This window comes from Pimephales promelas, chromosome 10 (assembly GCF_988280905.1).
Source record: "Pimephales promelas chromosome 10, fPimPro1.hap1.1, whole genome shotgun sequence".
NCBI classification, from domain to species: domain Eukaryota; kingdom Metazoa; phylum Chordata; class Actinopteri; order Cypriniformes; family Leuciscidae; genus Pimephales; species Pimephales promelas.
This window is the reverse complement of record NC_142778.1, coordinates 18,085,490-18,373,847: the sequence shown is the minus strand read 5'-3', so window position 1 is coordinate 18,373,847 and position 288,358 is coordinate 18,085,490. Positions and strand designations below refer to the sequence as shown.

At 37.0% G+C, this 288,358-nt stretch overlaps 9 protein-coding genes across 20 annotated transcripts in view; 5 read left to right on the top strand and 4 right to left on the bottom strand.

Moving 5' to 3' along the window:
* The window catches only part of gdpd4a (glycerophosphodiester phosphodiesterase domain containing 4a), a 29,695-nt gene extending 109 nt beyond the window's left edge, over positions 1-29,586 (top strand). Inside the window, exons 1-16 of one of the 4 annotated variants that reach the window (XM_039663681.2) lie at positions 1-94; positions 8,742-8,986; positions 10,685-10,788; positions 11,622-11,715; positions 11,795-11,854; positions 12,744-12,842; positions 12,954-13,047; positions 18,390-18,535; positions 18,805-18,887; positions 21,442-21,592; positions 24,289-24,513; positions 24,687-24,844; positions 25,280-25,427; positions 25,513-25,595; positions 27,321-27,400; positions 28,403-29,586. The exon at positions 1-94 is cut by the window's left edge and continues 109 nt beyond it. In XM_039663681.2, the coding sequence (XP_039519615.2) occupies positions 8,804-8,986; positions 10,685-10,788; positions 11,622-11,715; positions 11,795-11,854; positions 12,744-12,842; positions 12,954-13,047; positions 18,390-18,535; positions 18,805-18,887; positions 21,442-21,592; positions 24,289-24,513; positions 24,687-24,844; positions 25,280-25,427; positions 25,513-25,595; positions 27,321-27,400; positions 28,403-28,515 (1,821 nt within the window). In that variant the 5' untranslated portion in view covers positions 1-94; positions 8,742-8,803 and the 3' untranslated portion in view covers positions 28,516-29,586. Of the gene's footprint in view, positions 95-3,234; positions 3,387-4,059; positions 4,079-8,741; positions 8,987-10,684; positions 10,789-11,621; positions 11,716-11,794; positions 11,855-12,743; positions 12,843-12,953; positions 13,048-18,389; positions 18,536-18,804; positions 18,888-21,441; positions 21,593-24,288; positions 24,514-24,686; positions 24,845-25,279; positions 25,428-25,512; positions 25,596-27,320; positions 27,401-28,402 lie in introns of those variants that run through there. The other 3 variants (XM_039663682.2, XM_039663680.2, XM_089135445.1) reach the window with 3 other exon arrangements.
* A 124-nt stretch (positions 29,587-29,710) lies between these two features.
* On the bottom strand, positions 29,711-98,304 carry myo7aa (myosin VIIAa). 2 transcript variants are annotated; one of them, XM_089135442.1, is made up of 48 exons: positions 98,050-98,304; positions 94,440-94,507; positions 83,818-83,931; positions 83,468-83,620; positions 81,162-81,346; positions 79,908-80,029; positions 79,659-79,801; positions 78,598-78,711; positions 78,326-78,479; positions 78,160-78,236; positions 77,689-77,808; positions 77,463-77,605; positions 75,008-75,218; positions 74,790-74,925; positions 74,496-74,602; positions 72,068-72,205; positions 70,300-70,458; positions 69,781-69,873; positions 69,130-69,224; positions 68,576-68,660; positions 68,272-68,490; positions 67,871-68,188; positions 65,508-65,711; positions 64,522-64,698; positions 64,326-64,415; positions 63,025-63,152; positions 62,474-62,600; positions 61,537-61,656; positions 61,204-61,377; positions 60,886-61,113; positions 60,530-60,697; positions 59,517-59,634; positions 59,296-59,422; positions 59,049-59,218; positions 58,367-58,557; positions 58,095-58,219; positions 56,284-56,441; positions 55,033-55,186; positions 54,326-54,481; positions 52,402-52,507; positions 50,294-50,407; positions 50,032-50,119; positions 49,358-49,464; positions 49,068-49,253; positions 48,816-48,932; positions 48,607-48,690; positions 47,219-47,338; positions 29,711-31,150 (listed from the first exon to the last, which is right to left on the bottom strand). In XM_089135442.1, exons 2-48 carry the CDS (start codon positions 94,455-94,457, stop codon positions 31,058-31,060), a joined length of 6,534 nt encoding a protein of 2,177 aa, XP_088991568.1. In that variant the 5' UTR covers positions 94,458-94,507; positions 98,050-98,304; the 3' UTR covers positions 29,711-31,057. The 2 variants fall into 2 exon arrangements, with proteins under 2 accessions (XP_088991568.1, XP_088991569.1); XM_089135443.1 differs by lacking the exons at positions 94,440-94,507; positions 98,050-98,304 and adding an exon at positions 84,619-84,909.
* A 29,160-nt stretch (positions 98,305-127,464) lies between these two features.
* capn5a (calpain 5a) lies at positions 127,465-166,676 on the bottom strand. Of its 3 annotated transcripts, XM_089135440.1 has the most exons (14): positions 166,435-166,676; positions 164,111-164,243; positions 163,851-164,023; positions 157,393-157,524; positions 143,441-143,643; positions 143,076-143,268; positions 141,956-142,149; positions 140,453-140,530; positions 137,195-137,390; positions 136,996-137,118; positions 135,969-136,165; positions 135,766-135,887; positions 134,529-134,665; positions 127,465-128,943 (listed from the first exon to the last, which is right to left on the bottom strand). In XM_089135440.1, the coding sequence occupies exons 3-14, from the start codon at positions 164,013-164,015 to the stop codon at positions 128,761-128,763; spliced, it is 1,923 nt and encodes a 640-aa protein (XP_088991566.1). In that variant the 5' UTR covers positions 164,016-164,023; positions 164,111-164,243; positions 166,435-166,676; the 3' UTR covers positions 127,465-128,760. The 3 variants fall into 3 exon arrangements, with proteins under 3 accessions (XP_088991566.1, XP_088991567.1, XP_039519646.2); XM_089135441.1 differs by lacking the exon at positions 164,111-164,243 and having other exon boundaries at positions 163,851-164,110; XM_039663712.2 differs by lacking the exon at positions 164,111-164,243 and having other exon boundaries at positions 166,435-166,675.
* ompa (olfactory marker protein a) lies at positions 144,173-145,109 on the top strand. The gene has a single exon (XM_039663714.2). It carries the CDS (start codon positions 144,209-144,211, stop codon positions 144,830-144,832), a length of 624 nt encoding a protein of 207 aa, XP_039519648.2. The 5' UTR covers positions 144,173-144,208; the 3' UTR covers positions 144,833-145,109.
* Positions 166,677-167,757: 1,081 nt separating the features above from the next.
* On the top strand, positions 167,758-170,127 carry LOC120473712 (uncharacterized). The gene is made up of 3 exons (XM_039663686.2): positions 167,758-167,857; positions 168,108-168,326; positions 169,147-170,127. Exons 2-3 carry the CDS (start codon positions 168,110-168,112, stop codon positions 170,058-170,060), a joined length of 1,131 nt encoding a protein of 376 aa, XP_039519620.2. The 5' UTR covers positions 167,758-167,857; positions 168,108-168,109; the 3' UTR covers positions 170,061-170,127.
* Positions 170,128-171,470: 1,343 nt separating this feature from the next.
* Positions 171,471-177,395, bottom strand: dcun1d5 (DCN1, defective in cullin neddylation 1, domain containing 5 (S. cerevisiae)). 2 transcript variants are annotated; one of them, XM_039663707.2, is made up of 10 exons: positions 177,270-177,395; positions 176,259-176,301; positions 176,059-176,161; positions 175,892-175,983; positions 175,299-175,369; positions 175,084-175,175; positions 174,876-174,984; positions 173,979-174,083; positions 173,696-173,798; positions 171,471-171,929 (listed from the first exon to the last, which is right to left on the bottom strand). In XM_039663707.2, the coding sequence occupies exons 3-10, from the start codon at positions 176,127-176,129 to the stop codon at positions 171,871-171,873; spliced, it is 702 nt and encodes a 233-aa protein (XP_039519641.1). In that variant the 5' UTR covers positions 176,130-176,161; positions 176,259-176,301; positions 177,270-177,395; the 3' UTR covers positions 171,471-171,870. The 2 variants fall into 2 exon arrangements, with proteins under 2 accessions (XP_039519641.1, XP_039519639.1); XM_039663705.2 differs by having other exon boundaries at positions 176,267-176,301.
* A 27-nt stretch (positions 177,396-177,422) lies between these two features.
* eif2a (eukaryotic translation initiation factor 2A) lies at positions 177,423-185,118 on the bottom strand. Its single transcript, XM_039663704.2, has 14 exons — positions 184,995-185,118; positions 184,252-184,321; positions 184,093-184,164; positions 183,373-183,491; positions 183,152-183,251; positions 182,985-183,067; positions 182,288-182,361; positions 182,059-182,203; positions 181,840-181,956; positions 179,371-179,945; positions 178,514-178,627; positions 178,325-178,438; positions 177,953-178,018; positions 177,423-177,739 (listed from the first exon to the last, which is right to left on the bottom strand). The coding sequence occupies exons 1-14, from the start codon at positions 185,020-185,022 to the stop codon at positions 177,674-177,676; spliced, it is 1,743 nt and encodes a 580-aa protein (XP_039519638.1). The 5' UTR covers positions 185,023-185,118; the 3' UTR covers positions 177,423-177,673.
* Positions 185,119-186,052: 934 nt separating this feature from the next.
* serp1 (stress-associated endoplasmic reticulum protein 1) lies at positions 186,053-187,736 on the top strand. The gene is made up of 3 exons (XM_039663708.2): positions 186,053-186,279; positions 186,517-186,592; positions 187,201-187,736. Exons 1-3 carry the CDS (start codon positions 186,196-186,198, stop codon positions 187,239-187,241), a joined length of 201 nt encoding a protein of 66 aa, XP_039519642.1. The 5' UTR covers positions 186,053-186,195; the 3' UTR covers positions 187,242-187,736.
* Positions 187,737-188,775: 1,039 nt separating this feature from the next.
* On the top strand, positions 188,776-252,852 carry lrch3 (leucine-rich repeats and calponin homology (CH) domain containing 3). 5 transcript variants are annotated; one of them, XM_089135439.1, is made up of 22 exons: positions 188,778-189,103; positions 217,964-218,108; positions 219,764-219,890; positions 219,988-220,093; positions 220,184-220,320; positions 227,475-227,584; positions 229,913-230,006; positions 230,140-230,260; positions 230,380-230,525; positions 230,613-230,689; positions 232,234-232,276; positions 232,355-232,492; positions 234,855-234,902; positions 235,025-235,078; positions 235,503-235,583; positions 236,192-236,263; positions 236,681-236,714; positions 236,817-236,930; positions 238,620-238,720; positions 240,420-240,557; positions 240,656-240,733; positions 249,868-252,852. In XM_089135439.1, the coding sequence occupies exons 1-22, from the start codon at positions 188,848-188,850 to the stop codon at positions 250,024-250,026; spliced, it is 2,379 nt and encodes a 792-aa protein (XP_088991565.1). In that variant the 5' UTR covers positions 188,778-188,847; the 3' UTR covers positions 250,027-252,852. The 5 variants fall into 5 exon arrangements, with proteins under 5 accessions (XP_039519623.2, XP_039519626.2, XP_088991565.1 ...); XM_039663689.2 differs by lacking the exons at positions 235,025-235,078; positions 249,868-252,852 and adding an exon at positions 241,036-247,653 and having other exon boundaries at positions 188,776-189,103; XM_039663690.2 differs by lacking the exon at positions 235,025-235,078.
* Positions 252,853-288,358: the final 35,506 nt, after the last annotated feature.

Here is a 288,358-nt window from a genome sequence, read left to right as displayed (position 1 = left end):
CACCCTTCAGAGGCACAGCGTGTTGTGTTGTGGTGCTGATGCTGAACACATGCACAGATGCGCTCACTGCTGCAGAGACGCACGCCAACATCAGGTGAGCCTTTCATCACATTCTACTCTCAAACTGCTGGATTCAACTGTGTGGGAATGTTGCATGTGCAATGTTTGCTAGAGCTTTACAGTAATAGCTCCACCTTAAATATAGGTGTTTTTAGTTTGCAGTCATTTAGGATTGCTCATCAGGGGTTGTTATGGAATATTTGAATATGCAATGATGGACACATTTTATTGTTTGTTTAATGTGTTTACGTAGTTGTTATTGCCATTGTAATTAATATGAACACTGTAAAAAAAAAGCCTGTGTGACCACATTATTTTTATGAATTATGCAATAATTTTAAGTTTAGAAATTGTCGTTTATCATTGTTGATTATGCAAGTGTATACATGAATGCTTTAATAGATGAAAGATGAATGCTCATGCATCCAAGCTTGGTTTTGATGAGAGAACAATATGAGTCGGGTGAAGGGCATCTTTCTTTTATCCAACTTTCCTCTGTGAGTTGAGCTCCATCCGTCATGTCAGCAGCTGATGAGCGTAGGAGGGTTTTCATAAAGGAGGAATACGCCGGTTCGCTCTGCTTATTACTTCTCAAGGTTTCTCCACTCTTAGGGGAGAAGGAATTGAGCCTTTGAGCTCACAGTGACGTGCGCAGCTGTTCATCTCTCACCACACTCACATGAAGGATCACTGTGTGCTGTTTGATTGGGTTATACATCATGTTTTCTAGAAACATTTTCTCAGAGCAACACAAATGAATTCGTTTCTTTGTTTATTTTTATGTTTATTCTATCTATCTATCTATCCATATAACTGATAGATCTCTCTCTATCTAGTTTGATTTATGTATATGTGTAAGAAGACGCTCACAACTGTAAAAGCGTGTCTCTGATTCATTTAGTGAGGTGTTTTCCCTCCTGTTCAGTCCACATTGACCAGCAGGGCAACACCTGAAAGATGTAATGTGTGCAGACTTGTCATTTCACAGATGGTCTGTGTCACGTGTGTCTTGTACAGCATTATTAGCGGGGGCCGCCCCAGCGGAGCCACACAGGGTTAAGTGTTGGGCTCAAGGGCACTGTAGTGATACGGCAGGACTGTGATCTATGCATCTCTCCTGTTTCCAGGCAGCGCTGTGTGGAACCGCAGAGGTTTATAGCTCCATGCCTTCAGCACTATGTTACCATGCAATTAAGTGAGCTCCTACTCTACAATCTAGACCAACTGCCATCTCTGTAGCTGTCATATGTGGACTATTGTATTCTGCCACACACATTGAGCTTCGTATCTGTTCGCTATGGTGGCAAAACAAGCGGTTTCAGTGTAAAAAATAATATATATTGTTGTTTTGAAATCTGAAATATGGTATGGCCTGACTTTATATTATCGCATTGCACTGCATCAAGCTATATTTCACCATTTATTCCCCACCGTCCCCTCAATACATCACAGAAGTATGGGCATGAAGCACTATGGATACTTTATTAAATCGGAAACTCAGCTATATTGAGATCACTACCCAACTAAAGCACACACTGATCACCATAATGGTAACTTAAAAATAGTGATTTTCTCCTTCATTGATTCTGCTTGTTAACATCAGGTGTCTTCAATAATGCTCAATCATCACTCAATTAATCACTTAGTTATCTTATTAACTTTTATCATTGGAGTTTTTGCTGTGGAGAACATTCTGAGAACCAAAATAAAACTAACCGCTGAAAACATTAGTAGAACTTTGTGGTAATGTTCCCAGAACGTTTTTAGAATGAAACATTTCTAGCTGCATCTGTGAGATATATCCTATCTGGGAACAGGCAGATGACGAACCTCCCGGTGAGCACAGTGCAGTCTTACATGCAGATTTGAGAGCAAATATGAGAGAAATTGAACTTCCTGCGTCACAGCTGAGTTTCGTCATAAACGCATTACAAATTCGAGCCACTGGATCTGAGACAGAGTACAGCTGAGGGTTTTTTCAGTGCCAAGGATTCACACAGGGTTTAAATCATATCACTGGAACAATATTTATTCATCCTCTCACTACTGAGCCTGTTATTCCAGAAAATACGATTAGCTTTCTTCACGATTGACCCACTGGAAATTGGATTGCTAATGCCCTGCTTTAAAAGCAGCCTACCAGCATGCCCCATATACAACTGAGCCAGAATGTTACTCAATGGCTGCAGTGTAAGTTTACAAGCAGTATTAGTTTGAAGACTATTGTATTTTTATACCCTAAAAGTGTCATAGATTGAGTTTCCTATCTCAGGGAGATCAGGCTACCACACACACACACACACACACACACACACACACACACACACACACACACACACACACACACACACACACACACACACACACACACACACACACACACAGAGAGAGAGAGAGAGAGAGAGAGCTTAACTAAATAAGCTAAAAGCTGCAATGACTGTAATCTTCACTGTAATGAAATATTAAGTGAGAACAGCAGTTTAAAGGCATATGATCAGTATCATGAGATGCCATTTATACAGTCACCATCTGTTGCTCTGAAATGCTTCAGTCATTCTGCACAATAAATGAGTCTAATACAGTATGACACGGTGAATGGGGCACTGAATACATGTTTATTTATATTTAATGTAAAGACCGGGCTGTCACGAAGCTATCACAAGTTCTCAATTATGAGATTTTCAGTCAAAAGTCCAGTTGCATAAATGCTTGGTTTATAGCTGTGGTTTAGTTTGTTGTTGTTTTGTTTCAAACATGTAAAGTAGGGTTATTTTTGGTAAACTAAAATTACAATATGATCTTGCATACAGTAAGTAAGAGTCACGATATAATTAAGGTGTGTTTAACAAAATAAAAGGTCAGGGCAAGCTGTAATTTGTATTTTGAATCCATTGTGACTGCTTCGAAAAAATAAACGTAGCCTAACTAATACTCACAACTAAATATTCTTCACATAAAACTTCACAGATATCAAAATCATATCGGAATACATATGAATATAAATGTGAAATATAAACCATGTTAGATAAACCAACAACAACAACAACAACAACAAAAACATGCAAAGCGAGAGAGAGAGAGAGAGAGAGAGAGAGAGAGAGAGAGAGAGAGAGAGAGAGAGAGAGAGAGAGAGAGAGAGAGAGTCTATGGGCGGAGTTTATTGTGAGTGTGTTGTTGTGTGCGAGTAACAGGTGTTCAGCAGCTGCTGTTCACACACACACACAGAGACGCTTCATAGGTCCTCTGATCGATTTGGAGCAGCTGATATCATCTTTCGATACTACGGCCGATGATCACTAATAAGCGGAATAACCACTGAAAGATTGGTGAGTGAAACTACGTGTCTTTCGCTAATGATCAGCGGCGTCATCGATGAGCCTGTAACTGTCGAACTCTTAATGTCGCGTGTCAGTCACCATCAGGTGTTTATTGTCAAAGAAAATGAATGACAGTGTCACTGAATAGAGCAGTTACAGTGTTCAGACGCTTCTGGAAATGCAGAGAAAACAAATGTGTGTGTCTGTGTGATCAGTTTTTGGACATGCCATAGGCCTGGTAAAAGTTCTGTGGCTTTTCAACTATAACTTAACCTGCTGTAGGCTAGGCTATAATTATTCAGTAACTTACCATGTGTGTATACCAGTTTTACTATTTGATACCACCCTACTGTAGTTTTTCTATTTTTAAAGAATAGAACACTCAACTGTTTTAGCAGAAAAAATGGGATAAATCAATCCATGTTTGTGTAGTTTTAATGGGCTTTATGCCCAGCTGCACTACTTCCTGAACTTCAGCCAGCTCCTTGTTTCCTGTCTGCCATTATTGGTCAAATTGATTAATTCAGGTGTACCTGACCTCAGTAGTCATGGCAACAATAATCAGACACACCTGAATTAATCAATTTGGCCAATAATGGCAGACAGGAAACAAGGAGCTGGCTGAAGTTCAGGAAGTAGTGCAGCTGGGCATAAAGCCGATTCAGAATGGTTTGGCGCCAGAGGTTTGACGTAGCCTACTGGTAAGAGGATTGTCAGTATCTGGCCGAACAGGTCATTTCCTTCTTTAGATATAGTTTAGTGCTGGTGTGTGAGAGAGATCAGGTCAAAGTGTTAAAAGGATTTCTTTCTTTCTTTCTTTCTTTCTTTCTTTCTTTCTTTCTTTCTTTCTTTCTTTCTTTCTTTCTTTCTTTTTATTTGCTAAGTCAAGCATGACTATTGCTCTTTCTTTCTTTCTTTCTTTCTTTCTTTCTTTCTTTCTTTCTTTTTATTTGCTAAGTCAAGCATGACTATTGCTCATTCTTTCTTTCTTTCTTTCTTTCTTTCTTTCTTTCTTTCTTTCTTTCTTTCTTTCTTTCTTTCTTTCTTTCTTTCTTTCTTTCTTTTTATTTGCTAAGTCAAGCATGACTATTGCTCATATTCTTTCTTTCTTTCTTTCTTTCTTTCTTTCTTTCTTTCTTTCTTTCTTTCTTTCTTTCTTTCTTTCTTTCTTTCTTTCTTTCTTTCTTTCTTTCTTTTTATTTGCTAAGTCAAGCATGACTATTGCTCATATTGAGGGTTAATGATTTGAATAGGCCTAACCCCCAGTATCATGTAACTGTAACTGAATCCGCATCACCACTGGCAAGAATAACATCTCAAATCTTGCAACTTGCTGGGCCAGTAAGTAACCACTTAGCAACAACTCAAAAAAATAAAAAATAAAAAAAAAATAAAAAACAGCAACTAACTAATAATTCCACAAAATCATCTAGAACAATAGAAAACACCCTGGCAAGTTTACCCCATAGGCCTAGACCTAAAAAATGATATGATCAAAAAGTTATGACAACATATGTTTTACATTGCTCATCAAATAAGTACTTTTTTTAAGTTATACGATATTTATAAAGTTATGATAAGTTATACAACTAATTTTTAAGTCAGTTTGATGTACTTCAAGTTGAAATTACTTAAACATTCAAGTTGATTGTACTTAGCATAAGCATAGCTAGCATAGCACTAGCAACACCAGAGTCATGGGTATGATTCCCAAAGAATGCATGAGCTGATAAAATATATACCTTGAATGCAATGTGGACTGCTTTGGATGAAATAACCAAAACTACATTAGATAAATCATATTAGAATACTAAAATCTGGCAATGCTTTTCTCTAGTAGCCTAGTCTTGCCAATAAAGCCTTTTATTAAATTGAATTTGGAGGTGCATGGAGTGATTCAGGGCAAGAATGAACAATAGTCCTGCTGCCACTAACAGCGCTCATTATTTGTGTGCATTGTTTATTTATGTCTCAACAAAGCATTGTGCCTCGGCAAGCATGAAGCGCAGCCTCTCTCTGGTGCGTTGCGTTTTACACCCTGTCGAGACGGCGCGTGAGAATGCTTTTACTCTGATTAATTAGACGCATAACTCAATCTCCCTCAGTCATTCCATATTAAAGACTTGTTAACTCATGCACAGAAAACCAGTTAATGTTAATGAGTTAATGAGTTTACCGGTGGAGATGGGACTGAGATCTGTTTCAGTCATTTGACTGTTGGTCTGAGGACTTTTGTCAGCAATACATTTTATATGGCGGTTTTACTGTGTAATTTCAGCTAAAGTTACTTTGCATGCTAGATAGGCAAGGAAAATGTTTTACTGCTAAGGTTTAGTGTGCCATGATTGCATAGCTTATATCTTGGTCAAAGGGCATGACAAAGATGTTGTAATATTTACTTTACATTTCATTGTCAAATTAACACTTTCAAAAGGAGTTTTTTTACTTCGTGTCAGGGAGCAGCTCACCTCATAGTGAGCTGTTCAAATCTCACTATGAGGAAATTGGCTTTATGTGGGTTGGATTATATTCAGAAATGAGCACCGTGAACATAGCGCTGTGTATTCTGGGTCGCAGTTAAGATGGCATGATCTTCCAATAGCTAATGAGAAGACAGGAGCTGCTGATCTAAACATTGTTTAACCTCATGACTATCTGTAAGTCTTCATGAAAAGCGCAATAAGGCTGCGCCCATGAAGTTCAGATAACAAACTTGTTATCAGTGTCTCCTCTGTGTCAAGGGTTTTAGTTTATAATGTATATTAAATTAAAATTATATTAAAAATATATATTTTATGAAGTTATACAATACAAAGTATTCAAAAGTTTGGAAACATTACCATTTTTAATGTTTTTGAAAGAAGTGTCTTTGTTCACCAAGCCTGCAGAAAAAAACAAACAAACAAAAAAAAAAAAACGGTTATATTGTTAAATATTATTGCAATGTAAAATAATAGTTTTCTATTTTAATATACTTTACAAAATAATTTATTTCTTTGAGGCAAAGCTGAATTTTCATCATCATCACTCCATCCTTTAGAACTCATTCTAATATATAAAATATACTATCAATATATAATATTGTGTTATATTGATATATAATATTTTGTATTATTAAAGTGTTAATAATACATATAATAATAAAGTGACAGTAAAGACATATAATGTTTCTAATGTTTTCTGAACTTCCTATTCATAATAGAAAAATGTATCATGCTGTGGTTTGATTGGTTTCCACAAAAATATGAAGCAGATAATTGATTATAAAATGAAATATTTCTTGGGCAGAAAATCAGCATATTTGAATGATTTCTGAAATCATGTGACACTGAAGACTGGAGTAATGTTTTGGTAATATTTCACAATATTACTGTATTAATATTGTATTTTTTCTTGATTTATTTTTATATTACGTTAAATAAAATTAGAAAATAGAAAAAAACGGACAAACTATAAAATATTCTTAGATTATTTTTTAAAACCTGAGTCATTTATTTATTCTTGCAGCCTGTAATAGAGCTTTTAAAGGACTGCCGTTCACAGGCTAGCCTACTGTTTGATTTAATGGCTACATCAGTGAGTTAATCAGTGTGTATATATATTCACAATTTGTCATTCAAACAACAGTGTTTTTATGATGTTGCTTTATATACTTGATATATTAGATTTTTGTCAGCATGTGACAGCAAAACTTAATTTTGTCTGTTATCTCATCTGCATTTTGGAGACATATTTTACCATACAGGAAATTATGCCTTGTGAACATAAAAGTGAATGACTATGAATCTTTTATCACTGACATTGTGTAATAAGATATGACTCAAAGTCTTTCACAATTTCACTTAATATAATTACTCTATATATAGGCTATTACATAAGAAATCACAAAAGTTTGTTCTGTTAAAACGAATCTTAAGATCTCATGCAGTATTGCTTATCAACTAAAATTTTCACGTTTCATGTATATACATTTTTTAATAGATATTTTTACTGCAAAACAAGACAAAAAAGTATCAAGAAATGACTTTTTTTTGCTGTAAAACTGGGAGTAAATGTCTGTTTTCCATTTGATAGATCAGAGCTGCCAGGTTTTGAACAGGTATAAAGATTCATTAAGGATGTTGAGTGAAGCAATAAAGAAGCTATTGTAATGCTTCCCTCTGCGGATACACATCCTGATGGGACACTTTCACTCAAGGACAGTCATCACCATGACAACAGTCAGTCAGGGCGGGGCTTAAGTGCAGGTATTCTCATTAAAACCGACCTCAACATCAAACTACTACAACACGAGCCAAAGACCATGTCGCTTCCCTGAAGTTTAAACACTGAAGTCACGCTGTATGGCACTGACATCCCAGCAGGACAAAGCTTCTGTGATCTCCTTATTCATGAAGTGAACTAATGACAACTTCACTGTGTGTTTTTGCAATCAAGAGTGTTAAATGAAAACTATGTTTGTTCGAAATGTTGTTCTGACTCAAGAAATAAAACCGATTTAGTAATGCAGCCTTCCATAATGTCTTTGATTTTGCCTCTTTTTTTTTTGTGCTAGGTTTATCAGTTCAGTATCATTTACTTGAGCAGTGAGCGTTCTGGATCACATCTCTTCTGTTTTTACTATAATCCGCCGACTTAACATCTACTAACCGGTTTAGCTGCTTTGTGAGGGGAAGCTGGTCTTCTCCTGATGTGTCTGTTTGGAGATCAGAGGCGGGTCAGACATTATTCCCCACTAAATTCCCTTTTCAGATCCTTTTCAGATATGCATTTCTTCTGCTCACCAAGGCTGCATGCATAAATACAGTGAGGAAAGTAATATTGCGACATTTAAAATAGCTCTTTTCTATTTGAATATAATTTCAAATGTAATGTTTTCCTGTGATGCAAAACTGAATTTTCAGTCTTCAGTGTCACATGATCCTTTAGAAATCATTCTAATATTATGTTATTTCTTTAAAAAAATAAAGTGTGCATTGATGAATCATCTATAATAGAATGCAGTATTCTATAAAAAATAAGAATAGGTGATGTAACGGTGATTTCATGTGTGTGTGATCTGTGTGCTTATGGGGAGAAGATGTGAGTGTTCTGGCAGGGCAGGAGCCCATGGGAGGCCCCTAGAGATTGTAGTTTATTTGTGTCACGAGTGCTGTTTGTTAAAGGTTTTTGAAGGGTTCTTTGTAAACAGGCCTCGTTCTGTCAGGAAACACAGTAGAGGTGACATGTGACTGGAGGAATTGTCAATGTAATTATCAAGACTGATCGTTTTTCTCTTGCTGTAGCTTCATGTGACTCCATAGGATTCAATATAATTGGAGAACAGCGAGACAAATCTTCACGATCTCTCTCTTTGTCTTGCAGATATTTTTCTTGGTCTCCATCCGTCTGCTCCGGGCCGCTCCATGCAGGGGAGCGGCTGATTTATGGGCCGCTATCCGGTGAGCCTGTCCAGACTGAAGCTGGGGAAGCTAAAGGTGGTGCGGCGGCAGCTGCTGCAGCGCTATGAGCACCAGCCGTTTGTCTCGTGTCTGGCCGGCCTCTACGGCTGCCAGTGGAGACGCTACCAGCGTGCCAAAGCCCAGCCGGGGGAATGCTGCTGTAGTCGGGTGAGAAAAGATGCTTGAAGACCCTCATCCTGCTTTTAAATTCCTCCTTATGATGGTTTACATGCAGGTTTTTTCCCGAAATATGCCCCCGGTTTCACCGAGAAGGCTTAAGCCTAGTCCCAGATTAAAATGCATGTTTGAGCTGTTTTAACTGAAAGCAGTTAAAAATGGTAAATGTCCGTGCCATTGTTTAGTCTCAAGATGCACAGTCAGCAGTAATGTTTTTTTCTAAGGGACTTTAGTAAAAGCCACTTAAATGTCCTAATTGAACTGAGGCCTAATCCTGGTTTAAGCTTAAACCTTGTCTGTTAAACTGGGCCATTGTGTCCTTTCCACCCAGACGGCATGATTAGACAACATAATTCTGCTTTATAAAATTCATTATTTTTGAATGTTCAGATTATAAAATCATTTTAGCAATCTAGTGAGTTCACTAAAAGGCAGACACAGGCAGCAGAAACACAATATTTTCAAATATTGTATTTTTTAATTATGTATGTATTTTATTCTTATTAGATTATCACACTGTTAGCCCATAACATTGATTGAGAGATGCTTAAAGAGCACTATTTCAGTTATTTCCCATTAGGGCTATTATCATTAAATAAAACTATTACAAACATTTTTGGTTGTTGAAATGAAGCTGCAATAAAGAATAAATATTAGATGAAAAACTAAAATTACTAAAATTACTAAAATAAATAACTAAAGATGTAAGAAAAATAAATTAAACATAATGGTAATAATGAATATATAATGCACTAAAATAACTGATTCATATATTGCTTTTGAAAGCGCTTAGTATGTTTAAAAATATATATTTTGAATTAAATATAAAGAATTGATTTTCGTCTTATTTACATATGAATGTAATATATTCCTTTTATTGAAAGTAAAATGTCATGCATTCACTGTAGTTTTCTCATTTGTCCCAGTTTCATGCATCCATGTGTCCAAAATCACCACATAGTCCACGTTTTACATTTCTGAATTTTGGTAGTTGTTTTTATCTAAAGCAACTTGCATTGTATGCTAAGCTTACATTTAATCGGTTCAAGCATTCCCTAGGAATCAAACCCATGACCTTGAATCTCTATTTCTATGATACCTTAACAGCGCTGAAATTTTCTTCAATAAATGCAAATGTAATGTTAATTTGATGTTGATATATTACCATTTAATGCACAGACATTAAGATGAATAAACCCAGTGCATTCTGTATTGAGTACACCACGTTTATCAAGTGTTTCCATTCTCTAACATGTTGTTCTCTCTCAAGGGGCTTGCTTCGTGAAGATCTGTGAATAATTTCCTCTTAACCAGAATGTCTGCTGAATCCACTCGTGCTGCTCAATAGAAAGCACTTATCAGTGCACTTTTCCTGTATGTGCTGATTAGTTTTCTTGAACACAGCGAGCGAGTGCAGCTCTTGTTCAGCTGGAGCTGTCTTCAGGGCCGATAAGTTGCAGTATGACTCAGAAAGCATCATTCATTGAGTCATTTAAAACCAGCCTGATGACTCATTGTACTATTGCTGCACACTGAGCCGGGCCGTCCTGTACCGCTCGAATGCAACTATTTGAATTTCAAAGTGTGTGTTAGCCTCATGTGGTGCTTTAATTTGAGCCTCCTCTTGAGTTTTCACACTGTTGAGTAACTGTGGTGCGGTGTGGGTGTTCTCACGGCTCTGTTTTGCAGTTGGAGTGTGGTAGTTTCGCCATCCTCATCGTAACGTTTTTCCTGACCCTGATATTCCTGTACTTCTGGAGTGAGGCGCAGAATGACTACAATGACTTTGACTGGTGAGTGTATCGGGATGGACAGACAGATGGACTGACACACAATTAGATGGGTCGTTCAAAGAAAACCAAGCCATTTCTGTGTCCATATGCCATTTCTTGTTTGATTTGATTTACGTTATAGAAAGCATAGAAACCTCTTTGTTTTTTTTAAGAAACACACTACATGTTTTATTTAAAAAATATATTTTCATCAAAATATTAGGAATTTGCATGCCTCTACTAATTTCCATTATATTTAAATGTTGCAGTTGAAGTGTGTTGCAGTTATGTATATATTTAAATATACAAATAAATATATATTTACATTTTATATATAAATATATATATAAAATATTATTATATAAATATAATAATTATTATATATACATATTATATTGTGTGTGTGTGTGTATGTATGTATGTGTGTGTATGTATGTGTGTGTGTGTATATATATATATATATATATATGTGTGTGTATATATAAATTTTTTTTCTCACTAACATTCAGATATGAAAATTTAATAAAATGGCCACAATAAAAATTACTTGCTAGGTCAATTGATTACCTAAAAGTCTATAGACATCGCCATCGATTCATATTGTACTCATTCTGTTAACAACACTTGCAATGAGACCTGTTTTCCTGTTTGTTCATGAAGCTTATTGCTAATAGTTCTTAATCCTTCCATTATGATTATACTTATTCAGGTTTCAAATGATATGGTAAAAAAAAGCAATCCTGATATTTTCAGATACAATTGGCACCAATCCATGAGAATGATGCAGAAAATATTCTCAAACAAAACAAAACTTAAAATCTATTATTTAAAAAATCGGATCTTTATTTCTGCAGGTTTAACTTTGGGAATCTGGGATTCTGGTTCCCGTGGTCAGTGGTGTTGTTGGTGGTCGCTGCCGTACTCTTCACCTACATCGCCCTCCTGTTGGTGAGAACACTGAACAACAACAAAGCGTTTCAGCCTCTGCTTGTCCTCATAATTAATGTCGTGGTCTTAATGTTTGCAGGTCTTAGCGGTGTGCCTTCTCTCTGAAGGACAGAGGCTTTACCTCCACTGGAGCCACAAGGTGATCAAAGAAAACAGTTCTATCACTCTTACTGTGAATGACACCCCATCTTGCACATTTGTATTCATTCCATATCTGCATTACCAGAGAAACAGCTTCATATGATTCAGATTGCATTGAACCTACAGTAAAAATAATTTGACAGCCAAAATGCCATTCAGAAACGTTTTGCTGTGCTACAGACCTTATGTAGCTCCGCCCCTTTTCAGCACTGCGCTCTTGTCTTTTGTTTTTCCCATCTGTATTTTCACAGCGATCTTGCCTATTAATGAATGAACGGCTCATTTTAAAATCTTCCCGGTCTACTGATATTTGTTAAGACATTTGTTTAAACATTACAATCCTCATGATAACTTATATTAACTTTACGTTAAGTAAATCCACTTCAAAAGCGAATTAATCCTCGACTGCGAAGAGCGACCGCAAAAATGGAAGTTCAAAGACAATATTCTAAAGATGGCGGCGCCCTTGTTTCTCTGGTGCGTAAGGTCTATAATGATTAAGGAAAAAACACCGTATCTTATTTTAGGATTATTTATTTGCTATTTTAATATTTATCGATATTTTGTATCGACTATTTTTTTTATTTAGTTTTAGTCATTTTAGTAATTGTGCTTTTGTAATTTAAATTATTATTTTGCCTTGATTTTTATTTATTTGTTTTATTTTCAGGCATTCTTTAGTTCTTCAGCTTAAACTTTTATTTCAGTTAGTTGCTGTTAAGACAACATTTCTAATTTTCATTTAAGCTTAATCTAATATTTATATTTTATTTTATTTCAGCTTTCGGTTAATACTGGTGATATTTTTTTACTATTTGTTTTTTAATTAGCAAAAAAAAAAGATGACAAAATATATATACGTTTGTATATTTTGTGACTTTTCACAGATTGGTATCCTGGTGACTCTAGCTTTCTCTATCAGTGCCACAGCTGTGCTCTCTGACTTATGGAGCAAAGAATGGACGACGCTGCTCCTTTCATTTCAGGTGGGTCTCTTCACCCGACACAGTAATTGGGACAAACAGTCGAATTAGCTTTCCAATTTACAAGTGCAGTTCATGCAGTGTGCATTTATGTATTTCCATTTTTGTGTGCAGATCACAGCACCCTTTCTGCACCTTGGCGGAGTTTCCCTAATGACACTTCTGTCCTGGCCAATAGCCTTACACTTCTTTCGCATGAACAAGAGAGGTACATGATCCTTTTTGGTGCTTGTTGGCAACAAATGAAAATACATTGTGATTCTGGTCATATCCTATTTCAACCAACACATTCTAGTTGTTTTTGCCAAAAACTAAGATTCTGGGCTGAAAAAATAGCCGCTACACCTGCTAGTCTCAAATCAGATACCACTAACATCAGTGGATTTGAAAGAATGGCTCAGTGGGTAGTATTTTGCATGTTCTCTGTGTGTCTGCGTGGGTTTCCTTCGGGTGCTCCGGTTTTCACCACAATCCAAAAACCATGTAGTATAGGTGCTAAATATGTGTGTGTATGAGTACCAATCCATGTAATTGAGGGGATTGGGGAAGACTTTGAAAGACCTAGCAACCCACCCTGGAAAAATCATTGCCAAGAAACTTCATGGACAGTATCTCGCTTATGGCAAGAGATGGCCTTAGAATCACCAATAGTTGGATACGATTTAAATGGTAATAAGTAGATATTGTAATCGCCATGTAGTTACAAAAAAGCAGCTTGTTCTGGCTAAATTGATGCAACAAAACTGGATTGCTCCCATTATAATCGCCCAGTGTTGCACGGCATTGCTCATTCAAGCATATTTGACAGACATCTCTTTCCTGTTTGTTGTTGTGCTGCACATCAACTCAAGCCACTTTCATTTCCCCATCCATATACTGTATTTTAAGGTGCTGGAAGTGATTTCAGACATTTTGCTATCTAGTACAGAGACACATGACATGCAGGGAAAATATTAAAGGGATAGTTCACCCAAAAAGGAAAATTCTGTCATCATGCACTCACCATCGTGATCTGAACCCATTACACTTTCGTTTATGAATCCATATGAATCAAGCGGTTTAGTCCAAATTTTGTAAAGAGACTCGGTTGCTTTACATTTTGAACAGATTGGATTTAGGTACGACATGAGGGCGAGTAATCATTGGCATTGAATCATTGAGTTTTCATTTTATTGGTAAACTAACTCTCTAAAGAAAACTCTTTAAAGAAATCATTCCCACTACTTACTAATACATCAGCATTTTTTACAATTATTTCCCTCGTTTTAACGTGAGACACGGCAGGCAAAAACATATTTTTTTTTTTTCACTAGTCAATTTTGAGATTTTGGGATATTTGTCTTCAAAAACATGTCTTCTTTCAGACTTGTGGTGAAAAAAAGTCCGAAATACATTTAGGTCTTTATTTTACTACACTTTGTCTGTTTGCGTCTGTAGATTTCTTATAAATTCTTCAAAAGTTGTCGTTATAAATCATCCTGCTGCTCAGCGATCGCGATCTGGACCCCGTCATCATTACACACACAGTTAGAAAGCTCTCTTTCTCCTGTACAAGGCTGTCAGATCCAAATACGGTCATTTCCTTTTTATCAGCAACCAATCATGAAAGTAAAAGGGGGGATTTAACTCTAAATGCGTGATCTCATTGGCTGATGCTAAATCTTTAAGGGCAGTTTTCTCAAAATGACTTTTCTCTCATACTCCAAGTCCGAAATCTCCACTTCAGGAGCACCTATATACACCAAACTTTCCAGTCTTGTACCAGTTATATTATGAAGACATATACAGAGGGATTTGTAAATATATTATTCCTAGCCTGATTTATATAACATTTTATTCCAAAAAACATGGCGAAAATCATTTTTTAAGGCAATTGGCAGTATATTCTGATTTACAGGATAACAAAAGTAGATATCCATAAATCCCTCTGTAATTTTTTTCCTCATCTAATATATGAACACAATGAAAATAGAATTTTGAGCCTGGCTTTATCCAATACTCAGATTTCATATTTTAAAATACATGCAAATTAGTGCATATTTAATTAGATAATGCCTCATTTGCATATTTAAACATTAAATTACTGAAAACTTGTAATATATTTTTTTTCTCATCTTAATGTAGGTAATCAACTGGGAAAGTTTCATGGTGATATCTGCTAGTTAAAAAAAAATTCCCTATTCACCTCTAGTGTCTTGCCTTAAGTATATTGTGAAAGCAATATAATAATTAGTTCCTTCGGTTTACTAAATTGTGCGCTCAATGTAATAATGTGTTCCCTTTTTTGAGTTAAATCAAAACGAGTGAACTAATTGGTACAATGTGTCCAAGACTTATTAAATCAAGGGAACAAATTAGTATATCATGCTGAAAATTTTGATAAATGAGGGAACAAAATGATTATATCATGACATGTGCAAGGTTCACTTTAAAACAAGGGAAGGAACAATTTGTAAATATTGGTCACGATTTACTAAAATGAGAAGACATCAGAAAGGAGATTATTTGCTCAGTTTACTGACATTTTGTTTAACCCTGAAACACAATGCAATGTGTCATTCAAAATACAGGTATAAAACCTAAAATTATTTTGGAAAATTCATCCATATTAAAACATCCTGTTTTTACAGACTTAAAGCATATTTTATTTTAGTTAGTTACCAAGGCAACCTTTATAATGTTCATTTTACTATTTAACTGTTAAAATGTTTAATTTTAGAAAACAACAAGGGGTAGATGGGACATTTCATCTATGAAATCCCAGTAAAATAAATTGTAAACCAAAACCATGATGTCCATGTTGGTAATGGGCAGGTTTTACCATAGTACTATAGTCAGTTGCATCATTACTGCTCTCAAGTCAATGGAAATGGTGTAATTTTGTTGGTGTCAGTGACTCAAATCCATTTATTATCTGTTGTTAACATGGTTGCTGCATCTGTCCTTTCTTTTCATTGTGCTGTTAGACACATAAAAACCAAGAGCTTGCCCTCGAAAAGCAATGCTCCTCCCTGCCCTCCTTTTCTTCTTTCCCTTTGGCTTTTCTCCTGCTCTCTTTCCTCACTCTCTGCATCTGGCTGATGTTCGGCTGAGTCATGTCTGCGTCTCTCTCTCTCTGCGCTTTACTGAAAGCACGACGAATGAGTCAGAAAGACAAATGCAGGACAGAGGCTGAACTCACACCAGCTGTGTGACGCTCGCCTCCACCCAGAGACGTCTCTTTGTCCCATCATCCCTCTCTCACAAAGACAACATCTCTCTCTTCTTGAGATGAGCCGTGCCAGTGTAGAGGTGACATAAACTCTCATTACAGGAGACCCAACGGGTGCTGCAGTTACTAAGTGGACCCTGTCAGTGCATTATTACCTTTCTGTAATTCACTAAATGAATCGAACGTTTATTCAGGCTGATAAATGATTGTTGAGTATTGTATTGGCCGGTTTGATGTTTTTGTTTTTATGTATTTGGCAATGAAGAGGGTGGTTTTGTGGATTTGGCTATGATAGGGAAGTTGATAGGGAGGGATGTCGATGGCATTTTGCCTAGATCAGAAACTTTTGCAAATGACTTTGATTAACTTTTTTGATCCACTTCAAATGTTGACTACTATATATAAAGAGCTCTTTTCCAAAACGCTATAAATCCATTTCAATAGTTTTCAGGAAAACTACATATTTTACCTAGAACCACACATTTTGTGAATATTCAAATTATCCTGTTTAAATGTTTTATTGGTTCAGTCTGAACATTTTGAACAATAATTATTAAATCAAACAACAATATTGTTAATGATAATTTAAAAGTTAATTTTATTTTTTTCCAAAACGCTATAAATCCATCCATTTTTTGTATCATTATTAGTAAAGTCATTTTTAGTAAAGAGTCAAACCTCAAACAAATAGTACCAATTTCAACATATGCATGAAAAAAACGAATTATTAATACCAATTTCAACATATGCATGAAAAAAACGAATTATTAAAAATGATCAATATATGATAACGATATTCAAAAAAGGGATGGGCACCCCTCCAGCACATGCACACACACACACACACACACACACAGGCTACATAACATGTGAGCAAAGCGGAGCAGCATGACGCTTAAATATAAGTTAAAAAAACAAAAAAACAAAATAAACATTTCACATTTGTTTTTAATAATATTACATTAGTTATTTTTATTATTTCATCTATGTTGAGTAGGCTATGAAAAGGGAACCGCATGAGATGAGTAAGATAGGATCAAAATTCAAAAGCTGCCCAATATCGGAAAATATTTGGAGTGCGTCAGACATGATTTTGACCACTTATTAAGTTTTGTTTTGTAGAAAGCTTGTAAATTTCGTTTCATATAAATTGTATCTTCATTTTAATAAATGTTTCATCGACAAATTGACTGGATTAATACATTAGAAGTAAATATCAGACAATATAATCAGGACACAGAGGCGCGCAGGTGAACCGGAGCGCGTCTCATATATGAACCGAAACATCGCGATGCTTGCCTCACACAGGCCTGAGAACTAAGCTACAGAAAGCTTTAAATATCTACTTTTAAACAAAACAATTAAAAACTAAAATAAATTGGCAACTCTCTGCGTATGTAGGCTAATTCGAAGTATGCGTTTCTCTATGCGCGTTCACTGCGAAGATGGCGAGTAAGCATCATCAACTTTATCTTTGTTGCTGACACTGACAGAAAACACTAGTTTATTAATAAACAAATTAAATGTTTCATGCATAATCATTACTTTTGCCGGTTCTTTGTGGCAAGCTTTATGCATACGTTGAGATGCGGAATATGCAATTAAAAACGCTCATATGGTTTCTCTCCCATTTATTTAAATCAATATATGTGTTTACTGATAATACAAATGGCTTAAATGATCTACTACTAGTCGACTAGAAAACTAGGACTCATTTTGAGGAATGAATGAACATAATAAACCTCTGTTCAGAGTGCCGCCGTGCTGGATTGTGTAGAGCGCTCATTGAATTTGAGGATTTATCGTGTTTAGGCTAAAAACAGGGCTGGCGCTTATCGCGGCTTGGAAAGAAACTGTATCTTGCAGTACATTTTAAACAAGGAAATATAGCGATTCGGCATGAAACGTTGATGGAGCAGTGAAAGGGTTCTGTCCACAGCAGAATGACACGACAAACTCATTTTTTTTAAAAATGGCGTTTAACGCGTTTTGGAAAAGAGCTCTTCATATATATATATATATATGGATCATTATTGCTGTGATTATTTTTCTAGCATGTTATATGTTTGGCAACAGTTCTTCTAACCCTAATTGATGGATTGTGTGTAGCTTTTCATTTCTTAAACATCCATGTAGGAAGGCACATCTGGCCTTATCTCCCTTGAGACCATCCCTAAACAGTTCTATGGGTTGCCATAGTCTCCCACCTAAAGATGAAGTATATAATGATCCTTGATTCAGCCCCTAATAACTATAATTCGGTTCTTCATATTATATATTTGTCTTTCATTCATTAAGTTTTTGCATATATTCATTGAGGGGAATCTTGTGTGTTTCAGTGAGGCAGGTTGCTATCCTCAGTCTGTACTTGGCGGTTCTCTTCACCCTGTATCTGGTGCCGTTGGGCATGTACTCCCCCTGCATCAAAGTGGAGGGCACGCTGGGGCCAGCACCCACTCTCATTGGGCATAGAGGAGCACCCATGGTGTGGTATTTTTACCTCATGATATTTTAAGATCCCTGTTGTGTAATACTGAAAGAGCACATGTGGATTTTGTGTGGGTTTAAGTTAGCATGCCTTTAAAATCAGTGTCTGTTTGACTTATCTTTCAAAAGTAAACTTGACTTAGATTTTAATTCTTGAATGATAATAAAAAAGTATTCTTATGTTCGACCATTAATGGATTTGATTACAATGGTTAAGACTCAAAATGGTTGTCGAAAGGTTTGACGTTGTTGATCCTTTTCAAACAGCTTGCTCCAGAAAATACCCAGATGTCCTTTGAGAAGGCTGTAGAAGTAGGAGGAGAGGGGCTGGAGACAGACGTCACAATCAGGTGAGCATCTTTAACACACCTACTTACTGTATTTGTATAAAAGCCTTTTAAGTTTTAAGAAGTTATGCTTCTTTTATGGCTTCTAACATTCCTAGGCATTCAAGTGATTATAGATCATGGTGCCTGCATTGCCACGGTCTTGGGTTTAATTCCAAGGGAATGCATGATCTAATATAATGTGTACTGTTCCTTGAATGCAATACATATCGCTTTTTTGTAAAAAAGCATCTGCCAAATGCATAAATGTAAACTTTTTGCCACTTCTGTTATGTACACTGCAAAGATGGGAAAATGGTTGGCTTTAAGTAGGGCTGTAATCAACCAAAGAAAATTGATTAGTTAGATTAAACTACTTGGTAGCCTTGTCCACCTAAATTAATTATAAATAAAGATGAAAACTAGTAGTCTATTGAAGTATATTAAATCATTTTTGGCCTAATTATTTTGTACTGAAATGACACACTGGAGTATGTCGGCTCTGACAGCGTTGCATCACGTGCCACTGCACAATATTATAGCTATAGCCTATGATTTCTGAAAATAGTACTGTGAACTAGAGATATCAGCACAAGAACTGTTGAGGAATATGCAACCTAATTTAGACAATTGTTATAATAACTGACAGACACTATCATTTCAGCCGCTCTGTGCATGTCCTCGCACTGAACATAGGAGATCAGCTTCGCGGCTGAGACACCAATACACCATTTTAACACAAAAAGGCACAACCACTATAATAAAAAAATAATATTTATTAAAAAAACTAGATCAACACAAGAGCAGAAACTAAATAAAGTACATAACTGAAAAATAGGCTTAAAACAAATACAAACAATGGGCACTGAGCTTCTACTGTATTTGTGCGCATTAGTCCCTGTTATACATCTTACATGTACTTACGATAGTAAAACCAGTAAAATGATGTATAATTATAAGCAACTAACCCTAAACATAATCCAAATCATATAGTAGGTATATGTTGTCAATTAATATTTTTTCGTAATTTTATAATTACCCTGTAAAAAGGGCACCTTTTAAAATAAAGTTTAACTAAAAATACGTAATATATATATATATGCTGTGTCTGTCAGTTTTTGGCCAGGACGCTCTTGTAAAAGAGATTTTTAATCTCAATGTGCTTCTTTCCTGGTAAAATAAAGGTCAAATAAAAAAAATAAATATATATATATATATATATATATATATATATATAAGTAAATAATACTTAATATATAAGTATATAATAAAATAATAAATAGCATTTATTATTCTTGGTTAAATGTTTTCAACATTTACTAATACATTAGTCTTAACAGATGCAACTTTCTATTTTAATAGAGTATTTAAAGCTCTAAAACTAACTTGGATGAATAAATCATGTAACAAATATATTTCTCATTGTTAGTTAATGCATTAATGTTGCTTTTGAAAATTGTTACATTGTTATCTTTGCCAAAAAAATTAAGAATCCGTTGTGAGTCAAGTCTCTTTGCTTTATTTGCTTTGCTGTCTATGAAAAGTTTTTCAGATCAGTCAGTTATGAGGTTTCATTTAAGGTTATGGTGCTACCTATACAGACCGCAAAGCTAATGTTGATAAAATACCCAGCAACCTCCTTTCAAATTAATTCTATGACATTTCTGTAATCTACTGCTACAAATACATCAGCAAACCATCAATGGGCCGTTCATTCACAAGGTCATTTCCTCTAAAGGTCTGCTCTAGCCAAGAGGCGTATAAATGGAGATCTGATGCTAACCGCTCCTGGATGAGTCAGTGCTCTCAGGTTAATGTGATTAGCTGAACACTAATCCTGTTAGCGCGCTCCCGAGGAAGCATGGATGAAGATGAGGAAGCATGTTGTCTATTTACAGCTTATATTACGCAAGTTTGATGACTTGACAATATAACATCACAACTACATGAAAAAGCTTTTACTGTCTTAAAAAAACTGATTTGTGTGCATTAGTGGAACTGAAGGTGTTTGAGCAAACACAAAACATGTGATCGTTGTCATGCGGTGAATGGGGCTAATCCTGGAACAGCCGTGTCGTCATAAGAGCTCGTGCGGCCGCTCTTGAGTCCTCCGGCTGCTCTCGAATCACTCTCACGCTACTTTGATGGCATACGTCACAGTCACGTGGTGTCGCCGCTGTCTCATGTCGGACACAATTTCTAACCGGCATGCACTGCTTCAAGTCGAACAAGCCTAAAAACTAAGGACTTACCAAAAAACAAGACACACATAAAAGCAATGAACAATGATCCAATGACAAAACAAAACAGAGAACAACATGAGTAGAACAACCAATGAAACATCACACATGAAGCATGTGACATGATAATATGAGGAGCAAGGGAAACATATGACGCACAATTTTAAATAATACTAAAATAACACAATACTTTGCATTATCTTTGTGTTGGCTTTTTCATTTTTCATAATTTAGATGGGAAAAAAATGTATCTAAAACAAACTGAAGTGGATTCCACAGAATGCAAAAACTGCTGCCAACCTTTTTGAGCATGCTAAAAACAATATTCCTCTTTGCAGTTATGATGGCGTCCCATTCCTGATGCACGACAGCACCCTGAGGAGGACAACCAACGTGCATGAAGTGTTTCCCAACCGGACGGATGACCCGGCGGCCATGTTCACCTGGGCAGAGCTGGAGATGCTCAGCGCTGGATCCTGGTTTCTTCGGGTAATGATCCAGCACCTTGGGTTCCTGCTCTTAAATCAGCAGTCATATGAATATATTGATGGCTAGGCTATGTGTACGTGTAACCGCTTCGTAAGAGCCAATTTACCTTTGGTGATTGGACCCAAAATATCAATATCCAGGGCACCAAGACACTGTCTATTAAACACTTCAACACACTTTAAATGATGAGCTTGTATGAGCAGGTCTAGCATTAGTACATAGAGATGTTTGTTCTTTTGTTTTTTTATCAATATTATGTGGCCTACTTGGAGGATATAAGTTTTAGTGCATCATATTTGAGGGCAAAAAAACCTATTCAAAATAAGACTTTGTCAAGCCAACAGGAAATTTGTCTTTAATTTGATTCTTAGCTAGCTCTTCTATTAGGGTGTGTGATTGAGATCTGCTTGGCTATTGGTTTCATTTTATTTTCTTGGATGATGAAAGTGCAGCGGACGGTTGGAGAATCTGTGCGCCACTAAAAAATAATTAAGGTACTCGACAAAGGTCAAAATAAACGAGGAGAAGAGTTGAGGGAATTAAAACCACAATCCCATCTAATTTTACGAATCATGGTGTTCCGAAGATGAACGAAGGTCACACAGGGTTGGTACAGCATGGGGGTGAGCAATTAATGACTTAAGTTACCCTCTGGTGCTCTTCGGTCATTTTTGACCGAAAAATTTTTTGTTTTGAAATTTTAAAAATCACAGCTTCATCAGAATGTTACGAAACTTGGTGACTTTTATGGCATTGGGTATGTGAACACAAAAAAAAATTGAGGTCATGATCCGAGCATACTAAGTGGTCGTAAAAAAAATAGTCACACTTGAATCCCACCCATTCCAGAAAACTGGAATCCCACCCATTTGAGCTTCACTGGTTGTGCTGTATGCTTTTGACTTAGCAAAATTATTGATCTGTTAAAGTGTTAGTTCACCCAAAAATGAAAATTAAGTCATTAATTACTCACCCCCATGCTGTACCAACCCCGTAAGACCTTCGTTCGTCTTCGGAACACAAATGAAGATATTTTTGATTAAATTTGAGAGCTGTATCACTACCACATTGGCTGCCAAAGGGACTGCCTCTTGACGGCCCAAAAAGTCAATGAAGAAAATGTTTAAATATCCCAAGTGACTACCGTGGCTCAACTATATGTTTATCAAGCGACGCGAATACTTTTTGTGCGAAAAAACAAACAAAAATAACGAGTTTATTCCACTATTTCTTTTCTTCCTTGTAGGCCAGAAACGAGACTTCCTTAGATTTCCACGACGCATTCGCGAGATTTGCGATCTGAAGTAGTGTAAGCTGGTGTAAGCAGATCGCAATTCTCGCGCATGCGTCGTGGAAATCTAAGGAAGTCTCGTTTCTGGCCTACAAGGAAGAAAAGAAATAGTCGAATAAACTCGTTATTTTTGTTTGTTTTTTCGTACAAAAAGTATTCGCGTCGCTTGATAAACTTATAGTTGAGCCACGGTAGTCACTTGGGATATTTAAACATTTTCTTCATTGACTTTTTGGGCCGTCAAGAGCCAGTCCCTTAGGCAGCCAATGTGGTAGTGATACAGCTCTCAAATTTAATCAAAAATATCTTCATTTGTGTTCCGAAGACGAACGAAGGTCTTACGGGGTTGGTACAGCATGGGGGTGAGTAATTAATGACTTAATTTTCATTTTTGGGTGAACTAACCCTTTAAGTACACAGCACGTCCAGCAGATGTGTTTTCTTATGTCATCAGGTTAAAGCATATCTGCTAAAAAATGGTACATGAAATTGCTTACATTCATATTTGATACTGAGATAAATTATCTGGCGTAGATAATAAATAAGATTCGCCCCTTCAAGTGGCATCCAGTTATCTCCTTGGAATATATAATGGCTATTTTGCATTTTAATAAAAAATCATATAAATTAATAAAATAATTGTTATATATGTGAATATATAAATAGTATACTATATTTAATAAAACATGTTTTAACATTGGGCAGCATGATCAAGTAACTAGTCAACTAAAATAAAAATTCATAAAAAATTCATAGTGGATATATGCAATGCATTGTGGATGCAGTATTAATTTCATGCAAACAAAATTAGTTTAAAATGCAGAAAATGTGTCTATATTGCAGAACGAGTAAAAGCACTATTTTCTTTTGTTGTTAATGTTTTGGTATCCGTTATACTTGTGTTGTTGTTTTTATTTTTTTTATTTTTGAGTTTTTCTTCAAAGCTGGATATTATATTATATTCATATTTTCAGAGAAATCACATGGGTTATTTTAGGATGTTGTGGTCAAAAACAGATTAAAAACAACTCATGGTTTATAAAACCATAAAAATCATAATGCAGTGCACATCCATATGCTTTGGATCTTGGCCCCTTAATTAAAAATCCCTCTTAAATTCCTGTGTGGAATCAATTGGGATTAAAGGATTCTAGCTGGAATTAGGCTTTGCCAGGAGGAGCCTTGCGTCACCACTGTTACAACCCTAAAATACAATGCTCAACCTCAGCCAGTTTAAAGTTCAATAGAGGGAGTTATCCTTGGCTTTGATCAAGCTAAATGCTTGTGGATTGTATTATAAATGTGTATAAAGCAACATCTGAGATGTTGGATCTCATAATTGATCTATAAAACTGCATGCCTGAACTCAAGTTAACCAGTCTTCTCTGTCTCTACCTCCTCTCAGAAGGATCCTTTCAGTACAGCCGCCTCTCTCGATATAAATGAGAGGGTTCAGGTCCAGAACCAGACTGTACCAACACTGAAAGAGTTCCTGAATCTGGCCGCTCGGCACGAGAGACTGGTGATCTTCGACCTCAGACGTCCACCCCGAGGCCACCCGTACAGGGACACGTGGATCACTCGCACCCTGGAGGTCATACACAACGAGTCCTTCATTAACTCCAGTCAGGTAGTTCATGAACCCTAGTTGGATGCTGACATGTTCTAATAACCTTAAACAATGGCATTATAATGTCATGTGACCACCTCATGGCATTATGTGTTTCCATTTTTAAACGGTTCAATAAAAAAAAAGAGCTGATGATGTATTATGGTGTGTTTTTTTGGCCTATTAACTGGTAGGTGTTGTGGCTGCCGGCTGATCAGAGGAGTGTGGTACAGGAGCTGGATCCAGAGTTGCAGCAAACTTCTGGAGATCATGCGTCGATAGAGGAGCTGCAGGAGGAACATATAGTCCGACTCAACCTCCATTACAGCTCCATGTCACAGGATCAGATCAGGTATGTCGGGTTGTGTCGCATAGATAGTTTTTTAATAATTCAATGGCTTAGAGTCAATTACCGTATTCTACTTGTACTATGGCTACCGCATCTCACATTGTTCAGATGAGGCATTTCAAGACATTTGTCAGGCTCTTGTGTGTAGGACTAATTTCCTATACATGTAGTCCTACTACCGGTGCTTCCCAATGCTTGAGCCACTGATAGCAGACAAATGCAGTTGTTAATGCCATTATAGAGAGATATTGCATTAATAAAATGCAATTTTGTAGCAAAAACATGGAAATGATTTGTCGTTTTTATCCCATTGTTTACTATATTTATTTGCTCGGTCAGTGTAGTTGTGGGTTTTGGTTTTGTAGGCTGTAAAGACCTTTTAAATAACTGAAATTATTTGGTGAGGTGAGACATGTGAATGAACCTTTCTGATTTCAGAAAGTACGCCTCTGTGAACATCAGCACTAACCTGTACGTGATCAGTCAGCCGTGGTTGTATTCACTGGCATGGTGCGCCGGCGTTCATTCGGTCACTACCAACGCCCTGCACATCCTTAAGAAACTGCAGCGCCCCCTGTTCCTCATGGTGAGTTGAGCCTAGCTTTGAGAGCACAAATATTCTATCATTGAAAGGACTGTGACCATTCTTTTCCTCACAAATCCTTGCGCAGACTCCAGACGAATACAGTTTGATGTGGATTCTGACAGATATCGTCTCTGCTTTCTTCATCACTGCCGTTTTCATATTCCACTGGTGAGTTCTGCTTCCACTAACCTGCTGTTTAGTTTCAAACATACATGCATGACACGTTCAAGTATTTGGAGACTGGTACTGTAACTGTCAATGTCTAAGTATTGGGACAGTTGGCACACCTTTTTATTGCCTTTTTCTCAATCACATATTTTAGCAATCGTTTTAAATTAGGCATCATTCGAAAGCTTAAACACTCAAAGTACTGCTTCCAAGGTAACACAAGAGATGATGGATAGATGATGCTCAATTTTTGTGATATCAACTTCAAATTTGGAACACAACTTGGTTAGACATGCGGCTTTGATTTTTCTAGCAACCTTAGAGTGCTAATTATTTATATATATTTTGGATAAAATATAACATTTTTACTTCTGTGCATTTGCTTTACAGTAACATTAAGTGTCTAGAACTTTTTACACTTTATTTTTTTTTCACTTCTGCAATAATCTTTAGTCTTCTTTAAAAAGAGACCAAAGTCTGTATTCCAATGCATTCATGAATTACAACCATTAAAGTTCAGATCTGTTTTCAAATAAGGGCTGTCAACAGGTTAAAATATTTCAGATCAAATTTGCATAATATCTGATTAAAGGAGTAGTTGACTTTTGAAAAAACGTATGCTGATAATTTACTCACCCCCATGTCATCCAAGATGTCCATGTCTTTCTTTCTTCAGTCGAAAAGAAATGAAGGTTTTTGATGAAAAAATTCCAGCATTTTTCTCCATATAATGGACTTCAGTGGGAACCAAACAGTTCAAGGTCCAAAAGACACTTTCTGTGCAAACTGTTCAAAGGGCTTTAAACGATTCCAGACGATGAATAAAGGTCTTATCAAGCGAAACGATCGCTCATTTAAAAAATAAATAACAAAGTTTAAGTTTTATAAGATCAAATGCTCGGCTTGCTCTGTTCTGTGATGCACGTTCGTGACTCTCCTGTTCGAATCCGTTCATCAAAATGAACAAATCTTTTTCAATTCGTATTCAATTCGTTCGTTGACTGAACCAAATGACTCGGAAAAAGATTTGTTCATTTTGGTGAACGAGTTCAAACAAGAGAGTCACAAACGTGCGTCACAGAACAGAGCAAGGTGAGCATTTGTGCTTATAAAACTTAAACTTTGTTATTTATTAATTAAATGATCGATCGTTTCGCTTGATAAGACCCTTATTCATCGTCTGGAATCGTTTAAAGCACTTTGAACAGTTTACAATTTGTACTGAAAGTGTCTATTGGACCTTGAACCGTTTGGTTCCCATTGAAGTGCATTAAATGGAGAAAAATCCTGGATTGTTTTCATCAAAAACCTTCATTTCTTTTCGACTGAAGAAAGACAGACATGGACATCTTGGATGACATGGGGGTGAGTAAATTATTAGCAAAAGTTTTTTTCAAAAGTGCAAGATTGGAATTGCATCAATTGCAGTATGTACCAAAACACAGATTATGGGTAACATTATAGCCTTAAAAAGGCATTTTTAACAATTTAACCATTCTCTGGAAAAAGTACCATTTTACACAAACACCTTTGGTTTTCTATTTTCAGGGCACTGTTTATTTGTTAGATTACAAAGAGATTTCTTTCCATCATTTTATTAAATGCATGTTATTCCACGTCTTTTGCAATGTTCTTCCTCAAAATTGAAGGCTTAAAAAAGAAACCATGGCAACATTCTTTTTATTGGGATGTGATGAACTCCGCATGTGATGTTTCCTCCTCCAGGTGGCGTGAGCGAGGTTTACCCTTCTGGTCCGGTAGTAGACAGGTCAATGAGAATGGACCATACAGCAAGTTCAGGACTGGTAAGTTGTTCATTTTTGGCTCGAAGTCTCTCATTGGCCGTGGTTTTGGCTCATCGTCCTGCATGTGCTGTACAGATTGGTGGCTATTTTCAGAATGGCAGATGATCATACAACTGTTGCCAAATCTGCAATATACAACAGAGCACACTGTGTGTGTGTGTGTGTGTGTGTGATGCTGTATTTTTGGTCAACCTAAGCCAAACACGATTTTAACTCATCCTCCTTGCCAGTTATTTTATCTAATGACACAAATTTGAATTCAAAATAAGCAACTTTATTTCTGATGAATTATTTCTTTCATTGTTGCATATTGTACCCTTGCTACATTCTGCTTTCCATTCTGAACACAGCCAGAATGTTCTTGTGTGTGTGTGTTATGGTTAATATGCAATATGTGTTATGTAAATAGTACATGGTACATGTTACATATATTACAGTATATATATATATATATATATATATATATATATATATATATATATATATATATTGTGTGTGTATATATAACACGCACACACATAGCTTATGTATAGCTTATGTGTATACATATTTATAATAATATACAAATATTTCACATGGAAATAGTTGATATATAGACTAGATATATAAGCTATATAAAAATAGTTTTTGCTTGAAAGTCTGGGATTAAAATTAAATCATAAATTTGAAATCCAAAAATGTTCATATAGCATTTTAACTACTATTAATATGTCTTATTTCAATTAACAGTTTTTTTAACGATATTAATCCTGGCTTCATGTAAATATTTTACCTCAAAGTGGTTCAGATGACAAAAAAGATTTGGAAATCCCTGATTTAAATAGTAAACATTACATATAGTGTATACCAAAGGCATGGTATACACTTTGTAATGACTACTAATTTTCTAAGCAAATGTGAAGTAGAAAAAAAATCGCATTAGTCAGATTTTCCTGCAACCGTCCCAGAAACCCTAGTTGTGTGTCCTGTGGCGCTGTCTGAACGTGACTCTCTGTGCTGTAGAACGCTCTGAGGTCCAAGGCATCCGCTGGAACCCCCTGTTCTTTGACGGGCCGTCACTCTCCCTGGACCCTATGCATGTTCCCCCTGTGCATGGCTTCCCCGTACCCATCTGACCCTCCGTCACTCTCATTACTGAGCCGTCTCTCTCCCTCCCCTGTACGGCAGAGCTGAGCGACGTCTGGTCCATCTCCAGCATCAGTGTCCGTGGAGAGGCTCAGAGCTCGCCCCTCGCTCCCAATCTGCCCACCATTTCTGAGGAACCGCCCATCTGAAAAGACAACAGAGAGATCTGTGGAAGGCATGAAGCCTGCATCGCTGTCAGCATCATCGCTATATCAGCAGCATCATCATGCAAAATATACACAGTTTTCATATATTCTGGGGTTTATACTTTGGCAGTACCTTGAAATTCATGTACCATGGAGTTTACATGGTACTCGGGTACTCTGAGAGGTCATTCATAGAAAACATATGTTAGTGATATTTTGTTAAAAATATCAACTGTATTTGACCAATTATTTTCTGAATTGGTGGCATTAGATGAATCGATCATCCAGCTTCTTTTGCTTCTGTGAAGTTCGTTTTTATCAAAGACAGAATTTGGCTATTTTTCAATGCAAGCCTGATTACTGCAGAATGACGCATGGTAAAATAGAGAGTTTTGGAAATGATGTCAGATCCATTGCATGGTGTGATAAATTTGACAAAACATTTACAATCGGGAAGACGACGGTAAAAAGCCAAACGGACAATCTCGATTTGAAAGATTTCGATGTTGGGATTTTTGACACTGGAATTGCTGAAGTGAATTCGAACGCAACTTCTTGAGTTGTATAGAAGTGCTCTGGCTACTGATGAACTTGGAAATGTCTTTATTTTGGAAGTGGTCGTGCGTGAGCTCATCGTACCGCAGACATGCAGCATGTACTTCAAACAGTGAGTGCTGGATCGCATACATGTTTTCTTGCTCTTTTCATGGGATGCTGCCTGTATAAAATGCAATGCCTAGCGTGATTTCTATTTACTTAATCTTTCGATGTAACTCGAGACTGTAAATATGATTGTAAACTGACCTTAAATAATATTCTGATCTGATATTGTCAGATTTTTTTTTTTGTTGTCTCTTTTTGTTACTCTATCATCAGCACTTACAGCCTAAATAAAAATATTTTTAGCAGACTCAAGATATGCCTCAATATGTATCTTTACAAAAGGTTTGATCTATACAGTATGTGAGAATATCAGCATCACGTCACAGAAATATTGAACCCATGTTTAGTTTGTTATAAACGCTGCACTGTTTACAGGAATGGTTCATATAAAATTTATTTATAACTAAACTCTGGTGTGAGTTTACATATGGCAAAATAACAGTACTCAGAACTTGATCTGCTAATTACCACACAAAAATAAAACATGAGAAACAGACGTGTTCTGTACAGGTTAGTTTCTGATGTCACAGTGAGTCAGTCAAATAATTGTGCTGAAGGACATATTGGTGCAAATAAAGGCCATAAATTAACTAAAGAAAAAGTCTAACAGATCAAACCTACTCTTGCAACATACACAAGCATAAACAGTTTCAAAAATGACAAAGTACAGCGTCATTCTAACATATCTATTTATCAGCTACTGGGCGAATCTCTTGGAAACATGTCTAGGTCACATTTCAACCCAATCTTGTTTTCAAAAGCATGAAGATTTTTTTTTTTAACTTTTATGGTATACACTATGTAATGACTACTAATTTTCTGTATCTCAATTAAGCCCAGTGCTTCTGGACATACACTATAATGCACTTTTTAATGTTTTTATATTATACATTAAAGGCAGTGCAACCAACTAGCTTTCTAAAAACATTTCATTTTCCTGTATGCAAAATTTAATTTCTTTATTTTGCTTGAAATGGGAGAAATACGATCTGAAACAGTTCTCGGCTTGTTTCTAGGAATGCAATAAGGCCATTTTAACATTCCCTAAAGTACACGTACACTACAAGTCAAAGCTGCATGAATGTTGAACATGTAACAATTTTCCAAGCCTGTAAAAACAATTATTCCACAAAAAAATAGTAATAAGGCATGCAGTTTAACAATATTTTAAAAACTTACATTGAAATCACAGAATTCTCGAATTCTATCAAAACCCCCAGAAACTCAGGCAAGTATTTTTCTTGTGCATTAGCAGTGTTGTTTACCACCTAAACAATCCAAATAGTGTTCGTTCACTGACGTGATTGTGAGGAAAAATTCCAAAATGTTGATGAATGCTTTGCGATGCATGTTAGCAAGCCATTCCAGTTCATGTTTGACTTGGCTGGATTTCACAAAACGTATTAAATGGTACCTAAATTGTGCATTAAGTCATACTGTAGAATACATATTCTGGAGCAAACCGTCCAACAAAAGACGCATAATTCAGGTTCTTCACGCCATTTCCAAGGAGGCAAAGTCCCTTCAGCTTTGCTCAGAGGTAGTCATCCTCACTGGAGGCAGATGAAGAGTCTTCATCGGGGTACACGGAGCCCTGGGAGCTGGCAGAGGGGGTGCGGCTCATCTGCCACAGCTGGGACGCGAAGGCCCGCCCCCAGCTACAGGGCCGACCTATTGGGCGCAGCAGACGCACCAGCTGCACCGCCTCACGCCAATCAAACGTTCACTTGCTGTGGCCGCGGGAGTTGCGCTGCTTGCTCATGGTGGTCAACATCTGGCTAATGTATGACGTCAACAGGTCATCCATTTTGTAGCCCTGTTATGAAGAAAACAAATTTCCTTAGAGCTACACTGTGTAACTCTTTTAGTTTATTCTTAGCTAAAAACACTTAGTTCTTTCAAAAATATATGTGCTCATTTATGTATTTACTTCGTTCAAGTAATAAAGTATTCTCGTGAGTGTATAATATGTCATTGAAAATAGATACGGGTAAGGGGTCGCCATGTTGCCCCTACATCTTGAAAGTACATTAGCCAAAGAGGGACATACCCGTTAATTCAAGCTTCGCCTTTTGCGTTTACGTTTGAGTTAACACTCATGGACGAGGTCGAACTGGAAGCCATGTTAATCTTGGACTACAATGGCTACCGTAGGAGTTGAAACGAAATCGGAATTGAGAGGAACAGAAACTAATATTCACTGGATGGTCACATACCTTTTCACCACTAGATGGGGGTAAAAATCACACAGTGTAGCTTTAATTAAATCATTTACTAAATGAACCTCATTAAAAAAGGATAATAGCAGCATTTAGAGTAAACCCCCGTTCACACTACAAGCGGCTTTGTCGCTGCAGGTCGCCAGTGGCTGCGCTGGAGGGCGTTCCCACAACTGGTTGCCTAGTAATGTTTGTGAGTGACATTCACGGATGTTTCTCTGTTGTAGACAACAGTAGTTATAGAGGGCACCATGTGTCAAAATGATTTATTGCTTTTTTGATTGACAGGTGGGCGGGGCTGACCTTTGACCTTCCGGATGCCATCTTTGAAGTAGTCATAAACCTTTGACCTTTGACATACCGTGTCTGGGATATCGATTAACCTTTGACCTAACGATCAATCAAATGGACAGGTGGTGTTGACCCGTTGACCTTTTGCGTTCCATCTCTGGAATATCGATTAACCTATGACCTTTCTAATCCAAAAAACATGTGTGTGTGTGTGTGAACATCTGTGGTTTTGACCGGATGACCTTTTTTAATCCAAAAAACATGTGTGTGAACATGTATGGTTTTGTCCTCTCAGTGACCCCAGGAAGCGATCGATCAAAATGGACAGGTTGACCCCGGTTGACTGGTTTTATCATTGATGTAGCCCCCCTCCCATACCAGAAAAGTCGTCTATAAAATGGGTGGTCTCTGTTCTACAGAATTCACAGAGGGAAACATGAGTTACATGACTATGGACGCTTTATCCTTACCTAAAACCCCCGAGATCGATCTGAGTAGCATGATGGAATAATTTTCTAATATAGCCCGTATCACAATATGATCTGTAAAATAAAAGCGGCTTACTTGAGTGCTGATGACCCCCCTCTGATTCTCTCACCGTCCTTCGGCCTCTGTGACAGTCGGGGTGTGAGATGGCTGAAACATTCATTCACCCAGAGAAAAAATCTTACACGAGCTAAAAAATGAAACCGTGTTTTATAGATTATAAGGAAAAAACATTTAGATTTAAATGTGAAAAAGCATCTTCCTTTATTTCCATCAAGATGTGAAAAACCTCTCATCAACAGCAGCATCTGTGAGCGTGTGTTTTTCTGTCTGTGTGTTTGTCTGTGTGTGTCTGTAACAGCATTACATTTCCGCATCCTGTGCTGAAACAGTTAGAATAAAGTTCAAACTTTTCCTCACTATCTAAAGTTAAAACCATGGTTCATTTAAAAAGAATATCAATAAAATGCTTTATCATTCATTGTAAAATAATACATGTTTTATAGATTATAAGTTGACTAAGAGTCTATCAAAAATAAAACCATCTTACTTTTTCCAGCTGGTCGACAAAGTACTTCCTAAGATGCCCATACAATACATGGATGGTTTACAAAAGATGAGTTTAAAGTTGTGAAGATCTCCCTGTGATTCTCTCTCCCCCATGCATGGTGGAGTGGTGTGTGTGTGTGTGTGTGTGTGTGTGTGTCTCTGTGTAATAAATGGCAATAAATTACTTTAGACCTCTCTGAATCCTCTAAGTCAGAGGGACCCTCTCATACTTATTTTCTCTGTGTGTGTGTGTGTGTGTGTGTTACATTATACCCCTTCAAGTGAGGACGATATATTTCACTCTAAACATTAAGCTCTATATAAATGAAAATAGTTATAAATTTACATCTAGTAATTTACAAAATTATTATTATTTAACACTAACTAGAGTTGAAAAACCTTGATCTTCAAAAGTATATAAATGAAATGGTAATAAATGTGCAATTATTAATTTACAAATATAACATTTCACACTAACTGAGTTGAAATTGAACAACATTGTTCATTTAAAAGTATATCAATTAAATGCTTTTATCTCTCATTTCAAAAATAAGACTAAGATCTTAAGACTAAGATCTCCCACAAATGATCCTCTCTCCCCCTCGCTTTACAGGCATGCATTGTGTGTGTGTCGGTTCAGCGGAGACATTCCATATGTTTGATTAGTGTTAATCTTACTTCATAGTATAATCATTAAAAGTTTAAATGATATCTTTTAAAAATACCAGATGTTTTAAAATAAATTAAATTAATTCATAAAACAAATATGCTACATCAGCGGTCTATGGAAAAACTTGACTATATTTTTATTTATCAGGGTGCATGTAAAAAATTCGATCTCTCACAAGTCATCTCACACATTGTGTGAAATGTTCAATAATTCCTTAAGTAGTATCTCTGCGAAAATCACCACATAGGTCTATCTTTAGTGCGAGAGCACCAATGAAGACATTTTAGAAACTGTGATGCCAAAGGCCGGCCACCCATTAGCTTCAGGATAGTGACAGAGCAGATGAGTCTCTGTGCATCGCCGAGTCAAAGTTTTGTTTGTACTAGAATTATTTCGAATCATAATCGTAAAAGTTTCAAGCTTTTAAAATGAAAAGATTGTTCAAATTAAATCTTTATAGTTTTAATACATTCATATCTTCTATTTCTTTTAAAGATTACTCTAATGATTTTTTTTAATGCCGACCTAAAAGTATTTTTATTTATATAGCCATAACAATTTTTGTACCGTAACTGCGTATTCTATACCATACACCTAAAACACTACCGTCAGAGAAAACTGGATTTTTACATTTTCAATAAATAATTGAATATAATTTATAATAAAGCTGTTTTGCACTCACAAAGCATAAAATCTCTATTTTTAAATCAAATGATTATAAATTAAATGATATATAACTCTATAATGAATAATAACACATATGTTACTAAAATGTATTTGTACAAATTAAACATAGTTTTATCTAAAGAATATATACATGTATAATTACAAAAAACTCATTCTATGCAAACTAGATCTAGGCAATGATAAAGACTATGCAAAAAGCAAATAGTTTAAGCTGTCATAAACAAAGACCTCTCATATCCGTTAGTGATAGGGTGAGATGAAGGTTCAGACCCTCACAGAGACGGAGGAGTTACAGGCCAGATGAGCCACTGGGACACAATTATGTCATGTTATTCTAATTTTTTATTCTAAATTCACTTAAAACCATAATCTTAAAAGTTTCAATTATCTTTTAAAATTAAAAGATGTTTAAATTTTTTATTGAAGTCATCATCTGTTTATCTTACAAGACTTCTGTATGATATAAATAGGTTTCCATAAATTTAACCAAAGCTATTATTTATACTAAAATGTAAGAAAAATTAATTATTTCTACTTATTTCTACTAAATATTTCAAACATTATTTTTGTCCATGCCACATGAAACAAGTTGTCAAAGTTTGTTTTTGTTGTTTTAAAAGAAATCACACGACTCTACGTTGCACTTATTTAGATTAAGCTGTATCATTTAGAAAATCACCACACATTTTCAGAGACGCAGTGTTGTCCATGATGTTCCATAAGTAAAGTTGGTCTTGACCGAATATTTAATTTACTCATCTTAATTCAAAGCATGATCTTACTTTTTCTACGGTCGCTATGACCATTTGTACGTATAAGATATATCATTTTTACTTTTCTTGTATCTCCCAAACTATCCTTATTCATTGTGGAAAAAGACACAAGTGAAACCCTTCACTGAGAATATACTATCGGTTATCTACACAAAATATATGTAGAATTTTCAAATGTCAGCTTTTTGGTGTTGACGACATGAACAGACTTTGTGGAGAGCCGATGATTCTATAGCAGAAACATGCCCTTTGACCTCCTCCATTTTCGAGGCTTTTTGTTAAAGACCCTACAGCTTCGTCCTTAAAAAGGCACGCCGTGTAGGAATTTCACCCATCTAGCGGTGAAATTTTATTTGCCATTCAAACGCATAGTACTCTCTAGCGCCGCGGTTTTTTTAAATGCGTGTTGTGATTACGGCGAGCGTTATGTGCCAAGAAGCTAGGACATGTCGTCCAATAGCACTTTTTCGAGTTTAACTATACACATTCTACCGTTACGCCGTCTATATAATGAATTACACAACCACGCAATGAAAAAGCTTGTAATTTAGACCATTGACTTAACTGTCGATAAGAAAGCAGGACTTCTACGTTCTGTTCAAAGTCTTTCTCCTTCATTTCCTCTATCCACCTGGGAAAAGCTGTCCCGACATTCACCCTTGTTTTTAAATTTGCCGGTCACCCTTCCTTTTAGATTCAATTTTTAAGCATTATCATGGCGATGAGGATTGCATTATGAAGTATCGTGCAGCAGTGCAGCCTTTCAAGCGCCTCTCACTGACCTCCTTGCGTCCGTTTCAGTCAGCCGGCTCTCAATGAAAACGCGTTGCGGTGGACTAGTGCTTTTTGTCCCTCTCCGTTATTATAGTTTTTCAAGATGGGGGAACGACACGGCAGCCTCTGTGACTCACCCGTCAGAGCTAATTTTACACCAATGAGATCATATTTATAGACATTGATTTTAGCTAATGAAATACGTTTTAAAAAATATTTAATTTCCCTTAAAAAGATAAAGTTTAATGACACTAGCTTGCAACATTCCCCAAAAAATCAAATACTCTTTACGATTTGTATTACACTTTTAAAGGATAATCTTACTTTAAAGTTTTAACAAAAATGTAAAAGCACATATTTGCTGTTTTCTGACACAAGACCTTTTGTGAATAGTATTAAGATGGAGGAAATTATTGTAGTGTCTTGTTCTGTTTGTATGGTGTTATCGCCTATATGTTTGAGAAACTGCCTAAACTTTGTTCTCTCGAACTTAATTTACCGACAGGTACAAATAAAACAACCAACCAACCAACCAACCAAGACCATTAACCGGTTCTTTTTTCTTTTATAAATTGACTTTCTACAAATATCAGCATGATAAAAATGGACTTAGTACACGATGATACAAGATAGTGTTGTGTTTAAAACCATGATAACATTTTCTTTGTTTTGACAAACCTACAGAAATGCCTTTTGATTACTAAGTGTCAGGCATAGTGCAAACAGACAATGTTTGAGAGCCCTAATATTGGCGTAATCTCTGCGAGGTCTCAACCACAATCGCAAAACTTTGTGGTGGGTGATACGGTCATAGCTTTACTAAAATAAAATTGTATCAAAATGTAATATATTATGGTTTGTTATCGACTAATACCTTTTATTTTTAACTAACGCTTCAATATCCAGCATAATTTTTGTTCAAAATTGTTTTGTGACCCAAAATAATCAGATAAGGAAATGTTCACAAGCTACAGTTAGATATTCTCCTCCATAGTGTGTGTGTGTAAATAGTAGCGCTTAAATGTTTGGCTGTATTTTTTCACATCGTAGCGATGCAAAGTACCATACTCTAGCCTATGGTCTCACTTTAAAAACATAATCTTTATACAGTAATTGAACGGGCCCAAATCACCAAGAAACCAGGGTTGAAAAGCACCGTTTATAATAAATATACAAAAATTCACAAATGATGACTATTCAGATAGCTAGCAGATGTCTTTGTATGTTGGACAGTGTGTCTGTTTTAGGCGAAAACATTTCTTTGAGAACCGTCAACATTCATTCAACATTAATTTAAGTGTTTGACTAAACTTTCCCTCTATCTACGATGCACAGACTATTGTAAACTACTGTTAATATAAGCAAGTATTACTTACTTAAGTTACTTATAAGTAAGTTTTAACGTGAAAAGTAAGCCCATGCTGTTTTACACTTAAACTATTACATCTGACTATTGCACTGAGAGAGGCCCATTCATTAAGTTTGGTAATTCTAGAGATCAGCCCGCTTCCATTTAAAACAAATACGCTTGTGATCATTTTTTATGTTTGTAATTGATTATGCCGTTTACATCTTGCTCCTTTGTACAGTTTGCAAAAACATGAGATATTTCGTTTAGAACATCTTTCAGCTAAGTCTACGAAACATTGACATGAAAGCTGATTATTGCGGCTTTTCTGTTACCTACAAAAATATTAAACTCGTCTAGCTATTGTCCGTTGCACTGCACAGTCATAGATGCGCAGTTATTTTGTGTATGTAGCTAAACAACGGTTCAGCCGGTTAAACAACGTGAAAGGCGGGAGGATTCATTTTTTATTCCGTCTACACCGATACTTGGATACTTGGCCAAAAGAGTTTTTGGTCTCATCACCAAAATGTCTTAACGTATCATAAATATCACTTGCTAGATAAATTATATCTAACTATCAACAGTTATACGTGAAACACGCTCAGTCGCATTAGAGTCAGATTCTTGTTTATATTGAACATTGAACCGCTAGTGTTCTACAATTGTTTACCACCGTTTCATTTCATCTGGTTGTTACACTATCACCCCATGGATATCCGTCTCCTACCGTGAGCTATAATGTTAGTGAACTCTAGGTCTTCTCTTTTCATATACAACACTATTCACATGAATTGGCTTGATTTAATAAAATGATGGTTTAAACCATCCTAGTTTTTAAATAGCGCTTAAATGTTATCCCTAAAATACCGCACAAGGATCTCTGAAATATGTGTAGATCATCTATGTAGATCTATGTTTTTTAAAAATTCAGCAAAACAAACAATGAAGACATCTTTCTGTCGGTTACCCTCAAAATCCAGGCATACAACAAAATAAAGTACATTTACAAAATTACAAAAGTTTTACGCGATATTGATGTCACGTTTTTAATTTCAACTAATTTTAATTTTAACGGAACTTCTCAATAGGGGGTAAAAGTTAACTGAAAGCAAGATAAAATTCGTCCTAGCTTCTTTCTAATATATAAAATATTTATATATTTTGGTGCAATTCATAGAATTCTCTCTGGCGGCATATGCATAACGTCTCCATGACTTCTGATTCCATGAGGCTTTAATCCTATATAGTCGTTTACGACATCATGACGACGACAGCCCTATACAACCCCCTCCAGCGGGAGTGAGGGCGGACCACACTGATAAACTCTACAGAGAGCTCAGCCTCAGTCATACACAACCCCAGTTTTCCTAACTGAAGGGGTCCTAGCTCTAATAGTCGCGGACTGGTGTGCCGCTGCTACATCTCATCGATCAAAAGTCGAAGGAGCATTGTCTGTTGTAATACAGACTCTCAAAGTCCGCTTCAACCTTCCTGTTTTTTCTGACGTGAACCACGCTTTTTTCACGCTTCTGACCCAAAAAGTTTGTCAACGTACAAGGGCGATTGTGCTGTAAGGACTTTCATCATCAAATAGGGGACCGAAAAATCCAACAACTTCAGAAATGGCGACGCAAAAGCTGACTGAGAGTGACTCCCCAACGAGTTCTGTCGGAGTTCTGCGTCATCCGGCGTGTGAGTGCGGCACGGGAAAAGACTGTCGTTTAAGAGCTATACAAGACTCTATGTTTAAAGATCATTTTAGAGGCCCGATGGTTAGCTTGATGCACAGGATGATCGAAGCTGCCTGTGATGACAACAACGATTGCACGAGGGATACCAAACGTGTGAAAAATCTCAAAAAAGAAATGGATGACATAAGAGGGTTGGTTCAAACTTGGACAGATGTTACGCCCATGTTTGTAAACGGCAAAGAACCGGTCGGCGTAATCCTCAGAAAAGTTCTGGATGTGATGCATGAATCTTGTGAGGAATTTGAATTTGTCGAACTACTCTGTATGTGTACGTTTGTAACATATCTCTGTGTGTCACTGTTGTCAAAAAATGTCAAAACAGATGTGAATGACATAGTTCAAAGTATGGTGAACTATGCCCTAGAGAAAAACCTGATTGCGTGCCGCAACTTTTTATTGTCGCTCGATCACCTGTAAATGTCGTTATTGTTTTAATTCACTATGTTGAAATAAAAAAATATTTTGTGGTCATGTCGGAACTCATAAGCTCATAACTTGGTTTCTATAGGATTCATAGTAAACATGCATAGTATAAATCAGATACTAAATCAAATGGATATAATAAAACAGACACTAAGCACATTGAATAAAATGATATTTATTCAACAAACTAAATCTAAGTAAATTGAATAAAATGATATTTATACAACAAACAAAACAAAAAAACAAAAAAACAAAAAACAGAAAAATGGGTAGTAATAATGATGTCAGTGGTAATCTAACCAGAAAAGAAAGTCACGGCAGGTCATCATGTCACGATCTAGGATGTAATTAACATACATTACAACAATTTTGTCAACGTTTTCAATAGCTTCTGCAATTTTGATTACATCATCATCATCATCAGAGTCATATTCTTTAGATTTCTTTACCAGTTCTGTACAGACATCGGCCACATAAGTAAAAGTACACAACATATCGGTGACCCCTAGCAGGCGTTGTGGTTCACAGATCATATCTAGAACCTCTTTTATCAAATCACCGGGTGGATTGTCACCGTTAACACATTTGTCCGTCAAATCACTCCATGAATTAGACAGTCCTCTAATAAGAGCCATATTTTTCTTGAGATTTGCCTGACGCACAGTGTCATAACACGGAGTATCGGGGTGGGATGCGTCCATAATCATCTTATTCATTAGATCGGTCATCTGGATTCTGTAATGGTCTTTAAACATGAATTCCATACAGCACTTTAGGCTACAGGCTGCACCCATGTTGGAACTGGCTTGGTCACTCGCCATTGACGATCGGAAGACCTTGCCAAAGGTCGACGATGTCGCAGATGATTTCCTTGCGGGGTTGTCCACACGATGCGGATGATTTTAGGTGTGTCGTACGATTCCAAGTCTTTGCGGTGATTGGAGAGGTTGGAGTCAGGTTGCGAGTTTCAAGGTTTTTCGCTGGGTGGTGGTGGTGATGAAGGTTTAGTGCATCCGCAGTCGCACTCGATGAACGGACCCAAGTCAAAGCGACGGTTGATAGTTTTAGCTGGACCCTGTTGTTTTCGAGGTCTGTTAGGTCTGTTAGCCGGAGCACAATCGTTTTCAAAGCATGGTGCCAAGGCTACGCGACGTCTGGTAGTTTTGACCGGAGCCCAGTCTTTGTGATGGTCCGATGGACCGTGGGTATCATCAACAAAGCTGCTCACATGATCGGGTTCTGTACCGTTGACGTCAGCCATGGTTTATAAATGGCGCTTGAGAGGGGTCTGGTTGCCGGAATTTATCTGTAGAAGAGGGGGAGGAGTCAGTCTTTCATTTCTTCCACGGCTTGTAAAGACGTTTGCGAGGGTCTGACAGCAGAGATTTAGGATGACTGTAGTGAACGGGGGCAGATGGTCTGGTAAAGGAGCTACTGCGCGCGCATCTCTCGGGGTGGAACAGCTGCACTTTGACTTTGTTGTATCCGTCATGCATGTCACACCATTTGAACATTTTGGTGATGAGGCCAAAAACTCTTTTGGCCAAGTATCCAAGTATCGGTGTAGACGGAATAAAAAATGAATCCTCCCGCCTTTCACGTTGTTTAACCGGCTGAACCGTTGTTTAGCTACATACACAAAATAACTGCGCATCTATGACTGTGCAGTGCAACGGACAATAGCTAGACGAGTTTAATATTTTTGTAGGTAACAGAAAAGCCGCAATAATCAGCTTTCATGTCAATGTTTCGTAGACTTAGCTGAAAGATGTTCTAAACGAAATATCTCATGTTTTTGCAAACTGTACAAAGGAGCAAGATGTAAACGGCATAATCAATTACAAACATAAAAAATGATCACAAGCGTATTTGTTTTAAATGGAAGCGGGCTGATCTCTAGAATTACCAAACTTAATGAATGGGCCTCTCTCAGTGCAATAGTCAGATGTAATAGTTTAAGTGTAAAACAGCATGGGCTTACTTTTCACGTTAAAACTTACTTATAAGTAACTTAAGTAAGTAATACTTGCTTATATTAACAGTAGTTTACAATAGTCTGTGCATCGTAGATAGAGGGAAAGTTTAGTCAAACACTTAAATTAATGTTGAATGAATGTTGACGGTTCTCAAAGAAATGTTTTCGCCTAAAACAGACACACTGTCCAACATACAAAGACATCTGCTAGCTATCTGAATAGTCATCATTTGTGAATTTTTGTATATTTATTATAAACGGTGCTTTTCAACCCTGGTTTCTTGGTGATTTGGGCCCGTTCAATTACTGTATAAAGATTATGTTTTTAAAGTGAGACCATAGGCTAGAGTATGGTACTTTGCATCGCTACGATGTGAAAAAATACAGCCAAACATTTAAGCGCTACTATTTACACACACACACTATGGAGGAGAATATCTAACTGTAGCTTGTGAACATTTCCTTATCTGATTATTTTGGGTCACAAAACAATTTTGAACAAAAATTATGCTGGATATTGAAGCGTTAGTTAAAAATAAAAGGTATTAGTCGATAACAAACCATAATATATTACATTTTGATACAATTTTATTTTAGTAAAGCTATGACCGTATCACCCACCACAAAGTTTTGCGATTGTGGTTGAGACCTCGCAGAGATTACGCCAATATTAGGGCTCTCAAACATTGTCTGTTTGCACTATGCCTGACACTTAGTAATCAAAAGGCATTTCTGTAGGTTTGTCAAAACAAAGAAAATGTTATCATGGTTTTAAACACAACACTATCTTGTATCATCGTGTACTAAGTCCATTTTTATCATGCTGATATTTGTAGAAAGTCAATTTATAAAAGAAAAAAGAACCGGTTAATGGTCTTGGTTGGTTGGTTGGTTGGTTGTTTTATTTGTACCTGTCGGTAAATTAAGTTCGAGAGAACAAAGTTTAGGCAGTTTCTCAAACATATAGGCGATAACACCATACAAACAGAACAAGACACTACAATAATTTCCTCCATCTTAATACTATTCACAAAAGGTCTTGTGTCAGAAAACAGCAAATATGTGCTTTTACATTTTTGTTAAAACTTTAAAGTAAGATTATCCTTTAAAAGTGTAATACAAATCGTAAAGAGTATTTGATTTTTTGGGGAATGTTGCAAGCTAGTGTCATTAAACTTTATCTTTTTAAGGGAAATTAAATATTTTTTAAAACGTATTTCATTAGCTAAAATCAATGTCTATAAATATGATCTCATTGGTGTAAAATTAGCTCTGACGGGTGAGTCACAGAGGCTGCCGTGTCGTTCCCCCATCTTGAAAAACTATAATAACGGAGAGGGACAAAAAGCACTAGTCCACCGCAACGCGTTTTCATTGAGAGCCGGCTGACTGAAACGGACGCAAGGAGGTCAGTGAGAGGCGCTTGAAAGGCTGCACTGCTGCACGATACTTCATAATGCAATCCTCATCGCCATGATAATGCTTAAAAATTGAATCTAAAAGGAAGGGTGACCGGCAAATTTAAAAACAAGGGTGAATGTCGGGACAGCTTTTCCCAGGTGGATAGAGGAAATGAAGGAGAAAGACTTTGAACAGAACGTAGAAGTCCTGCTTTCTTATCGACAGTTAAGTCAATGGTCTAAATTACAAGCTTTTTCATTGCGTGGTTGTGTAATTCATTATATAGACGGCGTAACGGTAGAATGTGTATAGTTAAACTCGAAAAAGTGCTATTGGACGACATGTCCTAGCTTCTTGGCACATAACGCTCGCCGTAATCACAACACGCATTTAAAAAAACCGCGGCGCTAGAGAGTACTATGCGTTTGAATGGCAAATAAAATTTCACCGCTAGATGGGTGAAATTCCTACACGGCGTGCCTTTTTAAGGACGAAGCTGTAGGGTCTTTAACAAAAAGCCTCGAAAATGGAGGAGGTCAAAGGGCATGTTTCTGCTATAGAATCATCGGCTCTCCACAAAGTCTGTTCATGTCGTCAACACCAAAAAGCTGACATTTGAAAATTCTACATATATTTTGTGTAGATAACCGATAGTATATTCTCAGTGAAGGGTTTCACTTGTGTCTTTTTCCACAATGAATAAGGATAGTTTGGGAGATACAAGAAAAGTAAAAATGATATATCTTATACGTACAAATGGTCATAGCGACCGTAGAAAAAGTAAGATCATGCTTTGAATTAAGATGAGTAAATTAAATATTCGGTCAAGACCAACTTTACTTATGGAACATCATGGACAACACTGCGTCTCTGAAAATGTGTGGTGATTTTCTAAATGATACAGCTTAATCTAAATAAGTGCAACGTAGAGTCGTGTGATTTCTTTTAAAACAACAAAAACAAACTTTGACAACTTGTTTCATGTGGCATGGACAAAAATAATGTTTGAAATATTTAGTAGAAATAAGTAGAAATAATTAATTTTTCTTACATTTTAGTATAAATAATAGCTTTGGTTAAATTTATGGAAACCTATTTATATCATACAGAAGTCTTGTAAGATAAACAGATGATGACTTCAATAAAAAATTTAAACATCTTTTAATTTTAAAAGATAATTGAAACTTTTAAGATTATGGTTTTAAGTGAATTTAGAATAAAAAATTAGAATAACATGACATAATTGTGTCCCAGTGGCTCATCTGGCCTGTAACTCCTCCGTCTCTGTGAGGGTCTGAACCTTCATCTCACCCTATCACTAACGGATATGAGAGGTCTTTGTTTATGACAGCTTAAACTATTTGCTTTTTGCATAGTCTTTATCATTGCCTAGATCTAGTTTGCATAGAATGAGTTTTTTGTAATTATACATGTATATATTCTTTAGATAAAACTATGTTTAATTTGTACAAATACATTTTAGTAACATATGTGTTATTATTCATTATAGAGTTATATATCATTTAATTTATAATCATTTGATTTAAAAATAGAGATTTTATGCTTTGTGAGTGCAAAACAGCTTTATTATAAATTATATTCAATTATTTATTGAAAATGTAAAAATCCAGTTTTCTCTGACGGTAGTGTTTTAGGTGTATGGTATAGAATACGCAGTTACGGTACAAAAATTGTTATGGCTATATAAATAAAAATACTTTTAGGTCGGCATTAAAAAAAATCATTAGAGTAATCTTTAAAAGAAATAGAAGATATGAATGTATTAAAACTATAAAGATTTAATTTGAACAATCTTTTCATTTTAAAAGCTTGAAACTTTTACGATTATGATTCGAAATAATTCTAGTACAAACAAAACTTTGACTCGGCGATGCACAGAGACTCATCTGCTCTGTCACTATCCTGAAGCTAATGGGTGGCCGGCCTTTGGCATCACAGTTTCTAAAATGTCTTCATTGGTGCTCTCGCACTAAAGATAGACCTATGTGGTGATTTTCGCAGAGATACTACTTAAGGAATTATTGAACATTTCACACAATGTGTGAGATGACTTGTGAGAGATCGAATTTTTTACATGCACCCTGATAAATAAAAATATAGTCAAGTTTTTCCATAGACCGCTGATGTAGCATATTTGTTTTATGAATTAATTTAATTTATTTTAAAACATCTGGTATTTTTAAAAGATATCATTTAAACTTTTAATGATTATACTATGAAGTAAGATTAACACTAATCAAACATATGGAATGTCTCCGCTGAACCGACACACACACAATGCATGCCTGTAAAGCGAGGGGGAGAGAGGATCATTTGTGGGAGATCTTAGTCTTAAGATCTTAGTCTTATTTTTGAAATGAGAGATAAAAGCATTTAATTGATATACTTTTAAATGAACAATGTTGTTCAATTTCAACTCAGTTAGTGTGAAATGTTATATTTGTAAATTAATAATTGCACATTTATTACCATTTCATTTATATACTTTTGAAGATCAAGGTTTTTCAACTCTAGTTAGTGTTAAATAATAATAATTTTGTAAATTACTAGATGTAAATTTATAACTATTTTCATTTATATAGAGCTTAATGTTTAGAGTGAAATATATCGTCCTCACTTGAAGGGGTATAATGTAACACACACACACACACACACACACACAGAGAAAATAAGTATGAGAGGGTCCCTCTGACTTAGAGGATTCAGAGAGGTCTAAAGTAATTTATTGCCATTTATTACACAGAGACACACACACACACACACACACACACACACCACTCCACCATGCATGGGGGAGAGAGAATCACAGGGAGATCTTCACAACTTTAAACTCATCTTTTGTAAACCATCCATGTATTGTATGGGCATCTTAGGAAGTACTTTGTCGACCAGCTGGAAAAAGTAAGATGGTTTTATTTTTGATAGACTCTTAGTCAACTTATAATCTATAAAACATGTATTATTTTACAATGAATGATAAAGCATTTTATTGATATTCTTTTTAAATGAACCATGGTTTTAACTTTAGATAGTGAGGAAAAGTTTGAACTTTATTCTAACTGTTTCAGCACAGGATGCGGAAATGTAATGCTGTTACAGACACACACAGACAAACACACAGACAGAAAAACACACGCTCACAGATGCTGCTGTTGATGAGAGGTTTTTCACATCTTGATGGAAATAAAGGAAGATGCTTTTTCACATTTAAATCTAAATGTTTTTTCCTTATAATCTATAAAACACGGTTTCATTTTTTAGCTCGTGTAAGATTTTTTCTCTGGGTGAATGAATGTTTCAGCCATCTCACACCCCGACTGTCACAGAGGCCGAAGGACGGTGAGAGAATCAGAGGGGGGTCATCAGCACTCAAGTAAGCCGCTTTTATTTTACAGATCATATTGTGATACGGGCTATATTAGAAAATTATTCCATCATGCTACTCAGATCGATCTCGGGGGTTTTAGGTAAGGATAAAGCGTCCATAGTCATGTAACTCATGTTTCCCTCTGTGAATTCTGTAGAACAGAGACCACCCATTTTATAGACGACTTTTCTGGTATGGGAGGGGGGCTACATCAATGATAAAACCAGTCAACCGGGGTCAACCTGTCCATTTTGATCGATCGCTTCCTGGGGTCACTGAGAGGACAAAACCATACATGTTCACACACATGTTTTTTGGATTAAAAAAGGTCATCCGGTCAAAACCACAGATGTTCACACACACACACACATGTTTTTTGGATTAGAAAGGTCATAGGTTAATCGATATTCCAGAGATGGAACGCAAAAGGTCAACGGGTCAACACCACCTGTCCATTTGATTGATCGTTAGGTCAAAGGTTAATCGATATCCCAGACACGGTATGTCAAAGGTCAAAGGTTTATGACTACTTCAAAGATGGCATCCGGAAGGTCAAAGGTCAGCCCCGCCCACCTGTCAATCAAAAAAGCAATAAATCATTTTGACACATGGTGCCCTCTATAACTACTGACAACAAATAAATTTCCTTCCAAAATGTTTGTTTGTAGCGGAAAGTAAAAGTCTAAATAAATATAAATGGAATCAGTACATAAAACGCATAATATTAAAGATGAACGAGAAACAGTGAGTGCTCTTTGCCATCGTGGCTATTTAACTGCAGCAAACGGCCAAATTCCCGTCTATCTGGGTTCCCGAAACCATTCAGACAGGGAGTCGGTACGGTGAATACCACTGTATGTACACAGAGATATATCATGAATTACAGGACAGCTTCTGACTGCTAAAATTAGCTTCTCGAGAGTGACGCGCTCCACTGACTTCACTCCTATTGGTCGGCACTCCCGAAAGTCGTTCTTCATTTGCATAAAGTTAAACAGATCTCAACTTTTTCTTGTCACCCATCTGGTCACCAATGGTCGCTGTCACGCGCGTTGCCAGAAATCGGCCGCTCACCCATTGAAATAAATAATATCGTATCGCTTTGTCGCTTGTAGTGTGAATGGGGTTAAGTAGAGTTTCTCTCACCAGTGACGTCTCACACAGAAGTTTGCTGCCCTGAACCAGGTTCCCGATAGTGATGTGGAAGTACGTGTTCCCGCTGCTCCAATTGGAAATCTTCGTGAAGGGATATGTGGTTAAAATATCCTGCGGATCAAGAAAACAGGAAACGCAAACATCACTGCACAGTGCATACTGGGATCAGCACGGAGAGCAAGAACATTGGACACACACCATTAAAATAACTGTTGCTTGAAATCAAATCAAATATAAAAAACTAATAAAAATGACAAATCCACATACATTAAATAAAACTGAAATATAAAATAAAAGCATACAATAGTAAGTATATAATACTAAATATGAATAATATTGATGTTTAATAATTGTATATAACTAATTCTATAATAGTACATAAATAATACTAAACTACACTTGCAATGCATTCTAGTTTACTCCTAAACTTATTTTATTTCAGCTAGTTGCCAAAGCAACATTTCTCATTTTCATTTAGTTTAACTTTATAATACAAACTAAAATATATATATATATATATATTAAAAACTATATATACACATTAAAAAAAGACACTGACTAATAAAAAAGACAAAAAAAAAACGCAACATAATTACATTTATATATATCATATATGTCTGTGTATATACTATATATATATATATATATATATGTAGTAGTCAACATTTGAAGTGGATCAAAAAAGTTCATCAAAATCAAAGACCGGGTTTTCACAATACATTTTGTTTCAAAGCAGCTTTACAGAAAGTGCATTTCAGAAATGCACATGGAAAAATACATTTAGTTTATCATGTATTAATTTAGGACATAAAATATCGCCGGTGTTGTAAACAAACTTTTATGTTAGATGCGAATAATCAATTTGACAGCACTAATATATCAGTATACTACATCCCTATTATTCTAGTTTCGAGATACTATTGTATATATATATATATATATATTTATAAGACATTAATGTTTATAGGATTTATAATGTTTGTAAATCACAACATTTTGTTAATATATTAACATTATTAATCCTTAAACAGTATTAATCCTTTTTAATTTAACAGCGTTCACAACTGAACAAGAAAGAAAAATATAAGAACAAAACAAACAAATTATAGTGCCATTCAATATAAATGATATTTATTATAAATACCAAGCCTAAGTGAATTTAAAGGCGAAACTGAAACTATCGGCATGTGGAAATACGCTATACAAATTAACATGGACTCACTTCCTCTCTCATTAGACCCCAAACCAAATGTGTGCGCATGTTTTGTGTGCTTGACGTTAATTGCATTATATAAGTTGCGTTGGAATACAAGTCACAGCAAGACTATAAAAAAAAAAAAGTTACTTAGTTAAAACAGCACAACAGAAAGAGAGCGCACCTTGTTCTTGGGGTCGATTAGGCTGACTCCATATTTGTTGATGGCTATCAACAGGATCTCGGGGAAGTGTGGCTCGGTGGTTTGCTATGGGAGAAAATTTCAAATATCAAGAGACTGATTGGTCCATCCAAAGAAAAAACACTGAGCTTCAAAAAGGTTATAGTAAGAAAATGCCAGCTTTCCAAACCACGTTAACAGAGCACAGTTACCTTCACTTCAAAAAAGGCTGAACCAAACGTGGGCCATTTGAAAATGAGCTTCAGAAACATCAGCTTGGCTTCTTCCCTTGATTTCCCAGCATGTCTGTTGAAGAACGCCACAATCGACTGCAACAAGAGGAGGAACAGATGAGGGTGAGCCAGTCGGATCATAAAAATGATGCATAATTTAGTCAACACAACTACAAGGATGTTTATATAAAGGACGCAGACAGCCAAGAACATTGAAAGTGCGACACAAACCCTTTTCCAGTCGTCAGGCGAGAGCTGGCGGATCAGGTCCTGAGGAATCAGCTCCTTCAGCATCTTGGGAATACTGGGAAAGTGGGATTTGTCATCCTCAAATTTGACCCGGTAGATCAGAGCGCCGAGCTGGAAAACTTCTTCTCTGGAGCATTTGTGGTATCCACGGAGATACTTAGGAAGTTCCTTCACATGGGAAGTGTTAGAAAGATTAGCTGATGTATATAATTCAGGGTTTTATCCCAGTGTCTGTCTTCATGATGTAGTATTTGGATGTTTATGAAGCTCACCTGATAATAATGGAAGATGGAGTCTGCGAAGGAGTCTTTGCCTGGAACTGTGTTCGTCCACAGCTTCTTCATGAAAAACACCTGGTAGGTCAATGAAGGCACTATACCTGAACACCGGAGGAAGACCCAATATGTTACTGAGCATGCTTTCATTCTGCTACCCTTTTCCTAAAAATACAAAACTACACTTGGCAGTGGATATGGTGATTGTAAAACCGTTGCACTTCAAAAGTTCGGGGTCACTTTTATTCAGCACGGATGTGTTAATTTAATCAAAAGTGACAGTTAAGACACTTGCAATGTTGCAAATAAATGCGATTCTTTTTAAACTTTCTATTAATCAAACAATATCATGTTTCCCACAAAAATATGAAGCAGCACAACTGATTTCAAAACTGATAATAATAAGAAATACTTCTTGAGCAGCAAATCATCATATTAGAATGATTTCTGAAGGATCATGTGACTGAAGACTGAATATTTAAACATATTCAAATAGAGAACAGTATTTACTGTATTTTTAATTTCAAATAAATGCAGCCTTAGCTTTTCTATTTCAAAAACATAAAAAAAATCTTACTAACCCCGAAAATTCAAATAAATCCGAATGTAATGTTTTGTGAGTACACATGAACGAGTAAACCATAATTGTGCAGTAGAAATCCCGGCTGTACCTTCTTTCGCGGGTCTTGCTTTCTTGATCCAGTCTGTCAAATGGCGGACAAAGTCAAAGAAGAAATCACCCTCAGGTACACTTATCACCTATAATGCATAAAACCAGATCAAATAATATTAAATACATCTTGATAGGAATTGAATACTAAATTTTCCCATGGTTAGAGTTGGGTTAGCATGAAAGACAGGAACATGTGCTACATGAGCAAAATCCCACTGAAATCCCACAGAGGCTGTTCTTCCTCACAGTTTGACATTTACCTTATCGGAGATCTTGACAAACAGACTGAAGCCTTCAGGTGATTTGAGCAGCAGTCTGGTGGAGATGTTCAGACAGAAGTCTTTGGCCTTCGTGCTGGACTCCACCTCAAACGCCTGAAAACAGACAACGGGAACCTTCACAGTCTGTCTTTACCAATACAAAGACCGTATCCAACACTTCCAGATGCATTTAAAGGAATATTCTGGGAGGGTTTAACCCTATAACACCTAATGTATCATAGTTGATTCACAAAATTCTAAATCATCAACATGAACACAATGATGCTGAAAAGCCTGCTCTACACAATCTACGTCTACCTTCTGTCGTTTGATTGATAGTTTATACTTTTATTAGCAAGTAAAAAGGTATTTTATAGTGTAACTCTAAAAATGTCCACCTTAAGGTAGGTAAATGTAAAAAATAACATTTATATTGCTAGTAATATATTTCCTGATGAAAACTTGCTGGACAGAAGCACCTTATGTTTACTTGATTATCCATACACAGAAAAATCATGTTATATGCGAGGATCAAATATGATCCATTAGGCTTTTAATCAATGTTTATTTGTTTATCCCTCAGTCATCAATATATTGCACTGCATTGTTTCTCTGTTGATCATAAAACTAAGCATTTATATATCAACTAAGACATACAGTATTATTGGGAGAAATAAAGCGACAATTTTATACACACTCACCTAAAGGATTATTAGGAACACCATACTAATACTGTGTTTGACCCCCTTTGGCCATCAGAATTGCCTTAATTTTACATGGCATTGATTCAACAAGGTGCTGAAAACATTCTTTAGAAATGTTGGCTCATATTGATCTTGCATTTGATGGAGATTTGTGGGATGCACATCCAGGGCATGAAGCCCCTGTTCCACCACATCCCAAAGATGCTCTATTGGGTTGAGATCTGTTGACTGTGAGGGCCATTTTAGTACAGTGAACTCATTGTCAATGTCATGTTCAAGAAACCAATTTGAAATGATTCGAGCTTTGCGACATGGTGCATTATCCTGCTGGAAGTAGCCATCAGAGGATGGGCACATGGTGGCCATAAAGGGATGGACATGGTCAGAAACAATGCTCAGGTAGGATGTGGCATTTAAAAGATGCCCAATTGGCACTAAGGGGCCTAAAGTGTGCCAAGAAAACATTCCCACACCATTCCACCACCACCACCAGCCTGCACAGTGGTAACAAGGCATGATGGATCCATGTTCTCATTCTGTTTACGCCAAATTCTGACTCTACCCTCTGAATGTCTCAACAGAAATCGAGACTCATCAGACCAGGCAACATTTTTCCAGTCTTCAACTGTCCAATTTTGGTGAGCTCTTGCAAATTGTAGCCTCTTTTTCCTATTTGTAGTGGAGATGAGTGGTACCCGGTGGGGTCTTCTGCTGTTGTGGCCCATCAGCCTCAAGGTTGTGCGTGTTGTGGCTTCACAAATGCTTTGCTGCAATACCTCGGTTGTAACGAGTGGTTATTTCAGTCAAAGTTGATCTTCTATCAGCTTGAATCAGTCGGCCCATTCTCCTCTGACCTCTAGCATCAACAAGGCATTTTCACTTTTCTTTCCCATTCAGACATTCAATTTGGAGTTCAGGAGATTGTATTGACCAGGACTACACCCCTAAATGCATTGAAGCAACTGCCATGTGATTGATTGATTCGATAATTGCATTAATGAGAAATTGAACAGGTGCTCCTAATAATCCTTTAGGTGTGTGTAAGTAGTCGCTATACTGTTATAAAAATCTAGTTGATTCACATTGAGAGTGATAAGAATTTCATCTTACTTTTTGGTCATAGGAATTTCAGTATTGCATATTTCTGAGTTTATTCTCAGTTTGGGCCTATGAATAAAATTGAGCTGCCTTTTTCCACCATATTCTCACAAAATGATTTTATTCTCACCATTTACAGAGAAAAACCCTACTATTACGATTTTCACTTCATGTCAGGCTTTACAGGGTTAAAAGCAGAAATGTGAAGCTTTCATAAAACACTCTCAGTATATCGTCGTCACCTCGTCATTGGGAGAAGATCCCAATGTGTTTGATGAGTCATAAGCATATGAAAGCATATCTCACCTCATCTGTATCATCAGGAAAGTACACTTTATGAAAGATCTGTGTGGTCTTGTGCTGAATAGCCTCCACCTCGACCAGGTGAGGGGGATATTTTCGGGATCCGTTCCTGCACACAAACAAACATACGGTGCCCATGATGAGACATTCACACTATAACACTCCTCACACAGACATCTCATATTCATCATCAGAACTAGAAAACATCACAAATAAAGCTCAGAATGGAGCTGACAGACACAAAGAAACACAGTGAGAAAGAAGAGATAAAGACACAATATCAAGACAAAAGTGCTTAATTTCACACTGCAAATATACACATAATAATTATAGAACATAATTGGAGGGGAAGGAGCCTTCGGGAATAATGTGTCAGCTTCAGGAAGAGCCATTTTAGGAGTATTGGCGTTCAGGTTGTTACATCGTAATTATGACAGCAGGTGTGTTCAAGTCACTTGTTCAACCACTTTTATGGTTAGTGAAAGAGTGATTACCTACAAGTGGCTATTTACATCTCCAATTACAACTAATAAGATTACTGTACAAATAACTATCTCTACAAAGTATTGGATTACTTATTACTTTGTAAATCCCATATCAATCTCGACCAGTTGAACAATACAAAGATAGACAAGAAACGGCTCTTTTAATTCTTTCAAATATATAATATAAAATTGCATGAATTATTCTTGAATTTACCACCGCTTTAAAGGGAGAAGGTAACATTAAAAACATACATTTTAACATAAGACATTAAATTTTGATGCTAAATCCTCTATTGTTTTATATAGAATTGATCTAGTCTTTACAGTATTTAATGCATTTACATCATAAGTAACTAATTAGATTACAGAAAAATTAAGAGTAATCCCTTTGTTGTACTTTTTCAAGAGAATAATTAAATTACAGTAATGAATAACTTGGTAATGTATTACACCCAACACTACTACAATATCTTAATTACAAACAAAAATAAACTGCAGGTGAAGAACACAAAAATGCACACCAGGCCTTTTTTTACTCTCCTTTTCTTTACACTTACGCATTTCCTTTTTTTGCAAATGATTTTAACCAATACGACTTTTTATTCAAGGTATACATTTTATCAGTTGATGGATTCCCTGGGAATCGAACACATGACCCTGGTGTTGCTCTATACTGTTTGAGCTCCAGAAATGAATTTTTTTTAATGATTTTAATTATTTATGAAGCCACTGCAAAATTGAATCGTTATGCATTTTATCTTAATTGTACAATACTACTGTATTTTGTATAGGCAACTTAGTTTAGGTAGATATATTCTAAATTGGGCAAAACTAATCTTTCAACAAATTTACCATCAACCACAGAATTTTCATCCATTGCTTCTGCCATGTTGTTTCACTCACACATCCTACTTTGGGGCTCAAAGAGTTTCCATAATTAACACATAATCATGGCTTTGTCGAATTTGGTGTTCATGAGCATTCAAGCTGTAAACGCGATCTTTCTGACATGACTTGAATGCACCAAATGTCTGAGAGTTTATGTTGTCTTTGCTTCTCCAAAAGCAGGGAAATATCACCAGCTCATCAGGATAAATAAGTTATATGAAGACGACAGCTGTAGCCGTTCTAAACGGTCAAAGTATTGAAAATAAAGAAATAAAAATATAATAAATAAGCTGTCTTAGAAGTGCCCTTCTAAGCTAGTTCAACAAACCAGGCACACTACATTTAGTGTTCTCTCTGACAGACAAAATGCTTCTGACATGGACGAAATTGTGCGTTAAGAAGTCTATTTGCAAAGGCTCTTCTTCGAGGTATACTGTATATGCTTCTACAGATACGACTATCTTTGCGATATAAATAGGCTCTAGAAAATATGCATGCCTGTTTGTGCATGTACAGTACATGCAGTTGTACGTGAGGTGAGGGAGTGCTGTCACCGTAAAGCTTTCTGCAGTCTCTGCATGCAGTCGGGAGCCAACGGGTGATGTTTCTTCGACTGTAGAAACCTCTGGACGTGTGGTAAGAGGACATTACTGGGAGGAAAGAGACCGGCACACAGCCAAAGCAACTCCCAGCCCTTTTCCTCACTGTACCTACACAAACAGACAAAACATTGCAGTTAAACTATCAACAGCTGATATGAATGACAGCGAGTAGAACACACAATACTGTGCTAAAGTTTGAGGTCATTACCAAATTAAAACCTTCATTGTGCAAGGATTCATTAAGTTGATCAAAAGTGACATAAATCTTTTGTAACATTCTAAAAGTGTTAACTATTTCAAATTATTTTAATCTAAGAATACTAAAAAGTATTACAGTTTTAAAAAATATATATATCTGAAGCAGCACAGCATGAACTGTTTTCAACATTGATAATAATAATAAGAAATGTTTCTTGCATGATCAGCATATTAGAATGATTTCTGAAGGATCATATGATGAAGATTCAGCTTTACATCACAATAATAAATGACATTTTAAAATGTATTCAAATAGAAAACAGTTATTTTAAATTGCAATAATATTTCACAATATTACAGCATTTTTTAACAAATAAATGCAGCCTGACATCTTTTAAAAACGGTAGAGCTCATTGGAAGAAATCACAGCGTCTGGCTATATTTATAAAGGATGGACATACTTGACGTGGTTGTCAGTCATTTGTTTGAGTATCTGGCAGAAGATCTCGTCTTTCAGAGGCTCCGCCTTCAGAGCGCTCTCGAAGATCTGATCCGTGAGCTCGTTCACAGAACGAGTCCGCTTGGATGGATAATCGCCCATGTATTTCATTATAGGTGCAGGAGAGCAGGTCAAGGAAGATTAACGTTCAGAAAGAAGATAATAACCATGAACTTCTAGTGTTAAAGTCTCCCTGTAGTCAATAATGTTATCCTTTAAAACTCATTTTTAACCACCAAAATGACATATTTAAAAAAATAAATAAATCTTCATGTCTTAAAATAGCTTGAATGTAATTTAATACACGCTTTCCTCATTTAGTCATGTCAAGTATATTTATATAGCGCTTTTCACAATATAGATTGCATCAAAGCAGCATCACAGTATCAATCAAGACATAATAACAATGTTCGTTTCTTAGTGGAAAAATATCCACGTTTGGTAGAGCTGATCAAGGGTATTACTGACTGGCTAATTCATTTGAATTTCCCAAACTGAGCAAGCCAAAGGCAACAGTGGCAAGGAACCGAAAAACTCCATCAAGTGACCTAAAAGTGTCCTAAAACTCCATCAGGTGACCCAATGGTGAAAAAAAAAAAAACCTTGCGAGCACCCAAAACACCTTTAGTGTACGTAGTTCTATGAATATGCAAATTAGCCCCACCTCCACTCACTCACACCAGCTCAGACGATCACACATTTACTGTACGTGATTGGTTACAGGGTGGTTTGTGACGTCAGAAAAACCAACGATTTCAAAGTGGGTTTTTGAGACAATCTTTGGTTCACTGCAGTTTTAAGCAGAAAATACTCAGCAATGTTATTGACTTACTAATTTGAACATGGTTGGTTTGTCTTAAAGCATATTAAAAACCACCACATAGACATATAAACAACATTAAAAGCTCGATTTTAAATAAAACCAAATTAAATCTCATTACTCTCTAGGAAAAGAACATTTTTAATATTTAATGTCTATTTCAGGGCAAAATTAAAATAAACAAAAATAAATCATATTTTCCATAAAGAAAATAAAACTTATTTTAGGTCATATTTCAGGAAAAAAAAAATTGAAAAACTATTTCAAGCCTATTGAAATAGGCTTTGGTTTTTGTATTCAAAACACACACACACACACGTTGTCAGCCCAAAATATGAAAAGAAAGATATGAATTATATTTTCACGCGTCTGTGTCTGTTTTCTGAAGGATATCAATGAAAGCCATGCAGGCCTCCTGGGAAAGCTCCTCATGGCCCACACACTTCTTCAGAAGAGCCTGCTTGATGGGTTCTCGAGTGCAGCTCCACAGTTTGTCCTTCCCGCGGTTCTTGGTGATCATCACTCGACTGAGAGTGTGTTTGGGAGGAGGCCTGGATGAGTGGAGAGTTTCCAGGGTCAACGAGGGTCATGTATACGCATTTGCAGTTAATTGTGTATATTCTTTGATTTCTTTGTTCAATTAAATTGTATTTTCTTTAGAAAAACCTGCAATGATGAATAGTGCACAATAAGACCAGGAACATGTATTAAGAAAGTAAATAGGGACATGTGGCAAGGGGGCGTGGTTTAGCGAAGTCTGTGACGGGGGAGAGAGAGTTTGAGGACGGGGACTTGTAAGTGGGTCGATTTCAGGTGATAACACCTGTCTCTTGTTTCAGTAATTGGCTGGGACAGGATATAAGCAGTGACAGGAGAGAGCTGCACACGCAGAGAGGAACTGCATGACAAAACCGACGACACGTTTTATGTTTATTTTGGGTGTGTTAAAAGCCCCGCCTTTTACTTTGTGCTCAGACCGAAGTCAATAAAGAGTCTACCGAGTTGCAGTCAGCGATTCCTTGTCTTCTTCCTGCCCACAACAACCAACATTATCACAGGACAATTTTGCATTGCCTTTAAAATCAAATCAAAAGTAAAGACTTTAAGTAAGACTCTTGATTGCAGCATAACTATGTATTTTATGATTTAACCCTTGTGCATCAATTTAAAAAAGTTACACATAGGTAAAAAGAGGACAAAAATGTCCATGTCAAAAAACTGTCATAAAAACGTGACGCTTTGGACCACAGACTTAAGTTTGGTATCATTTTAAAGAAGACCCTTTGCAGATTATTGCTGAAGTAAAAAAAATAATAATAAGTAAATCCAAAAAAAAGTTATATAGGTATAAGTTTATGAAAATTATTTATAAAAAATATTTTATATAAAATATATATTTTTTTAAATCAGGTTGAACTCAAAACTGCAATAAAATCAAAGCCATAAATCTAAATAGGTTGTGTTCCAAATTTGAGGATGATATCTCAAAAAATGAGCTTTCGGCAACAGTTTGTTTGGGCGTAGTAACATATTTTCCCCATTGGGTGCCAGCAAAACCCCACTGGAGCTCACAGTGATTGGATTGGAATTTGCAGTTTTTCTCTCTCAGTATTACAAACACACACATGCCCACACACACACATATTTTTTTATAACACACATACTAACCACACTCTGACATCCATACCAACACACCCACACAAATATTGTTGCATAATTTATCCAGTTGGCTCTGTAGTATGCCGAAGCAGACAACCAGGAATAAAGCGACATTTGTTTTATTGGCCAAACTTAAAAAAAAATGGCAACATCTGATAAAAAATAGTAAAAAATAAAATTTTGAAGCCTTGTCATCAGAATGAAAGCCTCTTAACAAAGATTGCATAATTTTATAGTTAACTGAACCGGGGATTAAAAATGGCAGTTTTAATAGGTTTCAATGGGGACATTTTTGTCCAAAAGGCGCTGAGAGGGAGTATTTTTTTGTACCTAATGCAAAAAATATTTTTTTAAGAAAATGACGGTGAAATAGTAAAATTCCAATAAAAATACACACCTGTGCCAAGTTTTTTGCAGTTAGCTTTAACACAGGCAAAGTGATCAAAAAAACAAAACTGAAAAGGACAAAAATGTCCATAAGGATGCACAAGGGTTAAAACAGACAATGACGAGACGATGTAGGGACAGAAGTGGTGTCTGTTCACCTGAAGTAGTCATATGAGAATTCCTCCAGAGTATACGGCTTTATCCTCTCCTCCGACTCCGTTATAGGGACATGGGAAATCCGGATTGACTCCTGACGTTGGTCTGGTGTCATGGTAACCAAAGCCTGAGCCGTAAAGTCACAGAGAGTGCACAAGAGAACACAAGACAGGGACAGAGAAAGGGAGAAGGTTTAAGTAGAGACATGAATCATACAAGACTGAAATTACAAATAAGCACCGACCTCTAAACATAATAATAAAAAAATCAGTACCACGATTTCAGGTGCAGGTCTAACGACAGTGGGCAGCACATAAACACAGTCGGCAGGGAAATCTCCTTTCTGTTTGGTTCTGTCGTTGATCCCGTGGGCCCAGCCCGACGTCATGACCTGCTCGCCCGTGTCCTGGTCCAGCAGAATGAGGTCGCCTTTTAGGAAGCTCAGGAACGTCGAATCATCGCCAGCTGTTTGGGAGAAATGAAAAATGACTGTAAGTGATGCTAAAGAAATGTAAAAAAAATAATAATAATAAAAAACAAAATAAAAATACAATTTTATGTATTGTGATCAGAAAGATTTATTTATTAGTTTATAATATATTTCAAAATATTAGCATTATTTAATATAGAGAACTGATGTTAACAAAAGAAACCTTATTGTAAAGTGTTACCATTTTCTATGGTTTCGGACCTAAAATATGATCTGGGCCCTAAATAGGCTTGCTTTATATCTTTATATTATCATAGAAAATTAAAAAATAATTTCATATTATTCTCTTTTGATTTTGGTCTTAAGTATAATATAGGCCTTAAAATATGATTTATTTTTAATGCAAAATTTCTTTTTTGATTTTTGGCTGAAATTTAGTCTGGACATGAATTTTAAAGATTTATTCGTTTAAATGAAAGAAAAAAAAGTGTAAAATCCATTGATATGATGTTTTTGCTTCTTTAACCTGGACTGGGGTTGTCCTGTAAGGCCACAACAAACTTGGATCTCCTCCTGAGACCCTCTAGGAAGGTGACCACCAGGTCCCGGATGTCCTCTGCGTTATTAGAGGTGAACGTGTACTCCTCTGCTTTGATGGTGGCTAACGTGAAGCTCTGGGCTTGAAGCTTCCCCCCTCTGGCAAACACAGAGGCTTTTACCTTCAAAGCTCAAATCATATCAAACCTCCAAACAAGACTCAGTGAAACCCGTACCTGCTGCTGGACACAGCGGTGATCTCTGGGAAAGAAAGCTCCAGAAGAACCTGCTCTTGCTCGTCCACAAAGTAAACGCCTGTCCAGTTTACAGCCACTATCACGTCATTCTTGGGTAGGCTAGGACCTTCAAACAGATTCAATACATCAAACCCATCTGTAAACATGCAGAACAAAACACAAGAACCTTATTAATGTGGCATAAATTACACAAGAAATACCTGAGAATTTAAAGGCCTCGTAGAATCTTGAGAATAACAAAGGCCACTTATAACGAGCGAAATCCACGACTTCCTCCTTCACTTTCTGAGGGTCCACCCTCTTCTGAGTGTAGATTCCCTACACACACACACACACACAACACAATGTGTTACTAACTTTTTATTCATCTTTAAAATTGTTAGTTCATGTTAAATAATATTAACAGACATAAATGTAGATTTTAATAATGTATTAGTAAATGTTGAACTGTATTTTTCATAGTTAGTTCTCGTAAATTAATAAAGTTAACTAATGTTAACAAATGGAACCTTATTGTAAGGTGTGTCCCCTAAAAACTTTGATTGTAGTGTGACAATTCAAATACATCACTATGACGGAGTTCAGAATGGCATACTATCTACTACTTTTGAAGGAAAGAAGTATGCAGTGTGTATAGTGTGCATGGTGTTTATTTTCTATTTGCATTAAATACTTACTACAGTACATCAGCAAAAATGTTCGAAATTCAACCGAAAAACACTGTGAGATACTGTATCCCACAATGCAATGTGCTGAAATGACTTTCCGTCTCCATTGTGACGAACGGTAATATCAGCAGTTGTTTTATAACACAGGAAAGGATAACACTGAAAGGATTTTTCTTGACTCATTTGACCGAACTACCAAAAGTTAAGACAAAAAATTGATAGTCTAACAAAAACATGCCAAGGACACATTTTAATTCAAAAATTAAAAAAAAAATGTGTTTACGTTTGTTTCTTCTTCCAAACACAAAAGAAGACATTTTAAAGACTATGGGTAACCAAAAATATGGGGGATATGAATATATAAATATACAAATTTTTGGTTACCGACATTCTTCAAAATATCTTCCTTTGTGTTCAGCAGAAGAAATAAATTCATACAGGTTTGAAACAACTTGAGGGTGAGTAAATGATGACATAATATACATTTTTGGTTGAACAATCCCTTTAAGTCCATTCATTTGACTGTTGAGATTAACTTTTGCCACCTTTTTGTGTGCAGCCATTATGAACTGAGCCCATCTCTCCACGGTTTTGGCCGAGCTGATCTCTCTGTCCGGGATGTAGGATGGAATAAGACTTAACAGGCGTTCCACAAGAATCTCAGAGCCGTAGTCCACGTAGTACTGTTGCGACGCCAGCTCCGCTAGATCCTCCTACTCCCGGAAGATACAAGATAAAGAAACAGAAAGAGTGCGAGAAAAATAAAGATCATCAAAAGAGGAAAAGGAGAAACAGAGTGGAAAAAAGGAAAAAAGAAAGAAAATATTCCCTCCTTAGAAATATAGTTTAAATGAGAACTCAATTTATTTATTGGCTTGTTTTCTGTGTCTGAGGTTCATACCCGATCACAGCGGTATTCGCCAAACTTGACGCCACGCACGATCTGCTGGTAGACAAGGTTTGTAGCGACGGCGTCCTCCGCTGGGTCGTGCCAGGGTGTGAATATCTCCTTCCTGAAGAACAACCTCCAGGGGGCGTTGCGCTCCTGAGCGCCCTGCTCTTTAGCGTACTGCTCACACTGGGAAACAGCGTCCATCACGTGATCATTACCGCTGCCCAGAGAGGAAACCTGGCACAAAAAGAGTCCAAAAAAGCTTTCTTAAATGAACAACAAAACACAATAACTGAACCAAACGATCTTGGTTGTGAGTGCGTGTACCTTATCAAACAGAGCAATGTACAGCGAGAAGCCGAATCGATCCTGAAGGCTGATCTTGTCGGACAGTGCGTTGCAGAGCTCCATGGCTGTGGTCGCAGAGTCCGTCAAAAGAGTTTTTGTGGTTCCGTCCATAAAAGTCACAGGTAGCATTATCGGCTTCTTTGATTTTGTGGCCTTGGATAAAATTGTGAAAAGAAGACATCATATGGACAGCTTTTGTTGTGCTTGGAGTTTGACAGAGTCACTTGTCAACTATTGTTGCATGGATAAAAGCAGCAGAACTACATTGGTTATTAATAGAGCAGATATCATCAGTAAAACCAGTTATGATACCTGAAGCTCTAGCCAGGATGGTGGTTGTGTTCTTGTTCCGTTCACAAACGTTCTCCTCAGTCTCTCCTCGCAATAGGGAGCGTAACCCGGAGGACCCTCACTGATGAAGTTCCTCAGGTACTACAGGAAGACATACTGAACTTTCAATAATCATAATTGGTCAGAATTAACCACTGAAAACTCACTGGGGGTGATTTACTAATTCGTTCCCTTGGTTGAAGTAAACACAATATAATAATGTTGTTATACTATTTTTTTTATAATTTATAATTTTTTTTTTTTGCCTTTACATATTTTTTATTATAAAAATAATATTGATTACACTATTAAAATTTTAGTGATTACAAAATACTAACAGGGCTTTGATTTTTATTGTTGTAAGAATTTGAGCAAGAACATACCAAAGAGAAGTCTTCAGACCAAAAGTGTAAGTAATTATAATGTTAGTGTAAGGTTAAAGGTGCAAAACAGTAGATGACAGATATATATTTCAAATTATTTTTAATGTAGCTTAATGAAACTTTAGAGAGTGTCAGAAGCTGCTTTCACATTCAAATATCTTGGTTTCGGCAAACATATTGGCAAGGAACACATTGGCAAAGTCAAAGCACATGTACTTCTATAATACACTTTGACAACAGTGAATTTTTTTAACCTTGAAAACTCACAATGCAATTTTTTCTCACTATTTCAAGGGGGAACAAAAAAAAACATCTTCAATATCAATTGTTGAGTCTTTGTTGGTCAAATAAATGTCCCCATATATTAGTAAGTACCTAAATATTTACCAGAAATGATTAAAGTATTTGTCTGTGGTTGAAATATTACAGATGCCCTGATCACAGATAAAGCTACATGTAAGAAGAGGAAACAAGAAGAGAAGATAATGTGAAGAGTGACAAAAGAAAAGAGTTTATAAATACGCAGCATTTCTCACCTTCACAAACTTCTCGGATGGAGCGAAGCAGCCGACACACAGAGACATGAGGATCCAGCCGCGGGCATGACTGCTTTTAGAGGGATTCTGGGTCAGTTGCTTACAGATCTGACAGTAGATCTCATCTCTGGAAGAAACAGCAGGAAGAGGGTTGTTTGGGTTGTTGTTACACACACACACACACACACACACTTGGTTTACATGTTTTATGAGGACTTTCCATAGACAATGAATTTTATGCTGTACAAACTGGATATTCTATCCCCTTACACTAACCCTATCCCTAAACCTACCCATCACACAAAAATTTCTTCCTCATGGGGACTATAAATGTCCTTTCAAGGTTAAAGAATACCTAGGTAGGGAATACCTGAACCACACACACACATACACACACACACACACACACACACACACTAATATATAGTGTGTGTACATATATATATATATATATATATATATATATATATATATATATATATATAGTACATATACATTTCTTTCAAGGGTGATTCAGTCTATATTATATTTTTTCATATCCATTGTCTGACCTCAAGCCTGGGCGAAGGATGCCGTTGCCGATGATAAAGTGTAGCTTCTCCAGATTGGATGTGGGTCGGTCCTCCAGCATGCTGTTTCCATGGACTGTGTATTCACCGTCATTCAGACGCTTCGTCACCTAGAGAGAGAAAAAATACTTTAAATCAGGATCAGGTTTGAAATGAACAAAATACATCCGATATTTTGCAAATACATATTTATTTTTGAAATGCAATCCACCAAAATAGCCACAACAAATATGGACATTTATTTGAATGAATGAATGAATGAACGATTTATATAGCAACTGTACAATAAATTAAAGGGATACTCCACCCAAAAATGAAAATTCTGTCATCATTTACTCACCCTCAAGTTGTTGCAAACCTGTATGAGTTTCTTTCTTCTGCTGAACACAAAGGAAGACATTTTGAAGAACGATTGGAACCAAACAGTTGTTTGGCACCATTGACTTCCAAAGTAGAAAAAAAATACAATGGAAGTCAATGGTGTCAAAGTTCCAATTTTTGAAGTATTTCATTTAATACTTCAAAATATCTTCCTTTGTGTTCAACAGAAGAAAGAAACTCATACAGGTTTGCAACAACTTGAGGGTGAGTAAAAGATGACAGAATTTTCATTTTTGGGCGAACAATCCCTTTAAATGAACATGTTAAAAGTCAGTTTAAAAGAAGTTTAATAGCTATAGATGTCAACGTTACTAAATTGATCAGTCTTCTTCAAAGTCAAGATGTTTTGTATCTGAGGAAGCTGATTGGTTATTCTGTTTAAACTTTAATTTGATAGAAATTATAAATAATGAGCAAAACATTCATCAAGGGGAACATTAGACCAGACGTGATAATTGTCACCTTAAACACTGAAAACGTATTAGAGAAGTAGGAGACTTATATAAACGGTTCAGGGGAATGGAACCGTTCCACCTTCATTTTCAATGCATCAAGATACATAATAACAGGTGTCTACCTTTGTATAAAAATGTCATGTGTCCATTTAAAGACAGGTCTAATTTTTTTTATCCAATGACCCACTTTCATCCAGTTATTGTTATAATTTGTGCAATTAATAGCCGATTAGTTCTTTCACATCTGTTTGGTGGAAGGAAAATTCATGACACCTAATAACCTCCTTTGCTAACAGGTGAATGAATATCTGTATAGCAGTGGCTCATTCCTGTGAAATCCGTGTCTTAAAAGGGTCACTGAGTTCAAAAACCAAAAGAACGCTTGTGGAAAGAAAGGAATAAGGAAGTGAACCTTGATAAAATCATCATGGTAACAGCATCACTCACCTCCTCTGTAATCTTCGACTTCTTCTTCAGGGTGAGCGACACCAGCTTGTGACGCACACTGCTCTTTTTGTGACTGTCAGTGTGAGTGTTCTGTATGAGATGGACGCATAAAGTGACTTATAAATCATGAAAATGTGCATTAATGTTCCCAGTGTATCAGTAATCTTCTCCTTCACTCTTTCTTTATCTCCAGTACCTCTCCTTCTCCCTGCAGAGCCTGCAGCTCTCTCTTGTAGGTTTTCTTGCCAAGTGTCTCGTAGATCTTGGTCATGACAGGAATCTTCTCGCTGCCGTCGCTGATGGCCGTGTGGTATTTGGGTTCTGGAAGGTCACCCATGAACCGGAGTATCGTGATCCACACGGCCAGAGCAGCCTGCAGGACGAGGAGTACACAAACATTTAGATACGAACAATTAAATCTCATTCATATCATCTCATATCAATTCATACAAGTCAGCAGTCAAGTCTTTCACAAGTTAGTAAAAAAAAAAAAATCAATATTTAGACAATATTTATTAAAAAACGTTTAAATGTATATACATTCTAATGCGATGTACAGATATGTGTGTGTGTGTGTGTGTGTATATATATATATAAACATTTATATTTATTATATATATATATATAAATATATATATAAACATGTTTGTATACATATTTAAAAAATATATTTATATACAGTATATAATTATATATAATTGGTATGCAATTTAATATATATTACACCACATGTAAATAATTTAAATATTTTATATTTTTAAATATTCTGTATTTTGCCATTTTATATTTATTTATCCATTAAAGGTTTCATTAGTTAACATTTGAAAACATGAACTAATATATAATATTAGTATATTATATATATATATATATATATATATTTTGTGTAGTCATTTTTGTAGTCATACTAAATGAATATATATATATATATATATATATACATTTATATTTGTTTTAAGAAAGCTAGAAAGTTATAGTATTTATATACATGTATAGTATATTTATAGAAATATTGAATAAATAGACAGACAGACAGATATATTAATCTTATGTGAAGGATACATGCAATGTTTCTTTTAAAAATGCAGGTATCTTAGAAGACAGCACCATTACAGCGCCAACATTAGACAATTTTCTAACATCTAAAGTGCGTTTGAGGGTCATAAGTCAAAGGTCACATACCAGTTGATCTCCTTCGTCCTCGTGAAACAGTAATGGCTGTTTAAGCGGGCGGCGCACGTAAGTGTGAGTGGTCGTGCCTTGGAAATATGTGGCAGAGTACTTGGCAAATTTGTACTCTGACAAGTCTTCTACATCATCCTCTGGGAGAGGAAGAGCTTCATCCAGGTCTTCTTCCTCAAGCTCCCTGTGCGTTTGCTCCAGGTCCTGAGGAAAACACAATTACACCGGAGCTTAGTTAATCAACTCATTAATGAGGTGAGAGATCAGTTAATCAGCTGGTTAATTAGTTCAGCTTGAGTGTCTGTAAACAAAAGGTGTGATGGGCTGCGGCTGGATTTAACCAATCGGAGAGATTTGCTGCAAGCATTCGGTGAGGAGATTAGTGATGCTTGCATAGTGTTTGCCTAATTTATTGCTTTTATTGCAATATTTGTCAAATAAACAGATGTTTCAGGTGTTTTCATGTAAACACTTTTCATTTAATACTTTATGTACTCCTTAGTACAGCACCTGCATATACAAGAATAAAGGGTAGCCATTTATTCATTTTTAATAACATTATTTAATAAAAAATATAGCTGATTATTGTTTGTTCATGTTAGCTCACAGTGCATTGACTAATGTTAACACGATTTTAATAAAGTATTAGTAAATGTTAAAATTAACATGAACAAAGATTAATAAATTCTGTATAATTGCAGTTCATTATTGGTACATGCTAACTAATGTTCACTAATGAACCTTAAAGGCGCTTTTCCACTGCATAGTACGGTACGGTACGGTTCGGTACGTCTCACTTGTGGTGCTTTTCCACTGCATGGTACGGTACAGTACGGTTCGCTTCAGGTCGCTTTAAATGGTACCTGGTCTGTTGAGGTTCCAAGCGTACCGTACCGGTACTAAAATGTGACGTGAAACACTGCAGATCACTGATTGGTCAGACAGAATCGTCATTCCCTGCGTCACTACTAGCGTCATTGGATTTGCGACACGAGACACGAGACACTTTTTTAGCAGTATTTTTGTTTTGCTGCCATCAGCCTCATTTTAAACACATTTTTCCGTCTAGCAGTTAAAAACAACCACATACCGAGAATCAGGAACACCATCCCCTCGATAGTCTCCATTGTTCCTGTGTTGTGGGTTTGAAAATGTGGCGCTTTTAAGATGATGTCATGGCAGTAGAGGCGCGCGCAAATAACGATCAGTCTCACACACTTTGAAGGGGTACTACTGCAGTGGAAACGCAAAGCGATCCGAACTGTTCCGCGCCGAGTCAAAGCGTACTGAGCCGAACCGTACCGTACTATGCAGTGGAAAAGCGCCTTATTGTAAAGTGTTACCAAATAAAGTTGAACATAAGCCTATATGCTATTTAAATACCAATAAAGTGGAGTCTATACTTCTTATCGCATTTATTTTGATAAACATGGCATAAAATAACATTAACTCTACAATAAGTTTTTATTTAACATCAGTAAACATATCAACTAACATGAACTAACCATCAGTAATACATTTGTTACTGTTTTTCAATCTTTGTTTACGATTTAATAAAAATGCAGTTGTTCACGTCAGCTCACAATGAATTAACTAATGTTAATAAATACAACTTTAATAATGTATTAGAAAGTTTTTAAATGCTGTTAAAATGCAGTTCATTATTAGTTCATGTTAACTAATCTAGTTAACTAATGAAATGTTATTGTAAAGTGTGACCACATTAATAATACAAAATTATAAAAATATGGATTTATGAGCACCAGTGGAAATTATGCGAGTTTTAAGGAAAATTACCGAAAATAATGACATTTTTTCTTCTTGTTTTAAGCAAAAACTCGCTTAATTTTGATACATTATTTTATTTCAATCTTATCTTATAGACCATTTCACAAGATGTAAACAACACTGGTCCAGAAGCACTTCCTGTTTCAGTTTTTTAACACTACATAAAAGCTGGGATAAAATACAACCAACAAAACATTTAAAACTGAATCAAAAAGTTAAACAAACATCTTTAAGATGTTTTCTTTACATGTGAAATAAAGAAAACAGTTACAAACTGAAACAGGAAGTGCTTCTGGACCAGTGTTGTTTACATCTTGTGAAATGGTCTATTGGCTTCTCAAAGAAATGTACCTAGATTTAATTTTTTTAGATATTTGTACTGAAAAACAAGACAAAAATACTATTTAAGAAATTACTCCTCTGCAGTGTGCGAAGAATGTGCCAGCCAACTGCTCTCGAATTGCTCTCGAGGTACTGTGATGGCGAACAAAATGACTAACTGGCATGCACTGCTTCAAGTCCTGAAGTAAACACACCTAGTTTAGACTGTAAAAGCGACAGATCCACATCCTCACCTCAAACCCAGCAGGCGCTTGACCCTCCTGACCAGGGAATGAGTTTGTGGTTCCCAAAAAGCCAAACATCTTGTCCACCATATCAGAGTCATTGACCGGCTCATGTCGTGCTTTCTCCATCTGGTCCAACATTTCCTTCTTCCTCCGCGCCTCCTCTCGAATCTTCTTCTCGCGCTCGGCATCCTCTCGCGCCAGCAGTGCCAATCTTTCCTGATGCTTCTTTTCGGCTTCTTCTTTGGCCTTCCTGGCACTCATCTGGTTCCTAAACTTCTGCTCCTCAGCCAATCGCATCTTCTCCGCCTCCAAACGCCGCCGGTACTTAGATGGATGGAAAAACAGAGTGTTGCGTTTTATATATCGTAAAAGCGTGCATCGCTAGCTACAAATAAATCCGTACTCACCTCTCCTTTGAGTCTATTGTAGAGTCGGCGGGCGATCATTCCCCTCGTATACGCCTGGATGGTGATGACGGCCCAAAGACGGTGACGAAACGCCCGACGCACCAGGTATCCTCTGCAGCGGCCCTCAAAAAGGATAATTCTCTGTCGTGTAACATGGTACGTCTGGTAGAGTTTGCGAGACCGATACAACGCCTGCAGGCGGGAGAAACCACCGCGCATCTACGAGACAGGAAATGAGTGTTATGATACTGGAGGGGAACAACTGCACATAGTTGTACAGTATATGAGAATGTTTGAGACCAACCGCTGAGTAGTTCTTCCGGCAGTTATAACCCCTCCATGTTTTCTGGATCAACATGGCAGACTTCTTCAACTTTAAGAAGTTGGATCTATGGGAAAGATGAGTTTGAAGCATATTTCAGCACAAAAACTAAAGTCTAAATCGCAAACCACCAGCAAAAAGGGTCAAAATCATTGACTGGAAGTCTTTGCTACATTTAAACTGTTCCTGTGGGTTGCATTTTTAAAGGTTTGACATTCTGCATAAATGTATTTATTTTTTGACTGAAATATTGTAAACCAATGTATATTCTACCAATGATGAAACTGCTAGATGACCAGTGCATAAATGTAAGTATTTTTATTTAAAGATATATATTTTTCACATTTTATAGCAGGAATTCATCGAATGATGACCAGACGATGTTTCTGTGGTGTGTTTGTGCTGTTACCTGATTTGCATCAAGTGTATCAAACAACACAGACCACAAATGCAAATAAACAGTGAGTGTAATTCATTTTTAGCATTTTCCCCCAGAGTTCTTGCAACACAAACTAAACATCAGCAGTCATACGTACCTGTCCTTGAATCCTCTGACAACTTTCTGAATGAGGATGACCTTATCAGTTATTGCCTTGTCTCTCTCGATTTCCAGCAGCATGTCATGATGGTCCTGACAAAAGTAGACACAATAACTAACTATGAACTTAAACTCACTCCTGTGATGTTCCATTGGTCTCCAGATCAATTAATAAGGCTCATATTGATCTGTCTCTATGCTGATCCTGCTAGTGTCGTTACTTCCAGTCAACGTGTATTGACACTGCCCTCTCTTCCTTCCTGCTGAGTGGGATTTCCTGTTTTAGAGAACTGGAAGGTGTGATAAAACCAAATCCTTGGAAAACCCCTCCTGGCAGTTTATAATGGACAAGCTAGTTCCTGATCTTTGACCTCTGGCTGAGGGCAGCGTTTCCGGCAGCGGAAAAACATACACGAATATTGAGGTCAATACCGTCTAAGTTTGACACGACTGCATAAAATCCCCTGATGTTTTTTTTTTTTTTAACAGCAACAACGATGAGCTTATTTTTCCATGACATAAGTAAAGAATCATTATTATTTAAATATTGCCTTCTGTTATTGATTGTGAAGAGCATTTCACAAATGGTGTCTTATTGCTATACGTAGTTGGTGCTTCTATAATAAGATATTAGTTTTGCTTTAAGTACCTTCAGGAATATCTTTGTTTTTCCCATCTGCCAATCATCATCACGGCCTAATATGGCTTCAGCGATACGCTGACAGGTTCCTCTAAGGTCCTCCTAAAGGAAACAATTACCAAATATGGTCAAGAAATCATTATAATATGAGGGTAGATGAAGAACTGTTTTGGTGAATACCAAGATAAATTTATATATTTCAATTTTAGAATTTAGACACAGTAGTTTGTGTGTGTGTGTGTGTGTATATATAGGCATTACACTGCAGTATTGAAAAAAAACACGGCACATTCATTATTAATACATTTAATTAAATTGTAGGACTTAAACTTTAAAGAAAGATTATGTTAGGGGGGTCATTACATTTGGGTTTTTACAAGATTAAAAAATGAATGACCTTTTTGTTTGAGAACAGAAATTTCTTTTAAATAAAATGATATTAAGGTCAAATACATGATGTGTTACACAAAGACTAGTTGAAGCACACTGCAGTTCCCTATTCTAGAGACAGTGAATTCATTAATTCACCTGTTTGTAAGCAGGTTTCACTCCGGGCATCAAAACACGGTATCTGTCCACAAACTCGACGAAAGTGTAGCGGATGGGGTATCCGGCCCGGCGAATCCGGATGGTTTCCATCATCCCAGAATACCGGAGCTGCCTCACGCACAGCTCAAGATCAAAGAGCTGGAGAAAGATTATCTCATAAAACTCTCTCACTCAAAATCATAATTGATAACATTAAAGGATTAGTTCACTTTTGAAAAAACTTTTGCTGATAATTTACTCACCCCCATGTCATCCAAGATGTCCATGTCTTTCTTTCCTCAGTCGAAAAGAAATGTAGGTTTTTGATGAAAACATTCCAGGATTTTTCTCCATATAATGGACTTCAATGGGAACCGGATGGTTCAGGTCCAAAAGACAGTTAATAACTGTTTCAGATGCAGCTTCAAATGTCTTTAAACGATATCAGACGATGAATAAGGGTCTTATCATGCGAAACGATCGGTTATTTCAAAACTTATTTAAAAAATGTAACTTTTCTAAGGACAAATGCTAGCCTTGCTCTATTCTGTGAGGCGCGTTTGCAACGTCACGTATTACGTAATTACGTTCAAAAGGTCACGGGCGATGTAGCCGAAAGTACAGAGTCCGTGTTTACAAGTTGAACGCATAGGTTGAACGTTAAAACTAACTCAAACGCCGTTTACAAAAAAGGAATTAAAAGGGAAAACAACGATGTCGGGCGATTTTGATTCTGTACTTCCGGCTACTTCGCCCGTGACCTTTTGAACGTAATTACGTATTATGTGACGTTACAAACGCGCCTCACAGAATGGAGAAAGGCTAGCATTTGTCCTTAGAAAAGTTACATTTTTGGAATAAGCTTTGAAATAACCGATCGTTTCGCATGATAAGACCCTTATTCATCGTCTGATATCGTTTAAAGACATTTGAAGCTGCATCTGAAACTGTTATTAACTGTCTTTTGGACCTTGAACCATCCGGTTCCCATTGAAGTCCATTATATGGAGAAAAATCCTGGAATGTTTTCATCAAAAACCTAAATTTCTTTTCGACTGAGGAAAGAAAGACATGGACATCTTGGATGACATGGGGGTGAGTAAATTATCAGCAAAAGTTTTTTCAAAAGTGAACTAATCCTTTAACAAACATTAAAGCACTATACATCAATAAATGTAAATAGTTTGGAAATACAAGACACTTAATATACCATGAATTCTGCAATGTTAAAACTTATTATAATGTATTACCAAACACAGTAAGACAAATAGCAAATCAATCAGCAATAAATAAATATACAGAAGATTTTATCCTTCTAGAACATTCAATAAAAGAGTCCCTTTAGAAATTGAAAAACATTTCAATATATTATTGATGACATCAGTATTTTTTATTCTTCTGGGTTTACACATTACAGAAAGGTTTCATTTGTTAACATTCCTAAATTACATTAGCTAACATGAACTAACAATGAACGATACTTATTCTCAATCAATGTTCATTTCTACATTCCCTAATACATTTTTAAAATCAAAAGTTGTATCAGTTAACATACGTTAAAGAACTCAGATGAACAAACAATGAACAATTGAATTGTTTTTATTTACTAACAATAAAAAACGTTAGCAAATGCTGTAAAATATATTGATCATAGTTCATGTTAGCTATTGCATTAACTAAAGGTAACAAATGAAACCGTACTGCAAAGTGTAAATAGTTATGATTTAGCATTCTACAGTAGCTCTAGAGTAATTCTGGTTTAACTCACCATGGGTTTCTTGAACTCATTGGGTTTGATGCAGCGGACGAAGAACGGCTGACACACACTCAACGTGCGCATCAACAGCTCCAGAGAGCGCTTGAATTGACTGCTCAGTGTCGGGGAACGTTTTCTGGTCTCCGCCCCCTGTGATCAGGAAACACACACACACACTTTAAAAAGAAGGCCAGGAAGAGTGATGAGCAGCAGAGGTCAAGACTGTTTTTAGGGTGAACCTGTCAAGAAACGACTGGGTTCATTTTGATTTTAAATATTTGCTTTTTTTTTTCTCCATTCAGAGCCGTTTCATCCTTAAACGGGAAACAGGAAATGGTCTCACCTCACTGTGTTGGAAAGATATACTGTATTTTCTAGACAGATGCAGGTCATATTATTTCTCTTCTTAAAGGGATACTCCACTTTTTTTGGAAATAGGCTCATTTTACAACTCCCCCAGAGTTAAACAGTTTTACCGTTTTTGAATCCATTCAGCCAATTTTCTGATATTTAGAAGAATAACGGTAACCAGACAGTTTCTGGTCTCATTGATTTCCATAGTATATTAATTTTTTCCTACTATGGTAGTCAATGAGACCAGAAACTGTCTGGTTACTGATATTCTACTAAATATCAGAAAATTGGCTGAATGGATTCGAAGATGGTAAAACTCAACTGTTTAACTCTGGGGGAGTTGTAAAATGAGCCTTTTTTGTAAAATTTCCAAAAAAAAAGTGTAATATACCTTTAAGAGAAGAAATAAAGATGGAAAGGGTTAAAGCTCAAACTGGGTTGTGTGTCTTAAAAAAGTGAATGACATTTTAGGCTCATATAGCTAGACACTTCTAGTGGTGTTTCTTTGTGCCAATCTGCTCCCATACTAGGTTGTTGTTAAGTGTTTGCTAGGAAGTTGCTGTGTGGTTATCAAAGTGTTCTGATGATTGTTATGCAGTTGCTAAGAAAAGACTGATGCTACATCCAAATATGCCTACTTCCATTCTATATAATAGTTGAAAAACAGTATGTGAGCCAAGTAGTATGTCCAAATTCATAGTATTCATAAAACAGTAAGCCAAAAGTACCCGGATGACCTACTACTTCCAGCAAAACTCTAAAGTGTGCATCCAGTGGACACTTTACTATCCCAGGAGGGGATTTATGAATGGAAGTGAAGCGAGGTCACATGACAATGACAAAAATGTATTCATACTACACACATTCATACTATAAAGAACTTATTTTTTAACGGTCGCGAAGTAAGTTGTATAAATGTAGTACCTACTACAGAGTATGCGATTTTGGATGCAGCATGAGGCAGTTGCTAAAAAGAGTGCAGAGTTCTTCAAGTCTGCGTCAAGTCAAAAGTAACAGGGAATACATTTATAATGTTACAAAAGATTTTTTCTTTATCCAAAAAAATTGTATCACAGTTTCCAGAAAAATATGAAGCAGCACAACTGTTTTCATCATTGATAATAATAAGAAATCTTTCTTGAGCCGCAAAATCAGCATATTAGAATGATTTCTGAATTTTAAATCGATTTTTACTTCATTGAATTGTAATCAACTTAATGGACAAGCGCTAGTAATTCTCATTCACATGTCATATTAGCAAAAACACTGGAAGCAGGTGTAGTGCCTCTACTGTTAACGGCATAAACTATGTATTAGTTAGTGTAAACTACTAGTCGTATACCATGATTTTACCTTATGGAGTGAACCTGCTTTGCCAAGACTGTCAGCAAACACATAACCACACAAAAACTGGCAACACATTTCACAAACACAAAAAGAAAGAGGGAAGCATATATGGGAACTAGTCCATCCGACCTTAATATTAAAACATATATTAAATAATAGATATTTGACTTGTGTCTAAACATTTGCACCCCTAACCCTCAGCACTGAGTACTGCTGGAGCAGCTCTAAATATGTGCGGTACTATTATATGATAGAGCAATATGACCAGTGAAAGTAACAGAAGTTTATATAAAGCATTTTAGCAGGCTTAATTAAGCATGAAAATAACTTCTAAACCAACTAAGCCGACAAATATGATACATTATACAACAAATATGATATATGATGCAATTATTTTCTTTTGGTTTCTCCAACAATACATTTAAAAATTACAAATGCAGTGAAAACACAGGTATCAAAAATGACAGTATCGGTATCAGACTCGTTCTTGAAAACATTGTATCGGTGCATCCCTAATATATTTTTAATATTCAAAGATGCTCAAAGAGTACTATGGTAACAGCATGTTTTTTGAAGTACCATAGATGATATATAATTATAGTAATCATCATACAATATCAAATTATTATGGTACTACCATCTGATACCATCACTGTATCGTGGTATCATCCCTTCTGAGGGAGTGCTGAAATAATCTAGTAAGACTACGGTAAAAACCAAAATGAGATGTCGACGTTACCATGGCAACATCGGCCTGAAAGATCTGCTTGATGAATTTGTTTTTGGAGGAGTGCACAAGCTGAATGATGTCACCATGCAGGGTGTCTCGATTCTTCTCCAGAAAACCTGCACAGACACACAAACACAGTTTACTATCACGCACATAACTATTATTAACTACATTAGTGAGTGCATGGATGCTCTGGGTGGTTTGTTTTTTGATGGCTCAAGTACATACACAGTGTACTGAAGATTGCATTGTTTTATTTTCCACAAGGTGAAACACAATTATGCAAGTGAGTAGAATACCTACCTTTGGTCTCATAGTAGACCACACCAGCAAAGTGCTGGATGCCAAACTGTGTTTCATAAGTGTTTTTAGGTGGAATGTAGTTGGTGTTGAGTTTGTGTTGAGAGTTGAGTTTGTTCAGCATGGTGGTGTCTGTACCCTGATATGTGAAAAAGAGACGTTCAGCATGAGCACAGGATACAGTATGTGGACGTACAGTACAAGTCAGCAATCTCTCTCACCTTGGGGAACTTGCTCTCCTCGTCGATGAGAGAAATGATATTCATGGGCTTTATGGCGATCATGTCCAAGGCGTCCTGGTTGTCAGTGAACTCAATGTGCTGCCAGTTAATGTTCTCAAGGTTATATTCTTCCTGCTCCAGCTTGAAAACATGACGGACGAAGAATTGCTGCAGGTTTTCATTGGCAAAGTTGATACACAACTGCTCAAAGCTGGAGGAGAGATACAGCTGCATGAGGGCCTTCAAATACATGCATTACGAAGACACTGTAGGAGATGTCTAAACATTTTAGCTGGGTGTGATATTTATTAAACATTATTATATATCTATATAAATTATTAAATATAATTATTCTTCATTTAATAATTAAATTGTAATGTATATATTAATTTGTATTAAATCCATTGCTTAATGTATTGTTTTTTTTTCAATATTGTTAAATATATTGAGTATTATTAAAGCAAATTAAAATATTTTATAATAATTAATATATAATACATTTCAAATATATTAACTGATTTATTATACATTATTACATATATTAATGAATACATTAATATATACAATAATGATTGATATATTCATTATAATTAAATGTATTAATTGATTATTTAAATGTTTATTAAATATAAAAAATATTAGTTATTATTCATTTTATTCATACAACTCAATAAAATGTAGTAAATAATTTTTGTATTTGTATTTATTTATTTCTTCGGTCAGTCATTTAGAAATCATGTCATAAATCATGTAACACAAAAGAGAGAAAGAAAAAAAATATATAAAATAAAAATAAAAAATAACACATAAATACTGACCGAAGGGGTTTAGGCTGAAGTCAAGACTTATTTTGCCTAACCCCTTTTACAACAACAACAACAACAACTTATCCTGACTATTACAATAACATGTAGACACTAAAAAATTAATCCTCAACAATCAAAATTATGTCATACTTCCACTATCGCTTACTTTTCTTATATTCTTCATTCAAGTGTTCTATATTTTTCCATTATGTTCAACTTATATCTTTTCTTGAATCCCTTAATAGTTTTAGAGCTCTTAAGTTGAATAAGAAGACTGTTCCATAAATCCACTCCTTTAACTGATAAACATCTTCTCTTGGTATTACTCTTAGCCATGGGTTTTTGTAACAATTCAGTTCCTCTGAGGCTATATCTCGATTCTCTGATTCGAAACATCTCTTGTAAACAGTGAGGAAGCTTGAAATTGTAAGCCTTGTACATCACAACTGCTGTGTAAACATCAACAAGATCGTGAAATTTTAATATATTTAATCTGATAAAAAGTGGATTTGTTGGAGCAAGATATTCAGCATAGCTAATCACTCTAATAGCTTTTTTCTGTAATAAAAAAAATCGGTTGTATGATAGTTTTATAGGTATTCCCCCATATTTCCACACAATAACTAAGGTATGGAAAAACGAGAGAATTATACAATATATATAAGGCTTTTTGATTCACCGAGGTTTTTATTTTACACAGTATGGCAATAACTTTTGAAATTTTATTCTTTAATATATTAATATGCACCTTCCAATTTAACCTATCATCAATATTAATTCCCAAAAACTTTATTACATACACCCTTTCAATTTCTACCTCCCCTATTTTGAGTCGACATAGTTTGTTTGCTACCTTGTTTCCAATTACAATATATTTAGTTTTTTTCAGATTTAAGGAGAGTTTATTTGCTTCGAACCATTTTCTAAGACTCTCAAGTTCAGTTTCTACTGAATTTAAAAGAAGCTGAAGGTCTTTTCCCGAAGCATACAAACTAGTATCATCAGCAAATAATATACATTGCAATTTATCAAGGACTTCACAAATATCGTTAATGTACAGAATAATATAAATAAATTAAAACGATGTGTTTCACAGACAATGCTTAAGGTTAGTCCCAGACTAAAATGCATGTTTGAGCTGTTTTAGTTGAAAGCAACTTGCACTGAAATATCTCAAAATATGCAGTGCCATTGTTTTGTCTCAAAATGCACACCAGTAATGTTTTTTCTAAGGCACGTTTATAAAAGACACTTAAATGACCTATTTGAACTAAGGCTCTGTCTGTGAAACCGGGTCTATTTAACAATATTTCATATATGAATTCTCTTTAAATATGCATTTCAAAGCTAGTCAAGGCAACATTCTCTGAAAAGGAAAGAGATGAAGCTTCAGAACTATAAAAATTTCAATGACAATTTACAAGGCAATTTTTTTTTCCTGTTTTAAATAATATGCACTGATGAATGACATTTTGATTTCAATTTGTCTAAAAAGTAGTCATGATGAACCATCATGATTATTAGGATTAGTGTACAAGTAAGTGAATAAGTAATCAATTTAAAAAAAAAAAATATGTGGAGCAGGGACACTATATTGAGGTGTTCGCAGGATTTGTGCTGTATGTAAGTGTGTGTGTGATACATTCTACCTGTTAACTGTGAAGTTCTCAAAGCCGAATATGTCGAGCAGCCCGATGGATCTCCGCACCACTTTGAGCTCAAGGGATGGAGGCTTATAAATGGCTGCATTGATTTTCTCAACAATCCACACAAACAAGCGTCCATATATACCCTATGAGACACACAGCCGGTTAGATGCTGTTACCAAACAGGATTATGTATGTACAGGTAGTTGAAAGTGTGAGATGGTTTTACCTTAACAAAGGCATCTCGCACATCCAGCGCCTGCTCAATACTGAGAGGAGTGGACACCGTCTCTCCACGGGTTATTATGGTTCGACTGGTCAAGCAATTCATCAGGTCCTTCATGTCCACCTATGAAAACATACAATAATACAGTCATTTCAGCTGTCAAACAGTCATTTTCTAACTTAAGCATACCATTTCTTTGTGAAAAACGTTGAATTCCTGAGAAGATACATTTTCTCTGTACTTTTTGCACCCTGTAGAAATCTTAAATCCCTCACAGTCATTTTATCTTTCCATGTTAGTCACTAGAGGGCACACAAACACCTGATCTTGCACATTCTTGTACTAGCATGCTAAAACATATTAACCAGAACAGTCAAATGTCAGATACCACAAAGACTGATTTTTTTATTTATCAAAATGCATCTAAATGACCATAACAGCAGCCATGTTATGACTTATGATTTAGCGTCATACCTCTAATAAAAAAGCAGCAGTGGTGAGATTTGAGCAACGCACCACCTCACAGGCATCCAAATTATCATACGTGCGAGCTGAGGGGGAAGTTTGTATAAGGTGTTAAATACAAAATTTCAGGCTAATAAAATGAGTTTATTAGACACATTTGTCCAAGCAAACTCACCCTCGTAGTTCAGGTTGCCCATGTGCAGAATAGCGGCTAGCAGCTTAGAAATCTCCCAGTTCTCCTTTTCAGTGAACATGAGGACCTTCATGGCCGAACGGATGTTTGAGTATTCCTTCTGATCATCACGACCATCACAAACAGTGCAGCTTCCCTTATGAGTTATGACAGGTCAAGGTTATATCATCTGTATATCTGAAGTACATTGTCAACATGTACTCTGCACAGCAAGAACGTTAAAGCATTAAAGAACAGTGAAGATCATCACTCACAATGGTAAGGTAGGTGTAGTCTGCGGCTTTACCCAAGCCTAGTTTCTTCTTCTGGTCTGGAGTCATTCCCTTTAACATACAGTAGAAAATGTGGTAGTTTCTCTCATCACGGGCCTGCAAGAGTGGGAGAAAAGATGCTAATTATAGAACTTAAAAAAGTTTCACAAATATTGCCATTTGAAAGGATTTTATATTAATCGTAAAAATAGAATGATTAAAATTATAATAATGTTTGAGAAAACCTAACAGGTAAGTATGACCTATGACCCTAGAAAGTCGCAATTAATGTAATATATATATATATATATATATATATATATGAAGAGTTCAAATGCAAAAGCCTCTAAATGCCATTTGAAATTTTCTTCTTTAATGATGATTTTTGTCAAACTTGTATATTTAAGTTCAGTAATTTCACTTAAATAACAATTAATAGGTAATTATCATTGCCATTTAAGTGAAATCACTGAACTTAAATATACAAGCTTGATAAAAATGATCATTCTAGAAGAAAATTTCAAATGGCACTTAGAGGCTTTTGCATCTGAACTCTTCATATATATATATATATATATATATATATATATATATATATATATATTTCATTCATTGGTCCTATTTGGGCTTTGTTTTTCTTGAAACGTGTACTCCAACATAACCCTTCTGAAACCAAAACGCAATGTTTTGAAATGTCATACACTACTGTTCAAAAGTCGTATTTATCAATGACATTCAGTTGGCATTTATAATGTTACAAAAGATCTCCATCTCAAATAAAAACTGCTCTTTTGAACTTTAAATTCATCAGATAATGCTGATAAAAAAAATATATCATGTTTTCCACAAACATATGAAGCTGCATTACTGTTTTCAACATTGATAATAATAAGAAATGTTTCTTGAGCAGCAAATTAGCATTAGAATGATTTCTGCTGCTGAAAATTCAGCTTTGCCATCATAGGAATAAAATCCACTTTAAAAATTTGACTGTATTTTTAATCAAATAAACTTTTGAACAATAATATATTAGCAAAAGAATTCAGATTCAAACTTGTTCATACTTGTCGACACACTCTGGATTTCTCCAGAAGGTACTGTTCAATCTTTGCTCCTTCTATAGCTCCTCTTTTGTTGAAGTGAATGTCGATGTACTTCCCAAAGCGGCTGGAGTTGTCATTACGGATGGTTTTAGCATTCCCAAAGGCTGTTGGTTAAAGTCATTAAACAAACCAGAATGTAATTTGCTTATTTCTGACAGAAATGTGGTTTCTAAGAGCTGAAAACCCACAAGATGGTCCCGGTTCTCTTACCTTCCAAGATGGGATTCGCCTCCAGCACCTGCTGCTCAATCCAGGAGTGCTGCCCACTGATAGCAGCCAAAAACTGTAGAATCAACTTGGTACTTTCTGTTTTTCCTGCTCCAGACTCACCACTGATGGGAAAATATACACAGATAAACATACTGTCTTAAAAGTAAAGGTTCCAAACAGGGTTTTTGTAGCGATGCCATTTAAACATTTATAGTTCCCCAAAGGATCTTTCAATCAACACTTAACAGTTCTCAACAGAACAATGTTTTAGATTTGACTTGCGTAGTATTGGGAAAAAAATATTATGGAAGTCAATGGGGTCCATTAACCATTGACATTCTGGGTTAACCGTCAATGGGATTTGTTTACCGGCATTCTTCAAAATATCTTCTTTTGTGTTCAGCAGAAGAAAGAAATTCTTACAGGTTTGAAACATTTCGAGGCTGAGTAAATGATGACAGAATTTTCATTATTGGGTGAACATTCCCCTTTATAGTTGGGTTGTGTCTAGACACTAGATGATAAACCTTGTTCTGGGAAACTGATACGCACTTTCTGCTACCAAGGTTAGGAGTCGAAGTAGATATTTGAGATAAGTCCCAAATTTGGGACAAGAGTATATGGAAGCTTGTTTCCATCACAGAATTAAAAAAAAGAAGGTAATTGTGACTTTTTATCAAACAATTTCTGACTTTTATCTCACAATTCTGACTTTGTATCTCAGAATTACGTGATATAAAGTCAGAAATTGTGTTATAAAGTCAGAATTGCGTGATATAAAGTCTCAATTGTGTGTTATAAAGTCAGTTTATATCTCACAATTCTGACTCTATATCTAGCAATTCTGAGAAATAAAGTCAGAATGGCGATAAGCAAACTCGTAATTGTGAGATAAAAAGTCGCAATTATCTTTTAAAATGTTTTATTATGTGGCGGAAACAAGCTTCAATAGTAGCGCTGTCAACGGCATCAAAAAATATTGTCCTGTACTTTAGACTGGTAGAAGTGAGATCAAAGTTGGCGTTAGGTTTAAAATGACCTGGGTAATGTGTGGGTGAGGATCAGGATTGGCCTTGAGGTCAGGGATGAGGTAAGGCTTAGGGTAATAGGGTTAGGGTCAAGAAAAGAGTTTGGGTTAACCTGAAGATATCCAGTTCCTAAATAATAGATAGACAGACATAAGTCTTCCCCATCAAGCTTTAATGGAAGCACTTACACCAAGCGTTGCTAACAGAGTCTTTCAGGTTTGCGCACCTTATGATACAACACTGGTCTTTGTTGTTGCGTTGCATGTTGAAGTAACAGTTATCAGCGATGGCAAAGATGTGTGGAGGCATCTCTCCGATCTTCTTATTGGTGTAGAGTCGAATCTGGTCTGCCGTATAGATGGGCAGCAGCTGATATGGGTTTACAGCCACTAAGATGGACCCGGTATACGTCTACGAAGGATACAGAAATAGAGCTGAAGCAGAGGTAGTTGAGTGGAAATGTTTGCTTCTTCAATGGACCAAATGACGTTAAAAATAATAAATATCCTCTCGAATGTAATTGTTGACATTAAAACACTGCAGAATAATAACCACTTTTATGCAATATTGACAGGTTGTGGACATGCAGATATCAACAGTCGTGTTATGGCACAAAACAGACAGTGATATTGGTTACGAGGCAGAGCGAGTGAATATGACAATGAGAGGAGAGTGCACGGGCATCTTGCTTTTCGGAGGGTGCTGTTACAGTGGGATGTATCAGTGTCCTGTTACCGCAGACCTCAGAGCCATGTTGAAATGGAGAATCGTAATGAAAACACACTCACTCAGAGTGAGGCAATGAACAGCGAGCAGCCATGCGTGTGAAAATGATGTCTGCGTACTCACCCGACCACCACAGTTAGTCTTCATATAGAGAAAGAGAAGAGAAGAGAATATAACCAAAGCAAACAACTGAGGGGAGTTATTAAAGGGGAGTTATTAAAAACAGTGTAGATAAAGGCTCTTACGGATTTAATTAATGGAACAGGGCAACAAAGTGTTTTTGTCTTTGCGATGACCATAATAAAACAGAAATACCACATTATTTATTCCAATTATATATATATATATTTTTGACAATAGTTGTGTAAAATATATCTGAAATTTATTTATTCATTTGGTATTGAGTAACTTATCAAATTAGTGGACCTGGATAATTATTTTTTATTAATTTAAGTCATAGAATAGGGCAGAAAATCTTTCGCAATGAATAACTGAAATATCCCATTATCAATTATATATATATAGAGTAAGCATAGATTGGTTTGAACTAGTCTCACTGGCTCACTGGTGACGCAAGATGGTGTTCTTGTGGTTTACCTGGTTGGCCAGCCTGCAAGTATTTTTTCTGCTGTAATTTAATAAGTATATATATATATATATATATATATATATATATATATATACTATATAACAAAACGTTTTGGGACGTCTGCCTTTACATGAAGTTGAACTTTGCGTTATGGATGTTGGCCTTTGCAGCTATAACACTTTTAACTATTCTTGAAGGGGACATCCCCAAACTGTTCTCACAAAGTTGGAAGCATGAAATTGTCCAAAATGTCTTGGTATGCTGAAGCATTAAGAGTTCGTTTCACTGAAACTAAGGGTCCAAGTCCAAACCCTGAAAAAAAACCCAACACTATAATACCTCCCTCCACCAAACTTTACACTTGGCACAATGCAGTCAGGCAAGTACCGTTCTCCTGGTAACAGCCGAACCCAGATTCGTCCATCGGATTGCCAGACAGAGAGGCGTGATTGGTAGCTAGAGAACATGTCTCCACTACACTAGAGTCCAGTGGCAGCGTGCTTTACACCACTGCATCCAACGCTTTGCATTGCACTTGGTGATATAAGGATTGGATGCAGCTGCTCGGCCATGGAAACCCATTCCATGAAGCTCTTCTAGCTGTTCTTGAGCTATTCTGAAGGCCACACGAAGTTTGGAGGTCTGTAGCCATTGACTCTGCGAACCCGCCTCAGCATGCAGTGACCCCGCTCTGTGATTTTACGTGGCCTACCACTTCGTGGCTGAAGTTGCTGTTGTTCCCAATTGCTTCCACTTTGTTATAATACAAAGTTTATATAATAACAGTGTACTGTATAATAACAATTGACTGTGGAATATTTAGTAGTTAAAATTTCATGAAAGGACATGCATCATGGAGGAGTGTCCTATTATAGTGTGTGTATACATATATATATATATATATATATATATATATATATATATATATATATATATATACACACACACACACGAGTAACTGATTAAAGGACATGCATCATTTATTTTTTCTTTAATTCATTTTCTTTTATTAATAAAATAATAATTTTATTCAGGTCATTTACATGTATACATTTATTAACTAATCTAAAACCTTCAAAATAGAAACCTATTCAATACTTTCCATTAATCACAAAACTGGACCTCCACATCTGATCTGGAGTTTTGCATTAGTTGTATGATTGCGCAACAAAACACCTTACAAATCACCAATACTTTGAAAGGACAGCAGGACTTACATAGATGAGATGTTCTCTGTAGCGAATGAGAAGGTTCCGGAGGATCCCAGCCTCATTCAGATCCCCCAGTCGAATCATGTCCTCCACCCCGTGGATGGAGGTGGGGTGCATCGGCTTGATGTTGGTGGCATTTTGGGGAGAGATCCAGTGTTCCTGAAAAGAATGCAGATCCATAGATTCAATGCAAAGAGAAAACACAAAAAACCCACACCAAAGAACTTCAGAATAATTATTAGTTCCAAAGTCACATGTCTAGTCTTTATATGAAATTAAACATATGTAATGCAACAAATCAGCCAGAAGAAGATCAGCTTTTCAGCCCAACAGATCAGCAATGATCAATAACTTACGTTTCCTTCATCATCCAAGACTTGGATCTGACCAGAATCACAGAGCTTCACCACGGCTCCGATTGGGACCTCAAATTCCCGGCCTGTCTTCAGGTCCAGCCAGACATAGTCGCCCTAAAACACATCAAGCATCGGAGAAGTGTTATTTTTGATTTGATTGAGATCCTATAGTTTTAATTAATATTTTCAATACATTTAACATTTGACATTTACAGTTAACATTTTTGTAATTTTGTCAAAAATTGTAGTCTAAATAAATTTTAGTCTTTAGTCATTTTAACTTTAGTAATTTTAGTACTTCAAGTCAAAATGAGAAATGTTGCTAAATAAGTTTAAGTTTTTTATATTTTACAGTTTATGTTTATTTTATAGTTTTAGTTTCAGTTAATAACCCTGCATTACAGTTTATTATTTGTAAATGACATTAGTACGACATCATCAGAGACTGAGATGCTGTGACATCATCAGTGAATGATGTAACTCAAAAAGTGCTGCAAACCTGCAAGTCTGATCACTTAGTAAAGAACCAGCACACCTCTCCTCAACAACATGATGTATGCATTTATCAGATGATTTTATCCAAAGCAACTTGAAATAGAGGAACTTAAGTATAATTCAACAAGTCGTATTTTTTGACAAATCATGCAGGACATCATGCACACACTGAACACACTTTACTATTTAGGGCTAGATCAAAATCAAACTGAATTCAAATGTAAATCCACCAAAATATAATTCCAACAAGACACCATTAAATGAATGGTAAGCATTTGTACATAACTGGCAACTCTCCACACATACCGGTAATAGGGTGCTGTGTTTGAACACAGTGTTGACATTTCGTACTAAGGCCCACTTTGCCTGATCCTTCTCGTAGAGTTCGACGTAATCCCGACGCTTGTACATCCTCACGAGATCAAACTCTAATCCATGCAAATGGCAAAACTCCAGACCGAGAACGTCTTGATATACCAGACACACATCCACACCCTCACTTCCTCAGCAGGTGTGTGAGCATAAAACCAGCCGTCCAGAGACCCAGGATATCACACACACACAAAAAAAGTTTCCTTTCCGACCGACAACAGGAAAAAAAATAATTGTAGAGACAAAAACAAGAGTCCAAGTTGTCTGCACTACGTCCTGAAACACACAAATGTCCCAGGCTCCTCTAGGGCATCATTTGCACAAAGGAAACCAAATCTGAGGCCCAAAGCCTGATCCTGTGTTGAACATTCCTCTCTGTATTTGTTGCTCCATTCACTTTCTTGCTCTTTAAGTCATTTTTTCTCTGCTGACTCACTGTCTCCACTGTTGCTTGTGTACATGGTGTGAATGGTGTCTGTCCCTGCCTGTCAATTGAGGAAGGGTTGGTCATTGCATTGGGTGTGGAGGTGGATCCCCAGTTAATATGGCGCTTTTTAATTAACTAAATATCCCCAAAGGCAAATCAATACAGGTAGAGGGAGAACCCAACACCGTTTGGCTGCATCTGTCACGTCTGAGAAGGCAGCATTGCCAGCCAGCATCGCTGATACAATCCTAGCAACGACACACGGCTGAATAATTCATGCCAAGACAACAACTGCATTGTTAGCTCACTAGGAGGAGTCTTTTATTATCAGAGGCTAAAACAAGGGCACTCTAGGAAGGAAATGTGGCATGCTTAAGTATTCATTGAAAAGCAAGACTTTGAAAGTCTGAGTGCAGAAACAGAAACTAAAAAATAAGAAATAGGCCTACTTTGTGAATATAGTTTGCCAACAATAAAGCTAAATTACAGTAAAGTGTGTATATACTGTAGATCAAATATCACCAAACTAACATGGGTTCCTATCTTGACTGCAAATAATTTCTAAATTGTCATAATATTATAGAGCAAACCAGCACCAGCTTGAGCAGCAAACCAGCCTATAATGATGGTAATACTACAATAAGGTTCAAACAATGACCAATATATTTGTTACAGTATTTATTAATCTTTGCTAATGTTAGTTAATAAAAATACAGCTGTTCATTTTACAGTGCATTAATGTAACAAAATACCTTTGATTTTAACGACGTTAGTAAATGTTGAAAAGGAAATTTGTATTAAAACTAAGATTGATAAATGCTGAAGAAGTATTGTTCATGCTTAGTTCATGTTAGCTCAATGTATTAACTATTGCTAACTAATGAACCTTATTGTAAAGTGTTACCAGAAAGATTTCTGAAGGATCATGTGCAACGCATTCTCACCCCAAGGCGTCACCTTTGACCATGCTTCAATATTTGACGTTTTAGGCGCCCTTTAGCGTCACTTACTTGACGCGATCCTACGGCGTCATCTAACTGACGCTAAAGGAAAGCGTCAGTTAGAGGACGCGGTTAGGTTTAGGTGTGGGGTGGGGGTAGGGTACACGCGATCCTAGGGCGTCATCTAACTGACGCTAAAGGGCGCCTAAAGCGTCAGATATTGAAGCATGTCCAAATGCTTCCCAAGGCGTCAGTTAGGTGACGCCTTGGGAGTGAGAATGGGCTGTCATGTGACACTCGAGTAATAATGCTGAAAATTCAGCTGTAACGTTAGCTATCACAGGAATAAATTAGCCATTTTAAAAACATTAAATAGAAAACAGTTGTTTTTAAACTAAAATACATTCTTCGTGAGCATATTGAGACGTATTTCAAAAACATCAGAAACCGACCACAGACGAACTTTCACATCACACACAATCAGGGGAAAAAATTAATGGGCGAGTTCATTATTTATGACATTTAAGGTATAAGCTGCAAACTCCTGAAACAATGCTCGGTCATTGGAAAAACATAGGCTATAGAAATTGGACCTCTAATTATCCCTGCTTCTTCTGAACTATCGGGTGATGGTGATGATCCAGTTCAAATGAGATGAAAACATGGTGGTGAACATATAGCTGTGCATGTGTATGAGACTGCAGCAGCGAGGTACTGTAAATTATTCAGCAAGTGCAAACGATCAGCACGACGTCCAGTAACAAGACGAATGACGTTTGTGTTAGTTATGCATTATCCCCCGACAAACAATAATGGGGTAACGTTAGTACATCAGTTACTACAATAGTGTAAAGGATGTGTGTCATAAAACACCCTGCAACCTAGTCTTACATTAGTGAGCGGCAGCACAAACGATAAGCAAAGAAGCCTAGCATCAGTGTTAACCAAAAACCCATCGAGTTGATGTGAGCTGATGAGTTCAATATCTAAACGTAAGATCGCCCCCTCTTGGCAACAACTGGTCATACGTTTTGTTTTTTTACATTTTGAATTTGTGAGGAGTTAAAATAAAAAAAATTTATAATTGAGTTTATTCAATGCATTATAAAGTCTACGTTTTCTTGTTTTCTAAGCACAAGGCAATGCCAAACTTGTTATGTCCCATAAGTCTTTGGTTAACTTTTGAGGAAAAAAAGAACTGTTCAAACCATCGACTGTAAAAAAAGATAGATAGAACATGAGCAGTAGATGCTTGACTTGGCAAACACCAAAAATGACAGTAAATCATCTTGGCCTTGGCATTCAGTTTAAAATTTGGCCTGGATTGGTATTAGCATTTAGATGACAAAATTAGGCAAAGGTCAAACAAACAAGGATAATTTATGTTCTAAAGGACAGCTGGTGTTTCACTGCAACCACCATTAAAACGCTGCCAAATGTTCCACCTCAATGCACAGTGTCATTGCCAAACTGTGACATTACAGGATACTCATAAGACATGCCTAAGCAATTAAAACACTATTGAATTTAAACCATTAAACTCTCTCATAATAAGCTGTTACTGTAAACCAGTGTAGATGTAAATGTAAAGCATGTTTCCAAGATTATGTTGTAGCTATCTATCCTCTCAGAACAACATTGCTCATCATGCATGACTGCACTCACTCACACACACACACACACACACACACGCACACACACACACACACACACACACACACACACACACACACACACACACACACACACGCACACACACACACACACACACACGCACGCACACACACACACACACACACACACACACACACACACACACACACAGGGGGAGTGTCTGTTCTGTTCTGTTGTCCCCGCCCACCTTTCATTCTCGGGTGGAGAATGAAATAGGTGATGTCATTGGATGGGCACTGAAATATTCGTACCACAGACTGGAATGCATTCATTAATCAAGGCTAATTAAATAGGAGCCAGAAAATTGTAAAAATCAGTGTTGTTATTTGTTAACTAAAACTATTAAAATGGTTTTGTTTAATTTTAAATAAAGCTGAAATAATAAAACTTAAATAATTAAAAATAAAAACTTATAAGAATTAAATATATTTTATGAAATAAAATAGGTTGAAATACTAAAATTACTCAAACTAAATTGATTTTTTCTAAAGAAAAAAAAGAAAAAAAGATATGAAACCACATAGCAACATTAAAATCCCCCCCCCCCTCTCTCTCTCTCTATATATATATATATATATATATATATATAAATGTAAAATATAAATAAACACTAAAGTAATATGTAAATATTACTAAAATAACTTATGGCAAAAAAATGCAAGGTGTTGCCCCATGATATTCATATAGGGTGAATCTTACAGTCACAAAGATTGTAAAGAACATAAGCCCAAAATCGAAAGAAAAATATAAGTGGAAAAAAAAATATATAGTGCATTTTGACATTATTTTTTATAGTGATTAAGTAAAAATGTCACCTAGATTCTCAGTCTCTTCTTATGCTTTTGAGTTTTTTCCTCATTCATTTCAGTGATAATGCTCATTAGATTACATTGTTTAAATTACCAGATTTTTTAAATAAACTACGGATGAATAGAGTATTTATTTAGAGTAACTGTCATAAATTATGATATAAGAAGTCTTCAAAAAAAAATTTTTTCTCTGTAATTTTGAGATAAATTGGCAATGCTCTCAGGATCACCTTTTATGATTTCTCACGTCACAAGTCATTCCCAGTTTTATAAAAATAATAAATAAGTGGCATCTTGCTTACTCAATTAAAACTAAACGATTAACGTCTTTAATCCCCGGCCTTACCTGTATTAATGTGAGATACTTGTAACTCAGTCTGCGTGCTCTCATATCCCTTTCCAGTGCTTTATCCCCCTTCATCTCCATTGCAACCCCATTCCAAACACACTGTCCTGTTACGGCACCTGCTCACCGCTAATTAACCCCTCGTTTCAATCTCTGTTCTTTAAGGTGACATATCACTGCAACCATTCGTTCCACTGTGGCAGACAGAGGCGAGGTTCCCTCGTACCCCTGTGTATTTATCAGCCCATGAATGACCACTTTCTTGTCCTAAAAATGAGGTCCTGTCAGCAGTGATTAGAGACACAAAAAGGCAGATGAGACCAGTTCTGTGTTCACGAGGTTTCCACTGCACTGGCAGATCCTACATGAAAGCCAATAGAGCCAATGGACCAGCGTCTTTCTAAAATAACCTACAATAACCATGAAAAAATAACCCTTGTTACTACAGTTGTAGTAGAGAGAAAGAGATTTGTCAAAGATGTTAAAGTATTGTATATATAGCGCAAACCAAACATTTAACTCTCCGTATTTGCACAAACATAAGTAATTATGAGACTTGTAAATAATTAAAGGGGGGGTTGATTGCGATTTTTTGATTTTAAATTAAAATTTGATCAAGAACGTAAACCATTTCCGACTGTTTGTGTATATAACGTTATAAGTAGCCAGTCAGTGTAAAACAAATGTGTATAAAGTTAAAAAAAAATATAGGCAAATTACCATTCAGAAATGTTTTTTCAGAGCAATATGTGGGGAGGTTCTGCTTGTCTCTCTTCATTGCCGCTTTCTGGGTCTGAATCTGGCTCTGATTCTGCAGTATCAACACCATTATTTACTGTACATTGGACCAGAGTGGCTCTGCATTGGACCGAAGCGCATGCATGTTTCGCCTGTACACTTAATGGGAGTGAACCTTCCGGACAACGTGAGCTACAGTTTAGCCAATCACAACACACCGGCCCAAACTAACCAATCAGAGCCTACAATAAAGGTGAAATTTATGAAAAATAAGACTTTTTAAAAAAGAAAAACCACGAATACATGTTATATTGCCCCCCATAAACACAATCATGCAAAGAAAAAAGCAGTAAACCACCCCTTTAAGAATTGTAAGACTGTGGCTAGTTGTCACACAGATATCTACAATGTCTATAAGTACATTAAGTAACATTAGTGAGTTAGTAAGTAAGTTAACTTAGTAGGAGTTAACTCCTAACTAACTACAAGCATTACCTTGTACCTTGTTACCACAAGGTAACGCTTGTAGTTAGTTAGGAGTTAACGCTTGTAGTTAGTTAGGAGTTAACATGTTTTTCACTTTAAAATAATGGGCCACATCACTAGTAGTTCCTGCGGGATGACAAGGTAACGCTTAAGTAGTTATTGAGGAGTTAACATGTTTTTCACAAATGATACAAGTAATTTAATTTTATATTTGACACATACTGTACAGGTTCTGTGAGGCACTAATATTCTAACAAACACTGTAATCTGGAAGATGTGTTTTTGAGCTTATCGTAACATAAATGCAGCCAATCTCTTCATTAAAGATGCTAATTGTTTTTGACAAGTGAACATCAGTGTTTATATTCATGTGCTTTATATTCAGACCTATAAAGTTATAGGTCTTTGGAGTCTGAGATATATGTGACTGACATTCAATAGAGCTCATAATAGTGAAATCCAATCATGAGAGTGTCAGCATCACTTCCTAATTATTTCAGATTTATTTTTAAAAACTGTCTTTATTAGGATTATTTTATGTTTAAGTTTTAAATAAACAGAGAACATGCGTCCATCCTGGCAAGAGTAGTGGTCACAATCTCAACCTAGCTAATGTATTTGGGGGGATGTATAAACTTCATAAACTGGTTTCCACAAAGAACCCATTTGAGGCACATGCTTCTGAAATGTTATGACCATGTTAAGAGTATAAACCCCCCACAATTGTTCACTTTTTAGACATGTTACTTTTGTGATTAGTAATTAATTGGTTATTATTTCTTAGTTCACAAGTAGTTCTCAATGAGTATACAGTATATTTCTTTAGTAATAATCAAACACCTACCAAGGAACAACCTTTGTACTAAATTACCTATTACTTAATGGATTAGTTAATATTGCTTCCATATTAGTTAATAGTATTAACTTTGGTGTTAATGCAGTACTACCTATTACTTCCTGCATAGCTACTTGTTAACTACTGACCATTATTTTAAAGTGTTACCGTTTTGGGAGATCGCCGACAAATGTCCAAAATCATAGGCAAATCAGTGCTCGTTCAAGTGAGTGACAATTACGTAGTGTGAATTATCAAAGACGTGATCTGAGAGAATCGCCAACTGCTGTGTGAATGTGTTCTGAACTTCTGACAGAAAACTACATCGGCGATGACCAACAGCCAATGAGAGAGCAAGAAGTATTCATCACAGTAAAAAGTATGACAACTACCCTAACCCGCTGACTCGCCTACACCACTGTTTTGTACAGCTTTCTGCTGGTAATGAGCACTGGTAATGAGATTCAGGCGTTGAACAGAGAACATAATCTGTCATTTATCACAAAATTATAGGGTCTTTAGAATATTGTGGAAAACAACAGCCTTAACTCAATAATCCAGACATGCAAACAACTTCTTTAATCCGAGAAGCACTAATAAAGAAGTAAACAAGACAAACAACAGAAAGCTGAATTCACAACACGCAACAATACAGATTGACATATTACTGAGGGCAGAGGCAGAGTGTGTGGTACTGAGACCCTGATCAGATTAGAGATAATTAGTTAACAGCATTTACGTTCTCCGCTCAACTGAAGCAGCTTTATTTCTGGACCGAGTGTGTACATGTGTCTCAATGTCAAACCAGTGATGTTCCCAAACTGATCTCTACAGACACCAAAGAACAAAAACACTTTATTTTGATGGTCCCTTTTGAACATTCTGTTGACTATGAGTAAAATTGGTACAACATGTCAACTAGCAGTCAATAGAGTATTCGTAAACTGTCTTAATATCAGCTAACTCTTTATTTTGATGGTCCCACCAACAGACATTCTACTGAATATAAGTAACTTTGCAAGTACATGTCAACTTATTCTAACTCTAACACTACCAGTCTACTAATACTCTAATGGAAGTTAGTAGACATGTACAGTAGGTGCAACATTACTTATAGTCAACAGAATGTGTTAAATGGACCATCAAAATAAAGTAAAACCCTGCCTGATATGTTACAGTGTTACACCATTACAAGTTACAAACCAACAATTCCAATATGACTTGAGTAAAGCATCGGGTTTCAAATGAACTTAAGAATTTTACTCGTACTGAATGTAAGCTCAGAGACACTCTAGTCCTCAAAACCTAAGAGACACATCAGTGAAAAACAAGAAATGGCTGATTTGTGAGGATATTTATGTTCTAAAATCAAAATAAAACCGAACACTTCAAAACTCCAATAAAGCAAGGTCGACACAACAGTCTCTTAAACCCTCCAGCCATGTCCTCATCTCATTTATGAAACACCTGCGATTCAAAAACTGCCCGCTAATGCACTCGCATTTGTGTAAAATGCACTACACCTTCAAAAACTGCTCGCTAATGCACTCGCATTTGTGTAAAATAGCCTTGTTGACTATTTTAGGTGAGTAGGGCTCAGTAAGTAAGTGAGTCAGTAAGATATACTACCTCCAATGCCTTGTAGATGGTGATATTGCTTGTTTTGTAGCAGAAATAAACTACTGCAGAAAAAGTTAGGTGCCATCATAGACAAGGGGGTAATCCATCGACCGGAAGTTGAAGCCTTGCGGGAGCCGCCATCTTGTAGCAGAACTTCACTTGCGTTAGCATTTCCATTGACTACCATTCATTTTGGCGTCACTTTGACAGCGAATAACTTTACATCTGAGGCGTTTGAAGACTACATTTGTCCATTATTTATTTCTAAAGAAACACGAAAATGTATAAAATGCTCCATTACCTTGTAGCTTATGTTATGTCCCCGTAGAAGCAGTTATTTGTAAAAGTAGGCTAGTGATTGCGTCATACCCACGCGACTCTCTGTCGCACAGTAGAGAGATTATCGCTTGCGCGCAATCGGGGAAACGTGGAGGCAAAATGACAAAATAATTCATCAGAATACCTAGCAAAAGTTTCTCCTGCTCCTAGCTCATGGAAAGCTCCTACTCACACTCTCCGCCTCTGCATGTTTCAGAAGGGAATGATTCAGATTTCTCATGCCACAGCCACCAGAAGACAGACGGGTTGCGCACGTCACATCTACGTCGTCAAGCTCTGTTTGAGTCGATTTGAGTCTGCGCGTCAGGAAAGGAAGTCCTAAAAAAATTGCTAAAATTGGGCTTCACTTGTCTCAATGGAGTTCCAATGAGATGGTTCTGCCCACTTCTTTTACTGTCTATGATCATAGATAGTAAAAGAAATGGACACAGCAACCTCCTAGATTTCAACAGAGAAAATTGAAGCCCATTAGAAGCACTCACTTCCTGATGGCTGAGTGTACTGCACAGGCTCAAACTGAGCTTGACGATGGAGATTTGACGTGAGCAACCGTTATGACAGTTGTTCGTCTTCAAGTAGCTCTGCCAAGACAAATCTGAATTGAAATCTGAAACAAATCTGTTGTTGAAATATTTTGTCTGATTGCTTTTATGGACTCTCTATGGGATTCTCCCTTGACTTTATGCCTCCACGTCCCCCCGATTGCCTCATAGACAGTAAAAGATTGCCTGCGAGCTTCTCCTCCTGTCTATACGGTAATCTCTCTACTGTGCGTCAGAGAGTCCTGTGGTTATGACGCAATGTTTAGCCTATTTTTGCAAAAACTGCTTCTACGGAGCCATGACGTAAGATAGAATGTAATGGAGCCTTTTATACATTGTTGTGTTTCTTTAGAAATAAATAATGGACAAATTCTTTGGACGCCTGAGATGTAAAGTTATTCGCTGTCAAAGTGACGCCAAAATGAATAGGAGTCAATGGAACGCTAACAGCAGTTGATGGTCTGCTACTGTACACTGGCGGCCCCCAAAAGAAGCTTCAGTTTCCGGCTGGTGGATTACCCCATTGGGTGCCATAATTTGCTGAATTCTGAACCGCATACTACTCTTACAATTTTCCCCATATCTTTATTTGGCAAAGATAGTAAGAGTAGTGGTTTAGTATGTGGTTCCGAATTCAGCATTTGCATTACTCATGACAAATGTATTGGAATAAAGAGTAATTATTAGAGAGTAGAAAGTAAAAGTTGCTTATATCTATGATATTCAGTAAAACTACAAATAGCCAAAAAGATACTTAAGTAAAGTAACTAATTACATTTACTCAAATACTTTACACCAGTGCTAGCATGGCACTAGCTAAAGCAAGCTAGCTTTGAAAGGATGAGTTCCCACTCTCTTTTTAGAGCGCTCTCTCCAAAACACATGAACACACACAACTGAAGCAGAGTCTGCAAACTGTCATGAGAGACGCAGTTAAATTACTTCATGTCTCATGTCACATTTTTGGTCCATAGACTTCCGCAGAAGTGTTTGTGTACCTGCTGTAGAATGACCATGACTGTGCTGTTTGTTTCCTCCTGGACATCAGACGTCAGCACACCAGACCCTGAGAAAGAGCCACACATCAAGATTAGTGCGTCGCAAAACACTCATACAGTGTGCTTATTACAGCCTGTTAACATAATCATGACATACACATCTCCAAAGTTTCTTTTAAAGTGCATCATCATAATACTGTACCAACAAAACTTCTGATCGACACAAACAAACAGTGAAGCACAGAGCATTAGATTCAGATAATCTGTCACGTGACCTGAGAAACTCGTTCAAATTTTCTTTGAAATTAATTTTACACCATTGCTTTATTTCACTTGTCAATACTATTTGTTTATTAGATTTGTACACCGATTTTTTATTTTTTTTTATTTACCTTGTTTTTTTATTTGACTAATTGCTTTGTCAACACCAAATGTTGAACATTTAAATAAGAAAGAAAGAAAAAATATGGATTTTTTTTTAACTCTTACCTAATTTATTTTCCATTTCTCAGTTCTCACAATTTTTAATAATCTGTTTTATTGTACAAATACTGTAAGACAAAAAAGTACAAATATTGCAAATAGTCTTTCAAGTAATATAAGGTCATAATTCTGCATGTATTAAAATTATAGAATATTAATCATAAGGTTTACATTTTTTTTAGATGGCAACATGGCAACTACATATGCAACACTCATACTGTTTTTTTCTTGCACATTAAATTGAAATTGAATTACTGTTGTCAGCACTGAAAGTCAGAAGATAAACACACAGATAAATACATATAAAATCAGCATGAAACAGATGTTGCTTCCCTATGTAATGTATACGAGTGAAACAGCTTTTCGAATGAGAAAAAAAAATGTAAGGTGGGACTTGATTTTGACTGTGGGGAATGGATTAGATGGTTGTGGTTTGCTATTGGTGGATCTCTTGTGAGTGACATGTTGTCCCGCCCTCACGCCAGTAAACACATCATCAGAGAAGAGATGAGCTATAAAATGGAGGGGAGGTTATTTTGTTTAAAGGTTATGAGAGCACATGATTTAAAAAATAAAATAAATAAATAATGATTGCAAATCATTAAAACAAAAGCAAAATATAAAAACAAAAGAATTGGCCATTTTGATTTCATGTGGACAATGGGACATGCAACAATGAAGTAGTCAACATTTAAAGTGGATCAAAACCATTCATCAAAATTATGAATTTTGAACAAAACACGTTCTTGTCTTAGGACAACTTTGATTAAACTTTTTGATCCAATTCAAATGTTAACTACTGTACACGCAGACACACAAACACATCGCCATTGTAGACTTTAGAAACCATGTGAACAGAAACAAAAAATAACCATATCAAAAGCAACATTGTAAAACAATATTTTAAAAATTGGTTAAAAAATTAAGTAACCTGGTTGCCTTAAAATTTTAAGTTGATTGAACAGGAAAAAAGTGAGTTAATACAATGATTAGATTTAATCATCAGAAACTCAAAACAATAAGTTATCTGAACTAAATAAATTATTTAAGTTGATTTGACAACAGAAAAAATGTTGTGATAACAAATCTTGAAAATATTTTTTTACAGTGAAGAGCAGTAAATTGTATAAAAAAGGTAAAACAAACAAGAAAATAGCAGCTGTAAACATTCTCATGCTAAATTATTCAGCCGTGGATGACCTTCCTCACATTTCCTCTATTTAACTTCCCTTTGACAACAGCTGACCTATGACCTCATGATAAACATGATCTCTTTAAGCCATCTTTAGCAAGACTATCTATCTATCTATCTATCTATCTATCTATCTATCTATCTATCTATCTATCTATCTATCTATCTATCTATCTATCTATCTATCTATCTATCTATCTATCTATCTATCTATCATCTATCTATCTATCTATCTATCTATCTATCTATCTATCTATCTATCTATCTATCTATCTATCTATCTATCTATCTATCTATCTATCTATCTTTCAAGTAACTAAAGTGTTTTAGTTAACTCTGGTCCAGACTCTGGTGTAGTTCCTGTACGTCTAGCTGGTTAATCTGGGCTGGACATGCAGGGGTGAACATGATAAATGTGCTGAAGAGAGCATGCATTCACAAGGACATTAATATTTTACTGTCTAATTAAACCAGCTGACGTCTGGGGATAAAGACTGCACACTCTGGATGCACGGGAGAGGGGTTAAAACAAACTACTAAATACGGGACTGGGTCTGTTGAAGAGACGGTACACATTTATTTTCATTTCCCTCACAAAAAGTACTGTGGCGATACCATGGTATCAAATATCATGCATGGTACTTTGATATGTACCAACTGAATGATGATCCTATTCATGCACCACGGCATTTACATGACAACAAAGAATAGCATAAGAATATCATACCATTCAAATTCTACTAAATTAAATAATAAATAAGCAAGTTTGATTTTATAAATAAAATCATTTTAGACTAGAAAAAAAATGGAGGGGTGTCTATTACTTTCTAAGCATCTGAACTTCCTTTAAGGTCCTTCTCTGATTACATCAGGGTTGTGTTATACATCCACGATGATGCCGTCTAAACCAATTTATCAACCCAAATCCAACTGACTAATCAATTAATAATATCCAACTGTCACCTTCTGACATTTAACTGCTGTTTAATATATAAATAAAAATCTAAAAGAACAAACATGTTGAAAACTCAATGCAAAATAAACTTTAACATTAAAAAAACATTTGTGGTGCACTTGTATACCTCCATCTCTCTTCTTGTTTCGTGTACTGGATATGTTTAAAATATGATTTGGATTAGGCCAATTTAAGAACTTCTTAGTCCAAAATCCACAGCAGGGTGCCGATCTGATTCCTGTTCTGACCAATGACACGACAGATTCAAGCGGACATAGAAAAATCTTAATGCCCAAAATACCAATAAAGGACTATTTTAAACCCACAGCTGCTGATCTTTAGATTTATCTTTTACAGGTAATGTAGTTAAAGGTTTCACAGAAACTCTACACCCTGTATTCACACTGCAAACAGTGGATTTCTTATGATAGGTTCCTTAAATTGTACTGGCTTCAAATATCAATGTATTATTAATTAGATGTTGCTGTCATTTTTTGGCAAAAAAAAAAACTTAACTGGTAGGCAAGCCAGTGGATAAACGAAATGCTGAAAAGCAAGAAAAACTTGCAAACCTCCATGCAATCTGTGTCTCGTCCTTGAGAAGACACTGTAATTTAGCACATCAGACAATACTCTAATTTCACTGCGTACAGTCATCTCTAAAAATCTAAGAAACACATCTGATAAACTGTAAAGGCTGTGATAGTGAGCTTCAGAATGCTTTGGGAATAATGTTTTTGTACAAAAATAAAAATAAAATAAAACATAGCTGACATTAATAAATGCAATTACTCCAGCGTGCTATTTGATATACATCATTAACAGATATAGCAGCACTAACAACAAACTGTACAAGGGATATAGGCTACATGATGTAATGAATAAATGAATAAACAATAAAAGTAAAATTAAAGGGTAGAAAATGCTTTCAGAAATAAGATTTAAAGACCTACATGAAGGACCAAACACTGGTCACTCACCACAACGCAGGGAAGACTGTTCTGTGTGTTTCCAGACATCCACAGGTGCGTCAGACGAGATGAAGAATGACTTCAAGAGTACAGGCCCTATGGTACAGGCCTGTGTGTCGTCTTCGGAATGTGACACCTGCCTCCACTGCTGTATGAGGATAAATATGGGTTAGCGACACTCTCCAGTCATTTCCCCCACGTTCACTAATCCTTCTCGGGGAGGAGGAGTCAGGACAGACACAGAATGAGTGACAGGAGGGAGCAAGGCGGCTCAAGAGTCACGAGAAGTTAGACGTACACAGAGAGAGAGAGAGAGAGAGAGAGAGAGAGAGAGAGAGAGAGAGAGAGAGAGAGAGAGAGAGGGGGGGAGGGAGGGAGAGGGAGAGAGAGAGAGAGAGAGAGAGAGAGAGAGAGAGAGAGAGACGCAATACGAAACATTCTCTAGACATGCAAGAGATAAAAAAAACGTCCCTCAATCAAACTCTCAATGCAAATGAACAGCCAGTATTTTACAAGTAGGCCTAACTGTATTAGAGAGACGCAATACGAAACATTCTCTACACATGCAAGAGATACACTAAATAAAAAGACGTCTAACAATCAAACTCTCAATGCAAATGAACAGCCAGTATTTTACAAGTAGGCTAACTGTATTATTGATGAAAAGGTCACTGCTTCCCGGGCAATTTGATTTGAAGTTTACTGCAATGAAACCTGGAGATGACAAATAGATTCTCTAGGATGCCTCTCAAAACATGCCTGTTTGTGTCACATTTACAGAGATGTGCACGCATTTTCTGTGCAAGTCTGTCATAATAATTGCTATCTTAAAAATGAGTAAGACTATATAATTAAAATTTATTTAAACTAAAATGTAACTACAAATTAAAATAACTGTCATTTATTCCTAAGAAGTAAAGCTGAATTTTCAGCACAATTTCTCCAGTCTTGTCACATGATCCTTTAGAAATCGTTAAAAATACCTAATTATTCTAAACTTTTGACTGGAAGTGTATATATACAGAAGAAATTAAGGTAGGTTTGAACTTACTTTTTAAAGGTTCTCTAGCGATGCTGGGCCAAAACATTTTTTGTCACATACATCAAACGTCTCCTCACTATCGGCTAGCTGCCTGTCCCCTAAACACACCATAAAAAACGCGGTCTCTGTAGACACCACACGCCACAGGCTCCACAAACGGCAACAAAAACAATCATGTCTTACCCGGACCACGAAACCTAACAAACAGTGTTCCAGCCAATCACTAATACGTTCTCATAATGGAAGCAACGTTGTCGCGCGGTCAGGCGTCTGATTGACTCGTCAAACGCGTGCGTTTCGACAGCCAAGGGACGCGCGATTTGCCATAAAATATAACATCTTGACGACATTTATCAAATATAACATCTTGACCATATCTAATGTTAACATATATTGCATAAATATTTTTATGTATAAGTAGGCTACAGTATGTGTGAATATGACAAATATTATGCCCAGAGCTTTCAATCATTTTTTCATGTATTCTTCGGATGTTCATGCCTATTCCACTAGGCGTTGTAAAGATTTGTATCTTGCCTTTTGTAGAACTACAGCTAATCAATCTACACTGAAATACAGAGGGAATTCCCTCTGGAATCATTTGGACCCTGTTTTAAAGACTAAAATCACTATAAACACTTTTAAAAGAGAGCTGAAAAAAATGTTAACATATAATTAAATTTATTTTGTTCATTTGTTGTATTAACATGATTGATGTATTGGTCATATTGTCTTGCTTGATTATGTAATTTTATGTCCATTTTAATGAGATTTTGGAGAAGTGGTTTTATAAGACCTCATCTTCTCACTTTCTCCCGCACAGTTTTTTTTTTTCGTTAATGGATTTGTAAAGTTGTATTTTAAATGCTATATGTGCAAATAAATAAAATCTAAAAGCTGGCGTTCTTAACGTGGGCTTTGTGGTCACGGAAAATGCGCATGAGAAACTCCCGGTTTTGCAGCAAAACGTGCGTCCTCGACGTGTGATCTGCTATTTAAACGAGATTGTTTCTGTCTGCAGGTGTTTTATGCTATAGGTTAACAGCCATGTAGTGTCTTATTATTCGAAATAATTGAATTTATTGATCGAATTTAGGAATTTAAAATGAAAGATGAAGCATACGCTACATTTAATAATATTGGGGGATGGATGCCCTTTAACGGTGCAGAAATTACAATATGGTGATTTAAATATCAAAGATTGATCACTCATATTGTTTCAGAATAAAAAAAATAAAATAACAAAATGCTTTCGAATCAGTACTGATGTCATACACCAAACGTCTGTACTCTGTATTGAGCTGCTTCATGTCAATCACTGTATGATGTATGCTTTCCAGTCAGTACTGTGATGTCATACACCAATCGTCTGTAGAGAGCCGTTTCAAGTCAATCACTGTATGCTTTCGAATCAGTACTGTGATGTCATACACCAATCGTCTGTACTCTGTAACAGGCGCGGATTTATGGGCGGCCAGAGTGACAGGTGGCCCACCCAAACAGATTAATAAAAACAATTTAAAATTTTAATTTTCATAATAATAATGAATTAAGTTTGGCCATACGGCCCGCCCAACACTTTATATGAAATGACAAGCGCTGAGCGCGTCCATCTCTGGCTCAGCGCCAGCGAGCGCACAGTTTGAATCTGGCAGTGATGTCATGTCACTGTACATATTTTGTCCAGACTTCGACACCCTTGCAAGGAGAGTAGACGAGGCTCATTGTTCACATGAACACCATGACTTGGTAAGACAAAGAAGGGCCCGTTCACAGATCGCCTCTTTTACGCACTCAAGTTTTTCATTTCAAATGTAGCTACGTTCTCATAATGGAAGCAACGTTGTCGCGCGGTCAGGCGTCTGATTGACTCGTCAAACGCGTGCGAAATTTCGACAGCCAAGGGACGCGCGATTTGCCATAAAATATAACATCTTGACGACATTTATCAAATATAACATCTTGACCATATTTAATGTTAACATATATTGCATAAATATTTTTATGTATAAGTATGTGTGAATATGACAAATATTATGCCCAGAGCTTTCAATCATTTTTTTCATGTATTCTTCGGATGTTCATGCCTATTCCACTAGGCGTTGTAAAGATTTGTATCTTGCCTTTTGTAGAACTACAGCTAATCAATCTACACTGAAATACAGAGGGAATTCCCTCTGGAATCATTTGGACCCTGTTTTAAAGACTAAAATCACTATAAACACTTTTAAAAGAGAGCTGAAAAAAATGTTAACATATAATTAAGTTTATTTTGTTCATTTGTTGTATTAACATGATTGATGTATATTGTCTTGCTTGATCATGTAATTTTATGTCCATTTTAATGAGATTTTGGGGAAGTGGTTTTATAAGACCTCATGGTCTTCTCACTTTCTCCCGCACAGTTTTTTTTTTTTCGTTAATGGATTTGTAAAGTTGTATTTTAAATGTTATATGTGCAAATAAATAAAATCTAAAAGCTGGCGTTCTTAACGTGCGCTTTGTGGTCACGGAAAATGCGCATGAGAAACTCCCGGTTTTGCAGCAAAACGTGCGTCCTCGACGTGTGATCTGCTATTTAAACGAGATTGTTTCTGTCTGCAGGTGTTTTATGCTAGGTTAACAGCCATGTAGTGTATTATTATTCGAAATAATTGAATTTATTGATCGTATTTAGGAATTTAAAATGAAAGATGAAGCATAGCCTACATTTAATAATATTGGGGGATGGATGCCCTTTAACGGTGCAGAAATTACAATATGGTGATTTAAATATCAAAGATTGATCACTCATGAGAATATTGTTTCAGAATAAAAAAAATAAAATAAAAAAATGCTTTCGAATCAGTACTGATGTCATACACCAAACGTCTGTACTCTGTATTGAGCTGCTTCATGTCAATCACTGTATGATGTATCATATGCTTTCCAGTCAGTACTGTGATGTCATAGCCTACACCAATCGTCTGTAGAGAGCCGTTTCAAGTCAATCACTGTATGCTTTCGAATCAGTACTGTGATGTCATACACCAATCATCTGTGTAGAGAGCTGTTTCAAGACAATCACTGTGTGCTGTATGCTTTCGAATCAGTACTGTGACGTCATACACCAATCGTCTGTACTCTGTAACAGGCGCGGATTTATGGGCGGCCAGATTGACAGGTGGCCCACCCAAACAGATTAATAAAAACAATTTAAATTTTTAATTTTCATAATAATAATGAAATAAGTTTGGCCATATGGCCCGCCCAACACTTTATATGATATGACAAGCGCTGAGCGCGTCCATCTCTGGCTCAGCGCCAGCGAGCGCACAGTTTGAATCTGGCAGTGATGTCATGTCACTGTACATATTTTGTCCAGACTTCGACACCCTTGCAAGGAGAGTAGACGAGGCTCATTGTTCACATGAACACCATGACTTGGTAAGACAAAGAATAGGGCCCGTTCACAGATCGCCTCTTTTGCGCACTCAAGTTTGTCATTTCAAATGTAGCTACGTTCTCATAATGGAAGCAACGTTGTCGCGCGGTCAGGCGTCTGATTGACTCGTCAAACGCGTGCGTTTCGACAGCCAAGGGACGCGCGATTTGCCATAAAATATAACATCTTGACGACATTTATCAAATATAACATCTTGACCATATTTAATGTTAACATATATTGCATAAATATTTTTATGTATAAGTATGTGTGAATATGACAAATATTATGCCCAGAGCTTTCAATCATTTTTTTCATGTATTCTTCGGATGTTCATGCCTATTCCACTAGGCGTTGTAAAGATTTGTATCTTGCCTTTTGTAGAACTACAGCTAATCAATCTACACTGAAATACAGAGGGAATTCCCTCTGGAATCATTTGGACCCTGTTTTAAAGACTAAAATCACTATAAACACTTTTAAAAGAGAGCTGAAAAAAATGTTGACATATAATTAAGTTTATTTTGTTCATTTGTTGTATTAACATGATTGATGTATTGATTACATTGTCTTGCTTGATCATGTAATTTTCAGCCCATTCTCACTCCCAAGGCGTCACCTAACTGACGCCTTGGGAAGCATTTGGACATGCTTCAATATCTGACGCTTTAGGCGCCCTTTAGCGTCAGTTAGATGACGCCCTAGGATCGCGTGTACCCTACCCCCACCCCACACCTGAACCTAACCGCGTCCTCTAACTGACGCTTTCCTTTAGCGTCAGTTCAATGACGCCGTAGGATCGCGTCATGTAAGTGACGCTAAAGGGCGCCTAAAACGTCAAATATTGAAGCATGGTCAAAGGTGACGCCTTGGGGTGAGAATGCGTTGTAATTTTATGTCCATTTTAATGAGATTTTGGGGAAGTGGTTTTATAAGACCTCATGGTCTTCTCACTTTCTCCCGCACAGTTTTTTTTTTTTTTTCGTTAATGGATTTGTAAAGTTGTATTTTAAATGTTATATGTGCAAATAAATAAAATCTAAAAGCTGGCGTTCTTAACGTGGGCTTTGTGGTCACGGAAAATGCGCATGAGAAACTCCCGGTTTTGCAGCAAAACGTGCGTCCTCGACGTGTGATCTGCTATTTAAACGAGATTGTTTCTGTCTGCAGGTGTTTTATGCTAGGTTAACAGCCATGTAGTGTCTTATTATTAGAAATAATTGAATTTATTGATCGAATTTAGGAATTTAAAATGAAATATGAAGCATGATACATTTAATAATATTGGGGGATGGATGCCCTTTAACGGTGCAGAAATTACAATATGGTGATTTAAATATCAAAGATTGATCACTCATGAGAATATTGTTTCAGAATAAAAAAAATAAAATAAAAAAATGCTTTCGAATCAGTACTGATGTCATACACCGTCTGTACTCTGTATTGAGCTGCTTCATGTCAATCACTGTATGATGTATCATATGCTTTCCAGTCAGTACTGTGATGTCATAGCCTACACCAATCGTCTGTAGAGAGCCGTTTCAAGTCAATCACTGTATGCTTTCGAATCAGTACTGTGATGTCATACACCAATCATCTGTGTAGAGAGCTGTTTCAAGACAATCACTGTGTGCTGTATGCTTTCGAATCAGTACTGTGACGTCATACACCAATCGTCTGTACTCTGTAACAGGCGCGGATTTATGGGCGGCCAGATTGACAGGTGGCCCACCCAAACAGATTAATAAAAACAATTTAAATTTTTAATTTTCATAATAATAATGAAATAAGTTTGGCCATATGGCCCGCCCAACACTTTATATGATATGACAAGCGCTGAGCGCGTCCATCTCTGGCTCAGCGCCAGCGAGCGCACAGTTTGAATCTGGCAGTGATGTCATGTCACTGTACATATTTTGTCCAGACTTCGACACCCTTGCAAGGAGAGTAGACGAGGCTCATTGTTCACATGAACACCATGACTTGGTAAGACAAAGAATAGGGCCCGTTCACAGATCGCCTCTTTTGCGCACTCAAGTTTGTCATTTCAAATGTAGCTACGTTCTCATAATGGAAGCAACGATGTCGCGCGGTCAGGCGTCTGATTGACTCGTCAAACGCGTGCGTTTCGACAGCCAAGGGACGCGCGATTTGCCATAAAATATAACATCTTGACGACATTTATCAAATATAACATCTTGACCATATTTAATGTTAACATATATTGCATAAATATTTTTATGTATAAGTATGTGTGAATATGACAAATATTATGCCCAGAGCTTTCAATCATTTTTTTCATGTATTCTTCGGATGTTCATGCCTATTCCACTAGGCGTTGTAAAGATTTGTATCTTGCCTTTTGTAGAACTACAGCTAATCAATCTACACTGAAATACAGAGGGAATTCCCTCTGGAATCATTTGGACCCTGTTTTAAAGACTAAAATCACTATAAACACTTTTAAAAGAGAGCTGAAAAAAATGTTAACATATAATTAAGTTTATTTTGTTCATTTGTTGTATTAACATGATTGATGTATATTGTCTTGCTTGATCATGTAATTTTATGTCCATTTTAATGAGATTTTGGAGAAGTGGTTTTATAAGACCTCATCTTCTCACTTTCTCCCGCACAGTTTTTTTTTTTCGTTAATGGATTTGTAAAGTTGTATTTTAAATGTTATATGTGCAAATAAATAAAATCTAAAAGCTGGCGTTCTTAACGTGCGCTTTGTGGTCACGGAAAATGCGCATGAGAAACTCCCGGTTTTGCAGCAAAACGTGCGTCCTCGACGTGTGATCTGCTATTTAAACGAGATTGTTTCTGTCTGCAGGTGTTTTATGCTATAGGTTAACAGCCATGTAGTGTCTTATTATTAGAAATAATTGAATTTATTGATCGAATTTAGGAATTTAAAATGAAATATGAAGCATGATACATTTAATAATATTGGGGGATGGATGCCCTTTAACGGTGCAGAAATTACAATATGGTGATTTAAATATCAAAGCTGATTGATCACTCATGAGAATATTGTTTCAGAATAAAAAAAATAAAATAAAAAAATGCTTTTGAATCAGTACTGATGTCATACACCGTCTGTACTCTGTATTGAGCTGCTTCATGTCTATCACTGTATGATGTATGCTTTCCAATCAGTACTGTGATGTCATACAATCGTCTGTACTCTGTAGAGAGCTGTTTCAAGTCAATGACTGTGTGCTGTATGCTTTCGAATCAGTACTGTGACGTCATACACCAATCGTCTGTACTCTGTAGAGAGCTGTTTCAAGTCAATCACTGTGTGCTGTATGCTTTCGAATCAGTACTGTGACGTCATACACCAATCGTCTGTACTCTGTAACAGGCGCGGATTTATGGGCGGCCAGAGTGACAGGTGGCCCACCCAAACAGATTAATAAAAACAATTTAAAATTTTAATTTTCATAATAATAATTAATTAAGTTTGGCCATACGGCCCGCCCAAGACTTTATATGATATGACAAGCGCTGAGCGCGTCCATCTCTGGCTCAGCGCCAGCGAGCGCACAGTTTGAATCTGGCAGTGATGTCATGTCACTGTACATATTTTGTCCAGACTTCGACACCCTTGCAAGGAGAGTAGACGAGGCTCATTGTTCACATGAACACCATGACTTGGTAAGACAAAGAATAGGGCCCGTTCACAGATCGCCTCTTTTGCGCACTCAAGTTTGTCATTTCAAATGTAGCTACGTTCTCATAATGGAAGCAACGTTGTCGCGCGGTCAGGCGTCTGATTGACTCGTCAAACGCGTGCGTTTCGACAGCCAAGGGACGCGCGATTTGCCATAAAATATAACATCTTGACGACATTTATCAAATATAACATCTTGACCATATTTAATGTTAACATATATTGCATAAATATTTTTATGTATAAGTATGTGTGAATATGACAAATATTATGCCCAGAGCTTTCAATCATTTTTTTCATGTATTCTTCGGATGTTCATGCCTATTCCACTAGGCGTTGTAAAAATTTGTATCTTGCCTTTTGTAGAACTACAGCTAATCAATCTACACTGAAATACAGAGGGAATTCCCTCTGGAATCATTTGGACCCTGTTTTAAAGACTAAAATCACTATAAACACTTTTAAAAGAGAGCTGAAAAAAATGTTGACATATAATTAAGTTTATTTTGTTCATTTGTTGTATTAACATGATTGATGTATTGATTACATTGTCTTGCTTGATCATGTAATTTTATGTCCATTTTAATGAGATTTTGGGGAAGTGGTTTTATAAGACCTCATGGTCTTCTCACTTTCTCCCGCACAGTTTTTTTTTTTTTTCGTTAATGGATTTGTAAAGTTGTATTTTAAATGTTATATGTGCAAATAAATAAAATCTAAAAGCTGGCGTTCTTAACGTGGGCTTTGTGGTCACGGAAAATGCGCATGAGAAACTCCCGGTTTTGCAGCAAAACGTGCGTCCTCGACGTGTGATCTGCTATTTAAACGAGATTGTTTCTGTCTGCAGGTGTTTTATGCTAGGTTAACAGCCATGTAGTGTCTTATTATTAGAAATAATTGAATTTATTGATCGAATTTAGGAATTTAAAATGAAAGATGAAGCATACATTTAGGCTAATAATATTGGGGGATGGATGCCCTTTAACGGTGCAGAAATTACAATATGGTGATTTAAATATCAAAGATTGATCACTCATGAGAATATTGTTTCAGAATAAAAAAAATAAAATAAAAAAATGCTTTCGAATCAGTACTGATGTCATACACCAAACGTCTGTACTCTGTATTGAGCTGCTTCATGTCAATCACTGTATGATGTATCATATGCTTTCCAGTCAGTACTGTGATGTCATAGCCTACACCAATCGTCTGTAGAGAGCCGTTTCAAGTCAATCACTGTATGCTTTCGAATCAGTACTGTGATGTCATACACCAATCATCTGTACTCTGTAGAGAGCTGTTTCAAGACAATCACTGTGTGCTGTATGCTTTCGAATCAGTACTGTGACGTCATACACCAATCGTCTGTACTCTGTAACAGGCGCGGATTTATGGGCGGCCAGATTGACAGGTGGCCCACCCAAACAGATTAATAAAAACAATTTAAATTTTTAATTTTCATAATAATAATGAAATAAGTTTGGCCATATGGCCCGCCCAACACTTTATATGATATGACAAGCGCTGAGCGCGTCCATCTCTGGCTCAGCGCCAGCGAGCGCACAGTTTGAATCTGGCAGTGATGTCATGTCACTGTACATATTTTGTCCAGACTTCGACACCCTTGCAAGGAGAGTAGACGAGGCTCATTGTTCACATGAACACCATGACTTGGTAAGACAAAGAATAGGGCCCGTTCACAGATCGCCTCTTTTGCGCACTCAAGTTTGTCATTTCAAATGTAGCTACGTTCTCATAATGGAAGCAACGTTGTCGCGCGGTCAGGCGTCTGATTGACTCGTCAAACGCGTGCGTTTCGACAGCCAAGGGACGCGCGATTTGCCATAAAATATAACATCTTGACGACATTTATCAAATATAACATCTTGACCATATTTAATGTTAACATATATTGCATAAATATTTTTATGTATAAGTATGTGTGAATATGACAAATATTATGCCCAGAGCTTTCAATCATTTTTTTCATGTATTCTTCGGATGTTCATGCCTATTCCACTAGGCGTTGTAAAGATTTGTATCTTGCCTTTTGTAGAACTACAGCTAATCAATCTACACTGAAATACAGAGGGAATTCCCTCTGGAATCATTTGGACCCTGTTTTAAAGACTAAAATCACTATAAACACTTTTAAAAGAGAGCTGAAAAAAATGTTAACATATAATTAAGTTTATTTTGTTCATTTGTTGTATTAACATGATTGATGTATATTGTCTTGCTTGATCATGTAATTTTATGTCCATTTTAATGAGATTTTGGAGAAGTGGTTTTATAAGACCTCATCTTCTCACTTTCTCCCGCACAGTTTTTTTTTTTCGTTAATGGATTTGTAAAGTTGTATTTTAAATGTTATATGTGCAAATAAATAAAATCTAAAAGCTCGCGTTCTTAACGTGCGCTTTGTGGTCACGGAAAATGCGCATGAGAAACTCCCGGTTTTGCAGCAAAACGTGCGTCCTCGACGTGTGATCTGCTATTTAAACGAGATTGTTTCTGTCTGCAGGTGTTTTATGCTATAGGTTAACAGCCATGTAGTGTCTTATTATTAGAAATAATTGAATTTATTGATCGAATTTAGGAATTTAAAATGAAATATGAAGCATGATACATTTAATAATATTGGGGGATGGATGCCCTTTAACGGTGCAGAAATTACAATATGGTGATTTAAATATCAAAGCTGATTGATCACTCATGAGAATATTGTTTCAGAATAAAAAAAATAAAATAAAAAAATGCTTTTGAATCAGTACTGATGTCATACACCGTCTGTACTCTGTATTGAGCTGCTTCATGTCTATCACTGTATGATGTATGCTTTCCAATCAGTACTGTGATGTCATACAATCGTCTGTACTCTGTAGAGAGCTGTTTCAAGTCAATGACTGTGTGCTGTATGCTTTCGAATCAGTACTGTGACGTCATACACCAATCGTCTGTACTCTGTAGAGAGCTGTTTCAAGTCAATCACTGTGTGCTGTATGCTTTCGAATCAGTACTGTGACGTCATACACCAATCGTCTGTACTCTGTAACAGGCGCGGATTTATGGGCGGCCAGAGTGACAGGTGGCCCACCCAAACAGATTAATAAAAACAATTTAAAATTTTAATTTTCATAATAATAATTAATTAAGTTTGGCCATACGGCCCGCCCAAGACTTTATATGATATGACAAGCGCTGAGCGCGTCCATCTCTGGCTCAGCGCCAGCGAGCGCACAGTTTGAATCTGGCAGTGATGTCATGTCACTGTACATATTTTGTCCAGACTTCGACACCCTTGCAAGGAGAGTAGACGAGGCTCATTGTTCACATGAACACCATGACTTGGTAAGACAAAGAATAGGGCCCGTTCACAGATCGCCTCTTTTGCGCACTCAAGTTTGTCATTTCAAATGTAGCTACGTTCTCATAATGGAAGCAACGTTGTCGCGCGGTCAGGCGTCTGATTGACTCGTCAAACGCGTGCGTTTCGACAGCCAAGGGACGCGCGATTTGCCATAAAATATAACATCTTGACGACATTTATCAAATATAACATCTTGACCATATTTAATGTTAACATATATTGCATAAATATTTTTATGTATAAGTATGTGTGAATATGACAAATATTATGCCCAGAGCTTTCAATCATTTTTTTCATGTATTCTTCGGATGTTCATGCCTATTCCACTAGGCGTTGTAAAAATTTGTATCTTGCCTTTTGTAGAACTACAGCTAATCAATCTACACTGAAATACAGAGGGAATTCCCTCTGGAATCATTTGGACCCTGTTTTAAAGACTAAAATCACTATAAACACTTTTAAAAGAGAGCTGAAAAAAATGTTGACATATAATTAAGTTTATTTTGTTCATTTGTTGTATTAACATGATTGATGTATTGATTACATTGTCTTGCTTGATCATGTAATTTTATGTCCATTTTAATGAGATTTTGGGGAAGTGGTTTTATAAGACCTCATGGTCTTCTCACTTTCTCCCGCACAGTTTTTTTTTTTTTTCGTTAATGGATTTGTAAAGTTGTATTTTAAATGTTATATGTGCAAATAAATAAAATCTAAAAGCTGGCGTTCTTAACGTGGGCTTTGTGGTCACGGAAAATGCGCATGAGAAACTCCCGGTTTTGCAGCAAAACGTGCGTCCTCGACGTGTGATCTGCTATTTAAACGAGATTGTTTCTGTCTGCAGGTGTTTTATGCTAGGTTAACAGCCATGTAGTGTCTTATTATTAGAAATAATTGAATTTATTGATCGAATTTAGGAATTTAAAATGAAAGATGAAGCATACATTTAGGCTAATAATATTGGGGGATGGATGCCCTTTAACGGTGCAGAAATTACAATATGGTGATTTAAATATCAAAGATTGATCACTCATGAGAATATTGTTTCAGAATAAAAAAAATAAAATAAAAAAATGCTTTCGAATCAGTACTGATGTCATACACCAAACGTCTGTACTCTGTATTGAGCTGCTTCATGTCAATCACTGTATGATGTATCATATGCTTTCCAGTCAGTACTGTGATGTCATAGCCTACACCAATCGTCTGTAGAGAGCCGTTTCAAGTCAATCACTGTATGCTTTCGAATCAGTACTGTGATGTCATACACCAATCATCTGTACTCTGTAGAGAGCTGTTTCAAGACAATCACTGTGTGCTGTATGCTTTCGAATCAGTACTGTGACGTCATACACCAATCGTCTGTACTCTGTAACAGGCGCGGATTTATGGGCGGCCAGATTGACAGGTGGCCCACCCAAACAGATTAATAAAAACAATTTAAATTTTTAATTTTCATAATAATAATGAAATAAGTTTGGCCATATGGCCCGCCCAACACTTTATATGATATGACAAGCGCTGAGCGCGTCCATCTCTGGCTCAGCGCCAGCGAGCGCACAGTTTGAATCTGGCAGTGATGTCATGTCACTGTACATATTTTGTCCAGACTTCGACACCCTTGCAAGGAGAGTAGACGAGGCTCATTGTTCACATGAACACCATGACTTGGTAAGACAAAGAATAGGGCCCGTTCACAGATCGCCTCTTTTGCGCACTCAAGTTTGTCATTTCAAATGTAGCTACGTTCTCATAATGGAAGCAACGTTGTCGCGCGGTCAGGCGTCTGATTGACTCGTCAAACGCGTGCGTTTCGACAGCCAAGGGACGCGCGATTTGCCATAAAATATAACATCTTGACGACATTTATCAAATATAACATCTTGACCATATTTAATGTTAACATATATTGCATAAATATTTTTATGTATAAGTATGTGTGAATATGACAAATATTATGCCCAGAGCTTTCAATCATTTTTTTCATGTATTCTTCGGATGTTCATGCCTATTCCACTAGGCGTTGTAAAGATTTGTATCTTGCCTTTTGTAGAACTACAGCTAATCAATCTACACTGAAATACAGAGGGAATTCCCTCTGGAATCATTTGGACCCTGTTTTAAAGACTAAAATCACTATAAACACTTTTAAAAGAGAGCTGAAAAAAATGTTAACATATAATTAAGTTTATTTTGTTCATTTGTTGTATTAACATGATTGATGTATATTGTCTTGCTTGATCATGTAATTTTATGTCCATTTTAATGAGATTTTGGAGAAGTGGTTTTATAAGACCTCATCTTCTCACTTTCTCCCGCACAGTTTTTTTTTTTCGTTAATGGATTTGTAAAGTTGTATTTTAAATGTTATATGTGCAAATAAATAAAATCTAAAAGCTCGCGTTCTTAACGTGCGCTTTGTGGTCACGGAAAATGCGCATGAGAAACTCCCGGTTTTGCAGCAAAACGTGCGTCCTCGACGTGTGATCTGCTATTTAAACGAGATTGTTTCTGTCTGCAGGTGTTTTATGCTATAGGTTAACAGCCATGTAGTGTCTTATTATTAGAAATAATTGAATTTATTGATCGAATTTAGGAATTTAAAATGAAATATGAAGCATGATACATTTAATAATATTGGGGGATGGATGCCCTTTAACGGTGCAGAAATTACAATATGGTGATTTAAATATCAAAGCTGATTGATCACTCATGAGAATATTGTTTCAGAATAAAAAAAATAAAATAAAAAAATGCTTTTGAATCAGTACTGATGTCATACACCGTCTGTACTCTGTATTGAGCTGCTTCATGTCTATCACTGTATGATGTATGCTTTCCAATCAGTACTGTGATGTCATACAATCGTCTGTACTCTGTAGAGAGCTGTTTCAAGTCAATGACTGTGTGCTGTATGCTTTCGAATCAGTACTGTGACGTCATACACCAATCGTCTGTACTCTGTAGAGAGCTGTTTCAAGTCAATCACTGTGTGCTGTATGCTTTCGAATCAGTACTGTGACGTCATACACCAATCGTCTGTACTCTGTAACAGGCGCGGATTTATGGGCGGCCAGAGTGACAGGTGGCCCACCCAAACAGATTAATAAAAACAATTTAAAATTTTAATTTTCATAATAATAATTAATTAAGTTTGGCCATACGGCCCGCCCAAGACTTTATATGATATGACAAGCGCTGAGCGCGTCCATCTCTGGCTCAGCGCCAGCGAGCGCACAGTTTGAATCTGGCAGTGATGTCATGTCACTGTACATATTTTGTCCAGACTTCGACACCCTTGCAAGGAGAGTAGACGAGGCTCATTGTTCACATGAACACCATGACTTGGTAAGACAAAGAATAGGGCCCGTTCACAGATCGCCTCTTTTGCGCACTCAAGTTTGTCATTTCAAATGTAGCTACGTTCTCATAATGGAAGCAACGTTGTCGCGCGGTCAGGCGTCTGATTGACTCGTCAAACGCGTGCGTTTCGACAGCCAAGGGACGCGCGATTTGCCATAAAATATAACATCTTGACGACATTTATCAAATATAACATCTTGACCATATTTAATGTTAACATATATTGCATAAATATTTTTATGTATAAGTATGTGTGAATATGACAAATATTATGCCCAGAGCTTTCAATCATTTTTTTCATGTATTCTTCGGATGTTCATGCCTATTCCACTAGGCGTTGTAAAAATTTGTATCTTGCCTTTTGTAGAACTACAGCTAATCAATCTACACTGAAATACAGAGGGAATTCCCTCTGGAATCATTTGGACCCTGTTTTAAAGACTAAAATCACTATAAACACTTTTAAAAGAGAGCTGAAAAAAATGTTGACATATAATTAAGTTTATTTTGTTCATTTGTTGTATTAACATGATTGATGTATTGATTACATTGTCTTGCTTGATCATGTAATTTTATGTCCATTTTAATGAGATTTTGGGGAAGTGGTTTTATAAGACCTCATGGTCTTCTCACTTTCTCCCGCACAGTTTTTTTTTTTTTTCGTTAATGGATTTGTAAAGTTGTATTTTAAATGTTATATGTGCAAATAAATAAAATCTAAAAGCTGGCGTTCTTAACGTGGGCTTTGTGGTCACGGAAAATGCGCATGAGAAACTCCCGGTTTTGCAGCAAAACGTGCGTCCTCGACGTGTGATCTGCTATTTAAACGAGATTGTTTCTGTCTGCAGGTGTTTTATGCTAGGTTAACAGCCATGTAGTGTCTTATTATTAGAAATAATTGAATTTATTGATCGAATTTAGGAATTTAAAATGAAAGATGAAGCATACATTTAGGCTAATAATATTGGGGGATGGATGCCCTTTAACGGTGCAGAAATTACAATATGGTGATTTAAATATCAAAGATTGATCACTCATGAGAATATTGTTTCAGAATAAAAAAAATAAAATAAAAAAATGCTTTCGAATCAGTACTGATGTCATACACCAAACGTCTGTACTCTGTATTGAGCTGCTTCATGTCAATCACTGTATGATGTATCATATGCTTTCCAGTCAGTACTGTGATGTCATAGCCTACACCAATCGTCTGTAGAGAGCCGTTTCAAGTCAATCACTGTATGCTTTCGAATCAGTACTGTGATGTCATACACCAATCATCTGTACTCTGTAGAGAGCTGTTTCAAGACAATCACTGTGTGCTGTATGCTTTCGAATCAGTACTGTGACGTCATACACCAATCGTCTGTACTCTGTAACAGGCGCGGATTTATGGGCGGCCAGATTGACAGGTGGCCCACCCAAACAGATTAATAAAAACAATTTAAATTTTTAATTTTCATAATAATAATGAAATAAGTTTGGCCATATGGCCCGCCCAACACTTTATATGATATGACAAGCGCTGAGCGCGTCCATCTCTGGCTCAGCGCCAGCGAGCGCACAGTTTGAATCTGGCAGTGATGTCATGTCACTGTACATATTTTGTCCAGACTTCGACACCCTTGCAAGGAGAGTAGACGAGGCTCATTGTTCACATGAACACCATGACTTGGTAAGACAAAGAATAGGGCCCGTTCACAGATCGCCTCTTTTGCGCACTCAAGTTTGTCATTTCAAATGTAGCTACGTTCTCATAATGGAAGCAACGTTGTCGCGCGGTCAGGCGTCTGATTGACTCGTCAAACGCGTGCGTTTCGACAGCCAAGGGACGCGCGATTTGCCATAAAATATAACATCTTGACGACATTTATCAAATATAACATCTTGACCATATTTAATGTTAACATATATTGCATAAATATTTTTATGTATAAGTATGTGTGAATATGACAAATATTATGCCCAGAGCTTTCAATCATTTTTTTCATGTATTCTTCGGATGTTCATGCCTATTCCACTAGGCGTTGTAAAGATTTGTATCTTGCCTTTTGTAGAACTACAGCTAATCAATCTACACTGAAATACAGAGGGAATTCCCTCTGGAATCATTTGGACCCTGTTTTAAAGACTAAAATCACTATAAACACTTTTAAAAGAGAGCTGAAAAAAATGTTAACATATAATTAAGTTTATTTTGTTCATTTGTTGTATTAACATGATTGATGTATATTGTCTTGCTTGATCATGTAATTTTATGTCCATTTTAATGAGATTTTGGAGAAGTGGTTTTATAAGACCTCATCTTCTCACTTTCTCCCGCACAGTTTTTTTTTTTCGTTAATGGATTTGTAAAGTTGTATTTTAAATGTTATATGTGCAAATAAATAAAATCTAAAAGCTCGCGTTCTTAACGTGCGCTTTGTGGTCACGGAAAATGCGCATGAGAAACTCCCGGTTTTGCAGCAAAACGTGCGTCCTCGACGTGTGATCTGCTATTTAAACGAGATTGTTTCTGTCTGCAGGTGTTTTATGCTATAGGTTAACAGCCATGTAGTGTCTTATTATTAGAAATAATTGAATTTATTGATCGAATTTAGGAATTTAAAATGAAATATGAAGCATGATACATTTAATAATATTGGGGGATGGATGCCCTTTAACGGTGCAGAAATTACAATATGGTGATTTAAATATCAAAGCTGATTGATCACTCATGAGAATATTGTTTCAGAATAAAAAAAATAAAATAAAAAAATGCTTTTGAATCAGTACTGATGTCATACACCGTCTGTACTCTGTATTGAGCTGCTTCATGTCTATCACTGTATGATGTATGCTTTCCAATCAGTACTGTGATGTCATACAATCGTCTGTACTCTGTAGAGAGCTGTTTCAAGTCAATGACTGTGTGCTGTATGCTTTCGAATCAGTACTGTGACGTCATACACCAATCGTCTGTACTCTGTAGAGAGCTGTTTCAAGTCAATGACTGTGTGCTGTATGCTTTCGAATCAGTACTGTGACGTCATACACCAATCGTCTGTACTCTGTAACAGGCGCGGATTTATGGGCGGCCAGAGTGACAGGTGGCCCACCCAAACAGATTAATAAAAACAATTTAAAATTTTAATTTTCATAATAATAATTAATTAAGTTTGGCCATACGGCCGCCCAAGACTTTATATGATATGACAAGCGCTGAGCGCGTCCATCTCTGGCTCAGCGCCAGCGAGCGCACAGTTTGAATCTGGCAGTGATGTCATGTCACTGTACATATTTTGTCCAGACTTCGACACCCTTGCAAGGAGAGTAGACGAGGCTCATTGTTCACATGAACACCATGACTTGGTAAGACAAAGAATAGGGCCCGTTCACAGATCGCCTCTTTTGCGCACTCAAGTTTGTCATTTCAAATGTAGCTACGTTCTCATAATGGAAGCAACGTTGTCGCGCGGTCAGGCGTCTGATTGACTCGTCAAACGCGTGCGTTTCGACAGCCAAGGGACGCGCGATTTGCCATAAAATATAACATCTTGACGACATTTATCAAATATAACATCTTGACCATATTTAATGTTAACATATATTGCATAAATATTTTTATGTATAAGTATGTGTGAATATGACAAATATTATGCCCAGAGCTTTCAATCATTTTTTTCATGTATTCTTCGGATGTTCATGCCTATTCCACTAGGCGTTGTAAAAATTTGTATCTTGCCTTTTGTAGAACTACAGCTAATCAATCTACACTGAAATACAGAGGGAATTCCCTCTGGAATCATTTGGACCCTGTTTTAAAGACTAAAATCACTATAAACACTTTTAAAAGAGAGCTGAAAAAAATGTTGACATATAATTAAGTTTATTTTGTTCATTTGTTGTATTAACATGATTGATGTATTGATTACATTGTCTTGCTTGATCATGTAATTTTATGTCCATTTTAATGAGATTTTGGGGAAGTGGTTTTATAAGACCTCATGGTCTTCTCACTTTCTCCCGCACAGTTTTTTTTTTTTTTCGTTAATGGATTTGTAAAGTTGTATTTTAAATGTTATATGTGCAAATAAATAAAATCTAAAAGCTGGCGTTCTTAACGTGGGCTTTGTGGTCACGGAAAATGCGCATGAGAAACTCCCGGTTTTGCAGCAAAACGTGCGTCCTCGACGTGTGATCTGCTATTTAAACGAGATTGTTTCTGTCTGCAGGTGTTTTATGCTAGGTTAACAGCCATGTAGTGTCTTATTATTAAAAATAATTGAATTTATTGATCGAATTTAGGAATTTAAAATGAAAGATGAAGCATACATTTAGGCTAATAATATTGGGGGATGGATGCCCTTTAACGGTGCAGAAATTACAATATGGTGATTTAAATATCAAAGATTGATCACTCATGAGAATATTGTTTCAGAATAAAAAAAATAAAATAAAAAAATGCTTTCGAATCAGTACTGATGTCATACACCAAACGTCTGTACTCTGTATTGAGCTGCTTCATGTCAATCACTGTATGATGTATCATATGCTTTCCAGTCAGTACTGTGATGTCATAGCCTACACCAATCGTCTGTAGAGAGCCGTTTCAAGTCAATCACTGTATGCTTTCGAATCAGTACTGTGATGTCATACACCAATCATCTGTACTCTGTAGAGAGCTGTTTCAAGACAATCACTGTGTGCTGTATGCTTTCGAATCAGTACTGTGACGTCATACACCAATCGTCTGTACTCTGTAACAGGCGCGGATTTATGGGCGGCCAGATTGACAGGTGGCCCACCCAAACAGATTAATAAAAACAATTTAAATTTTTAATTTTCATAATAATAATGAAATAAGTTTGGCCATATGGCCCGCCCAACACTTTATATGATATGACAAGCGCTGAGCGCGTCCATCTCTGGCTCAGCGCCAGCGAGCGCACAGTTTGAATCTGGCAGTGATGTCATGTCACTGTACATATTTTGTCCAGACTTCGACACCCTTGCAAGGAGAGTAGACGAGGCTCATTGTTCACATGAACACCATGACTTGGTAAGACAAAGAATAGGGCCCGTTCACAGATCGCCTCTTTTGCGCACTCAAGTTTGTCATTTCAAATGTAGCTACGTTCTCATAATGGAAGCAACGTTGTCGCGCGGTCAGGCGTCTGATTGACTCGTCAAACGCGTGCGTTTCGACAGCCAAGGGACGCGCGATTTGCCATAAAATATAACATCTTGACGACATTTATCAAATATAACATCTTGACCATATTTAATGTTAACATATATTGCATAAATATTTTTATGTATAAGTATGTGTGAATATGACAAATATTATGCCCAGAGCTTTCAATCATTTTTTTCATGTATTCTTCGGATGTTCATGCCTATTCCACTAGGCGTTGTAAAGATTTGTATCTTGCCTTTTGTAGAACTACAGCTAATCAATCTACACTGAAATACAGAGGGAATTCCCTCTGGAATCATTTGGACCCTGTTTTAAAGACTAAAATCACTATAAACACTTTTAAAAGAGAGCTGAAAAAAATGTTAACATATAATTAAGTTTATTTTGTTCATTTGTTGTATTAACATGATTGATGTATATTGTCTTGCTTGATCATGTAATTTTATGTCCATTTTAATGAGATTTTGGAGAAGTGGTTTTATAAGACCTCATCTTCTCACTTTCTCCCGCACAGTTTTTTTTTTTCGTTAATGGATTTGTAAAGTTGTATTTTAAATGTTATATGTGCAAATAAATAAAATCTAAAAGCTCGCGTTCTTAACGTGCGCTTTGTGGTCACGGAAAATGCGCATGAGAAACTCCCGGTTTTGCAGCAAAACGTGCGTCCTCGACGTGTGATCTGCTATTTAAACGAGATTGTTTTTGTCTGCAGGTGTTTTATGCTATAGGTTAACAGCCATGTAGTGTCTTATTATTAGAAATAATTGAATTTATTGATCGAATTTAGGAATTTAAAATGAAATATGAAGCATGATACATTTAATAATATTGGGGGATGGATGCCCTTTAACGGTGCAGAAATTACAATATGGTGATTTAAATATCAAAGCTGATTGATCACTCATGAGAATATTGTTTCAGAATAAAAAAAATAAAATAAAAAAATGCTTTTGAATCAGTACTGATGTCATACACCGTCTGTACTCTGTATTGAGCTGCTTCATGTCTATCACTGTATGATGTATGCTTTCCAATCAGTACTGTGATGTCATACAATCGTCTGTACTCTGTAGAGAGCTGTTTCAAGTCAATGACTGTGTGCTGTATGCTTTCGAATCAGTACTGTGACGTCATACACCAATCGTCTGTACTCTGTAGAGAGCTGTTTCAAGTCAATGACTGTGTGCTGTATGCTTTCGAATCAGTACTGTGACGTCATACACCAATCGTCTGTACTCTGTAACAGGCGCGGATTTATGGGCGGCCAGAGTGACAGGTGGCCCACCCAAACAGATTAATAAAAACAATTTAAAATTTTAATTTTCATAATAATAATTAATTAAGTTTGGCCATACGGCCGCCCAAGACTTTATATGATATGACAAGCGCTGAGCGCGTCCATCTCTGGCTCAGCGCCAGCGAGCGCACAGTTTGAATCTGGCAGTGATGTCATGTCACTGTACATATTTTGTCCAGACTTCGACACCCTTGCAAGGAGAGTAGACGAGGCTCATTGTTCACATGAACACCATGACTTGGTAAGACAAAGAATAGGGCCCGTTCACAGATCGCCTCTTTTGCGCACTCAAGTTTGTCATTTCAAATGTAGCTACGTTCTCATAATGGAAGCAACGTTGTCGCGCGGTCAGGCGTCTGATTGACTCGTCAAACGCGTGCGTTTCGACAGCCAAGGGACGCGCGATTTGCCATAAAATATAACATCTTGACGACATTTATCAAATATAACATCTTGACCATATTTAATGTTAACATATATTGCATAAATATTTTTATGTATAAGTATGTGTGAATATGACAAATATTATGCCCAGAGCTTTCAATCATTTTTTTCATGTATTCTTCGGATGTTCATGCCTATTCCACTAGGCGTTGTAAAAATTTGTATCTTGCCTTTTGTAGAACTACAGCTAATCAATCTACACTGAAATACAGAGGGAATTCCCTCTGGAATCATTTGGACCCTGTTTTAAAGACTAAAATCACTATAAACACTTTTAAAAGAGAGCTGAAAAAAATGTTAACATATAATTAAGTTTATTTTGTTCATTTGTTGTATTAACATGATTGATGTATATTGTCTTGCTTGATCATGTAATTTTATGTCCATTTTAATGAGATTTTGGAGAAGTGGTTTTATAAGACCTCATCTTCTCACTTTCTCCCGCACAGTTTTTTTTTTTCGTTAATGGATTTGTAAAGTTGTATTTTAAATGTTATATGTGCAAATAAATAAAATCTAAAAGCTCGCGTTCTTAACGTGCGCTTTGTGGTCACGGAAAATGCGCATGAGAAACTCCCGGTTTTGCAGCAAAACGTGCGTCCTCGACGTGTGATCTGCTATTTAAACGAGATTGTTTCTGTCTGCAGGTGTTTTATGCTATAGGTTAACAGCCATGTAGTGTCTTATTATTAGAAATAATTGAATTTATTGATCGAATTTAGGAATTTAAAATGAAATATGAAGCATGATACATTTAATAATATTGGGGGATGGATGCCCTTTAACGGTGCAGAAATTACAATATGGTGATTTAAATATCAAAGCTGATTGATCACTCATGAGAATATTGTTTCAGAATAAAAAAAATAAAATAAAAAAATGCTTTTGAATCAGTACTGATGTCATACACCGTCTGTACTCTGTATTGAGCTGCTTCATGTCTATCACTGTATGATGTATGCTTTCCAATCAGTACTGTGATGTCATACAATCGTCTGTACTCTGTAGAGAGCTGTTTCAAGTCAATGACTGTGTGCTGTATGCTTTCGAATCAGTACTGTGACGTCATACACCAATCATCTGTACTCTGTAGAGAGCTGTTTCAAGTCAATGACTGTGTGCTGTATGCTTTCGAATCAGTACTGTGATGTCATACACCAATCATCTGTACTCTGTAGAGAGCTGTTTCAAGACAATCACTGTGTGCTGTATGCTTTCGAATCAGTACTGTGACGTCATACACCAATCGTCTGTACTCTGTAACAGGCGCGGATTTATGGGCGGCCAGAGTGACAGGTGGCCCACCCAAACAGATTAATAAAAACAATTTAAAATTTTAATTTTCATAATAATAATTAATTAAGTTTGGCCATACGGCCCGCCCAAGACTTTATATGATATGACAAGCGCTGAGCGCGTCCATCTCTGGCTCAGCGCCAGCGAGCGCACAGTTTGAATCTGGCAGTGATGTCATGTCACTGTACATATTTTGTCCAGACTTCGACACCCTTGCAAGGAGAGTAGACGAGGCTCATTGTTCACATGAACACCATGACTTGGTAAGACAAAGAATAGGGCCCGTTCACAGATCGCCTCTTTTGCGCACTCAAGTTTGTCATTTCAAATGTAGCTACGTTCTCATAATGGAAGCAACGTTGTCGCGCGGTCAGGCGTCTCATTGACTCGTCAAACGCGTGCGTTTCGACAGCCAAGGGACGCGCGATTTGCCATAAAATATAACATCTTGACGACATTTATCAAATATAACATCTTGACCATATTTAATGTTAACATATATTGCATAAATATTTTTATGTATAAGTATGTGTGAATATGACAAATATTATGCCCAGAGCTTTCAATCATTTTTTTCATGTATTCTTCGGATGTTCATGCCTATTCCACTAGGCGTTGTAAAAATTTGTATCTTGCCTTTTGTAGAACTACAGCTAATCAATCTACACTGAAATACAGAGGGAATTCCCTCTGGAATCATTTGGACCCTGTTTTAAAGACTAAAATCACTATAAACACTTTTAAAAGAGAGCTGAAAAAAATGTTGACATAAGTTTATTTTGTTCATTTGTTGTATTAACATGATTGATGTATTGATTACATTGTCTTGCTTGATCATGTAATTTTATGTCCATTTTAATGAGATTTTGGGGAAGTGGTTTTATAAGACCTCATGGTCTTCTCACTTTCTCCCGCACAGTTTTTTTTTTTTTCGTTAATGGATTTGTAAAGTTGTATTTTAAATGTTATATGTGCAAATAAATAAAATCTAAAAGCTGGCGTTCTTAACGTGGGCTTTGTGGTCACGGAAAATGCGCATGAGAAACTCCCGGTTTTGCAGCAAAACGTGCGTCCTCGACGTGTGATCTGCTATTTAAACGAGATTGTTTCTGTCTGCAGGTGTTTTATGCTAGGTTAACAGCCATGTAGTGTCTTATTATTAGAAATAATTGAATTTATTGATCGAATTTAGGAATTTAAAATGAAAGATGAAGCATACATTTAGGCTAATAATATTGGGGGATGGATGCCCTTTAACGGTGCAGAAATTACAATATGGTGATTTAAATATCAAAGATTGATCACTCATGAGAATATTGTTTCAGAATAAAAAAAATAAAATAAAAAAATGCTTTCGAATCAGTACTGATGTCATACACCAAACGTCTGTACTCTGTATTGAGCTGCTTCATGTCAATCACTGTATGATGTATCATATGCTTTCCAGTCAGTACTGTGATGTCATAGCCTACACCAATCGTCTGTAGAGAGCCGTTTCAAGTCAATCACTGTATGCTTTCGAATCAGTACTGTGATGTCATACACCAATCATCTGTACTCTGTAGAGAGCTGTTTCAAGACAATCACTGTGTGCTGTATGCTTTCGAATCAGTACTGTGACGTCATACACCAATCGTCTGTACTCTGTAACAGGCGCGGATTTATGGGCGGCCAGATTGACAGGTGGCCCACCCAAACAGATTAATAAAAACAATTTAAATTTTTAATTTTCATAATAATAATGAAATAAGTTTGGCCATATGGCCCGCCCAACACTTTATATGATATGACAAGCGCTGAGCGCGTCCATCTCTGGCTCAGCGCCAGCGAGCGCACAGTTTGAATCTGGCAGTGATGTCATGTCACTGTACATATTTTGTCCAGACTTCGACACCCTTGCAAGGAGAGTAGGCTCATTGTTCACATGAACACCATGACTTGGTAAGACAAAGAATAGGGCCCGTTCACAGATCGCCTCTTTTGCGCACTCAAGTTTGTCATTTCAAATGTAGCTACGTTCTCATAATGGAAGCAACGTTGTCGCGCGGTCAGGCGTCTGATTGACTCGTCAAACGCGTGCGTTTCGACAGCCAAGGGACGCGCGATTTGCCATAAAATATAACATCTTGACGACATTTATCAAATATAACATCTTGACCATATTTAATGTTAACATATATTGCATAAATATTTTTATGTATAAGTATGTGTGAATATGACAAATATTATGCCCAGAGCTTTCAATCATTTTTTTCATGTATTCTTCGGATGTTCATGCCTATTCCACTAGGCGTTGTAAAGATTTGTATCTTGCCTTTTGTAGAACTACAGCTAATCAATCTACACTGAAATACAGAGGGAATTCCCTCTGGAATCATTTGGACCCTGTTTTAAAGACTAAAATCACTATAAACACTTTTAAAAGAGAGCTGAAAAAAATGTTGACATATAATTAAGTTTATTTTGTTCATTTGTTGTATTAACATGATTGATGTATTGATTACATTGTCTTGCTTGATCATGTAATTTTATGTCCATTTTAATGAGATTTTGGGGAAGTGGTTTTATAAGACCTCATGGTCTTCTCACTTTCTCCCGCACAGTTTTTTTTTTTTCGTTAATGGATTTGTAAAGTTGTATTTTAAATGTTATATGTGCAAATAAATAAAATCTAAAAGCTGGCGTTCTTAACGTGCGCTTTGTGGTCACGGAAAATGCGCATGAGAAACTCCCGGTTTTGCAGCAAAACGTGCGTCCTCGACGTGTGATCTGCTATTTAAACGAGATTGTTTCTGTCTGCAGGTGTTTTATGCTAGGTTAACAGCCATGTAGTGTATTATTATTCGAAATAATTGAATTTATTGATCGAATTTAGGAATTTAAAATGAAAGATGAAGCATAGCCTACATTTAATAATATTGGGGGATGGATGCCCTTTAACGGTGCAGAAATTACAATATGGTGATTTAAATATCAAAGATTGATCACTCATGAGAATATTGTTTCAGAATAAAAAAAATAAAATAAAAAAATGCTTTCGAATCAGTACTGATGTCATACACCAAACGTCTGTACTCTGTATTGAGCTGCTTCATGTCAATCACTGTATGATGTATCATATGCTTTCCAGTCAGTACTGTGATGTCATAGCCTACACCAATCGTCTGTAGAGAGCCGTTTCAAGTCAATCACTGTATGCTTTCGAATCAGTACTGTGATGTCATACACCAATCATCTGTACTCTGTAGAGAGCTGTTTCAAGACAATCACTGTGTGCTGTATGCTTTCGAATCAGTACTGTGACGTCATACACCAATCGTCTGTACTCTGTAACAGGCGCGGATTTATGGGCGGCCAGATTGACAGGTGGCCCACCCAAACAGATTAATAAAAACAATTTAAATTTTTAATTTTCATAATAATAATGAAATAAGTTTGGCCATATGGCCCGCCCAACACTTTATATGATATGACAAGCGCTGAGCGCGTCCATCTCTGGCTCAGCGCCAGCGAGCGCACAGTTTGAATCTGGCAGTGATGTCATGTCACTGTACATATTTTGTCCAGACTTCGACACCCTTGCAAGGAGAGTAGACGAGGCTCATTGTTCACATGAACACCATGACTTGGTAAGACAAAGAATAGGGCCCGTTCACAGATCGCCTCTTTTGCGCACTCAAGTTTGTCATTTCAAATGTAGCTACGTTCTCATAATGGAAGCAACGTTGTCGCGCGGTCAGGCGTCTGATTGACTCGTCAAACGCGTGCGTTTCGACAGCCAAGGGACGCGCGATTTGCCATAAAATATAACATCTTGACGACATTTATCAAATATAACATCTTGACCATATTTAATGTTAACATATATTGCATAAATATTTTTATGTATAAGTATATGTGTGAATATGACAAATTATGCCCAGAGCTTTCAATCATTTTTTCATGTATTCTTCGGATGTTCATGCCTATTCCACTAGGCGTTGTAAAGATTTGTATCTTGCCTTTTGTAGAACTACAGCTAATCAATCTACACTGAAATACAGAGGGAATTCCCTCTGGAATCATTTGGACCCTGTTTTAAAGACTAAAATCACTATAAACACTTTTAAAAGAGAGCTGAAAAAATGTTAACATATAATTAAGTTTATTTTGTTAATTTGTTGTATTGTAATTTTATGTCCATTTTAATGAGATTTTGGGGAAGCGGTTTTATAAGACCTCATGGTCTTCTCACTTTCTCCCGCACAGTTTTTTTTTTTTCGTTAATGGATTTGTAAAGTTGTATTTTATGTATGTTATATGTGCAAATAAATAAAATCTAAAAGCTCGCGTTCTTAACGTGCGCTTTGTGGTCACGGAAAATGCGCATGAGAAACTCCCGGTTTTGCAGCAAAACGTGCGTCCTCGACGTGTGATCTGCTATTTAAACGAGATTGTTTCTGTCTGCAGGTGGTTTAGGTTAACAGCCATATAGTGTCTTATTGTTCGAAATAATTGAATTTATTGATCGAATTTAGGAATTTAAAATGAAAGATGAAGCATACATTTAATAATATTGGGGGATGGATGCCCTTTAACGGTGCAGAAATTACAATATGGTGATTTAAATATCAAAGCTGATTGATCACTCATGAGAATATTGTTTCAGAATAAAAAAAAATAAATTAAAAAAAATGCTTTCGAATCAGTACTGATGTCATACACCAAACGTCTGTACTCTGTATTGAGCTGATTCATGTCAATCACTGTATGATGTATGCTTTCGAATCAGTATTGTGATGTCATACACCAATCGTCTGTAGAGAGCTGTTTCAAGTCAATCACTGTATGCTTTCGAATCAGTACTGTGATGTCATTGCAAGGAGAGTAGACGAGGCTCATTGTTCACATGAACACCATGACTTGGTAAGACAAAGAATAGGGCCCGTTCACAGATCGCCTCTTTTGCGCACTCAAGTTTGTCATTTCAAATGTAGCTACGTTCTCATAATGGAAGCAACGTTGTCGCGCGGTCAGGCGTCTCATTGCCTCGTCAAACGCGTGCGTTTCGACAGCTAAGGCGCGCTGGTCTCGCGTCTCTCACGGAGGAGCGAAAGCAATAAATGAGGAGTGACACAGCAGATCGAGAGAGAAACAGGCCTGATTTTATAATGTGTTTTATTTTCCCCAAAATCAGTGTTGTTGTAGGCTATAACCATCAGGACAGCAGTGATGTGTGAACTGTATTTGGCAACAATACAGTGAATTACAGTGAAGTTATTGAATATTTTTCATAAAAATCATCAAGAAATTATCATTTTCAATTCTATAAAGGTTACAATTAAAATGACCTTTTTCCACAAAAAAGGGTTGTAGTATAACCAACAGGACAGCAGTGGTGTGTGAACTGAATTTTGCAGTAATACAGTGAATTACAGTAAAGTTATTGAATATTTTTCATAAAAATCATAAAAATTTTACATTTTCAATTGTACAATTAAAATGTTCTCTTTTTTCTCCCAAAATACGTGTTGTAGTATAATCATAAGGACAGCAGTGATGTGTAAACTGAAATTGGCAATAATACAGTGAATTACAGTGAAGTTATTGAATATTTTAATAGAATTATAAAAATTGTACATCTTCAATTGTATATACAATTAAAATGGTCTTTTTTCCAAAACAAGTGTTGTAGTAACCATAAGGACAGCAGTGATGCGTGAACTGTATTTGGCAACAATGCAGAGAATTACAGTAAAGTTATTGAATATTTTTCATAAAAATCATAAAAATTGTACATTTTCAATTGTATATACAATTAAAATGTTCTCTTTTTTCTCCCAAAATAATCATAAGGACAGCAGTGATGTGTAAACTGAAATTGGCAATAATACAGTGAATTATAGTGAAGTTATTGAATATTTTATTAGAATTATAAAAATTGTACATTTTCAATTGTATATACACTATTAAAATGGTCTTTTTTCCAAAACAAGTGTTGTAGTATTAAATATTAAGGTCTGCTTTTCTGATATCAAATACTTAAGTCATTCAATAAAATCCTAATTAATTACCTAAAAATCATACAATGCGATTTTCTGTATTTTTGTTTTAGACTCCGTCACTCACAGTTGAAGAGTGACAGTTACAGAATTAAAGTTACAAAAATGACAGACTTCTACATGCTTTGTAAGTGGAAAAACCAACAAAATCAGCAGTGTATCAAATACTTGTTCTCACTACTGTGTATATATATATATATATATATATATATATATATTACCAAATTTTACATGATCATGGGAACCCTGTTCAAAACTTGTGCAAGAAAAAGAATTACAGGCAAATAACTGAACATTCAATTAAACTTTATTTTATTTTGTCAAACAGTGAGAAAAACGGTCAAAATATAAAACAAAAACAACTAAAATTTTCACAGATTATGATCAATATTTCTTTGGCTATTTTACCCGTTCTGATAAGGCACATATATTCATCTGTAAACAACAGGCACTGCATGGAAAGAAATTGTAAGACATGAAATTAAAATAATTCATAGTGATTGTAAAATGGCACAGATATAAAAAAGTGTCTTGGCATTTTGTATCAAAGGAAAAAAAAAAAAAAAAACAGGATAATTTTTGAATTTGGCTTTATGATGATATTTAGTTGTTGAAGTTTGTTAATGATTATCATTAGTGTGTGAAGAGGTAGAAAATGACCAAATCTAAATATTTATATAAATAAAGAAGAAAAAAAAGGAATAAACACAGTGACGCGCTTTTCACTTGATGGCATACTGACACTTAGTGGCTATAATTTATCTTTACACTGTGTAGTACATAATAACCCCTCAAGGGGTGTAACATAACATATATACAGTAGTAAACAATATTTATAGAAGAATATGTATTTTTAATGTTTAAAATCATATAGAATAGCTGTATGGCTCTAAAACAGATGTGCATGCATTATACATCAGCTGTTCCTTAAACAGGGACATTTTCACATGTCTGTCTGATACTTTCACTTTGAAGACCATGTTAAAATAAATGAATCCTGGATTATGGTAAACGCATGAAAACACCTGATAAAACACTACATAATTTGGAGAAATGTTTCATTTCACAAAAGCTTGACAAACTTGGCACAGGTTCATAAAAATCAACACTAGATTATGGCAAATATATAAAGGAGAAAAATACATAAAAGATATGCCCTCCATATTTAAACATTTAGTGTAAACAGAGATTAAACAGAAAAAAAGTCCTTTACCTTCAATTATTGATTGTTTGGCCAAATTATGTTAACATACAAATATGAAACTTAAATTCATTATACATATCTGCACTACCTTACCTGGATAGGGACAGGTATTAGATAAATGCATATACAACATGCTATTTCATATAGTGATAGATGCATGTCCTATAATATCCGATATATATATATATATATAAATCTATTTCCAAATACAATAGGAAGCAACTTATACCAGGAAATGACAGCTTTAAGGTGTAAAAAGTGCTTGTAAACAAGTAGATTTTGCTTCCAAGAAACATTCCCAAAAGAAAAACATGACTAAGTAAATATATGTGCAATACACCAGATAAACTACCACATGAACAGCATTGTCCGTGAGTGACGTTAGATGTTGGTCAGGACGTCGCTGGTAGTGAGGCTCACTGAGATGAGACCCGGGAGGTCATTGTTCTGCCGGTTTCCTTTGTCCCGCAGGTGAAGGGTGTGAAGCTGCTGCAGGTCAGACAGGTCACCGCTCAAGGTCGCCTGACCCATGAACGAGTCCTTCAAAAGGTTCTTGTTGTAGATCTGATAGACACAACAGAAAGGTAAACAAAGACTTGAGAATAACAGGCAGATTACAGAGGGGGGGAGAAACAACGAAACCCATTCATCATGACAATAGTTATGTTTACATCCATCTTTTTTCATGTGAATTTTGGGATATCACAAATGAAAAACATATGGGCTCAATTGAGGCAGATAATCTTTTTATACAATAAAACGACATGCACATAAAATACGATGGAAACATGTTTACCAAATCCCTTGATGCGCAACAAATAACTCACACAGCGTTGCCTCAATAGAGGATGTGATTGGATAACAGTTCTAACCAGCGGAGCAATCGCATTACACAACATCTCAAATATTGGATTGGTTGTTCTGAAATGCTTGAGAGTCAGTCATCAAATGATTTGGTTTAATTGTCTCCCAGAACAGTCTTACACGATTGCATTCCCAAAAACCAGGCATGTAAACAATAATAACATGAGAGCATAAATATTCGTTCCGTGGGTTGGTATTCGATTTTCAATTTTGGGATTTGAATGTTCGTTTTTTTGGCACACCTGGCCATCCACCTCGAAAACGGTTCTCATTCGCAATGCATACACAATAAAATCTGGCAAAATACAATACAAAATACAATCTTTTTTACACTCATCTTATATAGCCTAGCCGTCTTTATTAGGATGGACAGTTGAGGGAACCCAACCTTGTTATACTGAATACATATATTTGCTTCTTCTTAGCCTACTAAAGTGTTCCCTGGCGTAACCTCTGTCTAGAGTGCACAACTGCATGAGATTGTATTTTGGGTTAAGCTGCGTTGCTTTTTAAATTGTGGAAAATAGTATAATAGAAACAAAATGTATAAGCCTTTTACTGGTTATTTAGGGCTGTCCTGGTAAACTTGACAACCGCACCACCAGCGAAAACGCATTTTTTTTTGTATGTGAATGCTGTTTAACTGTTTTACATGAATATTATGACACAAGTGAAGCACAAAGCTATGTTTACAAGATAAATAATAGGTTAGCAATTAAATGTTACAATCGCAGCCATGGAAACATTTGGATTCATGGCGAATGAGAGTTGTGCGTGAACCCTGAAATTTAAAGGAGAACTCTGGCGCAAAATGAACCTTTGGTCTAATTACACATTGGTATCTAGTCAACCGTTCTCTGAGATTTGTTTTCATGATAATCGAATGTAAAGAGTTTTATCTCTAAAAACTGTTTAGCATATACGCTAGTATAATGGGGGCATCTAATAAGTAAAGAGAAATCGCTAGTTTATACCACTAACAAGGCTCAAAAAAAGCCCCAAACTAACATAATGAGGGCCCCTACATGCAAAACAAAGCATTGAGAACTTTGTAAGAGTACCTACCGTTTAATAATAAGATATTTTATAAAGACGGTCCACTTCGTGTATACAGACGGCGCCATCTTTGGAAAACAGTCTCGACTAGTCAAACCACGAACGACGTGCTGAGTGATCTGAACTGTATGAAGTTCAGTGAACCTCTGAACCGTATGAACGGCATTTGTGGTTCGACCTTTCGAGACTGTTTTCCAAAGATGGCGCCGCCTATATACATGAAGTGGACTGTCTTTATAAAATATCTTCTTATTAAACGGTCTGTACACTTAGACCCCATTTACACCTGGTAAATGAGAACTGTATCCAGACAAGTTATCTGGATAATAAGTGTTCTGATCTTACCGATTCCATTACACTTGGCCACATACACACACCGGCCACTTTATTAGGTACCCCATGCTAGTAACGGGTTGGACCCCCTTTTGCCTTCAGAACTGCCTCAATTCTTCGTGGCATAGATTCAACAAGGTGCTTGAAGCATTCCTCAGGGAGTTTGGTCCATATTGACATGATGGCATCACACAGTTGCCGCAGATTTGTCGGCTGCACATCCATGATGCGAATCTCCCGTTCCACTACATCCCAAAGATGCTCTATTGGATTGAGATCTGGTGACTGTGGAGGCCATTTGAGTACAGCGAACTCATTGTCATGTTCAAGAAACCAGTCTGAGATGATTCCAGCTTTATGACATGGCGCATTATCCTGCTGAAAGTAGCCATCAGAAGTTGGGTACATTGTGGTCATAAATGGATGGACATGGTCAGCAACAATACTCAGGTAGGCTGTGGCGTTGCAACGATGCTCAATTGGTACCAAGGGGCCCAAAGAGTGCCAAGAAAATATTCCCCACACCATGACACCACCACCACCAGCCTGAACCGTTGATACAAGGCAGGATGGATCCATGCTTTCATGTTGTAGACGCCAAATTCTGACCCTACCATCCGAATGTCGCAGCAGAAATCGAGACTCATCAGACCAGGCAACGTTTTTCCAATCTTCTATTGTTCAATTTCGATGAGCTTGTGCAAATTGTAGCCTCAGTTTCCTGTTCTTAGCTGAAAGGAGTGGCACCCGGTGTGGTCTTCTGCTGCTGTAGCCCATCTGCCTCAAAGTTCGACGTACTGTGCGTTCAGAGATGCTCTTCTGCCCACCTTGGTTGTAACGGGTGGTTATTTGAGTCACTGTTGCCCTTCTATCAGCTCGAACCAGTCTGGCCATTCTCCTCTGACCTCTGGCATCAACAAGGCATTTCCGCCCACAGAACTGCCGCTCACTGGATGTTTTTTCTTTTTCGGACCATTCTCTGTAAACCCTAGAGATGGTTGTGCGTGAAAATCCCAGTAGATTAGCAGTTTCTGAAATACTCAGACCAGCCCTTCTGGCACCAACAATCATGCCACGTTCAAAGTCACTCAAATCACCTTTCTTCCCCATACTGATGCTCGGTTTGAACTGCAGGAGATTGTCTTGACCATGTCTACATGCCTAAATGCACTGAGTTGCCGCCATGTGATTGGCTGCTTAGAAATTAAGTGTTAACGAGCAGTTGGACAGGTGTACCTAATAAAGTGGCCGGTGAGTGTAAATGTGTTTTTGCAAAACGGATATAAATCTGATCTTCAACTCCCGCGTTATATGCAGATTTAATGGATTGCACGCCACCAAAAGCAACAGATGTGAGCTGCATTTTATTGATCATCGGCTAATTTCAAAATCAAAGACATCAATAAGAGAGAGTGGCAACAGCGCTGGTAAGATAATGCCGTTTCTTTACTTGAAGATGATTGTGTGTTAAGCGTCTGTGCCTACTTTCACTTGCGATGTTTGCACATTGGCGTAATGAATAAACGCTCAGCTGCTCATCTGGGGTGATGCGTGTCGCAGTAGCGCCGTCATATCTGACTATAATATGACATATAGGCTATATAACACGCTCTCACTCGTTTATTTTTTAGCATTTTTGGGAGGAGTAAAATATACATATTTGGTTTGAACAACCAGATTGCGTTTGCACCTAGTAAAGATCCGAACACAATGCGAGCCAGACTACCTCCAGATGGTCAGGCAGATCCGATCACAATCCGATCACAACGTATTTATACCTTGCATTAACATGCGTTTTTTTATTATCCGGATAACTTATCTGGACACAGATCGCATTTTAATACCAGGTGTAAATGGGGTCTTAGAGAGTTCTCAATGCTTTGTTTTGCATGTAGGGACCCTCATTATGGTACTGTGTTAGTGTGGGGCTATTTTGAGCCTTGTTAGTGGTATAAACTAGCGATTTCTCTTTACTTATTAGATGCCCCCATTATACTATCGTATACACTAAACAGTTTTTAGAGATAAAACTCTTTACATTCGATTATCATGAAAACAAATCTCAGAGAACGGTTGACTAGGTACCAATGTGTAATTAGACCAAAGGTTCATTTTGCGCAGGAGTTCTCCTTTAATCTTTGTCGGGTTTTGTATTTTGCCATCTGGTCTCCCGATTATCAGTAAATTTAACAATATTCCACTGGACATGGAATATCTTGTTTCTATTCCCAAATCTTCACTCACAGTTTGCTTTTAATTAGGCCAATTATTCGCAATCTTTACTGTGGTAAAGTAGAAAAAACACTGTAGGAAATTAGCCTACCATTTTACTTGCATGTCAAATTCATTTTAACACAGTTCGTGCTTGTTATTAGATTTGGTAATGCAGGAGATTTTAGTTTTGCTTTCTCTGTCAGCGCAAAATCAAACAAAGCCCTTGTGGAAGATAAAATCCACTCTTCAGACCCCAAGTACAAAACATGAAGATATGAGAAAAGAGATGGTCTCTTATTTATTATGTTATTTAAGTTACCATTATTTACTGATATTTATTTCAATGCTGTACATGCTTTAGTGTGTTAATTGTTTAATTGACAGAAGTGCTCAAATAAACAAAATGGATGTTTGAGCCTTGTTTATTATTATTTGTATTACCCTCCAAAGCTCAAAAAAAGGTATTTGGACCAGCCCTAGAGCATATATTGTGTATTTATGATGTATAGGGAAAAAAGCCACAGTGGCTTTCCCCGAAAGCAGGAAAAAGCGTGGGAAGCTCTGTGTTTGAGCTTCCCACGGACGCTGTACTTCATCAACAATGGATACAATTTATGTTTGATTATGTTCCTGAAAATGACGATCGTAATCTAGCTCTCTGTACTGCGCATTTACGGAAGACAGCTTCCAGAATCTCCACGAGTTCAACACCGGATTCAACAAGAAACTATTACTAAAACATGAAGCAGTTCCAAATTTAAAACCAGAGGCAGCAGTTGTTGGGCCACAACCTGTTAGTAGGCTAAGACTTAATCATTTTAAATGTATTTGCATGTATAGTTCCAGACGTAGCCTTGTGTTTTATTTTTTTCAAATGCCAGCGCTGGCTTTATAGCCACTAGGCTACTAGTTATGCTATTTTGAGTCTATGACAAACGCGTACAGATATTATGGACCTGAATTTCGTATAAGTATTAATGTTTTAAACGTATTTTTCATGTATATATGCTTTATGACGTTATTTTCGATTTGATCAAGACGGTAAACTAATGCCAACGCTGTTTGTGTTTAACATTAGTAGCCAGTCAGTTGCTATTGTTGCCAGTCAGATGCTATTGTGTAAAACAAACGTGTATAAAGTTAAAAAAGTAGCAAATTATCATTCAGAAACGTTTAGTAAGAGCCGTGTGTGGTGAGGTTCTGTTTGCCTCTCTTCATCGCCGCTTTCTTGGTCTGATTTTGCCTCAAACTGATACTGCAGTTCGACACTATTATTTACATCTGGACCGGAGCGCAGGCACGTTTCGCCCGTACTAGTTTTCGCCCGGTTTCACCAGCCCAAACCAACCACTCTGAGCCCACTGCCTGTTTCTGAGGGAGTGGTTTCATAGACTCAGGAATTCGACCACTCGTTCAGGGGACAGAGGAGAGCGCGGCTTACAATAACGGTGAAGTTTATGAAAAATAATACTTGTTAAAAAAGAAAAACCACAAATATATGTTATATTGCACCCTATAAACAGAATCATGCAAAGAAAAAAAGGAGTCAACCCCCCCTTTAAACACATGGGATGGAAACTTTGGGGTGCTTTATTTGCAAATGTTTTACGCGATTTTCCAATTTTGCGCAATGGAATTTTATGGATGGAAACAGCAACAACTGATTCCTAAAAGACTGTCACCTGAAGGCAGATCGGCTCTTTCGGCTTCTTCCTGTAGAAAATAGCCTTCACGTCGAAGTCTGGGGTCTGTGTGTCTTTGTGCACCGTAGAACGAACCTTCTCTCCCTCACAGCTGATGATAACGTACGGATCAGATGCTGAAACAAAAGAAAAAAAGAAAAAATCAGCCATTCAAAAACAAACTACTGGGTCAATTTATTTCAAAAAGATCTGAATGCACTTATTTTCAGTTATACAACTGTCTTATAAAAAAGCTAAACATTATTCAACATGACATGCAAATCCTGAAATAGGAAATGACAATGGCAGAGAACAATCACAGCTGTAGAGTCTCAAAGTTTCTTAAATTATCAGATCATTTAATGGTATCAAACAAATATATCAGAATACTTTTATGGTATCTCAAGATTTGCTCAATTAAAATCGCATAAATACAATTAAAGTATTTATAATGATATACATTTGACAGATTAAAGCATGTACACTTCTATTCAAATTTTTTTTTAAAGAAAAAAAAAACTGTTCTTTTGAACTTCATATTTTTGTGGAAACTATGACATTTTTTCAGAACTCTTTGATAAATATAAAGACTGGAGTAATGATGCAGTTAAATTGAGCTTTGCATCACATACATTACAATTGAAAATATAAAATCACATAGAAAACAGTTCTTTAAAATTGCAATATTTCACAATAGTACAGTTTTTTAGTATTTTATCAAATAAATGCTTGATAAGCATAAGAGACTTCTTTAAAAAAAACATTAAAACATCTTACAAACCCCAAACATTTGAATGCTAGTGTACAGAGACGTGCATTTCAGTTATCAGAAAAATATTTGATTATTTTCCTTGGTAGTTTTAACACAATATTTTAGAGTCATTTAAAAATGGTTGTAAATGTTTCAAAAAAATTTCAAAAGTGCTTCAAAGCAAACCCTTAAAAATGTTTAAAACATTTACAAGCCTTTTTTATTTAATGTGTTAAGTGCATATAATAACAAATATGAACAATAATAAATAAAAAATAAACACGACATAAAAACTTGGCACATGCATTTTGAACTAGACTTTTTTTCCCATTTTAAACAACTTAGATGTTCTTGAATGCTTCATGAAATGCCTGATTGCTGATATTTTGAATGTGTTCAGAAAAATCATATTTAATAAAAAAAAAAAATATTTTCTATAAGGTGTATCGTGTAAAAAAAAAACACAGAGAACATGACATGACTTACATCCATCTGAGTCCTGAGCCTTGAGTCCGTCCGCTCTGTGGACGTGCACCTGCGTGACCAGCTTTGGATACCCACAACACCCCGTCCAACACGTCTGGGGCGGCTCGTCTACGGTCAGCTCCCTTAAAACCACACAATCTTCATCGATACATTCATTATCCCTACCGCAAAAAGAAAATAATGTCCAATACATTACGTATTACTTGAAGCCGGAAGGTACATCCGTGAAGATACGCAACAGGAAGTCTCCCTGCAGGCCGGGTTCAAAGGTCGTGGGAATGATGACATAGCGGCCCTCCTTCAGGTCCTTGCGCAGAAAGACGCTGCGGGAGTTGATGTAGATGGAGCTGCCCATCGTTTTCTGAATACTGTGCATACGGTACGTCCGGTTGAGCTCCACCTAGTAAAGAGCACATCTCGCTCAAATGGGTGTTATTGAACGGAATCGAACATTGTTTCCATCCATAGTTGCCAATTTAATATATGTGCAAAATTAGAATATTGCATAAAACATTTGTGAAAGCACCGTTTCTATCAAATGTGTTCAAGAGAACAAAATCATCACTTCCTGGGAAAATTTTGCAATAAAAAGTTGCTGAAATACAATAAACTCTTGAATTTGGATGCCTGGTTTTTGGGAATGGAATCATGTGAGAGGCTTCTGGGAAGTCATTAAACCAAATCATTTTGATGACAGACTTTGACTAATGCATTTCAGAATGACCGAACCAACATTTGAGATGCTGTATGATGCGATTGGTCCAGTTATCATATATCCTAAGTAGTCTAGTTATCCAATTACATCCTCCGTTGAGTTCTCGGAGTATGCTGCACATCGAGGGACTTATGCAGTAATTGTGTTTCCATTACATTCATTTTTATGCACATTTTTAAAATGTATCCGCATATTGGTGTTTCTATCCAGCGTTTTTAAGCAATATCCAAAAATGTGCATAAAATATCTAGAGTCGAATAATGACATTGTCTTCTGTAGAGCTGCTTCTAGCTGAATTGAACTTGTTTCATAATTGATGAACTTTACAATGTTATTGAACTGAATAGATTCAACATTGCACTGACTCAACCTGAACGATGACACTAATGTCTTTTTAGAGTTGCTTTATGACTGTTTTTTGTAATTTGCCTTTAATTCTGCTCTTTTCTGGTTTATGACTGTTATGAAGCTGCTTTGAAATAATGTGCTATAGAAATAAAGGGGACTTGATATACTTTTTGGATATCGAAGCCGATGGCCACGTTCTCTCCCTTCTCTGCTTTGGATCGGATTCTCTTGTCCTGCTGCTGTAGGCAGATCAAAACTTCATCCTCTGGCTTCGTCACGTCAAACACGTACTGAAAAACACAGTGACGCTCTTCAGTACACGACACATCTACACCACAAACAGGCACTTATGAATGAGTGTCGCACCTGTGGGTTCTGGAGGAACGTGGCTTTGTGGTTAACGCAGCCTCCAGATCGGTTCCTTAAAGGGTCGTCGTGGCGACTCCAGGAACCTCGCATCACTTCCTCCTCCCAGGTCTTGTGGATGCTCAAGTACGACGTATTAATCAAGCGGCACAGAATCAGGTCTGTGAAGTACTTAGAGAAATCATCAAAATCCATCCTGAGAGAGGAAAGATTAAGACACAGCAGTACGATAAAGAAAGACCATCAATAACAAGACAATGACAATACTGAAGGACTTTTGAGGGATTTCAATTTGAGTCCACGAGTTGATTCTAAAATAAAAGGCTTGATTGCATACTTTACATACATAAATTCAGCTTTAAATGAAAGTCAAACAATATGCAGTACAGCATGTGGTTGATTACCACAGAAAATAGCATCAACCTATCTGTTTTGGAAATAAAATGAATTTCATTTAGGCAAAATTTTTAAAAATGCAACGGCAATGAACGCAACAACTGTTTTTTTCCGTTATCCTTTGGCTAGCGTCATATTATATGATCATGCTCTTATTCATGCAAATGCTTTTAATTCATTCAAGCATGATAAGACAAAAGAGAAGGCAGTTCGGTACTGGCGCACGTCTGAGAATCTCCTGTGTGAAGCACACACTCGTTAGCACAGAAAGCAGCTTCAGACAGTTCTCTAACGGACAAAAACACACAAAATGATGCAAAAATGCCCATTATATCAAGTATCCTTGTAATTATTTAATAGAGAACAGCAGTAGCAGTCCTGGTATCGGTGATACTGACCTTTTTTCATAAAAAGATTCCATAATGATTAAACAAATACTTAAAATATAGGCTACTGTTTTTATGTTGTTTCTACATTCATTTGGAGATTAAAGGTGCTATATGTAACTTTTCTACTAAAATGAATCCTGTTTTGGTTGTAATCACACATTACAATGATCCACGTGTAGGGTTTTGCTATTACCTCTGAAGGACAGTATTCCTATTTCTATGGGAAGTCTCCGGGTCGGATTTTCTGCGAAATTAATCGGATGTGACGTGCATGCGCACTCCCGAGCCTCTCTCATTTTTATATACAGTCTATGCGACGGCACTGCAGCTGACGACATGAGTCTGATAACACCAAAACACTCCTGCCTCCAGCACAACACACACACTCCAACACAAACTCCACAGAAATATAAACAAAAATGTATCTGCTGAAGCTCGTCAGGCCAAACGTGAATCGGATCGACTTAGGACAAAAACACGGATCAACATCAGCAGAGCGTTTCAATTATGAGCGTCTAAATGCAGTCAATGTAATGTTATCATAGTATGAGCATGGAGCATTAGTTAAGCTGATAAAAGTAGCTTATTATTGTAACGTTGCAATGGGAGTTTACATGAGTTTCCAGCATGTTGTGTGTGCTTGATCTTTTTGGTATTGTCAGTGTGAACTAGGGATGCACCGAATATTCAGCCGCCGAAAATTTTCGGCCGAAAATGGCCCAAAAGTGCATTTGGCCGAAAGACTTTTATCACCGAAACAATTCGGCCGAAATGTTGTGATGACGCAAACAGAAACCGCGCCCTGCTACATTTCTGCGGTGCGGACGTATTTCAGTGTATCTGAACCCGCGAGGAGACGGAAGCCTTGTTTATCCACCTATATCTGCTCTAAACAACGCGCGCCGCCATGACGACGATTCCGGTTGCGAGCGGGTCAAGAGCGGTCGAGGCGTTTATACTTGACGCGCTCTCCGTTTTACTATTCCTTGAAACGACAGGGGACGACTCAAGTAACTGTCCTCTAACCATCAGGAATCGGTGAGAAGAAGAAAGATAAACGCATGGCAATGCTTATTTTTTAGTAGGCTATTCCACCACCAATACAAAAATAATCATGTAAAACCCAGTAAACCCTGAGATTATTACTTGTGACATTACAAAAAATATGTATATGGGATTGGGAACTATGTATATGTATGTATAGAACTAAATTAATGCTCTCTTAAATATTTAAATACATTCACTAAACATGTTTCATTAAGTTTCATGTACATTTGTATTAAACATGGACCATTGTTCATTTAAAAAGGCTTTTTATGCTATTGTATGCCAAATTTTTAAAATGTAACTAATTTAGACATGCAAACTGGGTGCTGGTTTGATGAGAAGTTTGCGCTCGGCTTTGTTTTTGAGAGAACGTTTCATTTTAAAACCTTTCTGCAGGCCAGTAGATTATTATTTAGTGTACACATGAGTGGGGTCAAGTTAAACATTTTAGTTTGAATTTTATTTTATTTTTAAATAAATATTTGCATAATTTGTAATTGATTTATTCTTTGAAAATGTGATATTAATATGCAATTGCAATGCCTTGATTTTAGTAAAGTTTGTACACAGTCATAGCCATAAATGCAATGATACTAATAATTCTTTCAGTGTTTCGGTTTTCGGCCTTGGTTTCCTCTTTTTCGGTTTTCGGTTTCGGCCAAGAATTTTCATTTCGGTGCATCCCTTGTGTGAACACACTACTCATACTATTTATGCTTTCTCCGGTGTGTTGAAAGTCTCAGTGTGGCCGTGTACCATAAGTGCTCGCTCTTGAGTTTGAGCATGCGCGCTTTTGTTGCAATCTGAAACATCACCGCTAGAGGCTGCTAAAAACTACATAAAGCACCTTTAAATGTGAAATTACTACAATATAAAAAAATATTGAAGACTTTAAAATGTTAGAAGTGCTTAATCATGATTAATTACAGAAGGATTTGATTAGATAATTTTTTAGATAATCGACATACGTTTTTAAAAATGAATGAATAAATAAATAAAATGGGATATTACAAAACAATAAACAATAAAATACACACTGTTTTGAAAAGTATAGTCACAACAGTTACATGCAATGTAATGTAATGTTGTAAAATGTTTCAGTGCTCCTGTCATGACCATGTAAACCAGGTAAACCCAGTAACTTTCATATGATACGTGCAAAGATGCCAGAACAGGAGGATAATATTTATTTTTGCAATGACGAATTAATACAAGCGCTTCAACAAGCTTCACATTTCTAATGCTCCACAGACAAGCTGAAAGATGCCAAATGATTTTCTGTGGTAATCGACACCATGTCATAGATGAAGCTTAAGTTGGATTTGATCAGAATATTCCTTTGTTTAACAGATTTTCTGATTGTCCTTCACAATTTTAAATGCACAAAGTCCTGAAACAGCAAAACCTGTCAAGATATTAATCTCACCAGAACTCGCCATCATCCTCCACGGTCACACCCAACCGCTCTCGCTCACCCTTACTGACTTTCTTCCACTCCTCTGAGCTACAGATTCAGAGACAAACAGAAATGGATTTAGAAAAAAAAAAAACCCATTACAGTGTGGTAATTCAATTTCCACTGTACAATGGTACAGCAATAATACAATTGACAAATATGCCTGCTAACAACGCATTTCACAAATGGCTCTGGTAACTGAAAATGTTTGCTTTTGCATTTTTAAAAATGTGTTTTTTTCCCCACCAAATTAATCTAGGATCGAAATCAAATAATGCATTAAAGAAAAATCCCTCCACATTTCATGGCCAAAAAATGTATAATACATTACCTTGTTTAAATTAATTTGTTCCCTTGTTTTAATAAACTTGGCCACGATTTACTGAAAAGAGGGAACAAATTAATAAGTAATGGAAAGAAATTCTTAAATGAGGCTACAAAATTGTCTGCATATGTGCGGGGCTTTGTAAAATACTGTAAAAAATAGGTTTCCTTCAAATGTATGTTATCAAAATGTATAACTGATTGCCCCTTCTACATAATAATGTAACTAGTGCAATAACTCAAATTTAATGAACAATATGACTCTGCCAATCCATTAGAATAATTATATTTTAATGTAGTACAAGGCAACCATGATAAAAAAGTATGTAAATACATTAATATGGTATTAAATGTATGTAATAAGGTCTCAGCACTGTCTTTTTGTCCAAAAACAGTTTTTTGGTTGAAGAACCCTGATTTAGGGTATTCTCTCTCGCATTTAAATCTGGTTTTCACTCCAAAACTCTTGCAATGTGAACAAGATCAGAATAAACTCAAAGACAATTGCAGTATTAGCATGAACAGAAAATGATGTAGTGCACCTTTACAATACTGAATAAGACACCTGATGTTCAGCTTGTCCTCCAGTAGGAGGCAGCATCAGCACAAAAACACACAGAGCATTTAAAACACTCACAATCGTTGGTTTGAAACAAAGCGTCTCTGTGTCAGCACATTTCCTGTTTTTTCCATTGCATCTTTTTTTTCTTTCTTTTTTTTACATGGTTGCATGTGCATTATGCATTGTCCACAATAACATTCATACTTTAATCCTTTTTCATTTATGAGGCATGTTTTGATTTAAATCATTCCTCTTCCTAATTGTTTAGGAAATGTTAGCATTAGGCGAATGCTTTTTCTACCAAATGGGGAAATTTGTTTAGATGATCATTTGAAGTGTTTGTGGTCATAAATCACACTATTTACATGAAGGAAGGCCAGGGAAAATTCCAGCTTAAAATAAGGCCAAGTTCCCTTTCCTATTGCACAAACAACGGCGACAGCACAAATGCCGAAAACACAGTAATGAATTTGGTCTCCTGTAGTTGTGTGCAAATTTATGCTGGAACATCATGCAGACGTGCTTAAATATGTAGCGTCTGCTTTAACGATAAACCACACACTAACAGCTTGCAGATGTTCACAAACCTGTCGCTCCAAGCTCCATTCCACTCTCTCTGACCCCACGGGTTCCTCATACGGATCATGGAGAGCTTCTCTGATTTGAAGAAGGCCAGCAGGCCGGTGCCCAGACGTACCTTACGCACGTCAGTTACAGCATACGCGTGACCTTTGACAAGGCCGCAGTCTAAACGCGCCTCCATGTCCGCCTGAGTAGTCGCCTACAGAAAAGAGAATCCAAACAGAATGAAAACATTACACTGGACGGCATGAAACTTGAGTTCATCATATTTATTATTGCATTAGTTTTAGGAGCAGGAGTTTCAGTTTGAGTCAATGAGTTGAACTTTAATTGGCCATTGCATACTAATTAAAAAAGCTTTAAAGGAATACTCTGCCGGTTTTCCATATTAAACTATGTTATTCCCTTAACTAAGACGAGTTGATGCATACCTCTGTCGTCTCAAGTGCGTGGACTCAATCGCTCTGTCGCGCGAGACACTTTGATTGCACTTAACTAGCCCAGTTCATTCAATATGGGCCAAGCAGAGAAGCGACCAAACACCTCCACGTTTTCCCTATTTAAATAGTTACACAAGCAGTGTAACTCGACCAAGGACGGTGACACAAAATAAAACGTTACGCTTTTCTAAGCGTGTAAAGTGGATAACTGTATGGCGGAATACGACAGCAAGTGCTTGGCGCATATATATCTATGGATGGTGCAGTAATATCATCACTCCGGAGAGTGAGAGGAGAGGACTTTTCACGAGTGATGATATTACTGCGCCGAGTCGAAGTGCTCCTAAGCACTTGCTGAGGTGTATATAGTGGAGTATCCCTTTAAACGAAAGTTAAACTATGTACAGCACCTTTGGCATGCTGCTGATAACCCATTTTGACGAAAATAAAAATAAAATGTATAAAAATAAATAAATAGAAATTGTGTTTACAGTAATGCATGTATAATGGACGTCTATGAGGCAGGACATTACAACAGAATAAATTATAAAAAAATAAAAATAAAAAAAACTGTATTGAGAAGTATAGCCAACCAACCACGAAACCAATATGACTAGTACAATAAATACGCTTACATTTCTTATAGCATGAAACACAAATGCATGCGACTTGACATCAAACTCACTTTAATGGAGCAGCTGATCAGACCTCCTCTGTTGTGGACCTTCAGAACCCGCTCAAACAGCTGATGACGGGCCTCTTCCTCCTGGTTAAACTTCCCTTCCAGCAGATCCACGGGCTCAGATACACCGCCAGTGAAATCCACCAGAGCATCAGCTGTGTTGCCACCATCCAAAGCTTCATAACATCCACATAACCTGATAAACGAGGGGTCAGATAAATAAAAAAAAAAACAGTTTAGTGAAGGACAGACACCATTGAAACATTTCTTATTATCATCAACCTATATCTGATATATCCCTCCAAGTATCTGCTAGCTTCATTCAAGAAGGCATTTTTCTTTCTGTTTATACTGGTCGTGGTACTTACTTGGCATAGGCTTTCTCCACCAGAGCACTCCAGAATTCATTACTGTCATTGGAGTGGCAGTAGATGAGCTTCCCGTTTGCGGTTGGCAGTCGGTCATCAATGACGATGTCCACCCATTCCCCAAAACGCCAGAACCGAAAATGAAAAATCCCAGCATAGCTCTCTGGTTTATCCCATTCCTGGTCCTTCCAATCAGGAATAACCTATAAACAGCAAAATACAGTATTTTTTATTTTATTTTTAACTGGAGTCAACTTAACCTTACACTGACAGACCTGATGTAGATCAGAAAAATATGGTGAATGAAAAGAGCTTATGGGTGAATCAAATGAAAGAACATGCCCAGGTCATATTTCACTCCAAAATCAAAGAAATACAATTTTTATTTAAATAAAATATTTTTTTTCTTGAATAATTGTTAACCCTATTTTATAAATAAAATAAATAAAAATAAAGTAAATAATAAAAATAAAGTAAAATGTTCAGATGCATTTATTAATGACAATGTTGGGTTAACTGTAATAATTAAATAAATAAATGCTGTTAATCCAATGTATATTTAAACTATCCACACACAAACACACACACACACACACAAAAATCTCCTTAAAGTTTCTTGAACAGCAGCAAGCATCTGTTGCCTAGTGCAGGCAGCAATACGTCAAACTCTAACAGCGAGTCTCCGGTTGGTTTGCTCCTCCTCCTGCTCCCAAAACTCATCCAGAGGCTCAGAGCATGTGAGGCAGAATCAATAAAGTCCCCAACTAAATGAGGCTTTTTGCCCGTGGGGGCCACAGAAGCGGGTGGGGATGGAAAGTGAAGGTTGAAAGAGGAGAGAGTTTATTCAGTCGCACACAGACACAAGCCACGAGCAGACAGCTCCTTCCTCATCTCGAAGACTGTCGGGTCATGGGTTCGGAAATGGAGCTGACCTTCACCGAGGACCTTCAGCTGACGGAGATGATGCGTTTGAGGGTGCAGTCGCTGCAGCAGCGGGGTCAGAAGAGGCAGGACGGCGAGAGGCTTCTCCTGCCGTACGAGTCCGTCTATCGGCTGGACTTCAGAGAGCAGGAGCTGACCTTCTCCCACTGGAACGTGACCCTGCAAGGAACGGGCCGTTTCACAGTCACCGGCATCTGCCAGCTCTGGACGCCCGACCTGACCAACCTGATGACCAGGCAGCTGCTGGAGCCCATCGGCCAGTTCTGGAGGAACACCGGAGATCCTGATGATCTGCCCATCAAATGCCTGGAGGCGGACATCCAGGAGTTCGGAGAGAGGATAGCCGAGCTGGCGAAGGTGCGGAAAGTGATGTATTTCCTATTCGCCTATAAGGAGGGGGCCACGAAAGAGAAAATCTCTTGCTCTTTGACCTTCAACAAAAACAAGTGACCGATCGAATCCTAAAACCGCAGACAGGTTAGATGCTCTACTGTATGTGATGGTCAGTCTAAACCTTTTTCTTTTACCAATCAATTTCTTTAGCTCTTGTCCTCTGTACTTTCCTGAACTTCATGATGCTTTCATTAAGCTGCCGTCCAGAAAAATGTAGGATTGTTTGTATGCATAAAGCAATTGCTGGATGATTTTGTCTGGTGCACATGTAATCCAATGCCATGATGATGCTTATAGAGCGAACCTACAGTAAAATAAATCGTGTTGTCAATCATTCTGTTTCTGGATGTGAATGTTTTGTTGATATGGTGAAGGCTTCTGACTGGAAGGTCAACTGAGACGGACTCAGTGTCCATCACTAACCATCGCACAACTGGATCAATATCAGCATTCAATCAATGTACCCAGCCTTCAGGCAAATGCCACACATTAGTTCTAGAAGTCTGACTCATTTCAATGAATAGATTCTTTTTAACAGTTTGTTTCAATGAACCGGTTCAACAAGCCATTTCTTCAGGTTTTTTTACGTTTACGTCATCAAGTGTTTCCATTGACATTTTGTTTGACACCTGAAAGGATAGCGGGTTGTATAAGAATCAAACTAGTTAAGTTCAATTTGTGAACTGGTTCATTAAAAGAATCGAGCAAAATAACGGTTCTCACACATACAAACACCAAAATGTTCTCTGTGTGCTACGAACCAAAGCATCAAGCGGTCAATAAATGGTAATCATTTAAATGAGCCTGTCAAAGAAATAATGTTAATATATATGTCAACGTAAATTTCTCATTTAATCTTTGAAGATTTTTTCCCCTGACGTGAACATCTATAACATCTATTTTTGATATATATAATTTCAGTGCCACTGTGAAGAGTACATATGACTTAGCAAAATTCTTAAAAGGAAGCCACGAAAAAGCCGACCTAATTTGACTCACTTTATTTTTAGGTGACAGTACTACATGTGCTTACTAGTAATAACCGTGAATTATACATAATTACAAGTAACGAACCCTAAACTAAACCCTAACCTTAACCGTAACACTATAAGCACCTGTAGTTAATACTACTCAACTATTTCTAAGTTCAACTATTTCACCTCAAAATAAACTCTGACCTCAAATCCCAATTGATTCCAATAAAGTGTTTAAAAGATAGTTCACCTAAAAATTACCAAGCTGTTGATGTGTCCCACACTAGTATTTTTTTTCATACTATGGAAGTCAATACATAGTTCCCACAGGCGAATTAATGTCACGTGACCTCCCCGGAGACGCCATCTTTGAGGGCAAAATCGCTGTGTTTACCATAGGCGTTTACAAAGTTTTATCAGAGAATGTCGTTTTACAAACAAATATTTATTTCTGTTTATATTGTTATGCAAATCATGAAGACAGAGAGAGCTACAATGCAAAAATTTCATTCATAAATGGTGTGGATCCGTATGCAGTAACGAAGGAAGCACTGAGCACTGATTATGCAACTTTGCCTCAGATACAGTATTTTCATGTGTACCATTATCTGGTATTGGTGAGGAGTTTTTTCACATGTAAGCAATTCTGAGCCTGGAAAACACTGGAGGTGTACGATCAGATTGACGTGGGGTTGGTTTGGTGACGTTTGCTCAAGTGCAATCGATGGAAAAGTAACTTAGTCATCATAGCGAAGTAGCATGATGATAATCTGTCTATTAAAAAGCCATAGCCTGCACAAGTTAATTCCTATGTTCCCCTTAAAACAGTCACCGGTGCTTTCTGTAATATGCATGTACTTGCGGGCGTCATGGTTCGGCGCATGAATATAAAAATAAATAACTTGCGTGCAATTTAATTAATGTAATGCGGAACTACATTATACGCGGGATCTTTAGGGACATAATCTGAGATTGCAATGCTGGAATGTGAGATCAAACAGTGGAAACAATGTTGTTTTGTATGTTTTTAATACCTCGTCATTTAGTTCATACAGGACATTATTCAAACTGCAATGTGTTAACTTATATTTGTTTACACTAGCAATAAAACACAACATTGTGCTTTTGTCAAACAAATTCTTGCGTGTTTTGAGCGAGTTTCTTTCCTGTTCATGCTCGCCAGCCATAATCTCCGTCGTTGTTCGGACAAAAGCTTCATCCATACGGAGTCTAATGACGGGTATAGTGTAAAATCCCGATTTAACTGAACCTCCGGCACGATTTTATCATCCATTGACCCAGCAGGAGATGACCATTTTCACTTTATAGCACGAAACTCATTTCACTTCGTTCAAGTCGTATTGCTTCTTCTAATGTTTTGCCCTCAGCAATGGCGCCGGATCGGCAAATGCCCGTATGTTGTGACGTCATGTGGGAACTATGTATAGCCGCGTTTCCACTGTCACTTGTGGGGCTTGCTCGTGGCCAGCGGCCAGGATTTCTGGCCCATCGAATACCTTGGGCCAAAGCGGGCCAGCTTGGGCTAGAGGCGTGCTCTAGGTAAAAGGCAGAGTTTATCAGTGTTATGGAACGCTATGATCTGAAGCAAGATGCACATTTAACTTTTTTATATCGTGCAAAATAATTGCTGCTTGAAATGAAGAATCGCCTGTAGTGGTCTTTCGAAGATACCAAAGCTCTTCTGAGCACTTGGGCAGAAGAAAGGGTACAACCGTCAATGTGACGGCATGTGAAGAAACTAGGACGTTATAAAATACATCGATGCTGAACTATCTAAGCTAAGCATTCTGCGAGCAACGCTTCAAGTTCAGGAAAAAGATAAAAAAGTTGCGGGCGCAGTATTGTACAAGGCGATTAAAGCGCACAATGGACAAAGCGGAGTTCAGAAAAGGAACTTGCCATGGTTCGGCCTGATGGACGATGTGCTGGGTCACCGTCCCTCTGTTAGTGGCACCTCGCGAGACAATCGGGACACTATTGCAGCCTCGGCCGGTGAGTTAATATACATGCTATCTTCCTAACTTAAAAAATAAATTAATAATAGAGTGCCGAAGTGATGACGTCACTTTGTAGGACAACTCGGAAGCTAGGGGCGCATGGGTTCCCTCGATCGAAAAGCTATGCATTTTCCTCATAGACATTTTTAGAAAATCGCAAAAAATAAGATCCGTGTTTAACAAAGAGTTGTGACCCTTACACGTTTTGTCTATCAAGACAATCTTTACAGGTTAATCCAAAATTTATACATTTTGAAGACTATATAAAAAATTTTAACAACACAAGCAGACACAATAAAGTTAAAAAAAAACCACAAGCAGGTTATAACTGGTGTGTTTTATGTCATAGATTAAAACGTGAACATATTTAGAGGCTTTGTTCACCACAGACCTTATTTCAGGCGATTTAGCAAAAACCCATTAAAAAAAAATCCCATAGACTTTAGAGCGAGGGAACCGGTAGTGCTAAAATGCTAACTCACTTCCTCGTTTTGGCCTACAGAGTGACATTGTAACTTCGGCACTTAATACCTGCTGAAATGGGTTGGGATGTGTGTCATTTGATCCAAAAAGGGGAGGGGTTTAGGGCAGCGCTGCGAGGCTACTGGCCCGGCAGTGGAAACGCAAGCCCGGTGCTTGAGGCATGAGGGCACTGGCTCGACTCAGCTCGCTATTAGCCCTGGCCCGGCCCTAGCCGGGCAGTGGAAATGTGGCTATTGAGGCTCATCAACTGTTTGGTTACCAACATTCATCAAAATATCTTCTTTTGTGATTAGCAGAAGCAAGCAATACAGGTTTAGAACAACTTGATGGTGAGTAAATGACAGAATTAAAATTGTTATGGGTGAACTATCCCAAAGTTAGCATTTTTCTAATAATTATAATAATAATAATTTATTACATTTATTCATCCAATCTGCATAAACCACCTGGATGATGCAACGGCAGCCATATTGCGCCCCACCACATACACAAGCTTACTGGTGGAGGAGACAGAGTGATGAAGCCAATGTGTATAAGTGGATGATTAGGAGGATATGATGATGGACAGAGGACAATGGGCAAATTCTTGGGCTACAGGGTGAAATGGCTGCTGGCAAGATAACTATGCAACACTAAGAAAAAGAAAAATAGGCCGCAAAAACAAACCATTTTAATAGGACAGTTTTATTGAGATTTAATGGAGTACTTAACAGATTTATTAAATGTTACCTAAAATGATTATAAACATTTTTGTAAATTAAATAAATCTGAAAACATGAAACATTAGAAATGCTGCCTTGGAAACAAACCAGAATAACCATAAGTTGAAGCATAACAATACTAACGGGAGATAAATAAAAACTGGAAATAAAAATAGATTGAACCAAATTAATATATATAAAAAAGAAAAAGGCCAATTAAAAATTAAGAAATCTATAATAATAGTACATAAATAATACTAAAATAACAGTGGTACTGAAAATTTATAGTAAAAAGTCAAACCTTAAATTTAATTTAATTAAATTAAATTCTAACCTTTTAATTTAATTAGCAATGGGTTCTGGGATTGTTTTCTCTGTTAAGCACAGATGTGACACTGCCTTAGAGTATGGTCAAAAGGAGATCTTAAATGGCAACATAAGGTTGTCGCGTACCTAATTTGTTTTTAACTTTATCACCTTTACATTCTGCCTAGGTAGGCAGTCCACTAGGTATGAGTGTGTGGCCAGATGAGATCTATGAGTGTGTGTCTGATGGAGCTCTTTAGGGGAACCGCAGGAAGAGTTAGCGGACAGTAATTAGACCTCAGGAGGAAACAACTTGTCTAGCAGAGACAGAACGCACAACAAGGAGGGACTCTAGTGCTCAGCGTACTGTATCCGTGTAAGGTGCATTACTGCAAGCGCTGCAGTGTGACAGCGACAGGCAGGACGTCCCGCGGGGCTCTTTAATGAGAATTACGTGGAGCGACACAGACGGATGACGTACGACTGTAAGCTCATGAGTAAACGGAAGTGCCTTAAAAAAACTTTTTCCAAGCATTTGGATCTGGAAAACTGTAACGCAAACGCATGGAAACAAACAAGTCATCTCGTGGGAACTGATGTTTGTCCACGACTGTACATCGTGTGTGGACACAAATGAAAATACAGCAAGGTGATAACCCCAAGTCTCCAATTAGTCACAAGCCATCAATGCGATCTCATTCCATCTAACCAAGACGTGTCCTTACAATGCATCATTTGCTCAGCTAGCACATCCCATGGCTCAATTTGTAAGGATTACACTGTACCTGCAGACATCGTGTAATGAGGAAAGATCACATTATGTGAGAAATAATGAGCTTACATTACAGAGTCACCTGAACACTAAAAATAAAACAGTAACAAGACAACCTTGAGCAGAGTTTGAGGATTTTCATAAAACGTAAACAAACCTGACATTTATTACTTGTTAAACAGACAAATGTTCAAAAAACATTCCTTTTTTTGAAAGTCATTTCATTCATTTCGTTGAAATGAACAGGAGAGTCATGAACGCGCATCACAGAACGGAGCAAGGCGAGCAACTTAAAAAAATTTATTTATTTTTGAAATGACAGATCGTTTCACAAGATAAGGCCCTTATTCATAGTCTGGTGTCGTTTAAAGCGGCACTGAAACTCTCATTTGGACTCCAGTGAAGTCTATTATATGGAGAAAAATCCTGGAATGTTTTCAACAAAAACCATAATTTCTTTTTGAATGAAGAAAGAAAGAAATGGACATCTTAGATGACATGGGGGTGAGTAAATTATCATCAATTTTTTTTAAAGTGAACTACTCCTTTAAGTTAGACATGACTTCTGTTTTATCAATATTGATGTTTAATCCATACGGTTTGGCTGTACTGGCGATAACATAACATAAGAATATCAGTGGTTCGTCGTTTGCAAATACGGCACTATCATCATCAGTCAACGAGTTAACACCTCCAAACTGGACACCCGGCCTGCCCTGGAAAACTTTCCTCACGATGACAGTAAAGGTAAAACCACGCAACATTGCCAAACTAAAGATCGAACAGACTCATCCGAGAGCTCACCATGGATGCGGACAGCCGGACGCACACAATCAATAATCAGTAATGTTTTGAACTATATGGCATAAATAATGTTTTACATCATAGGCCATTTTTCATCAAAAGTGTGTTTATGAATTTATGCAGTTATTTTCGTAAGAAAAAATGTTTTTTTTTTAAAGAAACAAATTGCAGTGAAAAAAGATTCTAGCAAATATAAAACATACACACACACACACACAATAAGTTAATGAATTAACACACACTGCAGTCCATGGGAGTAGAATCTCTAAGTTAAAAACAATAAAAGATCAATAAAAATAATAAAATAAATCTGAAATTAAGTCTGAATTAAGTCTGATAAATAAAAAATAAAAGTAAATTTGTGGGCAGTCAGAGAATTGGCCCACTTTGAGCACTTGCATAGACTCTATAACTCCTATGATATTTCCCACATCTTCGGAATAGTAAATCTTGTTTATCAGTATACTCATTCTTACAATATTAACTTTCATGGACATTTAACCTATTCATTAACCAAACTAATGATAAGGATGTGGGCGTTGAGATGAACTGCTGATATCGTCGATTACAGAGCAGTTTTTCAAATCCACATCAAATCCTTACCACAGTAACCATCAATCCAGAAAAAAATACCATACACGTAGCCCTCAATCAGGTCATGGGGTCTATACGACCCCAATCGCCATTTACTTAATAAAAAAAAAAGGTTCCCTTCATCTCAATGGAATAAGATTTAGTGACTTTTCATACATTATCTATCTATACACACACAAAAAACTGGGCTTGATTCGGTTGTTCTGAAGGTATGTAAAAAAAAAAAAAAAAAAAAACACTTCTGGTCTTTGGGGTCAATATGACTCCACATTGAAATGAATGGGAAATGTGAAAAAAAAAAAAACGTCTCAGGTTACGTATGTAGAGAGTAGGACGTCAGGTGACGTCATTGACCAGGAAACTATAAACCACCCTTGAGATCAGACCGCGACAGCTTCTGGAAAGGCCTGAAGCAAGTCGATCAGGGCATGCAGGAAGTATGGCAGGCGAACGCAGCTCTCGTTCCCTCTCAGGGAACCAGGGTTACATACGTAACCTGAGACGTTCCCTTTCAAGGGAACTTCGAGCTGCGTTGTCAAACGCGATGGGAACCCCATACCCACTACGCCATGCTGAGAAATGCCCATTCTGTGTGAAGTCCTTGCGCACACTAAGAAGCAAGCAACCTACCCCCAGGAGTGGAGAGGCCAAGGTCATAAAATCTGACAAATGTATGCGGAGAGAACATCCTGCCGCATTACAAAATATCAAGAAGGGAAACACTCGGAATAAAGGCCGTAGAGGCCGCCATACTTCTAGTAGAATGGGCCCGAACAGCCATAGGTTAAAAGCTGTTCAGCCGCTTCATAAGCCAACGATATAGCCTCGACTATCCATTTGCTCATAACCGGTTTAGATGCAGGGGACTTTTTCTTGAGTGACCCAAAGCAGACAAATAATTGTTCATACTTACGCCACAGGGCAGCTCTGTGAACGTAGGCATCTAATGCCCGAACTGGACATAACAGGTTCAGTCGTTCCTGATCTGGGGTATTAAAAGGTGGAGGATAAAAGGCCTGCAGCACTATAAGGCCCCCAAAAATTAACTGGGACCTAAGGAGTATAACCCGGTCTAGGGTATAGAAATGCTTTCACCACACCCGGTGCAGATTCCAGGGATAAAGGAGCAACCGACAGGGCATGCAAATCTCCTAATCTCCGGTAAATGAAACAGCAAGGAGAAATGTTTTCAAAGTGAGGAATTTTTCTGAAACCTCTTCAATGGGCTCAAAGGGAGCCAAAGCCAGATCCTCAAGTACAATGGCCAAATCCCAAGCCGGTGCTCTGAGTGCAGTGCAGGTCTCAACCTCATGTACCACTGAGAAAAACTAGTAATTAGAGGATCTCTCCCGATAGAAGTACCCCCCAGAGGGGTGTGGTAGGCCGATATAGCCGCCACGTAAACCTTTAAGGTAGAAGGAGATAATCCAGCAGAGAAATGATCTTGCAAGAAATCAAGAACTGTAACAACAGGGCAGTTAACAGGATCTTGGGGACATTCACCACACCAGATGGAGAATAATTTCCATTTCAATGCATATAGTTTCTCTCGTGGAAGGAGCTCTGGATTGGAGAATGGTCTCAACGACCTCAGTCGAGAGACAGGATTCTATGAGCCGGGCCCCCTCAGAGGCCAAGCCACAGTATCCAAACTCCAAATGAGGGTGAACTCCCGGGAGCAAAGATATCGGGAAATGCGTACCGGTGTAGTGTTTACCACACCTAATACATCACATCCAGTCCAAGCAGAGCTGGATGTGTGAGGGAGAACCAAATAGAGCAATGCGTTGTACCAACGATGTGAAATGTCGACTGACTTTAGTTTGACCAAAGTTCTCCCTGAGAAGCTCCACCACCTCGGGGGTGAGTCTCCATTCCCTGGGCCTCAGCCCCTGCCTCAACAGGATATCTGCTCCGATATACGAGACCATCAGTGTTTTATCCGAAAGGACAAACACATAGTGACCTCTAGGGTCTGGCAGGAAGTATTGAGATTTTCGGGAATACCGCCATCATTTTTAGCCAATTATGTGCTAAAAGGTAGATGGTCCTGCCAAGTACCATTCGCCGAGCGACCACTCATGATCACCCCCAACTTGTGAGGGAAGTATCCGACGATAGCATTATGCGTCGACAAGAAGCCCCCAAAAACTGGGACCAAGGTTCTTCGACATGACCGAAGCACGAAGGCAAAGCCGCGTGACCTTGAACATGCGAAACGTTTTTCTCCTCGGAGAAAACCCCTTGGTCCTGAGCCATTATTGCATGGGTCTCATGTACAAAAGGCCAAAAGTAACTACGTTGGACACAGCTGCCATGAGAGACACCAGTCTAAAAAATGCTTGACAGTGAGTAACTGGCCTAGATATACCCCCCAACTTGTGAGGGAAGCATTCGTCGATAACATTATGCGTCGACAAGAAGCCCCCAACAGTGGGCCTGGGCGAGGAACCAAGGTTCTTCCACAAGACCGAAGCACGAAGGCAAAGCCGCGTGACCTTGATCATGCGAAAAACGTTTTTCTCCTCTGAGAAAACCCCTTGGTCCTGAGCCATCACTTCATGGGTTCATGTACAGAAGGCCAAAAGTAATTACGTTGGACGCAGCTGTCATGATATATACCCCAGTTACTGCTGTAAAAGGCTACACCTAGAAAAGTGGTCCTCAGAGCACACTCTTCTTGGCGTTGATCAACAACCCCCAACATCTTAAAATGAGACAGAATGACATCTCAATGCTGAACTGCCACATGCTCAGATTGAGCTAGGATCAATCAATCATTGATAGTATAATACGCAAATGCCCTGGAGTCCAGAGGAGCCAGAGCTGCATCCACGATTCCACGCATATTGAAAACAAAGGTGGTGGGTGAGAAACCTTGGCTGAATGGGAGAACCCGATATTGGTTTGCTTCGCCCCCAAAAGCAAACCTCAGGAACCTCCTGTGATGAGGATGGAAAGATAAGTAAGCGTCCTTTAAGTTTATTGAGAGAAACCAGTCCTCAGACTGAATCTGTGACACAATCATATTTAGCGTAAACATATTGAACTTAAGATTCTGAAACCTGCTGTTTAATTGACACAGGTCCAGAATAGGACGCAACACCTCATCCTCTTTCAGAAACAATGAAGTAATGGCTGTCTGCTGGGAGGAGGAATCCCTTCTACAGCTCCTTTTACAGAAGTGTCAATACTTCCTGCTCCATAACCAAAGCCTGCTCGGGTCCACCACTACGAGGAGGACCCTAGAAATCTGGGCGGACGAGAACCGAACTGAATTCTGAAACCCTTTTCTATAGTGTGCAGGACCCACTGAGAAATGCGTGACAGTAGTTTCCACGCTGCCAGAAATTCTACTAGGGGAACCAGTCTCTCAAGACTGGCCTCTGGATTTGCTTGAACAATCATTTCGGTGCCCTGAAGCGGCGAACCGACAGGGAGCAACCGAACTGACCGCTCTACGACCCTCCTCGGAGGATCGTATGGGGACGCCGACACCTCGGTGTCCTGAAGGGGCGAACCGGCAGGAAACAACCGAACTGGCAGCGCTGCGACCCTCCTCAGAGAGTCGCACCCCAGAGGTTGCCGAGGAGAAACGATTTCTCAAAACCGTCCCTGCCCCGGAGGAGCCCTCAGAAGCCTGATGGCCTCATTTTTTGCGACAGGACTTCTGATGATGACAGTCCTCAGATCTTGCCTACCTCTTAACTAGCTTAGTTTCTACGATCCTCCACGGAGGACCGTTGGATAAAGCAGGCACCTCAGCGCCCTGAAACGGCGAGCCGGCAGGGAAACCGAACTGACTGCCCTTTTTTAAGGCTCGTTTGGAGACACTGAGACCTTGGTACCCTGAAACGGCGAACCGGCAGGGAAACCGAACCGTCAGTGTTGCGACCCTCCTCAGAGAGTCGCACCCCAAAGGGCACTGAGGAGAAACGATTTCTCAAAACTGTCCCTACCCCAGAGGGGACCACCCTTAGAAGCCTGACCGCCTTGGCGTCAGGGCTTCTCCTTTGTCCAAGCTTTTTTAGAGAACCTCTGGAACACCGCTGAATGGATTATTTCATAGTTTTCTTGAAAGTGGAGCGCCCAGAAGAACAGACATATTTATATCTTTATTTTCCCATTATTTTTATATCAGAAAAACATATATATACATATAATTCTGCGGCCACCAGTGGGAACAACCGAACTGGCAGAGCTGCGACCCTCCTCAGAGAGTCGCTCCTCACACTCATTCCATACCCACCAGGGCTGCCTAATAAAAATGTATTCATTATTTATGATGGCTGGTGGGTAACGTCGGGGGTTAATAAGGATGACACCGACTCAGGTGAGAGAAAGCTCGCAAGCGTCTCTTTAACCCGAGGCACTGAAATACCATAATAGCCTACTTAATACCCAAACATTGCTATAATTAGACATCTGGGGATTAAACACATAAAATATAAACCCCGACGAGGAGGCTGACATACAGAGTTTTCTAGTTTTTAAGATAAATTTAATCTAAAAACTCTTATTTATTTTCAATCTCATAATGTTCAGCTAGCCAGTAAAATTTTTACTGGCAAAAGCACAAATAAAACCTCCTTTTAAAAGCTCCTCTTTATTCAGCAGATATGAGCGGACTTATTTATTTATTCATTTAAAACTCAAACATCTGCCTTTCTCTTAACATTTTTATTTGTTTTGTACTCTTTCTTTTTAAAACAAAACACTAACGATACCAATTCCTCGGAACTGGAAATCGCAGTCATACTAGATCTGGCATGTGAAAGCTGAGATAGAGCTGAGCCCGTCCCAAACCCCGCTGTCAGATCCATTTGCGAACCCTGAAATGCGAGTCGTCTCCGTGCCTCGGCAACAGAGAGACCTGGGCGGGGAACGCGAACCGAACCGTCCTCCTCGGAGAAAGCCCGGCGGGAGCGGAGCGTCCTCGCGGACAGCTTCTCGCAATGCCCACAGTCAGCTCACCCCGAGAACTGACTGCTGGCATGCTCCACTCCCAAACATTGCAACAAATAGCTGATGTGTGTCCCCACCCGTGATGTAACGAGGGCAGGGAACCACACACCGTCTATAATCTTGCTTGCCATAAATATAGATAGTGATATATATTTCTTTTCTTGGCTTTGACAAACAACAATAAATAGACAAGGACAGAGTACAGAGATCGCTTGCTGAAGGCTACAGAAGCTGTCGCGGTCTGATCTCAAGGGTGCTTTATGGTTTCCTGGTCACTGACATCACCTGACGTCCTACTCTCTCATTGGACTGATTGTACAGACGCGTCACGATGCAATCACGCAGAGCGTTCCCATCGCGTTTGACAACGCAGCTCGAAGTTCCCTTGAAAGGGAACTAAATATATTTTCTTCATGTGTCCAAAAAATAATAATAATAATAATAATAAAAATCCGGCATGAATCTGAAAATTTTTACACAGAAATGAAGGCCTAGTACTACAGAAAAAATGCAATGCATCATAAAAAAAATAATAATATTTCATATGCAAGCTAATGGTGTAGTTGAGGAATTGTGTGGTATATGGATACAAAAGTACTTTATATCTCCAAAAACACAGCATTAATGAATAGATGAGAAGTAAACAAAAAAAAAAAACGATATATTATTTGCATGATTAAAAAATTATTTTTTGTACAATTACTCAATCAATTGTTGGGGTCGTATAGACCCTGAAGCCCAGAAGTGTAAACAGGAAACGAAGACACTTTGAAGGTTAAAAATAACGTTTTTTTTTTGTTTTGTTTTTTTGCATTATGATTTCATGAACAACCTTTCACATCGATGGACATTTCCATTCCACAGAAGGTTCTTTATATAAATTACTACCAGTATAATGTTCCTCACACTTGGTGAAAGGTGTTTTTGGGGAACCAAAAATGGTTTTCAATTGCATCTCAGACATATTTTTAGTATGGGAACAATGATGACATGAACTCACCTTCTGCCACAGAGCTTCTCTGGAAGCTAGACTGGAACAAGCTGCCACAAACCAGCAGTTTCCCAGCTGCCCCTGGTGCAGGTCATGGGCACTAATTCCATTCACAAACAAATGTGGGTCCTCACAGAGCTCCTGTTATAAAGAGACAAATAGATTCCCATGATTCAGTGCTCCATATTCACACATACAACAGAGTCCAGTTACAGAAGCACCGCAGCTGCAGGGCAGTGCGTTTTTATTAAATAAGAAAACCGAGCACCTGTAATTAAACCAGCCATCTTTGTCGACAGTGTCATTGAGGCACAACAACTTTGAGTACTGCTGAAATGCCATTCCGTTCATCCTAACTAACTACATGTTGAAGCTTCATTTATCTAAAAAGGTGTTGACAACAAAGAAGAAACATTAAAGGGACAGTTCAACCAAAAATGAAAATTTGGTCATTTTACTCACCCTCAAGTTATTCCAAAACCTGTGTGAATTCATTTTTTTCTCCTAAACACAAAAGGAGGATATTTTGAAGAATGTTGGTAACCAGTCCATGTGCTCTACTGACTTCCATAGTATGGAGAAAAAAAAATACAATCAAAGTCAATGGGGTCCAACCGCTGTTTCTTCAAAATATTCATACAGGTTTTGGAATAAATTGAGGGTGAATAAATGATGACACAATTTCCATTTTTGGGTGAACTATCCCTTTAAGGTTTCCCTATGATCTTCCACCAATTTTTTTTTTTTACTGGATTTTATATTCTGTGCGTAACATATGTCTAAACACATAATATTTATAATAAATATGACTATTATATTATTATTATGATGATATTTCTACATAAACACAATATATTTTTTGCCCCTTTTGTGTAGCCCTATAAACAAAAAACATAGCAAATCTGAAGCTCCAATAAATGCATTTTAAACTCCAATTGCATAAATCAAAAATATAAAACAGAAATCACAATTCAATTTTCCCCTAAGCATTCTTTCTCCCTTCCCGCCTTAACAGAACAGATAGTATTATTTCAGATGCTAAAGAAAACAACAGCTGCAGTGAGGAAGAGCTGCTTCATGTGACATTCATGAGTGAAGGTCTGTATACACTCCCGGCTGCTCTGATAAACAGTACAAACGGTACAGTTCATGACAGGTTTTTAGCGGACGGATGATTGTATTGCACTTGTTTAACTGCATTGCACTCACATGCCCGAACAGAACACTGCAATTCATGATGGACGGTGAAAAAGGGAGTGTCCTGAAGCAATGCTCCCTAAACGCAAACACACTGCTCTGTGTGACCGACTGTTTAGTGGGATTTGCTAAAGCTCATAGCATTAAACTTTGAGGTGTAACATTTGTATTTCTGACATGAATGATTCCTCAAATCATGCGGTTTGCTGAGGAAAGTCACTGTTACTTTACCAAGTCATCAGAAGCACCGCATTTTCACCTGGAGGATGATAAAATGGGAAGAAAGAAAACTATAAATCACATATGAAACAGAGCCAAGACTACAGATCAAAACCAGTGAGCAAACAAGTTTACATTAGCGCCTCACTAGCTAAAATATCCTTTGAGCTTGTCTAACATTGACAATCCATTCAGTGGATCACTTATAAACCTCATCCATATTTAAATAGTTAATGGAATGACAAACGGACTTCTTCCACAGCCTTTAATGGACTGGGTTCAGTTTTAATCGATCAAGACAAAGATCTTTTAGGCTTGTTTTTGTGTGATGAGTTTTAGCTAATTGCTGCTGTGAAAAGACACTGAAAACAGTACGGAAGGCAAGGAAAAAAGAGAAACAATACATTTCATGTAGTACTATTAAGAAAATTCAGCAAAAAATATCTTAAAGGGGTCATAAACTGGCTTTTTAAATTTTATTATATTGTTGTCTGAGGTCAACTTTTGACGTTCGCTTGGTTTTTGCATTCAAAAACATCAAAATTAATAAGTAATAGGCTATTTTGGACCCAAGTTTTGAGCCTAGCTGAAAAATGCTCGGTTTTTATGGGCGTCTCGCACTGAGGACTTGGAAGTAAACGCCCACTGCTGTAAGTGGATAACAGTTTTGCATATTATAATGAGTTTCTCCTCTTTAATGAACTTTTATTTATAGGCTTTTGCTAAAATTGTGCTCATCTATGAATTTCTGAGCACGGTGGATGCTAAAGTTTGTAAAAATATGCACTACCGTTCAAAATTTGGGGTTAGTAAGATTTGTTTTTTTCTGGAACGACATTAATGCTTTTATTCAGCAAGGATCTATTAAATTGTTCAAAAGTGACAGTAAACACATTTAAAGTTACAAAATAATTCAGCTTAAAAAAAGTATCTTAAATTTGTATTCTTCAAAGAATCCAGAAAAATAGGTCTCGCCGTTTCCACAGACGCACAACGCTTTCAGATTACGAGTTTTCTACACTGATAACAAAGAAAAGAAAAGTTTCTCGAGCAAATCAGCTTATTAGAATGATTTCTGAAGGATCATGTGACTGAGGACAGGAGTAATGATTCTGAAAGTTATTGTTATAATATTATACTAATATTTCACAGTATAACGGAATTTTTGATCAAATAAATGCAGCCTTGTTGAGCAGAAGAGACTTCTTCAAAAAAAGCTTACTGACCCTAAACTTGGTAGCGTACTAAATATTGCACATAAAAACTGATTTTTTGGCTTAACTAACTTTAAACCACCCATTTCTGGCATTGTTTTATCTACATCCTGGTTCAGATTTATTTATATGCTGAAAAAAAAAAAACAGATTCATTTATCACACAGCACGATTCTTTCCTGTACACAAACCTTTACTCAAGCACATTTCTAAACAATAACTATTATAATCTTTGGCTAAATATAATAAGAGCAGGGGATTGCATGTAGAGTTTATTGTTTTAACTATCAACACATTTATCTGGCATCGGTTTAAATAAAGTACGTATTGAGTAACACATGGTGTCCAGTTACACAAGATCTAAGGTCAGAAGAGCCACACCTTCCATAAGCACAGAGCTCAGATATGATTTAGGAGACGTGTTTAATCTAAACTGATTAAAGTGTATTAAGTTACTAAAGGCCACTAATTATCAAGTCATTCAATAAATTCCTTGGTGTATAGAAATAAGTCTAATTATGCCCTTTTCCAAACACTTGATTTTGTTTTTGGGGTATACTAGAATATGTTTTTATGCTTGATTGTTAAAAAAAGCATTATTTTTCACATATTTTACATTATTACAGCTCCTCTCTCCACAGTCTGGCTAGAACACGCCGATTTCTATGAAGCCCCTCCTTCTGAAATACAAAATGTGCTGTGATTGGTTATGTAAAAAGGGCCACGAAATCGACCCAAATAGCGGAATTCGATTCGTGGTGAAGGTTTCAAGCGTGTTCCGTCTTTTCCACGGCAAAGTGAATTTTAATTAAATGCAATACATTTAATCTTATGTATTAACTCGTTTCATCTGACTAAAATGGAAAGGGTTTATCAATGATATCTGTGCATCATTTAGTAGTTAATGCTTGACTATTCCTTTTAACTCTAATGAAAATAAAGTCAAAGTCTGTTAGAATAGCCAAATATAACAATTTATTATGTCAGGTAAATGTATCATTAGAATTCCACAAGATAATCAATGCAAACCATGTTTCTAGAACAAAGAACTTTACCCAATATTACATGAGCTGAGCCTTGAAGACACAACATCACGGGCTGATCTGAATACAGAAAGCAGCCTCGAACTCTTGTTCCATCTCCCTTTATAATCAGACCTCACCTGATATGTAAATCACCAGGTTACCATGAAAAATTACTGAATCTCCCCCAACATGCTTATTGGGCACAGATCATTTGCTTAGTTGTAATTTGCATTCAGACAACAAGGCAGAAGGTGTTCATTTAAAGACCACACTCCTTTGTGTGACAGTTATTCCTAAACTTCTTAAAAACCTTATTACCTTTCCTTTTACTTCTTTGGGAATGAGACATTATTACCAGTCACCCTGAGGCCATCACAATGATTATAAACACTCCTAAAGGATTATCATATGCACATTAAAAACATATCTTCTTGTGTGAGTTTTTACTGACTCAGAGAGAGAGAGATAGAGGAGATGTAGATAAGATGCTCAGAGAAAAGGGGGTTGGGTGTCAAATGTTAATCTGCAAGCAGTGCCATTTGTCTTCAGAGGGCACTGGTCAGATATTTTCTCTTTAACCAATTTTCCAGTCTTACAGTTAGCTGGCCCAGTGTTTTGTGAGTGGCAGCTGTTCGGAAATGTCCTGCCCCCCCCCCCCCCCCCCCCCCCCCATAACTGCGAGTTCTTCTCTAGTGTAAAAATAAAATTTCAATTTAAAACCAATTCGAGCCCGATTCAGATCCTGACAATGTTAACGATCAAGAGGAGAAGGCAGAACGGATTTCACAGGACGTTTCAGAGCAGTATGTTTGTAATTTTCTTTTGGATTGCAAAATCGTGGCTACTTTTCCTAAGGGGCAGTTAAAGGGTTAGTTCACCCAAAAATGAAAATTAAGTCATTAATTACTCACCCCCATGCTGTACCAACCCCGTAAGACCTTCGTTCGTCTTCGGAACACAAATGAAGATATTTTTGATTAAATTTGAGAGCTGTATAACTACCACATTGGCTCCTAAAGGACTGCCTCTTGACGGCCCAGAAAGTCAATGAAGAAAATGTTTAAATATCCCAAGTGACTACCGTGGCTCAACTATATGTTTATCAAGCGACGCGAATACTTTTTGTGCGAAAAAACAAACAAAAATAACGAGTTTATTCGACTATTTCTTTTCTTCCTTGTAGGCCAGAACGAGACTTCCTTAAATTTCCACAACGCATGCGCGAGAATTGCGATCTGAAGTAGTGTAAGCTGGTGTAAACAGATCGCAATTCTCGCGCATGCGTCGTGGAAATCTATAAGGAAGTCTCGTTCTGGCCTACAAGGAAGAAAAGAAATAGTCGAATAAACTCGTTATTTTTGTTTGTTTTTTCGCACAAAAAGTATTCGCGTCGCTTGATAAACATATAGTTGAGCCACGGTAGTCACTTGGGATATTTAAACATTTTCTTCATTGACTTTCTGGGCCGTCAAGAGGCAGTCCTTTAGGAGCCAATGTGGTAGTTATACAGCTCTCAAATTTAATCAAAAATATCTTCATTTGTGTTCCGAAGACGAACGAAGGTCTTACGGGGTTGGTACAGCATGGGGGTGAGTAATTAATGACTTAATTTTCATTTTTGGGTGAACTAACCCTTTAACAGCCTTCCAAAAACTAGAGCTTACACAGATAAACATTTAGTTTTTAATGTTCAGGAACAGGGTTTAAAATAAATTAACCACTTAATTTATTACCACAGGTTCAGCCTTAATATGGTCAAACAAATGAGTTTGGAAATGTGGAAAAAATAGTGTCTCTGTCTTTTCTAATGCAGAGTTCAAACTGCAACTGAGTTCAAACCCGATTTTCACTCGCCGACAGGTTATAAGAGATCGCCGACAAATGCCCGAAATCATAGGCAATTCAGTGCTCGTTCACGTGAGTGACAATCACGCAGTGTGAATTTTCAAAGATGCAATCTGAGAGAATGGCCAACTGCTGTGTGAATGTGTTCTGACTGAAAACTACATTGGCGATGACCAACAGCCAATGAGAGAGCAAGATACAGGGCAGCGGGATGTTCAGGGAGGAGTTATAGACCACAATTTCAGAATTTTAATAGATATATTTACAATGATATCAAACAGAAACAAAGCACAAACATTTGCTTGACCAGCAGCAACAGCAGCACATTGCAAAATTATTTATTTACCCCCAACACTCTTTGCAGAACACACAATCCTTGCTCCCCTTGTCTCCCCAACCATTTCCTCCTGCATAATCTGTTTTTTCCCCCTCTCCTTTTCGCCGCAAATCAGCGCACAGGCAATTTAGATCGTAAGCTTCATGCAAGCTTTCATTTTTCATAACAATTTCGGTCTCACACACACGTGATCTTGGGTTTTTCCTTATCACTTCTTGCGTGTGTTTGGTTGTGAAACGTAGTTTGCGAAGTTGTTGGCGATTCTTTCTTTCGTAAACAGATGCGGTGTGAAACCTCCCGTTGCCGATCCATCGTGCAGTGTGAACACACCAGCAACAGAATGTTACTTCAGGTAGTCATGCAGTGTGAAAAGAACAGTGACCTGACTACTTTAAAAATCGTGCAGTGTGAACTCGGCTCAACCAGGCTTCGCCCGTTTTTTGCGGATTCTATGGGCGGGGATTATTTAAATGAGTAATTGTGACTTCATAAAATCCGGAAAAAAACGCATTGTAGTCAAAACGCACCATTCATTGTAGTTGAAAAGGGGATTCTGTTCAATAAAATATATCCTTTGGAGATATAAAAAGCCTTTATTCAATTCAATTCCAAGATTCTTTATAGGCCTACCTTTGGTCTCTTCCAGGTGACTTTTCCAATGCGGTTTCCATGATAGAAGAGCGACTGGTCCACAGGGAGGAAGAGTGGGTCTTCGAACAGAGTCTTGTTCTGCTGGCACTGTTTCCTCAGGGCTGAAAACTGCTGCCCTTCAAACAGCTTTACTGACGAGAACATCCTGCAGTCTGGAGCGACACACAGACACAAGATCAGAATGCAGGAATGCTCTGACGGCGCTGGGATTACTTTACAGCAATATCTTCAACATTTGCCTGTTTTCAGAGGAAATGAGGAAGTAATTTAGAATACTACACAAAATGGCTTATAGAAACACTGTTCTCGATGTGTTTCTCTGGCGTGAATAACATTCAACATAGTTTGACGGTCAGCATACAGTGAAAATCTCTGGAAAAAGAACACAAAAAGGAAAACCCAGAAGCTTGGACATTCTCCCAAAAACATATTTTGTGTAAAAGACAATAATATGGGTTTATGGCATATACAGTACGTCACCATACTTTCCCCAGTATATCAATCACAGTATAATACAATTGTTTTGTATTACAAGTTGTCTGACTTTTTATGCTTAACTATACAAATTAAACTAAAAAAATTAAATACTCAATTGTATAAATGTCCAGCATAGAATTCTGAACACTGGATATCATAAAGCCAAGTACAAAATTCATTTAGACGACATATACGAAAATTTTGACGAAAATACTTTTTAAAAAAGAAAAATAAATAATGTTTTTAGGAATAAAATGTTAAATACATATCAGGTGAATGATACATGAACAAACCCTTCTATAAAAACCTTCAGAGTGTAAATAGAAATAATACACCTGTAAAGCATGGCGTATGTTAAGCTGCTGAAGTAGAGATTTTGGTCTCAAAAATTACGGCTATCAAATATATGGGTTAATTGAAATCTACAAATGCAAATAGATAAAGTGTAATAAAACAAACACTTCAATGTGTATTTTGTTTGTTTTCTTTCCACTAGTCTGAAAGAAGGCACGTTATGATGTCTCTGGCCTCTGTTTGGCCTGTAGAGTCTTGCCTCTAGAAAATAATATGGGTTTGGAATGACATGGCGGGAACTATTCCTAATGTAAAACTGTTTAACATTCATTCAGAAAGAGGATCAGTGAAACATGAGTCAGTGTCACACTGTCAAACAAGAACGGCCAAAAAGGGGAAAAAATGTCTGACAAATACTATGGCTGCTCCTTTAGTTTACTCTATGGTTCTGTTTTTCATCACTCAGGGCTGCAAACACTCACATCACCACACAACCGTAGAAATGTTACAAACGACTGTGAGATAGGAAAGATCGATAGGAAGCACAGATTAATCTGTTTAAGACACCATACACCCATCCGGACTGGAACCACACCATCCAATTGACAGCACAAAAGATCCTGGTTTCTGAAGACAAATACAATACAAAGTCCCTTTCACAACACATGGCTCTTCATTCTCGACTATCAGGATCATGAGAATGAGTCAGCGGTGGTGTGTTTTAAAAGAGGGTGCGTCTTCAACTGGTGACATGTTTATTTGGGCATTTTGAAAGGCTTCAGAAAGTATCTGGACACTTAAAATGCATCAGTTTCACTGCATTAAAAATATCATATCAAATTATGTTATCTTGCTCAATTGCTACAGGATATTGTCTTTTAATATTTGTAGATGAACATTTAATGTTCAATCATGTTCAATCGTGAAAAATCAAATATGATCAATCAGGCTTCTGAGGAACGTTTATTTGTCCAACTCTCAAACATATTGCATTGGATTGTTTTGCCCCAACAATGAAAATAACAGATAAAACTAAGCCTTTACATATCATATTAAGACATAAAAGGTAACTGATATTTATATGCATTCTCATATTAAATTATATGCATTCATTCATCTTCTTTTCATCAGATTCAATCTGATCTTACTTTTTGGCCTCATAAAAATCAGCAACTTATAGGCAACTGCACCAAGTTTGGGCCTCTGAATAAAGGTGTTTTCCCCTTCCACATTATTACTATATCATACTATATGAACCGTAAAACAAAGCCTGATGGGTCAAATACGATCCATTGTAACAAACTTTTTGTGAACTAGTCATGAACATGCATATTACAAAAATCAGCATTTTTGGAATGTAACATTTTCAGTGCAGAAAATGTAATACATCGTTACGATCGACTAAATCAAGGTTTCCCCATAGTTATGGCAAATGTTAGGGATTACATAAATTATTTATAGAAATATTTTATTTGTTTAAATTTAATTAACGAGTTTTTCAAGCCAGAAAATCACAAAATAATTAATATTGTTATGAACAACCCTGACAAATATATCAAAATAGCAAGTTCATTCCAGCCAGTTTCGGTGTAACCAGCCTTTTCAACATTCCATTCACACATGCAAACAAACTCAAAACATGTCACAACAAAAACACTAAAAGAAGAGCAAAACACAGCATATAAGTGGGATGTTGAGTGTAGCCACTTAAACACTTCCCAAAAAAGTGACACATTTGAAAAGAAAAATTCAGTAAACATGAGCCTGTAATGTTGCAAGAACATTAAATTACCTGCAAAACTCTTCGTGTTTTCCCCCAGCTGGTTGAGGATATTCAAATGAGGAATGAACAGATGCTTCTTTTAATTTACTAATTCATATGCACAGATGAGATACATTCACAGTTCAGAACCAGTTCTCTCCTGAAACCTCCAGAGACTGTAACCCACTGGACTGTGTTTTTCTGTAGGCTAGTGTGTTTAGTTCCTCGTGTCTTTCATGTTCTCTGTGGTCTGAGTGAGGGAGGGGCCTTCATCGCGGGTGTTTCTGCAACTCATCCGCATTTATCAGAGGGGAAACAGGGTGAAAACTGTCTATGGGGGGAAGGGTTATCGAGCCACATATCAAACTTTTCTGAAAGAAGATTTTAGTCTCTGTTTCGAGCTGTACTTTAATTCTATTGCCAGCTAATCAAAGCAAAGCGACAAATGAAAGAGAAACACAAAACAAAACAGTTTCGCAAAACATGGTCATGGTGATCTTTCTTTACATTACGTTACTGCTGCCACCTTGTGGCAAAACGCTGAAACGCTAAATGAGTATTGCTCTACAAAAAAAAGTGGATTTGCGATTGAATTGGTGTGAAATTCAGTTAAAATATGGTTTGCAGCCTGAAAGTTTCTATTCATTTATTTGGATACATAATTATCGCTGGGGGTAAAAATGATAGACCGCTGCTGAAGTAGGCCGGTGTTGTCACGTGATATCTGTTACTTTTCTCAGCGCCAGTCACTATGACCCAATACTTTCATTATTGGATGAGTATTTGTGTACAAAACTTGGCGGTTAACGTGATCTGCCATATGCATACAGCAGTAAATGAACCCTGAAAATAAAGTTGATTAAATTCACTTAATTCAAGATGCATTTCAGATTTGCTAAATCCATGTGTTTGCCTCAGGACCCAAATCTTACACTGCATCAAGTGGACCAATCAATCTGTGCATAAACACGTAGACTACATTAGACTATACACACAGCCTTTGTATTCAACAACAAAAATCTTCATATTTTTCTATTATAGCAGTCCATATGTTTAACGATTTCCATTACCATTTGTTCATCAGAATAAATCTGTCACCCAATTTTTTAAAGCGATGCACAGAGAGAAATTCATCAGCAAAATAAGGTTTTTTTTTCAGCTACGGATTTTTGTCTGCTGTTGTATTGCATTTAATGGATACAATTAGTCAATTTCTTATTTGTTTGTTTCTCTGCACGGATGCAAAGATAAAGAATGTTACTAATTACCTGAAACTTTGTTCAACCATAAACCGACTGTTACCCTTAAAACATGGCATTCTCATCCACATGACATCCTGTCTATTATTGAAGAGAAAAATGTTAATCTTTAAACATGGAGCACGAGATGAAATATAAGGGCTGTCATGTGAGGACTGTACTTTACTCTTATTGAGAACTACAAGACTCCTTCTGTGAGTATTTGCCTGGCTGAATGATACTTAAGCCTATAGGCTATATGTTTTTCAAATGATAACAGTTTCTGATTTTCTTACTCAACTTCAGATTTTGTGTGTGTGTTGTGAAGACAAACCACAGTCGTACTCATTGGGACTGCTGTAGATATATGACTTGGGTCAAAGAGCAGTTTTATATCAAATTATTGCAATAATATTGGTATAGCAGTAATAGTTGAAATTAATGAACGTCTCTTTTTCTTTCTAGAGATGGAGTTCAGAATCAGCTCTTTGTTGAGTTTGATTCTCCTTTGTAACTCTCCGAGTATTATTAGCAGTCAAACTGAACACAGTGACATTTATGAGAGAAGCTCTCAACAGTCGACTCTCAGTCAAACAAACCACATGCAGGTCAGACCTGAAAACTCCCTTCACGTTCATTCAGGAGAAACACTGGTGCTTCAGTGCAGAGATCAAGGAAATGAAGGTGAGCAGCTCAACATTTCTTTCTTTCTATATGTATATGAATTTAAAACACCATCAGGATAAGTTCTTTAGTATAGTGTAACCCAGTGTTATTTTAGTATCATTGATTTATTAGTATAGTGTGGAGATACATTCGTGTTATTATATCACATATATTCAGTGTTATTTTAGTATCATTGATATATTCAAATCTCAATGATTCAGTTAAAGTTTTAATAATGTTGTTTCTTAAAATTATTTTAAATGTGTCTAGTTCTTATCAATTTTATTTCAGTTTTTGTTTTTGTTATATTCAAGTGAACATCAAGTGAATGAAATGTTTATCTTTATATATTTCATTTTAATAGTTGTGGATGAATATTTTGTGAAGGTTTTGAGAAGCCTTCTTTCATGTATTGAAAAAGAACAAGAATGTATCTCCATTTTTAAAGGAGCTGTATGAAAGAAATGTATTTCAAATAATCATAAAATGGCCCTGATATGTCACGAGAAATTAAGAAATCATGTTCATTTCAAATACTTACGTCACTGACAACAGTAGTCCAGCCAGGATATTGTCATTTAAAACGTGAAGTTGCAGCCCTCAACTGATGTTGATGTTGTCATGTTGTGTTTTGGTCTGATGCGCCATCCTCCACCGATCTACCAATCACGAAGTCAGTAGTGTTGCGGCATCCGGGTTCAGGGGAGGGGATACACTGCTCAGTAATTTGAAAGTGATTGCAGTACCAGTTTTGGCCACAATCTTACATACCGCTCCTTTAAGTGTTCTAAGCCATGAAAAGTGTCTCTTGATTGTTTTTTCTTTCTTCCCTTTGCAGTGGTGGCACAGTGGTGGCAAACACCTTTTGGATTATTTAACGGTTGCAACCACCAAAACAAAGTCCCAGTGGAAACATGCAATGGCACTTTGAGGATTTCAAGGGCCACATCCAGCCATGACGGACTCTATTTCTGTATCCATTTGGACAAGATGAGCAAAACAATTGTGCCTTACAGAATCAGTGTAGTGGCCTTAAATCCCAACATCAAGAAACTGAGGAAGACCAGAGAGGTTTACACCGACACCCTGTCAGAAAGCCATTTCGCGGCGGCTGTGGCATCATCAGTAATCGTGAGCTTTTTGGTGGCCTTCACGCTTGGTGCGTTCAGTAGATCCTACATAATAAAGTGCCTACAAACAATAAGGGCTTGTATACCTTATAGAAAAGAAAATCACAATCACATCAGTGGACAAAACAACAAACAGACCACAAGAGAACAACCTGAGACAGTGTTCTTTCATAAAAACCACGACACCGGAGAAGATACTGTGGACATTGGTCTGGATGATCAGGAACTCAGTAACGCTAATGATGTAGACGCTGTAGAAAATGCAGATGGCGGGGAGGACGATACAAACCAAACTCAGAGCTGTGAAGGTGAAGAACAAAACCAAGAGTTCAGATCAGTGGTTAGTCCACATCCAAAGAAGAAGAGCCGCATCATTAAAGTGTACAACTATGATGAAGAAGGGAATCAATACAGCCACATCAAAGGCGAAGCCAATATAGAGGGTGACGTCGAGGTCAGGCCAAAATGGAGAACGCAATCACTGACGAGACTCAACGCCATCATGAAACAGGCAGACATCAACCCAGTTAGAGCGTCAGCTGAGAGCCAGTCGACTCAACCAGATGATCCTTCCCACGCTACAGGAGACGGTCTGTCACAAACAAGTCAAGAGACATTGTAAAGTGGAGGAAACATTCATTGTAAAAAAGTTTGAAACAGTTCATTTTGAGATCAGCATTGGCAGATAATGCAGTAGCACCTCAATGCAGAACATGAGATCCACGGGGAGGAGTCGGATCACGATCCAAGGGGTGGAGATGGGTAGGATTAGGGTTGGGTTTAGGGATTAGGGGTGGGTTTAGAGATCAGGGGGCGGAGTTGGTTAGGTTTAGGTGTATGTAAGGTGGGAGGAGTTGGATCTGGATCCGACTCCTCCCCGTGGATTTCATGTTCCGCAGTGAGCACCATCTCAGATAATGGGCTCTATGCACGGCGTTATTTCCGGTGAAGGGTTAAGGATGCTCGATAACTTCCGCCGATCATAGAGTCCAATGCAATACCGAGAATTTATATTGAATTTTATACTCCATGGTTATACTAATGAAACGTTAGTCACAAAAACAGATAAAACAGACACCCCTCTTTGTGTTTATGCTTCTTTTTAAAATTATATTAAATAAACATAACTATATATAAAATTACATCTAAACGTATGTACGTTTCGTTTCAAAGACGGGAGGACAGTAAATATTGAAGACTCTGCCATAATCCCGTTTTCTCCGGTTTTCCTCGCTTTAATCTACACAACCGGAAATGGACGAGCATCCTTACGTCAAATGCGGAACTTATGCGTGCATATAGCCCATTGGGTTCGATATGACATGACTTAAGTGTCATGTCCAAATAATTGTTAAGTGTTTATCAAGCAATTCGACATTTATCTTTAAATTTTAAGTTAAATGTTTATACTAACAAGTTATTTCAACTGTAGTAATTTTGATGGTTATATTAGAGTTGGAATCAAACAGATTTATACAGTACTTGTTCAGAAGCTTGGGGTCAGTAAGTTTTTAACAATATGAATTTTTTATTAAAGATGCTTTAAATTGAGCAAAAGTGATGGTAGAAACGTATGATGTTTCAGAAGATTTCTATTTCACAGGCTACTCTTTTGAACTTTCTATTCATCAAAGAATCCTGAAGAAAAAATCCACAAAAATATAAAGTAGCACAACGGTTTTATTTTTTTCTTTGTAATGATAAGAAATGTTTTTTGAGCAGCAAATCAGCATATTAGAATGAATTCTGAAGGATCATGTGACACTGAAGACTGGAGTAATGATGCTGAAAATCACAGGAATAAATTACATTTTAAAATACATTAAATTGTAATAAAATTCCACAGCATTAGTTTTAACTGTACTACGGATCAAATAAATGCAAAATATAGTAGCATAAGAGACTTACTTTAAATTTTTCTTTTGAAAATCTTACTGATCCCAAACTTTTGAGTAGTAATGTGTGTAAAAGTAAATCTTTTTTATTCATGCTTCATTTAGATTGTTGAGTAATGCTCTAACAGCGCTGTACGCCACTAATGTCCAGAAGAAAAATTATTTACAACTGCTTTTTTTTATTACCTTTTCAAGACACTATAAACAAAGTAAAACTTTAAGGGGAAAAAAAATGAAAGGGACAAAAATTACAAAGACTGTTTCCCTCTCAGACAAATCATACAACACTGGCAATAGAACTGACTGTTGAAACAAATCAATACATAAGAAAAATATTTCCCCTTTTATTCGTCTTGTGATTCCTCCGAGCCATTTTCCTTTTTAAGTAACACTGTAAGAGTCTCTGGGTAGTGATGATCCGTATTGAGCATTGGACACTTTGAAGCAATCCTCGAGAGGTTTGCCTGCATCTGGGGCAGCCAGGGGCACACCGAAAAAAAAAAAATCTGATGTGCTTTAATTCAGCGTCTGGTTGTGCTATAATGCAATATTTCTGGCTTTATGCCACTCCACAAACTCATCCAGCATCACTGGCCCTGAAATCAGCACAGAGACAGAGATCATTAGCAATTTAACTGGGACAGATGACAAGACAACAGAGCTGCACGATTCTGCATAAATTGACAAACATTTTTTTTGGACAACTAAACAAAATAACATGTCATTTACAAGACGTTCTGACAAAATGTTAATTGCGGTGTATTTATTTATTTTTTTAATTAATTTGAATGAATTATAAAAAAAATTTTTTTGAAATATGAATGATTCAATGACTAAATACTGCTCCACTGCTCTCTCAAACAATTGTTTCATTATTAGATGAATCAGCATTTTTGAAAAAATCTCTTGAATGATTCAATGACAAATACATTTTTTAAACAGTCACTTGCCGCCACCTACTGGTGTAACGATGTAACTGATCTTTATTTGAAGTATCAAGTTACTTTCGCTACCATAGACATCATATATGTGTCTATATATGAACTATAAACTTTTATCCCAGTACTTCTGTGATGATATCAATTAATGTAAAAAAAGGAAAATATTGATACTGTGTGTGGTTGAAAAGACTTTGTGTAGCTGTTTCATACCTATATATGACAACTGCTCTCTCTGCAGGCAGAGCAGATTTGAATGAAGGTTTAATAGTAGGGGTGTAACGATATTCGAATCGAACCGAAAAAACGCGATACAGAACTCACGATTCGAAAGCGATACTCTCATTGCTTAATGAACACGCCCCGCCCCCGGCTACCCTGGCCCCGCCCAGCCCAATGGACCTCATGTCCAACGAATTCAGTTTTGTAGCCTAACCACCATTAACACCAAAAACAAGCTCTGTGTTGTTACTTTCGATAATAAGTCAGGTGTAATCTTTCAAATTCTGTCCATTTGATCACGAAATTCAAACAATAAATGGCGTTTTGGCGCTCTTTGATGTGGCGTGACAGATCGCTGTAGGCCTACTAGGCATTTCAAGTGGCAGTGTGGCACGCAAGTAAACGCAATCATCTCTTCCTCAGTTACAGAATGGACACCTGAAGGTATGTTGAAAGATACAGTATACTTACTGAAAGGCATCATAACTAGTGTAATCGCTCAATCAGTGTTTCAGCAGTGGAAAGATGTCAATAAAACAGCATAGCTTGTCACTAGCATTATATTTACCTCAACAGGCAAGTGATTCAGTGTCCACAACTTCCTATAAATGAACTCTTGCACTAAATAAATGCACTATGTTAGCTTGTATATTATATTTTGCTAAACCTGTTAATGATATCTTGATTATTTAATGTATGTTTAAAATATCTTTCATGAAAATGAGAACTGTGTAAATTATTATATTTCAATAACAAATTATAGTAAAAACAAGTTAATGCAAAAACTGCCTTATGTTCAGTTAACATCTTTTCATACAATGTGTTGTGTGTTTATTATTATACCTAAAAAATAAATAGCGTCTGAATTTAGGTTAAAAGTCTAGGGTACAACCTTAATGTATATATATTTAACGTTATAGTAATGTACGGCTCCCTATATAGTTTACAGCATTAGCAGATTTTTTTTAATCCTTGTGAAACGTTTAATTGTAATTGAATTAATTTAAAGACAGACATCAAAACCGTGGGAAAACCGAACCGTCAGTTTTGTGTATCGTTACACCCCTATTTAATAGACATAGCCGAATCGTTATCACGTAGGAATAAGATTCCGTCTGTGTTTGAATCGAAATCGCAATCTTTTAGCGATTAATCGTGCAGCTCAACAATCATGAAACTCATGAAGACAATCATAAACTTACAGGCTCCATCTTCATCATAGTTGCTCAAGTCTGTGTTAACTGTACGGCTGAACTCTAAGACGTTGTACCATTGGTCCTTGTTCACGACTTTATACTTTGATTGCTAGAGGAAAGATACATCTGTTAGACACGTTATTAAAGAACAAATACTACTAAATTCAGAGTTTTTAAATACATAGTCAAAAAATAAATAAATAAATAGGTTTTAGTTTGGCTTTAAATGGTGTTTTTTCATCCTTTTGGAGCTTGACAAACCCTCTGGTTTGGAGAAGAGATGACAAACCTCCAGAAATTGGTGGAACACTGGGAAGAGAGGCCACGTTCTTCCAAGGATCAGCGCCAACATGGACTTTGCAGTGTCCATATCAAGACTGCGCTGATCTTTATCCTACAGACAAAATCAGATGAACACGTTGAAAGTACATCAGCAAAGTCTGGAGGTGGAACACACCACACGATTTTTAAACACTAGGCATTATACACTAGATGATTTGGTAAATGGTTAGAGGAAAAACTGGGCATCATACAATAAACGACTGAGGATCATACAGTACCAGACTTCCAAAAACAACAACCTCAGACAGAAACACGCACCTCCTTGCTTGTATGAAACAAACATGGATGTGCAGGAGATGACCGCAGTAGTTGTTGTAGCGACTCTGTGTTGAGTCGCAAACGGGGAAAAAAACGAGTCGAGCGCATTTAGATCCATAAATATAGACGAACTTAAATCTTTTTTACTGATTGCAGCGGGAGTTAGAGGTGAGTGGCGTAGTCAGATGTTTTATATGTGCTGATGAGTCAAAAATGTAGGCAATTTGTTATGCGTGTTCTGTTTATTTACTTTAGTTTTTTTAATGTATCTTCGGTTTCAGCAGCGGCGCGCCATACACTATACGAACGATGTGTGTTCTAAAATCGTCTCAAGACATCAAACGCGTTTTGATATCATCTGACTGGATGGAATCTGACTTTCGGCAACTATTGTAGACTCATCAAGACAAGGCAAAAAAAAATGAGCAATAGTCGTGCAGTGCATTCCAGCCTTAAGCAGACACAAATTCACTGCAAAATAGAAAAAGATGCAAGCAATATTTATCTTAAAATGATTAATTTTAAGTTTAATCTTAAAATGGAAGTGCTTTTTTTTTCTCTGGTCCTACTAAAAAAAGCCTCTCACCCTGGCAAAGTCGAAGGCATATCTGTAAATGCTCTTGAATATAACTGGGTCATTCAGTTGAGAGCGTAAATAATCCAGTCTGCCTTGTAATCTCTCTGTGCAGTCACAACTGTAAAGAGAGAAGTGAAGTTAAATGCTAAAATCATAAAATAGTGTTTGAGTTCTCATGATATCCAAGCAAGGCATGTGATGTGAAGTTCAATCTTACTGTAGTGATGTCATTCCTTTCAGCCACTCTTCTTTTGTGAAAAATCCCATATTTGTTGCTTCAAGTTTCCAGGCTAAAACTAACATTACAATCTGAAGGGTCACAAATACACAGCGCACATTATTTCAAATGATTTCTCATATTTTGGACAGAAGACTGTCCCGAAAATCGAACTTCAGGAATTAGTGTGAAAAATATCAATGAATTTTGCTAACATTTTCTGGCTCAACTCCGATGTCCTCACAGAACTTCTCCATGCTTTCTGGTCCGACAATGTCATCTGATCCTACACACATAATAATAATTTCAAATACATTTACCAGAAGAAAAACAAAAAGGACCCCATTTGACTTTAATCCATGTCTATGGTCTTTTTGCTAATGATGCACAATATTTCAACAAAAAGTAATCAAATTCTTTAAGCAGTATTTAATGACATGCTCCACCTCTCAAGCCATCTTATTTTTCAGTCCCTGCCCATTAAATGTTATATAGACATATTTTACTCCATCCTGATACATTAAACCAAGCACTGACATTACTTTTTTATTGATAAATACTGTTTTCACATTACGGAAGTAAAATGGTTTGAAAATGCAGTTTCATGTTAACTGGCTGCATCCGTTTAAAATCGGCATGAAGCATGTCGTTGCAAGAGAGAGGAAGCTATTTTGATTAAAGATTATGAGGCACATGAATTAAAAAAGTAATTATGTGCATGGATTTATATAAATATATATTTTGCAATATTCCATAAAAACAGCCTTCTGATTCATGGTGTCTTTAAGGAAAGCATTTAATCACATACCTGCATATTCGTAAAACCAGGCGAGACATTTCTTGTTAGAAAACTGATCCTCTGGGTTTACCATCCGTCCTGGAGTTTGTGTCCTACAGTAACTGAGGGGATGATACAGTGAATATGGAAGTATGGAAGAGTGAAAGATGCAGAGAGAAAGACAGACATATTTCTACCTGGTGATTTTGCACTTTCTGATGCTTGGATCTTCTGAGCCGGATGACTTTCTTTTCTTTTTCACGGGCATAATGGAGCTTCAGGTAAGTTGGTTTGGTCTCACTTAACAAATCACAACCAAACAGAACAAATTAAAGCCAACAGTCGCTTTCCTTCCTGTCCAATTCAATATTTCAGGACCAATAACAGCAGAAGCCACCTCTCTACCTGAGGGCACCGTGTCCATTCAAGTGTACCAGACTCTAAAACAGGAGGAAAAACAAAACAACACAAATTCATTCATACTTGTACTCAAATGCCTTATACAATGACTTATGACTTATACAACCAACTAGATTTAAATCTTAATGCATGCTCAAATTCAAATATGTGCAGTCAAGATGTGGGACTTGAAAGTTACATGGGAAAGATATGCCACAAACAGCCTATATTTTCTTAACGTCTCAATGTTTTGTCTTTACAAAAATAAATTAAATACTTTGTGTGAGGTTTACCAGCTTTACAAGCAACCTATATGACAATATCATAGCCTGTACGTGAACTCCATCAAAAACAACATGAATAACGATGTCACATATCATTTCAAAATATGACGCAAATCCTAATGTATTAACACATTTGTAAAGCAGAAAATCCATTTGACAGAATATAAAAAGAATGTCTAGACTCTAAAGCAACATTTGAGTTTAAACTTCGTAACAATTAATACACAAAGTAGGGTATTTTTCATTATCTTAAATAAAAATTAAAATGGCTGCGTATTACAATCACATTAATGCTACTAGATCTATAAATTAATCGAATACTGAACCAAATTTCCCTGATACTAAACGGAATGTTTGATTTACACCGATCAAGCTTAAATGTTAAAGCCGAATTTTAAAAACAGACACTTGAAAAAATCAGATAAAACAATAAAAACTGACGCATCGCCTTTGTGGCTGCTGAAATGGCTGAACTGCTAAATGCCACAAGCCCGAAACTCGTCGAAACGTGTGAAATCAACACACATATAGTTATGTAGAAGTTAAAAGTAAAAGAGAGTAAAACAACTGATGGTATGAGTAAAAAGAAACACAAACACACGCATGTGCCATACGAACATATATGAACACCACCTCACCGGCTCATTTAAATATCACAAATAAACACACATTAAAACACTCCACATGTACAACACTCAGTGTAATGAAGAGCGCACTCATCAAACCTGAATTATCGGCTGGTTTTAAATCGTCCTCTTCAGTTTATTTGATGATAATTTCATCTGCGTTTATGCTGAAATCTGCGACTGCTTCAGTTTCACACTGAACCAGGAATGAACACTTCCGGCTCCCCAATCGACATAATAAAAGTCACGCAGTTTGAATTTAAACGTTTTATTTAGTATTTCATGGATTCTCTCCCGTGCTGTACGTCACATTGCATAGCAATATTGCTTTTTAGAATTTAGTTCTTATTATTTTAGCCATGTTCAAAGAAGCAAAACAGTCTTTTATTTGTTGTTCATGAGTAATTGGTGAAAAAAAAAACATCTTCTATACATATTCATAGCAGTATGACAAAGCAATGTTTGGAAATTGATGACCAATGTGAAAAACTGGTAAAGTGAGTTTACAATCCTAATTCAAGGTCTTCGAGCTCTTTCAACAGCTGGGACTCCTTCTGCATCTTCTCAAGCTGTAATAAAATAAAATAAATGATTATAAATGATCATTATTAAGGTTATTGCGATTAAGCATTACAGAATTCTTATGTTCTTAGAAAAGTTTTAATTCTTAAAAACTCATGAAGCATTATAATTGATGTATTAAAATCAGAAACAATGACACAAATGAAAATTATTTAAAATATTTATTAAGATGTACTTTTGAGATTATACAGCTATAGTACCTGATTTTTTTGCATTACTTTGCCGGCAGCCTGCTGGTCCTTCAGTTCATCAATGGCTTTGAGTTTCTAACAGAAACATAATCACATTATGAAACTAAAAACCTCCAGTATGACTCTGATATGCAAATAAAACAATAATGGATATATATGCATATTTTATTTATAATTGTAATATACTGCGTCATAGCCATAAACATGTCATTTTAAAATAAGACCTTTCAGGGTTTACTCCATTAAGAAAAGAGACAATTTATTCAAAATAAAAGTAAGAAGTTACATAATAGGTGTATAAATAAAAAGGTTAAAATAAAACCTAAGTAGGTTGAATTGTGCTCTATTCCAAGTCATTGTAAACATATTCCAAACATTTACCTTTTTTAAATTCTTGATCTTTTTGTCAGTTTCAGGGTCTCCAAAGTTAGAAGTCACATGAGTGGCAGGGGTGGAGTCTGCTTCTGGAGGCGGAGCTTCATCAGGCTTGATTTCCTGAATTAATATAAAGCATCACTTTGAGTTAAATATTCCTCTGTATACTTTATTGAACATTAAAAACACATGTACCTGCTTAGCTGCTTTCTTTGCTTCTCGCCTTTTCTGGTTTTTCAAAGCAGCTTTAGAGATTTGCTTCTCTCCGGCAGCACCAGGTTTCATGTTCTGCGGCAGCTCCTCTTCATGCTTGGATAGAAATATTATTGCCATTATTCTGGTCACGGGACATTCATAATGCTAAGTTTTCGAAATTTGACTGCTTTTGTTATTTTGATATGTGCATTAATGGTGATAAATACATTTGAAAGAAGTCTCTTCTGCTCACCAAGGCTGCATTTAATATAAAATACAGTGTACTATTGTACTGTTAAAAGGTTTGGGGTGGGTATGATTTTATATAAAATCCATTATCCAGCATTTTGAAACATTATTACAATTTAAAATAACTTGTCTATTTTAATATATTTTCTAATATACTGATTTGCTGCTCAATTATCAATAATTATTGACAATAATTTATATTTTAATTATTAAATGCATTTATTTATTTTTAAATCATATGTGCCCTATACTTTTGTGTGTGATCATGTGACTATGTGACTCTGAAGACTGGAGTAATGATGCTGAAAATACAGCTTTGCATCACAGGGATAATATACATTTAAAAATATATATTAAATAGAATTTTTTTTTTTTAAATTGTAATATCTATTTTTGATACAATTAAATGCAGCCTTGGTGAAAAGATTTAAAAAACATTATAAAAGCTTACAAGCCCACACTTTTGAACAGTAAAAAAAAAAAACAACCACAAAAAAACTATGCAAAGACAAAGTTGACTGATATTTTCGATTTTTTTCCCCTTTTTTTTTTGCAAATTAGCAGATTATTTTGTTCAAGATGCAGGACTGTGTATGACACAGACTTACTAGTTTGGAGCTGGCTGTCTGGGGCTTGTTGCGGAGAGCGGGTGGCCGATACGCCTGGGCTGGTTTGGCTTCAGTGCTGCCAAGCTCACTTGGCAACGCCTGGTATTTCACTGGCTTCTCTGGGAAGGTTCCAGTTGGGAAGGGTTGCCATAACACTTCCCAGAGCTCTTTATTTGATGGCGTTTCATGCTTGTACATCACAGTCCCGGTGTAATGCCAGATCTTATAGCCATTGCTGACCCTGAGCCTGGGTGAGCAAGTCGCCGTCACTATGTGTTCTCCGTCAGGACACCAGAAGAAATGCGTGGTATCTTCAGCCTGAGGTTTCGACACCTGCTTGTATTTCTTCACGTCCCAAACTTCCATCTGCCCTCTCAGGTTCCCGAACCCAGCGAGGACGAGGATATGACCCTGGGGGCTGTAGAAAGCTGCGTTGCGGGGGCCCGTGCCAAAGTCGAACACTGACTCACACTTGCTGTTAAAGATAGTTGCCTTGGCAGGCATAAAACCATAAACCACGCAAAACTCAGAAGAGTTGGGATTCCAGGATACATCATATATGGGGCCTCTCTTTGCTGTGCAAGACAACAACAAAAAAAGATTTTATATGCATTAGAATATACTGTATTAATGACTTTACACACACACACACAACAAAAATATAAACAACAAAAGAGTAATTTTATTATTAAAACCAGCATAAATTAAAAGCAGTTTAACAAATACAAATGTTATGTATAAACACTTTACTTTTACATATAACTAATATATAGAATTTTATTTTAATTACATTAATGAGAAACAATAATGCAAAATCATCTAAAAGGACCCACAAAAATATTTTATTTCCTGCAAATCATAGAGTTTTTGAATGCTTTTCAAAGTCTCTTCTGCTCACCAAGGCTGCATTTATTGGATGGAATACAGTAAATACAGTAATATTGTGAAATATTTTTACAATTTAATAAAAGCATTTATTTGAATTCGTTTTAAAATGTAATTCATTCCTGTGATGCAAAGCTGAATTTAAAAAAAAAGAAAGAAAATGTTTAAATATTCCATGTGACTACAGTGGCTCAACTATAATTTTATCAAGTGATGAGAATACTTTTTGTGTGGAAATAAAACAAAAATACCGACTTTATTCGCCTATTCCTTTTCTTCCTTGTAGGCCTGAGACGAGAGTTCAAGAGATTTCCACGACGCATGCGCAAGAAGTAGTTCGCGTACTGGAAATCTCTTGAACTCTCGTCTCTGGCCTACAAGGAGGAAAATGAATAGTCGAATAAAGTCGTTATTTTTGTTTGTTTGTTCGCACAAAAAGTATTCTCGTTGCTTGATAAACTTATTGTTGAGCCGCTGTAGTCACATGGAATTTTTAAACATTTTGTTCATTGACTTTCTGGTCTGTCAAGTTTATATTCCTCATGCATCCTATATAGCAGTGATCCAGCTCTCAAATTTAATCAAAAATATCTTCATTTGTGTTCCGAAGACGAACGAAGGTCTTACGGGGTTGGTACAGCATGGGGGTGAGTAATTAATTACTTAATTTTTTGGTGAACTAACCCTTTAAAACTGCAGTGTACCAAAAACAGACTCTCAAAAGCGCGGTTTCAAATCACCCTTGTTCTCTACATCACAAATTGTTGTAACCAATCACGTCCACATGCGGACAGGCTTTACCATTTCATCATTACTATGCCGTGAAGCAAGGATGTCTCAAGAGAAGCCATCTGGTACATGTAACAATATAGTGGGTGAACAATGTATATGATGTATATTACGATGTTATAGTGAACTATATGCATTTCTCCACCAACATTCTAAATTGTTCAAAGTTTTTCTAAAGATACAGATGCTTAGAAGGCAGCTATCTGACTCTGAGATGGTGAACGTAGTCTGTGTAGCATTAGCAACACATTATTAGCTGTTTGCTAACATAGTCGAGCCAAAGGCTAACCTATTAATTACAGTTATTTGTCCAACGTAGTAGAGTAATGAAAAAAACGCATTACCATTCTGATACATCGACTTGTAGACGAGCCTGTAAAATTTGCTCTTCCTCTTCTTCTGAATCAGTTTCTTGTTCAAACATATGTGGCTGAATTGAACCATAATTTCCACTTGCATTTATGCAGAGTTCACAACATTTAAGTTGACCAAGTGGATCAGGTATTCTAAGCTGGTGCGAGTGAGTGGAGTCAGGGCTAATTTGCATATTCATTACTTACCATAAAAAGTACGTCATAAGTTGACCTCAAAAAATTTAAAAAGCCAGTTCATGACCCCTTTAACACACACATACATTACATATTATATATAAAACTAGAGTAGTATAAATATTATTCACCCAATTTTTAGCCAGTCAGTGATTTCATGTGATTTCAATCAATTTAATTGATAAATTGATTTCTATTGACTGCGCTGTAATTAATGACTCATCATTCAAAACGAAGTCGTACTTACGTAGCTGAATTACTGCACTTTCTCCATTGATGGCGACATAATGTAATGTCTGTTCTCCATAGTAAGAGGCTCCAGTTTTATCAACCTCTGTGCTGGCGGTCACTAAAACCGCAGTTCCTTTAAGAAAAAACAAAAAACATTAATACATATATGACAACCTTTTATGAGTGTTAATCGCTGTTGAGAAACCACTTATTTGTTAAACCAGAAACGATCTACCTTTCTTGTTCCACAGCATGCTCACTCTATCGGCTTTGAAAAAGCTTTTGTTTGCCAGAGCAGATGTTGGACCTCCGAAATTGGGATACTGATAGAGCCGTACAAAAGACGGACCTCCTTTGCTTCCAGGAACATAGACGACAACCTTAATTAAGTGTGAGTGAGGGATTAATACGCATTTGTATGAGTAAAATAGCACATGCAGCAGTGAGAGAGAATGTTCTGATACCTTGCTCGGCTGTGATCCAGGAGACAAAGCAAACTCAGACACCTTCTGGAGGTGAAGCTTGTTGGCAATAGTTTCTACACAACAAAACACATTATAGATCAAGCTCAATGGGTATTTAAAGCCATGATATTTTATATTTAATTTTAGTCATTCCTGTATGTATTACAGCAACCAGGCTACATTAAATATGTTTACATTTTATTTGTCATGATGCAAGAATCTTAATAGGGATACTCCACCCAAAAATGTCATTTCTATCATCATTTACTCACCCTCAAGTTGTATCAAACCTGTATGGATTTCTTTCTTCTGCTGAACACAAAATAATATATTTTGACCAAACAGTTGATGGAACTCACTGGAAAAAAATCTATGCGTCCATCAACTGGTTACATTTTACAAATTACTATGTCTTCCTTTGTGTTCAGCAGAAGAAAACAATTCATACAGATGTGGAACAACTTTTAGGGTGACCAAATGATGACATCATTTTCATTTTTGGTTCATTTAAGAGAACCCACGAAACAGCCAACTACTACAAATAATTAGAAATCTAGAGACTTTCCTTCATACATTCATATACATTAAAACTTTAAAGATATTGTTAAAAAGCCATGTCAACGTTATTCATCACCGTTTTCACAGGCAATTGGAATATAACATGCGCAAAGTACTAATTAAACAGACGCGATGTTACCGAAGTTGTTGTTCTCGTAGAAGTGAAGTTCATTATTGACATTTCTAGCGGTAATACTTTCATCATCTGCCCAGCTCGGACACCTGTGAAAATACAGACAACAAACAGTGTTTAACAGTTACAGAAAGAACACAAATAAACTCTTATGAACAGCAATAGTTGCTCACCATCCTGTAATCTTCTTCTGATAGAACGCTTTAATGCAGGCACCTGTTTGCAAGTCCCAAAGCTGCAGGTTTGCCTCTCCCTGAGGGTTATCCTGCGTTTCTGAAAAACAAAAGCGTTTTTTGTGTCCTGCTTGCTTAGATTACATTTTCTTTCTTATAGTTATAAAGCTAGAATGTCATAAAACATTATATATGGATATTAAATCAAATGTTGTGCTTACTGGTATAATGCTGCCAGGTGGCCAGAACTTTATTCAAAGGTGAGAATTCCAATGCGGATGTTTTGGGTAAATCAAAAGACTTCACCAAATCTCCAGTGGAAACTTTGATCACATTGACCCTGCCAAACACACACAGGAGATATAGTCAAATGTCCATCCATTCTATTGGAAAAGCTGTGGAAACTGATTGTCTTAAAACTTGCAAGGAAAGTACTTCATTTTTGAGTCGATAAAGCTTAATAGAACTTGGTAGGGAGAACTTGCATGTTTGTGTAGGTATACCAGAAAATGTGAGTATTGGTAACTCAATTTGACAAGTTGAAATTAGTTCAGTCATATTAGAGATTTAAATGCGTTTTACTAAATAAATCAAAACCAAATCGAATCGAAATTATTTTAGGGAAACAACACCAAGTGATATAAAATTCCATTGCATTGACAATTCAACAACATACTTTGGAAAAAGAGTGAATGAAAGAGATATAGATAACTGCAGAAGTGGGGGAAATTATTGAAACATTGAAAAAAGATTGAAACTCATCTTTTGCTTGAAAAATGGTACTCCTACAAATCAAGTTATCTTAAGTTAGGTTTTCTGAGTAACAAAGGCATTATACTAGATTTTTACAATTAAGATCAACAAACTGTTGTTGTACTATAAGTTAAATCAACTAAAAAAGGGTTAGTTAGGAAATGTGTAAGGGATTATAGTGTACGTACTGTGAGCCATTGCACCAGCCAAACAGGGACCCATCACTGCTGAATGTCATGTGTTTGCCTTGCCGGTCATCTCTGAAACGAACGAAACAGTTACTGCTACTTAAGTAAACAAAGTTTTATGGAAAAATCTTTCTAAGTGCAGCAAATGCAATAACTGACCTCTGGAAAGCAGAGCTTTCCTGACAGTTAGGAGGTCCACACAACAACAACGTTCCATCTGATCCTCTGACTGTTTGAAATGGAAAAGGTAAAAAAAAATTGCATGCTGGCTTGACAAAACTAAAGTTCAGCCTTAAAGTGTAAAGGTTATAAATCATGTGTAGATTTAATATTTGGGTTACTTTGAAAATAAATCAGAATTTTGCACTGTACAGAGACAGACTGACTGGAGGATGAATAGACATTTCAATGCAAGTCTGTAGGACTTTGGGGGGATTTTTGATGGTCAACCATGGGGGGAAATAAGTCTATTAAATCAGAACAAGCCGAGGGATTTTCTGAGTTTGGTGGATGCAGACTGAAAATTATTTAAACTAATACAGTTAAAAAAATTGTTCTCAAGAAATTGATTTAAAAAGTGTCATCAACAAAACCTGACCTAAGTTGACAAAGCATCAGCTAATTATATATATATATATATATATATATATATATATATTTATTTAATATTTCCATATGTGACATGCTGATACGTGGTAACGTTAGCTCATTTCTCACTACGCTGAAATAACGTTAAAAAATTGCGCACATGACAGTAATGATTTCATGCCTTTATATGTCTGCAAATCTTGAGGAAAAAAAGACGTGCTGTTAATTCATAACATGCTTGCCTTCTCACGTTGATCATTTATCTTAACGCAACTGAAATCAGCATGAAAACACATTTTAGAGCAACAACTCACCTGCTAAATGAGGTGTGGGGGGCGCCATTTTGAAACGGAAGTACGACAACGTGCCACGTCATAGCAGTTCAACACCTACGTCACTACAGTTAGATAGTTTGATGTGTAAAAATCTCAAAACCAAATTCATAAAGTAAAGGTTTTATACATAATGTCGATTATTTCCGATTGTCGGGAGAGGATTTATTTGAATTATTTATTTTTTTATCCCTAACAAATCTTAGTACAGTTGTATAGACTATAATGCATGATATTGATTGTGTATTGTCTTTTCAAATGAGTCGAATATAGCTTAGAAAATAATAATAATAATAATTTTGTTTTGGACAAGTGTTGACCAACTTTGTAAAAAAAAAAAAAAAACCTTTGATAAACGGTTTCTGATGACAGTATTTTTTTCTCCCATGACAGACTAATGCACTGAATAATCGCGGAGTAAAAATAATGACGTTTTTCCTCAATGGGTATTTTAAAAAGAGAATATGTGCGTTTTTTAATTTAGAGGAACAAGAGGGCAAAAAAAAACGTTTTCTGTTGTAACAATCCTCTAGGGGGCGATCGGTCATTCACTCAATGTTCCTTAGCCGCATTGTAAATCTGTTTTGATGGCATTTTTTACGCTAAAAATGAGATATTATTTTCGATGTTTACCACTTAACACACACACACACACAAACACACACACACACACACACACACATGAATACTTACTCAAGCAACCTTTGCAAAATGCCTAAAAATATATATTTTTTTTAACTTGCAGTGATTGGTCCAACACCGCCAGCGCTGATTAAAGTTGCATTTATCACTTGACAACAAGTCTGCGTTTGTTTCGAAGCGCTCCGGAAAAATAAATAAACATATGAATAATAAAAGTGATGAAATTTAATACTCATTGGCAAAAAAAAAGGTAAACTGAAAATAACTGAAATAGAAAATATATACATAGTTTAGATTAATTAGCTGGTTAGTCGCCGCCCATTATTGTTTCTGTTTCATCCGGATTGCCATTCTACTCATTTATTCTCCTTCGAAGCGTCCACGTCTCGTGGGTGGAGTGATTTCCTCTTATGAACACGTAGACTAAACCAGTGCAGTGGCAAGATCACACGTCAACTGATCATACGGCCTCTCGGATCTCCGTCGGTTTCGACGCTTCCTCTTCTTTCTTTCTTTAAAAACGTCAAATTAGTAGTAAAAGATGGTGGCCAAACAGAGGATTCGCATGGCGAATGAGAAACACAGCAAGAACATCACTCTAAGAGGCAATGTGGCCAAATCCACGGTAATTTTCAGCTTTTACCACTCTGATTTTTACTATAGTAAGTTAATTATTTTAATGAATCTAAAGTCTTTCTGCTGTTTGCTCTACGGTAAAGGTTTACTTCGTGTATTGTACTGGATATTGGTTTAGTCATGTAGAGGAGCTTTAATTTGCCCAGTTGTTCATATTGGCATTCTTTAGAAGTAACTTAGCTAATGTATGTCTCTAAATTTACTAATGTTGATATTTTCTCAACAGAGAGGCACTCAAGAAGAGAAGGGAGTGGTGGGACCGTGGCTTCTTGCCTTGTTCGTCTTTGTAGTATGTGGATCAGGTGAGTTTACAATCCGAAAAACATCCACTTTCATTGAATGTGTTGATGACTAATGGATCATTTAAAAGGATCATTCTTTGAATTAAGTAACGGCTTTTTAAAACCAAATACATCAGCATGCCAAACATGAACCTTATTTCATAACTCTGTTTAAAAGGACAAAGTGCATCCATACTGAAGACAGGTTTCTAACCTGATCCACTGACAATTTTAATTCCTTGTTTTCTTTGTACACTAAATCGTTCAGTCTATGCTTTAGCTATGATGTTATATTGGGTAAATAATTAAGGGAAATGTCTGTACTTGGACATTTCTTTTTAATTCCTAATTTAACTTGAAGTTCAAAAAGCATTTTTCACATGCATGAGCACTTAATTCAATGTAAGTGTACTCTAAACGACGTACACTTTTTCAAAGACCCCATAACATTTCTTTGCTCTCATTATTCAACAGCTGTCATTGTTGTTTCTTAAATTTGATGCTCTCTTCTGGTGAAATGGCAAGGACTAAATATGACATGAGCAGATATATGAATTCTTAGATACTTTACATTTTCTGAAGATCAAATGTTTGAGTTCTAACGTTATTTCTTGGTCTTCTCATTACAGCAATATTCCAGATCATTCAGAGCATCAGGATGGGAATGTGAAATGAATGGTCATCAGTTTCTTCTCTTGGCTTGCCTGCAGATCACTTGATCATTCCCGCTTTATTAATTTAACCTTTATATGTCTCAAGCTTTTTCATCACAACACCACGGTCTCTTGTGCCTTACTCAAAAGCTGGAAGAACGTTATATTCCGAAACATTCCAATGTGGGACTTCTATCGATATTGCTGCTGAATCCATAACCGAGGCAATAAACCCAAGACTACAAATGACTTTCAACTTTTTCTGTGGAAAAAACAACAACAACATATGGTTGTTTAAAAGAAATGCTGCAATGTATTTTCTGTGTTCTAGGTTTTTGGACCAGTTCATGTTGATTAACATTATTTGGTACTATGCACCTTTATTGGATTTTCCTCTACATTTAGAGCTGAATTTGTGTTCCTTGATCATTTGCTCAAGGAAATGAAGGTCCACATATTCAGTTGTGTGTAGAGAACATGAAAAATAATAAAAAATACTTCAAAATCTAAAATGTCTTTTTTTTTTTGTCTTTAAAAAATTTCGTAAACATTTATGTTTAACTTTTTTTTAACCTGGACAAAAATTCTTGAGATTAAAAAAAAATCTCTTTTACAAGAGGACCCTGGCCAGGATAGACAGCACATAGTAGTTAAACGTGAAAAAAAAAACACAGTCAAAAATGAAAATAAATACTTTACATTTACAATTAGTAAAAACCATTTCAATCAGCTAAGTCTGTAAACTAGACATTTAAAATACACTTACATTTATTTAGAGAGGCTAACTCTTTAAAACACAATTTGTCTTGTAACTGATTCCAATCATGATAGAGCTGGATTTTTTTTCTATGGATCAATAAAGGGGTACATATGAATGATATAAATACATATACAAATGTTTGCTTATCATTACACAAATGTAAATCTAATGTGGTAATAGTATTAAAATTTATAATACAGGTTGTGATTTTTAATGATTTATTAGAAGGGTTTGAGTAGTAGACAATACTATTCTCAGTTTTATAATTGACCAGTAGGGGGCCGTTTGCATATTTATTAAGAAAACAACAACATTATTACAGGTCAATATATTTTTTAATTTGGTTTAACTACTTCTATGTCTCACACTCGCAAGAGTTTATCGATCATAGAACCACAAATCTAAAACTTATTTTCTTGACTATATATAAATCATGCATTATCTCAAATCATGCATTGATATTTATTTACCATGCCATTTTCCTACACAAGGAACACTTTAATAGAATTTATAAAACAAAATAAAGAGATTATTAATTTATCGTTAGTTTATTAAGAAAAGTCATGTTCATGATACTTGTCAACAACCCTTTAATGCATGCATTTATGTATTTAGTCTTTGATAAAAATTAGAATATGATACGATAAAGGAGAAGTTTGGGATAATAATTCCCCACACTCCAGACCGGTTGGACTTTTTAACGCTGATCCTTCAATCCACGCATAGTGTCCTCGCTCGTGCTCCGTTGGGTCTGTCTGGTTTCAGACCCTTCTGTGCCCTCTGTGGGCCCGCGCATGCGCACTGCCACTGTCCGCGCTCGTGTGTGGGGCCCGTGAGGATCCAGCGGGAGTGTTAGCTGTGTAATGGCGGCTTCGGTGTTGCTCTCCGCGGAAAACGCCGTGCCCTCTTTTACCGTCGGCCATCCCGCCACAGTTGCTTCTGCGGGAACTACCCATCACGGATTATCCAATGCTCCCGGACCCTCGTCCTGGAACCGCTCGCTGGATCGGGCGCTGGACGAGGCGGCGGCCACTGGAGCTCTTAACCTGAGCGGCAGGAAACTGAAGGAGTTCCCGAGGAGCGCCTCCGGACACGACCTCACCGACACCACTCGGGCCGGTACCGAGGCTATTTACTTATATTCTGCTCCCATTGAACCGTTAACTGCCTTAAAAGCTAGTTAAAGGCGTGTTGGTCGAGTTTTACACTAGTTTACACAGGGTTTTGACTGGTGTAAACACACGGGTGTGAGCTGGGCTGGTAACGTTAGCCCATCTGAACTCATGATCAGTCATTTGTTGTGACCAATAAATGTAGCAACGATTCATCTTTAGAGCTGAGGTTTGTTTAAAGTTAGAATTACCTCAAACTTTCAGATCATGGCTGTGTTAAAACTATCCGAAGGGACACTAGACTTTCAGGGAACATCTGTCAAATCGAGATCCATGTAGGTTATAACGTTACCCAAACACGGGGCTAGTTCATCAGGTTTATAGGAGTTTGACAGGTTAAGATGTCTGAACAAGTTGCTTATCAGATTGAGGTGTTTGATCAAGAGATAAAGTTGGTTAAGGCTTGATCATTATGAGAATTGGGTTTTGATCATCATCATGTAACGTTAGGTTTTTTAAGAACCACTCAAGAAGTTTGATCATCTGGTAGACGAGATTAAGAGGTTCGGTCATTGTTTTGTGGGATCCAATCATACTTATCTTAATTTAGATAACGCTTTGAATTCAAGTTGTGTGATCATTTTAGATCCATGCAAGGTGTTGATGTTGATAAATCTGATCATGTGGATCAGGGCCTTTACAATCTTTTAGATGCCATGTCCAAGTGACCCCCATCCTAAAACGTAAATGGCCGTTATTTTCATGTGCAGACTCCATTTGGACTGTGGAAAATGGATAAATGTGTTAAATATTGTTTGGAATTTAGTTTCTATTATTTTAAAATTATTATTTATATGATGATCACTGTATTAGTGGCTTATTAAATAGTTTATAATTTTTTTAATTTATAAAATCATGTAGTTTAAATGTGCCTTATTATATTACTAATGAAGCTGGACTGTCACTTCAGATTGATTCTGAAAGATTCAATGATTATTCTGAACAATCTATTGGTTGTTAAAGTATGTGTGTGATGGCCGAGAAGGACATGATTGGCACTAGTACTAATTTTTAATAAAAAATAATAGTAATACCCATGCCTGCTTAACTGTTCGGTAAAAAACAGGTTTCTTACTCGACACATATGGTGCAGATATAGGTGTTTCTAGACGTGTTCAGACATGTGTTTTTTTTTCCTGTATTTTTCCCTGAAGCACTATCATAAAAGTAGCATGTCCTTTATAAGAGTTGTTACACTCATCAATGTAAAAGAATCATAGAACCTCTTGAAATGAGTCCCCCGTCTCCTAAACACGTAACCGAGCAGGCTGTACATCTGTCTGGGTTTTCAGGACCTCTGTATATTACAAGTGCTTATATGTTAATGCTTAAATGTCTACAATTGATGGCTATGTTAGTTACATGCAGATAAGTTCATTACTCATTATTAGGCTATACTTTTTGTGTTTTGGACAAATTGCAAATTTTTGAAGGTTTTTAGTTTTTATTATTATTGTTTACTGCATGATCTGAAACTGCCATTGGCAATAGAAGATTGTGGAAACATTATTTGTGCATTATTGTTGTTTGACTGTGCATAAAAGAGCTAATTTGCATTGTGTAGAAATTTTAGACACAATCCACAATAGCATCTTTATGCTTAATGTTTTAGGGAATAAAGTGATGCTTCTTAAAGGCATACTCCACTTTTTTTGGAAAAAGGCTCATTTTACAACTCCCTCAGAGTAAAAATATATACTATGGAAGTCAATGGGACCAGAAACTGTCTGGTTACTAATATTCGTCTAAATATCAGAAAATCGGCTGAATGGATTTGAAAGCGGTAAAACTCATCTGTTTAACTCTGGGGGAGCCGTAAAATGAGCCAACAACAACAAAAAAAAGTGGAGAATCCCTTTAATGCAGCAGTTATGATATCACTTTAATTAGGCATAAAAAATGGCATTGTTAGGCATTGTTTGTCAGTTGATGTCATGGCTCGGAAGGAGATTTTTTTTTCCTTTTCAGTGGCAGTACGAAACATTGGAAAGATACTAGGCTACTTATAAACATAACAAACGGTTGATTCATTCAAGAATGAGACAGATGTTTAATGAATGGGTCATTGAATCTTTGACTCAACCGATTCGTTCAAAATGCTGAATCATTCAGTAATGAAAACAGGATGAGTGTTCCTGTGAGATTCGCCGTGGTTCTGCTGTGATTTTTGTTTGGAGCTATTTTCGCTGCTGAAACAGAACAAAAACAGCCAATATTGCATCTAAAATGTAAGTGACTAAAATTTTATTGTTTATTGAACTGTTGTAGGAAATCAATGTCACATTTTCAATCGTGATGGTATTCAGGAAACATAATTGAGGCTGTTTAACACACATGTTAAAATATAGAAACTCCACATTTAGATGTTTTATAGGCATTATGTTGTTAACTGAGTGTGTGTGTGCTGTGCTGCGCTCATGTGTGTAGATTTCTCCTCGAGCATCAACAGCGCAACCTCACCGTCAGTAGGCTAATACATTTATTATCCACAATTGATCGCAACTTACAATAAATTTAATTAAATCAGAATCATTCTCTCGGTTTAGTGATTCCATAGTTATTATTTTTTGTTTGTTATTGATGTTCTTATCAGGCTACCTGTCCGTTCGGGCAAGTAAAATTCTCTTTTACTTGTCCTTCAAAATTCCACTTGTCCCGGACAAGCGGACCGGGCTCTGGAGATACGAAGCGCGGCAGGTTAGAGTGTTTTGGATTGCATAAAATAATAAAAGAAACGAACAAATACATGGCGAAAGAAGTGGTAGACAGCAGAAGAGGGGATTGGGATTTGGGATGATTTTTAATGAAACTTGGGAGGCGGATGGAGGTTACACTTTATTATGCGGTGTGTGCGTGCCTAATGCATGCATTTGTATGTGTGCGTATATGAATATATATGAATAATATAAAAGTATCCTAAATGACAAAAAAAAACAAAAACAAAGACTTGTATATGTATTATAGTTCAGTTTGATGAGTGATGTGTGAAATAGTTCGCCTCAAAGTTTTTTTATTCGTGTATTTATTTAATTTTTATTATTTCTTCCCCAAGCTCATAAAATAAATTTGGGTCGCACACAATTGGACAGGGTCGGTCGGAAACCGGAACCAAACAATTTTTTTTATGCCTAACCCTAGGTCTATGAAATGAAATGACTTCGCATCAAGTGCCATGGTAAGTGTTACCCTGGATAGCCTCCTCGTATTGTCCGAATGTCGTATGGTCCGAAAATAAGAATTGGTCAAGACTACAGCGCTGATCCTGAGTACACATGGTATCTCCTGTCTGTGTCAATATTGATCGTCTGTGCAGTGCATGCTGGGATCCACACAGATATCTCTGATTTCGTTCTCATCCAAAGGCAGTTCACAAAAATGTAGACTGTAGGAATGAACAGGGGAAAAAAGGAAAGCTTTTGGTTCTGGAGCCCCCAAAATAATTCTGCTGCTTTGCTGTGAGTTTGTTATGGTTTGAAAATGACAGATTGTAAGCGCCATAGCTTTGTTTCTGCCAGATAGTTTATGGTTCTTTTTTTAGCGAGGTCATTTTACGATGATAATAATAACAGTTTAAAGGGATAGTTCACTTTGAAATTAATTTTTGATATGTTTTAGCTTACCTCAAGGGCATCCAAGATGTAGGTGTCTTTGTTTCCACAGTATTTTCAATTTTGACATTTTTCAGTCTATCAGTCATACACTGGAGGCTAAGGGTGTCCAACGGTTTGACTGAAAAATATAAAAATTAAAAATACTGTGGAAACAAAGACACCTACATCTTGGATGCCCTTGAGGTAAGCTAAAATACCCCAGTATAGCCCTTGAGGTAAGCTATACTGGATCCTAATGAACAGATCCAGTATACTGATACACATGCGTTTTCTTCCTCAACTGTTCACCTCCACTTCCCACATCATTGACTGTGTTTATGTTAATACTAGATAAGGCGGGCATTTTGACATAATTTTGTGTGTTTCAGGCCGTTCAAAGGTGGGATAAGCCACAAAAAAGCACTCTGTTTGGTACTCACAATCTGTTTCAGAGGGTTTATATGTGTGCTTTCCGGATATGAGCGCACAAAAATCGTCTCAGACAGAGTGCGAGTACTACCAAAAGCAATTAACATATTGTGATGTAAACTTTAGTAATGATGCAACAATGGCCCGATTGGCCCGATGAGCTGGATTTTATTAATCATCGGCTAATTTCAAAATCAGCAAAGACAGCAATAAGAGAATATTTCTGCCGATGAGCCTTGCCGATTGGTGGTGTGTTTCCTATGCGCACGTGACGACCACGAACGAAGCATGAGCGGCAGAAACTTAAACTTCCAACTAAGGGTGTGCGTGCGTCTCACGGTTTTTGATCATGGACGATTAAAATCTCTCCACGATCTGCTTTTGAAGAAAAATTATAGTAGGCTATCGTGCATTCTATCAGTTCAATTCTGGCGCCTTCATCTCAACATACTGTACAACGCGACGTACATTCACATCACATCACATGTAAACGCAGAGATAGAGTCGCATGTAAACACAAAGGAGAGATCCTGACTTCGCCCTATGCTGCAATATACATTTAGTTTCGCATTCATTTACAGAAATCAGCTGCTTGAATGACAATTGCTGATGTTAATGGATTTTCAGGTGAGATTCTCAATTCATTGAGTTAACGGATGCTCTGAGGTAAAGTTTTCAGACTGCAGACTCGGCAACAATTGTATATTGTAAAGTACAATCATAACATAGAACAGACATTATTATCTTCATCATTTCATGTCATTAAACATAACAATATTGCTGGCCATACACTGATGAGAAAGCGCGCGTCCGGTGTGCGATAGCTACCTGGAGTTGTCCTAGACGCGGCGCTGCGCTTCTCGTCCGGTGTACGACCCCCTTTACACTCACGAGACACCGCAATTCACAAAAGTTCATTATTTGCATGTGCGTCAAAGTCTTGCTAGGTAAACATATCATTCACGTGCTGTGCTGATGCGCTGTTCTAACATCCGCTTTTCTGAGCGCGTTCACCCGATGCTCACAGGAACTAAAAGCCTGTCACAGCGCCTGTATACTGGACTAATCTTCCGAGTCTTATTGCGCTGATACTGTCAAATACACACAAGGTTTACATAAACAAAGTTGGTTATGTCTAAATTGAAAGCAAACAGAGAAAATCTGCTTGTCAAATGCGTGTATATTAGACGCATCAAGTGATGCGTTCACGGGCAGTTCTTAAAGAGACAGTAATAATATGCTGCCGCTTGTCCTTAAAGAGATACTACACCCAGAAATAAAAATTCTGTCATTATTTACTCACTCTAATGTTGTTCCAAACCTGTAGTCATTTCTTTCTTGTGCTTAAATATACTGTGGAAGTCACTGGAGTACAGCAACTGTTTGGTTAGCCTCATTCTTCCAAATAACTTTTATCATTTCAACAGAAGAAAGACACTTGAGAGAGTAATAAATGATGACAATTAAATTTTTTGGGAGAACGATCCCGTTAATATTAATAAAACAAAACACAGAGGAAATCACTCACTGCTCTTGACTGAGAACTTTAATAGAAGCTTTAATAAGCTTTTTTTGCACTTAAAAAAAATACAAATATATCGGTATCGGCATCGGGCGAATATAGTTTAAAAATATCGGCATATCGAATATCGGCCAAAATCCTATATCGTGCATCCCTACTTGTCCAGTTTCGTCTGGAATGCGGCCCAGACCATGTCCTCATGAGCGATCGGATTCAAATCCGTCTCTAATGCGTTTCGGAGGGCATTTACACCCTGGTCTTTTCACGATCAAATAGCTATCCGATCACAGAAAACGCATTAAGTGACCAGGTGTAAACAGCCCCTTTGAATCCATCGTCTACTTTTGTGGAAAGCTGACTAGAGTTGTGTCGCTCGAGTTGTCTTCTCTGATACGGAGAACGGCGGCGAATAGCTACACGAACCTGCCAGACATAGCCAGGCGAGCGTGAACGCGCATGACGTCACGCCCAGTCTCAGATTCGAGCCCGAATCCCTCTTATTTATTTCACTGTACAGGGTTATAGAGGCGATCGCAGTGATCAAAGAAGGGCTCATTCAGCCCATCAGGCGATTGTTTAAGCATGTATGGGTTAGAAAGGCTATTTTTAACATGAAATGTTGTGCAATGCACCTTTACGTTTTTAAATGACTTATTTTGAGCTGATGATCCATGTGGATTAATTTGCTCATTCAACCAACAAAATGTTTGTGGGAATTTCCCTCCTTAAGCGTTAAACCTGTAGGAATTAATAAAATGATGATCTGTTGGCTGATTGTATTGAATAAATCATAGCGAAACTATTGTTGAATGTTTGTAAGTGTCTGTCTGCTGACTTTCTGTGATATTTGACCTCAGATATTTCCTCGTCTGATTGCTTTGGCTGTGTTGTCCTGTGAACTGTGCCAAATGTATTGGTCTCCTGCGAAGGACCGTTGTTTTCCCTCAGAAGGCTCAGAACAGGTGTCCTCCCTCTCAGAGCAATTAAGGCCTTCTGGACCGCAGTCAATTCAATGACAACCGCAGCACTATTGTCCCTGCAGACTGATTCATTAACTTCATACTCCCATTTATACATTTGTGTTTGATTGTTGTCTGATCTGTTTAATTGATAAAGTTTCCTTCAAGATGATTAAATATTTTGGTCTTGCAGCCTTTGCAGTTAGATGTAGGTTTCATTGTAAGTTTTAGGTTGTTCTATTGATAACATTATATGACAGCGAGTTGTTAACCGATGAAAATCCGCCTTTATTCTCCTTGCCAGACTCCAATGATTTTTATTGATTATTTTAAGGTTTCACTAGGGATGTGCACGAACGAATAGTAGAATATTCGAATATTCAGTCTGTATTATTAGAAAAATAAAAATACTTGGGTATTTACATTTTATACGTTGCTGCCGTAAATGCTGTGAATCCATGATAAATCCGAGGCACTAGCTCACAGTTATAATTGAATGCACTGGGTGGTGCTGTGCTTTGTGTTTTAACAAGTCTGTTGTATTTGATGTAGAGCCGGGACTTTAACGTGTTAATTAAGATTAATTAATTACAGACTTTAACGCATTAATTAATTACACAAAAAAATTGAATGCATTTTAATCACACTTATTTTTGCACCGCGGAACATTTCTCACTGGATTAGTTTCGGCGGACCGATTATACTGGAGCACCAACTAGCGTTCATATCAAGGGGGTAATCCATCGACCTGAAGTTGAAGCCTCGCGGGAGCTGACATCTTGTAGCAGAACTTCACTTGAGTTAGCATTTCCATTGACTCCCATTCATTTTGGCGTCACTTTGACAGCGAAAAACTTTACATCTGAGGTGTTTGAAGACCCCATTTGTCCTTTATTTATTTCTAAAGAAACACGACAATGTATAACTAGCTCAATTGCCTTGTAGCTTATGTTATGGCACCATAGAAGCAGTTTTAGTGAAAGTAGGCTAACGTTATACCCACGCGACTCTCTGTCGCACGGTAGAGAGATTACCGTATGGACAGGAGAAGAAGCTTGTGCGCAATCGGGGAAACGTAGAGGCAAAATGACAAAATATTTAATCAGAATACCTAGCAAAATTGTCTCCTTCTCTTCGCTCATGGACAGCTCCTACTCGCACTCTCCGCCTCTGCATGTTTCGGAAGGGAATGATTCAGATTTCTCATGCCACAGCCACCAGAAGACAGACGGGTCACTCACGTCACATCTACGTAGTCAAGCTCTCTTTGAGTCTGTGCGTCAGGGACGGAAGTGCTAAAAAATCGCCAAAAACGGGCTTCAATCGTCTCAATGGAGTTCCAATGAGATCGCTCTGTCCATTTCTTTTACTGTCTATGGTTCATATGCTTTTTTTTACAGTCTATGCTTCAGACAACTAAACAACAAACCACAGTGAACATGAACGAAGAAGCTGACGACACCTTTGGTTGGTCCCGTGGATGGGAAATTTTAAAAACGAACTGATGGAAGCGTCATTAAAGGGGTCATGAACTGGCTTTTAAAGTGTTATTATATTGTTGTCTGAGGTCAACTTAAAGGGCATATTGCTGGTTAGAGGACTTAACGAGTCAATGCATAGAAAAACAATGTAGGAACTAGATTTTCTTTAAAATATACGCATAAACACGCTATAGAAGCTTCTGCAGTCATTTTTGTGAGAAAATTTTACTTCCGCGTCTGAAAATGGGCGTGGCGGGCGTGACGCAATGAGCGGGAGAGCCGTCGATTCACACAACAGGAAAACAATGGATCGCATGACATTTCGGACGCTGAGGAAATACTCGTATGACGGATCAAGCCATAAAGTTATGAGCCTGCTATGCTGATCAGGGACAGGCCAGGATAATGTCAGACAGAATGGTCAGAGAAAAATTGAGCTGTGATGTGAGGAGAAGCAGTGGAGAACAGGACAGGTGCCTAGGTGAGAGACGTGCTTATAGTATACACGTTCGCTAACGATATACACTGTGCTCACAATATTGTACAGATTATTATGATCCTATAACAGGCCAGCAGACATTAGTATGTTTAGGGTAGATTTATATACTATTAAATGTATAAAAACTTTACTTGAGTATATTTCTATACTAAAAGCATAGGCTATACTCAGGTACATTTTTAATACATATTTTTCACCTAGGTTATAACATAAACAGAACATTAAAGATTTGAGTATTTAAACAACAATTTTGTTTTTCAATTACAAGTTCTATTTAGGGCATGACATGACTAAGTTACCTATATAACACTATTTGATGCCATTGGTAGTATACGACGATCAATATTCTTGCTTCGGCATACCATGTTAATAATAATAATAATAATAATTCATTACATTTATTACATTTTTTTTTTCTGGAAACTCAAAGCGCTTCACATAGAGGGGGGGGGGGGGATCTCCTCAACCACCACCAATGTGCAGCATCCACCTGGATGATGCGACGGCAGCCATATTGCGCCAGAACGCTCACCACACACCAGCTTACTGGTGGAGAGGAGACAGTGATGAAGCCAATTGGTGTATATGGGGATGATTAGGAGGCCATGATGGACAGAGGCCACTGGGCAAATTTGGGATTTTTTATGACCACAGAGAGTCAGGACCTCGGTTTAACGTCTCATCCGAAGGACGGTGCTCTTTTGACAGCATAGTGTCCCCATCACTTTACTGGGGTGTTAGGACCCACACAGACCACAGGGTGAGCACCCCCTGCTGGCCTCACTAACACCTCTTCCAGCAGCAACCTGGTTTTCTCAGAAGGTCTCCCATCCAGGTACTAACCAGGCTCAGCCCTGCTTAGCTTTAGTGGGCAACCAGTCTTGGGCTACAGGGTGATATGGCTGCTGGTTGAACTCCATCATATCGCCGGGATGCTAATCATTTGATCTGAAGTGAACGCTACACACGACCGCGTTTTCCGAGCCGATGCAGAAGAGAAATCCCGTCTCTTCACCTGCTCAAACCGCACCAGGAACGAAAGATAGGCTATATAGCACCGTCACTTTTATTGTAATGGAAACTTGTGGACTCGATCTTGAAGTCCTGACAGGCTGGAGTTTTTGCAATCTCCACAAACACAATAATTTACCATGACGATGATAAATTAAAATGCAAAAACTAACGAAAGCACACTGACTGACGAGCGCTCTCACTGAACACCAGCCCGCTCTTCACTAAGCCGAGGCTGCGGCTCCCTAATATGACGTCAAATGACGCGATGTTGAAAAAAAAGCGGTTTTTACTAGCAGTCCAAGAAACGCTCACTTTATCTTCTAAATTAGTGCCCTAATGTTGTTTTAAAACATTTTAAATCCTGCATTAACTTTTCATATGGTATTTTCATACAAGGTTATCTATAAATTTCGATTTTTTTTTTTAACCTGCAATATGCTCTTTAAGATGTTCGCTTGGTTTTTGCATTTAGAAACATCAAAATTAATAAGTAATAGGCTATTTTGTACCCAAGATGTGAGTCTTCCTGAAAAACGTTCGGTTTTTATGGGCGTGTCGCACTGAAGACTTGGAAATAAAAGCCCACTGCTGTGAGTGGATAACAGTTTTGCATATTATAATGAGTTTAACTCACCCGTCGGTGTATGTGGGGGAAAACGTCCAATGTTGTCAAATGGCAACCGGATTCGCCCATACATGTTCAACCAAGAGTCCGTGTGTTGCACAATTCCTGTCAGATCCAATATAGACGGCACAGCACCGTTCTTTACTCTTAATCGGTCTGCAAATCCAGTCTTGTTTACAAAACAATCCTCAGTGAAATGAAGCGAACAGACGACGATGTTTTACCCTCATCAGCTGGAACGTCATTAAAAATAAAGTTTATCCATGCAGTCCTATTGGAATCCACAGGAAGCTTATGCAGCGACCGTCTTCTTCCACAACCAGGCACTGCACAATATTCTGTATTGCTCGGTAGAACAATCCGGTTTGTCATCACGAGGTAGGCATGTAAGTTAGGCTACTTAGCTATGCGTGCAATGCGCGAATCGGTGGGCGGGGCTAAACCGGCCGTGTTGAAGTAGGTGTTGATCTTCTTCTACGGGGGTGGTGTTTTAACCCCTTCGACGTCATAGTTTCCCACTTTTCAAAACGAGACGTTTTCAGAGGCTGGTGTCAATAAAAGCTTTTATTGGACTAACAAGGACGTTTTCAGTTCTGAAAATTACAGGATATTCTTATAATATGATGACCTCTTAGATATCAAAAGCTCAAGGAAAATTTGATTTCTCAGTTCATCACCCCTTTAAGAGCATGGTTGTGTGCAAGCTATGCAACAAGGAATTCGCATATCACATCGACCCTCAAGTTTCACCTCAACGCAAAACATATACAATTGCACTGGTCTGCTGGACTTTGATGAACAAAAATAAACAATATTTTGTTGCTTAAGCTTATATATTCAGTCATTATTCAATGATATACTAAAAATCCATGTGAAAAAAAAAGTTCTCACTGTTCTCAGTTCAAATATTTATGCAATTAAAATGCGATTAATTAATTACAAAGCCTCTAATTAATTAGATGAATTTTTTTAATCGAGTCCTGGCCCTAATTTGATCACAATGTCATCTTCTTTTGCGAAGTTTGGAATTACTTTGGAATTAGACCAAAACATGGTCTAAATGATTTCACAAAATGGAATTACTTAGATCAAATTTATTAACGAAACTGAGTTATCATAATATCACCACAATAGAAATCACATGAAATCAAAACACCAGTGGAATGAGGAAAGAAAAATAACGTCTTTCTCATTAAACACGACTATTCCATTTTTATGAGGTCTAATATTTGAATACAATATTTTTCAAAAATACCCATCCCTAGTTTCAACTCCTTTAGGATTTATTTGGTTATTTTGGCTATTTGCTTAATTAACTTATTAAAAAGTTTTAATGAAGTGAAACAAACCACATTGAGTTTAATTGACAAACATAAACTTTTAAATTAGATCTTGAATCTCACTAATCCTGTCAAGAACATGTTTGTGCTCTATTTGCATTTTAGAGTTTATAAGTGATTAGAATGATTTTGCATTGTCTTTTACATGTGAAATGAGTCGTGACGTGACGTGTAGCCAAGTATGGTGTCCCATACTCGGAATTTGTGCTCTGCATTTCACCCATCCAAGTGCGCACACACAGCGGTTGGTAAAACGCTAGCTCTCACAAAGTGCTGTGGACTGTGGTAATGTCAGATTTGCAATTGTAGCATTGAATGTCGGAGACATTGCAATTACACACTTTCCCATGCCATGCTTTGTTTTTTAACAGGAGCTCTTGGCCTTATATAAGCAGGCATGTGAAGTTCACTGCAGCCAACCTCTTGCTTGCAATATGGCGGCCGCTTAAACACACAGTGTGACTCCTGCGATCTGTTCTCAAACAAATCACAGAAATGGAAAAAAACAAAAAAAACAAGGAGTACTTTTTTAGTGCTTTGTTGTCAGTTGTGTCATTTTTATGAAAAGGATTAGTCAGAATGGCAAAAACGGCAGACAGGCTCAATGGAAATGTAAATCCGCTCTCTGACAGTGAGTAGGCCATAAAATGCCCAGTTATCCTTTCATGATCGATCTTCGCTGTCAAATCAGAGTACTATAGTACTCATGCACTTACCTAAAACATACCTTGATTGTTTTTAACTAGATTTATAATGTATTTTACTTCTTGAATTGAACAATTTGAATCATCTTAGCATCAATAGCTGTTATATAGTATATATATATATATATATATATATATTAGGGATGTCCCGATACCACTTTTTCACTTCCGATACCGATACCGATGCCACAGTTTTGGCTTTTGCCGATACCGATATTAATCCGATATTTTTATTTTATTTTTAAACTAATAAAAAATATAGCAATTTTCTAAATTAGCCCCTTTAAATATACCTCCAGTATATAATTCACATCCCACCCTTTATTCAAACACTATATATATATATATATAAAAGAAAATGCAGGTACTTCAGTACTTAAAGCTAGCTAGCTACCAACAGGTTTAAAGTTAAAACAATTTAAACAGCAGTGTTCTACATTTTAAATAGCAGTACAGTTTTTTTAAAGCAAGTAGAATTTCTATAACTGTGTGTTAAACTGATTATCACTCTTGTGTGTGTTAAACACAATCTACTTAATACAGACAGCTTCATTATAAAGATAAACAACAAATCCCCAAAATATATGATCATAATCTATGACAACAAATGCTGATATAAACTAGATTAGTGAATAATACATATTGCTCTTTGTATTGTTGTAAAATACATTCATGAAAAACAATATAATAAAAATGAAAAAGATAATTATTTTATATATAGCCAAGTAATTATTTTATATATTTTTTATATACTAAAAAATTGAGACATTAAATGTATAGCACAGCTATTTAATGAGGCAGCAACATTAATAATTATTAATGTTAATAAGCTTTAATTGCGTCACTGCGTCTGCATTATGATATGAATGACTCCAACACAGTGCGGCACAAAGCGCTTATGCGCATTCCGAGCGCAGAATGATGCGCTTAAAACCACGTGGAGTTACAGCACGCAGCCGAGTATGCACCCTATGCATGCTACGCGTCGAGTCCGCTTTGAAAAGTTAAAAGCACAAAGGAAATACATATTGATGGACAGTGTATTAAACAGTATCTATCTATACAATAGTTTATTGAGCCTTTTCTTTAAACAGTTTTAAATTTCAGTTACTGTGCGCGTGAAGAACAATAGTGCTCTGACTCTGGTGAGGTGATCTAACTGACAGCGTCCGACACCTGGTAGGAAGTAACACGATAGTTACAGGAATAAAGTCCAGCAAGATTGTTTTATGCGAAAACATAGACCTTTATCTACAGATAAAGTATAATAGTATTAACATTGAATCATCTTGAGGATAGTTTCATCATTGACTGTAGTCTGTAACCGAACGCGACGCGCTGTTTGATTGCTGAATGGAGAATGACTGACAGCCGTATGGAATTAATATTGAGCCAATAAAAATGAACGTAACTTTTCAAGAAACGAATGAAAATATAAATTGAAACTGAATAAAATATCTTTGAAACTGAAAAAGAATGAACCGCAAGCAATTTTTTTGACTTTGTTTTTAATACACTACATGTTTTGCTAACTATTCCTCATATTTCGTTTACTGATCTACACTTACAAATGCGCTTCCAGAGTTTTCATTTACGCTTCTGAAGTTTTCGTTTACACTCCCTGAGTTTGCGTTCGCTGTTCTGACACAAATCTCTCGTGGGGGCGGGGCTAGTAGCAGTCTATTCCCATTGGCTACTGAGTTTTTGATTGACAGCTTCTTGACCTGGAAGTGAAGACGTCAGAGTTGTGTTTACACGTGTGGATGTGAGCGTCTGTAAGCGCAGCTTTCTATTTAATTTTAGTGATATTAAGTTATGGTTGTTTTTTAATTTTATCTGTATTTACCTTCTGCTGCGATTACTTTGTCAACAGAAGCTTTTAGGTTCACAAGAGATCAGTCTATTCAGGTGTAATTGTACATCAAAGTAGGCCCACTGTATATGACTACTTAAAATATTTTGTCCAATGTTTTAGGAGAATATTTGTTTATTCTTGATGATTCGTTTGCATGTTAGGCTCTGAATAGGTTGTGCTATTACAAGAGAATAGCCTACTAGTATACGTGTGTGATATATTCAGCAGTCAAGAAAGTTTCACTTCAACCAGGTAATCAAGGTTGGCAACCATGGCCATCAAATTTCTCATTGTTACCATATGCATTTACACCATCAAATGATCATGTATGATCACTTAAATAAGAGGAATTTAAACTATATGAAAATTACAATCGTGGGTTGCTGTCAGATGATACAGACCTCAAAGGGCATTTCATTACATATTTCACACAAAGAATATTTTTGTTGGTATTTTTTTAATCATGCTGATCATTTTATTTATTTCATTTTGTTAATATTATTTTCTAACATTTAAAATGGTAAATATATTTGAACAATCATCAACAGGTTCAATTATGACTTATAAAATCAGTTAAATGAATTTAAATAAAAAATCTAATAAATTTATTCATTCTTTATTGTCACTACAGCATATACACAAGTACCAAAGTGAAAGTCTTGGATGCAGTTATGACAGGAAAGACCAGAATCCACAAAACATTAACTGCATACTATACATGTAATGCACAGTATTCTCATAATATAGATAATAAAATGTATAATCACAAAGATTTTTAATGAAATAATACATCTCTGTGAGTCCACATAACACAAGTGGATTGTACCCATGTATGGCAGTTGGTCGGAAATTATTTTTAATAGTTAAAACAGTTTACATTATTAGTTTTTTTTTTTTTTATTCTATTGTTTCACTTCAGTATTGATTCATCCACTGAGGTCACATGGACATCACGGTCACTGTGTGTGGTTTTTAAAGCATCTTTAGGGCTTGCAGAGATGGATTACTTTCCTTAAAATCTTAATTCGTATTTATCTGTAGAAAGAAAGTAAAATGCATCTGGGACAGCATGAGGGTGAGTAAAATAAGTGAGAATTTTATTTTTGGATGAACTATTCCATTCATATGCTGTTGGTATGCTAATCCATGATCAGCAGAGACTAATAAGAATAAACTGCAACCTCTTGTGTACTGTGTTTGTTTTAATCTAGAGCTCCAAAGAAATTAAAATATTTGCTATTTTATAATATTAAAATAAAATACAACAGGTGTCTGAAGATAAGGATCCCAGTCATTCAAAGGTGATATGTCTGAACAAAGTAACATTATTGTCTGATGGAGACGCTGATCTCTGGTATTATCACTCCATCCTCTGTGTCAGCATCAGAATTTTGTTTGTGGAAAAGTTGCTCTAATCCCTGGAAAATGAGAAAGGAAATATATTATAATCTAACAATACAAACTGCTTTGAACTCCCACATGCAGTAACCATTTGCAGACTTAAAATAATTATTTCAAACAAATTATATAAATGTTTTAAGGGATTTTACAGTACCAAATGTTTACCTGACTCACACACCATTTATCATCTGTAATACTATTGTATAACCAGTAGATGGCTCTATAGTAGGGCTGTATTCAACCAAAGAAATCCTTAGTCGACCAAAGTCGAGTCCTGCTCAACGATTAGTCGACTAAAAAAAAAAAAAAAAAAAAAAACGTGATGTTTTGATTCAACATTTTTTTTAAACAATTGTCATTGAGCATTTATAAAACAACAACGAAAAAACATCACAAATAAATAAAACTATAATAATAATACAATTCTTTGAAAATTAAGTGATTTTTTAACTGCAAAAAGTGAAGAGATCTGTCCTAGGTCTATAGTACAGTCCCAATCGCGCACCTGACCACACCACACGCTGCAAAAAATATAACTGCTATCTGCCACATAATGAAAAATCCCAACAAAAGCTCTCGTTTATACAGGCTTTATATTCTTCTTTACTTTCAAAGCTATGGGTTAACTTTAGTCCTGACGATCAAGGCGTTTTAAACAACACTCAAAAAAAACCAAATAACTTAAAAACAATCCTATAATAGGCTGTAGGACCGCGTATAGGTTTATTTTCGTTTTGTTGCATTATTTAGGCTATTTTCAAATGCGTCAAGTGTACAAATAAAAACGAAAACATTAAGAAAACACAATCTATTGAGTCAGCATGATATAGCCGTTAAAAGGCTGCTCACGTCTTTTGCGCGCTCAAGTTCGATTTTAAATGTAGGCGCGCGACTTGCGCGCTCATAATGGCAACGCGATCGCCTCCCTCCACAGTCTTGTCGTCTTTGTTTTAAAATGCAGCCAGACAAAAGATTTATATTTCCTGGACATTTTGTCGACTAAAGCCAAAACAAGCAGCGTTCTAACTGAATGAATACAGCATCCCTTACCGAGCGCGAGCAGCAGCGCAGCCAGACACAGGTGCGGTTCCCGAGTGTATTATGTGTGTGCGCTAAACTGTGGCGCAGTTACAAAAATAGCCTAAATTAAAGCATTTTAAAGTTGGGGACAAAACATAGGCTAATTATATTTAGAATACAGTAATAAATAACTGCTTATAAATGAATAAATATCAAGGAGTAAGTCATTGAAAAATTCCTTCTATTGGTAAAAAAAAAAAAAAAAAAAAAATATATGCAACTGGTCGACCAATAAGAATGTCAGTCGACCACGACGGCATCGACCGATTAGTCGACTAAACGACTAAAGTTGACAGCCCTACTCTATAGCCCAATAAACATTTATCCATGGCGGTGTAGCGTCTACTCCCTAGTTGCTGGATTTTTTCAGTCATAATTACTTGCATGTATTAGGTTTTGAATTTGGATATATATATGTATATATATATATATATATATATATATATATAAATTATTAAAGACTATTAAAAATTCAACATTTTTCTCAAAAATGTTGGGTTTTTTTAACATAATTATTACTAAAATATGGATACAGAAAAAGCATTTTGTTGCCTTTTGCAGTATAAATATTGCGCCCAGAGTTATAGTTCAAAACAAATGAGTGTTTACATATTATGAATGGAGACGTGGAAAATGGTACTCTCTCTCTTCTTTTAAAAACTCTGCATCACAAATTAATCAGCAATTGGCTTTACATTGCCAAAGTTGAACTGGGCAGTGATTGACAGGGCTCTGGTCCAATGGCATCGGTCATTATCTGATACAGTACATTTTGTACTGTAGGCTACACTACAGATACTGTACAGTACTCTAGCACAATGTTGTTTGGGGTGGCAGAGGGGAAATATGATCTAATTGAAGCAAATATGATCTAATCGAAGACTGTAACCGTATGTAACGTTAGATAAACAAGACATGTAATGATTGGGCTAACAACTTACCAATTAAATCAAGACAACACTGCTGTATAATGTTATGGGCTCTCACTGAGCTCGAATATGCCTCTCCACCTGAAAAAGCAAGAACTGTATTATAATTAGTATTAGTTTAGTATTAATTAATAAAAATAATAAAAACAATCAGACTTACCACGAGTAGCCTATGCTATCCAGTATTCTGATATCGACGATGACAAATTATATCATTTGTCTGTACTATTCCTTCTATAAGAAATCATATCAACAATATAGTGTAGCAGTAAATAAATAAAGAAATAAACTTAATATCACCTAAATGAAATAGAAAGCTACGCTTACAGACGCTCACATCCAAACGTGTAATCACAACACTCACTGACGTCTTCACTTCCAGGTCAAGAAGCTGTCAATCAAAAACTCAGTAGCCAATGAGAATAGACTGCTACTAGCCCCGCCCCCACGAGAGATTTGTGTCAGAACAGCGAACGCAAACTCAGGGAGTGTAAACGAAAACTTCAGAAGGGTAAATGAAAACTCTGGAAGCGCATTTGTAAGTGTAGATCAGTAAACGAAATATGAGGAATAGTTAGCAAAACATGTAGTGTATTAAAAACAAAGTCAAAAAAATTGCTTGCGGTTCATTCTTTTTCAGTTTCAAAGATATTTTATTCAGTTTCAATTTATATTTTCATTCGTTTCTTGAAAAGTTACGTTCATTTTTATTGGCTCAAAATTAATTCGATAACAGCCGCGGCCCGCGAGAGGGAAAAGTTTATGTGATCTTGAATTTAATGACTTAAATATTAATTTCTCTCTCACATAATGGCTTCAGAACACTTATAATAGAGTGCACGAAAACGTTATGGTACTTTAGAATGTTTTTGTGCCTTCTGTGGGGCTTAACAATAACATAATAGTATACGCACAATATCGGATTTGGATCGGCCTCGTCTGATCGATACCCGATCCCGCAAAAATGGCTGGATCGGAGCCGATACCGATCCTGAGTATCGGATCGGGACATCCCTAATATATATATATATATATATATATATTTTCTTTGGCTTGGATATGTTAGATATTTATTTTAGACTAGGAATATATTGCTTGTATTTGGTGAGTTATTTTGCAGCAGAGTCCGACCGATAAATTATTTTGAAGGCTGATACCGATACAAATATTTGTTGGTTTTAAAATCTGATCTTCCGATATATCGGCCGTTTAAAAAAAAAAAAAAAAAATTTAAGCGAAACAAAACATTAACAGATTTCCCTAACATTAGTTATTTGTAGTTATTTATGAGTTTTAACTAAAACAATATGATAATGCATTTTAAAAAGAAACTTGTTTCTTTTATTGTCACAACAGAACAGACTGATGATAGTGGCATTAGCTTGCTTTGTGGTTAGCTAGTCTATGATGAGCAATAATTTAGCAATGGATACCCCTGAGACTATTAAGAATTTATTTTGGGAATGTCCCAAGAACCAAATGTTTTAGAAAGAACTTTGTAATTACTTGCAAAGTAAAGTTATGACTCCTGTTAACTTTGAAGAAATTGATGTAACGTTAAAATGCTTCTCATTTGAAGGTGAAAAAAACCATTTAGTTTATTTTTGGTTTAATTGTTATAATTTCCCGTTATTATATTCATAAGGTCAAATGGAATGGAAAAATACAAAATTTTGAACATTTTAAAATTGATGTTAAGACATTTAGAAACTATTTCCTAAAGTAAAAATAAGCTATGAAAACTAAACAGCTGTTAGACAAGTACAAGCTTTTTTTGTAAAAAGTCTTTTAGTAGCCTATTTTTTTTTTTTTTGTTTTTTTTTTGTTTTTTTCTACCCCTGACATGTATGGTTATATGTACTCTGTCTTGTATGTAAAAATGTTTTGTTATTATTAAAATGCAAAAAAAAAAATAGCAATGGATAAAGTCTTGCTATAACTGTCACACGCTGTTAAAGAAATACTTCAGTCACATTGTCAAAAGTTAAAAGGACAGTCAATCAACTACACTGTAACAACGTAACGTAATTATTACTAACTAATTCCGCTTCACTCTCGGCTTATTTAACAGCAGCAAAACTGTACATGAAAATCACAAATTTTGTCATGCTTATTTGAGTTAAGAGAATTGATGGGGATGTTCTTTTAATTTTTATTCAAGCAATGTATGTCTTGTGTTGTGACCAACTCACCATGAACACACTTCACCGATGATCTCACTTGCGGATAACTGGTTCTCTCTGCCCGACTCTGGCTGGATCAGCAGGTTGCAGGATGTCATAGACATATACACTAGACCTCACCTTGGATACGGCAGTTCATTGGAACGAATGCGTCAATAGAGCCGCCATCTTGAAACAGGGGAGCCCCTCCACTTTAATGCATCAGCGTCAATGTAGACACAGGTCTAACGCAAATAAAATCATCACAAATGAATGCGATTTTTCTTGTTTTTTTGGTTTGTTCCAACGGTCAGACATGTATTTATCATTGATTCCAGAAAGAAATTTTTTTTTTTTTTTAATTTTTTTTAGATTTTTTTGTAAAACATTCTTCCTAGTTCAGATTTCATCCGTGAACTTCATACGCTGCACAAAAGTCCACCACCATCAATGAATTCGAAGTAAAGGCAGAGATAGCAGCGTTACCTAGCTACTTCCTATGACAAGACCCCTGTTCCAAGATGGCGGCGGTTTTGACGCATGCTTAGAACCCCCAGGTGAGGTCTAGTGTATATGTCTATGGCAGGATGTGCGGCGCGTTATCCACAAGTTTCCTACGCCCCATGAGGCCTTGCGTCAAAAGTGGGCGCGACTTCCGGTTTGAAGTAAACAATGCGCTACTTGACATGCTTGACACTCGTTCATTCAACAGTTGACAGTCATTCAAGTTATAGCGATCCAAACTAGCTAACGATGTGGGAACACAACCTCAACGAAATTCAAAAGGGTGAAATAACAGTACCCTTTTACCTCCGCAGTAGCTGATTGGGAGTATTATAATAACATAATTAATAATCAATACTGATCAAGGCATGTTGACAGACAGTTGTGCGAGCTGACAAACAATTAAAATAAAAAATACACACTTAGTCATTGTGCTTTGGAGTTTATTTAAAATTATAAATGAATATGCTACTTGAATACATTAACTGGCACATTTGGTATTCTGTCAACACAGGCTTTGATCCTGAGTTTAGGTGTAACATCAGTAGTGAACAGCCAAACACATGCTGATAGAGTTTATGTAAGGGTTAATGCCCGACGAGGTGTCCATTGTCAGGTTTTAATGGACGACGGCGAGGCGTAAACCGGCCGACGCGCAGCGGAGGACGGTTGCCTCCGCCGAAGTCCATTAAAACCTGACAATGGACACCTCGGAGGGCATTAACCCGCTTATACCATGGTCACTTGCCAAATAAAACATTTTTAAAACATTAGTTTATATTTTAATTAGGCTAAATCTAGTTTTTACAAATAATAACTTGCCTTGCCTGACTGTTTATTTAGCAACCGGAGATATTTATAGTCCGCTTAGCTCGTATCCCTTCAGGTTCACAAATGCTTTTTTTTTTTTCATGAAACACAAAGGTAGGTAGGCATAGTTTTTTTTTATTACACATAAAACAATTAATCAAACAACAATAAAAAAACAATTAGCTCTGAGCTCCAGCGATTTGCGCTTAACGTTATAGAGGGCAATAAATTAATCAGATCAAAGAGAGGGTCATTTGCCTCAGGCTCCTTAGGCTTGAAACGCTGTAACGTTCAGCCTTCTCCTGCCTTGGTTGTCTGGACAGCTGCGTAAAACTCCCGCAGGGTCTCATTCAGGGGTGCGTTTCCCGAAAGCATCGTTATCCAACTATGGTCGCAAGTTACGTCGTTACATAGAGTTCAATGGAGCAGAGCAGCAGCGGTGTAATTTTCTCCGTTTTATTTACATTTTTTCTTTCTTCAGCAGCATACCAGTCGTCAAAGTTGCCATATTCTCCATAAATGTTAAAAGAAATAGCACGAAGTCGCTCATTGTTGTAGGCTATAATATCTAACGTTAGATGATAGAGCTAGAGCATGTGACTGCCTGTTGCTATGGTTACTCACAGCCGTTGTGGGCAGCGCATTTATTTATTCATTTCGAATGGTAAACAGGCAGTTTCACCAGAACTACTTTACTAGGTGTCCTCTATCACTTTTTAACGGACACCCTGCAGCCAATCAGAATCGAGTATTCACCCAGACCATGGTATAAAGAATATTAAGATTTTAAACAAATGTACACAGGATGATTCTATGTCTTTTGGGAGGTTGATGTAAACTTCAGTCGTTGGTAGGATCACTGTGATTTCGTTTTCAGCTTATGTTCAAAACAATCCCGTTTAAGCCACTGAATTAGTTTAGTCCGGTTATACATACAACCGCGAACAGCACATGTTGTCCCTGAGCTCCGTAACGACATCTCTCACAAAGATTTGCGTCTTTAAATAGTAAAATAATTCTCCGAAAAACAGCTAGCCTCTTCGCTAACTAACACCCAAAATAACATTGGAATGCTACTTCCGCCGCCTCACCGGAAGTTTCACCCACTTTATTTTTTACATGAGCGCCCCTCGGAAACTTGTGGATACACGAGTGTTGCCAGGGACAGTGTAAAGTGCTCTCTGGTGGACAAACTATACAACTCCAACACTCATGACATGGTTGAAGCGGGTTTCGTCCGTTTTTATTTAATTTGTTGAAATATTCATTTATCTGCCATTATAACTGCCGATACCGATAGTTTGGAAAATGCCTAATATCGGCCGATAATATCGGCCTGCCGACAAAATCTGTCTGGCTCTATTTTGCAGTGCGTTTTCTTGAAAAGACATATGAAAGAGATATTTGATATAGAAGGAATGGCGCAGAAATCCTTTGAGAGTGATGCTGGATTGAACATTGCAGCCAGTGAGTTTCTGCTGTTGTCTTGCCTCGAGGCCAAACTGATGACTGTTGTGTACAAGCATTGAGGAAGTGAAGTGAACTGGATATCCGAGTTAGTATGAAATGCTTTGTCCGGTTACACTCATAAAGGAAATATAAACGAAAAAACGAGTAAATGTATAATGTTGGATGTTTTCAAAATTAGTGCATCAGCATCATGTATAAACAGATCATTAATTCTTAAAGTCTGAAGGACAAGTGTCTTGGATCCTGTCTAGGCCTGATATAATCTGATCCGACTTTGCTTGTTTAATGGGTGTTTGCTACAGTGAATTTGTAAGGATTGAATTAGTGTCTAAAAACCAAGGATGAATCTCAAAACTCTTTGCTCCTAAACTGTTTTTTTTGTTTGTTTTTTATTCAAAGTATAATTTCTTTTTATTTTCTGTGAGAGATGACCTGGACATGTTCTTCACTCTTAGATTTTAGATGCTTGTGCTCATCTGAATAATCTGCCCACTTTATTGTGTAAGTGCTTGTATGTTTTGAGTTTTCCATAATGGATCCAAACTGCGGATAATGCCAGCTTTTCCACCGTCGGACCGAACTGTTTTTAGAATGGTTCCAATTGTATTTCCCCTTGAGCCTGGTATGACACGGCACGATTATAAACCGTTCTCAGCACGGTTAGCTAACGTCCCGACTGTGCTGGTAGAATCTGTGAAGTGAAGTTGAAACTCGGGATTGCTCACTTCCCAGATAGCACGGGTACATTTTTAAAATGGCTGCTAAAGATCTGTTAATCTGCTGTGTAAGAAACATCTGATAAACTTCTTAGAGAAAGCAGTTTTAAACATCTTAATGACATCTTCTAAATGGCTTTATGACATCTAACAGGAAACTTCCTAAAGATATTTTGCAGATGAGCAAATACTTCTTCCAGTTGTAAATGCAAACATCAAATAGACGTCTCCGAGATGTACTTGTGCTATCAGGGCTGTATGTTGCCTGGCTACCAGTTTCTCTGTAGCTGCTGGTTAAGCACGTTATTTGAGTGACGTAAAACAAAGTAATAAAAAAATTCAAAGCAATATCTGATCATTCTCCATTATGTGGTTGCTACAGTAAACCATTATGTAACCAAGGCAACGACTGACGCATTGTATTACATTCCAAAGCGCAGCCGTTATCAGCCCCACAGTGGAAACCGTAACCGTACCAGCTGGCCCGGATCGGCATGGAATGGAACGGTTGCGCATTGAAAACCATTCGCACCGACGGTGGAAAATTGGCGTGTGTGTGGGCATGCTGGTTTTAGGTAGCACTCTGTGTAGGAAGCAGACATTACAGCAGCACTTCCTGTCTTCCCCATCCCGGATCTCTGCACAGCTGCACAGTTACAAATATAGATCCAGTGTGGATTGAAAAGCCATCAATACATCCACACACCTCCATCTGCAGGTCAAAGATCAACACATTGACCATGAATACAAAGCCCTGATTCCACTGATTAGTGATTATGTGTGACAAAAACACTGTCCTGCCAGAACAAATCTCACACAGACACACATTATATGATATGGAAACCTGTCTCAATCTATTTGTCCTTTTGACAATTTTTATATGTCATGTTGATTTGTATTAGGGGTGGGGGAAAATCGATTCGATAGATGCTTCGCGATGCAAAAGTGGACTATTCTGAATCGATTCATAAAAATAAAAACGTTTTTCTAAAAAAAATTGTTTTCTTCTTTTTTTCTAATATAATTAGAAGCGCAGCGCCCGGACATAACAGAGAAGCATGATGGCTGAGGCATAATTTCAGTGTGGCCTTTTTACTATTTTTGTATGAGAGCTGCTTTCTGTATTGTTTTGTTTTCACATCAATATGCTGTAAACAGATCTGTTATATGTACGTTAAGACGTTCATTTACTTAAGCTGTTTTTGATTGTGGTATACAGCAACAATTTGAAGTCATAGCCTAAGTCTTAGACTCTTTATTATTTATTTGTGTACAAGAGCTGCTTTTTATTTGACTAATTATTCAGAATATGCATAAGTCCTCAAGCATTATTTTTGTAGGAAAGTTGCTGGTACATAATTATATTTTTGTATGAAAGCTGTGTGTGATTTTTCTACAGCATAATGTATGTTTATTTGTCTGAAGGATTATATTACTCATTGCACATAACAGGAGGATGTTGGTTAGAAGTCTATTATTAAATGCTAGATATTCAGAATATGCTGAAGTTTGCATTCATTTACTACAAGTATGCTATACTACAGGCACACATTTCTTTTCCTTTTGGTTCTTTGCAATGTTGGGACGTGTGCTGCTGTAACCTTACAATTGACTTTACCAAATCACTCCCATTTGTTTTATTAATAAAAGAAGTAAATTCTTTATGGGTCATTATAAATACTTGGCGTTAAAAGTACCACACATACACAACAAAATATGCTTCGATAATCTTTTTAGCATCGTATGCAGCCTTCTGAATTGTATCGAATCGAATCGTGAGGTACCTAGAGATTCCCACGTCAAATTTTTATGCATTTGTTCTAAAATGATTTCATAAGGGATAGTTCACCCAAAGATTTAAATGTATTTAAATGTATTAAATATATATATATATGAAGAGTTCAGATGCAAAAGCCTCTAAGTGCCATTTGAAATTTTCTTCTAGAATGATAATTTTTATCAAGCTTGTATATTTAAGGTCAGTGATTTCACTTAAATGGCAATGGTAATTACCTATTAATTGTTATTTAAGTGAAATTACTGAACTTAAATATACAATTTTGATAAAAATCATCATTAAAGAAGAAAATTTCAAATGGCATTTAGAGGTTTTTGCATCTGAACTCTTCATATACATATACATATATATATATATATATATATATATATATATATATATATATATATATATATATATATATATATATATATATATATATATAAAAGGATTAAGCCAAGTCAGATCATAACTAAAATTCAAAAATGCCACAAACGCTGCCATGTGGTGGCATAACTGTCTAAAATGTTCTTAAAATATTTAGCATCTCCTATCTGATGTCTTTCTCTCTGCTTTGCTGTTATTAGGCCGTCTGATGTTGAAACGAGTGTTTGAGCTCCAGTAAGGATACTAGCCTCTTTCATGTGCGCCAGAACAGAAAAATGGACACTTATCTCGCTTTTAGTCTGGCAGCTATTTTTGTTGGTCATGGGGTCTTACTCATAAGTGTTTGCGAGTGTTTGTCCTCTGGGTTTAAAGTCTGCCTGAATGAAATGACTGAGGGTCAGTGACTTGCTGGCTGCTTGCTGATGATTATTGAACAGACGTGGATAATAAGTGTTAGGGCTGCACAGTATATAGAAAGTATTGAAATATCGCATATGTACAGTACATATCGCAACGACTTGCAATAACACCATTTTTTTTTAATTCTCCATAAAATTACAAAGAGTCAACGTTTTAGACTGGACAGATACAGGACTGTTACATGTGACATGCTTGCAATGTTTATAGGGGATTATCACGCTGACACGTAGTACTTCAGTGCATTCAGTGATCTTTGCGCACTGCCACTTCCGTTGAATCACCGATCACTCTGGCGAACTGATGTGATGACGGACTACACTAGGTTTATTTATACGGCATACCTGGTAAATTAGTCTGATTCACTAAAGCGTCGGTGTTGTGCCAAAAAGTGACGGTCCGCTGAAAATTGATGGTTGGTAGCAGGAGCGCGCGCAGCGTGTTAAAAATGTATCGCCGATTCTCTATACGAATGCAGTTGCGTTTATGTGGATCAAACAGATATAACATGCAAATAAACATCACTCACCCAGTACTTTTTACCTATTAAAATACCTGTTTTACGCAAAAGTCATGATTTGTCATGTTGAGGTGTCTTTGGGCCATCCTTAAAAATATTTTGGTTTGCAGTAACAGCAATTTAAAAAAAAAAAAGGGTCGGTAGGTAGGTCTATATTTTTTTTTTCCAAGATTCAGTGTAAAAAAAAAAGGTACAATTTTGGAGATGGTGATCGTGAATTTAAAAAAAAAAAAAAAGCATATTGTGACGTCACTGACTGGGTCTTCAAATTGTGCATCCACCACTAGGTGTTAATGCAAAATACGACCAGTTACATTTTAGGCTAGTCACAAAATGTATAAAATATCTATTTGTTATGCATATATACATGGGATAAGCAAAAACAAGTACAAACACATGGTCAAACAAAGAATACAATTAAACAAAGATATAAATTAGCCTATATACACAGTGCTTTAATTTCAGGAAGGTCTAAAATTAGCTACTTTTCAGTTAAGTCTGTCGCTCTCTCTGAAAAGAAATTTAATTTAGCTAGTAATCTAATGTAAAATGACACTGCATAGTTTATCATAGTTAGATTAATGCTTATTAAAGTTTAAGTTATTCATTCAAGAGCTGTGAGTGATTTTTATCTGCTTTTTGTTGTTTGATTCGCATTGGCTCAATCGTCACGTTTATTAGACTACTGCCCCTTTAAGACCGAATGCAGAACTCTACTGTAATAGATGACTGATGCACCATCATTTTCTCCCAACTATTTACATCCAATTAAGACATAAACTGTGTTTAAATGAATCTCAGAGCAGGTCATTTTATATTTTATGTATATTTGATGGTTTAGATGCGCACATGAAGCCCAAAATGAGGCGATAGCCTACTTTTCTTGTCTCGTTTTAGTGCATTTCGGAGCGCGCGTCGGGCGTCGTGAACAACGTCTCTTGCGCAGACTTTTGTGCTTTTAATAGCTTTTAATATGGGGTTTAGGAAGAAATGACAGCGCGACGCTGTGAAGGGAAGGAAGTTGCGCTAGACAGAATGCGTCTGACTGTAATGGTTTCATCTCAAATATCTTCTTTTTATAATCTTTGAAAGCGGAAATCTAAAATACAATTAGAATAATATCCCAGATCTAAAGTGTAACCACGTTTTGTCCTCATTGTCACTCATTAAGCAGGGCTGTCGTCGTGCTGTGCGCGCTGTGGCTCCGGGTGAGAGATCGCTCTCTCTTCTGGACTGCGAATAGCAAAATTGCATCACAGACAAATTGTTTAATATTTTTATTATATATAGAAATGGTTGATATTCAGCCCCGTTGCCCTTTTAATACCGGGTACCAAGCGGGAACACTGAAACGAGCGAACGTACAAGCCATATAGTGACACGCTTAACGTTAAACCAATGGTAAACATAATCTGATGACTATGACGCCAAGGGTTTTTATTTAAGAAAGAACGTAGCCTACGTTTGTAGGCTATGTAGACACAAGCAACTTTCAAAATACTAACTAAAATATAATTAATATTATTTTATTGAATTTGAATTAGTCGTTTGAAGAGTAAAAAAAAAAATCGGTCTGTCTGAACGCAAGTTACAACCGGCAAGTCGGTCGGACTAATAGGGAAAAAAAAATAATAATTGGGTCGGCCCTAAATTGACAGGGTCGGTCGGGTTACGGCAAACAAGAATATTTTTAAGGGTGGCGTTTCCACAGTATTTTCAATTTTGACATTTTTCAGTCAAACCGTTGTTGTCTATCAGTCATACACTGGAGGCTAAGGGGGTCCACCAAAAAGCATGCACAGAGAAGTCAAAATTAAACATGATTTAATGACTCGTAAACTTTTGAACTTTCTATTCATCAAAGAATCCTGAAATAAAAATGTAAAAAACTGTTTTCAACATGGATAATAATCATAAATGTTTCTTGAGCATCATATTATAATAATTTCTGTAGGATCATTTGACACTGAGGACTGGATTAATGATGCTGTAAATTCAGCTTTGATCACAGGAATAAATTACACTTCACTATATATTCACATAGAAAATTCACATGTTTTAAATTGTAATAATATTTCACAATATTACTGTTTTTTTTTTGTTGTATTTTTATCAAATATTTGCTGCCTTGGTTAACAGAAGAGACTTCTTCTAAAAACATAAAAAATCTTATCGATCTAAAACTTTTGACCGGTAGTGTGTGTGTGTGTATATATATATATTTGATGTATTGTATGAACTATTACATAAATGGGTGGAAATGTAGGCTACATTTCGTTTCAGATGTTGCGATTTGCCAATTGTAGCTTAAGGTAATTTGCCTTAAAATATCTTCCAATATTGGCTAATTCACATTAATAGTGGTAATAAATAAATAAAAACATGTGGGCTAATACTAATATAATAGTGTATTTTCATTAACTTGAAGCAGAGTAGAGCAGTGGTTTGATGGTTTTCAGAGACTTGTTTCCAGCACAATGGTCCAGGAATGAGCCAAAAGCTCGTCAAACACTTAAGATGAGCGAAACCAAAGACAGGTGTGCAGCTCGTCTCCTGCCAGACATCTTACTGTCTTTTTGTCTTTCTCTCTGCTATCTATCCACCATCTCCCCTCAGATCTGTCACGAAACCGGTTGACGGAGCTGCCGGTGGAGGTGTGCATGTTTGTGTCACTGGAGAATTTGAACCTGTACCAGAACTGCCTTCGCTCAGTACCAGAGAGTCTGATCAACCTACAGTCCCTCACCTACCTAAATATCAGGTCAAATCCATAGACACCACATTTATAAAATACTCAATTTTGTAAATCATTGATATTGAACAGTTTTAAATGTTTGATACAACAGCTAAATGCTAGCAGTGTGTTATCACAAGCTAAACATGCAAAGATGCACACAACCTTTGTTTGTATCTCTTTAATTTGATTTGTTTGTGTCAAAAAATCCAATCCATTTGTTCTTATAAATTATGATTTGAGAAGATTCTGAGATTTTCAACCATGCATTATTTTGCAATTCTAAAAAAAAAGCTTCCAACCATCTAACAAGGAATTCATTGTAATTTACTTAACTCACGAAAACCATATTTTACTCACAGTTGGTGCACAGCAAAAAGGGATACTCCACTTTTTTTTTTTTTTTTTGTTGAAATAGGCTCATTTTACCATTCACCCAGAGGTAAACAGTTAAGTGTTAACCGTTTTCGAATGTATTCAGCCGATTTTCTGATATTTAGAAGAATATCAGTAACCAGACAGACAGTTTTTGGACTCATTGACTTTCATAGTATATTTTTTTCCTACTATGGAATGGAATCAATGAGACCAAAAACTGTCTGGTTACTGATATTCTTCTAAATATCAGAAAATCGGCTGAATACATTCGAAAACGGTTAACACTCAACTGTTTAACTCTGGGTGAGTGGTAAAATGAGCCTATTTCCAAAAAATGTGAAGTAGAGGTGTTTGCTAAGGCAAGCATCACTATTACTATTGCTTACACGTAAGGTTAAATGTTTGAACTATCTACAACTATTTCTATTCTGTTTCAGCTAGTCATGCACTGCTTGTGTTTCAGACGTAATTGTGCTTCATATTGTTCGGCTTTTTGGAGGATTGTGAGGTGTGTTATTACTTTAAGCGATCTGACTCATGAAATTCACCTGAAAGATGGGGAAGAAAAAAAAATCCCACTAACTTGCATTGAAGTCCATATAGAGACATAGAGATGTGGGCTTTTTTGACTTTTGAGTAAGAAACCACCTAGCAACCACTTATTACCGGATAAGTTATATACTGTTATAGTATGTTCATATTTTATATCTGTTCATATTTTAAAATAAAATATGTTCATATTTATTTTTATATTTAATTTGAACATATTAGTAATTTTGTTGCACTTTTGCCATCGCTTTATTCGTTTTTTCATATTTCTATTACTTTCTACTTTCTTTTCTTCTTATTTTATTTTGGTTTGTTGCCATGCAACATTTCTAGTAAGTTTAAAAGGGTTAGTTCACCCAAAAATTATCTCATCATTTACTCACTCTCAAGCCATCATGGATGTGTTTATCCAAAGAAAGTGAGTAATATACATCAGGTATGGAATGAGAGTGATTTAATGATGAGAGAATTTTTCATTGTTTTCAGTTATCTCTTATATAACGGGACAAAACTAAAACTATTATAGCTAAAACCATTAAAAATGTTTGTTTTTTTAAATATTTAAATAAAGCTTAATTTACATAAAAATATAAATATTATGTTACATTTTTAATGGTTTTAGTTTTCATTAGAACTCTAGCAACCAGAAATTGGTATCACTGACATTCACAGGAAGGTTTCACTGACATTTTCTTATATCTAGTTTTTGGGCCCTACAGGTTTTAATTCCCATGATTCTCATTTTCTCTCTGCAGTCGGAATCAGTTGTCCACCCTCCCCGCTCATTTGTGCCGACTGCCGCTCAAAGTTCTGATCGCCTGCAATAACAAGCTGGTATCACTGCCGGAGGATCTGGGCAAACTCAGACAGCTCACTGAACTTGTGTGTGGAACAGTTCTCTCTTAAACTCTGTAGTGTATCTTCACATTTTTTCTCACTCATGCACATTACTCTGTCTCTCTCTTTCTCTCTCTTCAAGGACGTCAGCTGTAATGAGATTCAGACTCTTCCTCCACAGATCGGTCAGCTGGAAGTTCTTCGTGACCTCAACATCCGCAGAAACCACCTCGTTCGCCTGCCTCCTGGTCAGAAACGCAGGCACCTGCACCTGTATGAAATGAGTGATGTTTTCTAATAGATGTGTTGTGTCATTTCTGTGTTGATTTGATTTGCAGAGTTGGCTGAGCTGCCTTTGGTCCGGCTTGATTTTTCCTGTAACAAGGTAACGACAATCCCTGTATGCTACCGAAATCTCAGACACCTTCAGAGCATCATTCTGGACAACAATCCTTTGCAGAGCCCACCTGCACAGGTAACGCATGTCCCTGTTTTGATCCACGTTAAACATCCTGTTTTACTTTGAAATGGGGCACTTTATTATTTTCAAAGCCTTTTGAGCCAACTGATTTTCAACTGTGTAATGTTGCTGTTTGAGCATGAAAAAGGTCTGCAAATTTACAAAGCATTAAGTCACTAGTTATTTTCTATATCACTAAGCAATGTTTCTGAACTCCCTGAAACTCCTTGATTAGGGCTGGGTGGTATGGTGATACATATCGTAGTGACGGTATGAAATTTGTGTTTCGTTACAGATTTTGCTATATCGTGTATATTGTGGTATTAAACGTGTGCCGGTATGCGGTAATGAATATGCATGATATTGTTATTGCGGGCACTTCAAAATACTGTGAAAAATAATAGATTTGAATTTAAGGCCCGTACACACCGGGCCGAATATCAGCGCACGTTGTTCGTCGGCGTTTTTCAACGCGTTTTTTGTGTTCACACCCAAGCGTTTTTCGCTGACGATGAGCTGAGTGAACATGCAAATTAATTCCCTGACATTAGATGGCGCTTAATGTAAAACAGAAATAATAATAGAATTCTATACTAGGGCGATCATATTCATGTCGCTATGTTTTATTATGACAGATAATAAAACACAGACAGATGAAATAATGATAGAAATAATGTCTTCTGTATTAGAAAAATAAATAAATAAATAACTAAAAGAAATGCCTCCAAATATAACAAAAAAATAGCTCTCACAAACTTAGCCTACAAAAATGAACTAACAAAATCTATTTATATAGCTTTAGTTTTCATCCTCTTTATCCTGTTTTTCTTCCTCATCCACCTTGTTTGCCCATCTATATTTTGCTGTAGAACTGATCTTTCCCAGCAGTTTTTTTGAAAACCAGGACATTTTCATCACTTAAAAACAGCCAGGACAGGACGTGAAAACAGGATGTGTAACGCAAAGTTGAGATGTTGCCCAGAGATAAAAACATAACACTAGTTGTCGGATGAACAGATGCACGAGAGACGAGAGTCGTCGTATTTGCCCGCGTTTAATAAAACCACTCAAACGTCACACTCGTCCTCATACATGGGGATCGAGCTAGAACAAAAACAAACAAACTTCCAACTCTGGTCACAATAGAAAAATAAAATAAAAGAAAGAATACAAAGAGTCGGCAAAGCGGTTATCTCCTCTCCTCACTTGTCAAAATCTAACTGACACTATGCACACTATGCGCAGTTCTCATCTCAACTCAGATTTCTATAAAAGCACAAAGTGACTGTTACACATGTCCCGTGAAAACAGGACTGTTGGTCACCCTAGTATACTTTTTTTACAGAAATAATATAAATATTATCATAGCTCTTTATGCTCCAACATTCGTCGTGCCCACAGGTATCTTGCCTTGTTGGCTATATCTTCTTCGCCGTATGTGTGCTCGTCAAGACCGGTTTTGTGTTTGAGCGCCCCCAAGTTGTGTTTTACTGTACCTTCAGAAGTACCAGACACGTGAGCAAACCTGCCAGTCTCGTTGGTCAGATAGTTTTTGACGCGGCGCGTCAAACCAAAAAAACGAACCCGAGGCGTTTTTTTTTTAAATGTCGCTTTTACGCGTGGCGTTTTTCGCGTCGGTGTGAACACTCACATTGGCGGCCATTGTTTAGTCACAAGGCGTTAAACGTCGACGAATATCGCGCGTGAAATTTGCCCCGGTGTGAACAGGCCTTTAGACTTTTAGAACGCACGTTAGCTTATTTTCCATCAACCGCTTAAAGGCACACCGCAGAACTTTTGGCCACTAGTAGCGCTCGACCTGTAACTTTCACGTCCAGCATCTCTAGAGGCCACAAGCTCCGCAGCACTGTCGCAAAAGTCAACAAACAGTCAACCGTGACGAAAACATACAGACGGCAATCAAATGCGAGTTGAACACTAACGTCAGAATCTGAGGAAGTTATGGGTGGTGGGGGAAGTGACGTATGCCGTGAAGCGGTTTCATTTTGTAGTGCTCCGGTTCCTACCCGAAACCCGAAGTTACATAGTGCTTGTTAAAGCGATACAGACACCTTCATTCAGACGTGTCATTCAACCTATTGTAAGTCGGTGTACTATCTCAATGGGTTTTGGTAATATATTATAAATAGGGATGTCCCGATACCACTTTTTCACTTCCGATACCGATACCGATGCCGCACCTTTGGCTTTTGCCGATACCGATATTAGTCCGATATTTTTTTTTCGTGGTCCGACGTGCCGTATACGGCCCACAGGGTGGTTTATAGGTTTAACTTTGTGAAAGACAAAACAAAACAAACACAAAAGTAAACATAATACATATCTTTGGAAAGCTGAGAAACTCGTGATTCGAACGACGTAAACCATTTTAAGATACAATCAACACAGCGGGCACAATCTGTCTCTTTGTCAGACCACCAACAGCCAAAACAAACCAACACAAACTGGAAGAAACTCACCAATTAACCATCTGTTAGTCCACATTCCAACAAAAATGATTTGGTTTCACTGTAAAGCGTCCATACAATCCAATTTGAAGAAGTTTTTAGTCCAAAACAATTGTATGAATAAACATCCATGGAATGTAAATAGTAGCATTTCGCGTTAGCCGACAGCGCTATCACGACTTCGACGCACTAATGCTACGTTCACACCGGACGCAAATAGGACGTCAGGCGCGAATGATTTCAATGTTAAGTCAATGCAAAGACGCTTTACGTGCGTGAAAAATTCCTGCGGCGCGAATGAGGCGTGGAGCGCGGCGCGGAAGACGCGAATACGCCTCATTCGCGCGTCAAGTTGGCGCGAATGGCGCGAATTGAGCGTTGTGCATTCACGCGTTTGACGCGAATTCGCGTCTGCCGCCCGAGTTGAAAAATCTGAACTTTGGCGTGAATTCGCGCCGCGTTAACCAATCAGGAGCTAGCTGCTTGCTCACGTGGTGAAGTGTCTGGATGCTTCAATAAATTATTTTGTTAATATGACTAAATGCATGGTGGGATTATGCACAACAAATGTTTCATCACTTAAAACATTATCTCTATATGGAGACATGTTCATTTTGTATTGAATGTTATTGATTCCATATCTAGAAATAGTATTATGTTGTAAAGACAATCAACATATGTGCATAAATTCGTGTCTGGACGTGAGAGAGAGAAAAAAATCACAGGACAGGTTAATAACTTTTGAAGGCTGGCTCTATTTATTATCAAAACAAAAATAAATGACAGCTAGATTAGATGGATGAGGGGCCGGGCGAGGGTGATCCTCGCTCAGATGCGGGACAACAGGTCCTCAAACTGGGCGCGTGACAGGCGGAAGTACCGCTGACAGCGGCCGTCATCCAGCGCAGCTCCTGGAGCGAGCAAATGGTGAAACTCGCCAAACGGTTCGGCTCCGAAGGGTCCGGTGGACACAAATATACGGCAACGATGATCCCCACGCCGCTGTTCTGCTATCCAGAGTAAATACAGAGCGGTAACTCTCTTGATGAATGCTCGGTCGACATAAAAACAATGACCGCCAACGGATTTTGATTCTGACGCGCGTAAATTTCGCTTCAAACTTTACGCGCGCCAGTTTCGCTCTTGACACGCGAATTAACACTAGTGGTCAAGCGTCAAACTAGACGCGTCAGGCGCGAATTTGACGCGCGATTCGCGTCCGGTGTGATGTGAACGTAGCACTATTGATCCGTCTAACTTCAGTTGAAACGTAAACATTGGAGAAAAAAGAATGTCAAAATGGCCGCTGACCCATGAACTATTGATTGACAGGTCATTTTAGCCAATCGGCGAGTGTTAGGGGTGTCTTCTAAACTCCAACAGCCAACGAGCGTGCCTGGTGAAGATCGGTACCTACCTCTCTTTGAGTGACAGTTTATCTATCCAGTTGCAATAGAGAATGAAATGACGCTATTTTCTGATAGCAAATGAATTTCTGAAAAGACTGAAATGCAGCTTTTGTGGGTGGAATCATCCGATTACATTAGAATCCGTGCGCAAAGCGAGAGTGATTCTCTGCGCGCGTGTGCGTAAACACAACAATCATCACGTGACAGGCTGCGCCGCTAAACTGGATATCGCTCATATTTTTTTCTCCCCTCCGATCTCCGATCTAGCGTTCTGGGCCGGTATCGGCGCGATACCGATGCCGTGGATCGGATCGGGACATCCCTAATTATAAAGGTTGAAAAGTTCCACAGTGCGCCTTTAAACACTGCGTATTTGCTGCGCAAAACACATGCGTACTCAAACAATAAAACAATCCCCAACATGTATAAGCACTGTGTGAATGCGGCAGTGCGCACTCTAGTCTAATGTTAACAATCTTCACATGGAGTAGAATAGGGCTGGGCAAAAAAAATCGATTTTTCGATTAATCGTTTTTTAAAATGTGTTCGATTCAAAATCGATTCTCAACGGCCGGAATTGATTTTTTCCATATAAAGGGCTCGCGGACGCGGTGCTGCATCTTCTCGTCTCTCTGCACTAGGCAAGCGCCAAGCGTTGCAGCTGTCGATACACACACGCGTTCAGGAGTCGGGACATGATGGAATATTCACTTAACAATCGGGCCAGCATTGCATCGTAAGCTATGATCGTAACTAACGTTTATCATTTTCACGTCTTTTTGAGTTTTACAAGCAATGTTAAACCATCCCGTGCTCGCGCACTCTCAGAGATGTCTTTCACTGCGTGCACAGTAACGTTACAGCCTAAATCTGCCTCACAAACAGCTCGCCAGAAACAAAAGTTTTATCCCTGGATTATATCACTTTAACAGTTAAAACACGCGACATTATGTCAAAACTCTGGTCTTGGTGAGTAACCTCCTAAAGACAGTCGGTAATGTCTTAAATTAGCATTAAACGTGTGTGACAGAAAGTTAATGAAACAGTAATGGATTCGCGCACTAGTTCTTAAAGTGAACGCAGCCATTTGTGTCAGTCATTAATTCTGTTGTCATAACAACAGAATATAGTATTAATTGTAAGCAATCAGAATTAATAGCCTTTGTATTTAATTCAGTCTGGACTAAAAAGACTATCCAGTGTTATTTTACATTGGATTACTTTATTCAGTTTCTGTAGTATTTCTGACATACCCAAAAAACTACCCCAAAATGTCTCTTAATTTGTGTCTTTATTCTATTGTATTTATTTGTGCTTCTTTTTTCAATTTAATTCAAAGATTGAAATCAAGCTTCCATACATAAACTCTTAAAACAAAAATAAACAAAAAATTACATTACCATTTAAGTAAGATCAATGTAAAAAAAAAAAAGTCTAAATATTTATATATTTATTTATCTATATTTATCTTAAACATAAAATAACATGATACTGTTTGATCAAGCTGTGCGACTGTTCTGACTTTTTTGCATATTGCATCAAAATCCTGTTTATTCTCTGTGCATTTAGTGTACCTAAAATAAAAAGAGTTTTATATACATGTTTATGGCTCTTAATTTCCTTGTATTAATTAACCACTAGTAAACTTATGTCCACTGTTCTTTTTTATAAATATAGGATTTGTATTACATCTTCATTATAGTCGAATCGAGAATCAAATCAGGAATCGAAATCGAAAATTGAATCGAGAATCGAAATCGAATCGAACTGAGAGCTTGTGAATCGAAATCGAATCGAAATTGAAATGTGAATCGATACCCAGCCCTAGAGTAGAAGCATGGCGGAAGGAGGAACCATGCCGCCGATTTATCCCCTGCAGGGCTGCCAACTCTTACGCATTCAGCTTCCTTTCAGACAGGATGCGGAATACACGCGCAGCGCTTTGTTGCTGCGTCGACCAAAGCACACCGGGGTCAAAGTTCAGAATAGTTCAGCTTTTTATTTGCAAAATTGCAAATTGCGTTGTAGGGCAACGTTGAACCCAGCGGCCAGCCCAGCGCATTCCGCGTCCTGTCTGAAAGGCGCTTTTAATTGTTATTACAATGAAAACCCCATTATATTTAATTTCTCTCTGTATGTTTACAGCATTATGTGAGATATATTTTTTTTCTTGAAAAAATGAACATTAACAGAGTGTAGCCTATACCTAATATTTATCCAAATGAGTCAATATAGAATTAAGATTGAAATCAAATCCAATAATTAAATTGAATATAATAAACACTACAGTTATTGTACCATGTAAACAGTGTAACATGTTGTCACTAAACTTAATAAAGTTCTGTTTAGTTACCATATGTTTTGAAAATACTCCTCCTTTTATGTGATACCCTCATTTCCTTTTTTTTCACTTAGCAACGGAAATGGGCGGAGACAGTCATTTAATTAATCATTATTTTGTTGTTGTTGTAATGTTTCGGGCTCGCCACAATTGTGATGCAAGTTATTGTTTTTTAGATACCCACAATCCATCTGTTTCTCTTGAACAATTAAAATATTGTGATAATACCGTATACCGTGATAAAAGCTCAATCAATTAACCACAGCTTGAAAATTTGATACCGGCACCGGCGAATTCAATTTTCTGTCATGGCTTATTGTGCTCAATTTTCCGAACACACGATGATGTCAAAAACCCATCATGTGGAGTTTTCAGTAAACGCAGTCATTATATCTCAAGTGAAAGTAAACTGTTGGGTGTAACCCAGATTTGTATCAGTATAAAAGATCCTTGCATTTGGTTTTAAAGTGGCAGCAGCCTAATATACCTGCTGCTCCCTGTGTTGTTAAAGTTAATCACACAGAAGAAAGAAATAACTTTAATAACTACTTTTGAATGAATAACTTTTGTAGCTTTAATAAGTATCAATTTATATTTTATTCATACAATGAAGACAATGCAGTTATTTATTTTTATATTTATTCAATTTCTGTTAAATAAACCTATTGATCCTGAGAATGTATGTTTTTTAGTTAATTAAAATTTTGTGTATATTGTATTTGTCTTATAGTTTGTAATTTGCTTCTTTGTTCTTATTTTTAATAACAAAAATATATTGATGTATATTTTTTCCATAAAATAAAATTTCTTAACATAAAATAAGAATTTGGTCATAAATCGCTCCCACCCCTAACATCAAGTGTAGAGTTTTCTTCCCAAAAACAAAACAAAATTAAGACTTCCACATCCTGAGGACCATGTTTATTGATGTGTTTCTGCATCTTCCTACAGATCTGTATAAAGGGAAAGATCCATATATTTAAATATCTGAACATGGAAGCATGTAAAGCAGCATCAGACCTTCCAGACTATGACAGAAGACCACTGCCCTTTGGATCCTGGTGAGAACGTACTTCATTGCACAGGGTTTTGGAAGACATGATGTGGATCAAACTTTGATGTGCTCCCTTGCTTTCACTCGCACCCACATCCAATTTGAGCCAGTGTTTATCAGCTGTATCTCTCAGAGGACACACAGAGCAGGGCGATTTTGCAGATAAGAAGGGAGGGGAAGGAAAAGACACAGACTGAAGGAAAGTTTGGAATGATTGCAATGAAGGTATGAAGAGAGGAGAGTTGCAGCAACACAGGATGACGGTAGATGAAGTGATGTTGATATCAAACTTCTCAAGTGGCAGAACCATGTTCATACGATAGCTAATTTTGTTAAGAAAAGGTCTGAGGTTATTTTTATTTTTTGAGTAATCAGACAATTGTTTGCTCTGTTGCAATAAGTCTAATAAAAAAAAAAAACAAACAAAAAAAAACACTACACCCAAGCCATATCTAGACACCAGAAGATCACAGAGACTTGAAAATAGGCTTCTTTGATTTGGGCCATTAAAGGGACTATGTGTAGGAATTGCTGCCATCTAGCGGTGAAAATGTATTTTGCATTCAGACGAATTGTGCTCTCCAGCTCCTCGCTTTTTGAAAAGCACGTTGCATCTACCGTAACCATTATGTACCAAAAAGCTATGACAGGATTAGCACTCGTCGAAAAAACTCGATGAGTTTTCCTTCGGATGCACAGGTTTGTTATTTCAAACAAACAGCAACCTGACACAACGAATAAATGAATGATTAAATGATTACTGACTGTGAAAAACATGAACTATTGTAATAAGTGTTTAAGCCTTCTTTATTTGTTATATTTTTTGAAGTAGCCTACATGCATTAGAGACCATCATTAACTTCTAACTATAAATGTTCATCTGTCCATATAATAAAGTACACAACCAAACAATGAAAAAAGCTTGAAATTCAGACTGTAACATTGATTTACCTGCCGAGAAGAAAGCAGGACTTTCCTGTCTCATGTATATAATACTATATTCTTTGTTTACAAGGATAAGTCAGATAATTGGCAGAGGTATTTGTAAACCATTGAGGACATATTTATGAATAAAAATATTGATTTTAAATAATAAATTACATAAAAAGTTACACATAGTCCCTTTAAAGGGGGTCGCACACCGGGCGCGCAGCGCAGCGCCGCGTCGCGCAGCGCCGCGTCGCGCAGCGCCATGTCTTCAAAATTCGAACACATTATTCTCTATGTGTGTACACACACCGGCGGCGCCATTCGGCGTCTGTCCGCGCCGCCCAGCTACGGCTCAGGACCGTGTTCAAAACCCTGCCGCGCCACAGAGCGCCATTTGCATAGTTTTATCAAACATAGCCTTTTTAAATCCATTTTTCAATAGGTACTCTATCATATTAACCATACACTAACTGGGTTATTATTATTATTAAGTAGCCTAGCAGTCTAAACCCATCAGTGCGAAATATTAATGCATGCGATGTAAGGTTTGCCTCACGTGGTTCACGGTCGTGTAGAGCCACCTATTGGATTTACCAGGTCACAACACACTTCAGGTACTTTCTGTAGCGTAGCAGTGGAGCGAAATGGACGAAGAAAAACTCGTCAATGAAGTAGGGAGTAGTATGAAGGAGTAGGGAGTAATCAATGAAGTAGTTGCCTAGACAACGGATAACGTTACAACAAAATAACAGACTTAACAAGGTGATAGACACTTTTACTTGGTTAATAACATTCAAACATCAGCTATTTTATTCACTTAACATAAAAAATATATATAATACATCCAGTTTAAACTCACCCATTTTGCAGCTCTTGACTCCTACCAGGAGTTGATTCAAAACTGAGCTCGTGCGAATAGAATTTGCGCGTCCGGTGTGCGATACCTGTGAATTGTTCTAGACGTGGCGCGACGCGACGCGGCGCGGCGCTGCGCGCCCGGTGTGCGACCCCCTTAAGAAACCACCCACAACTATCAGATTATTTTTTGCTTGGTGGAAGTTAAATAATAAAACAAAACCAAATGGACTTGGACCGAACGAAGGACTCAAGGCTTTTATTTCAAGCCTAGAAAACAAAGTTCATAGAGATTAGAGAGTGGGCTTCTTTCATTTGGGCCGTTTAAAAAACACCTTAGTAACTGCATAGCAACAACCTGGTAAACACCACTCTAATTTTCTACAGAAATTGTAAAATATTGTCAAATTTTTTACTACTTGTAGTAGGGTGAAATGTTTGTCAGAAATGAGTTGATTATTAAAGTTATTTCAGACTATTTCTATGCGTTTGTTCCTCATGAAGCAATATGATGATGTGATGTTGCTCTCTCTGGTCTGTCTCCTCTCAGTGTAGAGGATTTGTATTCTGGTCGGCCATACGGAGCTCTGGACTCTGGGTTTAACAGTGTGGACAGCGGAGACAAGAGGTGGTCAGGAAATGAGGCAAGTGCTTTTCAGGTCACTCAATCAAGAAACCAATCTATCAAACTCCATTATGTATTGCTCATTTTATTTTATTTTTTAATTAAATCTGTTTTGCCTTTCCCCCCCCCCCCCCATCTATCCCTTCTTAAAGCCTTCAGATGAGTTGTCAGACTTGCCTTTAAGAGTGGCAGAAATCACCAAAGAGCAAAGACAGAGACGAGAAAGAGAACGCGAGGATCATCGGACGGGGTGTCACGTGACCAATGGCACTAGTGAGATGACATTTACATTTATGAAATGGACTGTAATGATAAGCCACGAGAAGCTGTGTATTACAATTATTTTTGCCATGGTTTAGTGTATTTTAAGCACTTTTTGTCTCTTTCTGTAGTGGACGCAGAGCTTGAACAGATAGACTTCATTGACAGCTGTACAGGGGATGATGATGATGAGGATGGGCGGAGCCGTAGAAGGGCGGAGCCAGTCAGCCTCAGCTCTCAGTTTATGGCCTACATTGAAAGGCGAATCACCAGAGAGGTGCGTATTAGTATTAAATGGCTGATTTTAATTCTGATTTTGTTGTTAGTTACCCCAGGGTTTATGATAGCTTTAACTTGTTTCTAGGGTTCACCTGTGAAGACCAGCCCATCCAGAGACTTAAGAACTGATGACCCAAGACGTCCAAACTCCTTAAATAACCGGTATTGACCAAATTACACTTGACTTAACTATATATATTTTAGGAAGTGTGGTCCTGGTCAAGACAATCTCCTGAACTCCAAACTGAATGTCAGATTGGGAAAGAAAGGTGGTTTAAGCAATTTTGAGTGTGGTGTGGTTGTTGGTGCCAGACGGTCCGGTCTGAGTATTTCACAATCTGCTCAGTTACTGGGATTTTCACGCACAACCATTTCTAGGGTTTACAAAGAATGACATGAAAAGGGAAAAACATCCAGTATGCGGCAGTCCTGTGGGTGAAAATGCCTTGTTGATGCTAGAGGTCAGAGGAGAATGGACCGACTGATTCAAGCTGATAGAAGAGCAACTTTGACTGAAATAACCACTCGTTACAACCGAGGTATTGCAGCAAAGCATTTGTGAAGCCACAACACACACAACCTTGAGGCGGATGGGCCACAACAGCAGAAGACCCCACCGGGTACCACTCATCTCCACTACAAATAGGAAAAAGAGGCTACAATTTGCAAGAGCTCACCAAAATTGGACACTTGAAGACTGGAAAAATGTTGCCTGGTCTAATAAGTCTCGATTTCTGTTGAGACATTCAGATAGTAGAGTCAGAATTTGGCGTAAACAGAATGAGAACATGGATCCATCATGCCTTGTTACCACTGTGCAGGCTGGTGGTGGCGGTGTAATGGTGTGGGGGATGTTTTCTTGGCACACTTTAGGCCCCTTAGTGCCAATTGGGCATCGTTTAAATGCCGCGGCCTACCTGAGCATTGTTTCTGATCAAGTCCATCCCTTTATGCACCTCATCTACCCATCTGATGGCTACTTCCAGCAGGATAATGCACCATGTCACAAAGCTCGAATCATTTCAAATTGGTTTCTTGAACATGACAATGAGTTCACTGCACTAAAATGGCCCTCACAGTCACCAGACCTCAACCCAATAGAGCATCTTTGGGATGTGGTGGAACGGGGGCTTCGTGCCCTGGATGTGCATCCCACAAATCTCCATCAACTGCAAGATGCTATCCTAACAATATGGGCCAACATTTCTAAAGAATGCTTTCAGCACCTTGTTGAATCAATGCCATGTAGAATTAAGGCAATTCTGAAGGCGAAAGTGAGTGAAACAGTATTACAGTAATATGGTCTTCCTAATAATCCTTTGGCTGAGTGTGTGTATATATATATATATATATATATATGTATGTATGTATGTATGTGTGTGTGTGTGTGTGTGTGTGTGTGTGTGTGTGTGTGTGTATGTATGTATTGTTCTAATTATTGTTCTAATCTGTGTTAAATGATTATATTTATACAATTGTATGTATAGTACTATAAAATAAATTATAATATTAAACAAGTTGTGTACAAGTAATCATATAATACAGATAATATATAATGTTAGGCAAAAAAACAGTTATACACACTTATTGTACTGAAAAGGAAAGTAACATAAAAGGGGCAAAAAATACCTAAAATAAAATATAATAACTAAACTAAAAAGAATAGTCATCTGTGTTGTCACTAAGAGTTGTTGTTCTCTCTTCAGCGGTGGTTCGGATACAGCGGTGACGTCTTACGCTCATAATCAGGTAAGAGTCGCTGTATATACATGCCTCATTATGCAGTAAATCAAAACATATTGGTTTTACTCTGGTTCTGTCTATCAGCGATCTGCTGGTGTGGCGTCAGGTTCTGGTGGCGGTGTGGAGAAAGTGAGACGAGAAGCTCAGCTGGCGGCACAGCGGTACGAGGAAGAGAGACAGAAAAGATCAGTGCAAAGAGATGCCGTTATGAATTACGCTAAGGTACTCACACGCACACACACATAATTTGCTATAATTATATTTGCCAATTAGAGAGCTGCAGTGAAGACACATTTTTGTAGGTTGTCATTTAGCATCATCCTGGTTTCTTCGACAAAATCTCAATAGGGTTTTCCCATTGGCTTTTGGATTATTGCCATAAATAAGGTCCGTGACAAACAAGTTTATGATTCTTACACATTTTATTCATCATGATAATCACAAATGAACACATTATGATTATGAATTTAACTCTAAATACAATCGCCCGAGGGTAGTCTATAAATGAACTACACAACTTTGAGTTAGTTCACCCAAAAATTGTGTCATAATTGATTCACCCTCACATTATTCCAAACCTGTAAGACTTTCTCTCATCTTCAAAACAAAAATGTAGATATTTTAATGAAATCTGAGATTTCTGACCTTCCGTTGACAGCTACACTTTGACGCTTCTAAAGGTTCATAAAGAGATTGTAAAACTAATCCATATGAATTGACCGGTTTAGTCTAAATTCTCTGTAGAGACACAATCACTTTAAATGATGAACATATTAGATATGATAAACAGAAGCTCAAGCATGCTTGATGTGTGAGAACCAGTGAGGTTCATTCACATGTGTTATGCAGCACATTTGAGCTTCCTCAATGAACCAATGAGGTTTGTTGTTACGCATCAAGCAAGTACAGGTGAGCTTCTGTTTATGTTCACTGATCAATGTTTTTATGCGAAGAAAAGCCTAAATTCATTCTGTTCATCATATGAAGCGATTCAGTCTCTTCCGAAAATTTGGACTAAACCGCTCAATCCATATGGATTAGCATTTTTGAGTGAACTAACTAAAAGTTTCTGACAACTTTCAGTCTTCATTTAAAAACATTTTCCCTGAAAGTTTGAGTTTAAATAGTTTGCAAAAGCAGTATTATAAACACAATGAGGTTGTGAAGACAGTTCAGCGTGATGTTTAATGTCCCAGACAACCTCTGTAGGCCCGTTTAAACACGTAAGCAACCGCTTTTTCAAGACGAGCTTTTAAAAAAAATCACAAGAAGATTTTACTGATGTATTTTATTCTGTAGATAAAAATTTGAAAATATCTTGAGCTTGTCTTGACCACTGTAACTTATGACTTTTCCCTGGCTTTGAAGGACTAGGGAGTGGGAAAGGCAACATTAAATCACTGTTTGGCAATATCTATTATTAAAACACTAGGAGAGGGAATAAGGCTAGCGGGAACGGCAGAGCAGGTGAAACTTATTTATAAGTGCTATGATCAACAAAATGTAGAGAAGATTAAAGAAAATAATTATTTAAAAGGAAAATATCTATATATATACACATGCAATAATTCAAATACACAGAGTATGGGGAGGACAAAGGAAACTGGACAGTGCCAAAGCAAAGGAAACAACAAAATACAACAAAATCTTTTTAGCCCCGTTTTAACTTATTAAAAAAGAAAAGGTAGAACGAAAAATCTTCAACGTCGAAGATGTCGTATCTACTATACACTAACCACCAAAAAATACAGCTGTTGGCACATGTCCCTTACCTGGTGTATTTATACAGAAATATGTCACATGACATTACTTGCCTATCCCTTTTTCTCCATCCAGCACAAGCACAATGATAATGCTTTCAACAACTCAAGAATGAAGGGACCAAAATAGGGTACCAAGATAATGTTGGTTCACATGGTTACAGAAACAAACTGACAAAACAAACACAGTCACAGCTCCAGTCTACATGAAGGCAAGTCTCTGTTTCTGCATTGAGGTGTCCTTTTTATAGTTTCCCTGGCTTCCAGTGGCGAAATATTCACAAATCATTATTTGACGTCAGCACGGTCAACTCCCCCTCTCGGATGATTAACAACAGCGGGAACCAATCAGCACATCACCTGGTAAAGTGAAAGTAAAAACTGTGAGCTGCAGAAAAAAGAACACCAAACAACACATCCAAACGCCTTTGAGACAACCACAGACCTTATTTCAGGCTTTAAAAAAAACCCATTGAATTCAGGGCGATGGAACTCGTTTCCATGTTTTGGCCAAGCAAAATACTATTGGTGAATTTTTTATAAGCCTAAAACAAAGCTTTTTGTACAAAAATACATCATCCCCGCAGCAATCTATAGCTGTTAAATCTTGTTGTAGGGCTGTTTGAATTGTAATTTTAATATTAGTATAATAAAAGTTGCAGCAATTATATCAAATAATGTCGGATTTGAAAAAGAAACATTAACATTGAGATGCTCTGATGGGTGAAATTTGATCTGTAGCATCCAAATCCCAGTCGAAAACTCCCAAATTATGCACCATGCCACCATGATGGGAAGACAATTTTCTGTCTTTGTACTTTCAGCATAAATCAACTCCGAGCCCTACGAAGCTCAGTCCATCAGACAGTGAGGTAGGTCTTATCCTCAGATTTGCACATTCACTTCCTCCCTATCCATCACCATCTCTGTGTGTGTGTGTGTGAGAGAGAGAGATAGAGAGTCTGTAGTCATATGCATTACTGTCCCACCCCAGAGTCTGTACCCTTCCCGACGGTCCACTCACACCGATGACTCCGCCCTCTTCATGGTAAGAGCCAATCAGCTCGAATCATGCACCATCCTCCATCTCCTTTCTCATCGTGTGTTCTCTTCCTAACAAATATCAGCATTAGTCTTTAGAACTTAGCATAATGTATTAACACGATTTAAGGCTATTTCCATTTAAAACTGCTTTTCTGATCAGTTTGAACGGCTAACATGTTTTGAAGGTGCACTCAGTAATTAGTAAGTTTTACCCATAAATGGATCGCATTATATTGTAATCACATTATATCTTGTATTTGATAGTTCTTATTTACTTACTGAATGCACCTTTAATATTAGATGCTTTTCCTAATGTGCATCTTTAATACGCTTGCCCTGCTTCTTTTTGCTTCCCTGTCTGTCCCTTTACTTTCTGTCTCTTTCTCTACTTCTCTCTTTCTCATATATGTTGGTTCTGTCTGTGTCAGAGTGAGTTTGAGCCTCTATTGATATTTGAGATAGACACAGATACCAACACTATTAAGAAGAGGCCAGACCCTCACAAACAGGTGAAGGAGATACACAGACACGTTTATCTGCTGTCAAAATGGAGACTTAGCAAACGCAACTAAGAAAAACAATTTATGCTAAATCAAGCATCACAAATAGTGTTGGTTATAATTAGGGTTAGGGAAATGAATGAAACCTGAAATATTTGTATTAAACTAGTGTTGCAAAACGTATTAGTACATTTGAAATAATATGTAATGCATAATATTTAATTGCTTGTTTGGAGCCTTCATTATTTTATTTGTGTAGATGCAAATAAATTTATTGTGGCTGTTCCTTGATCATTTTACTTTCAAAACATGCATTAAACGTTAATATTAGTTTATATTAATGTGTTCATATTTATTATATTTTTATAAATCTGACTCCTTCAAGAAAACAGTCATCATTTTTTGAATAAATTAAACCTTATTTAATGCATTACTGCTGTAATATTTCCTCTTCATGGTATGTTTCCTGCAGTCTTTTTAGTAATAAACAATGAAACCTGACGCTTCCAAAACACTTACACTTTCTCAAACATTCTATTTATTCCCTACATTCGTCCTTTATTTCTCCTCCTTTCCTTTCATTCCTATCCTCTCCTCATTTCTTTGTGGTTGGCTAGTCTCTCTCTGCTGTGCCGCTGGATGGGTGTGTGTCTCCCGCTTTATCCGTCGCCCCCTCCTGTACGCCGCAGGTACTGAACCGCAAGAGCCTGGAGATGATCGGCCTCTAGATGCAAATAGGCTGACTGTGGATGTTTCTTGAACATTTTACTCTCAAAAATTCACTACACAAAGATATTGTGGTTGCACTCAGATTTAACACTCTGTCATATCCAGGCAGAATTAATATGACAAGTTTCATTAAGGAAATTATGCTGGAAATCTGTCATGTCCTGCTTGTTTAGGATTTCAGCTGATCCATGTACAGTACATATTTATTTATGGTTTAGTAGTTGTGGGCGAATCTTACAAAACTGGCTACTTATTTCTTTTTGAAATTCACTTTAAAGCGCATGCCACAGAGACAGTGTTCATTATCTGATATTTCAACTCATTTAACCTTTTTTCACTTCCTATTTTCTCTCCATTTGAACTCCTGTCTTCGATAGCAAGGTGAAGATTATGCCTCACTGTCACCCACTGGTAAGTATGAGTTTAAATCATGAACTCCTCTCATTCTCTCTTTTTATTTATTTAATTCTTTGCCCCACATCCCTCTTTGACAATGTTTTGCTTGTCTTGCAGCCCTCCAGTCACCCACTTACCCCAGCCCTGCTGCCCCGTCCCCCTCCCGCGGCGTCAACCAGCGACCTGAGAGTTACTTGTTCCGCTTGAGTCAGCGAGAGGAGAAAAAAAAAGGTTTGTTTACCTTATGCAGCTCATTGCTGCTTTGTGGGAAATTTGTGATGTCATGATTCTCATGATTTGTATACAGTACCGTTCAAAAGTTTGGGGTCGGTTAGATTTGGTTTTTAAAAGTCTCTACTGCTCACCAAGGCTGCATTTATTTGATAAAAATATAGCAAAAAGAGTAATATTGTGAAATATTATTACAATATAAAATAACTTTTTTCTATTTTGATATATTTTAAAATGTAATGTATTTCTGTGATGCAAAGCTGAATTTTCAGCATCATTACTCCACTCTTCAGTGTCAAATGAGTCTTCCGAAATCATTCTAATATGCTGATTTGCTGCATATTAAAAAACATTTATTATTAATTCATATTTAAAAAAAACTGTTGTACTGCTTAATATTGTGGAAACCATGATACATTTTGATTTCAGGATCATTTGATGAATAGAAAGTTCAATAGAACAGCATTTATTTGAAATATATATATTTTTTTATAACAAGTGTCTTTTCTGTCACTTATGATCAATTTAATGCTTCCTTGCTGAATAAAAGAGAAAAAGAAAGTTAATTTAGTTCCCCCAAAAGGTGTCCCTATAACTGTTTCATTCCCAGTTCCTGCGGTGCAAACCTGCCAAAACGTTCTAGTAGTTCTAGGAGTACTATGAAAAGGTTCCTCCATTGCAAAAGCCCCTAGTGTAAATTAAGTGCAAAAATCAGTGTCAGCCTAAATATTTGAATATTTTGTAATAAACCTCTGAACAAAATGTGTTTTATCAATTACTTGTAGTCAGTAGTTTTGTATATTAGTGTTTAATCATTCGGTATCGTTGTTTCCTAACTCTCATGAAAGAATGTAAGTGCACAGTTGTACCTTTGTCACCTTAATGTTTATTTTCATAATGTTCATAAGTGCTTTGAATCACATGTGGTGATATAATTCATCTCAGAGCTGGATGGTTTGTCTTGAACTCTGCAGTAAAGGATTTTCTGAAATGCTTATGGAGAAAATATAAGAAAAACAGTAAAAAAAAAAAATCACTGAAAAGGTGGCAGTGTTGTTATTGTTAACTAAAACTATTAAAAACTGTTGTCTTTAATTTAAGAAAGATGTTGCATTGGAACTAACTGAAAATAAGTTTTGGAACTAACTGAAAATAACCGAAAGAATTCTTTTTAATTACTAATACTCAAACTAAAATAAAAAATTAAAACTTAAAATAAAAAAATGTAAAGCTATTTTTGTTGATGTTTTTCCAAACAGAGATAAGATAAAAGACAGATACTACAGTGTTTGTTTTGACATATAGGCCAAAGAATACAAAATACAGAAGTATTTCTTACTGATGCAACAACAAAAGATAAAGGAATTATAAATGGTTGCTTCCAAACATGCTAGTATATTACAAAACAATAAAAGGAAGAGTGATATGAATGTATTATGGATGTACATTGTAGTATCAATATAGATATAATACAGCAAAAACTGTAAATATTGTAAATAAAAAAAAACTTTGCACCTTTTAAAAATCTGAAAAAATACTATAATAGTTAAATATGAAATTTTCACTGAAGTAGGCAGTCGCTGTTGTGCTCTTTCAAATCACACGTCAATTATTGTTCCTAATTAGAACTTGCTCATGTAATTACGCAGTGACGTGTTTCTATATATGGCATGTGTGACCATTTTGCAGGAGAATCAGGCGCACAGAAGGCGGAGCCAGTGGAAGCCACTCCCATGCAGAGTCCAGCCCCAACGGGAGAGGAGGCGCTACTGATAGAGCAGCTGAGAAGGGTGCGTCAAGCAAACTGCTTTAGTAGTACCCTCCTATTCTTGTTATCCATTATTGATGTATCTATTGTTTCATATATGTATGCATGTGTGTGTGAACTGTGAATAATATTTTATATATATATATATATATAAATTATTAAAGTCATTTATATCGTATTATGCTGTCCTGTTAAAGGTTCGGTATGGGATTTGTAAAATGGCTGGGAGATTTTGAAAATACACAACTCAAAAACCCATTCGAAGAACATGGACGTGCAATCATGCGTCTGCAAAACTCGGATGCGCGTGATTTCTCTCTCTCTCTCTCTCTCTCTCTCTCTCTCTCTCTCTCTGTACCGGGGCAACGTACTTACTGTAACTGGGTCACGAGCTTTGAGTATGTGCATGAAGGGGACAAGCACACAGGGGGGATGGGGGGAGGGGCGGATGGTATGACCGATTGATTGACGCACTTACAGTCCAATGAAATGATTGGCTGGAGTTTTTCGAGTCATGCCCGTTCCACAGATGATTCATTTTTAATGAATTTTTCATTTTTCATTGGTTCTCACTGAGTGGCTGTAAGTGGGTTAGGAATAGGATTTAAAGTGATTTTGAAAAAATGGTCAAAAAGAAAATCACATACCCCACCTTTAAAGGGTTAGTTCACGCAAAAATGAAAATTAAGTCATTAATTACTCACCCCCATGCTGTACCAACCCCGTAAGACCTTCGTTCATCTTCGGAACACAAATAAAGATATTTTTGATTGAATCTGAGAGCTGGATCACTCCTCCATAGACTGCATAAGGGACTGGCTCTTGACGGCCCATAAAGTCATTAAAGAAAAGGTTTAAATATTCCATGTGCCTACAGCGACTCAATTATAAGTTTATCAAGCGACGAGAATACTTTTTGTGCGAAAAAAACATAAATAACGACTTTATTCGACTATTCCATTACTTCCTTATGGGCGCATGCGCGAGAACTGAGACGAGGACGTTCTCATTCGTCTACTTCTTGTTACCGGCTGCTCACCGCTTAGGAGTTTTACCGCCACCTACCGTATAAGATGATGTGCTGATATAGCTGGAAGCGCAAAACTTTCTGTTTACAAGCAGAGGAAGATGCGCGCTGTGCACTTAAAAGCCTTTAATCTTCTCAAAAAACGACAGTGTTCCTTATAATCCGGAGCGCCTTATATATGGATCATCATTTTATACGGTAGGTGGCGGTAAAACTCCTAAGCGGTGAGCAGCCGGTAACAAGAAGTAGACGAATGAGAACGTCCTCGTCTCAGTTCTCGCGCATGCGCCCATAAGGAAGTAATGGAATAGTGGAATAAAGTTGTTATTTATGTTTTTTTCGCACAAAAAGTAGTCTCGTCGCTTGATAAACTTATAATTGAGTCGCTGTAGGCACATGGAACATTTAAACCTTTTCTTTAATGACTTTATGGGCCGTCAAGAGCCAGTCCCTTAGGCAGTCTATCTAGGACTGATCCAGCCCTCAGATTCAATCAAAAATATCTTTATTTGTGTTCCGAAGATGAAAGAAGGTCTTACGGGGTTGGTACAGCATGGGGGTGAGTAATTAATGACTTATTTTTCATTTTTGGGTGAACTAACCCTTTAAGTATATGCAACTCAAATCAAAATATTACAAAACAAATAAAACTGTTTTCCTGCTGTTAGTCACTAATTTGTCATCCTTCATGTAGAATATTGAGTGTCGACTCAAGGTGTCTTTACCCACTGATCTTGGGGCAGCTTTGACTGACGGGGTCGTGTTGTGCCACCTGGCCAACCACGTACGTCCCCGATCCATACCGAGCATCCACGTACCCTCACCGGCAGTGGTGAGTGATTTTTGGGGTTTATTTTGCTCATAACTTAATCTATATGTTTGTGTTTGCACATAGGAATACATAATTTCATCTTTTTTTATTCTTTCCAGCCCAAGCTGACAATGGCTAAGTGTCGACGAAATGTGGAGAACTTCCTAGAGGCGTGCCGCAGAATCGGAGTTCCTCAGGTAGACTTGGTCTCCTACACTTCAAGCTGTTTCCTTTTTCATGGGAAAAAAGTTTTTAATCTTTAAAAATCAAATTAAGAAATAGCTTCTCAAACACATGACGTTTCGTGTTTTCTTCCTAACTCACTTTTTAACGTCTTTTGCTGTTTCCTCTAATGCTCTAAAAGTTTACGAGCTTATACCACTAACTCTTTCTCTCTCTCTCCCCCAATTCCCTTCCGATTTAAAACCATCTCACATCTCATCAACCTCTTATTGTGTTTTATTTGAACGCTCATGTTCATCTTCCTCCCTGTGGGCAGGATAGTTTGTGTTCAGCGGGCGACGTGCTGAAAGGGGAGGTTGTTTGTGTGCTCAGGCTGGTTGAGGCTTTGCTCTCCCTGGCACCACCTCCCATTCGCTCCGCCCCTTCTACCCAGCTGGCTGGATTCGCCCTTTTCTACCTGTCAATCATGTCGCTGCTATGTGTTCTCTACTGCCACCTGGTGCCAAGCTGTTAAATCACACTTCCATATTGATTGATCACTGCACTAAAACAGTCGATTGTTGTTTTAGTGAGCAAATGAGCAGATTTACATGATAGCCAGTGTTTATGCACATGTTTATAGTGTCACATCATTGATATTTTGCTAAGCTCTGTCTGACCCCTTTGTGTAATGTTGCTGGCTCAGGCAAGCTTTAAAATAACATTCATGCGAACATTCATGCGCAGTAAAGCTTGCTCTTAAGGTGGCATGAATGGATTGAATGGTAGCCTATTACATGGACTGGAAATAATTGTGATTTATGCTAAATATTTGTATGTGCAATTTTCTATAAAGAAATTAAATAACCGTTCTAAAGATTTAGGTTGGTAAGATTTTTCAAATGTTTTTGAAATAAGTCTCTTATGCTCACCAAGGCTGCATTTATTTGTTCGAATATACATTAATATTATTACAATTTTAAAGAACTATTTTCTATGTGTATACATTTTAGAATGTAATTTATTCCTTTGATGCATCATTACGCCAGTCTTCAGTGTCACACAATCTTTCAGAATTCATTCTAATATGCTAATTTGCTGCTCAAGGAACATTTCTTATTTTTTATTATTTTTTTTTAATTAGAAACAGTGTTGGGGAAATTACTTGGTAAAAATTACTCTAGAAATTACTCTAATGTTACAAAAAAAATAGCTAATTATGTTACATTTTATTGAAAGTAATGTTGCATTACTTTTGCTGTACTTTTTCTCAACTTGTTGTTCACCTTTTACAAAAGTTCTATTTTTGGGGCACAGCTCAAACAAACCTTTCAGCTTTGCTTCCATTCTGTAACATGTGTTACTTATATTTTGTTATAAATTTAAAAGTATTATTTTACTAGTTACTTGAAAAAAAGAAGTCTGATTACGTAACTCGTTTCTTGTAATGTGTTACCCCCCAACACTGATTATAAATGTCAGTACTGTCACTTTTGATCAATTTTATGCACTTTTTTTGAAAAATCTTACTGACACCAAATTTGTGGACACTAGTGTACATTATCACAGTTAACTGAAAAGACGAACACGACATTTCATGGTTGATAAATGGCAATAGTTGCAATGGCAAAGGTGTGGTCATTGACTTTCTAAGGCGGGGCTTAGCAAAGAGTCAATTGAGAGTGTTTATATTTCTGTGTGTGTGTAGAGGGCACATTTCCATAGCAAAATTCAAAGCTTCATCAAAAAGCACAAAAATGGGTGGATTCCCCCATTCAGCCTTAAAGACAACAGAACAAGCTGACTGCTCTGTGAACGAGCCCTTTGTGTGTTAGTTCTGCTGCACATTTTCCCAAAGTCTGCTAAAGTGGATGAGTATTTTGTGTGGCTGTGTGTTTCTATGAGGGTTTCTGTGAATGAATAAGACCATGTGGACTGGAGGATGACAAACCTTAGACTCCCCATTTTATCCCTTTGTGCCTTACTGTGTGTATGTCAATGTCTTCCGTCTCACAGTAAACACAATAGTTCTCCAAAAATAACATTTACTCACATTTATGTCGTTACAAACCTGTATGAGTTGCTTTCTACCATGAAGCACAGGAGCAGAAATTTTGCATATTTTCTGAGCTGCTCTTTTCCATAAAAACGTAAAAGGGACGGGAGCCTTTAAGAACCAAAAATGACAAGGCATGGGCACCTTCGAACATCCTACCTTTATTGCATATTAAAAAGATAGATCACTTTAAATTACAACACACGTTAAATAGTCTTTTTTTTCAAAGCTTGATGCAGGACATTTTTCTTTTAAATCCCCCTTTTGTGGTCTAAAAAAGAGGCATACGATATTAGAACAACACCGGGCAGAGTAAATTACTTAAAAGTGCTATATGGATTTTTTTAGCGGCCACTATCGGTGATGTTTCAGATTGCAACCTTTTTTTTTACAAGAGCGCTCATGCTCTTGCGCGTGCTCGAACACAAGAGCGTTAGCACTCATGGTACACGGCCACAGTAGCCATGTTTCCATCCACTTGTCAATCAAATTATCTGAAATTCGGTTAAAAAACTCATGCGGATAAAGCTGGTGAAAGTGTGTTTCCATCCAACGGCTTTAAAGCGAATAAAAACCTGTACGTAATGACGTCACATGCTGTTTTGCGATCAAATTGGTATATCGAATTGATTTGAGACATTTTAAGGTGTTTCCATTTATTTTCGCACTGAATCGAACAACATTCAAGCAAACTTTTGCGAACAAAGTTTTGTTAGACAAAACGGATCGCGCCATCTACCAAAAAATGATCGATATTTCACAAGTTGAAGGCTAATAATGCTTATGTGCCAGCTGATAGCGACATATGAATGGGATAATGTATGCGAGGCGGTTGTTGTATTCGCTATAACAACCGCCTCGCTATATATTATCCTGCTTATTACATATAAATCACCCAAATAAATCAATAATTTGACACAAAATATTGACTTAAAAACGAGTTTATTGATTTAAAAACGAGTATTGCTTCTGCTAAAGAAAATAGTCTGTTCCGTCTCTGAACTGCGTCCATGGCAACGGTGTGTTACACTAGCAGCGCCGCAGTCTGTTAACTAGAAATAACAGACCACATTCTACATTAGAATTCAACCAAGCCACGTAAAAACAAGCAAAAGTAACCTAAGAAAACAACGACGCTATAAACATTGCTATGATGATGACGATGCACGTATGCCCGATGACAGCGGAGGTGACTGGTGTGGGAACGACAGCGCTCCATCAGTTCTGGGAGATCGTGGTTCACGGAAACCCTTTGGTTGAAGCATCTTTTTGCTTTGTCCACTTACATCTGTCTTTGTTGACATCCGCCATGTGTGCGCAAACAGACTAGCCGGAAATGAACTCGTCTTCTGACGTGTTGCAACCATAAAAGGGCATAAAACTTAATCGCAATTCATTATTTATTCAGCAAATAACGTTTCCATCAGCTTTTATTGCATTCAACCCTTCGGAGGCGAACCGTTTGGCGAGTTTCACCATTTGCTCGCTCCAAGAGCTGCGCTGGATGACGGCCGCTGTCAGCGGTACTTCCGCCTGTCCCGCGCCCAGTTTGATGACCTGTTGTCCCGCATCGGAGCGAGTGAGGATCGCCCTCAACCTCATCCACCTAATCTGTCATTTATTTTTGTTTTGATGATAAATAGAGCCAGCCTCCAAAAGTTATTAACCTGTCCTGTGATTTTTTTTTTCTCTCACGTCCAGACACAAACTTATGCACATATGTTGGTTGTCTTTACATCATAATAATATTTCATTTAATCTAGATATGGAATAAATAACATTCAATACAAAATGAACATATCTCGTATATTGAATAATAAATTGAATGATAAAATATTTGCTTTGTTGTGCATTAGAACCACACACATTTAGTCATATTACAAAATTTATTGAAGCATCCAGATCCTTCACCACGTGAGCAAGCAGCAGGATCCTGATTGGTTAACGTGGCGTGAATTTGACGCCGAAGTTCAGATCTTTCAATTCGGGCGGCAGACTCGGGCAAACGCGAATTTGCGTCAAACGCGTGAATGCACAAATAGCACAAATAACTAAATCATTTGCGGTTAACGCGCCAGACGTTCAATCTGCACTCTACACCTCATTTGTGGTGCAGGAATTTTTTATGCGTGTAACGTGTCTTTGCATTGACTTAACATTGAAATCATTCGCGCCTGACACGCTATTCGACTGCTAGTATAGACTATATATAGAAGGAGAGAGGCTCAGGAGCGTGCATGCACGTCATATCCGATCGATTTCGCAGAAAATCTGACCCGGAGACTTCACATCAAAATAGGGATCACACCTTCAGAGGTTATATCAAAACCCGACGAGTAGGGATGGGTATCGTTAAGGTTTTATCGGTATTACTACTCTTACCGATACCGCTTATCGATCCGGTACTTTAACGGTATTCTTATCGGTTCTTTTTGGTGTTTTTTTTTTAAGAATTAAGAACATAATTAAACTCTATATTTTGAAATGTAAAATAGAAAAAGCAAAACGAAGAAAAATATATTTTTGTTATGCAGCAATGTGCAGGCTTTTTTTGTTTTATATACAAAAAGGACACATAAGAAAAAAAAAAACAAGTACAAACACAAGAATAAAATCAATCAAAGATACAAATTATATACAAAGTGCTTTAATTTCAGGAAGGTGTACTAACATATCTTTTCAGGTAATTGTTTCTGTCTGAAAAGAAACCTAATTTAGTAATCAAATATAAAACAGCACTGTATAGTTTATCATAGATAGATTAATGCTTATTAAATCTAAAGTTACTTATTCAAAAGCTGTGAGTGATTTTCTCTGCCTTTTGTTGTTTGATTTGCATTGATGGCTGAATCGTCAGCAGGTTTAGGCTATTAGACTGCTGCCCCTTTAAGACCGAGAGCAAATCTAATCGGTAACCGGTAACTGAAGCACCATCAATTTCTCCCTATTATTTACGTCCATTTAAGACATAATTGTGTTTAAGTGAATAAACTGTGTTTAAGCGAATCTCAGAGCTGGTCATTTTGACATTTGTATGTATATTTGATAGTTAAGGAGGACACACGAAGCCCAAAGTATAGGCTACTTTTCTTGTCTCGTTGCAGTCCGTTTCGGAGCATGCACCGCCTTGTGAACAGGCTCTTGCGCAGGCTTTTGTGTTTTTAATAGCCATTTTTTGATCTTGCAACAGTAGAAGACAGCATTTTGCAACAATCGCCGATCGTGCTGATTCTGACGGTACGTTTGGGTACAGCGCTCCGCAGTGCTGTGAAGTAAAGGAAGTTAAGCTGGACAAATCATGCGTCTTGTTTTTTAACGGTTTTATCTCAAATATCTTCTTTTTATAATCTTTGGAAGCCGAAATACAAAATATATTAGAATAATATCCCACATCTAAAGTGTAACCACGTTGAATGTTTAGTTCTGTCCTCATTGTCACTCATTAAGCAGGGCTGTCGTCTTGCGCGTGCTGTGGCTTTGCGTGAGAGATCGCTCTCTCTCTCTCTGCTGAACTGCGAATTTCAAATTTGCATCACAGACAAATGGTTTAATTAAAATAGTTTATATATAGAAAAGGCTGGCTGGCGATATAAACATGTTCAAGATAACGTCTTTATAGGAATGATAAATAATTTCTCCAGTACCGACAGCAGAACCGATAACGTCCGAGCTTATCGATACAGCGGTCTTTCAAAATTCAGCACCGGGGCCCGTTTAATACCGGGTTTCGGTACCCATCCCTACCGACGAGTGGATCATTGCATCACCTATCATTGTGTGATTACAACCCCTTCACACACAGGCAATAAAAAGGGATTCGTTTTAGAAAAAAAGTTACATTTAGCACCTTTGATTTAGATTTTTAAGTGAACTATGCCTTTAAGTAATATAGTGCATGTCATATGAACTACTGATATGAGATGTACTTTTTTGAAGTCTGGCAGTCCCTGGCCTAATTTATTTTTATTCATTTACCTTTCAATAATAAATAGCTCATTCACAATTAGCATAATCCCGCCTAAAAATAAAAAATAAGTGAATTTCGTCTACTGGAACGCTGTGGGAACTTCTGGACTACTTTTTCAGGTTTGGTTCCATTATAGTACATAATTGCAAAAAGGAATTATTTGGCCATATACATATAAAATTAAACGTTCTTGCAGACAAATGCTACTGGTGCTCAAAATCATTGTAACGATAAAGAGGAAAATGGACTGCCGCAGTTTATCAGTCAAAAGTATTTTTACATGTGGCTAATTGGTTAAAACACCTTTTTTGTGTTATAATATTAAAATTGTAATATTGTATTATTGTTGTAATATTAATAAATGTCAAATAGTGTTATGAAATTGCAGTGCATTCAGTTTGTACAAAAAAAAATAAAATAAAAGTATAATCTTTTCATATGAAAACAAACACTTTCATGAATCTGAAGGGCTTCACAAATTATTTGCACAAAAATTATGTTTCAATGAATGGCCTTATGTTATGTGGAAAAGAGCAGCCACAACTTTCTGTTTAACATTTGCTTTTATGAAGAAAGTAAATCAAACATGAAACAACTTGGGGTGTGTAAATAATGTCAGAATTGTATGGCTGAACTAACCCTTTAAATGGCTAGAAAACATCTCGCTGTCCGTTCATAACGCTACAGTTATCAAGCATCTTGTCATTCTTGCACCAAAACACCGTTTACTCACTGAAATAACAGTCCTTGTTAACCAGTATACCTGTTGCTAAAATACAGTATAATATAATCCTAACACGCATAGGAAATACAACACTGGTCACAGAGTGTGTAAGCATTTGTGTGTCAGATTTGTGTGCCATGTTGCCTGATTTTCCTACAGTCTGACTTGTCCTCCTCGGCTTTTCTACAATAAAATCTAAACTCAAGAATCCAATGTAGATGTGTGTTTTATCAGTAGTTTAGTTGTGTGTTTGTGTGTCACAGCTTTCTGTTGGGTAGTGTGGTACTGCAGTGATAAATGCTTGGCTGGGTTGTTCTGGATTGTCTAGCAGGTCAAAATAAGTCAGATGGTCTATACACTACTGGATTTTAAAGACTTTTATGCTCACCAAGGCTGCATTTATTTGATCTAAAGCCCGTAACACCCCAAGCCGACGGTCGGCCGTCGGGCAGTTTCCTCGGTGTGATACGCACGGTTCCGTGCCGTCGGCTGAAAATAGTCCTTGTCGGCTTTGTTTCGCCCGATTCGACATGTTGAATCGGCGTCGGCCCGTCGGGGAAAGAGAGAACTCTGATTGGCTGTTCAGCTCAGTGAAAGAGTCGGTGCACAAGAATAAAAGCAAAACAGCAAGCAAAGAAGTCAAAACGGTAAAGATAGAAGGCTGTTCTTATGTTACGTCATCTTACCTGAGTGTTCCTTGGCGAATATTTCAATATTAACATGAGCGGAGTGGAATAAAGAAAGCGTTTAACAGGATTGATATTCAAAACGGTAAGCACGCGCTGCTTTGTTTTACGGTATGTGTATCTGCAGCCGGTGTTCTGACAATTCATGCTACCCATCGAGATTTCCTACTTACCGGTTATGCGCATGTGCAGACTCACAGTTTTTTTTTTATTTTTATTTTTTATTTTTTTTACAAAAGGTACTTTTTCCTGTTATAATGTATAATTTCCCTTTAAAAAATGCTTACTACCATATGAATATTTGTACGGTCAGCCAGCTGAAAAGGAATAACTGAAAGGTGTACTTAATTTGACAAGTCAAAGATGAATATTTTATGATAATTTTTTACTTTTCACACCGTTTTAAAAATAAAAACAGTAGTCTACAGTAGCTACTCATAACTTAGAATTGTATTAGAATTGTATTTCATACGACTTTAATCGGCATTCTGTGATCAATTCGCGCTACGGTAGCATTTTTCGACAAGGCAGCAAAAATCGACAGAACACCGGCAGCGTCGGTTTTTCTTTTTGAATGATGAATATATAGACTAATATATCTGCAGAAATAGACAGTTGGCTCATTACACACAGGCGCAGAACGCACATTATAGCTGACAGTTGCCTGTAGTTCTCTCGGTGTGTTCAAGTGTAGCTTTTTACCCTGACGAGAGCGAACGAGAGGCGACAACACAGTCGGCTTTCATCAGGGCTAGTTCGTCGGCGTCAGCTTGGTGTGTTCCGGGCTTAAAAGACAGTAAAAACAGTGAAATATCAGCATCATTACTCTAGTCTCCAGTCGATTTCTTGTCAATTTAAACAAAGCTGCTTAATATTATCGTGGACACTGTAATACTGTACCGCTCAAGTTTTGGGGTCAGTAAGATAAAGATAAAATATATATATACAGTATCAAATTAATACTTTTAGTCAACAAGGATGCACTAAACTGGTCAAGTGACAGTATTTAAAATTCAAAAGAACAGAATTTATTTGAAACTTGGACTTGTTGAATCCTAAAAAAAAGTATCATGTTTTCTACAACAATATTAAGCCGCTAAAGAACCATCATTCAACGTTGAGTACCAACAATAATCAGCATATTAGAATGATTTATGACACTGAAGATTAGAGTAATGAGGAAAATTCTGCGTTGCATTTAAAATATATTCACATAGAAAAGAGTTATTTTAAATGATTATAATATTTCAGAATATTTCTGTTTTAGTGTATTTTTGATCAAATAAATGCAGTCTTGATGAGCAGTAGAGACGACTTCCAAAAACTCTAAAAAAATCTGAATTTTTTGATATATGGTTCATGTTTTTAGCACATAGTGTCATGATATGATCTTTAGGTTTAGGAGATGGTTCAGTTCACTATAACCCAAAGCATGTGCAATAACAACCACTTCTAATAATAATTCTCTCGCTGGTTAGTTCCTGCTTTGTGAAATACAGCTTTCTGTCTAGCAGGTTTTGAATGATTTTCCCATCTCTCTTCATCTCCTTCACCTTTCTTTACAGTTTCCTTACTTGTACATTATCTGCTTTATTTGAGTTTATCCATTGTAATCATTTATTTTAAGTTATATTGATTTTTATAATTTTGTTTCTCCATTGACACACCATTTTTGTCCCTTTTTTGTTCGCCCCTGCTCTGTGTGTGTGTGTGTGTGTGTGTGTTTACGGCCGCAGAGCCAGCTGTGTCTTCCCCTGCACATCCTGGAAGAGAGAGGTTTGGCTCAGGTGGCCGGGACGGTTCGTGCCCTCCTCGATCTGGCTCCTCCAAAGCACACGCCCTCCCCCAGCACGACCCCAACCAGCACCAGCACTGCGTCTCCTCTCGCTCTGTAGGACCGAGATGTGAACGGGCTAATCTCTTCCCATCAGCCCCAGAGATCTTTTTAAGACTCCTTTCTGCTCTAGAGAGACCCTTGAACGGTTCTGTAATGGTAACACACTCACACACACTACCTTCTTTGTGAACACACCGCTTTTCAAACCCCAAACCAGTCTTGAGACAGCAGAGGGGGAGAAGAGACGACTGACGGGACAGAGAAGCATGTTCAGAGACTTCTTTGAAGCAGCATTTCTTTCGTTTTAACAGTTAGTTTTACACTTTAATATCTTTAACTATTATGGGTGATGTTTTTTGTATTACTATTATTATTATTATTATTATTATTGACTCTCAAGTGATGTGGGAATGAGAGTTGGCCAAAACTACCCAAGTTCACGTTACAGTTACAGATGGTTAAATCTCACTAAACCTGTCTGGGTCACATTTCACCCTGAAATTATATAAACAAGATATTGTACTTAAATGAAAGCGTTTTTTTTTCTTTCTGGCCCTTATGGTTTTTTTGTGACATTATTTTCATGACAAATGAATCAAATTACGGCAGTGCAAAAACATGATTAAATACTATTTAAACTGTAAAGTATTTATACATTTAATTTAATTTATTAAATTAAATTCATACATTTAACTTATATAAATTTAAATATAAACATTGTATAGTCATAGTTTTACTGCATTACAGTAATGAGAATATTGAATAATGATTATTAAAAAAAATAAACCTTCCAAGCGCATCGATGTAATGAGAATTTAGGTAGGAAATGAGCTTAATTGTTCTGAAAATAATGTCACAATGCAAATAAATAAATAGGCTTCATTTAGGTAAAAGAAAAAAGATATTTTGGGTGAAGTGTGGCATGTTTGCGTGAGATTCAACCGTGAGCCTTTGAAAACAATCCAAACCAGCATGTATATGACTGAATTACACTAATTAGCAGTGTCTTAGACGAACACATGAGGGAAACAGGACTGAGATGTGATCTGCTGAATGTTTCTGTCAGGAGTTAGTGTGTAGCCACAGAGTTTTGTTGTAATGACACGTTTCATGCTACTTTTAATACTACAAACACAGGAGAAAAAGAAAAAAAAAAACTATTAAAACTTTAAGAGCTCAGACTGTATTTGACCTTGTAAAACTGAGAGGTATATTAAAGTGCTATAGCAAGGTTTAGCATGATGGGCACATTTTTTTTTACAAAACAAATATATGTAAAGACGTTTGAAACGGTAAATGATTGAAACACTTATTCTATTTTTATAGCCTTGGTCGCACCGAGCTGATAGACTGACGAGGGCTGATTTATATTGCTGTTGTGTTTCTATATGTAACAGGTCTTGCATGCTTGGGATTCTGGGTGTTGGGAGTTAGACTGAAATAGAACAGCAGTATAAAAGCTGTTTTTTTTTTGTTTTGTTTTTTCATTTTTATTCAGATTTTTACATCACCATCGCATGGCTTTGCTTATGATTGTCTGCACTACACGCATTTGATCCGTGGCCCAGAGCTGGACAGATTTTGTTCACTCGTTCAGGCTGTTGTCTTTCTTCCCACACGGATCTGCTGCATCGTGCCACTCCAGTTACTGGAGTGAGTCCTGAACTCCCAGCAGTGCTTTTTTTTTCCATGCTTAAAACGGGGCCAAGAGTACGAGGGTGAACCTCACGAACACAGTCAAGAACATGGTCACGTCGTTTCACCCCAAAATCGAAAGAAAAAAGTTAATATTTATGCACATTTTCACTGCAAATTTTAAAACTTTGATTTAAATTCCTTTAAAAAATGTGTGTGTGTGTGTATATATATATATATATATATATATATAGACCATTTCACAAGATGTAAACAACTGGTCCAGAAGCACTTCCTGTTTTAGTTTTTTAACACTACATATAAGCTGGGATAAAATACAACCAACAGAACATTTAAAACTGAATCAAAAAGTTCAAACAAACATCTTTAAGATGTTTTCTTTACATGTGTAATAAAGAAAACTGAAACAGGAAGTGTTTCTGGACCAGTGCTGTTTACATCTTGTGAAATGGTCTATATATATATATATAAATTGTGGAAAGTATGTCACAATACAAAAAGATCTTAAAATAGGCTACTATTTTAATACACTATTTCTTTTTTCCTTCTGTTTTTCCTTTTGATTTTACGGTGAAATGTGACCGGACAGGTTTTCATGAGATTCACCCATATGGTCATGAACATGCTGTGCTATTAACGTTTATTTTGAATGTAGTATTACAGCATTTTCAAAGCTTCCTCATAATCTTTAATGCGACTGATGAAACAAAATGAAACGAAGAGAAAATATTGAGAGAGGAAGAGTGTAGAAGAATCATTTAAGTTACTGTGTTAACTTGCTTTTTTTAGAGACGTTGAGTTTTTAAAAGGGAAGTTAAAGGTGGGTGAAAAATATATTACAAAAACGATTTGTGTAGATATTTTTAGTATGTTTTATTTTTTTCTATAAAATAAGTTCTTTTGACTAGGGTGTTTCCCCAGCACAAATCATGTTGTTTCTTCTGCAGGGTTTGTCCCTGCGTGTCTGTACAGTAAATAAATACATTCCATACGTTTACAAGTATGTACCACTGTCCACCCAAACACGAGGACCTACTGTGCGCTTCCAGACAACCGAAACATTTGCCCTTTTTACGTTTTTATTTTTACGGCGGTTATGTTTTTGAACACATTTCCCTGCAAAACAGTTGCTGTAATGTTTTTATGTTGGAAAAAAAGATGGAATTAAATTCTGGTTTGAACATTTGGATTCGTGAAATGCATAAATAAAAATTTTCCCATTTCTGCAGTGGTTTTGTTTACTTGGACTCTTGCGATGTGTATCTCATTTTACAGGTTTTTGTCATTGATGATGTTCTGCAGTCAGGTATATTTGTATAATTACACATTACACTGTACAACTGAGCGCTGTTCAGCAGGGTTGTAAAAATGTTTTATTGTTCTTGACAAGCTTCTATACTTCTGTTGGGTTGTTGGACTTTTTATGTATTCTGAGTTTTCCCTGCCCTTTTTGTACGTCAGCGCTAGGGATAGTTTTCAATGGCATCCGCTGTATAAAGCTTCTAGATCACTTCAGCTCATGTTGAAACATTTTTTCTACTGAAATTTCTTGGAAATATATTTTTGCAGTGTTTCAGCAGAACAATCCAATAACAAAATTCAAAATGGGGGAAAATTCATCATGGCGGAAATTAAATCGGAGATATGTGTTTTTTTCGAATATGACGAAAAAAGGTGACCAGCTTTCCAATGATATAAGACACTTGAGTCTACGACTTACAGTCTAGGAGTTATGAGCAGTTTTGCACAATTGGTTGCTATTGCGCCACCTATTGGGCCAATCGGGCTCATAATTTGATAACCTCTCCTCAATTTTTGTACTACTATCTGACAAAGTTTCAAGTCTCCAGCACTTACGGTTTGGGCTGCACGATGCGTTTTACTGCAGAATAATAATAATAATAATTAAAGCTGCAAGCAGCATTCAGCGGTGTTCAGGCCTTTAAGCACAAAATCATCAAAAGACATTACGTTTTATGAAGCAAGCATTTAACCACTGAGAGCATAGATGGAAATAGACCATGTTTTAGCATGATTTACCATGATACACCACATTTCAGTGTGATTTTCATTATTTACTATGTTCCAGTATGATTTACCATAGTTTCGTTCTTGAACACCTAATAAGAATGAGACCTTTTTGATGGTTATAGCGCCACCTATGGTCCAATCTCTGTGAAACGTTGCATGCTTCTTCTGCATGTTATGCCACATATGCTCACCAATTTTTGTGAAGTTCTGAGTTTTTATTTATGATTTATTGGCTTTTGAGTGTATTTTAATATTTGTGTTCATCTTCGAAAGTCTGGAATTGTTACAGACCGCATGGAAATTCATCTGAATGTACGACAGAGAGGTACAGACTACATGTCATGTCAGGCTACTGCTGTTGTCATTGAAGGGGATTCATTTATAATGATTTTACGATCTACAAGTCTTTTTTGCTTTCATCAATCCACATTGAGATTTTAGAAAATAATGGTATTTGTATTTTTTAATACAGGTTTGTGATGTTGAAATTCAATGTTTTAATCCTCAGGATCTGGATGACTATATTCCAGAGATAATGGTTCTTCCTACTTTTCTAACCATTTAAAAGCAAAAGTGAAATTTAATAATGGGATGCATTTCTTTATAGAGAACTGAGGTCATGTTTCAAACTTTTGACTTTCAGACAACTATTATTGGTATGTGAGTGTATAGTCAGATTTTTATTGGGGAATATTTTATCCTGAATAGTTTATGGATAATAATGGCCTTTTTTCCTATGTAATATAATATAGGCTATACAGTCATGGTCAGAATTATTGGCACAGATGGTAGCTAAATATGATCGAAGATGGATGTAAAAATAAATCTGCATTGGTTAATCCTTTTGATCTTTCTTTCAAATCACAAAAATCCAACCTTTCATTGAAGTAACATAATTGAAAGTGGGGGGAAATCACATGGTGAAATAAATGTTTTTCTTCAAAACATGTTGGCCATAATTTTTGGCACCCTTTTATTAAATAATTTTTGCAACCTCCTTTTGCCAAGATAACTGCTCTGAGTTTGGAGAACACCTGACAAGAGATCAGAGACGTTCCTTCAGTCAGAATCTCTCCAGAACTATATTCTTTGGTTTTACTCTTTGTGATGGAGGATGATTAAGGAAATTTGGCCTTTGTGTGTCCTCATATTTAAACTCCTGTGAAACAAAAAGTCATGGCTGGACAATTTTATGTTGGTCACCCTAAAGTGCTTAAAAAAATAAGGTAAAAAATGAATTGAAATATAGATATTTTACTAAAAAAAAAAAAAAACATTCTAGGGGTGCCAACAATTGTGGTCAACGTGTTTTGGAGGAAAACATTTTTCATAATGTGGCACCACCACCAGATTTAAACTTGATTGTTCAGTTCCATTCCTGAAATGCATGAGATATTTTTAGTGAGCAGGTCTGGTTTGGCCTTTCACTCATCTGAAGTCTGTTGTAATCCAGTCTCCAAAACCAGCATGGTATCCGTCAGTTCTGAGGAACTTCAGCGAGTTTGGAGAAGCTGAGAGTTACGGGAAAACAGTCCCCTGAAACACTCAGCCTGCTTCAAAGACACTTTAAACACACTGCCATACACACATCTGTGCTGCTGGAAGGTTACACTCATTTAAGAAGAGTAAATGAGTTTGAAATATTAATGATAATAAAAATTAATTAAATAAATGGAAAAAAATATGATATAGATTTTTTTTCTACAAACATGTAAACAATTGTTTTGGTCAAGAGAAATGAAAGAGTTACAAAAAAAAAAGAAAAAAAAAACTTGCTCCAAGATGATATTTATGAAAAATGTCCCTTTTTGTATAGTTATAGTTGACTGTTCACCCCAAAATGTAAATAGTCAGTTTCAAACTTGTGAATTTCCTCCTTTGTCACTGTGGCATTATTCAACGGTTATTACAAAATGTGATTATCTGGAAATTGTATTTTGGAAGATAATAAATATTATTAATATACTCCAACTAGACCTAGGTGTACTGTATTATACGAAAATAATGTTTTTCTATCAGGTTTTGCTCATAGACGTATTGCAATGAGCAAACACTCTTAAAAATACATCTTCCATGATGTAAACATCACATCAAATAGATTTGTGCTATCTAGGCTGAGCATCATTAGAAGCACCTTGACAAAGTAAAAGTCCATCTCTCTCTCTATCTCTCGACTGTCTGTGTGTTGATGCATCAGTAAATGGCGCTGTGCTGTTTCTGGCAGAGTTTCTCAGCAGCTGGTGAGCAGAAAAGCATCAGAAAAACATGTACCAGCATGTACTGCAGGAACCAGTTACTGTCATATAAGAACAGCTGGAACTGCCCAGAACAAGAGAAATCCCTGCCAATCTTAAAGGGATAGTTCACTTTGAAATTATTTTTGATATGTTTTAGCTTACCTCAAAGGCATCCAAGATGTAGGTGTCTTTGTTTCCACAGTATTTTCAATTTTGACATTTTTCAGTCAAACCGTTGTTGTCTATCAGTCATACACTGGAGCCTAAGGGGGTCCACCAAAAAGCATGCACAGAGAAGTCAAAATTAAACATGATTTAATGACTCTTAAATGTAAGTACACATTGATGGCCTAAGACACGAAACGAGCGTTTTTTGTGAGAAAACGAACAGTATTTATATCGTTTTTACCTCGTGTAATCACAGTGACGTCCAAGTTATCTGAATCAGTTGTGCAATGTCCAACTGAACCGAACTGAATCAGTTCAGTGTTACGCCGGAAGTGATCGCTTGCGTGTGACGTCACTCAATATTTACACTGAGATTTCGGAAGTTTTACCTTTTACTAAACATATTTAGATATACCGAAATCGTCTTCCATTGCGGTTTCCCGTATATCTAAATATGTTTAGTGAAAGGTAAATCTTCCGAAATCTTTCACTAAAAACTTCCACCGCATGCGCAGACCGAAGCGCCTGTGCAGTCAGATCATTTTGTCATGGCTATGATTACAAGAGGTAAAAACGATATAAATACTGTTCGTTTTCTCACACAAACCGCTCGTTTCGTGTCTTAGGCCATCAATGTGTACTTACATTTGCGAGTCATTAAATCATGTTTAATTTGTGCATGCTTTTTGGTGGACCCCCTTAGGCTCCAGTGTATGACTGATAGACAACAACGGTTTGACTGAAAAATGTCAAAATTGAAAATACTGTGGAAACAAAGACACCTACATCTTGGATGCCCTTGAGTTAAGCTAAAACATATCAAAAATTCATTTCAAAGTGAACTATCCCTTTAAGTTGTGTTCATAATGACGCACTGAACCCAATGCCTGCTCTTTATATATATATTTTTTTCTATAGATGGTACAAAATCTCATCTCACCACTTTTGATGATTGGCTACACTAGTATTTTATAGTATTGGCAACACTATTTTTAATTGTGTAATTTAATCTGAATATCAACATTTGTGAGAAATAGTCAGCCGGTTTGAGGAATTGATCTAATTTTGTGTTTCTTTAAAATAGTGAGCATTGTATTGTGTTGAATCTTGTTTTTAAAACGACAAGAAGGCTACGCATAAAGCAATATTTCACCCAAATTATTAAGGCCTAATGTGTAACATGCCCATGTCTAAATGCGTCATTTGAATGCATGAGATCTGCGAACTGCAGAAGCAAATTATTTTACTTTTATTTATATAGAGATAATTTTTTCATTAATATTACACAAAGTTAATATATTTGCCTTTAGGACACAGCAGATGAGATGAGCTAGAGTTAGAGCTAGACAATGCTGTCCTCGTTCACATGATAACGATATAGCCTCCTTTTGTGTCCCAAAGACGACAGAAAATCACTGGTTTGGAATGACACACCTGAGAGGCTGACTAAATGATTTTCAGTTGTGACATTTGGGCCCAAACTTGTAACACATTATTAAACAACTTAAGTGAGCAGTTTTGGATGCAAATTCAATTAAATGACTACCCATTACTGATAATTCAATCTATATTAAAGCCTATTCTCATTCAAATCAGAATTTAGCCGTCAAAATGCACAATGAACCTCTAAATCACTGTGAAATACTGTAGCATCCAATTACTGTTGTGTTTTTAATATCACTCGCTTCCAGTAGAGGTCGCAACTGCGCTTCATAAGAGCCCTGCAGATGGGTGTGTTCTCTCTGCACCTGAAGGGCCATTTCCAGTGGTGATTGAGAAATTCCATTCTTATATAATTTAAAGATGAATATGCTTATTAAAAGTAGATTTGGGTGGCTGTACTTCATTCATCTCTGTTTTTGCTTATCAAATCAACCATCCCCTTAAGACCAAATGCAAAATGCCAGCAGCATCTTATTTTCCCACATGCAATGCAGAGCTTTATCACTAATTATGAAGTATGCAAATGAAGGCAGGCTCAATGCCAAATGTTTCGAAAATTAGACTCTCTAAGGCTTTAGTGAATTACATCACGGGAGATTGTTTCTATAGGGAACGGGACCTAAGGAAAAATGCCACACCAGTTTAAAAGAGAAAAAGGGATTTGAATTAATTCAATATTTGATTCCAAAGAGCAGCATTACTGTGTCTGTAAGCAATGTAAAACTTTAGGTTGCTTAAATCTGTAGTATGCATACTGCATATCTCTTTGTATTAAAGACAGTAGCCTATCAGATCATTGACTCATTGTATCTGTGACAGTCATTAAAAGTTACATTTGTTTGCCAGTTAAACTTTGCTTTTAGGTTAAACAGACTGTCTGGAATTAGTTTCTTGAGCTATTTGCTGCTGAACATATGCCAAATTAAGATGGTGGAGATGTAAAATGTGTCAACTGTGTGTGTGTTTGAATTTGTGAGGTCCGATAGTTTCCCTACAGCATTATTTAGACAGAACATCTGTGTGAAACACAGAGACAGTGAAAGTCTCACAGGAGCAGATGTCCCACAAGATCCAGAGACCAAACAGTCCCAATAAAACGGCTTGACAAGTGCAGTTTGACATTTTTACACAGAAACTTGGTCCTGGACACATCGAAGAGCTTGTCTTTTATCAAATAGCCAGTAGTCTCTAATTTACGCCTTGTAAGACAGAAACTAAACAAAATGAATGGGCATTTTATTTAAGCCAATTTATGTTTTGATAAGGAAAGACTATCTATATCATACTTTTTACTGAATCCTTACTAAATTTACATTTGCATTTAAAAGCGTGTCTTACTGTGTCTGATATTGAAGCTTTTGGTTTGCAAATAGTCAAAAAGCAGATCAGCATTGAGCTTCAAATGGTGAGTGTGTGAATTTGAGCTGAAGATCCTGCGGGTCCGGTTGCAGCAGACACGTAAGCCTCGTCATGACGTGCATGCACCACTAATGGTCAACTAGGGATGAGGTTGTATGTGTGCAGTGGGCATTTGTACTGTTGAGGGGAAAGACTGCGGGTGCAACATGAAAACGCTGCATGAAACAGCGACAACCAACCAGTCAGAACGTATATGGTGCATTTATGTGGAGCTGGATTCCAGCTCAGTGTGGTTGGAACAATGCAGCAGGAATTTAAACAAAGCAATCGTCAAAAATCTCCTTGTGCTCACAGCAGATTGTAAAGGCAAACCTTTTATTTATTTATTTTTAGCATTCACAAGGACTAAAATGGTTTGGGAAAATATTCTACATGGGCTATAGGCTATATGCTGTAGGCTTGGTAGGCTACTATATGTTTATAATCTGTTTATTAATATAGCATACATTCATATGGAAGTTGCATTTTTGTAGTAATTTTGCATAATTAGGCATGTTTTATTTTACAGATAAAATAAGCCAAAAAAGAGAGGTAAAGAATCCTTAAAAATGATACTTCCACTTAAAGAAGTATCGCAATATTTTCTGTGGCAATACAGTATCGATCCACAGGTGCCAAGTATCTATCTTTTTTTTTGCAATATTTGATTATAAAATTAGGCTATCTCTTTTACTTTCCGGTTTTCTTTATTGGTTTCTCTACTTTTCACTGCTTGAGAACATAGATTGAATCCGAAATCGCCCCCTAAACCCTCATTCACTAAGTTAGTGAATTTAAGTTACTGACACACTTCCCATTTTCTCACAAATGTTCATTTAAGAATTTATTTAAATCATTTTAGACAGCTCTTATGAGGACATTTGACAAAACGGACATTTTGGCATAATTTGTGTGTGTAATGATTTGTTCAAGCCTGAAAGAGAAGTAGATACTGACGCGCGTCTTTTCTCTGTGTGTGTGTGTTTGTGTGTGTTTGTGTGTGTGTGTGTGTGTGTGTAATAGCCTACAGGCAGGATTGAACGGATACTGCGTATTTTGCGTTAAAAAAAGTTTGTTCTTGAGTTGCTTGGCAAGCAGTTACCACACAGACACCGCTTTATTCTCTTGATTTAAGCCTACGGTGCGCTCGGGATCAAACTGAAAAGGCTGAACGGTAGACGTGTTCATCTCACTACTGTCAAAACTTAGATAGCTAGCTGGTACGTTGGAAAAACAATAAACGAAGTGGCTAGGCTCAACCGACTACAACCTTTACACATCACTACCCAGAATGCATTGAGACGTAAATATGGCGGCCTATGAGTGAACGGATTCTCGGCTTTTTTTAATAAAAACAAAAACATTTGGAGTGTTTTTGTATCACCTTTTTATAGCTGACACCCACTTTAATCTTATAAGGCCAACATGCCTCACTAGTCGGGGTTCACTTTAAAAAAAAAAAAAAAAAAAAGGCTATTTTAACTTTCTAAACCGAACCGAGACATCAAAACCGTGGGAAAACCGAACCGTCAGTTTTGTGTATCGGTACACCCGTCATCAACTATTTGTTTGGGTGAACTATTCCTTTAAATAGTACTAAACTGAAAGAAGGTCATACTGTTGTGTTTTGGTGATTAAACCAAATGTTTTTATTACATATTACAATCATCTTGTATTTTTTAAATGATGATGATGTGTACTGAAAATGTGCTGTAATGATAGCTTAGGATCAGGTTTTGAAAGAAAGACTAGCCTAAATGTGTTACAAGTGTGAACATATTAGACTTTTGAGCAAAGACTTTTTGAGCAAAGAGTTTTTAAAATTGTGAAAATAGTACCAAAGCCAATGAAAAAAAAAAAATAAAAACTATTAAAACGAGAGAAATGATCAAGACTAAAATATATTTAAAAAAACATACTGCAATTATAAATACAAAAAAAACATAATTTACCAATAAAGCTATTATCAGCAGTATCTGAAACATAAGTTACGGTCCTTGATTCTGATTAGTGGGGTTTTTTTTTTAGATAGACTGTAAAAATAGACTGTAAAAAGCCAGGGTAATGCAGAGTTCAGACTGCACGATTTTAGCCACGATTTTGGCTCGCCGACAGGTTTTGAGAAATCACAAATGCCTGAAGTCACAGGCAAATCGGCGCTCGTTCACGCGAGTGACAATCGCGCAGTGTGAATTATTAAAGATGCGATCTGAGAGAATCGCCGACGAGTTGCCGACGCCCGTGAGATAGTTGCCACGCTAAGTATCTGGACTTGTCGGCGATTCAGAATCCTGTTGTGTGAAAAGTGTGTTCTGACTGAAAACTACATCGGCGATTACCGACGGACAATGAGAGAGCAAGATACAGAGCAGCGGGGAGTTCGAGGAGGAGTTCTAGATCACATATCAACATGCATGACAGGCAAAAAGGCTTCTTCTCTGTCCTATTTGGGCCTATTTACAGTCTATGATTTGGACCCAAGAAATGGAAAAAAAAAAGTAGCAGAAATTTGGCAGGAGCACTCGTGTCTGTTTTTGACGTTTCATCTGAGCTGTACCACAACCGGGTCGAAAAAGAAAAAAGTCTCACGTGAGAACTCAATATTTACATTTTATTTGAAATAAAGACACTGTCAAAAATGATATGATCAATAAGGTATGACAACATGTTCATTGCTCTAACTCATCAAAATAAGGCAAGCTATTTTTTATGATTCAGATCATTTTTTAAGACAGTTTAATGTAATTTTTTACAGTAATAGTTTAGTGTACTTTAAAATTTAAGACATCAATATTATTTTTTACAGTGTACATCTGGTTAAACCTCAGACCGTTGGGTTTCCGGCTTCCTTGTTTAATTGTCACATCTTCATCATCATCATCAACATCATCATCACACAGATCCATATGTTGTGTTGTTTGTGTTTGCTATAGAGTGCTGCATGAAGAAACTAGTCTCAGCCCATTCACACTATGTGTTACTGCTGATGTGCTGGTAACTTAGCAACAGCAAGTTCGGTAACATTAGACAAATGTGGCGTCTCAGCATCAAAGTGGCAATGGCAACATAGCAAACTCTGTGAATATCATTAGAGTACAGAAGATTTATGAACTGACATTTGTGAAGAGCATTAACTAGCCAACTGCCCTCTGCGGCCACACTGCAATAATAAATCGCCCGTCTGAGGAAAAATGCTGTGCGTGGTGGCACATCACAAGTGTTTCTACATGCACTTTCATTTACAGAGCTCACAAATTAACTGTGCACTCTTAAACAGACAGAAACTTTTACAGGTTGATGTCGTCCACAAATAAACTTGTATTCACATACTTAATATAAAGACAAGCATATAAATGTTTCACTCGAGAACTAAGATTTTACATTTGACCTGTACACAGTTACACTGAAAACAAATTGGAGTAGGATTTGCTTGAAAAAAGTTAGGCAACTTTTTCTCACTCAGAAAATGCTAGTAAATTTACAAAGATTTGCCAAGTAAAACCTTAACATATTTATCAGTAGCTTTAATTAGAAATGTTTAAGTTAAATTTACTTGGAATATGGAATTAAGTAAACTTTACAGAAAATAAGTCGATTTTAACTTAGCTAGTAAAAGGTTGATTAATATCGATTTAGTTGAAATTTCCTTTGCGTTCGCATTACATTTCACTAAAACAATAATATTGAATTTTATTAGTCATTTATTGTATGTGCTTTACTTAGATCATCTAAGTAATTTATATTAAATCATGTCAAGTGTGAAGCTTAATATGAATGCAAAGACCTCAATACAATACACAATGGCGGTAAGTAACATTTGATGGGTCTTCGTTTTTGTGTTTGAATGTGTCATTTGGAGCAAAACATTTACTCGAAATATCACTAAAAGGCAAGTTACTAATACTGGAAATAAAAATCAATGATAAAACAGTGTAAATACAGCTGGAAACCAGTGAAAAATGAACCTCATTAATTATTCAAGGTCCAGTGCATGATGGGAACCCCAGTATCAGAAAAATTGAGTAATTTTTACTTAATTGGATTGAGTTGATATTTACACTTTAATTTCTACTTGCTTGAATTAAAGCTACTGTGTAACTCTTTTAGTTTATTCTTAGCTAAATCACTTAGATCTTTCAAAAATATATGTGCTCATTTATATATTTACTTCGTTCAAGTAATAAAGTATTCTCGTGAGTGTATAATATGCCATTGAAAATACATACGGGTAAGGGGTTCTAATGTCGGTCGCCATGTTGTCCCTCCATCTTGAATGTACATTAGCCAAAGTGGGACATGCCCATTAATTCAAGCTTCGCCTTTTGCATTTACGTTCGAGTTAATGCTCATGGACGAGGTCGAACTGGAAGCCATGTTAATGTTGGAATACATTGGCCACCGTAGGAGTTAAAACGAAATCGGAATTGAGAGGAACAGAAACTAATATTCACTGGATGGTCATATACCTTTTCACCTCTAGATGGGGGTAAAAATCACACAGTGTAGCTTTAAAGGGTTAGTTCACCCAAAAATGAAAATTAAGTCATTAATTACTCACCCCCATGCTGTTCCAACCCCGTAAGACCTTCGTTCATCTTCGGAACACAAATGAAGATATTTTTGATTAAATTTGAGAGCTGGATAACTCCTCCATAGGCTTCCTAAGGGACTAGCACTTGACGTGCCATTAAGTCATTAAAGAAAATGTTTAAATATTCCATGTGCCTACAGCGGCTCAATTATAAGTTTATCAAGCGACGAGAATACTTTTTGTGCGAAAAAAAACATAAATAACGACTTTATTCGACTATTCTATTACTTCCTTATGGGCCTTGAGACGAGAATTGAAGAGATTTCCAGGATCATCATCTTATACGGTAGGTTGCGGTAATACTCCTAAGCGGTGAGCAGCCGGTAACAAGAAGTAGTCGAAGAATAACGTCCTCCTCTCAGTTCTCGCGCATGCCATCTGGAAATCTCTTCAATTCTCGTCTCAAGGCCCATAAGGAAGTAATGGAATAGTGGAATAAAGTCGTTATTTATGTTTTTTTCGCACAAAAAGTAGTCTCGTCGCTTGATAAACTTATAATTGAGCCGCTGTAGGCACATGGAATATTTAAACATTTTCTTTAATGACTTTATGGCACGTCAAGTGCTAGTCCCTTAGGAAGCCTATGGAGGAGTTATCCAGCTCTCAAATTTAATCAAAAATATCTTCATTTGTGTTCCGAAGACGAACGAAGGTCTTACAGGGTTGGTACAGCATGGGGGTGAGTAATTAATGACTTAATTTTCATTTTTGGGAGAACTAACCCTTTAAGTACTGATATGGAAGTTACTTTTTTTTTAATTCTTGCCTGAACTAACTTTTTTTACAGTGTACTGTATGTTTTGACCCAGCACATTTGGCCTACATATTGATATTTGATACATTTGGCCCAAATATATTAAACAGTAAGGGGCGGTTTCCCGGACAGGGTTTAAATTAAGCCTGGAGTAGGCCTTAATCTAGAATAGTTAATCGTGTCTTAAAAATGGCTTTTTGTAACACAGATTAAGTACAGATTAGTTACACTTGGACTATGGAGTCCTGAACTAAAATAAATCAGATTAAATTAAAACCAACTGTGCTAATCTGAATTAGCATGACAGAGGTTGCCTATAAAACATGGAATGAACCAGGAAAAGCTTAAAATTGCATGGAACTGAGAAGCAAATCCAACAAAAACAATGGCATCAGAAAAAGACTGCAATCAAAAAAACATTTACTAACAAGAGAAAATTATTTTTATGCAATCTAAATAATCTGCACACACCAGTTATGGAATAAAAGAGAAGAAATATCAGGAAATCTGTTTGTATATATATATATATATATATATATATATAAAACGAAAATACATACATTTAAAATCAACGATGCACAACTAGAATCAATAGTGTTCTTTAACAATGAATGGTTTTCATTTAAAATGAATTATTCAAACAACTCTATAGTTAATGCTTCTTGTTTATTCCTGTAATTTACACAAACTTTACTTTACACATGTGGTGTTCAGTGTTGCATTATTAGAAGCAATACTTTCTACTAGAGTAGTATCATAGTGGTTGCTTTATTAATAATTCAACTTGAATTTTTTGTAGCAGGTCCTCGCTCCAAGCACAGGCTCACACTTCACCAAAATGGTAACCCCCCAAAATACTAACATAACATAAACGTTTAAATAACAACATAATAATAGAACATTAAACATTTTCTCATCTTACTAAAATAATTGCATAAAATATCACTTAATTTCAAAATTTACATTTCAGCCTTGTGCAAAGCATGATGGGAAGTATGACTGGGTTATATTTCAAAGTTAAAACATCAAGTGAAGTCAACCATTTCAAGTTACACTCTTAGAAGAAATGGTTCTATTTAGAACCATTTTTTTAAAAAGGTTCTATTGGCCAAGTATGGAACCCCAGGGTTCTAATAGAACCTGTATGTGTGTATCCAAGTAATGCAGGTGTCTTCTTTGAAGCACAAAGTTAATCTGAAGTTAAACCTGCCTCCTGGTAGGTTTAATTTAAGACTCAATTTAGTCCTGGAGTAACTGTAGTCTTCCTCCAGGAAATCGGCTTATTTAACTCTGGACTAAACTAAATCTAGGACTATTTAAAGCCATGACATAGAAAGCAGATTTCTGTTAATCAGGTTTAAAGGGCCATTTTATTCTAGGACTAGGCTTAATCTATGTCCGGGAAACCGCCCCAATATGTGCCAAGAAGTCAGTGTTTGATTATATTAGAGCTGTTATCATGTATAGACAAGTAGGCTAATTATAAATTAATTAATTTAAACAAATTGTAAAAAAAAAAAGTATTATAATAATAACCAACATCATCAAATTAATTATTTTTGTTAATAGTTTTTGAAGATAAGTCACACAACCTGTTCATGCTGGCATCTAATGTAATTGGTTTCAACCGAGTGACAGATGAATTTGTGCTAAAAAAAATTAATGCTCTAATGCTCTAATTAATGCTCTAAATGCTCTTTCATGCACATGAAAATTTTAAATAGAAATCTTTTGTAACATTATAAATCACTTTTGATTTGCATCCTTAATAAAAAAAATTTCATCCAAAACTTTTGAAATATATGTGTATATATATAAAAATGATTAAAATGTTAATTTAGTTAAAAAAAATAATATGTAAAGCACAACTTGATTACTTCAAACTATATTTTTATTGTATTTTACTTACTGCATCTGCATTAGTAATTTACAGACATTGTTCCTTGCTGAAATCTGATTTAACTTAAATCTAATTTAATTCTAATTTCAGCAAAATTGGTTTAATTGGACATCCATGCTTTGACATCAACAGCAAAAAAGAAAAAAGAAAAACTAAAAAGGTAAGTCTATTTATTTCTCTTGATTACAGTTATTTTCGTTTTATTGTTTGCATTATTAGCATGTTATCTGTTATTAGAACAGAGTTTCATTTTCAGGTTGTGTCCCACCAGCTGAGATGAGCTGCTTTAAATACAGGTACTCGATTCTCAATGGACTTTCTGTCTCTCCGAATACATCAGAAGGTAGAACACTAATCCTTTTTTCCTGTGACCTCCTCTTGTTTTCCTACTCCGCTTGTCTTCCACTCCCTCTCTTTGCCCGTTGATCTCTGCACCTCCCCCTCTTTCCCTTTCTGCAGCTCAACCGGAGGGGATGAAAGAAGAAGTGAAAAACAGATCAAAGCTTCCCTCAGGGCCACAGACAAGCTGAAGACAGACACACAGGTCGTATATCACTCGGTCTGTATCTGAAGAATACAGTCCACACCACAGCTCATTCTGCAAATCATATATTCATAAAGGCCAGTCACTGTGTCTACAGTATTCAGCTGCTCTCTGGAATACTGGATTCTGAGTGGATAGTCCAAGCATTGAGTGGTATAAAGACCAATAATCGTTCCTTTTCATCTGTATATCTTTTCATATGAAAATAGAAGCGATTAACTGGCATTTTGAGGAATAAATTATTACTGACTGCAGTAAAAAAAGGCCTTCAGTGTTCATTTTAATGTATATAGTGAGTATAAAACCTGTGATAGGCTAGACATCAACATTTCATGATTGTGTATTTAATTTAAGTGGCTTTTAATGCACAGAAGGTCATTATCACAAAATGAACTATAAAACACACTTGAATATGCACTACTGTTCAAAAATGTGGGGTCAGTGAGATTGTTTTAGATACTTTTATCAGTAACGATGCATTAAATTTATCAAAAGTGATCAAAGGCATTATTTCTATCTCATATAAATCCTGTTTTTTGTTCTTTTCATCAAATAATCTTGGAAAAAAATGTATCCTGGTTTATACAAAAAATATGAAGCGGCACAACTGTTTTCAACATTGATGAAAATACATATTTCTTCAGCAGCAAATAAGCATATTAGAATGATTTCTGAAGGATCACACTGAAGACTGGAGTAATGATGCTGAAAATATATGGAGTTTCCTTTTTGTATTTTTTAGTCAATCAAACATACTGCGTTTGAAAGTAAAACTAATTATTTTGTAATTAAAGCTTCTGTCTGTAACTTTATGGGGTTAAAAATGATCCAAAATAAATTTTTGAGCAAGTACATAACCAGCCAGTGTTCAAAACTATCTGCTTGCTTTAGCTCGATTCAAAGTGGTAAGCTTGTAATAATGTTTTTAATTCCAGTGGTACTGGTGGATTTCCACAGGAGATTTGAGCATGTCTTTGCGTCATCCCGTCACATCTGTACACATAAAGAAGGAGTCCCTGCTAGTATGAGCTATATTGCGTGTGAGGATGTTGGAGGTGGAGATTTATAGGCTTTTCTCACAGCACTTGATCCAGAAAGGTTCAAACGACAATCACCAGTGACAACAAATTCACCTGCTGTAAAATGCAAAAGACTTCGTTTGGACTTCGGAGTGACTGCAGAAAAAAAGTAAATAATTTGAGCTTCACGCAATGCTTAACATTAAAAATTTGAGAACAAAGCATAATTTGCATGATTTGACGTGATATGATAAGCGATCGTTAGATTAAATCAGCTAAATTTAGTGCAATGCTTTTTTCCCCTTAGTTGGTCAGAACAAAAGTGGATGTTACTTACTTGTTCAGATTACATTTCCTGATGAAAATTCTTATGTTGGTCTTACTTCCAAAAAATTTCAGTGATTCCGAATGACAGAATCCACACAGGCGGTGTCTGACAGCTGCACATTCTCCTCAAAACATTTGAGTAATGCCGAGGCACAACCCACGTAAAGTTGATAATTCTGCGAATGACTGCAATTGCAGATTTCGAACAGAGATGGCGACCAAGAGGAAAACTACGGACTGCAGCTTTAAATTATATTGCCATGTTACAAGTTTGCTCTCTCTTCTCTCAGACTCACTTCTATCCAGGGTGACCAATAGAAATGGCCCTTCCATCCTGGTTGGTAGAGACTGCCCACTCAGACACAGCTTCATTCGCAAGCAAAACTTTTCAACTCGCAAGCAAAAGATTTAAACCCGCAAAAAAGACTTAAACATCCATAGACAAGTGTTACACTCTACTGGTCTCTCTTTAGCCTGAAGCATCACACATCTTTTTGTAAAATAACAGTGTTTTAAACTGCTTATGAAACAGTTCATATAGAACACAATTTTGTGGTTTTCTTTTTTCTGTTGTGTTGTTTTCCACATGTCTTGGTAGATTGGACTTGTGTGCTGTCTAGTTGTATGTTTGAGTTTGTGTTCTTTTTCCCTTGTTTAACTTGATGGGCTTGTGTTTTTTGCTTTAGAAAATAAGCTTTGCTCTTTACGATTCCATGTTTGGACTGTGTCTGTCTATCTAGAGACTATTACACAGTTTAGTTTACTATTACAGTGTGGTACTGTAATAAATAAATGGCTTACATTTTGTAACTCACAGCAAGAAGGTCGCCTGTTCGAGTCCTAGCTGAGCCAGGACTCATTTCTGAGTTTGCATGTTCTCCCTGTGTCAGGTTTCCTCTGCGTGCTCTAATTTTCGCCAAAATGTAAAGACAAGCAGCAAAGACATTTTGTTTGAATGATTTTTGCATGATTGTATGTATGCATGTAGCATTTGTTTTTTACAATGTTGTGTTTATGTATGGCTGCTACCTTGGCAAAACATTCTAAGAAGAGATTTTCTGTTGGCTGAAGAATGGTCAAACAAACAGGTGGATCGATACAGTGTTACACTTTTGTAACAAGTGAATTCACCTATAACTACTTATTGTCTGCATTTCAAACTGGGACAGGATGAAGTAATTTAACACCAAACCATTGCATTGCTTTAGCTACTTTAAATAATGCGTAGCTAGTAGTTATAATAGCTACAGTTTCAAAGTGGTTTCCCCAACCCTGTGAATAATATTTTAAAATATACCTTTAGGCATAACTGGTGGAAATGTTAAACTCTTATTATTACTGCTCTAGGTGTTTCACCTCTAGACTGCTTTAAACTGACCTTAATTTGATGAAGGCTCTATCAATGTATGCAAATGAATGCTAATATTCATGAATATGCATTGTTTTATTCATGCAGCACCTGCTGTGCTTTAAAGCTTTGGCCCATCTCAGTGGCTCCTTCAAGGTATTCACAGCAGAATTACATTGTTTTGATATGTTTTGACTCTCATGTCATAATGACAGTGGGTGGAGCCATTAAGTTATGGCAAATAATCATAATAGCATACAACCGTAATGCTATTTCTGTAGCATATAAGCACTACGAATGTGTATGTCTATTTTTGTATGCATGGATGGTCACCCAATCAAAAAGATACATACTGTGCACAGTATCTGTCTGGGTTATCTTATGTTCCATTGTGTTAGTTCAGTGCAGTTTTCCAGTGTTGTCTCATTATTTATCTCATTACTGTATCTACTGTCTATTTATACTCCCTGTTTTGTTCAGTTCTTTGTCTTGCTCGTAAATGCTTTATGGTTGTTTGTTTTTGCCTGCTACTGTGAGTTTTGAATTAAAGACTCTTCTAATATCTTCGCCTTCGTGTGCCTCTATTGTGCAGCCACTCGTCACAACTACAATTTACCATACTATACATTGCTTTTATCAAAATGTGTGGTAGCAGAGCACACACCGTGGATTACTGTGCCCCACAATAACAAATGAACCAGAAATAATGAGTGATTTTAAGACCTCTTTGTTGACTTGTTTGATTAGACACAAAATTGAATTAGAAATGTAAAGCAACCATATTTATTCTAAGATAATAACTGACAGGAGCCCACTCACACTTCAGGAGTGCAACTCGACAGCAATGTAACATCCTGATGTTTGAAATGTTTATTGTTGCATAATGCATATTGCGTTTCATAAAAAGTTTGTTTTAATAGTGAGCAGTATTTTATACAATACATAAGGCTAGACATAGCTGTTATCAACATTGGCAATATATATATATATATATATATGTGTGTGTGTGTGTGTGTGTGTGTGTGTGTGTGTGTGTGTGTGTGTATGTACAGATATACATTCATTTACAACAGTTCCAAAACTGTTTGAAAATAATAATCATTTTGTTCAGCAACTGTACATAAAATTACAAAAGATCTTTCTCAAATAAAACGTTCACGTAGTGTAATTCTGTCATGTAGTGTAACTCTGTAGTTCTGTGTCATATTTCAAAACTTAGGCTCACTATTGGCCAGCATCACACGCATCACACACATGACCAGTGACGTACAACACAGAATCGCTGCACTCTTATAGGTGAACTCACTCAGAGGCCCACACTGAAGAAAATTAATATTTAAATAATATTCAATTTTTTAATTTTTGTATTTTTTTTTTTTTGCGTACAAAAAATATTCTCGTCGCTTGTTGTCAACTTATTGTTGAGCCACTGTAGTCACTTCGACTATTTTAACTATGTTTTTACTAACTTTCTGGGCCGGCAAGTTTTAATTACAATAGAAGCCTATGGAGGAGTGAGACAGCTCTCAGATTTAATCAAAAATATCTTAAATGGGTTCTGAAGATGAACGAAAGTCTTAAGGGGTTGGAACAACATGAAGGTGAGTTTTTGGGTGAACATACTCTATAATGAATCCAGAAAAAATATATATAATGGGTTCCACAAAAATATGAAGCAGAAAAACTGTTATCAACATTGATAATAAGAAGAAATATTTCTTGAGAAGCATATAAGCATATTAGATAATATATATATATATATATATATATATATATATATATATATATATCATTTGATTTTAAAGTATTTTACTCTATTTTTAAATTTATTGCATCAGATGTATTTAATCTACTTTGCAACACTAGCTGCGTTTACATGGATCCTTGTAATCGGATTGACGGCTCAATCGGACTCAGTGGCGCAAAAAGTGGGTATGCGCTATATGCGGCGCATAGGGGCGCAGCACAATGGGGGGCGCCAAAGCGATGGTAAAAAAAAAAAAAAAAATTATATATATCCTATATTGTATTTCTATATGTAGCTGCCGTTGTGCGTTTCTAAATCATTTCTGAATTCCTTCAATGTTATATCAAATTTTAGAGGACTAACAGCCAGGCTAGAGTAGGCGCCCTCATGGAGAAGGGGGGCGGGTAATATCGCGAGCGGGCGGGGGCGCCGTGAGCGCTGAGCGAGCAGGTACAAGTAGTGAGTTGTCGTCGAAAAAGATGGATAAAACAAAATGCTGTGGGGCTAAAAATAGAAAAAGAAAGAGAGAAAAGGAGATGGCATGTAAATTGAAATAACTGCATGCATTGCTGAAAACCAACAGGTAGGATTTAAAATGTGACATCCAGGCATATAGGCCATCTATATCTCGGTGGCCATCGGGACTACCGGGAGATTCCCGCTGGGCCGACGTGCTTTTCAGCCAATACATTTCATCCTTTTTTAATTTATTTGTCTTAACGGCCCACAAAACTACATTTGTTTGTTGTTTGTTTTTGTTTTGTTTTTTGCTTAATTGGCGGCGCTGTGCTGGTGTAATGCATTGGTCAAAAAAAGTCAGCTTTAGTTTTTTTTTTTTTCTGACACACTGGCCCATGAAACATGTCATTATGCGCTTATCAAGTATAGAAATTAGTGCAAAACTAATTATGAAAGTTTCCTTTATTTTTCTGTGTATTTGTTTTACAATAGCCTTTATGGCTATTACTATCATGGAATTAATATTATAACTATTATTATGTAGTAGTGTAATGTAGACAGAAACTAACTAAAAGAGGTTCAAATTTTTCTTTGTTTAATTTGCACCCTGAATATGGGTTGGAGCTTTTAATTTTGAACTCTCAAAGTGCACCAGACTGCTGAATTTAACATTACAGAACAAAAAAATTTCTTACGGGGGAGCATGCCCCCGAACCCCCCTAGAGAAACAAAGGTCCACCTACCACAGTTTTACCTAAAATCCTGTGATTTTAGGCGCTAAAATTGTTGCTGCATACCCCTCTGAAACTGGGTAGTTGCGCCCCTGATCGGACTAAAAAACCTTCATATAAACACCTTAATCGATCCGATTGAGCTCGATATGACTAGAATTTCGATCGGATTGAAAGGGGTGGTTTACTCCTTTTGTAATCCGAGCGAGAGAACATGTACACACTTGATCGTATTGAAAACCGAAACTAAAAGGACTGCGCATGTGCAATGACGTTGAAATAGCATAATGACGTATGACGCACGGAACGAGCTGTTTGTTGTGTCCTTTGCTGTAATTCATAATGCTACCTTTAGAGGCGCTGTGTTGTAAGAGGTTAGACAAGTGGGTAGAAGAAGAAGATAGGGGGAGTGTTAGTCATGTGAAGTTACGGTCAACACATGTAAAGTTAAGATGGAAATAAAAGAGCATCATTGAAGATATACATGTCGTGCTTACTACTCATCCAGAACTTAACACTGTTCTTCCTGTTGAATAAAGTGTCATATAAATGAATGTTCCGTTATTAAAAAATTCTCATTTCACTCCATGTCTGTGAAGTGAAGCAGGACAACGTCCCACAGTTCTTGTTTTACATTCTCATTCACACACGACTTTTGGGCGCGGGGTTTTACTGCGTGATAAAATCAGCACGGCAAAACGGTTCATGCTCATCGTCTCCAAATCATGACCAGAGACGGATACAAATTAAGTCTGTTGTTTAAAACAAATACAGAACCAATAGGGGAGAATAGTTATGCTTATGCGTGAACAGTGGCATATTCATGCAGTGTGCGCATGTCAAAGAATCAATTCCGATTTGAATCTTGTGACCCGATCACTTTATTTATCATTCATGTAAACACCTTTATCGGATTCATCAATCGTATTGATTTCAATCCGATTGTGTCTATGTAATGACTGACTGAAAAACATCACCTTATTTCAGAGCTAATACAGCTGAATAATAGAGATTTATTTAGCAGTAGGCCTAAACACTATTCTATTGCACACTTCAAGCAGGGGCTGACTATTTTAATTTTACTGTCGTCTGTCACCTGTGTATGATATATATCACCTTTAAAACGACACCAAGTTGCATGAAAAAATCAGTCAGTCAGTTGACCTTTGAGCTGGAAGATCGGCTAAATGCATGAATTAACGTCAGCAGCATTTCAGAAAGCCATCCGTATTTCAAAACATCTGAGAAAAATGTAAAACATTTCTGATGTTATGTTTTTTGAGTATAAATACCTGTATGTATATATCTGTCTTATGAAGCTTTCAGTGTTAGTAAAGCCATCTGGTTGAGGCATTAGCCTTTGTGCCTCTGTACAGATGTTCGAGAGAGATTTCATCCAGCCTTCAGGACTCATTTCTAAAGACTCAGGGGAGAGAAATGTTTAGATAAGCATGTTAAATTGGAGACGCGGCATTAATCTGCACCGTTGAATCTACTTGTCCACTGTCACATTCTAATGTCCAAGGTATTGGTACATAATAACAAGGCTTAAAAATAATGCTATGGCCGCCCTGCCTTTGGATGAGGGCGTCACTTGATACCTATGGCAGTCGGTACTGAGTGAGTGAGAGAAACCGCTGTTTTGAATGTCATTCAGCGTACGTTTGAATCGGAATATATAAATAGTACGAAGAGACTCCGGCAGAATAAACATAAATGAGAATGGACCAGTACGTCTCGGTATGGTTATTTGATACATTTATGGGTAACACTTTAGAATACGGTTCCTTCGTTAGTGAATAACTACACAAGAACTAATGAGTAACACAATATTAACAATCTAGTAACTATTATTAACTAGCAAGAAACTCTGATTAACGAACTAGTAAGTAATAGCGCACAGACGAAAGTGGTAGTTCACTATTAAGTAATCAATAACTACTATTTTTTTAATACTTCCCAGAGAACTACTGAAAAAGTTTATTAACAATCTACTACTATTAACTAAAAGAAACTCTTATTAACGAATTAGTAAGTAATAGCTCACAGATGAAAGTGTTACTAGATACTTCTGTGGGAATTACTAATTATTTGGTCCATATTATAAAGTGAAGATCATTGGAACTAACTAGTAATTACTCAAGTGTTACTACATGATCTAGTCATGATTTGTGCAAACGTTTGAGATTTTTGGTGAACTTTAGTATACTTTTAGAAAATGTCTTTAGTAACACTTGAGTAATTATTAGTTAGTTCCAATGATCTTCACTTTATAATACGGATCCAAATAATTAGTAATTCCCACAGAAGTATCTAGTAACACTTTCATCTGTGAGCTATTACTTACTAATTTGTGAATAAGAATTTCTTTTAGTTAATAGTAGTTACTAGATTCTTAATAAACTTTTTCAGTAGTTCTCTGGGAAGTATTAAAAAAATGGTAGTTATTGATTACTTAATAGTGAACTACCACTTTCGTCTGTGCGCTATTACTTACTAGTTCGTTAATCAGAGTTTCTTATTAGTTAATAATAGTTACTAGATTGTTAATATTGTGTTACTCATTAGTTCTTGTGTAGTTATAAATTAACGAAGGAACCGTATTCTAAAGTGTTACCCATTTATGTACTTTAGAGTTGTAATCGCGTCCGGATGTGCAACACACACACACAGACACACACAAACACTGAAGCTGGCGCAATATTTTGAAACTACATACACATTCTGTGATAAAGTTTGCTACGTACAAGCGAAATTACATTTATGCAGGGACCTGTTGCGTCATGTTTAGCTTGTCCTACAGGTGCTTCTGTGGCAAATGTGAGAAGATGGCTAACTAATAGAACAACAATATATATGCAGTTTTTAATACAATATCTTTAAAATATATATATATATATTTATAAACGGTTTAAATTATATAGCCTACACAGACATCCTACGATGACAACAACTTTAGATGCATTTGTTGTTGAATTGGCTGACATTGACTGAAAAGACTATTTGCTCAAAAATCATAAAATACACTTACTGTTACTGGAGGTGACGGTGGATCACAAACAGTAGACGACGATCCACATTTGAGGATTAACTTTTAAGCCACAACAACAGGATTAACCCACGACAGAACATTTATTTTTCCAAGAGACATTACCGGCTGTTGTTGAAACAATGGAGGATGTGTGTACAGATCACCGAGGGTGGGGTCTATGCCACAAACACACTGTCAATCAAACCCCTTTCTCACTTTCTACGTCACAAAGAGCTGGATCTCAGAACAGCTCGTTCTGGGACAGTGCATATGATTTATTGAGATTGTAAAAAAAACACAGGGTGGATTTTTATCATTCTAGGGTGGTTTTGCTCACACACTGCCAACACACATTTATGTTCAAACACCATGTATAAGTGAATTTTCCATAATAGGTGCCCTTTAAGCAACATCAAGTAAGTTTTCCGATCACCAGTGGCGTAGTGTCTGGGCATGCAGGGTATGCACGTGCAAATGGGCCCAGGCCGATAGGGGGCCCACCCATGGGGAGCTTTTAATTAAAACCAGGTAATTAATTTTTAAAGTGTAGCCACAATAAATATATTTTTGTATGCATGTCATGATATATTTGTATAGCGTTTTATTTTTACATGAGTGCGGTGAGTCATTATTTTGGCCTCCCAGACAGCAAACTGACATTGAATCAACGTGGAAACGACGTCTCTCATGACATTGAAACAACGTTGATTTTGCTCATCGAATTAACGTTGAACCAACGTCAGACGCGGCATTCTTCAAAGCTAAATGAAAATCGAAAATTGGTTTGCTTTCATAACGTTGAAACAACGCAATGATTTCAAGTTGATTTTCCGTTAGTTTTGAAAGAATGACGCGTCTGACGTTGGTTCAACGTTAATTCGATGAGCAAAACAATGTCAGATCGACGTTGCTTCGATGTCATATTTACACATTGATTCAATGTCAGTTTGCTATCTGGGCTCTGTGCTCGCTCTGGCCAATGAAATAGCCTAATGGGTGAAAATGGCATGAAGAAGTTGATGATGCTGACTCGCGATCTTCACAGTAGGCTAGTGAATGCGACAGAGAGAAATGCACATTTCATTTCATAAGCAGAGAGCAATCTGTTTAGTTTAGTTTCGTTTTGAATTGTTCTGTTTACAAGTTGACATTTCAATATAGATATACGTTTCAGGTCTGTGGAGTAGGTTATACTTATATGCTGAATTTCTGTATATTTATGAGACGCGCTCCAGTTCATGCGCCGGTGCCTGTGCGTAGTGATTATCTATAATTGTTTGCTTTTACTTCTTATTTATTAAATCCAGGCAATTGGTTGATGAACCATTGATTAAAATCAAGGTAAAATTAATACAAAACAAAATTCACTTTTAAATAAAGGCTTTGTGCTTTTCTGTTTGAGGTCTGTGAAAGTTTTAAAGCAGTCTTTTAGTGCCGCTTCAGAGTGCTCATGTCCTGTCATGTCTGTAACATTGTTTTTTCCTCATAAATGCAAACGAAAAATAAAATAAAATAAATAGGCCTATTTTATGTTCTGTGGAGAGCCAACCCTTCCTCATTCGATTTGCACAGTGTAATTCACAGAATTACAAAAAACATATTTTTCCTCCTAAAAGTTAAAGATTTTTTTGTCACGCATGAATGCGTGTCTATTTCCTTAATATTAAATATACCATTTTATTTTGCATATGGCCCAGGACTGACTTGCTACGCCACTGGCGGTCGCCCTACAGGTCCTACTGTTGCACTGGCTTTGGAATCATGATGACAATTCAAAAGCTACCAGGTTGCTTGGTATGTCTCATTCGGACTACAGAAACGCAACCTGATATAGCATGGATATATCAGATAAAGGACCGCAATGCGCAAGTGCAGTTCACCATGTCATGACTTTATGAACTACTGAAACGATTTTTAAAACATTATTTTAAGGTAAAAAAATCTTAGCGTTCCTTTAATCGCTGTCATTGTTCAAGGAAGAATAATGAAATTTATTGATGTCCTTAATGAATGTTAATGAATTCTCACAGATATTATGAATTTTTTATACCACAGCTTTGTTGGTTTCTTGAATCTATGTGTCAAATTAACATGGCTTCACAGAGCCGTACAGCTAACCATTGCAAACCATTTAAAGATTTCTGATCTACATTATTCTGTGATCTACTCTATTTCAGGTTGTATTTGTTTATTTGCCCATAGCTCTATTATTCCTATATTTCCTTATTTCCCTCTCTTTACCCTTCTCTGTGCCTGATCAGAAGTGACAGTTTTCTGCAGCAGTTAGAGGCTGTTTGAATAACGCACACACACACACACACACTCCATTGGCGTAATGGTTTTTATTGGACAAACCATATATTCTATCCCCCTACACTAACCCGACACCTACCCACATCACACATAACTTTCTGCATTGAAGGGTCCTCACAAATCATGTTTATGTTGTCATACTCATGTCATTATACACATGTTAGTAAGTGAACAAGATAATGCAGTAACAGCAACAGATTACAGTTTTTTATGATTGCTTACACTAAAATTAAACTTTTCCCACAATAATAACCTTACACTCAAGGAGCACAACACAAGGCTAGATTTGCACAACTGTAAGCACATTTTCAGCTTCACATTATTTGCAAAACATACTTGTACAGTAGGTGATCAACCAGAATGCCACTTACCAAAATCCACCGCGGCAAAATAAACCAGCCGTATTTCAAAGTCGGTCGCGAAATGACCACCAGGTGGCGCAAAGGGACATTTAGCTAAAGCAAAACTTAATTATATAAAAGAAGCCTACATTTTAAATAGAGTATAGCTTTAAATATATAAACTTTTATAGCAGAACATTTTATTAATCAAAAGTTAAAAGATCTTGCAGTCAGTGAAAATAAATTAGCTCTCAATGACGCTATTGAGGAATGAGAAGACTGAAGAGCTTCTCATGCGCGCACACTGACTGCTGAACAACCGAACTTATGGGCTTTTCTTAGAGAGTTGTGGTCGAGTGGTAGAACTTAGGTTCAATCATTTTGATGACACTGTACATTTTAAATACAAAAAGCACAAAAACTTAAGATTGAGCCACTGTAGTCACTTGGAGTATTTTAACGATGTCTTTAATGACTTTTCAACGCATTCTCACCCCAAGGCGTCACTTTTGACCATGCTTCAATATTTGACGTTTTAGGCGCCGCGATCCTACGGCGTCATCTAACTGACGCTAAAGGAAAGTGTCAGGTAGATAACGCGGTTAGGTTTAAGTCTGGGGTGGGGGTAGGGTTACACGCGATCCTAGGGCGTCATCTAACTGATGCTAAAGGGGCCTAAAGCGTCAGATATTGAAGCATGGTCAAAATGCTTCCCAAGGCGTCAGTTAAGTGACGCCTTGGGGGTGAGAATGGGCTGGACTTTTCGAGGCCATCAATTTCATTCCCTCAAGAAGCCTATGGACTAGTATGCAGGAGTGATCTTAATTATCTTAAATATCTTAATTTGTGTTCCGAAGATGAACGAAGGTCTTACGGGGTTGGAACAACATGAGGGTGAGTAAATACTGACAGAATTTTCATTTTTGGGTGAACTAACCCTTTAAGATTATTCGACAAACGCGGCGGTGCTCACTTGAAATTTATTTTTCTCATAACAGCTAAAATAAAATCATCTTTTAAAACTGTAAAAGGTCTACTTTTTTCATGTAAGTACACCTACACTCCAGCCCGCTCTCATCCCAAAGCGCCATATAGGACGCTTTTGCAAAAGCGTAAATATCCAACGCACATGGCACCCTTTAACGTGAAATGAGACGCAGATATATTTGGGCAGAAGGCGCCCCCTAGTGGTCTAACCCTTACCCTACACCATACTTAAACTTAACCATTAACCGAAGCGTCTCATTAGACGTTAAAGGGTGCCATGTGCGTTGGATATTTACGCTTTTGCAAAAGCGTCCTATATGGCGCTTTGGGATGAGAACGCGTTGTACACTCACAATAGGCTAACAACAAAACGTCTTCTCGCTCATTTGAGCGAAAACTCACTGGAAAAATAAATGTTTGGGCTCCTCATTAACCGTGAGTTGAGACATGGCCGAGTGGTAGAACTTATGGTTCTACCACTACATTGACATGGGTTTGAAGCTCCATCAAACATGGATTGCTGTAGGCCCTTGTTGTATTTTATATTTAGGCTATTAATGCAGAAAGATTCTGTTACACCATTTAGTTTTTTTGCTCATATTTATCAAATAAAATTACCATGCATTTCGATTTTAGACTAAGGAACAAATCTCTTCCAACAGATTGACTGACTTTCAGTTATGTAAAAAAAAAGAAAAGAAAACTTAATGGGGTTCCATGTAGAATAAAAAAAAAAACATTAAAAAAAACATAAGCTAAGCAAGGATTTGCCGGTGGGAGATTCCCACCCTCCACAGTAATCAATACTATAATTAGCCTAAATAGACAATATCAAATATATATAGCCTATATATATTTTTAAATATGCAACACACACATTTAAACAACAAATAAAAAAATCTGAACCAGCGCTGTTGGAGATAAACCAACAGTTGGCTTTTTAAAATGTCACAAAGTGTTTTGAGGTGGTTTTGAACAAAATATTGAAATATTGAAGTTTATAATTGAGTATTTTGACACACCACGCCGAGTGCGTAGGCCAATTCTAAAATCGGATTTTATTCTGGCATTAATTAGTGTTCGACAAACAAGGCGGTGCTCACTTGAATTTATTTTTCTCATAACAGCTAATATAAAATCATCTTTTAAAACTGTAAAAGGTGTACTTTTTTGTGTGACAAAACGTTTTCTTGCTCATTTGAGCGAACACTCAGTGCAGAAAGTTTGGGCTCATCACTGTGTGTTAAGACGTGGCCGAGTGGTAGAACTTACAGTCAGAACGTTACAGTGACATGGGTTCAAAGCCTGATCAAACATGGTCTATTGTAGTGAAATTTTATATTTAGGTATCAATGCAGAAAGATTTGTCTAGTTTTAAAATTCTGTTACACCATTTAGTTTTTTTGCTTATACTGTAGCCTATTTATAAAAAAAATCACCATGCATTTCCATTTTACACTAAGGAAGGAACAAATAGTATCCAACAGAATGACTTCTTATATAAAAATATATATATTCTTAAATCGGATTTTATTCTGTCATGTTGAATTATTCATATAACAAAAAAAAAAAGTTTATATAATTGTCCGGACCTCTGGAAGAAAATACCTTATAGAGATCAGACCTCTTGGAACTTTAATTGAATACTAGCGTTGGTATTGCACACTGAAATTACAGCCCCACAAATTTATTAGGGCCTACTGAAAAGAATGTATCGAATAGCAATTTCGCAAAGTAGTCTAATGTTAAGAATTCAATTCAATCAACTTTATTAATCCCACAAGGGCAATTCGTTTTAGAGCAGAATGTAAGCCCTGTGTGTGTGTTTATTATACCATCAAAATGTTTCTCTGTTGTGTGCGTCACACGTTAAATGTTTTAGAATGTAACACAACATAAATATGCACCCTCCCCCACTTGAAAGGCCGTGTGTTCACCAAAACGTTCACTGTTGTAAAACTTTAAAACTGGCCTTTACTTTTCTTGACGATTCCTCTGGTAGCTTTTGTTTGAAGGCATTCAATTGCTCCAAAAACACTAACATTAGTAAAATAGCCTATGCACTTTATCACAACTAGTTACCGGATGCACTCGGGAAGAAATATCTGTAAGTATCTGTAGACTCATGCCTAACATGCCATATGGTAACTAAATAACGTTAATGTTAACGGGTTATTTGACATTTAGAAAAACATAATTTTCGGGTTTTACCATATTAGTGTCAGAATATCCACGCACCCGAAATCCAACTTTAAAGCAAACAAAATAACGTAACCTTAGACAAAAAAACAAAGACAAATACCCTACGGAAAAAAAAACTTCAAATTTGTATGGTACATTGTACTGTATGTATTTCTTTATGTTATCTACAGTGTATTTAAATATCAGAAACATAAATAATAAATATGCTATTATTTGAAAACACTGAATAGTTGTGATCCTGGTTAAGCGCAAGCCGAGCGAACAAATTTATCTGCTGATGAAACGGAGCTCCGGTGTGATTATTTTAAATGACAACACAAATGTAAAAACACACACATTTATATATATATATATATATATATATATGTATATATATATATATACCTCATAAATCTGAAAGGACACGTGCCCTGCGGTTTGAATAGGCACCTTTGATCGTTTCATAATGTTTTTCTCACCTTTGATTAAAGGGGTGATGAACTGAGAAATCAAATTTTCCTTGAGCTTTTGACATCTAAGAGGTCATCATATTATAAGAATATCCTGTAAGTTTCAGAACTAATAAAAACGTCCTTGTTAGTCCAATAAAAGCTTTTATTGACACAGCCTCTAAAAACGACTCGTTTTTAAAAGTGGGGAACTATGACGACAAAGAGGATAAAACACCACCCCCACAGAAGATGATCAACGCCTGCTTCACCACGGCAGGTTTAGCCCCGCCCACCGATTCGCGCATTACACACATAAGTATCATACATGTACATGCTTACCTCGTGATGACAAACTGGATCGCTACGGAGCAATACAGAATATTTTGCAGTGCCTGGTTGTGCAAGACAGTCGCTGCATAAGCTTCCTGTGGATTCCAATAGGACTGCATGGATAAAATTTATTTTTAATGACGTTCCAGCTGATGAGGTAAAACATCGTCGTCTGTTCGCTTCATTTCACTGAGGATTGTTTTGTCAACAAGACTGGATTTGCAGACCGATTAAGAGTAAAGAACGGTGCTGTGCCGTCTATATTGGATCTGACAGGAATTGTGCAACACACGGACTCTGGGTTGAACATGTATGGGCGAATCCGGTTGCCATTTGACAACATAGGACGTTTTCCCCCACGTACACCGACGGGTGAGTGAAACTCATTATAATATGCAAAACTGTTCTCCACTCGCAGCAGTGGGTGTTTACTTCCAAGTCTTCAGTGCGACACGCCCAAACCGACTGTTTTTTAGGTAGGCTCACAACCAGGGTACAAAATAGCCTATTACTTGTTCATTTTGATGTTTTTGAATGCAAAAACCAAGCGAACGTTATAAGTTGACCTCAGACAACAATATAATAACATTTAAAAAGCCAGTTCATGACCCCTTTAACACGTGTGCAACCCCACCCACATTTCACAGCCAAACAAAATTCAGAACAAAATTCAGCAATTGCTGCTGTTTTGCACAATGTCCCGAGCGACTTCAATGCGACTGGTTTATTTTTTCCGCGGTAGGCATTTTGGCATGCTTAAACACAAATGCTGCCGAGTAACATGGTTTAGTAGCCTAACTGCAAGCCCTGAAAATGTTTTAATTTTATGATCATTTGGTTTAATTTATTACTCTTATGTTTCAGTTAATAAATAACAAATTAAATTAACGCAAACTAAAAGACAACTAACCTATTGACACAGTGTTTCTAAATTATAGAAAAACTGGGCACAACAGCCTAATGTTGAAGTGTACCTACTTTGCTTAAATTTGATGGAATAATAGAGGCCTATTTTTACTTCACATTTATTTCATTTGAATTTACTTTTTTTACTATTGTGATTATGAATTCGTTTAACTACAATGTTAACCTTGAATTTATCTGTGACCTCAGCTCTCAATGAGCATTGGCAAATTATGTTGGACACTTTAAATAGATAAACAGTTAATAAACTCGCTAATAAACAGTTACCTATTTAAGCTCCAAGAATGGGAATACATAAAATCTGTTGGCCAACAGCATGTAATGAGGTTCAATCTCGGGTTGTTTGGTGGTCCATGAAGTCGAGGTTGATGCGTTACCCACAGAGCTACCGTTAAACTGCTAATGCAATATCATCTTATATGCTTGTAAAGCCTGATTGATGTAGCCTAATACAAAGTATGTTTCTACTGTAATGTTTTACGTTTTCATTATTTCAGTATTGTGATTAATTAATTAACTAATTAATTAATTTAACTACGTTTCACTTGAATTAATCTGCCATCAACTTTCAATCGGTCTGAATGAGCCGCGGCGCGGCTGCAGGAGATTACACAAAAAAACAGACACTTTTCAAAGTCTGTGATTGTAGCGCCTCTTAGTGGCAAAAGGCAGTAAATACACCCCAGATTTTACCGCCGTGGCAGAACTGCGGCGGTAAAAACCGCATTCTGGTTGATTACCTACTGTATACATCAGACACAGAAGTATATCATGATGTCGCGGTCTTTGGGGAAGGGGATGGTGGGCCAGGCCTGTGCAGAGGGACAGGACACAGGACGTGCCATGGCGTGGGTGGGCCTGGGGCCGGCAGTGCGGGGGGCCAGGGTGTACCCGGCAGAGCCAAGGCGGACCAGGGAGTTCAGGAGGCCAGGGTGGATCAGGCAGTTCAGGTGGCCAGGGCGGAGCGGCCTCCATGGTCCCATCAAGGGGCCTACTGCCCACCTCCAAAATTGGCTCGGCAGGCGTGACGTGAAAAGACTCAGGGTTACTGTGGGTTTGTGTTGTTCCTCTTCTTTCTGCTCCTCAACTTTCAATCGCTCTGAATGAGCCGCGGCGCGGCTGCAGGAGATTACACAAAAAACAGACAGTTTTCAAAGTCTGTGATTGTAGCGCCTCTTAGTGGCAAAAGGCAGTAAATACACCCCAGATTTTACCGCCGTGGCAGAACTGCGGCGGTAAAAACCGCATTCTGGTTGATTACCTACTGTATACATCAGACACAGAAGTATATCATGATGTCGCGGTCTTTGGGGAAGGGGATGGTGGGCCAGGCCTGTGCAGGGGGACAGGACACAGGACGTGGCATGGCATGGGTGGGACTGCGGCTCGGCTGCGGCGGCCATCTTGTCCAGGGACACAGGCTTGGCAGACGTGACATGAACAGCCTCAGGCTTGGCAGGCATATCGTGAACAGTCTCAGGTTCTGCGGGCATAACGTGAACAACCTCTGGCTCGGTGGGCATAATGTGAAGTGGCTCAGGCATGACGTGAAGAGACTCAGGCTTGGCAGGCATGACATGAAGTGCAGGCTCAGGTTTGGCTGGCCGCCATCTTGTCCGGGGACACTGGCTCGGTGGCGGTGGCCATCTTGTCCGGGGATACCGGCTTGGCAGACGTGACGTGAACAGCCTCAAGCTTAGCGGGCATAACGTGAACAGCCTCAGGCTCGGCGGGCATAACATGAACAGTCTCTGGCTCGCCGGGTGTGACGTGAACAGCCTCTGGCTCGGCAGGCGTGACGTGAACAGCCTCTGGCTCGGCAGGCTTAATGGGAAGTGGCTCAGGCATGACGTGAAGCTCAGGCTGAACATGAAGAAGTAGAAGCTCAGACTCGACAGGCATGACTGAAGTGGCTCAGGTATGACGTGAAGAGACTCAGGTTTGGCAGGCATGACATGAAGTGGCTCAGACTTGACAGGTACTGTAGGTTTGCAACTTTGTAGCATTCCAGGCCAGTCACGCCAAACTACCTGAGCGCAAGGAATTGTGGTAGCTAGATGTAAACAACCAGCAAGACGGACCTTACGGGGTTTATGCACTGTTTTTTATAATTTCCTTTCGCCACAGGTGCTTACTGCTTTGAGGGAAATGGAGGAGGAAAAATGGAGCATAAGGCAAGATAAGCTGGTATTCCTTTTATTTTACTTTATTTGTATATTTGGAAATGTATTTGGTATTAATTTATATTTACAATCAATGGACTGAAATTGGCCTAAAGTGTATTCTCATCGTGTACCGCCTGCAGAAACACTGCATCTGTAGGGGCTGCCATTGTTGTTTTGTATGGTTTCGTGGGCTATGTGACGTCATAGGTTGTAACTGGGAGTACATCGATCTAGTACGAGTTCATGGGTGGGAAGTCACGTTTGACTGCCATTCCAGTGCACTTTCACAGGTATACGGTTGGAAAAACACGGGTTACATGTTGCCTGGAACGCAGCATACATACACAGACTAATAACAAGACAAGGGACACCTGTGAACAATGAACAGACGATTTACCAATGACAAGACATGGCAGGATCACATGACAAACAGGGAATCACATGACAGACATGGTGGAACATGACATGAACAAACCAAAACGTGACAGAGACAAGGGGTGCTTCTCAATATCCCTCCTCGTCTCCTCGCTCCTCCGTCCTCCCTCCTATGACCCGGAAACCGATCGAGCTCAGCCATCTTGAAGGACATCTCAATTCTCTAATCGCACCGTGAGGAGTCGAGGATCGAGGAGTGAGGAGGCTTCCTGAGGAGTCATAAGCGAGGATACACAGGTGCATCCTACGCGGAACTGTTTTATTGACTAAACGTGACGCACGTGTCAATTCTCCTCCCCCTTCACATCGGTCACAATCATTTTAATTTATACTTTACCTTTGCAGTTTATATAAACCACACATCTCAGATATTTCAACAGTATAGCCTATCTTTATTATTATTTATTATGAATTTATTAAATAACCAAACTTCAACAACATAAGGGCAGATCCTTTTAGCGCTGCTGATGACACTGTGGAGTGACACTCGAGTGATCACCCAGACAGCAAACTGACATTGAATCAACGTGGAAACGACGTCTCTCATGACATTGAAACAACGTTGATTTTGCTCATCGAATTAACGTTGAACCAACGTCAGACGCGGCATTCTTCAAAGCTAAATGAAAATCGAAAATTGGTTTGCTTTCATAACGTTGAAACAACGCGTTGATTTCAAGTTGATTTTCCGTTAGTTTTGAAAGAATGACGCGTCTGACGTTGGTTCGACATTAATTCGATGAGCAAAACAATATCAGATCAACGTTGTTTCGATGTCATATTTCCACGTTGATTCAATGTCAGTTTGCTATCTGGGCAACTATTCCAATGTATATAAAAAAGCTTTTATTCGATTCCTCTGTCCTCCTTTCCTTTCCTCGCTTCCTTCCCTCGCGTCCTACAGGGGGTGGAGCTGAGACGCAAGGAAAGGAAGCAAGGAAAGGAAACGAGGATGCACAAATAAGAAATGAGAAGCACCCAAGACCAAATCGTGACAACATGTTGACAGATTTGGGTGTATGGAGAGAAATCAATGATATTTTCCTCAGTCTGCAGCATTGGTCTTGTGTAGTGTTTGGAGAACTATTGTAGAGTTGCACTTTCTCTATGTACTTTATTTACAGTACTCTAATCACTGAGAATTAGACTTGCTAAAAGTGTTTTAGGTTTGCAACAGCAGTGTGTAACTAGTTAAAAATGGTTGAAGTCATATGAAATGTGTATGTTTCGTATGGTAACAAAATATTGTTTTTGTGAAGTCGTATATAATTTTGTCAAAAGTGTTCCATTTTGCTAATGATCTGAAATGTTGTGCTAATTGGGCCCTGATTTCAGAATTGTGCTTAAGCAATTGAAAAACTGTTACTCACATCATCATGCAGTCAAAAGAGGCAATACTTGTTTTTTTATGGAATTTCGCTGTATTTATTATAAATTATTGTCTGTAAATATTTTTTTTAAATTCATGTGCCTCGTAATCTCTAATCAAAATGATTTCCCCTCCCTTTTGCTGTGACATCTTCTTTCTCTGATGATGTGTTTACTGTCACTCACAGGAGATCCACTAATAGCAAACCACAACAATCAATTCCCAATGAATAAAATCAGGTCCTGCCCTACATTATTTCTTGTTTGAAAAGCCATTTCACTCTGATATGTCACAATAGGGAAGAAAATGCTATCATAACTTCTGTTTCATGCCAACTTTATAAATCTGTAAGATCTTATCTTCCTGCTGCTGGAAATACAAACCGGAATACTGAACACAAAGAACTTAGCACTAAAAAGGGGTGGGTTATTAGGTCTATAGAAATTAAACTTTGCTGATAAATCAGAATATAGAATAAATAAATAGAATGATAAATAGAATATAATAGATTGCTAATGGAGGTTGCTAGATTGTTCAGAGTGGTTGCTAGGGGGATTCTTAACTAGATTGATTATGATTTTAGATCAATAAACGATCTAAAAATCATTCTAAATATAAAAGAAGAGAAGACTCCTGTAAAGGATCCACTGGAGGCAAGTGTAGATGTGAACCTAAGTGCAGTTTATTCAGTTTATTCAACAGGTAACAAGATCAAAACAAACCAAAGCATGACATGGCATGAAAACGTGGACATACACTAACACAACCAGTGGTTACAGGAAACGATACTGGACAGAGACACAACCAGTGGTTACAGGAAACGATACTTGACAGAGACACATGGCAAACATGAGGGTTTAAATACACAGACTAATGACAAGACAAGGGACACCTGTGAACAATGAACAGACAATTAACCAATGACAAGACACTTGGCAGGATCACATGACAAACAGGTAATCACATGACAGACATGAAACACGACATGAACAAACCAAAACATGACAGAGACAAGACTAAATCGTGACAGATCCCCTCCTCTAAGGGTGACTCCAGACACCCAAACAAAAACAATGTTCAAGGAGGGTGGAGGAGCGGAGGGGGTCTTGGGGGAGGGATGGTGGGCCAGGCCCATGCAGGGGGACAGGACACGGGACATGGCATGATGTGGATGGGCCTGGGCCATGGCGTGGGCGGATCCGTCAGTGCAGGGGGCCATGGCGGAGCAGACCCTTGGGGCGGCCATGGCGGAGCAGACCCTTCGGGCGGTCGTGGCGGTGAAGACCCTTCGGACGGCCGTGGTGGTGAAGACCCTTCGGACGGCCACGGTGGTGAAGACCCTTCGGGCGGCCATGGCGGTGCGGCCTTCATGGTCCCATCAAGGGCCCTACTGCTCCCTCCCAAAATTTTCTTGGGGACAGCTATGGGGTTATGGGCAAGAACAGACACCGGCTAAGGAACAGACAATGGCTCGGCAGAAGTGACGTGAACAATCTCAGACTGGGCAGA

Excerpts from the sequence above, each read along its gene's own strand:
- myo7aa (XM_089135443.1), bottom strand. The coding sequence starts at position 84,723 with ATGTACAAGCGTCGGGATTACGTCGAACTCTACGAGAAGGATCAGGCA. Across the intron at positions 64,416-64,521 it reads CTCTGCAGGGAGAAGGAGAG|AACACTCACACTGACAGTCA; the intron begins GTACTGGAGATA and ends CATCTCATACAG. Across the intron at positions 55,187-56,283 it reads GGCCTGCATGGCTTTCATTG|CTATAATGAAATACATGGGC; the intron begins ATATCCTTCAGA and ends GCTCTCCTGCAC.
- ompa (XM_039663714.2), top strand. The coding sequence starts at position 144,209 with ATGAGGCTTTTTGCCCGTGGGGGCCACAGAAGCGGGTGGGGATGGAAA.
- capn5a (XM_089135440.1), bottom strand. The coding sequence starts at position 164,015 with ATGTTCTCGTCAGTAAAGCTGTTTGAAGGGCAGCAGTTTTCAGCCCTG. Across the intron at positions 143,644-157,392 it reads GAGAAGCTCTGTGGCAGAAG|GTTATTCCTGATTGGAAGGA; the intron begins GTGAGTTCATGT and ends TGCTGTTTATAG. Across the intron at positions 143,269-143,440 it reads GTGGAGAAAGCCTATGCCAA|GTTATGTGGATGTTATGAAG; the intron begins GTAAGTACCACG and ends CTCGTTTATCAG.
- LOC120473712 (XM_039663686.2), top strand. The coding sequence starts at position 168,110 with ATGGAGTTCAGAATCAGCTCTTTGTTGAGTTTGATTCTCCTTTGTAAC. Across the intron at positions 168,327-169,146 it reads CAGAGATCAAGGAAATGAAG|TGGTGGCACAGTGGTGGCAA; the intron begins GTGAGCAGCTCA and ends TTCCCTTTGCAG.
- dcun1d5 (XM_039663707.2), bottom strand. The coding sequence starts at position 176,129 with ATGCCCGTGAAAAAGAAAAGAAAGTCATCCGGCTCAGAAGATCCAAGC. Across the intron at positions 174,084-174,875 it reads ATGCCTTCGACTTTGCCAGG|GATAAAGATCAGCGCAGTCT; the intron begins GTGAGAGGCTTT and ends TTTTGTCTGTAG. Across the intron at positions 173,799-173,978 it reads TGTTCCACCAATTTCTGGAG|CAATCAAAGTATAAAGTCGT; the intron begins GTTTGTCATCTC and ends TCTTTCCTCTAG.
- eif2a (XM_039663704.2), bottom strand. The coding sequence starts at position 185,022 with ATGGCGCCCCCCACACCTCATTTAGCAG. Across the intron at positions 183,492-184,092 it reads GGCTGGTGCAATGGCTCACA|GGTCAATGTGATCAAAGTTT; the intron begins GTACGTACACTA and ends TGTGTTTGGCAG. Across the intron at positions 183,068-183,151 it reads CAGAAGAAGATTACAGGATG|GTGTCCGAGCTGGGCAGATG; the intron begins GTGAGCAACTAT and ends GTATTTTCACAG.
- serp1 (XM_039663708.2), top strand. The coding sequence starts at position 186,196 with ATGGTGGCCAAACAGAGGATTCGCATGGCGAATGAGAAACACAGCAAG. Across the intron at positions 186,280-186,516 it reads GCAATGTGGCCAAATCCACG|AGAGGCACTCAAGAAGAGAA; the intron begins GTAATTTTCAGC and ends TTTTCTCAACAG. Across the intron at positions 186,593-187,200 it reads CTTTGTAGTATGTGGATCAG|CAATATTCCAGATCATTCAG; the intron begins GTGAGTTTACAA and ends TTCTCATTACAG.
- lrch3 (XM_089135439.1), top strand. The coding sequence starts at position 188,848 with ATGGCGGCTTCGGTGTTGCTCTCCGCGGAAAACGCCGTGCCCTCTTTT. Across the intron at positions 189,104-217,963 it reads CACCGACACCACTCGGGCCG|ATCTGTCACGAAACCGGTTG; the intron begins GTACCGAGGCTA and ends ATCTCCCCTCAG. Across the intron at positions 238,721-240,419 it reads TGATAGAGCAGCTGAGAAGG|AATATTGAGTGTCGACTCAA; the intron begins GTGCGTCAAGCA and ends TCCTTCATGTAG.